Raw genomic sequence first — 288,358 nt, 5'->3', positions numbered from 1 at the left:
ATCAATAAAAGCAAAAGTTGGCTTTTTGATAAACACTTTAGTAAGACTGCTAAAAAAAAGAAAAAAGAGAGAGAGAAAGAACACGAATTAGCAATATCAGTGATAAAAGAAGGGATACCACTACAGACAGTAAAAGAATAATTAGGTGATATTATGAATAATATTATGCCAATAAATTTGACAAATTATATAAAAAGGACAGTTTCCTTGATAAACACAAATTACTAATATGAATATAAGAAGAAATAGAAAATCTGAATGCCATATATTTATTAAGGAAATTGAGTTCTTGATCAAAAACCTTCCCAGAAACAGAGATCTGGTCATAGATGGCTTTGTGAGGAATTCTAGCAAACAACTGAGGAAGAAATAATATCAATTTTTCAGAATATAGAGAAGGGGGAAACACTTCCCAAATTATTTAATGAGATCAGCATAATCCTGATACCAAAATCTGACAAAGATATGATAGGAAAAGATAATTATAGATTGATATAACTCATGACCAAAAATCTCTAATAAAATTTTGGCAAATAAAATCTAGAAATATTTTTAAAAACAATCTATCGTGACTAAGTGATTTTTAAACTAGGACTATAAGCCTCACTTAATAAAAAGTCAATGAATGTATCTTACCATATAAATAAGACCAGGGAGAAAAATCATAAAATTATTTACTGCACCTACTTTCCTTCTCAGTAGGTGCAAATAGTCATTCAGGATAGAACTCTGAATAAACCAGGAACAGAAGGAAATTTTCTTCAATCTGACTCTGGGTATCTACAAGGTAACCTACAGTTAGCATTATTTTTAATTGCAAAAGACTGAATGTTTTCTCTCTAAAAGTAGGAACAAGGCAGTGGTGTCTCTCCTCAAACTTGCCTTCAAATTCTTAGTGGGAGTCTTAACTGCAATAAGGCAAAAAATAAAAATAAAAGATAAAGATGGAAAAATGGGAAGTAAAACTGTTAACTATTCATAGATAACATAAGTGTTAACATTAAGAACCAGTAAAATTCACATGCATAAAAATACTTCTAGAATTATTTACCAAGTTCACAAGACACAAAGTTACTATTCAAAATCAATTGTCTTTCTACATGTAAGCAAAGAAAAATTGAAAAATGAAACTTAAAATAACATTCAGTATGTCATCAAGTATACCAAATATCTTGGAATAAAGCCAGCAAAAGATGAGAACCATTATCATTGCTGAAAACCATAGAATATGGCTGAAATAAATAAAACCTAAAAATATCAGAGAGATATACAATATATATGGATTGGAAGACAGTATTGTTAACATCCTCCCTCCCCAAAGCAATCTCTTAATTCACTGAAATTCCAATCAAAATCTCAGCAGGATCTTTGCAGAAATTAATATGGTAATTCTAAAATGTATAGAGGAATGTAAAGGATCCGGGTCAGCCAAACAATTTTAATTTTGTATCCTGTAGCATCTGTAAGATTCCTGAATCAGGAAGTGACAGTTGCCACAATAACAGAGTAACCCAGAGGAACGAAATCCAAAAAGAGAAATTCAAAAGTAAAGATTCATATAATAGCTATGTGCTTACTATGTCCTAGACATTATTTAGGTACTTGGTGTGTATTATATCTTTTTGTCCTCACAATAACCCTGTAAGGCAGGTAGAATTAGTACCTCTCTTTTACAGGTAAAGAAACTGTTAAGTAACTTGGCTAAAGTCATAAATCTATTAGATGACAGTCAGAATACAAAATAAGGGCTTCCAGATCTAGATAGTATCCATAATTGGAAAGAAACAGATAAAGACGACATTTACATTCCATACCCATATAAACAAGCTGAAACATCTTCACCTCCCAATGTATTACCAGTATCTCTAAATAAGAGATACTGTTTCATTATAAAGTGACACTTTGCTCTTCAGTGTATAGACTACAAATACGTTTCCAAAATCTTTAAAAATGGTTGAATGAACAATATTTTTATGGAAAGATTGAATAAAAATTTAAAAGTAGAAATACAATATGCTACTAAGGTAGAGGTACCTAGGTGGCTCAGACAGGTGAGCGTCCGACTTGGGCTCAGGCCATGATTTTACAGTTCATGAGTTAGAGCCCCACGATAGGTTCTGTGCTGACAGCTCAGAGCCTGGAGCCTACTTTGAATTCTGTATCTCCCTCTCTCTCTGCCCTTCCCAGCTTGTGCTCTGTCTCTCCCTCTCTCAAAAATAAAATAAATATTTTTTAAAAAATTAAAAAAAATTCTGCTAGGGCCAGATGAAATCCCAAGTGATTATGACCAGCAGTTATTCAGTAAAAAGGACAGACATGGACATTCTCAGACTTCCATTCATTACAGCTATGTGAGTCCATATATTAAAGAATTTTGAAAGAATCAACTTTTACTATTGTACGAGGATCATCCTCAGAAAATAAAAATGTCAATAGGCTTTTCCTGTGTTAGTAAAACAAAAAAGGAAAAGAAAAAGATCAATTTCCTTATTTGCACTGAGAAACAAACATGTTATTAAATATTCATTCTAAGAATATTCATCCAGCCTTCCTAAAGGGAAAAAAAGGCTATGAAAACTCAGCTATTGCATTTGAGGAATTTACAGTTTAGGGAGAGAAAAAAAAAAATGTACACGGCAAAAACTGAAATTACAGTGAAAAAGGGCTAAGGGATGACTATGTAAATTGCCAAAGAATAAATGGACTGTGGAGGACTGAGGAAGGCCACAGTCAGAGATGGAGAAGGAGATGACAGTTATGAAGACAGCATGATAAATCAATGGCAGGGCAAGAAGAAGAAATGCATTCTGGATAAGGGATCACCATAATCAGAGACATGGTGGCTTACAAGCATCCAGCACATTAAGGGAGTTGCAAGTGATTCAATACGGCTAAAGGAAGATGTGGTCGTTGCACAGGCAATGGGGCTCAGCAGGCAAAACGTGCAGGATCTGGAGTTTTATCCTGAAGGTATGGAACCGTTGGGGTAATGTATTGGTAACAGATCATAATCTGGCCCAGGTTGGAGTCTGGTGATAACTAAAAGGCTAACGTAGCAGTTCACAGGAAATATGATGCCGACCAAATCTAAAGAAACAGAAGTGAGACTGCAAAGTGAATGTGAGGATACTCAGGGGGCAGAGTCAACAGAAATGAGCAAATCATTAATTTAGTTAATTATGAAAGTGCAGGGACTGCAGGAGAGAAACAGGGCTCATTCAGGGACTGTGGCACAGTAACTAAATGAACATAAACCTTGTTAAACCCTTGATCATCCTTCAAATTGTAGACTTCTAGACCTAAATTAAGAGAGGCCAGAGCATAAGAGAAGTAGAAGCGCTAGTTTCTTAATGGGGATTTCACCCACACTTCTTTTGCAAATTAAGCTTTGATAACCTAAGAACCCTGACTTTTCTAAGCTTTGACTTTTATCAAATGACAGAATGACCCACCACCAACTTTATTCGGCATTTTTAACTTTACCCAGAACCTGAGATGTCAATTTGCTTTGTCATAAAGACCCAGGCATGTAATTCTTTTCCAAACATTGTGATTCACTGTCTAATGATCTGACAGTAGGTTAAAAAAAAAAAGGAGAAAAGAAAAAGCAAGAAAGAAAGAAAGAAAGAGAGAGGAGAAAGAAAGAAGAGAGAATAAAAGAGAGAAAGAGAGAGAGAAATAAAGAAAGAAGAGAAAGAGGAAAAAGAGAGAGAGAAAGAAAGAAAGAAAGAAGAAAGAAAGAGAAAGAAACAAAGAAAGAAAGAAGGAAGGAAGGAAAAAAAGAGGAAAGAAAGAAAGAAGAGAAAGAAGAAAAGAGAGAATGAAAGAAAGAGAGAGAAAGAAAGAAGAGAGAAAGAGAGAGAAAGAAAGAAGAGAAAGAAGAAAGAAAGAAAGAAAGAAAGAAAGAAAGAAAGAAAGAAAGAAAAAGAAAGAAAGAAAGAAAGAAAGAAAGAAAGAAAGAAAGAAAGAAAGGAGAAATTGCCATAGAACAGATGAAGGTGAAGCCAAACAAGTGTGTTAAATGTGAACCCCTGCTATTCCACCTGTAGTAAGTTATTTTATTTAGAAGTTTCAGGTTGAATGAGTACAAAATCCCCGGCGGAAACAGAAACCACCCACCCAGAATGCTCTCTCCTCTTACCACAACCTAGGGGTCTTACTCTGTGCTGCTGAAAATGAGCCAAGTACTTATATGACTTGACACTGTTGGCATTATTTGCACATTGTCCAGGATATTATGCACAAAGTGATGTTCCCTTTCTTGTCTTCCTTCCCCTTCTACCTCTGTTCCTACCCTGACCCCATTCATGATCTCAAGTAAGCACTGGAAATCCAGCTTCACACCCTATGTTGGGCCACTGCTTTTGAGGAAACTCCCTGACCCGGGGCCCCTGTTTACCTCTGAGGAACACTAGCACAGATTGGTAGTTTACTGGGAATTCCCAGGACAGAGGATCAAGAGACCTAAGCCACCATCTCTTAACCTCACCTCACTTCTAGTATCTGTTCCCTAAAGTGGAAACAGTCATGACTCAGCCACTAACTATACTACTACATGTAGAGTGCAAACCAAGAGGATGATGTTATAAAATGGTCTTTGTAAACTGAAGCTCTACCCAAACGTGAGGAATTAGCATTGCCATCTAGCATGCCTCAGCCAGCTTATCTATTTTGTCTGAATGACATTCAGAGCAAACTGCAGTTTCTTCTTCTGCGTGATGTGGATACAAATACTGCCTTCACAGAAAGGTTGGGAGAACAAAATGAGCAGACATGGACAGCATATTGCACAAGCCATGAAAACATGGGACAATGAATGAGAGGTGCTACTCTTGGTAGAACTGTTGCTATTATTAGACCTGCTCCTCCAAAGTAATCAGTACGTGATCCTAGCCAACCTACGGGCTGCAGATGAGGACCAGACAGAAGGGATGCTGCGATCCCACATGGTGTGTGGGAGGTAGCAGTGTGTTGCCTGTCTAAGTGGTAGGTGCACCCCAGGCCATGGCCCTTGCTTGCTACTAGTACCTCATTGCCCACCGCTAGTAATAGGGCTTGGTGAAAAAGCGAGGCTTAGCTTTTGTTTAGAATCAAGCCTCTTGGAATGAAGGCTGAGAGAGCATCGTGTGTGTCTTTCACTGACAGTGAGCTTGAGCTGTCCCTTCTGGCCCTTCCCCTGGGGATGAGGGATAGGGTCGCTAGAGACAGGTATCGTGATGTTTTCAGGTGTGGGAACTGTTTTGCCTTCCCTTGAGTTCAGATCCTAGAGCCTGAGAATTGGACATGTCCTTAGACATCATTAAGCGTAATCCATTTACTGCCCAGACGGTGAGATTAGGCCCAGAGAGGAGAAGTGACTTGCTAAAGTGGTACAGCTTATCAATGGAGAAACCAGGCCCATCTTCTGACTCTCAGCTAGCACTTGCTTCCTTTTCCATCCCACATTCAGTTAATTTAGTCTCTATTGGCCCAGACCACCTTGTTGTTGGGTTTCTGAGGCTGAGCACCTGGGTGGTTTCTTATCTGAGTCCTGGAAGGCAGCCAGGCATGGGGATGGGTAAGGGTGGCTGACTCAGACTTCGGAACACTTTGTGCCGAAGGGGCCAAGGTATAGTCTGAAAAGAGGGTGTGGGCTCTGGGCACTTCCCCATAGCTCTGAATTTTGTCAGAGTGGCTGGGTACGTGATGGGGAAGGAGCGTGGTCTCACCCTGCAGGGCTTCTGCTAATGAGTTCTGGTATATATAGAGCAGCTTTGATTACTCACCCACCTGAGGATATGCTTAGCCCAGGGAAGCTGAGCAGTAAACTAGGGGAGCATCACTCTGTATGAAAAAACTGAAGAGAGCTTTGCTGTTGCGGGGAAAAAATCCTTATAATTATGCTTACATTCACTGAGGTATGCAAGAGATATTTATGGGTTACCTGCCTCATGCCAGGAGGTGTACAAGTAAATGTTCAGGTCCACAAAGGCAAGTAGCATGAGCCTTTTTCTCAAAAGAAATGAGAGATGGCCAGTAAGAGCCCAATTTTATATAGCGAGAATGTGCTGTGGCAGTGCTACGCCCAAGATATGCAGAAGCTCCAGGGGGGACTATGTTGCGTGTGTTCACGTTGGCCATGTGTGCAGAGCTGAGGAAGATTTTCCTGGAAATGATGTTTGAGCTGAATCGTTAAAGATACAGAGGAGTGTAACATCAGAGGTATGACTAGGCTGTTTGGGGGAATTAGTCATTCAGTACGTGTGGAGCACAGAATCAAAGATAAGGATTGTTAGATGACACTTGGCATGTCACTATCAACTCATCGTACGAGTGTCCCATCTCACCTTGCTACTGAGCAAATGAAAGCTTACAGAGATTAAGCCATTCTCCCGACTCAGGAGACACCAAGCACCAAACCATGATTAGACTGGACCTTCATTTCTCACGCTCCTCTTATCCTAGACTCTGAAGACTCTGATGGGCAAATTTGAAGAAGGTTATCTTCAAGTCTCCCTTAACTTAGAAACGGAGCAGTGTTTTGGAACCGGAATCTTATTTTCTTATGGAAACTGTGGCCTATATGTCTGCTAGAGATCCAGGTTTACCCCAGAAAAAGTTACTTCATCCACAATGCACTTATAACACTGTACCAAAATAGTTAGCAGTAACTGACTGTCAAAGGTAACCAAGTCTGTGTGGGAAAATGTGCCTCAATATGGAATGCTCTGGAAACCTCATGCTCACCTGCCTAACGTGTGAGATGGAGGCCTCAAGACCCTACTGGCAGGGTCCAGGGGGATGGGGCGTGAGAAAGCAAAGGAAGAATATAGCCAGGGGCAATGAGGTCCCAGAAAGTGTAGAGCAGAACATCTTTTCCAGAACCAATTCCCCAAGGATACCTCTCAGCTCTGCAGTCTCTATAATCATCCCATCCCTTACTTTCTCAGGAAACTCTTCCATGATGTCACTTAAAGTATGGCATGTTTCTCCTCTTTAATGCCTCACAGTTCCTCTTCCTCCTGAAACAAGCCCCTCAAACTTTGGAATTCTCGTAAAGGGAATTTTTGTCAGAAACTGTAAGAAATTAAGGAATGAAAAGACCTCCCATGCCCCTTCCACCCATACATTTTTTTTTTTTTTTTCCAGCAGATCCTTTGGAGAAAGTTAAAAGTGTGTAATCAGATCCACATTTATGATAGAGCCACATTTTGGCTAAGGATCTTGGGCCAGTTTAATTTTAGTGCCCAGTACAAAAGTGTTTAGTAGGTTTTGTCTCATATTTAATTTGAACTTTTTTTTTTAAGTTTATTTATTTATTTTGAGACAGAGAGAGCAGGCACAGCACAGAAAGAGGGAAAGAGAGAGAATCCCAAGCAGGCTCTGTGCTTTCAGTGCAGAGCCTGATACGGGGCTCAAACTTGAACCGTGAGATCATGACCTGAGCTGAAACCAAGAGTCAGATGCTTAATCTGCTGGCCACTCAGGCACCCCTACTTTGAACTTATTAAATACAAACAGCAGAGTGAGACAAAGCCAGTGTGTGGGTGCTTCTCTGTGTCTGTATTCCTGAGGAGTGCTGTTGCCATAGTCCTGGGTGCTCAGAGACAGAAAATGGGGGAGAGAGCGGAAAACACCAAAGACCTGGCTGGCCATGATTATTACTTTCCTTTCACCAATCTTATCTTCCTGCTCTAACATATATTCATCTTATGCTTTAGCATTTTCCAAAAACGTTTAAAGACTTAAAAAAAAAAAACTTTAAGATACAGTTCTTAAGTGTGAATTATGGATTAATTCAACATATAGACTGGGAAGAAATCTCAGAGATAATCCAGTGCAATTTATTTATCCTACAGATAAGAAAACTAAGGCACACAAAGATAATTCAATTGGTTCAGGTTCATGAAGGTAACTAGAGGGGTATTCAGAACCAGAACTCCTAGTCTGCTTGTCCCAGATAAAACCCCTTTGCAGCGTCATACTTCCACTGAACTTTGCAGTCAACGGAGCACTTTCTTATTCGTTAAGCTTCATTATTTGTTACTCACAAAACTCTAGGTTTGTCCCACATCAGATTGGTTAAAGTGATTTGCCTAAAGCTACACAGTCAAATAAACAGAACCCTGGTCTCTCATATTCCAATTTCAATGCTTACAGAACTGTAAAAATGGCTTTGTGGGATTCCCCAGAAAACATTTAACTCATGGGATACGCTGACAATAAATCATCAGTGCAGAAAATTTCTCTTTTGGGTAGTCCCAGATAGCAAAGAAAAAAGCCCCCAAATCAAAAGTGTAAACACAACTCTTCTCAGAATGAATGTTAAATGATTCATCTGGTTTTAGTTCTTTAAACAGGCAAAATTGTGCATAGCCCATCACATAGCAATTCAGAACTTTAAACTTGAGCCTGCCTTTATCGAGACACAGGGCCTAGAAAGTCAAGAATCAAGAATGACTTTCTCTGCCTCGTGTAAAGAACTGTGATTCCATAATGTTTCGACGATTTTGTTGTTCGTTTTAGATCATCATGCCACTGGAAGTCCTAAAAATAATGTGGCTTTCTATAACATTTTAATTAAAAATAAATTCTCACGTACATTAACTCATTTGGTTTGACTCTTCATTGGAACAAATTGTTGCCCTTGTTCCTGCTATTACCATTACGATTATTATCTCCTCATTGGAGATAAGAAACAGAAGCTCCAAATCTCAAAGGTAAGAAAGGCGAGCGTAAATCTAGATTTTCTGATTCTAAAGCCAATAGGTTAAATATTACTACTGGAACATTTAAACAATCTCCGGTTTTATTTGCGTAAGTCTCATAGACAAACACGTTTTGGCAACTACACTCCTATACGGCACTTGTATGTGTACATATCAATTGGCTTCTAGGTAAACAGTGGCCCTACAGATTTGAGACCATCGGACCATTGTGTGCTAGATAATGAAGGCTTTTGCCATGAATACTACAGCTGAAAATTGGTTTCCAAAATGTATTCGTAAGTCCTCATCTACCAAATACAAGTTTCCAGATATTTTTCCAATTTCAATATGTTCCTCAGTTAAACATGAATTATATTGAAAAAAAAATTAAATGTGTAAATTTGTGTATGTTCCTCTGGACAACAAAGATAAAAAAGAAGAGATGATGGAAAAAAAATATTGTATCTAAAACTCTCCAAAGAGTTTACTGCCCCTTTTAAAACCTATTTTATTATTATTATTCCCTTTTACTTAGTGTAAGGTTTTGTTAAATTTGATTTTTAAAAGTCCATGCTTAACCTAATTTAGTGCAGAAAATAAATCCCACCCCACCCCCCCCGGTTCCAAGCAAGTAGGTTTATTTTCAGTTGTCTGAGCAGATGTATCTCTGGACAAGTCCTATATGTAATAGATAATAACAGCCAGAGCACTTTTATCTTCCTGGGACATGATGAATCTGATAGCAACCCATTGTTACGTAGCTCAAAAAATACCTTACAAATGTAGAACACTGTAGTTTGTTTCAGCCTCTGTGACTGAGAGCTAGGGGAGGTTGTTTTGGGAAGGTCGACATTTAACTCCATTCTGGAACCGCTCTCAGAATTAGGGAAACTAATATAGCACTCAGAACTCATTTTTAATCATCATTAGGCACCAGTAAAAGACAAAACAAACAATATTTATGAATGAGATTTAATGTCAATAAAACAAAACCAACCAACTTCTAGGTTTAAAAACTTATCTCCTTAAAAGAAAAAAAGGAAAACTGTATTTTTATCAGTAACTTAAAAAAATTTATTTTTTCTTGTTAGGGTGTTTTTCTTTGCAAATAACAAAAAGCCCATCAAATGCACAGATCTTTAAAAAAAAAAAAAAAAAGAATAGTAGAGATCTTCTTTGACTCACGATGGGGTTAGCACTTGATAAACCTACGGAAAGTTGAAAATACCTTAAAGTCAAAATTGTTCTTAATACACCTTACCTACAGAACGTCCTAGCTTAGCCTAGTCTGCCTTGAATGTGCTGAAAACACTTATATTAGCCGACATTAGTGGGCAGAATCACCGAACACAAAGCATATTCTATATTAAAGTGTTAAATATCTCATGTACTCTACTAAACACTGTACTGAAAGTGAAAAACAGAATGGCTGGATGGGTACAGAATGGTTGTAAGTGCACTGGCTGTTTGCCCTCATGATTGTCTGGCTGACTGGGAGATGTCGTTCTCGGCCACCCAACAGCATCACCAGAGTACTGGACCACATATGCTAGCTAGCCTGGGAAAAGATCAAACAGCAAAGATTGAAGTATGGTCTCTACTCAATGGTGTACCCCTTTCTTTGCCATTGTGAAGTTGGAAAATCCTAAATTGAACCATTATTAAGTGAGGGACCATCTGCAATTCAAACAATAAGGGGTTTTCTATCTCCCCAAGGGAGTCTTGAGTTCAGCAGTTCCAGGGAAATCTAGTAGTTCTATGGGGTAAACCCATATAATATTTGACCACTGATACCACTGACATTAAAAAGAAAGCCAGATATAAAGTCAATGTGAGGGGTGCCTGGGTGGCTCAGTCAGACAGGCATCCAACTCTTGATTTTGGCTCAGGTCATGATCTCACAATTTGTGAGTTCAAGACCCTCATTGGGCTGACAATGTGCACAGCCTGCTTGCAAGTCTCCTTCCTTCTCTCTCTGTCCCTACCCTGCATGCTCTCTCTCTCCCTTTCTCTTTCTCAAAATAAATAAACTTCAAAAATTTTTTCAAAAATAAAATAAAGTCAATGGGAAATGATCAGTAATGTGGTTTACATAGGTAATTTAATATTTTAAGTTGTAATTGTATCCATGATAAGATATTAAATAGCTTATGTATATTTTCATTACTGTGCATGTCATAAAGTATTTATGAAATGCCAAACTCTCATTAGATTTCTAAAATTAAAAAATGTACTTCTAAAAAATTAAATAAGCCTAATTTCAATTGTCCTAATATTGATAACAAGATTATGAAGAGTACATTTCAGAACTTTACTTGTTTAATAAAAAGAGTACTAATTAGTGATATTTATCCTATAAAGATGATTTTAAATCCTTAACCCACATACACTCAAGCTTGGTCTGTGCTATTTTGAATTCCTGGAATGGCAAATACACATAGGCTTTCTTTTCTTCCCGTTAAGTATAATTTTTTTTTAAACCAGAAAAGTGATTATGTTCTCAAGTTAATGGATATTGAGTAAGAGTCAATTAAATGGTGAACTTAGTGCACATACCCACCTCCTTCTCACATTTGACACCTTTAGGAATCACTCTATGCCCATATGCAAGTGTGTCTATATACACAAAATTACAAGCATAGAATTGTATATGAAGTACTTATATCTATTATATACACAGACTTCGGATCAATAAAAATGAGTTACAATGCCAAAAAATAAGATCCAACTCTGTTGGCCAGAAATTATAATATATTCGTATGTGTATGTATATATATAAAATACCCACTCACAGGATTTGGTTACTGAGAAAATCACAGCTCAGTGCACATAAAAGGAAGTACTACCATAAAAAGTAGAAGTGGCTCTAGATATGTATTTGCCAAGTTTGAAGGTAATAGACCCTTAGAAAGGAAGTCTCCAGAGGCAACTTTTAGGATAATATAGAGAGAGGGATCTGTCCACATCTCTCACTGCCCAGGCAATAGATTATGCAGTAAAATAGGCTTCTGCTCTAAGCAAAAGTACTAGCTTAGACCTGTGGCACATGGTGTAGGACCTTGGATGATGGTCACATTTAAAAGGAAGAGGAAATCCTCGTATCTGCAATGCTAGATATTGGCACAATCTGACAAACAGCACATTTCTCTCTCTCTTTTACAATTTGAAGACAGGCTGGGGGACACAGAAATCCTATGCTCAAAAAGGTTAACATTGTTAAATATAAAAATGAAGAGACAAGCTAGAATCAACATTTGAGGAAAACCAATAACATGAGAGTCACGGACTTCAATAAACATGAGAACTAACACTCAAGGAAATAGAGTTCTTAGTGTAAAAGCATACTCTGAAAATCATAATTCGTATCTTCAAAGTACCTAGAGTTTACCCCGTTGATGGATCAATAGCTCTGTTGTGAAAAACTACCAATTAAATATTTTGAAAATGAAATATGATTGCCAAAATCAAAATCACAATAAGTGGACTGAATAGAATAACCACAGATGAAGACAAATTTGATAAACTCTTCCAAAATACAGGGGAAACAAGGTATATAAGAAAAGTTAAAAGATAAAGAAAGTAGTTCCAAAATTTTTATAATCATCTCAAAAGAAATTTAGAAAGAGAGCAGCACCTGGCTGGCTTTGTCAGAAGAGCATGCAACTCTTGATCTTGGGTTTGTGAGTTGGAGTCCCACTTTGAGTGTAGAGATACGAAAAAAATAATAATAATGAACAAACCTAAAAAAAAAAGAAATTTGTGAAGATAAGTGGAAGAAAATGTAATGGAGGTAATAGCTTGGTAACAACACTATTATTGCTACCACTACTAATGATACAAATTCTGAGAACTGAAGACATGATTTTGCATTTGAAAAGTCTACCAATTATGAAGCAGGATGAAGAAAGATGTCCCCAATCTTGATACATGAAAAGTGAGAGTGGGGAAGAAACTGCCATCCTAGAAATAAGAGTCAGATCATCAATCCTGGATAATAGAACACAGTTAAGTAATGTCTTCACAATCTGAAGAAAAGCTACTTTGATGTGTGTGTGTTTTCTTTTTTTTTTTAATGTTTATTTTTTGAGAAAGAGAGAGAGCGTGTTAGCAGGGGAGAGACAGAGAAAGGGAAGACAGAGAATCCACAGCAAGCTCCTCACTGTCAACGCAAAGCCCGTAATGGGGCTTGAACTCACGATCCCGTGAGATCATGACCTGAGCTGAAGTCAGAGAATTAACCAACTGAGCCACTCAGGACCCCCCGATCTTCTAATTCAGTAACCAACTAAACTATTATCTAAATGTAAGAACCAAATAAATTCACTTCTAGCATGCAAGAACTTGGAGGTTAGCATCACAAAACCTCTCTAAAAAGAATTGGATGATATAGTCCACAAATTTTTAAAAAATAATAAAACCAAAAGTAAGATTCTAAGTACAAGGAATATGGATGAGCACAGAAGTCAATAAACTTAGAATCTAAACAACCATTTATTATCACAAACATTAATCCATATTTGAAAGTAAAACCTAAGATGTTCAATAACAGATGTGTCAGAAAATTGAGGCTAGGCAAAGGGAAAAAATGGAAGGAAACTAAGTTCTTGTGTAGCTCAAGAACATTTTTTTTTAATGTTCATTCATTTTTGAGAGAGGGGGGAGGAGCAGAGAGAGAGGGAGACACAGAATCCAAAGCAGGCTCCAGGCTCCAAACCGTCAGCACAGAGCCCAAAGCAGGGCTCCAACTCAAGAACCGTGAGATCATGACCTCGGCGGAAGTTGAATGCTTAACCCACTAAACTACCCAGGCGCCCCTGCAAATATTATTTTGTTAAAGATTATTCTAGTTTTAAAAACTTAATTATGACAAAAAAAAAGAAGTGAAGTCATTATGTCTTAACTATATATTTGAATATAGACAGGATTGTGAACCCTTAGCTAAAAAGATGAGCATTTGAGTACTCTGACAATTACGATTTCATCCTTCCTCCCAGCTTGTGGTTTCTATTAGTTTTACATTGCTAATGTTTATGAACTACATATTCTGTTCTTCTATCATAATTAGCAAAATTATTTGGCATTCATTCTGTTTTTAAGTGGAGTCACTACTTACCAGCAGTTATGTTTTGTTTTGTTTTGTTTTGTTTTAATCATGCCTGCTTCATTTCTGAGCTCTTTGATTCATCCTTTAACTGGCTAGATATCGTCAAGAAGTGTTTTCCAAAAGGATTCACGTGTGCTACGCTCCCTGGATTCTTTCACGTGTGAGAATGCCGGCCTGTAAGTGTCTTTATACACGACTGGTATTTTGGCTAAGAGAATATTCTTTAGTCACACTTTCTTTTCTTAGAAACCTGAAGACACTGCTCCATCATAATCCAGAATTGAATGTCATTGGATCAGTGTCTGATTTTGGCCTGGTCTTTTATCCCTTGTAGATTTCTCTTTCTCTAACTGGGTGCTGGAATGGTTCCCTCATTATTTTCCTGCAGATTGTTTACTGTCTTTGTTCTTTTTCAAAAAGATAAAATATTACAGATCCAATTTAGCTGCTCCTTTATCCCTTCCTGATTCGATTCCCACTCCCGATCTCCATGGAACCTCTGTTTTTTGACTTTGTGTTTATCAACTCTCTGTTGGTTCCTCCACTTTTACTGCTGAAATCCCACATTATGTTTTTGAGATGTATCCATATTTCTGTACGTGGCTTTTGTTTATAAGTTTTAACTGTACATTCTCTTAATAGATATTATGTTGTTTCCAAGTCTTCACTAATGTAGCGCTGCAGTAAATATTATAGTATATGTCCCTTAGTGCACAAATACAAGGGCATCTCTTGGGGAAAAGCCGACAAGTCAAAACATATGTTACCTTCAGCTTTATTAGAGATCTCTAAAGTAGTTTCACCATCTTATTTTTCCACCATTGGTGTAGAAGAATTCCCATTTTACCACTTACTCTTAAAATAGTATGTGACACACAGCAAAGTATCACATAGGTTTTACTGTTATTTTGATTGAAGTAATATCTACCTCATAGCATGTGTTGAGTTACTTTTTCTTTATACATTGGTTACTATATGCATGATATATTTTTTCAAGTTTTGGTAAAAATTATCATAAAAACACAGGTCCTGCATATTCTGAAGGGAGTATTTGATTATCAACTCAATTATTATCATTGCTATTAATTCATGTTTATTTTTTTCTTGAGTCAAATTTATAATTAACATTTTCTTCTAGAAAATAGTCATCTTCTTGGGGTGCTGGGTGGCTCAGTTGGTTAAGCATCCGACTTCAGCTCAGGTCATGATCTCTCGGTTCATGAGTTAAAACCCTGTGTCCGGCTCTGGGCTGACAGCTCAGAGACTAGAATCTGCTTCGGATTCTGTGTCTCCCTTTCTCTCTCTCTCTGCCCCTTCCCTGCTCATACTCTGTGTCTCTCTCTCTTGAAAATAAATGTAAAAACATTAAAAAAAATAGTCATCTCCTCTTTTTATTCCTAATATTTGCAAACTTAATCTTTAATACCTTTTTAATATTGATTATTGAATATTTAGTACATTTATTCATTGACTTTTCTCTCTTTTCCTTGACTAGTTTGGATAGAGTTCCATCTAATTTATATTAGCTAATTTTTGTTTTTTCTTTTTGTTTTTTTTTTAAAGAATTGGCCTAGGATTTTTTTGTTTATTTTTGTGTCTTAAATTACTTTCTTTTTTACCATTTGTATTTACTTCCTCTAAAATTCTGCAGTTTTACATGGTTTCTCTTTTGTACTTTCTTGAATTAAATGTGATTTGCTCATTAACTCATAACTTATTTCCAACTGTGTTTCTTCATTTGCAAAATGTTACTGTTGTGTGTGGGTGCAGGCATTATCTTAAGTAAATGATTTCTAATTTAAATCCACTTTGGTTCAAAAACATGATGTTGATTCCTTGAAAGTTGATGCAGCTTCCTTTCTGACTAACTGCTTATATAGTAATGAAAAAACTAGTTTAAATAAACTAGTTAATTTTGTCTCTAAATCTGCTATGTTTAGGGCTAAATTTTGTCTGATTGCTAGATTTGTTGCTGATACATGTGTGCTAAAAATCACCCACAGCCATTATGAATTTGTCCAATTCCTCTTGTGAATTAAATATTTTCAGGCAATATTGTTCAGAAACTACAAGCTGATGATTGCACTCTTTTCTTGGTAAGTTGTTGTGTTTATCACTATCATTATCATTATTATGGTGGTGTTGTGCCTTTCTTTTGAACTAGGATAATGATGTACAGTTTGTCTTTTAGGAAATATCTACTGAATTATCGGACATATTTTAGGTTGCAGACTCATTTGTATTAAAAGTACTCTTGTTTCAGGGGTACCTGGGTGGCTCAGTCGGTTATGCATCCGACTTCAGCTCAGGTCATGATCTCACGGTTCGTGGGTTCGAGCCCTAGGTCGGGCTCTGCGCTGACAGCTTGGAGCCTGTTTCCAATTCTGTGTCTCCCCTTCTCTCTCTCCAACTTGTGCTCCTTCTCTCTCTCTCTCTCTCAAAAATAAAATAAAAATAAATAAATATTTTTAAAAAGTACTCTTATTTCATGTATTTCCCAAAGGTGCTCAGCAGTCCCATGTCATGAAAGTAATTAACTGGGAATCCATGAGACATTGCATTGAATTAGTGGGGTGGTGGCAGGGGTGTTAATGATGTATGTATATACATGCATGGCATGCATGCATAAATATTATATAACTGACATAATTTAGGATTAGATAAGTAAAACTTGGTAGACCTAAAAGCTTTTGAAGTATGGTGAGGATGCCATGCTATAAGTCTTCATAATTTCAGAAAATGTTCATATTCCATAACAATTAACTAATATAACAATCATGAAAAGATTAAAATTCTTTCTTATCCAAGTTAAACCTTTCCATCATAATCTTGAATGTGATATTAATTTACTTAAATTCTTACTTCTAGAGAGTTCTACAAACGTCAGTGATATGCTTGTTGGAATTCTCATGATTTCTGATAAATTTACTTTTACTTTTTCTGGTATCAATATGTACAGTGACATCTAATTAATTAGTTGAGTGATTATGAATAAAGGGTTTATTTGAAACAACCCTCTTTAAGGCTCTGGAAAGAGGAGAGTAAAGAGCAATATTTATGGACTTAAGAAGCTCACACTTTGGGGGATCCTGGGTGGCTCAGTCAGTTGAGCATCCGACTTTGGCTCAGGTCATGATCTCACTGCTTGTGGGTTCGAGTCCTGCATCAGGCTCTGTGCTGACAGCTCAAAGCCTGGAGCCTGCTTCGGATTCACTCTCAGCTCCTCCCCCACTCGCACTCTGTCTCTCTCTCAAAAATCAATAAATGTTAAAAAAAAGAAATTAAAAAAAAAAAGAAAAAGAATCTCACACTTTGATAGTAAAGACAAGCAAATAATAATGGCCCCATGTGAAGTGAAGAATGGTATGGAAGCACAGACGAGGTTGGAGTTAAATCCTGCCAGGGGTTGCTAGAAAAAGGGCTTGCAAATGAAATGTCATAGGATTCAAATTAACGAATCAGAAAATTTCAGAGAGGTTAAGTGAAGCAAGTTTGTTTCATTAGAACGAACTATGTGAGCAGAAGTGAAGAGTGGGGAACATGCCTGTGCCCCGTGTAGCTGGATTATGAAGGGCAGAGCAAGAACAGTGACTGATGCAAATAAATACATTAATTAAGAGTAATTATCAGGGTTCCTGGGGGGCTCAGTCAGTTGAGCATTGGACTTCGGCTCAGGTCATGATCTCGTGGGTAGCAAGTTCGAGCCCGTATCAGGCTCTCTGCTGTCAGAGCAGAGCCTGCTTCAGATCCTCTATCACCCTCTCTCTGCCCCCCCCCCACTTGCACTTTCCCTCAAAAATAAACATTTTTTTTAAAGAATAATTTATTAGTATTTTGTCTAACACTTTTTAATGATGCTTACTGTCTGCCAGGCACTATTCTGAATTCTTTACATATGATAATTTGTTTAAGCCTCAAAATGACTCTGTGCGATGGCTACTGTCATTATGTCCACATTACAGACAAAGGGACTAGAGTAGAGAGAGGCCAAACACCTCCCAAGGTCTCAGAACTAGAGAGTAATAGAAGTGGAATTAAAATCTAGGTATTGGGCTCCAGAGCCAGAACTCTTTTTTTTTTCTTCTTCTTTTTTTTTTTTAGAATGGCTACTTTCTTTTTTTTTTTAATTTTTTTCAATATATGAAATTTATTGTCAAATTGGCTTCCATACAACACCCAGTGCTCATCCCAAAAGGTGCCCTCCTCAATACCCATCACCCACCCTCCCCTCCCTCCCACCCCCCATCAACCCTCAGTTTGTTCTCAGTTTTTAAGAGTCTCTTATGCTTTGGCAGAGCCAGAACTCTTAAAGACCTACACAGTATTGCAAATAACTCCACACAGAGGGAATTTTTACGGGATCAGCTGCTATCATAGGAGAACATGAAGATTTCATTTATTTTTCCATTTCTTTGGCATAAATGATTCCCTTGGGATAATAGTGATTTATAGGAACCATCCAGATACAAAGGTAGGGAAACCCAGATGGGAGCTGACAAGAACCCTAAAACCTGACTAATTTATTGTCATTTTTTAGAATGGATTATTGGTTTTCATTATGAAAAGCTAACCTTACATGCTGTGAAAGAAACTGTTAAAATAAGCCCTTGGGAGAAACCCCAGAGTAGGCCTTGTCAGCTGCTCCTGTCACTGTGCAAATGCAAACTTGTGAATTATTTCAGCCCTTACACAGCCCTAAAGCTCTTAGGGGCAAATGGTTTTATTTAAAACAATTTAAACCCACTTTAACTTAATTTACCATTGTATTCTTGAGTTCTGGCCTACGGCCAAGATCTTCCCAGTCCTAATTTGGTCCCTAGTTGAATTCAAATTTTAAATGGTATGTTCCCAGTGAAGCTCACTCCAATTTCATTTACATCCTTAGGGACTTGGGAAGGGCCTGACCCTTTAACTTCCCCATGCTTAAATGCACTGTAGTGAAAAATGCAAACATATCTTTCCAAATAGGGGTCTCGTTAACCTTGTCAACCTGAAGCCTCTTTAAAACTCCAAAGTTGATTTTCAGAGACTCTGTCCCAGAGCTCACATCATTGACTGTTTCCTTTGGCCACTTTGCTGATAACTCAAGTCCAAACCCAGGTCTCATTTCCAGCCTTTCCATGATTCTGGGTACATCAGTATACTGGAGATTCTCCCCAGGTCCTCCACATTCTCCCTCTCTCTCTTCTTTTTTTCATATTAATGTACTGTTTTGCCCCTCTGAAATATCTTTGCCCATTCTCCTCACCCCAAAGTTTCCAAAATTCCACCCTAATAGCAAGGCCTCTCTCGAATACCATTCTTCTCCTGGAACTGTGCTCTTTCTCAGCTTTACATCCAAAATGCCTTTGTAAGGCCTCTGAGAAAGCATTCATCAAACCCACTTGGAACTGTATTACCTTGTATTAGTACATACCAGAGGTGTCCCTCACCTTTCCAAATATGAGCCCCCTGACGGTGATACACATAATCCATACCAAAGCTTTCACAGTGCTCTGTATAGAGCAGACACTCAGTAATTGTATCTGGAATTGAAAAAAAAAAAAAAAATAGATGTGTTGAAATGTACAGTTTTATATTTGAGGCTAGAAGGAATAGTGAGGAGATAGCCAAAAGGACACACACCCACAACAACAACAACAATAACACTTGGATTCAAAGCCTGGCTTTACCACTATAATTCTGTCTCTGAGTCACAGGAGAATTAGATCATTTCTAAGGTCCCTTATAATATTTAGAATTTGCCATTCTATGATTTCTCGACTACTCTAATGCACACTCAACACTGATTACTTCTATCCCAACATCTAATCCAGCTTGAAAAGTCTTAGACTCTGATCCACGAAACCTTGTCATCCAAGGTCCCTAATGGATCTACACAGTATAGCCTGACATTCGCTGGCATTTTTTGGCAACTATGAAGACAATAACACCAAAACCAACAACAAAAACCCTCTTTTAAAGAGGCTTTGAATGCAGATTCCGAACTGAAGCCTCATTTCACCAGAGAAAAAACGCAGGTCCAAAGAGGTAAATTGTTCTCTCCTGTCACACAAATAGTTACTAACAGAACACAGGCTCTAACCCTGAGCTGTCACCAACCAGGAAGAGCTTTTTTCCATAGGAACTAAGAATTAAAATATTTAACTGACTTAAATGGCTGAGATGAAGTCAATGAAGAGGAAAAGCAAAGAAACAAGGATGTGTTTAGAGCCTCATCTGGGGTACTTAACCGTGGTGGAAGTAATCACTGGGTTTTTGAAAGGCACTATAATTGTAGTATCTATGAATTGTAGTTCAAACACGCAGGTGGGAAAGCCTTTTAATTTTCTTTATTTTTATATAATTCAATCTATTGTATATATTGAATTCCCATTCTACCAGGTGGTGGAAATGTAATCTTGGTCACTTTAGGGTTCCTCTCCTCTTCCCAGGCTTTCAGGTAAGCCCCAAAGGATCCCATTTATGCTGTTGCACCAGGAAGCATCTGATTCTCTGCTGGCATCTAATCATCTACCGAGACATCCACCATGAATCTGATTCATGTCCCCAGGTCCATGCAGGTCCCTACTGTCATCTGTCATTCTCATAGACAAGAGGCCTGCTTCTCTCTGTATGTTGCCTTGCCTCTCTGCTCCTCCTGGGCCACATGGAGCTTAGGAGACTCTGTGAGGCTGAGGCCCTATTGACATATGTGGGGAGAGCAAGATGGAGTCACTCTTGTCAAGCAATGGCCTGCGTCAAACAGTGAGTGACACAGGCAGCGAAGGGCAGGTATCGCTAAGACCAGAACCGGCTGATGACACTCAGAAGTGGTAACTAGTCAAAACAGAGGAGGTCTGCAAAGGCCCAAGACTGATTAAATCCCTTTAAAAATGGAGGAATTTTGCTCAAAATGTCAGACTTTTCAGACACTGGCCCCTCTACCTCTGACCACTTCAAAAAGGCAGCTGCCCGATGGATCTGTGAGAAGAACAGAGATCCTCCACTGTGAACCATAGTAAGCAGTAAGCTCAGGGAGCTGACCCCGACCTGACTGAGGCCTCTTTCCAAGCTTGTGCTCACAGACTGACTCTGCATATGGTTTGTTATCTACCTTCCCCCTGTTCTCTCTTGTATGTTGTGTGACTTGCTTTGTGCTTTGCTTTCTGTGATGCGGTTAAGAAGCCAAGTTAAACAAGTGGTGAAATGTCACTGAGTTTGGAATCCTGAACCGGATTTATAATTATGTTCACCTTGCTTTTTGACTGAATAAAGCTGGCATCGTGGAAAGGCACAGCTCACAGCGTGCTCATGATAACACATCATGCAGTTCTTCCCACGTTGGGTTGTGTCTCTCACCTAGGATTTCCTGAAAAGCAGGACATAGGCCTCTCTCCTCTCCAATCCAAAAAAGCTGTATGAAAATTCAGTTGTCCTTCCCAGCTTCTGGGTCTGGGGCAGAGAAAGCCAAAAGAGTAGCTTTTGCAGGTTTCAAAATATCTACAGAATCTTTGCTTGGTACTCAGTTCTCTCCTCACATGAGGAAATATTTTCTTTCTTTTCTTTTTTTTTTTTTTAACTTTTGGTTACAGAAAATTTGAAACATATGCAAAAGTAGAGAAAATATACTGAACCCCATGGACCTGTCCCCCAGGTTCGACAGTCTCAAGCTACTCAAAGCCAATTTTGTTTTATTTATACCCCAACCCAATCCCAGCAGTGGTATTTTGAAGAAAATCCCAGGTATAATACCGTTCCATTTGTAAACGTTTGGGTAATTTCTTGATGATAGGATTATTTCAAAAAGAAAAGCATAATACTACTATTACAGAACAGCTGAAGAAATTTTTAATATTAAATATCTATTTGGTGTTCACATATTTTACTTACTTAAGACCCTACAAAATATGGGTTTTTTTTTATTTTTATTTTTAATGGCTATTTTCATTTTTGAGAGACACAGAGCATGAATGGGGGAGGGGCAGAGAGAGAGGGAGACAGAATCCGGAGCAGGCTCCAGGTTCCGAGGTGTCAGCACAGAGCCCAACACGGGCTTGAACCCACAAATGGTGAGATCATGACTTGAGCGGAAGTCGGACGCTCAACTGACTGAGCCACCCAGGTGCCCCGGAATATTTTGTTTTTTAAACAATTTGCTTGAATTGGATCCAAATAAGAATACCACATTTCTATTGACTAATAGGTCTTGTAAATGTGTTTTTATCTACCAGTAATGGCTCCATAAACAATCTCTGTGCCTCCTCTCAGGAAAATACAAAAAAAGAAAAAACGAAAGAAACAACAAAAAAACCTAAAAACCTTTTCCTTAAAGAAACCAGGTCACTTATCTTGTACATTTTTGAGAAATCCTCATCTGAACCCTAGGTGGGGAAACTCCCCCATCTCCACTCCCACATATACGCATTCAACATTTCATCAGACATCCTCCTCGATCTACTTTTCAAACTCCTTTCCATCACTGCTTGTATTTGTGTATGGCACATTAAGCCCAGATTGGTGTGTTTTAACACAAGACAAACGCACGTCTTCAAGTAAAGCTTAAAACAGGTGTTGCTGAGTTTCTGAACAGCAGCTCCCCTTCATACAGTGATACAGGCGCCTGGGATCTTTTGTGTCTCCACCACGTCTAACATAAGCCTGTTGAGTTTGCCAAGCAGGTGTCTCATTCCAGCCAGCCAGCCAGCCAGCGGAGAGGGAAAAGGAGCATGCTTTATCCCATCTGGAGGTGGTATATATATATATACATTTTTTAATGCGCCCAGCCTGGATATGCTGCACACCACTTCCGCACAGGCCCTAGAGCCACTCTTCACTGATAGAAGGTTGGGATTTCACATTTGGTTTTGTGCCGGGAGGAAAAGAAATGGGGTTTGTCTCACATTGGGCAGTCTCTGCTTTTCTCCAAAGGCTATTGTTTTGAAGTTCAAAATCCAATATAATAGCCTTTATTTTTTTTTCCCCCTCATTCTGCTATTATCTCTTTCCCAATTAATAAACTTAGATTTATCTAGTTTGGCCAGGTAGCATCATGATGTTAAAGGAAGTATTAGTGTTGAAGAAAAATAATATCAGGTATAACTTCAAACTTTTTTCCCTCCATGCGATGTAGCATTTTTTTTAAGTTTATTTATTTTGAGGGAGAGAGAGAGAGAGAGAGAGAGAGAATCCCAAGAAGGCTCCATGCCATCAGCATAGAGCCCAACTAACACAGGGGTAGATCTCATGAACCATGAGATCATGACCTAAGCCCAAATCAAGAGTCGGATGCTTAACCAACTGAGCCACCCAGGCACCCCGCAATATAGTATTGTTTTAAGACAGGCTTGTGATATACTTGGGTTGAGTTTGAATCCTTGAGCTACCATTAAAATTATCTAGTTGTGTAAACTTGGTCACTTTAATTTCTCTGAGCTTTGCTTCCCACATTTATAATACTAATCATGCTTTATTTCATAAGACTGAAGTAAAAATCAAATCAAATAAAATAAGCAAAGGTTTTAATATAAGGCATGATATAAGGTAGAATATCAATGAATGGTAGATAGTAATAGTAAAGCAAATAATGAATTTTCTCAAACTGGTAAGTCATTCCCCTTTACGTTAAGCCTGGTATTACAGACCAAGCCTCTATATAGGTATATCTAATTGCTGCATTTGGTCATCAAAATCTACCCGAAAAGATTTGAATACTTGTCTCCTCATCCTAAGTATGAACAACGACAAAAATCAGAAGTAGCAGAGTTAATTGAGCTACAGAGTGACATAAAACGTTGTTATTTTGAATACCGCAGATTGTACTATGCATATTATTCACACTTTTAAATGGGTTATTTCCTTTGGAAAAGGAATCCCATTAGAATAATTTTGATTTTTGTTCTGATTCTTGTTCTCTCTTTGTTTTGTTATAGTTTGTTTTACTTTGAACTTGTCAGCTATTTGCCTGCTGCAATCTACGCAGCTGAAGCTCCAAAGGCCTGGCAATGAGAATTTGTCAAGGTAACTCTTGCCTTGCCCTTCTCCACTGCCAGCCTGAGGGATCCAGCTGGAAATAAGAGCAGCTGCTCTTGGTGCCCTAGTTGAAGACACTTCAAACACAGCTTCAGCTTTATCCTGTTTTAAGTACAGACATTTCAAGACCCCATGGAATGGGACACGACCCATCTACTTTATATTTGGATGTTACTTTTACTGAAGGTAGGCTGCAGGGGTGGGGGAGGGGAAGGAAACGAGGGAGTAAAGGCCTATTGATGCCAGGTCAATGATATCTATATTTTTAGAGTACCTTTCACGTCCAAGAATGTGTCCACTATATCTCAGTATTCCCAGTCACATCTGCCCCTCAAACCTTAGGTGGATTTAAAAAAAAAAACAAAAAAAGTGAGACGCGTTGTTTCGTTTGGGTTGATAAAAAGGTGAATCTGGCTGGGAATTGGACCTGGCCGGCTTTGAGGGTTACTCTCCTCCCAGAGAACCTTCCTTCCTTGGGTAAAAGGGAGTCACCATTCCACTGCTCTGCTAACAGCCTATTTTTACGTTCAGGAAGTAGAGTTATTGCAGAATCATGAGAATTGGATATGGAAAGAATTCACGAAGCAATCCATTCCAACTTCAGGCCACTTAAGAAGAATTTTTAGTCTGCTCTTCCTTGTTGTAGCCACCACATTCCTCTCTCTGTGCACTGAGCTGATTTCACCCAAGGCTACAATTCTGTCAATTTCATAAACAACAGCAGGGAGGTGTTAACAGTCTACTCACAGTTCCATTTAAATAGATGGCTTTCCATGAAAGAGATTACATTTCTACAGCCATTTTCTTTTATTATTTTTTTTATTATGTTAATGTTTGTTTATTTTTGAGAGAGAGACAGACAGACAGACAGAGTGTGAGCAGGTGAGGGTCAGAGAGAGGGGAAGACACAGAATCTGAAGCAGGCTCCAGGCTCTGAGCTGTCAGCACAGAGCTCGATGTGGGGCTTGAACTCATGAACCATGAGATCATGACCTGAGCCAAAGTCGGATGCTTAACCAACTGAGCCACCCATGCATTCCTACAGCCATTTTCTTTTACAAGACAGTCATGTTTTGGTGAATAAAACCCCAAATCGCCACATACTGATGAAAATATATACATGTTAAAAATTAAATAAAACAAAAATTTGATGTAAAGTACTTAAATCAATGAACAATGAGACACCAGTCAAAATATAGGTGACACAGAATCCTCACCCTTTAAAATAATGGGATTAGGGGCGCCTGGGTGGCTCAGTCGGTTAAGTGTCTGACTTCAGCTCAGGTCATAATCTCACGGTCCGTGAGTTTGAGATGTGTCGGGCTGATGATGGCTCAGAGCCTGGAGGCTGCTTCCGATTCTGTGTCTCCCTCTCTCTCTGACCCTCCCCCGTTCATGCTCTGCCTCTCTCTGTCTCAAAAATAAATAAACGTTAAAAAAAATTTTTTTAAATAAAATAATGGGATTAATCTTGTCATTATCACTCTGAATATCTATACAAGAGCCAAATTCGAGCTATTTAGTCAGAATGTCAGGCAAAAAAAAAAAAAAAAAAAAAAAAAAAAGTGAGACCTTTAAACTAGTCTCATAATTTTACTTACAATGAAACAAGGACCTACAGAAATGAAGGAAGTTGCTTAAGAGCTCCCAGAAAATTATTAGTGGGATTCTTTAGTGACTCACAAACCAGGGGTCTCTGCACTATAGAATACTACTGCCAGTTAATTGCTTAGAAACTCTGTCAATATCCGACTGAAGTTTCCAAGTACCATTGCTACCAGATCGCTTCAGCAGGATTTGGTACAACATCTGGTGTATTCGAAGTCTCCAAAGAACCTATGATTACATTGAGTTTGTGGTGAAATGGTTGGGCCTGGGAAAATGACCTACTTGAAAATGCCTTGACCTGACAGGAAAATAGTCTCTGAGGATGGAAATCAACAATGTGATGTTTTAGTGCCATCCCTCCCTCTGAATTGTTGGGTGTGAGTTCTGGTAATTACTGAACTTCTCTAAAATGAAGGGATTTAATGAAATCATTCCTAAGGCCCCTCTGCAAGCTCCACTAGTTTACCCAGCATAGATGTTCTCGCTCAATAAATACTTATTAAAGGAATTTTGCACATATGTCAGTGAAAGATTCTTTCATCATATAAAGTTCAGAGCATGTCTTTCATTGGAAGAAATTAATGAGGAAATGTTAACCAGGCATATTGATTTATTTTACAAGCAACTATACTCTATATAATCTTTGTGAGGTTATGCCTTAATGTTCGAGAATAATAAATACATGCACTTAGTTCTGAAAAAGTCAAAGACCTGAAAAATAATGTAAAAAGTAAGTAACTGCCCTATTGAAATGGTTTCTATTCATAGTAAAAATTTTAGGCTAGGAATTTACCAACATGGGAAACATAAAATGAAAGATAAGAAATAAAGGTGTGGGGATGACTACAATGTTGGGGAAATCTTTCAATTGAAAACTTTCTGCCACGGAGTCCAAGTCCTGTGAAGGAAAAGAGACCTGCTTGCTATAGGCGAGTATCTTAATACTGCACAGAATGTCTTCAACAGTCCACTTCCTTACTCTTTCCTCAGCAAATCCTTTTCAAAATCGTATTTTGAGATGTTTATCACCATGGAAATGTGTTTGATTTATAAATTATGTGACACGGTAAATCACATTTGTTTTACAGAAATGGGCATCATTGTCAATATTTCTAGATGGTATTTATTCTATACAAATCCTTACTGGTATTCACCCTAAATATTGAATTGTTTGATATTAAGAAATAGAGGTATAATAAAATGCAGTCTAAATATCTGTCAGACAGGGAACTTTCATAACTTAGAGATTAACATAAAAAAGTTTGACTCCCTTTTCTGAAGACTCCAGCCTTGTGCACCTACTTTAAGTCTTTGATCACAGCCCTTGTAACTCATTACTGTACCTTCTCGTTACACCCTTGACTTTGTCCACTGGACTTGCCTCTGATTGCCTTTGAGGACAGAAACCATCTCATCTATCTTCACATACTCCAGAAAGTCCTGTTTCCAAGACATAGGAAATTTCCTTTAATGAATGAATAAAAAGCAAGTTATATATTTTGGTGGTATTATCATACTTACTCTCTGTGTGGAGTTAGCAAAGTCCACTACCCTCTCTGATCCCAGATCTCAAGCATGATGCATGGGAATAGCAGTGATTACTTGGCTAGCTCATAGGGTTATTGTATTCATTAAAGGAAAAAGGAGCCTGCTTGTGTATTTTAATTGTAATTGGCCCTATAAAGTGAATTATTAATCGTGCTTTCTGTGAGCCTGTGCTATTTATCCTTCAGGCTGGTTTAGCTCAGAACATGGATGTGAAGGATAGAACACTGCACAGACTCACAGAGTCTGGTCACTTTCATTCTGTTTCACACTGATTCTTCTCTCACAATGGTTACCTTTCCCAGATATGTTCCAGTCTAATGCCTCTCCATGCCTAGTGGAATTAGTGCCTTTCTATCAGATTGCCTCTCTCCGATCTCCTTTGGACACGTTACTGGCTGAATAAATCTGCATTGATTGACTGATGAACTTATATTACTTTCACTGTCCTGGTCTCTGCCTCAAAATCCCACCCTTTCTACTTTCACAGTTATCCTGGCGAACAATCGAAAGCTCCCTAGAGCCCAGCCTGGGATCACTATGTACAGCATGCGGCACCACCACATAGGAATCAAATGCTCGATGGAGTCTTCACATTTCTATAACTTAGAGCCACTGAGGACAGTGGAAATGATCAAGTCCGCTATTTTCAATGCAAGGGTGAGAGAGAAGAGCGAGAGAAAGAGAAGGAGACAGAGGAAGGGCACTGTTGAAGGTCACGTAGTTTATTAGTGGCAGAGCTGAAATTAGAACTTTAGTTTCTCAACTCCTAATTTAGAGCTCTTTCCACCGAACGATTCTGTCTCCTTTTCTAGTACTAAAGTTTGAAATACTCAGAATTGTTCAATACCTTTAAATGGCCTGGTGTAAATTCCAAGGGCCATTAGGCTCATTCCTCCTGGGGTCACTGTGACACACAACCCTAAGCCAGCCATTTTCAGGCCAACCCAGGGACTAGGAAGGGGTCTGTGTTATGGAGTGTGTGTACATTGGTTACTACAAGTATCTACAGTTTTAAGAACTCTCTGTGGATCGCATTTCCCTGCGAGTTGCACTGCAGTGACCCAGACACAACACTGACAGCTGTGGGGTAAATAAATAAAAACAGAGTATTTTGATCCTAATGGAGGGGGGAGGGGTAGTGAGAGGTTGGGGACAAGAGGAGAAAGGGGCAGACAGAATGAACACAGCACAGCTGTGAAAAGAACAGATGCTGGCCAGGAGAGAGGGAGAGAGGGAGAAGGGAGGAGAGAGAAGATTAGGGTTCTGCCAATGTCAGAAATGCTGAAGCACTTGGAAAGGGATGCACATACTTGGGACAGGTGGGAAGTGTTTACATTAAAACCAGAATATCAAATGCCTTCCTGAATGCTAGCCAGATCATTAAAGACCCAAGTTGACCCAAGGGAAAAAGCTGAAGTCCTTGCCCAGGGAGCCCATTACAGAGAAAGCCTCCTGAATTCTTTATATTCCATTCAAATACTGGATATCAGCTGTGTGTTGCTGGATATCAGCTGTATGCATCAACACATTAGGCCTTATGCCAGAGGATCTCAAGGTGTGGTCCCCACAAGTAGCATCAGCATCACTAAAGAAAGTGACAGAAAAGCAAATTTCCTGGGTCCATTCAGACCTACTGAATCAGAAATACTGGGGGTAGGGCCTCAAAGGTGTGTTTTAACAAACCTCCCAGGTGAGTCTGATACATACTCAAGATTGGGAACCTTGTTCTCTTTGCATGATACCTTCCAGCTTTCTCAGGATTCTTCATAAGCCCATCACCCCCAGGCAACAGGCCTCCACTCAACCCTGCACCTTGGTCTATCCGGGATCTGTGGGACTCATGCCCTGACATTACCAAGCACAAATCTCCCATAGGAGAAACAGAGGCAGGAGACTCTACTCCATGTACCTTCAGCAGTTAGAGCAACAGACCAACTAAACCCATAGGACAAAAACCCGAAATCTGTGCATTGGGATTCCATTTAGTAAATGGTGTCCAACACACCCCCCCCACCGGAGATGGCCTAGTGCAAGGACAGCACCTCAGTCTGAAGGCCACAGTCTTTGGCAGTGCCTTTCATTAAAGGAATACGTTTTCCATTAATTTACCAAAACTGAGCATATCCGTGTCAAGAGATTTGGAAAATCTGGCATTAGGAAGTTTAGTTTAACACGAAGACAAACTTATTTGCTAATCCTTGACATTATTTTTAGGTGTTATTGATACAGTGGCTAGGAATCAAGACATCTAACTTTTCGTGCTACCTTTTCTATGATCTCTGACCCCTGGAAAGTAACTCTTATTTTCTCATCCTGACTTTCCCCTCCTATAAAATAAGGAGCTTGATTACAGAAGATACTCAAGGTCTTTTTTTCAGCTTTAACAGATAATATCTGTAGTGGAGCTGGCTGGGTAGTAGAGCCAATTAGAGCAATTAATTAGGTGAAGGTTCTAAGTTCAGTTCTCTGGGTGGTCTGTAGAGTTTGGCTCGGTATGGTCCATCCTCCTTTAATGAACATTGGTTTTTAAAGGACTTTGGTGGTTCAGTGTATGGCATGGCACCAAGATATCAGTCACCACTTAGGAGAAAATGACTCAAAGTACATACTGCTTTGTACCCAACAGTGTTATGGCCTCAGCTGGAAGAAAATCATAAAATTATTATCAAAGAAGCTATCTTAGAGGCAGACTAGAAAAGAGTTTATAAGCCCAGGAAACCATCTGCTGATTTTTCAGGACATTTTCCATTAGGTTCTGCCCTTGTGTTAAACACCTCAACATAACCAAGTTGGTTCTCACTTTGCCAAAAGATGCAATTCTAAAATCAAAGAATGTCAGAACTAGAGATTCCTTAAAACGGAGAGTAGGAGGGAATGACTACTTAGTCCTAATCCTGTGCCAGAAGCTATGTCACCTGCTTTCCCATGACTATTTTACTACATTGAAAAAAATCTAGCCTTACCCTTCTCAGTTCACTGATGGGAAACCAGAATTCTCAGAAAATAAAACTAAAGTGGAAGGTCGCATGAGGACTTAAGAGCAGACCCAGCACCAGACTCCCAATCCTGGCGTCTTTCCAATCTGCTTTGTTCTCTTTCCTGATATACCCTGCCCCTCAACTCACTCACTTCCAAAGGCATATTACCTTTCCAGAAAAATTAGAGGTGATACAGAGTGAGAAAAATATCGAAAGGAAAAAAAAAAAGTCCTTTTGATTTTCCACTGCTACTGCCCACTATAAAAATAACTGCATTTTAAAACTTGGGAATAATAAAAACCTCCGAGGATAGTTAAGGATTAGCTCTAAAGAGCACCCAGGCCATTATGTCAGTGGCAGGAATTCAGGTGTGGACCTCCAGAAAAACTCTGCTCTTCCGGATTCAGGGAATCACACAAGCCACAGTTTACAGATGCTGAATAATAGCGATAGAAAAATGTGTCTGTTGCCTACGATGTGTCAACCACTCTGACACTGCTTAATTCAACCCTCAAAGTAATCCATTAAAGGGAGATAGGGACTGTTATCTTTGCCATTTCAGATTGGGGAAACTGAGATTTAGCAAAGTTACACAACACACTGGAATGCAAACAGCTTATAAGTGCCAAAAGCAGCATTTGGACCAACTTTGTTTAATAGTCAATCCTGAGCTTCTCACCACTATTTTGTTCTCCCCTTGAAAATAGATGGTGAGGGCACCTGGGTGGCTCGGTCAGTTGGGCATCTGACTTTGGTTCAGGTCATGATCTCATGACTTGAGAGTTTGAGCCCTGCATCGGGCTCTGTGCTGAGAGCACGGAGCCTGGAGCCTGCTTCAGATTCTGTGTCTCCCTCTCTCTCTGCCCCTAACCCACTCGCATTCTGTCTCTGTCTCTCTCAAAAATAAATAAACATTAAAAAAAAAAATAATAAAAAAAAAAGAAAACAGATGGCGATAGTTAATACACATGCTGTCCTTCAGGGTTTATAAATCTTAATACATCCACCTTATTTAATTCCTGTAAAAATGAGGGGAGGTGTCATGTTAGGAATCATTAAACCCCATGCAGGAGATGAAAACACTGAGGCCATGAAAGGCCAAGGATCTGGTCCTGGGCTTTAGGTGGAAAGCACAAAAAGAGAACTTCTTGAGCCTGAGGACACTACATGTTCCCTTACGCCACAATGGCAGGCCAGGCTAACCAAGCGGAGATCATAGAGATGAGTCATGGTCAAGCCTCAGCCAGAGTCACTACACATGGATCTACTCTCCACTGGCCCCTGGGGAAAATGAGAACAGGACACGGTAGTCCTCTGAGGTCATGGCAGTGTAATACTCTTCTCACTACTGAGTTCCACTGGACATGGTAGTGTAATACTCAGTGCTCTCTCTTCTCCCCACTGAGTTCTCACAGGCAGTGAGACCCTAGTCATTCCTCTAAATATAAAGGGGTAAACAAGAGTGAAAAAAATCACAGAAGATGGCTGATCTTCCTGATAATCTGCAAGTAGTTGGCTTCTTGTTTTTCTATCTATAAATGGACCAAGGAGTCTTTGAGCTCTGACATTTGCTGATTCCACTGGCCTTGGGTGGTCAGTTGAAAGGGAAGAGTCAGGACTCCTCTGCTTCTCCCTTATCACAACCTCCTCAGTTACAAGGTCACGGCCGCCATTCCTGTTGCTTCCACACCACTAAGTGCCACACTCTCCTAGCCATTTCTGCAGAATGCGTTCTCATCACACTTTTTGGCAAAGTGCCTTGTGGTCTGATGAGTCCACATCACACATTACAGTACATTTCAAAGACAGAATATAAATAATTATATTAAATTTACTCCTTCACCAACATTGATTTTTTTTATATGAAATGTCCCCCGTTTTACAGGAAAATGTCATAGATCCTGGACTTCTTATCCCTAAAAAAAAAAACAAACATATAATATTTAAGTAGAGGGGCGAAACGATTTATATGAACAGAGTTCTTGAACTATTCAAATGCTGATTAACTTGAAAATTTTTCACTGAACTTTAATAGACAGTAAAATTCTTTTGCAATCACTCCACTGCTATCTTAAAATATCAGGAGTTCATCTTTTTCCTTTTGAGGGGTATGCCCATACTTAGCGGCCATCAAAACTCTATATTACACATATTTGTAAACACACACAACATTTCGACATACATACTGTCATAGAATGCTAAGCTATAAATGCATAAGCACTGATAAAAAGCCCCAAATGCAAGAAGAGGTGATTATCAACCTTTTTTCTGTTGATAGGAGCTCAGGCAAGATTTTTAACATTTTTAACATTGCCTGCAAAATGGAGATAATAATCTTCACGCTGCCTCCCGCACAACGTCACAAAATTTTTGTAAAGATCAAAGCGATCATTTCTATTAAATAATTTTGAAAACAATATGACATTGTACATGTGAGCATTTTTACTATATTTACCTCTCTTTTTAACCTCCTCCCCAACCTTGCTCCACATAATGTTAGTCTACTATCCTATCATCGATATTGCTCTTTCACCATTTTTTTATGTCTTAGGAATATATGACTATTTAATCTTGTTGCATAAAATCTTTTTATTTTTATTGCTTATTCTCTCAGTTACCTGTAATTTGTTACTACTATGCCATTGTCTGAACAACTGGGTATGCTAGTTGTCAAGCTTTATTAAAGAGGTGCAGATCGTAATATTAAATTTATTTATTTATGATTAAAGAGAATCATTCTTTCTTTTCATTCACCTTCCCATTAACCTATGCTTTTTAAATGGTTTTACTAGAAAATATCACGTTCAATATTTTCATCTGAATATTTAGTCAAGTAGCCTAATTGGTTGCCACGCCAAAAAAAAATATACATTATTATTATTTTTCTTTTTGTAAAGAGTAAAGGAGGCAGCAATCACTGGGGTCACTTGAGGTGTCTGCCTACCACAGCCAACTTAAACCTACTCAATTAGCAATTGCACATGGACACACACACAAGGCAAGACAATACCTAGTGCCAACCAAAATTTTAATTGTTTTACTTATGCGATGGTGGCAGCTGTAAGATTTTGAGAAAGACATTTCTTCTCTCTGAGCCTCAGTTTCTTATCACTAAAATGGGATTAATAATACCCTTTACGTGCCTTATAGGTGACTATTAGGAACAATTGTAACCATGGGTATGAGCGCAATTGACAACCTGAAGAAAGCGGCCCAGGAGGGAACGAGTGTGTTTTCGTGCACTCTTTGGCGCTGATGGTGTTTGCAGGTAGACCTCAGTCAGTCAGGGCCCAGGGCCGGCATTCACAGTCCATGAATCATCACTCAAGCCCTCAGTCACAACGTGAAAGGCAAGACTGGGCCGTTCTTTTATTTGTTGTGGTTTTATGCCCTTTCAAGCCACGCCTACCTATATAAGAACCAAGAACTTATGAGAAATTCATTTGAAATGCTTGTTTTATTGGGTATAGCAATGTTAGGTCCAACCCTTTCATGATAAGCTCGAGTTGATTTTGTTAACGGCTTGCATCTGGTTTCCAAACCAGCCCTTACATAACCCCAGTGAGTCCTAATTCAGCCTCAAACTTTAGTAAAGACAGAAACCTCGCACAGCAGGGCCAAGAGCCCCTGTTCTTACCAACCTTCAATCAGCATAGCTTGGGCATTCAAAGCTATTCGAAAGGTACTAGTGTTTCACCATTTAACAACCAAGCAGAAGCATACAGATTCACCCTGGGCTCATTCCCATAACCCAGTTCAAGAGCACAGAGACCACAAAACTATTGCTGTGTGTGCCACAGCAGGTATTGCCGTGATCCCCGGCTTCTGGATCATCACAGGGCCAGGGAAATGTTGAAAAGCACAAGGCCTCGGGTAGCCTCCAGGGGAACTACTGGAATGTTGTTTATCTTCAGACCGCAACAACTGGTCCAGTGTTTCACAACAGGAAGCTCTGTCCTGGAGCTCAGACATTGAAGGCTTAGAGAAGCAAGGCCTGAAATAACCCCCACTTCTCTTCTACCTCTGTCTCTCTACCCTCCTGGACCCCTCCCCAGCCCAAGAGTTCAGATTAAAAAAAAAAGAAAGAAAGAAAGAAAGAAAAAGGCACAGCCAGCCAGGGCTGTGACCTTGAAATAGATACAGCGTTCCCAGCAGCTTGCAGTTAACTTGATACTCTAGCTGGGATGGGAGACAGCCTGATCCAACAGGGCTTGAGGTGATAGGGAAACCAGAAACTGTGCCTCCTTTTATTGTCTTAACCCCTTGGTTCATAAAAATTGCGCCCCCCCCGCCTCTTTTTTCCTACAGCACCTGTGTTTTTAGAAGTTCAGATATGTTCTCTTGTATGAGAGAAAGAAGAAACTGATTATGACTCAAATTATAAAATAATTGTCCATGCCTGGTAACATCATTTTAGCTCCATGCGATTTGGGGAAGTTCATTTTTAAAAGTCATAATAAGTGGCTCTGTGATCTCAGACAAATCAGTTAAGGTCTGTGAACCTGTGTGAATGCTCGGAGGAGAGATGACAAGGCCCCTGGAGTGGACGACAAGGCCCCTGGAGTAGGAAGGTTGCGTGAGACTTGCACGTTCCAGCTCCAGAGATCTCTGAATCTCCCCAGCGGAGAGTACAGAACTAGGAAGAATCTCAGCGTCTTTGTTCTTTAATGTGATAGGAACAGACTGACAGAGAAAGGAATCTTTACACACCAGGCCCTGAGCTGGTTCCTGAGCTCTCAGAGTTAAAGGAGGGACAAATGGACCTGTGGTATTTATGAACAGGTCTCGTCTGACTCTGCACAACCTGCTTCAACTCAGCTCTTCTTTCCTGAGTAGAGAGAAGAAGGGAAGCTGGGCCCAGGAGAAATGTTCTTCTTCTGGACATGCCAGATGGAGAAGCACTGGACCTAAAGATGGGTGACTTCATCATAACTGTTTCAAACAAAACAAAACAAAACAAAACAAAACAAAACAAAACAAAACAATGGTGCCTGGGTAGCTCAGTAGCTTAAGTGTCCAACTCAATTTCGGCTCAGGTCATGATCTCACAGTTCAAGGGTTCGAGTCCCATGTCAGGACCTGCACTGACAGCTCAGAGCCTGCTTGGGATTCGCTCCTCTCCCTCTGCCCCTTACCCACACATGTACACACACACACACACACACACACACACACACACACACACACACACACCCTCTCTCTTTCTCTCTCTCTCTCTCTCAAAATACATAAACATTAAAAAAACAATCATGCCACTTCATGTCCAACTCCTTCTTGGGGGCTTTTAAACCATAGGCCGTAGTATGCCTACTTTCAGACAAACTGAATCAATTCATTCAGTTCTTCAGCAATCACCAACAATTGCCCTGTCTAGGGCATAATACAAATCAACATTTTGCACTCAGGAAAGGCACAGAGAAAATAAATAGGTTAAAAAAATAATAATAACCTCATATCAACCAAATAAAATACAGGTATAAGTAACAGGTGATGGGGAGGGAATGTAGAAAAAATGCAAATAATTAATTCCAGTTGTAGGTTTCAAAAAGACCTTCATGAAGTTGGTGCCACTGGACCTGACCCTTAAGGGACAGGCAGGTTTTGATAGGGATAGTATGGGGGTGAGCTCATTTCAAGCTGAAGTCAAAGAAGGAACAGAAGTGTGGAAAAGCATGAAAATACATGTGACACATGTGGATAACAGTGACAAATTAGTCTTGAGGTCATATGGGTTGCGGACCACACCTTTCCAATCCTCCAGAAGGACTCTGCTCCCACTTGCAAACTGCCTTCAATAGCACCGTCTTTTTGAGAGCAGCATAGCGAAGAGGTTAAAAGCACAGGCCCTTGGTCCAGCTGTCTGGGTTCAAGTGCTGGTTCTGCCACTGACTGCTTGTGTTACTCTGAGCAAGCCGGCTAAGCTCTCAACCTTGGGTCCCTCTTCTATAAAATGGGGATAATAATACTCTCTGTTGTGAGTTTAAAAATAAAAGTAAGGTAAAATGCTTGGCACAGTGCCTGGCACGTGGTAAGGACCCAATGGTACGATTTTTGTCAATATTTTCCTGTTTTATTTCCCTTATTATATAAATATTCCTAAAATCTAAAGCAACATCTATTCTTATTTTACCCTATTGGCCCAGAATTTAGAATAATGCTTTACACAAAAATAGGATTTCTATAAACGCTTAAATGAATGAATGAGCTAATTAATAAGAAGTGAAAAGAGCAAATTTCAGATCAAGATTGTCCTATTATTGGGATTTGACGGATTCACATTATTTAACTACACAACTATGTTAAAGCTTTTCTGTTTTATGAGTGCTAGCAGGCATAATGCTTGTGGTTAGGGGTGCGCAGGGAAACACCTCGAGCATGCAGACATAGGTAGGGCGTCCTTAGACCTGCTACAACTCCACTGCCTGGCCTTTCTCTCTGGAGGATGCATGCTTGATCTGTGGCTAGATTCTAACTGTAAAATAAAAATAATTACAGTGACCACTTAACAGAGTGAACTTTTTAAATGACTCCAAAAACAAACAGACAAACAACAGCAACAAAAAAACCTTTGAAAAGGCATTTGGCTAAAACTCAGTGGGGATAATGAAGTGTCCCAGGATGCCACAGAGAATTGAAAGAAACATTAACATTGTAAATAAGCCACTTTCACAAACTCCTGTGTGATTTCTTGCATTCTGGACAGACTCAGAATCAGAGATGAAAAAGCAAGGCCAACATCAGCAGCTATGCGGTAATCAAAACTTTCAGATGTTTATAATTTACATTGGAATACTCAGAGTATATAGATAACTAGTTCTTCTGGATAAGTAATGGGTTGCATGAAAACATGCACTCCTTTCTAAATTTCCATGCAGCCCAGCTAAAACAGTCCAACCCCTGGGAAGAGCAAAAGGTAAGGATGCAAAAACTAAACCCTGTATAGAATGGATGGAAATTTTCAGAGGAACAAATAAAGAGAATTATTTTTTTAAATGTTGTGACAAATATCCTTGTACTAATGGCTTTGAAAATGTGTGTGATTTAAAAAAAAGAGAAGCTAAAAAATAAAGGGGGGCACCTGGGTAGCTCAGTCAGTTGGGCATCCAACTTCGGCTCAGGTCATGATCTGACAGTTCGTGGGTTCGAGCCCCACGTCGGGCTCTGTGCTGACAGCTCAGAGCCTGGAGCCTGCTTTGGATTCTGTGTCTCCTTCTTTCTTTGCCCCTCCCCTGCTCGTGCTCTCTCTCTCTCTCTCTCTCTCTCTTAAAAATAAAACATTAAAAAAAATTTTAAAAAGAAAATATGTGTGTGAGTATTTCTGTATGACAGATCTTGAACAGTAGAACTGCTAAGTAAAAAAAAAAAAAAAAAAAAACAAAAAACTACTCAGTGTTTCAAGTAGCAAGTTACACTCACACTTCATGTCTGCACAGGGGGCCTATCTCTGATACCCAGGTGTATAGAATCTACTGGATTTTAGGCCATTCTCTTTAGAAAAAGAATAAACCACAAAGTGGAAACAATCCATCCATCCATCAAAGTTAATGGATGAACAAATTTTAGTATAACCACGTGATGGACTACTCCACAATAAAAAGAAAAAAACAGTACTGATGTACACAGCATCATAGATAAATTCCCCAAAATATGCTGAAAGAGGCCAGATTAAAAAAAATGAATACATATCATAAAATATATAAACATATATGTGTCTCTGTGTGTGTGTGTGTGTGTGTGTGTGTGTGTGTGTGTGTGTGTGTATACCATTTATATGGATGTGAGAGAAGATTGTTCACAAAGTGACATGAAGAAACTTTTGGGGCCAAAAGTTGGGACATCCTCCCTATCTTGACTGGGTGGTGGTTACATGTGCAAATATATTTGTCACAACTCTAATCATATCTCAGTAAAGTCAATGGAAATATAAAAGAAGGGGGGAGGGTGTGTCACCAGGATTCAAATGAGTTTCACATTACATCTGACCCTGGATTCTAGTATTTCCTTTTATTGCAATAGCTTCTCTTATTTTATTACCCCTTCTTACTTTTTTTTTTTTCAACGTTTATTTATTTTGGGGACAGAGAGAGACAGAGCATGAACGGGGGAGGGGCAGAGAGAGAGGGAGACACAGAATCGGAAACAGGCTCCAGGCTCTGAGCCATCAGCCCAGAGCCCGACGCGGGACTCGAACTCACGGACCGCGAGATCGTGACCTGGCTGAAGTCGGACGCTTAACCGACTGCGCCACCCAGGCGCCCCTACCCCTTCTTACTTTTTAAAAAATGTTTGTTTAATTGAGAGAGAGAGAGAGAGAGAGAGAGCATGCACGATTGGGGGAGGCACAGAAAGAGGGAGAGAGAGAATCCCAAGGAGGCTCTGTGCTGTTAGCCCACAGCCCAACACAGAGTGCAGTCCCGAGAACTGTGAGATCATGACCTGAGCCGAGATCAAGAGTTGGACGCCTAACTGACTGAGTCTTGCAGGCATCCTACTGCTTCTTACTTTTCTAAGAGCTGAAATATCAATCACCAGGCCACATCTAGGCTCTTCCAGGATTGCCAAGACCGTAAATTCTGTTGGTCTGTAATCTGTTACACGCAATGAAAATTTAAAGGAGTCACATTCTGTACATATTGAAATACTCGTTCCTACAGAACGTCCACAGTAGATTCTGGATATTGGAAGACATTCGGGTGTCTTCTTGCCCCTCCAGCCAGCCTGAAATACTAACTATTCCTATTCTTCCATGCTCCTAGACATTAAAACATGTTCCTCTTTCTGCTAAACACAATCTTCCATCATTGCCTTCTTGCCTAAAACATAATTACCTCTAAAAGTTATCTCTGAGGTTGACTGCCACTATCTCTTCCTCTCCCACCTCTATTGTAGCACATGGCACCACATTCTTCTCACTGGTTTCCTGGACTTTCACTCCTATTAAGAGCTCCTGGAGGCCAGAGCTTTGCCCACATTAACTTCAAACCCCGCGGTGACTAACAGCAGCCTATACATAAGAAGTACTAAAATATCATTTGCTGAATTTCTGGGAAAAAAATAGTAATAATGACTACCCAACTTCTAAACTCTGGTTTGGAAACTCAAAGAGGATGGCATGCAACTATAAGAGCCTGATTCTACATTCTCCATGAAGTTTTATGCATGCCCGAGTGGCCTCACTATAGTCTTTTTGTTTGTCAAAAGAATGTCTGAGGCCAACTTAAGTACACAGAGACTGTAATTTTGCTGTGTCGATCTTAGCTGAAACCAAGGTGCATTTGCATGAGACAGTAATCACTTAACTGCCTTGCTACTAAGAACACTAATATTTTGGTCTTTCCAGACAGGCTCGAGAATGTGATTAGGAGCCATTTGAAAAATGACACCTCACAGTAAAATGGAGCTTTGTGGCCGCTTCTTCAATCCCAGCTTCTGATCCTTTAACACCTCCTTTAGAAACATTTTTTCCCTTTTCTTTTGCATGTTTATAAAAAGGCACGAATAAGAACTGTCATCTGAAACTACCTTTACCTGCCGAATTATCCAGTATTTATTTAGGCAATATTCAAGTCTCTGTATTTAAAATAAACCTAAAATCTTTCTATATAGAACCAGCCAATGAATTCTATGCTAGATTATGTAGTCAGCCATTATTCTTTCTTTGCCAAATACGTATAAACAGAAAATTAGGTCATGAGTTTTGTCCTCATTTTTGGCCTTGCCCCTATCTTGCTGAGCCTTTACAGAAAGCATTTGTTTCAGTGTTTTCACAGTGCCATTACTGGCTAAGAGAATCTCAGGTTTGGGCAGGAACCTGATGTTGGATCCTTTCTATATAGTTCTCTGCCAAATGGGTATGGAATTTCTGTATGAAAACACGCTTGAGAGAGAACTAACTAACTAGCTAACTCACACACTGACCCACTCACTCCTGGGAGCAGAGCTCACCCATCTTTGAACCACACTGGCTATATCACCCTGTGAAATCATTTTGTCTTGATGTTCTATACCATTAGTCTTAATTTGTCCCTTAGGGCTACAGAGCACAAATATCATCTGTCCTCCACACCAGCTCTTCAGATATGTGAAGATGATAAAGATAATTCCACTGAGCCTTCTGCAAGTGACTTCCTCACCAAAGGTGGTGTGAGTCATGCTTCTCTGAGGATTCCTCTGATTGCCAATGTCAGTCAAAAGTCTGGTCCCTAGATCTAAGAGCTGCCATCCACATCTTTTCTGACAAAACAAAAGAGCAGGACCATTTTCTACTTCCCTCATCGATTAACATGAGCCCCACATCTCTTTCCTTGATCTTGTATTTCCCATTCTGCCTTCAATTTGACCTTCCAGTTCATTCTTCAAGGTCATACACTCATCCTATTGCCTTTTCTTCACCCGTGCTATAAAATGTGTGGCACATAAAATATTTCCAATACAGAAAATTGCAATGCATTCATACATAATCTTCACTAAAGCTCCTGTTTTGCCTGGTGGCAAAAAACAACTTGATATTTGCCATTCTGGGTAATATTAGTCACTTTAAATTCTAACTCTATCCATTCATGATTTGCCTTCTATCTTCTTTCCCTGAGTGTGTTGAAGCTCTGAGAAGATTGACATTCATCATGCAGACAAACTCGGGGCCTATGCTGTATCAGTGCGAGCTGGTACTAGCCAAGACATTTCCATTTCTCTCTACCAACATCAATGCCCTTGGCCTCCGCTGCCTTTCCTCCTTACCAACCCCTCCACCTGTACACAGGATCTCACCTCCTCCTGAAAGTAAAACAGACATCCAACCCTTAACACATCTCACATCATTTCCTGCCATCTGACAACCTCAAACCTCCTTTTTTAGTCTCTCCAAGCTCCGGACATGGCAACCCTATCGTTTAGTTACTCAGACCCAAAATGGTGGACTAATCTTTGACTTTTTCCCTTTTCCTCATAGCCAGCATTTATTCTGTCATAACATCCTGTTGCTTTTGTCTTCCAAATGTATCCAGAGTCCAACCACTGATATTGGTCTATACTGAAGCACCCTGATCCAAGCCACCATCCTGTCTCTCACCCTCTTCAGGTCATTGCCTAATGGCACATTCCCTGATTAGCATATTTAAAATGAACTACCTTGCTTCAGGACCCTTCATCAGACTTTATTATTTTTTTTCCATTGCACTTTTCGATTTCTTAAGTATTCCTTTATTGTGTAGACTTTCTCTTCTTCTCCCTCTGGTCCCATCACCAAAATGCTCAATGAAGACAGGGATTTTAATCTATTTTCTTTTCTTTTCTTTCTCTTTCTTTCTTTCTTTCTTTCTTTCTTTCTTTCTTTTCTTCCTTTCTTGTTGTTTTTTTTTTAATTACTGTAAGTGGCTCGAACAGTACCTGACATTTGGTCCGCACTCAATAAATATTCACTAACTGAAATCCCACAGGTCTCTTAACCTGGTTTCACATCACATACTGCTTTGACATCATCTTTTACTGACCAGGAAACTTCCTTCCAAAAGTATGCATCAATGATTTCTTGATACTTTCCATGCCACTCCAGAGTTGCAGACATTTCTGAGGCACATCTTCAGTCTTCTTTGTCCAGACATGAAGCAGCACCCTTCCTTATCAGTTCTGTTCCCCTGTGCTGGACTCTGAAACCTGCCAGAATCCTCTCAGAAGTTAGGCTCCTGGTCACCTGCCTCTGAGATCTGTATCACGTCGTCTGAGGGAAGTGTAATATTTACCTACTCACCTCTCAACTTTTTCAAGTTAACCGCTGAGTAGGGAAGTCATTTCCTCAGAAAACTTCCTGAGCTTCTCACTAGTCTGCCACCTCTCTTCCTCATGCCCAGATTTTTACCTCCTCATGGTCAACATGGAGACACTTCTATGCCAAAACTAATCCATGCCAGGCCCTTCATTATTGATTTCTAAAAGACCCAGGCTCATACACGTCTCACAGGATTTTTCTCTGACTTTTTTTTTTTTTTTTAAATCTCTATCATAGGCTTCAGAAAGCCTGCTTTAAAACTAAAAAGAGGGGCGCCTGGGTGGCGCAGTCGGTTAAGCGTCCGACTTCAGCCAGGTCACGATCTCGCGGTCCGTGAGTTCGAGCCCCGCGTCGGGCTCTGGGCTGATGGCTCGGAGCCTGGAGCCTGTTTCCGATTCTGTGTCTCCCTCTCTCTCTCTGCCCCTCCCCCGTTCATGCTCTGTCTCTCTCTGTCCCAAAAATAAATAAATGTTGAAAAAAAAATTAAAAAAAAATAAATAAAACTAAAAAGATGAGGCTTTTCTCCTCTCTTGTGTCTGAGCTTCTTCAGCAACCATTCATCCTGAGGTCACAAGACTCAAGAGAATAGCCCCAGGATCCAAGTATTGGAAAGAGGTGAATTCATCAGTTAATATTTAAAATCTTATTCAGGGGGAACTTGGGTGGCTCAGTCGGTTAAGCGTCCAACTTTGGCTCACGTCATGATCTCATGTTCATGTGTTCGAGCCCCGCATCAGGCTCTGTGCTGACAGCACAGAGCCTGGAGCCTGCTTTGGATTCTGGGTCTCCCTCTCTCTGCCCCTCCCCTGCTCATGCTCTGTCTTTCTCTGTTTCTCAAAAAATAAAATAAAAATGTTAAAAAAAATTAACGAAAATAAATAAAATCTTATTCAGCTTTCCAGAAAACAGGAAGGTTGAATTCCTTGCCAGAAAGGAGGGGCTAGTAAGCATTTATAATCTAGAATTCTCATATCCCCCAACCTTTAAATCATCCAGGTGCTCTTGCTACAGAATTACAAAAGACATGCTCAGAAGACCCTACATGATACCTATTCCTGTATTATTAATCTCCCATCCAGGTGAAATCACAGGACTCATTACTCTTGTCTGTCTTACCTCCTATCCGGGTGAGTTGAGATACTCATGTGTACTTTATAAGAACTCCTCTTGGCCCCTAAGATCTCAGATAGTAATTACTGGCCCTGCACAGAACTGGATCACCATATGGATGGGATCTTCTAGGGATGCACACTCAGTGGGTATCCTGGCAGGCCCATGATGGTGAGGAAAAGGGCGTCTAGGTCACTGCAAAATGCACTCACATGTTGTAGCAGTCTAACTTGAATGTGTGGACATTCTCCTGGATAAAAAATGAGGATGCTCTGAAAAAATGCATGTCAGAGTAGAAGGCTATTCCACCTCTGCTTGTGTATAAGCCAAAGCAGATTTCCACTACAAATGAATCTTAAAAATATGAAAGCACTGAAATGAAACATCAGTGTTAGTAATATCCTTATTGATTGATATTGAAGTGATGTAGTAGTGTTTTCTAGGTCCTGGCCTCAAAATCAGGTGTGTAGCCACTGGGGAAACATCAGGAAAGTCCCAGGACTGGGGACAAGCCAAGGTGCATAGTCAGAACAGGAAAGACCATTATTATGACTCCAATGAGAGGGTACAATGAAACAGCCGGTGGGGGGAAAAAAAAACTCTCAGCAGCTAGGAGAGACAAAAGACAGCAAGGAGGAAGACTTATCCAGCGGTGTTGCTTTTACTGCATTTCTAGCCCATCTCTCCTCTGCACCCCAGTTCTCCATATCCCACTATGAGCTCAAGTAATGCAAACTCATTTTCACATCAGCAAAAGGGATTAGGAAAGTAAATCTTCAGAGGAAAAAAATATCCATGATGTCTTTTAGAGTTGCAAGCAATATAAATGATTTTTTTTTTTGTCTACTCTCCTGTATTATTCATGCCTCAGCTCCCTGCCATGGCCATGAATAAATGAAACTTAACCAATGTTGTTTGGTCCACAGTGGCCCAGAATCACTCTAGAAGCTGAAGATCAGCTGCAACCCATTCCAAGGGCTCACAGAGTGTGAATGTGAAGGCCTTGAAGATAATCAGAATCAAAATCAAAAGACTTCCACAGCCTTTACAAACTCCCGTTGATAAACAAAAATTCCTACACCCATACTTAATTGCATTTGAAATTCAAAGTAAATTAAATATTGTGACAAAAAGGCAATTCAGATCAACGGAACAAAGTGTTATCCTGTGTATATATACCACACATTTCCCTCGAACTTTTATAGACCCTCCTTTAAGAACTAAGGTATAGATCAGGAATTGGCAAACTATGGCCTGCCACCTGCTTTTAAATGGCCCATGGGCTGAGAATAGTTTTTAAATGTCTAAATGGTTGGAAAAAATACAAAGAAGAATAATACTTCATGGTGTGTAAAACTTATATGAAATTCAAGTTTGTGTCCATAAGCGAAGTTTCATTTGGAGCCCAGCCATGCTCTCCTGAACCGTCTGTGGCTTGCTTTCTCACATGGCAATGGTATAGAATATGTATAGCACAGATCACCTGGCCTGCAAGGCCTGAGGTATGCACCAGTGAGCCTTTATGGAAAAAATTATCTGTCACCGAATCTCATCATGTAGGGTCTTTTCTCACTGTATTCCTTGGCCCAGAGTCCCAGGGATAATAGGGTGCAAGCCAGCAACTGAGCAGGCCATGGTACCAAGAGCCACTGGTGCAGGGTTTCAGGAGCATAAATGAATGTTTCCTAAGGAGAAGAAAGGAAAAAAAAAAAACAAAAACAAAAAACTAGACAAAACAAAAATACTGCAACTAATTATGAAGGTGCTCTAGCAAATTCATTTCACCCTTGCACATGCCCTGTTGTTTGACATGGCCATGCATGTAATCCTCTGGTGTGAATTGATGCTTCACACCCTTTGGTGGGAGTACCCTTCTGCCCTCTGTACCCATCCCACCTTGCTGCAATCTAAGAGCCACCAAGTGGGGAGGTGGAACACTTCACGTGAAGAAGGGCGCTAGGAAAACACAAAAGAGGGACTCTGGGAGCTGGAGGGAGTCGAACTTGGTTTTCTGCTGGAGGCTACATTTTTATTTTTACTATTTTTTTCTGACTGGCACGTGTCTTCTTTGTTTTGAATAATGGAGATAATTATACACTCAAGGGATCACACTCTAAACCCCTTGAACGATTAAGAAATCTTATTGCGGGCAATCATGAGAAAATGTAAGGGAGGATTACCTGGAGAGACAATGGAAATCATACTTCTTCAAGTCGCTTGCTTAGCAGAGAGACCTAATCACTATTCTCCCCTCTTTCCCATGGCCTTATTGTTGATATTCCAGATCTCTCTCAGGGCAAGGCAATGCTGTCTCCTAAACCCTGTTCATGTGAAGTCAGAGATTTGGATGGCCCCTCTTGGGAAAGTGCTACCTCAGTGACTTTGATCCTGACCTATGTAAGTTCCCACTTACCAGCAACTGGGAGTAGAAGGAAACCTTTCATTATGTTCAGGCTGCAAGATTCTTTGTGTAGGGAAAGGGATTCTGTGGCTCATTTGCTCAATTTAACAAATATGTATTGAGCAGCTTCCCCATGGCAGACATTCTTCTAGAAGCTGGGGGATAAAACTGGAAAAAGTATAGTCCCTGACCTTAAGGGCCTATGTCTAGTCAAGCCAGATAGACAAAGAAGTAGAAAATTCAAACATGTCATGAAGTATACAAGAAAAGTAAGTACAGATTATTCAGGGGCTGCCTTGGTGGAGCTAAGCAATTTGAAGAGTCCGCTGAATTAACTAGGAGAAGAAATTAGAGAAGGCATATGTCAGTCCCATGTGAAGGCATGCAGAGGAGGGAGAGCATGGGCTGTTCAGAAAACTAGGGTGAGAACGATCAAACCTTGGGAAGGGGAAGAAGAGGCAGGTAAATTAGGAGGGAGAAGGCCAAAGGATGGGGCTAGGAACATCAGCCAATGTGAATCAGGAGGATAAGGAATGCATCTTTCAAATCTGAGGGCAATGCAGAGCCTCAAGAGTTTCTTAATGACAGCAGGTGATCAGATGACATTTGCCTCTTTTTGTTACCGTCAAACACCTCTCCCTAGTTAAGGGCTACATATTTTGACCCGTTATGCCCTCAGTTGCATGGTATAAACATAGTAATGATAGCCAGTACATATTGTGTTAACATGTTCCTTGCACTGTGTTAAGCACTTAACTTGAATTTAAATCATTTAATCCTTAAAGTAATCCTATGAAATAAAGAGTATTATCATCTCTGACAGATGAGGAAACTGAGGCACGGGGGTTAAACAGCATGCCTCAAAATGTACAATTCTTTCTTTTTATTTTTTTTTTAATGTTTATTTTTGAGAGAGACAGAATGTGAGCAGAAGAAGGGCAGAGAAAGAGGGAGACACAGAACTTGAAGTAGGCTCCAGGCTCTGAGCTGTCAACACAGAGCCTGACGCAGAGTTCTAACCCGTGAACAGTGAGATCATGACCTGAGCTGAAGTCGGATGCTCAACTGACTAAGCTACCCAGGTGCCCCAAAATGCACAATTCTTAAGATAAGGAGCTGTAATTTAAATCAATGCAGTCTGCCTCCAGAGCTCAAGCTGAGCATGGGCCTGGAAAGTAAAACAAAACAAAACAAACAAACAAACAAACAAACAAACAAAAAAAAAAAACAAAAGTAACTTCCAACTTTGATTCTCAGCAACTGTAATCATGGGCAAAATTTTGCTGGCCAGAGCTTTCCTTGCATTTAAATGAGAAGGATCAGTTAATAACCCTCTTCCTTAAGTCTAATATCAAGATATTTTATTTCTCATAAATGTCTGCAGAAAAACAGGAGTTCAGCATAGCAATTGGACTCTTGCTGTCCCTAAGGCAAGAAACAGAGTTACAAGAAATCAACCTTATAGAAGACATGCAATCTCTCTCAGGGATAATTCCAAATCTCTCTCCTCCTCTCCCTCACCATCTAAGCCTTCTTTCCAAGGATTGGGTTGGAAATCCAGTGACAGAGTGATTTCCATAAACACATGTTGACTGTAAGTGGATCAGAAAATACAATACCTCTGTGACTTCTCCCCCCATGTCACTGTCATCAGGTTTTGGCTTCTTTATGGTCCATAAGCAGTGACAATAATCCAGGCTATGTTTTCTCTCTGTCAATTACACTTTAAGTTGATCAGGGTGAGACTTTTCATTAAAGAAAAATCAACAGCTCTGAAAAGGCAGGTGTTAAAGCTAACAAAAGGATTCAATGTTAAAAATGGCTAATATGTTTGCTAAATTTGGAGGGGCCAATAGGTGCCCTTTCCTGAGTTTATACCATTATAAATCCATAGTATAGAACTGAAGTCATGGTTGAAAGAAGAAAGAAAGAAAGAAAGAAAGAAAGAAAGAAAGAAAGAAAGAAAGGAGGGAGGGAGGGAGGGAGGGAGGAAGGAAGGAAGGAAAGAAAGAAAGAAAGAAAGAAAGAAAGAAAGAAAGAAAGAAAGAAGAAAGAGAGAGGGGAAGGAAGGAAGGAAGGAAGGAAGGAAGGAAGGAAGGAAGGGAGAGAGGGAGGGAGGAAGGAAGGAAGGAAGGAAGGAAGGGAGGAAGGGAGGAAGGAAGGGCAGGGAGAGAGGGAGGGAGGAAGGAAGGAAGGGAAGAAGGAAGATCTAGAGAGGGGTAGAGAACCATCCCATTTTAGTGTACTAAGGTTACTGGGGCACCATCCATGTTTGGTTGGCTTTTGATACTGGAAACATAACTCAGTGGTCTCAGCTTCAAAATTCTTAGACTTCCTGGAACCACAGGTTTAAAGTCTTGGCAAGCTTGAGTCATGGCTTCAGTCTCTGTTTCCTTAGAAAAAAATCTGAAGAGCAAGTGATTTATGATATGTTCTTCTTCTAGAAGAGCTCTCCAACCCCTGGCCACTGAATGGACTTTGAAATATGCCCACAGGGAGCCTTTATCCAAGGACAATCTCTGAGTGCTTATTATTCACTTTACTAGTGTAGAAGCTCTTTAATCATTGTCTCTGCGTTTGCTTTAATCTAGAAACTGTCAATTTATTAGCTTGTAATGTGCCTGAAGCTTCTCACCATCCTCCTGGAGAAAGACTAGTATAAATTCAAAAGATGATTCTAAAAAAGTCAAATTGATGTGAAAGTAAGATTTAAAAAAGACAAAATAATATAACAATTATGGTAGAAAACTAAATTTTATTTTGGGGAAGAAGCATTCTATATTTTAAATGGAGGTAGACCTTTATTTTCTTTTTAACTCCAGCCACTACCTAAAAGATTTTCAGCACCATACATATATGTATGTATACAAATAATCAGAGCATCAAGAAAAATAATATTTATGATATAGGAGCCAACATAGTATAAGACCAAAAGAGTCAGTCATGGGGAAATGCTAAAAAGTAGGTGACATAAAGGAGTCTGGAGACAAAGGACTGAAAGAATGGCAGTGTCCTTGGCTTCCAGATGGGACCTAAAGATTGGTCTCAGCTGGCCTAATCATGAGACTCACTGTACTCTACCTACCGGATTCCTGATCTGTTAGTTGCTATTTGTCTCGTATCTCTTCCCAGAGTTGTTTTATTCTCAAGTACAATGTTTACTTTTTTCCCCCTTACAGAAGAGACCTTAAAGATTACCTGGTTCAAGTAATTCACTTTACAGATGAGGAAACCAGGGCCCCAAGAGGTTAAAGTGAATTGTTCAAAGTCGCCCAAGTAGAGAGTACCACAAACAAGACCAAAACCCTGGATCTTCTAACGCCCAAACCACACTTCCTTCCAAGAGCCCATTTCTCCTCTCAAATAATCACCCCTTTCCTCTTCATCAAAGTGGTGATTTCTGCAAAGGCAGAGAAATACTGCAGGTAATTGCCAAATGTTACATGCTAAAATTAGCGATGGGGAACTATGTATCTATATAGAATTACTGGAAAGTGGGAGGATGACAAAATCATCATGTTTCTTTCCAAGAGGCTCTCAATACAGTCATCCAGCACACTGGCTAAAAATAATAGGTTCTGCCTGCTCTGTCAATTGGCCATCCTGTTATTATTTCTTACCAGAAGTAGAATTTAGGGATTCAGGGATTCAAAGGATCTTAGAGATAGTCTGGACCTACTTTCTTATATGGTGAATCAGAGTTGAGGTTCAAGGAGAGAGTCTTACAAATCAGAAAAATATTAGAATTTGAAGGGATAATATTTAGTCAACTTTATGTTTAATTTGGAAAAAGAGATGTACAAAAAGTATTTAACTATTGTCACACCTATGCTTCCTACTAGCCATCTTTGACAACTGTTCATATTTTGTCATATTTATTTCAAACATTTTTATTTTAAGAGATAAAACTATGCAGATATAATTGAAATACTTTCCCCCCAACCCCAATTCTCACTGCCTTCCTTGTCAACCCAGGGATAGCCAGTATTAGAAAAAATTTTGTAAATCCCTGTAATCTACTGTGTATAAAATTACATATGCACATAGAGATACAAATGGATAATACACATTCTCCACTAGTTCCGGGGGTTTAAAGATCCTTCAGTCAAAACTATTCTGATTTTGTCCACTTGTACATTATTTTTCCTAGAAATATTCAGTAGAAAACTACCATAACATAACAAAATTGTAGACTATTTCAATCTAACACATCCATTTAACAGACAAGGTCAGATATAGTAAGTGACTTTCCCCGAGTGTCACCATTTGGTCAGAACCCAGATGTCCTCCCCCTATGCCCATCTCTACATTACCTTTTCCCTAGGAAACCCCACCTGGTTGTCTTCCCCCCCCCCCCCATTTCAAGTGCTGTGGATGTTTTGCTTCATCATTTCTGGAAAGCCACATTTCTCTCTCACACCTCCATTCAAAAAAGAAACAATTCTGGGGTTGAGAAATCTCATACCAGAAACAATATACTCTTTAACTTCACACTTTGTTCTCAACAGCAAGGCAGCCAGGCAGACACCAGGCTCAGAAACCATTATGAATCTGTCAGCAATTAGAATTCTAAACCCTATTCGGTTTTTACTTGCTTCAATCAACTTGTCACTGCAGTGAGGATTATCTACTTTCTCAACATAAACATCAACAGAAGTGAGTGCAATGGCTTGCGTCCTTGGCTAAGGCACTGCCAGGGAGAATGTTAAATAGCACATTCTGCAGACAGGAGGGATCTAGGGCCTTAATGGGCCATAATTAGAGGGGGCAGAGACTGCTAGCCTTTGTGTAAGGCTTCAGAATTCTGCTCTTGAGGATTGGGAGACATTTTGGGAAATGCAAGGAGACTATTGTCCGCTTCTCCCTTCTCCATTTCCTGAACTACAGAAAGGAACAGAAAAGAATGCACCCATGCAGTGTTTGCACTCAAATTCAAAGGACCCTGGGGATCATGCCGCCCAACCCCCTCATTTAAAGAGTTAGGAAACTGAGATCCTGACAGGGCAAGACCAGGCCAAGGTTGAACATGTGACAGAACATAGTGTCCTGACTCCCGGCCCTGTGCTCTTTCCACCTCACCACACTCCTCTGCAGGGTGGGGTGAGGGGCAGAAGGAACCTGGGAAATGAGATGCATTCTCCTCCCACGCCAAACATTCTTACAGATTTCCATTTGCACCTAATGGTGCAAAAGACCAAGCAACAAGTATAGTAAGTGTGAAGACAGGGCAAGCCCTGGATGCCAGGGACACCTAGAGGAGAGCCTCAGTGCACCTCAAATCTCTTGGAAAGACAGTATATAGGGACACAGGTAGAAATTAATTTAATTCCTTTCAACAAACTATTTTGTAAGTTTAAGGAAGTTAGACTTGGGTGTGTAGAGACAGAGAGTTTGGCATCTTGTACTACAAATAATAGCTAACATTATGTATATTAACTTAATCTTCTTAACAACTTTATGAGGTCAGCATTATTATTTTAGTCTTTATTTTACACATAAAGAAACTGAGGCACAGAGCGTTGGCTAACTTGCTCAAGGTTATACATACGGCAATAGCAGAACTAAAGCTTCTAGATGGTCTGGTAGATGGTCTGGCCCTGGAACCTCCACACTTAACTACAGGAGTGGGGTGACCAACCATCCTGATTTGCTTGGGACTATCCCCGGAAACCCCTTGGCCCTTGAGAAACCGGGACAGTAGATCATGTTACACATAACTACACTAACTCTTTTGTGTGTCAAAAACTAAACCCAAGCCTTAAGAAGTGACCCAATTAGTCAGGTTGCCATACCTGTCTTCATTCCCTTTGGTAGGCTGTGGTCAGAGAGAAGAACTTAAATATTAATATGTGCCAAGTACTATATTGAAAAATTTTCATGATTTATGTCACCTGAAATCTCACATGCACCTTGGATAAGGATTCCCTCCAGCTCTACATGCCTATAATGCATTAATTCTAATAATTGGAGCAATTCTTCCCTCCATAGGGACTTTCTATTCCCTACTAATAGATTTTAAAAAAAAAAAAAAAGAAGAAAAGAAGAAAATCAGAGAGGATTGGGTCAGTTGCATAAAGTGTCAGAGTTAGCAAGTGGGAGTGCCAGGATTTGAACCCAGGCAAGCCCGACAAATATGAAAATCGTACCTTTTTAGGTTTTTTCCCAGATATGAACATTTACACCTGGAAATTCCTCTTTCTGAGTAGAGATTTGTGCTCCCTCCTCCTTTCCACTTAGCCAAGAGATAAAGAATCAACTGGCCACAAACTGAGCCTACACCCCACCTCCGTGCTCTGTCCACACTATTTCCCCATCTTAGATTTTTGCGCCTCTACTGTTGTGCACGTATAAAATTCTTACCCATCCTTTAAGAACAGTTCGAATACTACCTTCCATAAAAACCTTCTGTGAATATCCTGGCTTAAGTATTCCATCTTCTTTCCCTAAAAACCCTTTACCTTTTTAAGATAGGTATCCTGACTCACCTTATTCTAGAGTCCCAGAGAGCAGAAACAGGAGGAAGTTGCGCTTGGCTCTCTTTCTGTGTTGGAAACCCCACCAAGGTCTTACCACATTCTGTTTCCCACTACCCTCAAGTACAAAAAATAGCACCTTCACACAGTCAGTAGTCAGTAGTTCAGTCAGATGGCTTATTGAATGACTATGTGAATGTATCAGTGTGTTTAGTTATGAACTATGGTGGATGTACATGGAAATTTGGATAATGAAAACAAATGTCCAGGATTTTTGTATACATCAGGGGGGAATTTATTTGGCACTTCTAGACCAGGCTCTACTCTAAAACTAAAGCAAAAGATTAATTAAGGCTAGTTGATTGCATTAGGTACCTACTTCTATACAAGTTTTCTTAAATATTTCACAAAATTACTTGGTGTTAAGAATAATGGTTTTGAAATGGTTTAATAGAATAAATACAGGTCAAGGAATCGGTTTCGACTTTCTTGGTAATAACCCAAACTCACTGTGTGACCTTTGGTTCTCCTTTTGCCCAAACGGTAGGACGGTGGTAGAATTACATTATTTGTAGGATCCCCTCCAGCTCTACATGCCTATAATTCATTAATTCTAATAATTAGGGCAATCCTTCCCTCCATAGAGACATTCTGTTCCCTACTGCTACAGCCTTGACATTCATCAAATTCAGGATTAATAGTAATATCAATAACAAATTGGGAAAGGACTGGTTGAAGCTACCTGATGAAAAAAGGGTGTCCTGTTTAAAGGAAGGAAGCCAGAGATTCTGAAGGGACGTGATGTGTGAAAATGCAGGATGGGGGTTTAATGAGTTTGAGGCGTGAAAAACCCAAGCTTCAGGACCACATTCTCTGGCAGTGTTGAGCACGGCATGTTTCCATGCCCTCTGTGGCCGAGTTCTATTTTAGAATGTACTCACGCCTGAATCGTCTAGCACAGCTGTGACCGTCTGTTAACTTTTCAGCACGATTCTCCATTCAAGCAGATGGCTCTTGGGTTTATTTTGACAGACCTGGGGAAAAGGCAGCTAGAGGGGTTCAAACCCAAAAACCATCAGAGAGTCAACTGATGGCAAAGACGTGGAATTAACTGAAATCGAGATGCAGCAAATTTAGCCCAATGAACCATGAAAGATAGAAGACTCCTCTAAGAAGGTCAGAAGAAAATGGTATAGGGAGCTTCGCTGGATAGCCCCTCCTACCAAGAAATGTTTCATTCAGCAATCGAGAGGCTCTCGAGACTTCTCTGCCATTAACGTTCCTTTCTAGCTAACCCATGGAAAAAATGAAAGCACAGATGAGTGGTTTCACCATACTCCCACCCTTCTCCCTTCTGGAATCCCTTCCAAGGCCCAAAGTGCAGGGCTGTCAAGTCCTGCCCTGAATGCTTTGGTTAAGTGGATGCCCAGCCCAACTGAGGAAGCTGTGTCAGGGTTGGGTTAAGCTCTCCAGCTGCTGGGAAGGGCTGAAGCGGTCACCATGGAAACAAGACCCTCATCAATCATTTAGTGACTCACAAGGGGACCACTGAGATGCAAAGGGGACTAGAGTCCCTGAAAGACAACACCTTTTTCCTTAAAAAGAGCTATCATACTGCATTCTTGAAAAACCAAGCAGCCATTTCCAGAACAAAGTGGAAATGGCTAGGGTTGCTTCTGTCTCCTGAATTTAGGCCTAGATGCTATGTTCCCTGAGTCTGTGAAGGCAGGAAAGCCCCCATCTGTGTGGATGTTGCTGTTGCATCTAGTTCTATTTGACGCAACTCAATGGCAGAGGGAGAAGAAAACTTTGGGTATTATCTAATCAAAATTCTCATTTCTTAAAGAAATAACTGAGGGATCAGGGGGTGAATAACTTGTCCAAGGACCACACAGTGAATCAGTAGGAGACCCAGGACTACAGTCAAGGCCTTGCACTGCAAATCTGTTACTCCTTCCACCATCCTGGGATCAGAATGGATTTTACTGTGAAGCTAATAAAGATTATATTCAAAATACTTCCTTTAATGGGTCCCTTTCAAGGTTGTGAGAGGGATCTTAGCAATGAATTCCATGGACTTTTTCTTTTCTTTTCTTCTTTTCCTTTCTCCCCTTTCTTTCTTTTCAATTTTCAGAAGTAAAATATTTTAACTGAAATTGGTTAAAAACACTTCTCCTTTCTAGGGGTGGCTGGGTGGCTCAATTGTTTAAGTGACTGACTCTTGATTTTGGCTCAGGCCATGATCTCGCAGTTTGTGGGTCCGAGCCCCGTATTGGGCTCCATGTTAACAATACAGAGCCTGCTTGGGGTTCTCTCTCCCTTTCTCTCTGTCCCTCATCTGCTCTCTATCTGTCTCTCTCAAAATAAATGAACATTAAAAAAAAAAAAACAAAAAAAAAACAAATGCAGAATTCTGTCTCTCCATTGTCACCTTCCCCTCCAGGTGGGAGCTAGAATGGCCATGGGCATGTGGCTAAAGATAAGATGAAGTAGGTTAACATTTATTTGGGGGGTTAGTAAGATATAATTATGTGGTTCCCAGTCACTTTCATGAAGAGTGAAGTTATTGTTTACCTTGATAAGGACTGGTCTCAAAGAACATTTCTACAACTAATTAGCACCAAGATTCAAAAGAAGGGCATGGCCAAAGTTCAGTTTCCTGGTGACACAAATGGGTCCTAAGGCATCTAGCACAAGAAACATGAGGATAATACAGAGCAAGGTTTAAAACTGATAGATTCAGGAGGCAGTCTGTGAAAATTCTTCCAAATCTCATGTCTTACACGTGAAAGAAACTTGATAGATATTTTTCAATATCAATAATAAACCGTGAAGCTATATGAAACTTTTCTAAACTAGAAATAATTTTATACAAAACATTTCAATCAAGTGAAGAAAAATAGAATTATCTGTTCTCTTTACAAAAAATAATTTTAAAACATATTGTCATAGGAAGAAGTAATCAACCAATATATAGCCAACAACGGGTTTGAAAAAAGTGTTAAAGGTGTGTTTTTAAATTGAAGTATAATTGACATAAAATGTTATATTAGTTTCAAGTGTACAATATATGGATAGATATGTTAATTAATAAAAGTATTATGTTATTTTCTGAATTTTTTATTTTGTAGTATTTGTCAGATTTGTAATCGCTACATTTTTTTGTAATTGACTGAGATGTATTTTGTCATGCAAAAATATTCATTTTTGTGCCCAATTTTGTATTATAATATGATATTATTTTTTTCTCAAAGAGAGTCCATATGTCATATAAACTGAATGAAATCTGGATCTGTCCCCTGTCTGCAATGCCTCTTTAATAAGGTTGCATTAACCATAGGATTACTCCAAATGACAGGACCTGTCCTGGGTGGGGTTTGTGGGTCAGAAACCCATATTTACTGTACAATCACTCTAGCACTACTCTCACGGGAATTAAGCAGTTTAGAAGAGCGTTCAGAGCATTTTACTCTATGCATAGGAACAGTCTCCCAATGCCAATCTATGTCAATTCCATTGCTGGTAACAGTGCCTTTTAACACTTCACTATTACTCATCAGTGTTATGTTTGTATATTGCTGATCTCCCAAGCAACCAAACCACTTAATCTCACTTGATTTTACCAAATTCAATTCATCTTCCAAATGGGCACATTTGTGAAATATCTCTGGGAGATAAGTTATTCTAGCCCTTTTTACAGAAAGAGAAGACTCAATCACAGTAATGAATTATTCAAATTTCAACTACTCAATTCTATCTCTGAAATATTCTCTACTAAGAGACTTGCTGTGAAGGTTAAACAAGATAACATATATGAAATATCCAAGTCCTGACACTAGAGCATGAATGCTTGGTAAATGTTAGTTTAATGTTAGATGATTCTTTACCCATTCTTTGCCAGCTTGAGTTCATGAAGCACCCAGATGCCTGGAGGCATTTCTACAGTTCCTTGAAAGAAAATGTGGTCACCGTATGCAAGCTTTAAATTTCTCTGCTCCAACATGAACCATGGATTGTAAACCTGAAGCAAGAAACCCAACCCATAAACTTTTTGAAAACTTGAATGGTTAGAAAACCTTAAAGAGAACAGATTTGTGAGGTGATATCTTGTCAGACAACCTAATTGATTCTCAACGTACCTACTTCCCAGTTACACGGTATTCATCAAGTCATTCTATTTATTACCACTTTGATTTCTTTCTCTGCAAAACAAGGATATTAATAATTTATGGGCCTGTGAGAGAATCACAAAAATAAAATATATGATACATTTGAAGATGTATAGATAATGAGTTGTTATTTTTGTACAGCAAAGATGGAGAACTAATGTTGAGAAGCAGGTAATTTGTCTCACCTCCCTCCTTCCACTTTCCTCAGAATTACTAAGTATACTGATGAGAGTGACACACTTAATATGATTCCAGAACAGAATGTTAATGGATAACGTAAAAGCAAACATGTACTTGACAAAAGGCAAAAAATAAGAGTTGTCCAAGAAAATTTCACCAACATCTTTGTTGTCACAGAGCGCAGATGAGATAGAAACTAAAGTTGATAGAGAGATCAAAGTGAACACATATCATTTAAGTAAGAAATGTAATCAAAGGAAAGGTGAAAATAATACACATTTAAGGAGGAAAGGGAACTGTGAGTAGTGTATGTGATTTAAGTCATGTTCTTCCATAGAGGAAGTCAATAGATAATACCTGATGTTGATATATCAATACATAGAAATATAAGCATATTGTCAGAGTTTTCAGGGTAACTACCAGCAGAACCAGAAAAGCTCTAAAAATAAGTTGCCATTAAACTGGAAGTTGGAGATGAGTTGGGAAGCTGCTGGTTTCCAACAGAAGCTCTTCTGTATCATTTTATTTTCTTTAACATTGGATGAAATATGGAAGAAAAACATAAACAATTCAAAAAGGCATGCGTTCTGGTTTGTCTTGGTGACATCAAGATAACCTCAGATATTCAACATTTATGTTATTAAAGACTTAATTTTCAGCCATTTTTGTTCATCATTCTATATGTGTTATTCAAAAGAATAGCCATTGGGCACAGGTGGCTAAATGGAATTTAATTAATGAAAATAAAGTAAAAATTTCGACTTCTAAGTCTCATCTGCCACATTATATGGCTCGTGGCTACTGTGTTAGCATAGAATTGTGGAAGTTCCATTATTACAGAAAACTCTACATCCCCACTGTAAGCAATCTCATCCACGTGTAGTTTTAATGACCACTCATTCTTGGATGACTCCTTGATCTTTATTGCTAGCCAAAGATCCTCTCTCTTGAGCAACATGCCTTCAACATGTACCTGATGGGTAGACAGGAGTATTTTCATTTGATGTCCCATAGCCCTTCATGCTCAACTTACCCAAATCTGGACACGTTGTATTTTTATGAAAGTCACTTTTACTTTCTACATTCATTACCTGTAGCATTGGAACCATCACCTAATGAGAAGTCATTAGAATCAGATGGCTGGTATTCACTGCTTGCAGGTCATTTTCCCTGAAACCAATGGCAGTCTGGGAGAGCCTCTGTTCATCACTTCTTCTGGATACCCCTCTTGTGGCTATAGTATCTACCAGGTCATCATGTCCTGCTTATTCTAGGTGTGGCCTATACTTCTACTAATTGAGCTGTGTTCTAAAACCATCAAGCTCCTGACTGGCCCTCCACTCAGCTGGTCTTAGGGTTTTTTTTTTTTTTTTTTTTTTTTAACCCCAGCAAAATGCCATTTCTCACTTTCCATACTTAACGATACATTCGGAGTATTGCTATGTTTTCTTGATGTAACCACAACAAAATCTGGAGCATTAACAGGGTTTTGCCAAAATCAAAACATCATTTCTTTCTAAAGTCAGGGAGAAAGCCTAAGTTGAGCAACTGCTCTGTAAAACCAGATCACAAAAAGGCAGTGGTTTCACAGAAGCTTAAACACATGCTACTGAGATGGGTTGAACCCAAGATGCCTATGGCATCAGTATCATAAAAACATATCTACTGATTACATGATATTTAAAGGTCTATGTTAAAGGAGAAATCAGGGTGCTTCAAGGACTTCACAATCAGGCAAGAAAGCAGTCTAGTGGTTATGTTTAATATAAGCGAGGATCCAGTAGGATGGTCAATTCAACAACTAACTTTGTTCTAGTGGGCCTTTTGTACTGCAGAAGTTAGATAGCTATATATTGCAGTCTCAAGTTCCTTCAAAGCTAGATTTCTAATTTAATCCAGGCCTTCTATCTACAAATACACAATCCTGGATACGTTTCTTTGCCTCTTCATGCTTTGCTTTCTTCATTTCAAGATGGAGGTTGTAAATTAATATATTCTTGACATATTCATTGATACAGTGTATGAAAAGGCCTTAGCACATTGCCTGGTACTCATAAACACTCAGTAAATTATTGCAATTATTAATAAGCAGAAGAAATGGAACATCCTTCCTGTGTCCTGCTTCAGGACAAATTAGGAAGAAGGGGGCAGAAAGTGTCACATTTACTTTTCTCGTGCAGACCTAGCAGATGCAATGTAGCTCTGGAGCCAGCAGGTCTAATGGAAGCTCCTGATCATTAGATTGTAGTTAAGGGGTGTGATTCTGGTGCCTCTTGTTGGGATAGCAACTTTCTAGTTGCTTAGCTTCCTACATATGGCAGAGATAACTAATCCTTTGGTGGACAAATTTTGCAGTGTTGTTCTGAAAATCACTTCTAGAGTTCCAATCTAGAGCTTGTGCCTCCAGGCTTTCTAACAATGCTGTAAGTACTTAATTCCCTTTATTAAAACCCTTTTGTTTAAAATATGAAGTGGTTTATATCATGTAAAATCAATCCAACCTGAGATGGGCAGAATGGAAGTAGTGTCATCATGTCTCTGCCATTAACAAGCTGTGGTGGCTGTGTGAGGTCTGTGTGGCAGTAACCGGATCATATCATTATTCCAGGTCTCCGTTTCCTTATTTATAAAATGGAAAGCAGTACTGAAGTAGGACATGAAAATGGCATTTGATTTATTCTGCTCACTATGAGGAATTTTCAAAGACCATAGTCTTTCAAGATCCCCAATGAAGTAGATGCTACAACTGTACCTTTTCAGCATTATCAGCGTATCATATGTGCAGCTATCATACAAAATCATTTATAAATCCAGTTCAAAAAAATTCCCTGACCCATTGGTTATAGGGAAATCTCCATGAAGCCAGGTGTGGGGTGAGAAAGAGAAGAAAATGTAGTAGGATTAGGTATCATGGTTTTCTGGGATGCTTATTCATGCAACTTACACATGACTTCAGAACCTGCTTGAGACTTACCATGTATATGACACCTCCAATTAATACAGAGTGCTGCTGCACATGTTCACATTTTTGACTTGGGTCAGACAAAATCAAGTTCATTATGGGCAGCTAAATCTGTGCTGCAACTTGGTAGCTTATGGTTAAGTGTTCAAGTCTCTACTAGGACCCAGGAGCAATTCAAAAGGAAAATTGCTATCTAAGAGAATGGAATATCTTTGCTCAAAATCCTAAGGGCTACTCAGTGATTCATCTACAGGGGCTGGCCAAAGGTTCCATGCAGTATCTCAATCTGACACAGATACTTCAAACAACACTGGATCAGCTGAGTGTATAAGCCAAATGATAAAACAGCTTGCACTCACCCTAGGCCTGTTCCAGGTCCTTCTCCTATTCTGTGCCCCATTCAAAACTAGCAACCTTTTGCACTCAATGTACAATGGGTTCAAGTAGCAGACGCAAATGAGATATATGTTGCCTCCAAAATCTAAAGAACCCCTTTAGGCACTGTGGCTCTTCCTTTGTACAAGGAGGGCAAAATTTTGCAATTTTCCTTTGGACGTGTATCTTAACATGTCCCAGACCATTGATCCTCTAGAAAAGTCACCAGTGTGACTTTTGGTGACAAAATATGGGGGGGGGGGGGTATATTTCCACACACGTGGTACACAATTGTTAGAACAGTTTCTATTCCCTGTTCACCTGGTTAAATCAATATGGTATCATCAGTGAAATAGACCATTGTGATGTCTTACAGAACTGAGACGTGATCAGTTTCCCTTTGACTAAAATACGACATAGGTTTGGAAGGTTGATATAATCCTGAGAGTACTGGTAGTCTCAACAGCTGAAAGCAAACTGACTCTGATGATCTTTAATAATAGGTGAAAAGAAAAAAAAAAAAAAACGAAAACAGTATGCCAGGTGTCAGGGAATGTATTGTTCTGCTCAAGCACTATATATATATATATATATATATATATATATATATATATATATATGTGTGTGTGTGTGTATATATATATGTATGTATATGTATGTATATATATATATACATATATATATATGTATATATATATATACATACATACGAAGGAGGAGGAGGAGAAGAAGAAACCTCCACACATCTGGATTCAAATTGTAGCCGGAGTCATCACTTGATTAAAGTGTACAATAATCCATTCTCACTGTTTGAAGACTTATAACCACATTCAGTTTCTAACAAGTAAAAAATGTGTGATTCATGAGTAGGTAAAATATGCCCCCAAATAATTATAGGTTTTGCTAATTTATACCAACAAAAAAACTGGAGAACATGAATGGAAACCAATGCTAAGGATATCAGAGCAGAGTAGAAGAAATATAATACTGGAGCAAAGTTTATTGATTACAGTGCACCAAGGCCACAATTCTAGATTCAAGGTATAAGAGCCACTAAAAATGGCTCAATTTGTTTGCGTGGTGAATTGTATTAAACATGGGGCCAAAGGAGGTATATACTGAATGAAGCTGAAATTCTCAAGGAAAGCATCTAAAGGCTAAAATGGATAATTATATAGGATCCCACCTCCCCTCTATGTTCCCTCTGAACATCCCTAGACACTTTCTTCACCAAAGCCATGAGAAATACATTTGTGAGGGGAATCTCAACATGCTGAGGACATGGCTCCATTGTGACCATGCTTTCTAGGCCAAAAATGACCATGGGAATTGTTGCCATTGAACTGGGCGATTTGAATTCAGTGAGGATAATGGTATCCTGGGGTAACACGTGCTGATTCCAGTCATGCTTCCATTCACTCCTGTGTATACAGAGCAAATAAGACTTGAGTGAGCTGCTCATCTATTTTTGCTCTAGGAACAAAACAATCAACTGACCAATGCCAAAGACATCTGTGGATCAAACCATTCTGACTATTGCTTTGGCTTAGCTGCCCAGCACGGTAGCCATGCTCACCATGTCCTCTAGATTGAAGACATAAAAAAAAAAAAAAAAAAAAAAAGACAATCCCACTTAAAAATAATGTTGGTTGCCAGGAAATTTGTCACTGACTGAGGATAAAACACATACTATAGCGACAGAAATTAACAAATAAATTTAAAAGCCAAAAAGGAAAAGCAGTGATTCCTAGGAAGTAGCATAGGTTTACTATGAGTAATCCATACTAAAGTGGTCTCATTTGTTTCTTAAATGAGATTACTAAATCAAAAAAAGTATGTTATATACAGTATGAAATTGACAGGTTTCATGTAAACACAGTATGATAGAGAAAATGTAAATTTCATTAACAGTAGTGTGATGGCAAATGAAGAAAAACCACACTCTAATCTGCACTGGTCAGGCTATATTTGAATTGCTGGGCCAGTGTTGAATACAATATTTTCAAAGAGTTGTTAACCAAACAGAATACCACAAATGAGACAAGGGCAATAAGGGCTCTATATAACTCATCCTATAAAGAACGGTTATAGGAACTGGGGGTTTTGCATCAAAACACACACACACACACACACACACACACACACACACACACACAAGCATTTCTTTGGGGAGAGTACCAATTAGCTGCCTTTATTTGAAGTGTGACCACATGGAATACAAAATTGGTTTATTTTGAGTAACTTAAGAGGAAGATCTAGGATTAAATAGATAAATTTCTAGAGAGGAAGATTTGGGTGCAATATTCAGAAAAACTTTCTACTTGCTGCAGCTGCTTTGCAGAATTAGCTGCCATAGAAAGTCAGAGATTCTCTGCCCTGGAAATATTTTTGCAGAAGCTCAGCCTGCAGCTGCTATGCATGTTTGGGTTGAGGGCATTCTTGACATGATCTTGACATATTCTCTATCAATAATGTAGCATCCTGACCCTTCCTACCTAAAACTACAAGAGTTCATTACATTGGGACCTATTGTTTTGTGACTTCAATTTAAGCACCCCCCCCCCCCCAACTATGATACACTGATTTAGAAGTCATCCTTTCCCTGGGAATGGAGGTACCTGGGGAAAAAACAAAACAAAACAGCGGACCAGGAATAAGAAATTGGAAACTCTAGGATCTAATCCCAGTATTGCCAAAAATTCACCATCTGCTTTTTGAGCAATTCTTTGCGAATTCCATTTGGTTTCACCAAGGAGGAGACTTGTAAGATGTTTGCTAAGAACTTTTTTTTTTTAATTTTTTTAACATTTATTTATTTTTGAGACAGAGAGAGACAGAGCATGAACGGGGGAGGGTCAGAGAGAGAGGGAGACAGAGAATCCGAAACAGGCTCCAGGCTCTGAGTAGTCAGCACAGAGCCCAACGTGGGGCTCGAACTCACGGACAGGGAGATCGTGACCTGAGCCGAAGTCAGACGCTCAACCGACTGAGCCACCCAGGCGCCCCTGCTAAGAACTTTTTAAGACTGAGTGCAAAATACCCCATCAGATACAAGATCTAGTCTCAGGAGCAACCTTACGACTTTGCCTCTCATATTTCCCATTGGTTGCAGCCCTGAAATGAAATCTAGGTCATGCGTTTTTTTTGTCTTGGGATTTGAAGCTAAAGTGAGAGTTTAGCAGAAGATATCATAAATTCTTCCCTGTGGCCACAGAATTATTCTAAGGGGTTGCTACAATTCTAAGGGGTTGCTGGAATAAGCTATGTATTGATCAGGTCTCAGTCACTTCCAAGGCCTCAAAAGGAGTTCTTCCCTAGCCTCTGGGAAGCAGGTATCTGCAAGGAAATCTGTAGGCCTAGCCCCCTAACTGCCTTAGGAGCACGTTGTGGGAGGCTCAGACCAAAGGTGAGTTTACACATCAGTGACTAAAGTTTCCTGCCACTAAGCATAAGAAGTCACTCATGAGCAGCGTCCCTAAACCACAGCTACAGGATGTGGGCACAAGCCCTTGTATAATTGTTGGCCAAGAGCCAATGAGCATTCATCCCTGTGCAAATACTTGGGCTTTTTTTTTGTTGTTAACCTTTGAAAACCACAGGCATTAGTCTCTCTTTCTTCCCCTTGGCATGAGTCATCTTCTTTTCTCCAACTTGGTCTCTTGTGTGTAAAGAATTTTTGAGGAGCTTTTAAGCCTAAATTTAATACTTTTGCCCTCCCCTGTCCTGCCCTACAAAATGCCAGGCAGAGGTAAAGCTGCCTTACAAAATATCTGCTGGCTCTGCCTGCTTCCGCAGCTTTGTTTGGGCTTTTTGATCAGATAGGAAATCAGAGAGTTCTATGAGTGACCTTAGCCTTTAAGACAGGTAATTTCTGGAAATTCCCCCCTAAACAACGGTGACCTATTGTTTTCTCACCTCAGCATTAACCCAGCAACTATGATGCCCTGACTTAGATAATATGCCTTTCCCTGGGAATAGAGATATATGCAAAGAACAGTGGGCCAGAAATAGGAAATTATAAGCTTTAGAATTTAATCCCAGTACCAAAAATCCACCATCTGCTTTTTAAACAATTTCTTTCCAGTTTCCAGACCTTTGCTTCATATTCTGTGAAATGAAAGCATTGGATTGGATGGTTTCTATGCTTCCTTAGCCCCCAGGCTCTGTAAATCGGCTTTCTTAGTAATGTTTCAGCACGGGGACTGGGAGAACAGGTCTCAATGCAAAAAAATCCAAATCATGCAAACTGGCTTCTCTTTTCTGCCTTAGAGAATGGCCAAAGGTCAGGCTTCCAAAGAGGCCCAGTTGCCCACTTGAAGGTCAGGCTTAGCATTTAGTTACAGCTCCCCTTCTTGGAAACATTAGAGATTTCATTAACCTTGCCTCTGTACCCAAATGTCCAACATCCTGGTGTGAAAATTCAGACGAAACCCACTCCAGCATTTTTTTTCTTTTACTGAGAGGAGGTTACAGAGTCTAAATCAACATAAAGAGAATGTTCTAACCATCAGAACTGCCCAAGACGTATCAGGAGACCTTGAGCAATCTGTCAATAAAGATGCTCATGCAGTTTTTGAAAGGTGACATATTGGGTATTTTCTAGTGGGATTTCCTGAATGAGATAAAGATCAGATAAACAGGATGACCAACCATAAAATTTTTATGATGATATGCCTGGTACTTCATGCTTCTTGTATATTATCTTATTCCCAACCAAATGTATGATGCCCCTTTTGGAAACTTTATTGGTGTAGCTCAGATGCCAGTCTGAATGAAAAGCCCAAGCATATATTAGGTCCCCTTGTTTGCAGTTTGTATGTCCTGTTGAGCTTAAAACCCAAGTGAGAACACCAAGAGTCAAATGCAAGAATGGTGGGCAGTAGGTCCATAGTGACCAAAAAAATTCTGAGAGATAACTAAATATAGTTGCCTTAAGATGTCCTACGTTCTGCTTCCAAGTCATATCACTCTACAGGCATGTGCTCAATGCTTTTTATTTAATACATTAACTTAACCTTATTTCATTGAGTTCTTCTCACAAGATCTTTATGAAGTGGGGAGAAAAGGTATCATTGTCTCCATTCTACAGAGGAGCAAATTAAATCCTGGGAAAGTTAGGGTAATTTTCTAAGGTCTCATATGGCTGATTCAGTTATTTCCAAAGGAAAAAAAAAATCAAATTGATTTAATTGTCTAACTATTAGCAACAGTTATTTGGAAAATCATAAGGTCTCTAGCCTTAAAGTATTATATCAATCACCCATCTATCAATCCCATACACAATTCTATCTACTTTATCTAGTCCTGACTTGAACACATCAAGGGATGGAGGACTCACTATTCCAAGGAGCAACCCATCCCATTTTTTACATTCCTACCTATAAGAAGTTCTCTCTTATCTTGAACTGCCTTCCAAATTCCTAAATCTTCTCACCCTCTGGTCATAACCTGCTATTGAGGCCCTATGTATCAGTTTATGGGCTATCCACTAGACAGTCTTTGTGAAATGTTAAAAGCATTCCCTTGTTATCTCTGAGCTCGTTCTTCTCCATATTAAACAGCTTTGGTATTATTAAATGCTTATCCTATTGTTAGAGGCTGGACCTCAGGGCTGAGAGATACCTCCTTCCTCTCATCTTCTGCACTGGTGATGCTGCACTGTGTCCTTTAGAGAGTCACTTGGAAACACAGTCTGTCCTCGTTTACAAGGGGGGCAAATGTGCAGAAAGAAGTCTATTGTCAGGTTGATCCTTAAATGGTAATGGAAAAGAATGTGCTGGACATTTCAGATGCTTCTGCCAACAAATGCCACTATCTTGAGGCAAATAGAGATTTTCGGGCAGCAGTGTTATAATAATTTGCCAATTATGCCTGCTTTAGAACCATTGCCAAAACAATCCAACGACTTTTCATTCCACTACTGTTGACAGGACAGCTAAGAATTTCAACATTTCCTTTTACAGTCTGAATAGAAGTTCCCTGCCTTGGGGACTGTAACAATATTTGCCATCAATGGGGAGGGGGGAATGGGTGCTGGGAAGGGGAAAGAGGGAAAGGGAGAGAAACACTAATGGAAGTAAACAAAGACAAAGACGAAATAAAATGATGGTTATTCAAGGCGTGGGTTTTGAATGCCTGCATCAAATTGATATTTGTGAATGAAACAGAGGACGAATCTTTGAAATTTTTAGAAGAGAAGTTTTTAGAAGAGAGGACTTTAAAAACACTCTGCACAACCCCTCCCTCCACCAAAAAAAAAAAAAAAAAAAAGGTACAATTTTTAACATGAATACCAACCAAGGTGTCTCAACTTTGGGTCCTAGGACATGCTTAAAAAGCTGATTATCATAATATTTATGGTGTTGATCATTCAAAGCTTCTTTTCAAAATAAATAGAAAATAAAACTGAAAAATTAAAAAAGAAAAGAAACTTGAAGAGATGAAAACCGTTAAGATATCTCCTGAGTTGTGTTCAAAATGAGACATGTCAGGGAGAAAAAAAAAAGAGAAAATATGAGATAAAAGAGCAAAGGAAAGAGAATAAGGTAGGACAGTGTTTTTGAAAATGTGCTCCTCTATACCTTCTGGGACCCAGAGACATTCCACAGAAGGTACCTCTGAGACCCAAAAAAGAAGAAGCCAGGAGCATTCCAATACCCCCCTCAATCTCGGTGGCCTCACTTCTATCTGTTTCACATACTGGGCATCCAAAACAGATTTCAATAGACGGAAAGGGTCTGCTATTGGAAAAGAAAATGAAATAAATGTTTGAACAAAAAAAATGCAAAACAAAGTGAGCCATTAAAAGTTCTTGAGCAGGGACTGATAGAGCCAAACTGTGCTTTAGAAATCTGGCAACCAAATGCAGGATGGATTAGAACAGTGTCAGCCTCGGATCAAAGATTCCAAGTAAAAGGCGATGACAATCATCCAGGTGAACAGAATTAAAGACTTGATTGAATAATATATACCTGCGGATATGGAAAGGAAAAGGAGTTCATGAAAAACTTTCAAAGAAGAATGAACTTTAAGGTTGACATCTTGGCATTGGGGTACAATGCTAAGCCACACATACATTTGGTCCTCCCATGGTCTGACAGTTTGTGTGCTCCAACATTCATGTGCTGAAATCTTGAGGCCAAATATGATGGTATTAAGAGGTAGGGCCTCTGGGAGGTGATTAGGTCATGAAAGCAGGGCCTTCATGAATAAGACTAATGCCCTTATAAAAGAAGATCAAGAGAACCCTCTTGCCCCTTTACTGTCTGAGGATATAACGAGAAGTCTGCACCTGGGAACAGGGCCCTCACCTGACCAGGCCAGCACCCTGAACTCTGCATTCAAGCCTCCAGAACTGTGGGATATGAATTTCTCTTGTTGATAAGCCACCCAGTCTGTGGTATTTTGTAATAGCAGCCCAAACAGACTAAGAAAGATACCAGATGAAATTATCTGGCAAGGAATTTAGATAAATCAAAACTGATGGATTTCACGAATGATGACTGGGACCCTAAAAATGCCACAGAGAAACCCAGGATTTGGAAGATGCTGAATATGAGTGGCCATTGAATCATATAGATGATCAGCAGACAGAAATACAAAACTAAATCTTGAAGAAGTATCAGGGATGGAAATGGGGATTTGGAAGGCATTCTCATAAAAAGAATAGCTAAAATAGTATAGTCAGACCCCAGTGAAAGACATCAGAATCAAACGGCTCAAGCTCAAGATCCAAAAAATGCCTACATTTGGAGGACAGAGGAGCAAGAAGCCAGAGACTCTGCCCTCAGTTTATGATCAGGTATTCAATGATAATATTATTTGATAAGCTTAAGAGCATTTATTTTCTGGTTAGGAAATTTGATTGTTCTTATATGAGGTCTGAAGTGTGCATCCATCAGTCTAATCAAGATTATAGATTTCCTAAGATACTAAGTGTTCAATACCATGTAATAGTATTTAAAAGGAACTAAGTCAGTCCAAATATATGGTGGTCTGAAACAATCTTCAATGAAGGTAGATCAGTGGATGGCATACTTATAATGCCAGAAGGAGTCTCAAAAACCAATACTCCCACGGGCAAGGGAATAGCCGAGTTTGTTGCGGTTTCCAATGAATGACATCAGCCCCATGTAGGTTTCAATCAAAATGGGTTCGGTTAACACCATCAGTCCCTTTCTTCTTCCAGATCCAGTGGAATTCTTGTGGGCATTCTGGATAGCTGCAACAAGTTTAGACGTGAACCCAGACAACTGAAGAGGAAAAGAAGGCACAGAGTTAGTAAATGCAGAGTCGGTCCAGACACACTTTCTCCCTAGCCAGTCCTCACAAAAGTTGACCACTGTCCTGGGGCTGTAGCTATCCTTACTTCCTTACATAGATGTCATTTCTCAGAATTGTCAACATTGCTTCTGTTAGTCTTTTAATAAATCAGTCAGTCAATAAATTATGTACATAATGAAATTATCTGCCTCATCTTGTTTGTTTTTCATCCTTCGTAATTTGTACAGCATTTAGTAGTCAGCTTAATAAATATTTGCTGATAGTCTATTATGAATCAGATGTCTGCTGGCTGCTGAAGATTTAAATACAAGTAAGATATAGTCTCTGTGTCCAAAGGAGTAACACGCTAATAATCTAAGAAATGAACTTGGTAAATCATTATACAAAGTTCATGAAAATGAACAGCAGGCATAATAAGATGGTAAAGGAATGCAAAAGAGGGAGAAATCATACATAGGAAGAGGATCAGAAATGACTTCAAAAGAAAACTCTTGAGACAATCATCAAAGGGTTCCTAGAGTTTCAATAGGTGAAATGGAATTAGGGAGGTTGGCAGCTGTTTTTTCTATTCAAACCAGCATCCTTTCAATCATTTCAGATTCTTCTTCCAATACGAGTACCTCTTTATTTCTTTGGAGGACCACCCTCTCCCAGTTTAGCCCAAATAGTATAAGAGGAGTCTACTTTAGCATATGGCTCAGGTCTAAGCAATCAGAGGAGTCCATTTCTCTGGTCACAGAGATTGGTGCAGGTAAGGGAACATGACCAATGTTGTTGCAAAACTGATAGAAAGCCTGGAGGTTTTCAAGGTCATTTTACCACACATAGTGAGAACCTGAGAATGAAGCCAACGAAGGTGGAAGAAGTAAGATACAGAAAGAGATGAATTATTGACAAAATCATTCAAATTATTAGGTCAGCCTATCCTGAACTTTAAGTTAAATGAGGGAAAAAAAAATCCTTATTTTGGTCAAGCCAAGTTGAATTGGGTTAAGGGGAGGGTAATTCAGGGAGCATTCTGAACAGAGATATAGGGGCGCCTGGGTGGCTCAGTCAGTTAAGCATCCGACTTCGGCTCAGGTCATGAATTCACAGTTCATGGGTTCAAGCCCCGCATCAGGTTCTGTGCTGACAGCTCAGAGCCTGGAGCCTGCTTCTGATTCTGTGTCTCCCTCTCTCTCTGCCCCTCCCCTGCTCATACTGTCTTTCTCTGTCTCTCAAAAATAAATAAATGTAAAGAAATTTTAATTAAAAAAAATAAATAAACATATATAAGCAAGGAAATGAAACAAAAGTTCATATGTTTCTATTTCCAACAAGCTCTTTTATACCCATGATCTCTTTCTAACATAAATGTATTAGGTATGTCAAAGAAGGTATCACCATTTCCATATTAGAAAACCAAGGCTCATAGAAGGTAAATGACTTATCCACAGTCACTCCACTTTCTGCAGTATGGTAAAAAAGAACATTAGGAATAAAATCTTATTCACAGTGAGATCCAAATCTGTTTCCTAGGCAACTGGCTCACTAATCTAAATTAAGACTCCTATTAGAGTATATTCCAATATCAATTCAAATTATTAAGCATCCTCTATAAAGTGTCCATTATTCTTCCCATGATTCCAAGAAGAGACCAATCTTTGCTTTAAGGGACTAACATAAGAGTGATCTTTCAGTGAAGAAAGATAAGCCTGTAGTCTTTCCCCATAACAATTTTCCATAGAGATTTTATCCTGGATACTTAATTTTATACCAAATTGCCCTTGGGCAAACTACTTTTTCATTCCAGTTTCAGTTTCCTTATTAGTAAGGAAAAAACATTTAAAAATTAGAATATATCGACTATTGGCAGTTGGCAACCCTATGAAAAAAAAAATAAAGATAGAAAGAAAGAAAGAAAGAAAGAAAGAAAGAAAGAAAGAAAGAAAAAAGAAAAAGAAAAAAAGCCATGCAAATAAAACTTCTATAATTTTATACCTGTGTGGCATTGTAAATTCATTTCCCCTTTTTGAGTCTTAGTTTCTTCTTTTGAAAAGCATTGAAATCTATGAGTTTTTTTTTTAGATAATGTCATAAGTAACAAAAATTAGTGGCTATGATGAGAAAACAATATAGTTTGCTGGAGTACCCCAATATCTCTAGGTTTTCAAAATAAACAGATGTATTTCTCTACTTTTCTTTAAAGTAATATTTACCTAATTGAATATTATCAAAACATCAAATAAATAAATAAATAAATAAATAAATAAATAAATAAATAAACAAACAAACTCAGAGGGCACCTGGATGGCTCAGTCAGTTAAGCATCTGACTCTTGATACCAGGTCAGGTCATGATCTCGCAGTTTAAGAGATAAAGGCCCACAACAGGTTCCACACTGATAACACAGAGCCTGCTTGGGATTCTCTCTCTCTCCCTCTCTCTCTGCCCCTCCCCCCTCCCCGCCCCCCACACACCGTCTCTCGGGCCCCTCCCGCTCCTCTCTCTCTCTAAAAAAAAAAAAAAAACCTTAAAAAATAAATAAACTCACTTCACTGAGGCTAAATAATGTAAACTAACACAGAAGTAGGGTTTTGCTTGAGCTTCAGTCTGTAGAAGCGAAGACAGACAGAAGACACTTCTTATAACTTGTTTGCAGTCCCAGCATCCTCTTGGAGATCTAAACATTGCTGTCACTGAGTGACACAAACTATAGTCATAACAGCTTGGGGATTCTGGAAGGAAGGACATCTTTCCTTTCAGCTAATTCCACCAGTGCTTTAGCTGATTGAATAAGAAAAGCAGAAAGAAGTGGTTTTTCTTCAACTTCCAAAAGAGAAAATCAAAAAGGACAGAATAAGTTAATAACATAGGCATTGAATCATTATGGTTGAAAATCATGGAATCTCAAGGTTAGAAGTGACCTTAAGCTTATCAATTCTAGCCATTCATCTGTTGTTTTTGCCTTGACACATCCTCACCAAAAAACTACATCCCTGGACATGGACATATCCAATGATGGGGAACTCACTGCTATCTAACCACATATATTCCATCACTGTGTATAGTGGGAAAATGCTTGGCATAGATGCATATGGCCAAGCATGCTTCCTTGCCCTATCAGTTACTAACGGTTAGAGTTTGGAAAAACCATACAATCTCACTGAGCCTTAGTTTCTAGATCTGAAAAGGGAAACTAATAATGGTGATGATAGGGACAGTAAAAACCAACCTCATGAGATTTGTACAATTTTTATCATTTGTATCATTTATATAATTTTTTAACTCTAATATGAGCTTTTTAAAAGTAACAGAGTTCCCTGAATGTCAGCCTCAGGAGATTGTTGCATGAATTTAAGTGAATTATTCAAAAGCATTTTATAAAGTATATTATTTATAGGTACAAATATTTTAATTATTTACAGGCAAAAACACTTTAACTTTTTTCTTTCAAGTTTATTTTTATTTATTCTGAGACAGAGCAAGTGGGGGAGGAGCAGAGAGAGAGGGAGACAGAATCCCAAGCAGGCTCTGTGGTGACAGCCCAATGGGGGGCATGAACTCATGAACCACAAGATCATGATGTGAGCCAAAATCAGGAGTCAAACACTTAACCTACTGAGCCACCCACGTGCCCCAAGACTTTAACTTTCTTAGTTCTATTCCCTTCAATTCCATATTTGGAATGCCAATTTCCTTAATACGAATCACAGACTCCAGAAAACATTTTTTTGACTCTGATATGAGCTTTTTAAAAGTAACAGAGTTCCCTGGATGCCAACAAATACATTAAGTTCCCCTCAGACACTATAATTTCAAAAAACATGGGTTGAGTATCAAGTATCTCCCCCAAGATATTTATCAATTATAAAGGGAAAAATACTAACTTTGCAGAGGGGAAATCCAGCATACATCTTAAATCTATCTTAAACAAGTGATCAATGTTACTACTGCTAGTAATAAGACACACAGGCATCATAAGCCTACAATATGATGCAGTGAAGACATAAATCATTTCTGTAGTATCTGCTCAAAAAAAAAAAAAAAAAAACCAAAAACACCTCAATTTAATCATGAGAAAACATCAGGCAAACCCAAATTGAGAGGCATTCTACAAAAAAACTGACCAGTATTCGTGAGAAGTGCCAAGATCATGAACACAGAAGAAAGACTGAGAAACTGTCACAGTTTGGAGGAGAATAAAGAGACAGAACAACTCAATGTAATACATAATCCTGAACTGGATCCTGGGACAGACAGAGGCATTAGGAAAAACAAAACAAAACAAAAAAACAGTGAAACTTGAATAAGGCCTGTAGTTTACTTAATATTATTGTACTGATGTTTAATTTTCAGGTTTTGATAACTCTACTATAGTTACGTAAGTTGTTAGAATAATTTGAATGCCAGGTACACGGAAACTTTACTATCTTTGCAATTTTCCTGTAAGCCTAAAATTATTTCAAAATAAAAAGCCTTTAAACTCTAGATTGAAAGAAAATCCTAAATATTAGTTCCCCAAGATTCTTGAAGTTTTCAATTGATCAAGGAGACAAATGCAAAAGAAAAACAGGTACAAGATGACACCTTTACTTTGTTTCTCTTATCTCTATATTTTTAATACGAACCTATATCAAAGTTATACAAGTATTACTGTCTATTTTTTTTTCTGAAAAAATTGTCATTGAATGAATTCTCGTCCATATAATTAAATTAAATCAAAAAGTTGATTTTTGGGGGCACCTGGGTGGCTTAGTCAGTTAAGCATCAGACTTCGGCTCAGGTCATGATCTCACATTTCATAAGTTCGAGCCCCATGTCGGGCTCTGTGCTGACAGCGCAGAGCCTAGAGCCTGCCTCAGAGTCTGTGTCTCCCTCTCTCTCTACCCCTCTCCCGCTCATGCTCTGTCTCTCAAAAATAAATAAAGATTAAAAAAAAAAAAAAAGATCTGTAAAAAGTTGATTTTTGTCCATTGCAAATTTAGCCATTGTTCAGTTTTCTTCTGAGGAAAACAGAGGAAGAGCCTGTGTAGTTAGAATATAGTGATCAAAAGAAAGAGATCGAAATGAAATCTTAGGCCCAAAGCATCCTGTCGGCCATATTAAGGACTTTGGATTGAAGTGATTTTAAAAATAAGTTCAATGATGTATGTTTTGTTGTTGTTGTTGTTGTTGTTGTTGTTGTTGTTTTTAATAATCCTGACAGTTGTATGGAAAATTTACTGTTAGGGTCAAGATTAGAAGCCAGAAGATAAGAGGAGTTTGAAGATCACTTCAGTAGTCTAGGCAAGAGATGATGGTGGCTTGGACCAGGAGAGAAGTGGAGAACATGATAACTGGTTAAATTAGGGATATTATTTGGAGGTAGAGCCATACAACTTGCTGGCATGAGTAAATATAAGGGATGAAAAGAACAGAGGACTCAAAGATGACACCTAGATTTTTGGTCTGAGCAACTGGATAGAAAGTGATATCATTACTGGGTTGGGAAAGCCTGGGGCAGAAGGACTTGGAAGTGGTGAGGTGCAGGGGGCAAGGATTCTGTTCCAGACATGTGGTTGATGTGCCTAACCAGTAAGCCTCTTAGTAATTTCTAATGGCCAATTGGATACATGAGCATGGGACATGAGGAAATAAACAGATGATAAGACCATAGGTATAGTTAACAATTCCAAAATAGTAATTATAGATCCTATAGTCAAGAACAATATTCATAAAGTATAAACAAGATAGACTATAGGGCAGGGGTTAGAAATTCACAAATTCAGAAAGCTTTGTTGGACAAGATGCTAGGCATCGGGGGCAATGCATAGGGGATCTAATAGGTAAACTGAGGGTCCAAGTGTTTCAGAGATTTGTCCAATGGCTAATCACTAATAAGCAACTGAGCAAAGTCTTGGAATCCCAGTCTCCTGACTTAAGTGTGTTAAAGTCCTCTTTCTATAATATACTGCTATTATGAGCAGTAAAATTATACTATTTAGAAAAGGATTTGTGTTCCTTATTTTTAAGAAGGGATAGGAAAAAATTATACTCAGTAATTTTCAAAACATGTTCCTTTGAACACTAGATTTCTTCATAGGTTGGATGACCATATAATTTATCATCCAGACAAAGATTCTTTTCAAAAGAAAGGAAATGCCGTTATTAACAATGTTGGGATGACAGATATTCCTGAGGGTTTGGGGAGAAGATATGGAAGCCAAGCAGGTAACATCCTCCAGTCCCTGCAATCATACCAATTAGATCCGCTCTATTTTTAACTATTTTACATATTTCAATTTCAAGATTTTATTTTTAAAAGTCTTATGCTTCTAAAAAATTTTTTGAAAAACACCGTACTAAGCTTGCCTAGCAACCTCTAGCTCTGACTTGGCATAAGATGCATAGGGCCTACTCAATCCGCAAAGATCTATATTGTCTATACTCCTATTCATCCTTCCAAACCAAGCTCAAATACCCTCTCTCTCACAATGCCTTCCTGTATACTCAAGGCAAAAATTAATATTTTATTCTATTGCATTTCACTTTTATCTCCATTTAAATATTTCATCCAGTTTTCTAAGAATTAGAGTCACAAGTGTGGCTGTTTGTCTGTGTAAATGAACCAAAGTTTCCTTACCTTAGGACTATTGTTATCTTGTGCCATATAATTCTTTGCGACAGGGGACGATGTCCTCTGTATTTTAGGATGTTAAGCAGCCTCACTAGCCTCTACCCACCATATACCAATAGTATCCTCACCCTAAATGTGAGAATCAAAAATGTCTTCAGACATTGCCAAATGCCACCCCGGCAGGGGGATGGGAGGGTGGTAAAATCATCCCCTGTTGAAAAGCACTGAACTAAAGGAAGTATGTATGATATAACATGGGTATTGAGATCAAACAGATCTGGTCTTAAGTTGCAGATATGGCACTCATTAGCTGTGTGACTCTGGGCAAGTTATCCAACCTCTCTAAATTTTATAGTTCCTTTTCCACACAAAAAAGAATATTAATAGCATCAAGTACAGAGGGTGGCTGTAAAGATTAAACCAACTTTAATAAATGGAGAGTTTGTCCATAAGCTCACATGTGCAGGTACACATATTCATGTATTTTAGGAAGAGTTGGGGAAGTGGAATGAAATGAGGCTGGAATCTGGAGTCAGACTGCAAAGGCCATTAAGGAAGCCTATTACCAATAATCAAAAATACTATCAACAAATCTTCGACAATATCGCCATCAAACTAGGACTTCTTAAAGACCAAGTTGTAATTCACCACAGCATTCCCATTGCCAACACCCTCTGGACTGCCGGGATACCTTTTCATAGATAAATAAATGCTTTTAGATTAGATTACTGACTGCTTCTCCAGTCCTCATCGTAAGCTTCATTTCATGAGAATCCTCCGTGGCCTCAGAATCTGAGTGCTGGAAAGAAAAAGTCGATGCTATTTCATACCCAATGAACTTGGCATCTCATTAGAGTCAGATGCCACTTTATTTCTAGTCATTTCAGTGCTCCCTCTAAAAGGAGGAGGGACCATGAAGACAAAGTGACAATCAGTGCATTGAAGGAAAGGCAGACAAAAGGCCAAGTCCCCAAACTGGCTCTTGAGCATTTCAAGCACCTGAACTCAGTCTGTGTGACAGGAACGCGGTGTCATCTGATATGAATGCCACCAGCCACATACTTTTCTCTAAAAGCTTTTATACACCCACCCCTGGCTCCTTCTTTTATTCCAGTCTCAAAAACAGAGGGTCAAGTTTTAACAACTCTGATTACATAGGAGCTGTGTGCTGGTTAGGGTAAAGTATAGCGGTGTGTGTGGGTGGGTGGGTGGGTTCGTTGGAGGTAGGGGGGAGTGCTGAACGTTCTTCTGGACTTTACAGCAAGTATTTACCACCTGAGTGACTGCACTCCTGGTTTACTTCAGGTGCTGTCTGCCAGCAGTTCACTGCCCAGAGTCTCAGTTTTCCTTATTACAACCATAACTTGCTTCCTGTTTACACTGGGTAAAGAGACCAGGTTTCATGCCTGCAGGCGTGCATTCCTCAGCTGAGCAGGTTTTCCAAACCTTCAGGCTATAGGTTTCAGTGTTCCTCTATAGGAAATGAAGCATGCGGAGATAAAGAATAAATCCATCCAATACCCAGTACCGGAAACCACTTGAAAAGTCACACAGCTGGATAGAATGTTTATATCATCCTGACATATTTTACCTGGAATTATCTTTATGGAGACACCTTGACTGTGGTATGTTCAGGTATGTAGAGAGAAAAAGGAGGATGAGGCAGAAACTTCTTTCCTCCAAGAGAGGTTCCTATATATCCTAATCCGCACCCTCTTCCTATTCCATTCCCCAACTCTCCCCTGCCAACACATATGCGTACATACACATGCTTTGAATTCTAGCTAAAATGAATTATTCTTTATTCAAGAACATTTCATGTACTTTTGTAATTTGCAGGTTCCAATCATCTTTCTTTTATTTAAAATGTATTTCCCCCACCTCCTTTGATGCTTAAATCACTCATACTTTGAGTTTCACTTCAGATATCATTATACCTGTTAGCTTTTGGACTTTCTTGTTCCCTCTTCTGGGCTCCCATAGAACCTTGTGAATCCCACTCTATTAACAGTCTTAGCATATTAAATTATAATTTGTTAATTACTTTTTTTTTTTTACCTTCTCCCTGTACTCTATAAGTGTCTGGAGGGCAAAATCTGTTTTATTCTTCTCAGTATCCCAGTTTACTAGCACGTTGCTCAGCATGTAGCTAGGTGGGTATTCAATGAGTATTTGTCAAAATGATGTGAAGGGAAACGAAAGTTACATTTAATTGCTAACACGTTGGCTCACTTTCATAATTCCCTTGAAAAGAAGGGTAAATATGCCAGAAAAGAGTAAAAAGGATTGGTCTGTAGATCCTTTTGGTTTGGTTATAAAGCATTCATGACCATTCACTGTTATTTACCAGCTCTGGGCTCAGTCATTAGTCCCTTCCAGCAAGACTCTCCACACATCCTAAGAACCCAGCAAGAAAATGGTTAAAACAGGGGAGATGAGACTACAAATTATACATAAAAAGTATGTGAAACAATTGAGGATAATCAAGTTTTGTCAGAAATATATCACATTACATATCACATCAATGAATACACACACACACATACACACACACACAGAATTTCTTCAAGCTCATGTCTATTTTCCTGATTATTTACAAATTATTTGGGTGTGGAAAGGGAGCTAGTTTATTTTAATACCTTAGTCAATTCACTTAATCACTCTAAGTACCCTCATTTTAAAAACAGAGATAGCTATCTTGACCTCACAGGGTTTTTGTTAGTTGAATTGCATGAAAACATGTAAACTGTAATCAATAAATATAGTCTGATTACATAATATTACATGAGATTATTTTTATGTCTTGTAACAAGAAAGTCAATGCCAAAAAATGATTATTTCCTATTCTCACAACTGTTTTATATGAGTAATGCAAAGTATATGCATACACAGATTGGAATAGGTTGGTGAGGCTGAGAGATAAGCAAGAATGTCTGGAAAGAGGCCATTTGACCATCATATTTGCCAGATGTGAAGTGCTATAGAGTTAGTGAGAAGAATAAAAGGAAAAAATAATGTATTTTGACACTGTATTGCATAAATTTGATAGTAATTTTTAGATTACTTTAGGAGACTTGAAGATAATATGAATTTGAATTTGAATGCAATTAATGTGTTTATTAATACTCTTTCCTATGGTACGTGCCTGACCAACCAATCCCATGACTCAGCTTTGATCCAAAGGTGTATGGTCTGAAACCTCTATCAGCAGCTCAGCTTTCTCTCCTGAGCTTCAGACCTAAATTTCTAACTGCCTGACAACTAACCCAATCTCACGTTCCATGGGCATGTCAAACCAACATGTCCAAACCTATTCTTCTTTCAGTTTTCCCCATTCAAATTAATGGAGTCACCATCTTCCCAAGCCAGAAACCACACCATCTTCAACATCTTTTTCTCCTCCACCTACTATATCCTGTAAATTACCTGCTCCCATTAATCCTGTACCTTGAGTATCTCAACATATCTTTATCTTCTCTCCATTCCTACTGTCCTTAAGCCCTTATACCTATTATTTGAGTCATTATGATCATTAAGGGGAATATGCAAGATTAAACTCCAGCTACAATAAATTACTCTGTGTCTAAGAACACTCCTTGTACCTTCATGTGCCTCCACATCTCTTCATTGGATTTAACTTCTGATTTAGTCAATTTAGTGCTCATTGTAAAATCTTTGCATTTTTATCTATTCCTCTATTCAACAGTGCCTTCCACAAAGACATAAATTTTATCTCATTTATGTTTGTATCCTGAACAATAAACCTCTACTTTGTAGGTGTCAGAAGATATTTGTTGAATAAAGAGATTCCAGGTGCTTTATAAGAAAAGACTCTGAGTAAGAATAAATTTGGATTTTTAAGTGTATTTTTTAAAATAAGTTATGGCATCAGATTGTAAATAATTTGGAAATTTTGACTATGTGTAACACAGCTCTACAGGATTTATTTTTCTATACCATAATAGATTTGCTAAATTGAATTAAATTGCTTCAGGTATTTGATTTAGTTATGCATTTTCCCCATATTTTCTACTTTTTTTCCCATTTCATTTATAAGGGAAATGGAAAAACTAGTTTTATATCATCCTTTTAAAATCTTATGTTATGCCAAAATACCCATATAAAAGGAATTCTATATCCACAGAATTGTCTTTCTTCTTTATTCTTTTACATTAATATAACTGAGTATTAATCAAAGCCAATTTTGGAAAATACCATAAAGACAAATAATATTGTGACATAAAACCAAACAAAAGAGAAATTAAGACTCAAAGAACTGGATCAGAGTACTCATCATCTCACATCACAGATGGAGATCACTTGTTTTCAGAAAGAGTTGGGACTTGGGGTGGCCTTTAATAAGAAATAGTTTGGCAAACTATTTGGCCAAATAGTTTGGCCAGACTGTTGCCGGGGGGGGGGGGGGGAAAGCTTTGGAAAAATAGTTTAAGGAGAAAAGCCATGAAGGAAATATACTTAACAGATCCACAAAACAGTTTTATTGACTTAAAATCACTAACCAACGCAACAAGCATTCATTATGCTCACATCCACACTTGTTGTGACACACACACACACACACACACACACACACACACACACACACACGATATTCTTACTCCCATCCAACAAGAGCAGTATAAACACTGAGTTTTCCTTTTACCTTTCTACATTAATTAATTCTATGTTCTATTAACCACAGTCATGGTTTTGGGGGAATAATGATTCTATCCTCCTTTCAACATTTTATTTCTTATCTTCCTTTTAAAATTATTTGATTGTATTGGGGCACCTGGGTAGCTCAGTCGGTTAAGCATCCAATTTCTGCCCAGGTCATGATCTCACAGTTTGTGGTTTCGAGCCCCGTGTTGGGCTCTGTGCTGACAGCTCAGAGCCTGGACCCTGCTTCGGATTCTGTGTCTCCTTTTCTCTCTACCCCTCCCCTGCTCACACTGTCTCTCTCTGTCTCTCAAAAATAAATAAATGTAAAAAGAATAATAATAATAAAAATAAATAAATAAATAAATTTATTTGGTTGTATTTATATGTATCAGAATAAAACAAAGTACCATCAAGAATTAAGAGTAATGCAGTGTCATTTCTCTGTAGCTAATAGAATTTGTTCTTTAATCCCTTACCCTGAATATCTTCTAGCCAAGGACACTCAGGGAATAAGTACTTAATGCATCAAGTATAAGGAAGAGGGGACTTGGCTCAGGAAGTGATGGGTGTAATAACCAAGTCACTTGGTATTTATTTTACCTTACAATATGATACAATTACTATTAATGCAAAAATATATGTTATTTTAATGGCAAAAACAAGACTTCCTTTAGAGGAGGGAAATGGTTTTAGAAAAAATACATTGTCAAGCATTTTGAGTTCTATTACCAGGTGTCTGAAAGGAAAAAAAAAAAACACAAACAGATAAAATACTCTGAACTGTGAAGAAGGAGGAGGAGGGAGAAGAGGAGGAGGAGGAGGAGGAGGAGGAGGGGAGGGAGACAAAATATTTGGGGAGGAGCACGACAGGATCCAGAGGAGCAGAGAGAGGATTATAAAGCAATGCATTAATAATGCATTATTATTAATAGGGTCTTTTACAAACAGAGAGCTGATATTCCATGTGAAATTTGGGCCCATTATCATGATTTAAAAAATTCTCATTCCATCTCCCCAAAGGCCTCATGGAGTCTACTCTCACATCAATGCCTTTGTGTAAGTGTTGTATTATTGTCAGTGATTTTCATTTTGTTCTCTTTTGTTGCTTTTGGGTGGTAGAGTCAGGCTAGGGGCTGAAGTAGGACCCTGGGCTGCAGCATTATAAAACTGGGCTATCACAAGATCGATCCATACAATGAACTAATTTAGTGCCTACAATAGCCTGGAGCCAGAGGTAAGTAAACCTTGAGACCATAAGCCCCTGAGGATGTTTACATAAATCTTGAGAAGACCACTGTCCTATCTGATAGCAGAAGGGATTTAAGCCAACTTCAAGTATACATTAGGTGAAATTAAGACTCCATTTATCTTCTAATCACATTTTGCCTCAAATCATTTTTAAAATAGGAGACTTACCAATTAAAAATATTTTTATACATATACATATTTGCATGAATAGTGTGTTTAAAATCATGCAGCCACTGCAATGCACGCCATCCAACCACAGAAAGATTTTAGGTATAAATTGTTATCTTTTGAATTTACAAGAAACAGAGAATTATGATATTTGGAAGTAAATGACAGCATATAAAGGTAAACATAGCAAGGACAGAGAAGGCAAGGATTTCTAGGCCTATACACACACTCCTGTGTGTATATGTGTTGAAAATATAAAGTTAAATCTTTCTCTGCATTTACAGCTCCATTTTACTTCCTGCCTACCTAGTATCCTAGCACTGCCTGCCTACCTAGTATCCTAGCACTGCCTATGTTTCCCTAGGGGAGATGAAAAAAAAAAAAAAAAAAAAAATAGTAGAAGGACTTTCCCTGCCACTGATAAAATCTATTTGGAGAGATGAGATTGAAAGACATAAAAATACTCTTAATTGCTGTACTGTTTATGGACCATTTACATTCACAATATTCGATTTAACCTTACAATGGTCCAATGAATTTAGGAGGAAGGGCAGTGTTCATTATGTCCATTTTAGAGATAAGACTACCAAGGCCCCAGAAAGAAAAGTAATAAACATAACCAAGAGCCATATCTGACTTCATATTTCACGCTATCCCACCCACACTCATTCTTTTGAATGAAATAATTAGAATTTAATTACATACAGAAAATTATAAGTACCCATACAGAAATTTATACGTATGGCAAAAAACAGACACAAGTATTGCCATTTTTAAATAATATTACACTATAATTTTTTATAAGAAATTAGCAAGGTGGGAACATCACAATATGATTAACATAAATATTATATGTATTTTTATATATAAAACAGCTCCACTGTTTATTTAAAAATTCCTATAAACCTTTTAAAATTTGTATCTGTATAAACCCAGGCTGTATCTTAACTTTTCTTTTTTTTTTTTTTTTTGAGTAGTACATATTTTAGAAGCAGACAGCTTCACCATCAAAGCTAGTCTAATGAGGCTCAAACTGCCTACCTTACAAATTTCGAGGAACTTCTCACTGGTGTACTTCACAGGATGCTCAGTGAAGGTCGCATAAGGCACCTCAGTGGACCATGGGTTCCAGCGAGATAAGAGGGACTGCTGTTCCAGACTCCCCCAGTAGATCCTAAGGCCTTCTCCTTGTCTCCTACAAGAAACAAGTTTCCTTAGATTAGCCATGTGCACTAGATTAAAACAAAAAGAAAAGGATGGGAAACACGTGGTGTCTCAGTCAGATTTATAATGATGCTGAGTGACTTGCCTACTAACTGATTGTTCCAGAAACTCAGGAGGTAAGAATAAAAGGATACATTTGGTTTCAAACATGATGAGTTCAAGGTGTCATTGAGAATCCTATGTGGAAATGTCTACGTGGAAATGTGACTCTGGTGCTGAGGACTGGGGCCAGGGATGGAAACATGGATATTGCTCTCATGCCAATATTCTGACGGTAAGGGTTGGAAGAAAAAGGGAAAGGGAAGAGTCAAGGTGGTGGGTCAGGAAGTGGATGTGTCAAGGTGGCAGGCAGTTTCAAGGAGAAGAGAAATGACAGCACCTTCATTTTCCACAAAGCAGTTAACACAAGAAAAGATCTGGGACTTCAAGAATAGTAGTGTATAGATGATCCTTAAGAGCGATAATGACCAATTCAGAAAAATGCCTGTGACCACAGCTTTCATATCTCATGGTTCTCTATTATCTGTACACATTCTATCCAGCTAAATTGCAGCAACATACATACCATAGCTCGTAAATAAATTGTGTCTGCCTTTTCCCACACTATCGGGTATAGCCCAGGCCTGGATATCTGGTAAATCCAAGTGCAAAGCAAGAGGAAGCTTGGGAATGATGGGAGGAAAGTCGTGGCAGTAGAGTGTGGCCACATTGAATAACAAAATTGTAATTCCTGTGGTCTCTTCTTTTACATGTGCCCATCAGAATTTATGGTTTGTGGTTTTAGACATCTCTGAATGCAAAGAGATCCCTGGAGGTTAAGCCAAGCTCAGGTGCTTTGCATTCAATGAGCTTTAAAACTAAGTTGCCTGTAATTCTAAACAGCCCCATGGAACATCACAGAGCTCTCATTTCTTCTAGAAATTAAATCCTGGGATCTAGAATGAAAACCCAGAGCTTAATTGTGGTGCCTGCATAAAGCTGTTACTTCCTGTATTAAGGAATTCCTTTGGGAATGCTATTGTGGCTTCTGTGTGTTTATCCAAGTAGAGATGTGTATAAACACAATCTCACACATATGCATATGCCACCCCTCTTCCCGGTTGGCTGATCTCTGAGATTCTTCTTCTAAAATGAAAGTACGAAAAGAACCTGGCACATTCTACTGCTCTGTTCTCAGATTTTTTATCATTATGTTTGAAAGCTGACACCCACCCTTTTTTGTACTTAATCCTCTACCCACAAAGAAAAAGTGGAAAAGAAACATATTGTATATACCTCTAAAGTTCTCTTTCTAACCTCTCACCTTACCAGCTGTTATTCTGACATTTATCATCCCCCCAATATGTTCCTTCTGTTTCATTTCTTCTTTTTTTCTTTTTCTTTCTTTCTTTCTTTTCTTTCTTTTTTTCTTTCTTCCTTTTTTCTTTCTTTCTTTCCTTTCTTTCTTCTCTTTCTCTCTCCCTCCCTCCTTTTCTCTCTTTTTCTTTCTTCCTTCCTTCCTTTCTTTCTTTTTCTTTCTCTTTCTTTCTCTTTCCTTCTTTCTTTCTCTCTCTCTCTCTTTCTCTCGGTCTCTGTCTCTCTCTCTCTCTCTTTCTTTCTTTCTTTCTTTCTTTCTTTCTCTCTCTCTTTTCCTGGCCTGGTAATAAACTCTAAGCTCAATTACTATTCTATGCATGCTGGTTAATGGAACATTCTGGCTTTAGTCCATTAAGACAACTTGCACAATGGAATCATTTACTGCTTCATATGTCAATTTATGTGCTGGGTGCAATTTTGCTTTTATCCAAAGGCGATGAAAATCTGCCAAGATAGCTTCTCTAAGAAGTACACTTTATATTATTTTACCTTAGGGAAGCCTCAAATGAAGTTTAACCATGAAATTCAAGAGGGACCCTATTTCTAAATAACCAGTCAATTTGAGCATGGCAATGACATTTCTCAGAGATGTAGCATACTTCTGAATATACAAGTTCAGCCAACTTTCTCTCCTGAGCTCCAATGGTGATACCTAAGAAGATAAATCTACAACTAAAAAGTCTCTCCAAAGGTAAAAAGGTATTCTCGGCAAAGACCTTAGTACCATAGGTTTATGAAAACCTACCATCTCCTCTTCCATCCAGTGTCATTAGGACAATTGTGGGGAACACAGGTGCCTTTATGACCAGGACTGCTTCATTAGTTACTTATGCTCACCATGCAAGATGTTGTGGGAGGTAACAGTGAAGTGAAAAATGCAAAAAAATAGGATGTCAGATAGTCTTGCATTAGAGTCTTGCTTCTGACACTTAATGCTGTGGCACTATGGACAAGCTCCTTTCATTTTCTGAATCCATTTCACCACATGTTCTTTAACATGTCTCCATGTGACATCTCAGGACCTCGGTAACTGTGTAAATGACATAGATGGCTGTGGTCATGACACTACTAACATGCATTCAGTCAAGGACATACAGTATATAAAAGAAGCCTCTGGTTATGGCTTTTGTAGTTTAGAGGCATCAAATTAGCCCCCTGACCACACCTTCTGCTGCAAAGACTATACCAAGCATTGTCCCATCACTCCTAGGGAACTTTAGCACCTATTGTGATCCTTCGCAAACATGTAAAAGCACAAATCGGCCACCATATGATGGAATAACATTTTAATGTTTATAAACTATAGAACGTGAGAGCTAGAAGGGCTCCTGGAACCTAAAGCCCAGTGCTGTCTTTCTGGAGATGAGAAAACTGGCACACAGAAGGAATAGGGTTTTCCCAAAGCCTCACTACACACAGAGGTGAGCTGGTGAGAGCCTTGGTCTCCCAAGACTTCATTTAGGGGTCTTTTCACCATTCTGGACTCTCACTACAAAGTACATTCCAAGTTATGGTCCTGCTATTCCACAACACAGCCTTACTTCCAATCGACACAGAGTTGAAAGAGTTGCCCTAAGAAGACCATCATCATCTGTGGGCAAAAAGCCCATCTAGAGATCTTAGCTAAAGGTCAGAAATGAAATCTCAGTCTCAAAAGGAACTGTAGATTTTTATATAAGCTTGATATTATCAATTATGAGATTGTAGGAAAATAAGGTAGCCCTGGAAGTGAAGAGGGAATTTACAAAAAAGTTAGGTCATCAGGGTAAGAAGACTGATCTTTCTCGCTAAGCACTATGGTCAAGTTAATCAAAGTGGGGGTACAGTCCTAGGTAAATAATGCCAACACCAAATTATTAAGCAAAGGACAATTTGGTAGCTTTCTTCTCCAAATCATACTGAGTGGAAACCTTGGCTTTGGGCATTTCACAGCACCTTTCTGATCTTTGGGTAATACCCATTTCACGAGGAAAAAGATAATGGATGAGCAAGTGTTTTGTATGCTGTAAGGCATAGTAGCAACTATCAAATGTTGAGTTCCTAGTGTGCATTATAATGCTTACTTGTCCTGATAGAAACTTTATATTTTTAATTTTTTTTAACTATGACAACAGTTTTTTCGACTTCTTTGGTAGAAATAAATGAAGCTAACAGGAAATAAGATAAAGAATATCACCAGGCTTAATCAGATCACCAAGTCAACAAACCACTGGAAGAACAGAATTACAAAGGGGAGGAAAAATACCATAAGTCCTGCATAGACAAAACAAGAAAAGCAAATACCTAGCACAGAGAAGGTGTTGGAATCTTCTACAGTTTTCTTCACCTATTGATCCCTCCTCCCCCGCCTGATTCTGAGTCTCAGAAAACTTTTGTGTTTGGCTTCTGCTTTATCATGTTTCGGTGTATATAATTTCCTATTTAAATCCATCAGAGAGACTTTCATTTAGCTTAAAACACCCCTACAGCTCTTTTTTCTTCAGACTGAATCAGCATAGCTCTGTAAAAGTTTTCTAATAGGTTAAGAACAATCTTTTAAATCACCTCACAGGTGATTCCCTGAAACAGTCCTAAGATGTTTATCTTCAATTCCAGTATTTAATCAACATATTCTCTGTGCAGTGTGTTGTCACAGGTAGAGAAATGAATAAGACTCAGTCTCTGAATTCTGGAAGCCCATGGGCTGATCATCTCTCGGCCTATTTTACTATCATCTCTTTCGCACACCTCCAACAGGTACAAATAGAAAACCTCAAGCCTCAGTATAGAATTAGAAGTTTACCTATTACAATTTATTTTGTTCACATTTTTCTCCCCTCAAGGAAACCAGTTTGTTCTGACCTCCATTCCCACAGTAATAGAAGCAAGAAGATCAATGTACCCTTCACTTCTGCTAAATCAAAAAACCTCCTAGAAAGTTCTAGAAGTAAAGGAGATTCTCCATAAGGACTCCTAAGAACTTGGTGGAAGAAGAGGGTTTACAACAGCTGGAGATTTTTAGGATCCTAGACTGTCTTGAGTTGGAAAGCCCTTTAAGAGATGTGGTTCCAATTCCTTCATTTTATAGATATATAAACCAAAGACCAGAATTTTCAAAGATCAGAGTTCTTCCCTTAGTCTTGTTAATTATGGGTTCTACTCAGTGACTCAGACTCAGAATTTGAGTCAAATATGGTTGTTGCCAGGGTGGAAACTTAAGCAATTACTACTTTAAACCATCATAGCAGCCAAACAGATTTGCCTTCTACGCCACAAAAAGCAAAGGCATCTTGAAGAAATGAGGTTTATACAGAAGAAACTATCATCCAAGGACCAAAGGATCAATCATGAAAAATAAATGTTTGAGCAACACCAAAAAGAGGAGCTCCAAACTGAATGGAGGAAAAACTTTCTTCAATAACAAGTTAAGGAAGACAATACATTATTTTTGACAGGAAATACACCTCTCCTTGAAGTCATTTTCAGCTGAACCAGATAATTATGCCAACCGGTCACCAGTTTTGGTTAATTTGCTCATTCCACACATTCTACTTCCTTCAGAGGGAAGCCGTGCAACCTTCTGCATAGCACAACACAGCCATAGCACAACATAGGTATTCTTTCTCATGACTTCCCACTTGTCTCCCATCCTGGCCCTCAAAGATGCTGAGCTAAGGCTTTAAACCACCTGATAGGAGACATGAATGAGGATGCAAGTCTCCAGAAGGAGAAATGGCAGCTTCCATTATTACCTCCACCAGCTGCCCCTCCTTTCTACTCATCTCAAATCTCAAAGTTCCACCACAGAATTAAAAACATAGCTCGAGGCATCAAACCGAGATTTATGAGGAAGCACAGACATTAACTCTTGCTCTAAACTCAGGGCGTGTGCTTGTAAGTATGGGTGAGCAAACAGAGGGAGGCCACGCGGGGGGAGGAGGGCAGGCCGCCAGGGGGAGAGAGCTGTTCAGAACAACACAATATATTTTCTTAATGTCTCCTTTCTCTCTACCTTACAGCCTGTATTGTTGAAAGGCGGGCCTTCTAGAACCATGAAATGTTAGTCCCTTGCTTATTTAATCTGGACAAAAGGGGGGGGGGGGGACTGAGTTGGCACCCTGGAGGGTATTCAATGCTCCTTTCTGCTTATTGAATGACCTCAGACGAAATATTTTCCATGACAAGAACCCAAAAGACGCTGGCACAGTGTCAGACAATAAGATTTGCAGAATGTGTTTACATTCTCTCTGTGTCCCCAGGCTGTTCTAACCCATAGGCAGGTGGTGCCTTTATCTGCTCTCTTTGCTCACCTGGCTCCCTCCCAGAAGTTTCCAGGGCCTTGGGCTCAGTGAGATTAACCATTTACTGGCATAAGTAACCAAGAAATTCTGTGGGTTTCATTACTTGAGGAAGAAGTAAGTGATAAAGTAAAACAGAGCAGCATTGTCCCTAAAGAGAAAATTCTGGGGCAATGTGGTACAGTAGTAAAAACCTTGGATGACAGGTAGGAGGCCTGGGTCCAAAGGGTAAATCTACCACTAACTTGCTGGATAATTTGAACCATTTCTTCGCTCTGGGATCCAGAGAACCATATACAAAACCAGGTAGTTGAATTAGGTCATCTTTAATCTCCTTTCCTTCCCCCAATAAATTAATATCTATGCTGAAAAAAAAGAACCAAAATAATTTGTATTATACCAGTTGGACAAAAAGCCAAAGGATAAATGAGTGATGGAGAAATTCTCAAATGGCTGCTGAGACCCCATCTTTCTTTTCCTAGAAGAAGAAAGGATTTTAAATTACAGTATAAAAGACCTAGAATTAAACCAAAAGCAGAACCCAGAGAAAGTAGGATGAATACTTATAAAAAGGACTACAGAAAAAGGCTATGGAATCTCCCAGGATGAAAGTCCTTAAAAGAAATGTTTCTTTGGTTGGAAAACTTTTTTTTTTAATGTTTATTTATTTTTGAGATAGAGAGACAGAGCGTGAGCAGGGAAGGGGCAGAGAGAGAAGGAGACACAGAATCTGAAGCAGCCTGCAGGTTCTGAGCTGTCAGCCCAAAGCCCAACGCAGGGCTCGAACTCACAAACTGTGAGATCATGACCTGAGCTGAAACCAGATGCTTAACCAACTGAGCCACCCAGGAACCCCAATTTGCTTGGGAACATAAATGTGTTTGTCCGAGAGGTGGGCCATGTTCAGGGCTGAGGTGAAGAAGACTAAGGTCCAAACCAAAGGTACAACCTAAGATTCTGGGACTCACAGTGTGTGTGTGTGTGTGTGTGTGTGTAAAATAACATACAAAGATATTTTATTTTCTAGAACTGGTATGAATGGATTATTTGGATAGAAATCATTCTATTTTTTAACATTTATTTATTTTTGAGAGACAGTGCAAGCAGGGAAGGGGCAGAGAGAGAAGGGGACAGAGGATCTCAAGCAGGCTCTCTGCTACTCCATGATGACAGCAGAGAGCTGGATGCGGGTCTCGAACTTGTGAACTGCAAAACCATGACCCGAGCTGAAGCTGGACACACAGCCAACTGAGCCACCCAGGCACCTGTGGATAGAAATCATTCTAAAACTTACATACTTAATTTTTCAAACAAATTATATTAAAAATAATGAATTCCTTTTTAGCTTAATAAAAGTCATCCCAGGGGTGCCTGGGTGGCTCACTCTGTTAAGCATCCAACTTCAGCTCAGGTCATGATCTCACAGTTCATCAGATCGAGCCCCATGTCCAGCTCTGTGCAGATAGCTCAGAGCCTGGAGGCTTCTTCAGATTCTGTGTCTCCCTCTCTCTCTCTGCCCCCTCCCCTGCTTATGCGTGTGCGCTCACTCTCTCGCTCTCTCAAAAATAAACATTAAAAAAATAAAAGTCATCACAAACCAAATTTTAAGACCTAAAAGGGGTATATTACTAATAATTTATATTTTATGTCCTTGATGCCCTAATTTTACTAAAATTAACAATGAAGTCTAAAAAGTTACCTAGATTAACACTCAATCCTAATATTTTCCTATCCTATATGAAAGCCAACGGTTGTACATGAAGAGTAAGGCTATTTACCCAAGCTCTAAAAGACCCTTAACTGCCAAGTTTTTTAGTTCATATACTGGCTGTCTCTTCCCTCTTTGTCAGGCTGTCATTTTTTCTGCTATCAACATTCCTGACTCTAGCAGCTCGTCTTCTAATTTGCTGTTTCTAAACTTCTATTGACAGGGAACCCAGGATGCCTTACTTTGGGAGTCATGGACAAATAATTAAACAAAACAATACTCTTTCCCCTGCCCTTTCCTGTAAGGGAAATTTATAGCAAAAGCTCTGGTGTCACAGATGACATTTAAGTGGACAGTTAATCCAATAAGGTTGATGGTGAATAACTTTTAGATGGGCATCTAAATGGCTCATGTTTGAGAAAGTCCATTTGGAGTTCTATTATCTGTTAGAATGAAATAAATCAGATCCCAGAATCAATAATGACCATCACCTATCCACCAATGGAGAGGACATAAAATTTTGCCATCCTTAAGTTCATACTCTGCAAGGCTAGCACTGTCATATTCTGTACATGGAGTCTTAAATTCTGATTTCTCCTTCAAACTGTTTAGAATATAACTCTCACAATACATAACAATCACTCTGAGTAGCAACATCATCAGCAAATCCCTGCTAGTATTTCTCAGTAGAGTCTGGAGAAAATGCTCTAGATAAAATTGTAATGAGGACTCAGAGGCAGGAACAACCCCTTAGAGCTGAAGGTTGAACCAAAGAAGGCTTCATTCATTCAGAACACGTTTAGGAGGTCAGAGCGTGGACTGACATAGAGGACATTCAGTGACATAGCTGGTAGGGTCTGCGTATTCCTAGAAGTACTCAGAGTAAAGGTGTGAAGCAGGACTGTGTGTATAGTGATAGAAGAGAAAGGCAGTGAGGACCTCTCTGGTCTAGCTTGTGTTCTTCCTCTTGTAAACAGCGAAGCAAATCAGGAGTGGTCTCAAGAAGGACAACAGTAAGCCTGTTCCTTTCCAGAAAATGGATGGAAAGAAACACACTAGAATATTAACATTGTTGCCACCACAGGATTATTTTCCTTCTTTTAAGCTTCTTACTTTCTGGAATGAGCATGTATTATTTTTACATGGAAATGAAGAACTACATATTTAAGATGTTGCCATCCATCACAACCAGAGCCCAGAATAATTAGTAGCAGCAGTAGGCTGAGACCTCTACATTTCAGTCCTTACACTAACTCACAAGTTTGGCTTATTATCTCTGTTTCACAGAGAGGTCTAAAGCCATCAAGTAGTAAGTGGTAGAACTAGGGTTCACATTCAGGTCTCTCTGGTTCCACAGCCCCCCATAATTCCATGGAACCCTGTGGATGTACAGGGCAGAGACAAAAACAAACATTTACACCGACCAGCTGTGTGTTCCCCTTGTGAGCCTGAGTAAAGACAATCATTATAGAGCTTACATTTTTATTTGTAGTTTCTCCTCACCTGAAATAATCTACCTTCTACCTTTCACCACCATGCTGATTCAAAGAGTTCAGAAAACTAAAAGGGCTTCCTGTTACTTTTAAAATCCAGAAACACTTGCCCAGCCTGTCATTCAAGGCTTTTGCACTACAGCTCCAGCACTCATTTCCAAAACTCAAAGCCACAAGTCCTCAATGAGCCATCCAAACAATTCAACTAGCTGAGCTCACAGCATTTGTGATCATTTTCCCAAAATGAAATTATCCTGTATATTTGTCTCATATCATCAAATGAACTGTGAGCTGTCCAAGAATGGGGTCCATGCCTACATCATGTATGTTCCTCCCATGAGATCTTACAGTAATGTTCATTTTTTTAAATAAGTAAACCCACGGTCTGTACTGTAAAAAGTATACATCAAACAGAAAATATTCCCTCCGACCAGATTGATCAGGCTGCTGCTTTTGTCTTTCATTAACCTACATTTCTGAATTGTACCACTTAAAACTGAGCCCTTAAATTGTTTTCTGTTTGTTTAAGGGAGGTGTATGTAAAATGGCATATTTCAGAGAAATGCCCAGGACAAGAAGGGGCTGTACCTTTGGTGGCAGGGTGTCTACAATTGTGCCCTGAAAGCACCGTGTCGCAGAGGCTGGCAGGCCAGGTCCATACCGAGGCCCTTCCATGCCAAGAGGCTTCCATGTATAGAGAAGGGAGGGCAACTCTTGCAAAGCTACCAAGGAAAACGCCACATTATAAAGGAAGCAATTCTGAGGAAACTCCCTCTATTATAAATTGGGATATTTGGCAAATCGCCTTAGCCTCGGGTTTGTGTAAGTTTTGGTCTTCTCTCTTAAAAGGAAGTTACTTTTGAGCACCCCAAAAAACCAAGTTTCAACAGGCACAGAGTAGCTAAGTTAAAAAAAAAAAAAGGCTTCTAAGAAAAACATTTTTCTCTCAAGGGAGATCGAGAGTAGATTGTCTATAATAAATACACAGACAACTAGAGAGACCAGTTTCCACAGATTTGTGGCCCAGCTCTCAGGGGCCTTTGGGAAATAGCCGGGGCTGGCTTCCCAGAAAGGCAACAGGCACAGAGAGCTCTGACTGACAAAAGAAACTCGAATCTTCTCCCTAACACTTCCCCTTGATCCTGCTCCTCGAGGTGGCAAACAGTTTGCTTTCTCCACTTTGGAAGAATTTGAAATGGAACAAATTTCAAGAGATTATGTGTGATATACTTATTTATTTTCCCCTTTATGCTTAAGGAAACATTTCATGGGGAAGTTTATTTGTGGTATTCCATATAGTAGGTTATGTAGGCAATAAACGAAAAATGTCCAGGGGCGCCTGAGTGGCTCAGTCGGTTAAGCATATGACTTCAGGTCAGGTCATGTTCTCGCGGTTTGTGAGTTCGAGCCCCACATCGGGCTTTGTGCTGACAGCTCAGAGCCTGGAGCCTCCTTTGGATTCTGTGTCTCCCTCTCTCTCTCTGCCCCTCCCCCATTCATGCCGTCTCTCTCTCTCTCTCTCTCTCTCTCTCTCTCTCTCTCTCTCTCAAAAATAAACATTAAAAAAATTTTAAATATATGAATCTCTAACTTCCATACACAGACATAGTCCACAATCAGCATCACTTTCTCTCTTGGTTACGGTCAACATGAGCCATTCAAACAGTTCAGCAAGAACTGTGTGTTCAGTGGTGCCCCCCTCCATCCCTGCCCAAAGTGATTATGCTCCGTAACAGGTCACATTCAGACAACAAAAATGCCCATATGATTTATGAGGTACTTTGATAAAATAAACAAGTCATGGACTTTAGAGGATGCACCTGGGTTTGAATGTAGGGCCTTCATTTACTAGGTGCCTCAGGGAAAGCACATCGCCCCTCATAGTCTGTTTTCTCTTTTGCAATGAAGATACAGATACCTACTCAGCAGAACTATCATAGGGCTGGATGCAGTGTGCATGGCACCTCTCATCAGAGGCTTCGAGCACGCTTTTTGCAGAGCTCTGAAAAGTAAATCAGAAGACAAAAAAATTCTGAATTCTCTTCCACTCTTGCTAGTTCCTTTTGCATCCACCAAAAACTGCCAAATCATACACTTGGGGGTGGGGTGAGAAAGAGGGACAAAGAAGGAACATGGGATAACATAATAAGCTATGTACAAAGTTAATTCCAGACATTTCATGAAATAGAACTGATTTACCTACATTCCACCACATATACTTGCTTTGGGATACAGGAGCTAGGGGTGTGTGTGTGTGTGTGTGTGTGTGTGTGTGTGTGTGTGTGTGCTTAATCTTCATGTTGCAGTTGTATTACTTTGCATACATATGAGCTTCGTGTTTTATGACTTTGTTTTCACTTAAGATTTACTTCTACCACAGAGCTTTACTTTTCCACCCAGGCCCAGAGCAACAATACAGATAGAGACCTGGGATCCCTGCTCTTATTTTTCAATCCTGGCATCTAGTCCCTCAATGTGGCAGCTTTGCATACATGAGTGAGAACAACCAGACCATATCTCTAAGTTCCACCCCAGACCGACTTCCTAAATGGTCACTCTCGGTCACCCTTCAGGCTTAAGTATATGTCCACTGGCAGCAGGGCATGCCCTGGGAAGGACAGGCCCTGGAAGCAAATGCAGGGCCATTTAGGCCAGGAATTCTAGGGTCTCAGGTACCCAGAGCATGTCCTCGAACAATGCTTGGCAAACTTCAATGTGGCTTGAATCACTTGGGGACTCTGTTAAAACACAGATTCTGATTCAGTTGGTGGGGTAGTTTCTAAGGTTCTGGATTCTGTACTTGTAACAAGCTCCCAGGTGATCTTGATGTCACTGGTCCCAGTAACAAGTAGCTCAGTGGGGAGGGGCACATGCTGTGGGTAGGCATATCCCCATGTTCCTGGGGGCTCCTTAGCCTGTGGGAATGGTCAGAGCTAGATAAGGATCAAAAGAGGGCTGTCTATGGTGTTGGACTAAGGCAGGAGTCATGATTCACTAGGGGAAGGCCTAGTGGTTTTTATTTCATTGCAAGGCAAGAATCTAAGAGAAGAGGGTTCTGTCAATGATCTATGGTTAAAGGCAAAATCCAAAGCCTGCAATTAAGATAGTTTTCCTATCATATAATGGAATTACAACATAAAAGTTCTCCAAAAATTATTTTTCATTAAGAAACAGACTAATGGGGTACCTGGGGAGGGTGGGGGGAGTGACCAGTTGGTTGAGTGTCAGACCCTTGATTTCAGCTCAGACCATAGGGTCATGGAATCCCAGGGTCATGGGATCAAGCCCTGAGTCCGGCTCCACACTGAGTATGAAGTCTGCTTAAGATTCTCTCTCTGTTTGCTCTCTCTCCTGCTCAGGAGAGAGAGACAGAGACAGAGACAGAGAGAAACAACAACAACAGACACCTAGTTGCTTCAGCCATTCCTCATTTGACCATCTGACAAAGTAAAAATTCCCTGACCAGCCAGGTCACCCTCTCCTGAATATGTTGCAGTTTTTCAATGTCGTAATTAAAGTATGTAGCCAAGAAAGGAAGACAATACACCAATAGTGACCCAGTCACTGTGGAATATACCATGACAACCCCTTCCTTCCTTCCAGAAGCTGTACATCAGTGAATGTAGCCAACAACAACATTAGGTGTGCGGGTAACTTACCACACTGCTGACTCACCTGGAGTTCACCATCAAATACAGTTTCTAATTTCTAAGTCTTTTTCACACCTGCTGCTGCTAAAATACATTGTGAAGAGTTGATTTTTTAAACTGACGTTGGAGAAAGTAGACATGGAAAATACAGCTCATAGTTAATTTCCACCTTTGGCACCTGATCTTTCATAAGGAAGCTTTTGATCAGAAACTAAAAGGCAGAACAAACAAATCCTCCCGATGACTTATTTAGGCTAAATGCTCAAGGCAAAAGCAAAAGGAATTTAATGTGTTATATCCTGGTAGGACAGGCATTAAATCACCAGCTCATCATAAAATGTATTTCCATTTTAGAATTAGAATTCCTATTTTAGAATTAAGGGAGGTAGAGCCCAAATAGATAATAAAGAAATTGATGGACAGATGGATGGAGAGAGAGAGAGAGAAAGAGAGAGACAGAGATAGCCTACCTTGGCCAAAGCTTAAGAAATGGCTTAAGTGTTTAAAAAATGAAGAAAAAAAATGTTTAAAAATGAAGCTGAATAAATCATCTTTCCACAACATAATTAGGAAGTGATAGGACATTTCAATATCTGGCAAAGTTAATTCTTTTTGCATTATAAGCACTATCCAAATGGCTGTAAGAGCCACAAAGACAAAATCTGAGCATGGTCTTTAATTAATCTTGCATCATGCATCATACTACAGCAGCATGCACCCTTGGGAAATTCTGATCTTTGAAATTAAAATTTGAATGCACAAACAATTCCCCAAAGATGCTTTTGAGTATGACAGCCTTCTTCTACCATATCCCCACATATTTCTTCAGAGAGCTGAGAAGAAACGAGTCTCAGAATACTAAAGCAGCTTCTTCATAATAATTTAAAGGTCAAAGAGAGCAGACTTTTTTTTTTTTTTTTTTGCAATTTGAGTGATGCCCCATAGAGTTTATTACCCTTATTGAATATAAACAAAAAGGAATTCTGGTTTAAAGCCACAAAGACAATATCATTCTAAAGATGTAAAGTATTGAAATTTACCTTAGCGCAATGTTATTCATTCAATAAATGTGTACTCAGTGAAACTATGCTCAAAACACTGCCCCAGGCAGCATTCATCGACGATAAACAAGGAGATTCCTTTGCATGCATGTTGCTCAAAGTCTACTAGAAAGGACATAATTGTCCTAAGAAAGGAGAAAACCATGAAAAGAGAAGCTATCATTACAGACAGGAAGTTTTCACAACTGACTTGAGGATCAGTGAATCCTGAAAGAGGTGGCAATAAGAACATGCAAAGATAATAAGAAGTGAATATTCAAAGACCCGGAGAATGGGGCACCTGGGTGGCTCAGCTGGTTGAGCATCTGACTTTGGCTCAGGTCACGATCTCACAGTTCATGAGTTGCAGCCCCACATCAAGCTCTGTGCTGACAGCTCGTCAGTTCTAGCCCCAAGGACGCAGAGGAAGGATGTTCCAAATAGAAGGACATAATGCAAAGGCATGAAATGTGGGGAAGTATTGGAGTTTTTCTACTTCTTATCCTAGTCCAGGTAACTACTGAGTGTTGTCTGTGAGCTTAAAGTCTTTAACCAGTTCCTTCCTGCTCTAGAATGAGAGAGAAATTTTCTCACCACCACCTGTGTATGTGTTGAGCAATTAGGGATATAGTAGAGAAGCACATAATTTGCACACAGTAGGCTCTCTCTGGTTAAGTCTTGGTATGGTACAATAAGAAACCTAGCTGCTGTTTATCAATCAGATCCTTTATACTCCTCATCTGCACATCTTATGGCCATCTTACAGAACAGATATTATTGTCTGTATTTCTGAAAAAATTGCAACTCAGACTATTCAAAAAGCCTACCTAAAAGTAGTGAGATATTCTCTTTGGCTTGTTTGACCTCAAGCCCTATGTACTCCCTCCTACGGTACACAGGCCACTCTCCGTCTCTCCGAAGAGGAAGGAAGTGGCTGGTAGTATGTTTTTTCCAGCCAGACTCTTCACAAAAATCTTGCAGGATACAGAGCATCTCAGCAATGTTAGTTTATCATTCCACTCTGCCTTTGCTCATTCTCCTACACCTAAGAAGCCAAGTGGGCCCAAACACAAATTTTACAATATTATATCGTGACATTATGCTTTCAATCCGGCTGTTACATAATTTAGAATCGGTTCCAAGAAATAGCTTTTTTCTTTTCCTTTACTTTTTCTCTTTCTTCCCACCTATAGGATCTTACATATCACTGGAGAGGTAACACAGTGTCTGAACACTGGATCCCAAATCTTCACTTTTATCATTCTCCGTAAACTTAAACTCCAGTCTTCAAAAATCACTAATCAGTCCCCCATGGACAGAACCATCTGGTGGGAAAGGTAAACTTATAAGGAGACATTCACATTGTTTTATGCACCCAGTTATCTCTTATTCTGAGAACTTTATATAGTATTCTGAGAAACTGTAAAAGCATGTACAGAGACTGTTGAATGTTCCAAGGTAACTTAAACCTACTGTACTCGAGAAGTTAACCAAGGGGTTGGACAGATAGATTGGAGTTAATAGAAGACAGTGAAAACTCAGCAGAGGAGTTCATCTTTATCCTGTAAGACATTATCCTGTAAGCAACTGCAGGCTGAGGAAAGCTTTAAAAAATATATTTATTTATTTTGAGAGAGAGAGAGGACACAAGCAGGGGAGGGCCAGATGGGGAGAGAGAGAAAATCCCAAGCAGGCTCTGTGCTATCAGTGCAGAACTTGACGTGGGGCTCAAACTCATGAACCATGAGATCATGACCTGAGCCAAAATCAAGACTCAAATGTTCAACTGATTGAGCCACCCGGGTGCCCCAAGAAAGCTTCTAATAGGGGGAGAGATAGGAACTTGACCATGACTTTGATTTATAAAGATTAAATGGTCAGAACTTGAGGGGTAGAATGACTTTGGAGGGTATAATGTAAAGGAGACCAGTTAGGAGCCTCAATGTGGAGACATCATGAGACCTGGAGCAGGGCAGTGCCAAGGAGAATACAGAGGAGAATGAGGTAGAATTCAAGGTTAAAGATAACAGAATCTGGAGGTCCGGTTGAAAATATCCTTGAAAAACTGTTCAGTGTACCCTTTTCACAACCATTCTATGACCCTGAGGTTTGCATCCCGAGTAAGTGAGCAGACAGCGATGCCCTTGCCCAGAGCAGTCACTACAGGTATGAAAGGGAGAGAGGTTCACTCCTGGGCCAGCTGAATTTGAAGAGTCTGTGGTGTAGCAATGCCATTCTTGACGTTTCTTTGCTCCCTTTCCTGCCACATCTTTCCCCACTTTCCAGAAACTCTGCCAAACCCTCTCCAGGGGTGAAAGAGCTCTTTACTCATCCACACCCCTGATCAGGAAGCCCGCGGTGTTAAGTGCGGCAGGAAAGAAGAAAGTGGCTGCCCCCCCTCCCCCGCAGGCATGTTGCCACCACAGCCCTTCCCAGTTTGGGAAGGTGGAGGTGCAAGGTGAGGTCCTCCTGTCCAAACAGACCAGGCCTCCAACTCTTTGGAAATTGGGAGCTAAGCTAAGGTCATTGTCAGAGGAACCCCCACATCACCTCATTTATAACCCGGGGAATAACAAAACAGATAGGGGTGGCATGGAATCTCTCCTCACAATCTGGCTTCAAGTCGCCAACTTTAAAGAAAAGAAATTCCTAATGAATGAAATAAACCAATTAGAGAGCTGCCTAAGCCAAGCCAAAGCTCTGAAATGGAGGCTGCAGGTTCTTATTAGGCACAGTGATCTGAACAAGGGCCAATACAAGTGAGACACGGGGCCCGAGATCCCTGAATTCTGGCCCGTCTGGAAGGCAGCCGAATACTCCACACAGTACAGGTTGCTCTCATCTGTTTCCTCACAGTTAAGGATGTCTTTACAAACGATGCTCCCTGATTTCCCTTCCATGATAATCTGGCCAGGTTTCTTTGCTCATTGCCATGTGGCATTTAACTGCCATGTCTGGCAAGAGCCCATTACCAAAGGACGTGTGGGAAAGAATGAAGACTTAGGATAATCCACCACCCTAAAGCTGTCGCTTGGCTGTTTTTGCAAAAGAGTATGTTTAATTCCATATAGAATTTAGGGTTACCACTTAAATTCTTTTCCTAGCCTGTAACTATTATAAGTTTGAAGAGGAGGGAAGGAGAGATACAGGTGGTGGTAGACATACATGAACTGATCACCAATCACATGCCAAGATCCTTACATTATGTTATTTTTAATCCCTCCACGACCCTGTGAGTCGTGTATTGTTATGATTGTCATTATTCTTATCTCATAGAAACTGAGAAACAGGGAGGTGAATCTTCCTTCATAGAAGAGAAATTGAGAAACAAGGAGGTGAAGTAGGTTTTCCAAGATTACCCAGGTAGCAAGTCAAGGAAACCTACTAGTTCCAAAGTGTGGCACTGTTGCCAACCTAATTTAATTGCTATTTTTACATAAAATTTAATGGGGAGAAAAAAAACAGGTAGCAAGTATGGATAAGCAAAAAAAAAAAAAGAAAAAAAGAAAAAAATTAGGAAAATTACATTTAATCTCACCACCCAGAGATAATCACTCTTAATATTCTGTTGTAAATCCTGCAACTGCGAAAGTTTTAACTCCCTTTCTGGAGCTCCTACACCAATGCTGCAAAAGCTTTCAAACAAATTACAACTTCTTGTCATCTTCAGGATCATCAAGAAAAAAAAGGAAAAATATTTTCAAGTTTTTAAAAAGTTGAGTGGGAGAAGTAGTCATCAAGTCCTACTCCATGCTTGAATGCCACTGGTGTCCGGAGAATTAGAAGGCATCTGTATTGTTAGTACCTGTCCCCTAGAAGCTCACCTAAAATGGCAGCCATGGATAAGCACAGGTCTGGCCAGAGCTCTGGGAGATCGCTGAAACAGCAGCCAGAGGGGTTCACTGTATTTCCCATAAGCTTGTTATGTGACCATGGACAAAAAACAATGCCCCCAGCTTCAGTCTGTCCATTTCCCAAGGGTGTTTATCACTCTTACTCTCCTTAATTATCATGATTGTTGTCAGGAGTTAATGACATAAATATTTATGAAAGCACTTTGAAATAAACAAAGCACTATGCAAATGAAAGTTAATTGCCAAAATGTCTAATAATTAAGGACCCAACTTCTGAAATAAAGATTTCGCCAAGGGGTAAAGGAAATCATGATACTATCCCTTTATAACCCTAAACCATAAATTAGTGGCAAAACCATAATCAAAATGCTACCATAAGAAAAATCATACATTTTCAAAGGCGTAGAATACAAACAGTAATAATGATGACGATGATGATAATGATGGCTAATAATTATTCCCTTTGACATTCTATTTTCAACATTTTGTAAGTGATTTGCATGGCTTTCTCATTTAATGCTCAGAATAACCCAACATGGAGACATATTATCTCTGTTTCACAGATAAGGTAGCTCCATTAAAATTTACAAAGTGTTTTTACATATAAACCGATAACCTCATTTGATTCATATATCCTTATTAGTTTCTATTTTGTTATATGATGAAATTATGACCCAGAAAGTCAATTTGCCAAGTTCACAAAATTTGCAGAGGTCAGATTTGGTCTAGAACTTGGTCTGCCTAGGTTTTGTTTTTGTTTTTGTTTTTGTTTTTAACTAAACTGCCACTGTCTCTGTATTCAGGCACGTAGTCACAGAAAGCTTCCCCATTCAGTTAGCTCTTAAATAACCCAAAGTCAGTACCTAAGATCCCTATTTTGAGAGGGAATTTACTTTAATTTTGGCCTATGTAACTTAAAAGATATCTGCAGAAGTTCTCCAGAATGGCCTCATCCCAAGCCTCTTCTTCATGTACGACAGTTTACCATCAAACAGAGCCAAGCCTCTCTGCCCTGGAACCATTCAGAGATTTCTCCTTAACAAAATCTTGTTCCTTCCAAAGAGATCCAATGGTTCTCTGATAAATGCTCCCCCTGAATTTCTGATTTTGTTGATGACAAACAATATCCATTTTACTGATCCCTAACAGGGCTGAAGACAGCTTTCTGTGTTAGGGTACACCATGGAAGAAAGTTTCATCTTGAACACTTCTCTTTACTTCATCAGCTCTATTAATTCATCATCAGGAAGACTTGCACTTCAAATATGGATGAATTTAGAGCAAAGGAAAGTACACACAGTATGCACGAGAGGGGCAGTGGTTGGATGTTTTAAAGCAATTCAAGAGGAAGAAACCATGTGAATTCATTCACTGGCAGTAGAATGAAGGGACACATATGGCAAACACTCATATGTCTGATTTGATGAGGTTCTGAATTATATAAAGCAAATCTAGAAATGGACAGGCTAGAAAAGTAGGTTGGGACCTTATTGCAAAAGTCTTATAAGCCAAGATATGAAGCTGTTTGTTACTTCTTCTCATACTCTGCCAGTGGAATATTCCTACTACCACTGTAGGGCCAAGGCCACTTGCTTTAAAGACCAAATTCATTTGCAAATTCTTGCTTTATCCTTACCATGATATAACTATGTTTCCTACTGTATTTCATTTATATGGATTGACTTTAATAAAAAATATTTTAAAATCCCAGCCACTTAACACTGGACACAGTTTGGACTTTAGGTAGATAAGGCTGTGGCCTCTCAAAGGTCCTAGCACAACTCCATTACTTGAGATTTTCTGGATACCAGTTTGTGAAGCATAAGGAGATAAGGGGGCATCACTAGTGGAATTTTGAGCACAGAGATGAATTGATCAAAGTGATACTTTAAGAAGATAATCCCATAGTGTTAAATTGGATGAATGTGAGGACTGGTGGACACTGGAGGCAGGAAGATCTAATAACCTCATAGTACTCAATATTTATTTAGTGCTGTATCAGACACTTAAGATATATAGTCTCAACTAATCTTCATAATCCTATGAAGTGCAAACTATCATCCTCTCCATTTTACAGATAAAGAAACCAAAGGAAAGAGAATGTAAGAGACATTCTGAAGAGAATATAGTCAGCAAGTGCCTGAACCTCAACTAAACCAGCACAAGTCTGGAGAGTCCAGGCTCTTAACCACCCCATTAAAGTGCACTCGAAACCACCCTAATCATCGAAATGAGAGGTAATAAAGACCCAAAGTAACATCATGACAGTAGAAATGGAAGGGGTTAGGTTTGAGAACTGTGGCAAAGATAGACTTGACAGAATTTGACAACCTGGTTAGATTTGGAGGAAAATAAGAAAGAGTCAGAGATGACTGATTTGTGAAACCTGGATAATTGGGACGATAATAAGGCCATCTTCATAAATAAAGGCCTACAGAAGAGAAGTGGGTTTGTTGGGGAAGCATGAGATAGGGAAGATGATGTGTTGAGTTTGAGATGCCTGTGGGGCATACAGGTGGAGACAGCCAAGGGGAAGAAATGCAGGTGTGGAGTGCTTCCCACCACTGGGCCCCCAGACTTGTTAAAGTTTCAATCAGCTATTTTCAGCCTATTTTCAGTCTTAAACTCCCCCTGAACATTAGTGAGTGACACAGGAGAGACTTTTCCATAAATGCTTGGAATCGGAAAAGAAAAAAAAAACCTACTCACACACAGATACAAGCACCCATAAACTCAGCCACCTCATAATAAGCTGGACGTTTTTGCAAGACCATCTGAAGCTGGTCATTTTCCAAATTCAAAATATTAGGTGCCCAATCAGTGGCTTGAGGATACATGTAGCAACAGCTGAGTAATTCCTTTCTTCCCTGCGGCAAGCTGCCCTTGCAGAAGGTGAATTGCCTCCTATATGAACATGAAGCCTCTTTAAGAGTTTTCAAAGTGCAATTTGGCTCCAAATGATTTCCTCTGCCTAGGGTTAGACCTAAGAAGGCCCCCAACCAGGCTGAGGTGGGAAGAGAAAAACAATGAAGGGGACATTGGAGAAGTCCAAGGTTGGCACAAGAAACAAGAGATGGAATACAGAAGCCACAGGGTCCGTTAAAAAGCTGACTCTGTGGGTACCTGGCTGGCTCAGTCAGAAGAGCACAGGACTCTTGGTCTTGGGGTTAGGAGTTCAAGCCCCACATGAGGTGTAGAGATTACTAAAACTAAATAAACTTAAAAAAAAGTTGATTCTGTGTTTCAGTTACTAGGGACTTAGGAGCATGGGATTGATTGGGCTTGCCCTTTATAAAAATAAGTGCATCACCCCAAAAGTAAACAGTGAGTAGTATAAAACTTTTTATACTGGTGCTATATGCTATATGAGCCATTTCCTCCTGCAATATATATTGACCTCTGGAGCTTGCTCTTACTTTGCACTGCAATCTCACTGTAGATTCCAGAAAGAACTAAACAGAATATATAAACTTTGCTGTATCAGTTTTTCACAAATAGCAGCATCTGCTGGTTACAGACAATATATTATTCATTAACAAAAAAAAAAAAAAGTGAAGCAGTTACCTTATTGGTCTAAATTCAAAAAATTTTGAGAATTTTATTTTTTTGGCTAAACTTTGAATGTGTACACACACATATACATTCTCTCTTCTCTTGCTGTTTTTGATATAAGCTTTCTATTAAAAATCAAAATGCTCATTTCCATGATTATAGCACTGGGTGATAAAGTCCTACCATTGTGGACTTAGTCCTCTAAATCTTTTCCCACACTGTCACCTAAGAGATTTTTTCCTTTAAAAATTTATCTTACCAGGGCACCTGGGTGGCTCAGTCAGTTAAGCATCGGACTTCAGCTCAGGTCATGATCTGGAGGTTTGTGAGTTGGAGCCCGGCGTCAGGCTCTCTGCTATTAGTATAGAGCCTGCTTTAAATCCTCTGTCTCCCTCTCTCTCTCTGCCTCTTGTCCATGTGTGTGCTTTCTCTTTATCTCAAAAATAAATAAACATTTAAGAAGGAAGGAAGGAAGGAAGGAAGGAAGGAAGGAAGGAAGGAAGGAAGGAAGGAAGGAGATAAAGTTATCATACCTTAAATTGGGGGGAAAACATACAAAGATGAATGCATTTGAGTTATGCTTCAAGAGCTGTCTTTTTATTGAAAATTGTAAACAGTCATTAAATATTTGAATACACAATAGCTATTAAGTATTTAAATAGTCATTACAAAAGCCCAGTGAGTTTTCTGGGCAACATTAACTTAGCATCCTCAACCATACTAACATCTGTACCAACAGATATTGTGATGCCCATAGCATTTAGAACAGTAAAGCAACACCAGGACTTCTGAATACTTCTTCTCTGGAATATCAGTGCCCAGAGCAAATTGCTCAGGTATTACAGGCACTTTCCTGAAAAAAAAATCACAATGCCCTTTGAACTGCTTGGGGCTGTCGCGTATTTCTTGTGTCTTTTCTCCTCTAATCCATTGGCTTCTACTTCCCCTCTCATTTGTGCTCATATCCAACGTCTACCATCACCACATTTTCAGATTACAACCTAAAACAAGCTTTTTAATAGCTCTCAGTGACGTTTATAATCTTGCTCCTTCTAGAGAATCATAAGTGTACAGTAGTATTTACAGGGGAATTATACAAATTGCTTCCATTTGAATTCTAGAAAATATGCAGACATATTAAATATTACCAATAAACAGTAAACAACTGACCCTCTGACAGAGTTCTGAGCTAGAGCATTCAATGACATGTGGATTCCTTTATCAGGGATTCAATGAACCCTGACTATGAAGACAGTCTGTGGTAGCAGCTCATCAGGAAAGTTAAGGCCCAGGGTAACCAGCACGTGTTTACAATGGAATTGTGGAACTGTTAGGACATGCAGTTGTACAAATAATGCTATTGGAGTCAGAAAAGATGGCAGTTAATAGGAGTTGGAGCTGAGCCTTGTTTTGTGGAAACGAAGATTCTCAGACCAAATTAAAGTCCATAGTCACATCTGCACACAGATAGAGACTATATGTGCAGCATGTTTTGAAGGCCACAGAAAAAGCATGAGATACAGTCGCTCTCTCAAATGCACTACGTTCAAACTGGAAAGAGAAAACAGTTGAGAGTAAATAGAGCTAAACCCTGGGCTATGTAGCAGGTACTTTTGCCTGCTCTTTGCATCAAATTCTGTTGAAGTCGCTAACCATCTACAATCTTCTTTTCCTTTGCCATTCTCATACAGAAATGAAAAAAGCTAAAATACTTGATTTCTCTACTTAGGGTAGGGACATCGTTCCAGACAGTGAGATATAGGAAGATTCTCTCTCTGAAATGAAAAGGCAATGCCTCACCAGAAAAAAAAAAAACAAAAAAACAAAAAGCTCCTTGCCTTGTCCTTCTTCCCTTTCTCTCCCTTTCCACCTGTTTGATGTGTACAACTGAGGTCAAAAGATACAGCACTGTCTTGTAACCATGAGGTGACAGCACGAATACTGCGGTCTCCAAGGGAAGGACAGCAGAATGGGAGGCTGAATTCCTGATGGCCTTGGTGAGCCATCACTGGATGCCAGCTCTGAACTTTTTCATAAGCAAGTGTTTAAAGCACTGTTAGTCTTAACAGCTGCATACAATCCTTATAACAAAACCACTTAAGCTCACCCAAGTGAAAAAGGCGAGTTCCTTATAAGGATACACAGATCTCTCCCAAAACTTAATAGAGAATTACAGTCTAACTTCCCAACAGAAAACAGAAAGTGTAAAGCTGCCCAGGAACCCAGACAGCTATTCCTTCTTTCTATCCCAGGCCACATGATCTCTTATGACTGAACTTCTCTGTGCAGCTATACCATTATTCTCTCTTTGGAAAGAGAACGAGATCTTTTTCTCTGTCCCCATAGGTTCATGGCTAGCCTACAAACCTGGAGTTGCACATCTCCGCCCATCCTACCTCAACTCCAATTCCCAATTCCCAACTAGTATCTCTGAATCTCAATTCTACATCCCCAGGCAGGAGAATATGACTGATCCTTTGAGGGAGAACAATCTGCTTCCATGGTCTGGCTGTGTATGACGGGGCAGGGAGCGGGGTAACACAGAATAAACATTCATTCACTTACTTGTAACCAATAACTATGTGTTGAGCTCCTGGTCTGGACTGGTACTGTCCTAGAAACTGGGGACACAGCAGTGAACCAAAACGAGTCCCAGCTCTTTTGGACTTCAGCTTCTGGTTCATGGACTCAGGCAAGAAACAAGCAGACATATAATAGGTGGTGGAAATATGTGATATAGAGAAAAAGAAGTAGGATAAATCAAAAGACTGATATGACAGGAAAAATTACTGTTTTCTATGAGGTGGTCAGGGTTCTGGGAAGGTGACATTTAAACAGAGATCTGAAGAAAATGAGGGAGTATTCCATGTGATAGATATCTGGGGAATAACATTCTAGGCAGAGAGAAGAGCAAACGCAAGGACCCTAAAGCTAGAACATTTGCTTGGCAATTTTTCAAGAAACACCACGGGAGACAACATATCTTTAGCAGCAAGAGCTAGTGGGCAAGTTACAGCAGATAAGTCAAGCGAAGGGTCAGACCATGTCTTCTGGGTCTCCACTTTTGAGAGCAGTACCTCTACTCATGCAAAACCAAGATAAGCTGGAACATATTTCTTGAAAATGCCTACTACCAACTGATATAAGTGGCCTAGAATATGTACTTGGAAAAGAGAAATCATTGTGTGTGGAATGTCAGAGAAGTTTCTATGGAGAAAGCACAAGGCAGGATTGCATAAGAGAAGACCATGGGTTTTGGAGTCAGAAAGACCTGAGTTCAAATCCTACCAGGACCATTAGAATTGCAGGTTCTTTGACAAGAGATTAGCCCCTTTAATTCCCAGGTCAAAGAGAGTTAATGCATACCTTCAAAGATTGTTGTGAGAAAGAGCTATGTTAAATTAGGCACAGTGCCTGGGTTATTTATACACAGAAAGGCACTGTGGAAAAAAAAAAAAGAACTTTGGTGAAACCCCTCTTTCAGACATCCACAATGCACATTAGTCTGTTAGTACTCTGGAACGGCATTCATCGGAGACCTATTTGACCTCGCACAATCTGATACTTCTTCACTTACTTGGGGCACTGAACACCCTTTTGCTGTGTGTGATTCCGTGGAGCACTTTGGGCCTGATGTTCTCATGGGACAGAGAAGCTGCAGTTATGTCTCTCAGTGAACCCTGCAGCACCAAGGGCCCACTTTCCAGACGCCTGGCAGGAGCTGGCAAGAAAGACTCACAAGTCCAGTCCCCCGACACTTGCCAAACTGCTGGGAGCACCTTTCTTCTCCCAACAATGGGGCTTCCAGAAAATAACAAAGTGAATTCTTAAGAAAAAGTGAGGAATTTGAAAGCTAAAGGAAAAATGGGGGAGGGGACTGGCAGGAAGTTTTCTCCTGGAGAAACATTGTAAAGAGTCAGGAAACACGAACAGGACTGACTACATTGGATGCCCATGTCTATCACATCTGTGTACCTATTTTTTTTTTATCAAATGTCCTTGATCTGCCCCCACTTTTAATACACTTTTAATACAATTCTGATCATAGGAGAAGAGGAGGAGTCTCCAGTGATATTGCCTGCTGCCAAACACGAAAAGAGCAAAGTAAATTTGAAGTATTCGCTCTTCTATCCAGATCTTTGGTTTCTTTAACTGACAATCAGGTTTGGGTCCTGGCCCTGCTAGTTACTAACTCTGGGATCTAGACAAGTAATTTAATCTCCCCATGCCTTACGTTTTCTGTTTTTAAAAAGAAGAAACCAAGTCTTACCTCTCAAGGTTATCACAAGTATTAAATGAAAGCAGGGTGACCATCTCTCGCCATGCTCAGTTTTACCGAAAGTTTGTGGAATGACTAACTGGTAGGGCTGACCCTTCCGCATCATAAAAGTACCCTCTCTTGGCTTCCATGATTCCATCCAATGTTATTTTTAATAACAGTGCTAAAAATATCAATTTCATAGTAAGTAAATCTAACTGCATTCAGTTACTCTCTATTAAGACGTATTCATACCAAACACAGCACTGAGGATTTCCAACAAATCATATTACAAGAAAATCTTATTTTGTTTGTTAATTTATATTACTGATCTAAAAGAAATGATTATTTGGCTTGTTGAGAGAAGACTCAGAATAGAGCCTGGCAGTCACAAAGGAGGCATTCCAGCCCTGAACTCTGAAAGAAGCTAAATGCCAATTTAATGAATCTGAAAATTACTACTAGTCCATCAGATCTATTGACCCATTACTGTAAAACACTAGGCACAAGCGTGGTGCACAAAAAACTGAAGTTTGATATAAAAATTAAAATGAATGATCGAGGAACTCCAAAGCCTTTAATAATTAATACATAAACCTCCTAGTAATTTAAATTATGGGCGAGGTACCTCAGACCCAATGCATTAATTCACCTTGAGAGAAGTTGACTTAAAGTTTCCTTTTTAGATATGCATGGTTTACTCAGTAATCATAATAAAAGAGAACCACAAAATTCCACATCTACAGCATCACTCACTCTCGACCAGCCCTGGCATGCCAGGCTGCAGAGCACTTAAACCCACACACCAAGAGTTTAACTTGAGCTTGGCTGGGGGGCTTGGACGAGACTTTCACTATTCAGACACAGAAAATATTAATTATCATCAAATCTGTCATTATCTTCCCATCCCCCCTCCACATCCTTGTCTTGCCTATCTGATCCTTTCTCCCTCCAGCCAGCAAAATGAAAAGCAGTGATTTGCCGAGTGGATTGTGGTTTTACTCGAAAAGAAAAGGGGCCAGCTGTGTATGCCTACTAGAAATAATCAAAACAAGGAGTTGGGAAAGGTATTCCTTGAAGCACCCCTAGGCATTTGTATAGAAAAACCCAGAAAATATTACTCCATTAAAATAGCTACAAAAGAAAGGCAGAGAGAAAGAGGGGAAAGGGAGAGAAGACAGGGACTAGGGACTGGCGGAAGCTAACAGAACTGCAGTGAGAAAACAAGAGAGAGGAGGGATATGGAAGGAGAAATGAGACCAAAACATAATGAGACACAAAACCACGTGTTTAATGCCCTCTCCCCAACTCCCTCTGCCTTTCGAACTGCATGTCTGGGCAGATAAAGGTGTTAGAAGAGTGTGTGGAAGCAGTCACCAGAGTTGGCCTGGCATGCTGAAAAGAACAAACGCCTACCAGCTATGACTTCAGGTGCACCTAGATGACCCACTGCCCAAAATAACACCACTTCATGCATTGGCTGATGCCTAAGATTCCACGCTTCCTGCTTCATTTATTTTGGAAAGGGCTGTGATGCCCACTGACATTGCCCTGGGTTAGGAAACTTTCAGTCGTTTGCAGCCATTTATATTCTCCTTGTGGATGCCTTTCAAGGTCTTTCCTGGGTGCTAGTTTGGACCCAGGGGTAAGAGGAGAAAATGTGAAACTCACAGGTAGTTAAGCTGGAAAGAGTCAAATCAGAAAGTTAAAGTCATCAAGGACAACTAGAATTCAATCCTTGTGAACCCCAAGATGACAATGATTGTTTAGTTTGTATTTAAAAATTAAGGACACTGGAAAAATACCAATTACATTTGACTTTTATATTTATAAGATTATATGTGCTGCATAATTAAGATAACATAGAAAAAGTACCAATATCACACAAAAACACGCATGCATACAATGCTACATGAATACAGCTCCGGCATTGTTTGGCTCAGGAGCTAAGTGTCATTTTTAAAAACCAGGTTCTTAAAATCCTTTTTCTTTACTGTCCTGTACATTTCGTGTCCATTCCTTCATGGTAGTAAGATAGCTAAAGCTATACCTGGTCTCACATGCAGACCCAACAATGTAGAGGTATTTCTTCCCATTTTTTTTTTCTAAACCAATGAAGAACATTTTTCCTTGAAGTCTTTAGCAGACTTTTACTTTTGTGAGTAGTGGTATTGCTTAATGGCTAGGAGCACAGACTTTGGGGCCAAACTCCTAGGTTTAAACACAGTTCTACCACTTATTAGCTGTGTTTCCTTGGACCAGGTACTTAACCTCTCTGATCTTCTGTTTCCTCATTTGTAAATGAAGTTCATAACATTTACCTCATAGGACATTAACTGAATTGGTTTATATAAAGACCTTATGACAGCACCCGGTTCATAGTAAATCTTATTACATGTTAGCTAATGAGCTTGAACTAGGTTACACTCATGCCTAAAACATTGACTGACAAGGGAGGGAGCTTAACCAATCACTCATCTCCTGGAGCTGGAGATCCACCTTCCATGAATCACATGACTTCTCAGAGGACAGGAGGGTTGATACATAAATGAAACTGGATCTGGTTAGAATGGAGGAAGGGGGTAAGTGGTTGTTGGGTAGGCAATCAACATTGGCTCCTACATGTATTAGAGTCATGAATCCTTATTATAGCCCTGAGACACAGATAGCATCATCCTCATATTACAGAGAAAATCTAAGACTCAGAGAGGTTAACTTGCCTAAGGTAATGGAAATAGCAATGGTAGGGTTGGTACTTGAAACCAGAAACCAGAATGTTTGCTAGTCCTATGTTCTCTCCATAATGGCAATCAGCCTCACTTTAATGGAAGATGTAAGGCTTCTCCAAGTCTCCATTAACATAGCTTCCCTTTAGCCCTATAGAGAGGCACATGCAGAAAGGGTTTATGGTTATCTCTATTCAACAGCTTAGAGGAGGGAGATGAAAGAGGAAGTAGTTAAGAGGATCTACAGGTTCTTTAGTTCTCATTATTGATACATGTATTTATCAACGTTTATTTATTTTTGGGACAGAGAGAGACAGAGCATGAACGGGGGAGGGGCAGAGAGAGAGGGAGACACAGAATCAGAAACAGGCTCCAGGCTCTGAGCCATCAGCCCAGAGCCCGACGCGGGGCTCGAACTCACGGACCGTGAGATCGTGACCTGGCTGAAGTCGGACACTCAACCGACTGCGCCACCCAGGCGCCCTATACATGTATTTAAATGAACTGCGTTTGCACCTCTTCTCACTCATTAAAAATGTATCTTCTCCTATGTTCTGCTAGACTGGAGAGATAAAGCTAAAAGTAAGACCCGGTTCATCATCGGAAATACCTTCTAGTCCAGCACGGTAATAGACAGTCCTGTGAATGGCTGATGCTGATATGGGATTTTGTTAACAGCAAAATCTCTGAGTAGCAAAAGAGAACGTATAATAGTATCACTACCCCTTCTGTCCTCTGTAACCCTAGAGATAACAGAAAGTGGCTACAGAGCCAGCTCAGAGATCTTCCAGATAAAGAACCATGGCCTACCAGAATATTCTAACTCCTTGTTTAGAGAACTATTCCTCTAATTTCTCTGCCTTTCTGAAGGAATGGATCCTGCTTACCTTTCATTCATATATCCCCCTCTGTGACTTTGCTTAGACACCTTGCTAGAGGGAATCACCTCTCTGTACTATTCCATCCAAAGTCACAATCTACAAGTTGGTAATGAGTCTCTAGATGCAACATGGAGCAGTTATCAGGGGATTCTGCCTGTGTGATGAATCAGCTCAAGTCAGCTTTCCTCCAAATCAGATGACTTTCTTTAGTTTGGTTTAGTTTTTTATACTACCTTTCACTGAGGGCTTACTATGTGTCAGACTTTGTATAATATGCCATACATACATATATGTCATCTAGTTTAATCTTTACAATAGCCTCTGAGACAAGTAAAATTATGTCCATTTTACAGGTAAGGAAAATAAAACTCAGAAAGGCTGAATACAAGTTACACAAGTTACTAAGAATTGCTCCAAACAGAAAATGGCAGAGCTACAATTTGAATGTAGATGTATTTAACTCTAAAGGCAATGCTTTTAGTCACTAGGCTATATCTGCCTCATTCTGCGTCCTAATCATGTTGCAAAATATATTAGACAATATTCTAGATTTTGTGAAATCTGCAGATTTACCAGGTGTGCCTTCTGCCTTCAACTGAATCATGCACAGGAATGTTGGACAGGACAGAACAGGGCCCTTGCTATAAGCCGCCAAGCTCTGTCCTCCAGTATGCTAACTGTCCACTTCTGAAGCAGGGGTTGGCAAACAAGGGTGTGTGGCCAAATCTGGCCCACTTCCTAGTAAAAAAAAAAAAAAAAAAAAAAAAAAATGGAACAGAGCCCAGAGCCACATCCATTCATTTATATTGTCTATGATTGCTTTCACTCTGTATAACCAGAATTGAGTAGTTGTGATAGATACTGCATGGTTCATAATACTTTTTCTATCTTTTACAGAAAAAGTTTTGCTGACCTCTAGTCTTGAATATACCTGACTTCAAATACAGTCTAAAAAGTCTTGACTTGTGGCATTTTATTATTTTATACTCTGTACAGATCTCCTAAGGACACTAGGCATAAGTGCTAGGCACTTTTCTCCTTTCGTATCCATATCTAAACTATAAAATGAGCACATGGACTTCAGCGTGATGGAGAGAAACAGGATTGTTCATAACATCATTTACCACATTACTGAGACGAAACATTTTGGATCTGGATGAGCAATCCGCTCTGTCTGCAAACTAGTCTGCTTCCCAGCCCCAGCTTCCAGCAACCCACACTGATCTATGGGACCAAGAACTATGATAGCCCTTCTGACCTCTGGACTCCTACTGCTCTCCCCCTAACTTGGGCAGTAGTCACTATCCAAATGCTCACTTTGGGAACACCTGAAGGGATAATCCAGGCTATAGGTTACCCATGTCCTTCACTGCTCCTGAGCCTTGGGGCCACAGCACCATTTTAACTCCATTAAGACAGAATGCCATGGAAAGAAAAGTCACCAAGGCTAATTCAAGCAACCAAGGATATGTGCAAGCATACAGTGATAAAGGTCTTTGGTGTTAATGGATGTACCCTGTGAAAAGGGTCAATTAGCCAGGAGACACACAGCCTGAGAAAGCACATGTTCACAGATCTAAAGCAGGTGGATAGATATGAAGAATTCAGCTTTTCTGTGGCCAAAGATGAAAAGAAAAGAAAAGAAAAGAAAAGAAAAGAAAAGAAAAGAAAAGAGAAAAGAAAAGAAAAGAAAAGAAAAGAAAAGAAAAGAAAAGAAAAGAAAAGAGAAAAAAGCACTGATATAGCAGATTTGGCAAAATGCAAGAGGCTTCTAAGAGTTATAGCTCAATAAAAAGTGGAACAGGCTGCCAGAGGAGGTAGTGAGTTCCCCGTTTCTGAGCATGTCAGAGCAGACATTACTTTCCCCTTCACCAGAGAATAGTGATTCCAACACAGAGCATTCAGTTGGACTAGCAGAGCTGAAAAACACATTCTGGTTCATGGATTGATGCTACTGATGCCGCTCATATGGCTATTTGGAAGTTGCCCATAACGTACATAATTTTCCAACTTGACCTTGCTACTCGATTAATTGGCATTCAGTACTTCAAGGCCATAAACTTTCATCTAGTCTTCTCTGTTCTGTACACCAGTCAAATATGGGCTGACTGCAAAGTCCTACCGAATGGCACATTTTGATTTGGGGAGGTTGGAGTCACAAATGAAAAAAAAAGCACATTAAAAAAACTGCTTCAAATAGAATAGAGCTGTGTTACATTTCCCTTCTTCACTTTATCCTACCATCTGCATTCTTTTCTCCACTGAACTGTCAGATTGCTCAATCAATTATTCTCCTTACTGTGAATGTACTATTTTCTGATACATGTATGTGGTCTTGAAATTCCCCTGGGATCTCAGGGTATGAGGTGCATATGTGTGTGCTAACGGTGACCTCGGAGAGCTGGAGAATTTTATCTGGGGCAAATGCAGCCTAGGGACTTACCCTCATCTCATACTCCATTCCTTAAAATCCCTAGGAGGGCTAGAGATTATAGAGGAAGCTGCCTTGGTTGGGCAGAACGCCACAAGGCTACATGTTTCACACAGACCTCCTGTTCTGTGTTATTTCCTCTCTACCCTTCTGTTGCCAAACCACCATAGTTCAGCTAATTCTTCCCCAAGCAGCATCTCACCCAGTGCTGCAATTACAGTGGAGACAGAAATTTACTTGTAAGTTAAGTAATAAGGAGACCACTGTGATTCATCCTGATAGCGTATTGGGTCATTAAATAGATGATCCATAGATAGATAGAGATTTAGGTTTATAGATATATATAGACACATAGATATATTTATTATATACATATATGTGTATATATGTGTATACACACAAATACACACACACACACACACACACACACACACAGTCCAGTAATCACCAGTTATTATCCACTAACTAAAAAAAAAGGAAGAAGAAATAAAAATTAGGTGTTTTGACAAAACCATGCCTCTGTTGCATGAAGAGATCTCTGTTGGTCTCTTCCTCAGGAAGCACCTTGCTCAAGGGGGCATGTGTATGTTCCAACAGGAGTACTAAAGCAGTCATCACAAGTAATCCCAAGGCATTATTTAGAATTTCCATAAGCCAAGCCAAGGAAGAATCTAGGAATTCTTAACAATGTCTGGTTTCATACTTTATAGTCCATACACATGATCTTGTTGCCTTAAACACCAGTATTTCAAAGTGTGCTTCAGGCAGTATTTGGGCACTAGTCCTGTGGTCTTGATGTTCTCAGGAGAGAACAGAGAGAAATTATGGCATCATAGCCTAAGAGATTTTGCTCATCGCCCAGTTTTACGGAGATTTGCTTATTTGACTTTCTAGCAGTAACCCAACACTGAATTCCACTCATTTCCCTTGAAACCAGATTCTCCTGACTCCTGCATCCCTATCAATGGTAGCATCCTTTTCCTTGCCTCCCAGACTTCCAACCGTAGCCATTTGCCACTGCTATTCTCCTGTTCTTCCACTTGTGCACTTCCTAGCCCCATCTTCCCTCTCCAGCATGGAGTCAAGATCCTCAGATGCTGCCTCTTCATCTTCATGGGCATTTCACTCACTCACGCTCTCTTCCTCTTTCCTATTCTGATTCTGCTGTGGCAGCCACCTAACCTAACCAATCTCCCCCCTTCCCCATCTTCCCATGCAAATCTCCCTGCCCCCCTCCTCGTGCTCCTTGTGTTAGCAATCATGCAAACTGTGGCTGGGGTCTTACTGGAGCAGCACTTCACATTTTCTGCACCTCAACAGCCCTTATCCAATGCTTAAGGTCCACTTCCTGTAACCAACTTTACATGATCTCTGACTTACCTGAGTAAAGACACCCCCTCACTACTCATAACTATATGCAAATAGTTGTATTTGCCTCTCCTATTAGCCCAAAATGAAGACTCTGAAGTATGAGATTGTCTGTTTTTTTCTTTGAATACTCAACAGTTTACATGCCCAACCTGGAGAGGGCATGTCAAAAAAAGAAAAAAAAAATTGTTAATGGATGCATTCCCTCATTTAATACTTAGCAATAGCTTCATTGCCATGGAGAAAGTACATGCATTTTATAATGACATGCAAAGCCTCCCTTCTTCATCTGGAACCATTTGAGCCTTATCATCCACTGTACATTCATTATGCTCAAGCAAAAGTGTACCTACTCATTAGTCTCTGTAGCTTTATTTTTGCTATCTCTTCAATCTGGACCACCATTTACCTCTAACTCTCTCTTTATATCCTATTTCTACAAATAACCTGGTTCCAAACTTCAAAGATGTTATATACAACTTTTTTGTTATGTTCCTCAGATGGAGCCATGCTACATGAATCTTCTTTCCAGTGTCAACCCTCTTCAATGGCATAACCTTACTGTGCCTTAAAGCCAAGCTGTCCATATACTTAACTTAACTTATCTCTGCTATTAGAATATGCACTATTTTGGGGCACCTGGGTGCTCAGTTGGTAAAGCGTTCGACTTTGTCTCAGGTCATGATCTCACGGTTCGCGAGTTCGAGCCCCACATCGGGCCCTGTGCTGACAGCTCAGAGCCTGAAGCCTACTTCGTATTCTGTGTCTCCCTTTCTCTCTGTTCCTTCCCAACTCGCTCTCTGTCTCTCTCTCTTAAAAAAAAAATAAATATTTTTTATAAAAGAATATGCATTATTTATAGCAGGGACTGTATTACTTAGCTCTATATCACCACAACAGCTAACACAGTGATGTGCGCATATTCTCACCCGATGCATTCGCATTGCATTTGAGCAGACTGTTTGAACCTGGCTTGAAATATTGCCTTTATGTATGCTGCTTGGTGTCTGAGCCAAGCTGTCAAGTAAAAGCTTGATTTGGAGAAGCTCAGTCAAGGAGGAAAAGGCCTCAGACCTCCCTACAGGCAATGCATTTTCCATCCTCTTCTTCCTAGAGCAATCAAAAAGCACAAATATGTGTAGTGCCTTAACATTAATAAATATTTCATAAATGAGTAGTTTTGTGGATTATAATTATTACAGTAAATTATGACTTCGCTTTTACACATACATCAAAATTCACTAAATTCCTAAGATATGCTATTAGAGAAACGCAGTGGCTATTATTTGTTTTACAAAAGCACTGATCAAGATTAAATTTAAAGTAGGAACTGAGAACTGTTCATATGCTTTCAAAAATGATCAAAACCATCAACTCTCCAAATTTCTTAAACTGCTGAGGTATTTCTTTTTTCTTTAAGTGAGTTTCAAAGCCCACTTTTTTTTTTTTTATGTTTATTTATTTATTTTGAGAGAGAGAGAGGGAGAGAGCAAGAACACACAAGCTGGGAGGGGCAGAGAGAGAGAGAGAGAGAGAGAGAGAGAGAGAGAAAGAGAATCCAGCAGGCTCCATGCTGTCAGTGCAGAGCTCCACACCAGACTCGATCTCATGAGATCATGACCTGAGTCGAAATCAAGAATCAGATGCTTAACCAACAGAGCCACCTAGGAGGAATTTTATTGCCAGGTTGAGGGACAAGCCTCATTTCCTTTAGTCTAGGAAAAAGATAGGAGATGGCAAGTCCTGGGGATTCTTTTGCAAAAAATTTGAATCAGTGATGAAAGCTTACCGAAATTAACTTACAAAATCTTTACTCTGACATCATGGTCTTAGAGAATTCTCAGTGGGCCCCATGCCTCAATTAGTACTCTTTCTACCACACACATGAGAGGCATTCAAAGTCCAAAAATCAGTGAATTTATTGTCCTGTGAGTCCATGTCCTGACTTAAGTTCTGTATAATATAAAAAAAAACTCCAAAGAAAGATTGGCATGGACCTTGATATTTATCCAGACTGGCTGAGCAAATGGCAATTACATTTTTTCCTATTCCAAAGAAAATAATATTTTGTGTAACAGCACTTAGAGACTGGATTCTATATCCCATCATTAAGGGATTTCCCTCCAGTGATTGTGAGATGCCCCATTCACCTAATATTTTCATTTCATTTGAGCTCCAAGAAAATTATCAGAGCTTGGCTGAAGCAGGTGAGAGTAATGCCTATCTTAGTTCTACCAGACTCCCCAGACCCTGAGCCATTCGTTCTTTCCCTAAAGATCTTTCCAGGGATCAATGAAAAAAAAAAAAAAATTGAAGTACACAAATTTTAAAAATAAAGGATTTAAGGTATCAAGGCATTTGGGGTACAAAATAATCTGTCATCAAGCCATTTTCAACATACATTTTTTCACTGGCTTCCAAACAAACACAACATTATTTCCACATAGGAGTGGGCAGACACTGCCTTAGTCACCTTTTTTTGTGCTGGTCAATGGAAAGATCCCAGGGGCAACTTCCAATTTGCCTGGGCACGTCCAAAATTTCTGTGGGTTTTAATTTAATGATTGCTAAAAACATCTTAAGCACAAGCTAAGGGTCACCCTAATACAGTCATAATGTGGAAGAGAGAGCTCACAGGGATTTGATAAGACCCAGATGCAGGGAGAATTAAGTAATGATTATCTACTCTAGGCTGACCACTGATGAACAGAAATAGAGGAAGAAAATAACCTGTCATCTGAAGGGTAGACCAGACTCATCAGGTAAGTGCATCAGCTGTTTGTTTTAAAATGTCAAGGACAAATAACACAAAAAGATGCCATTTAAATCATCTACTATGGGAAATGAATTGAGTCGTTCAGTGTCTCATAGGGACAATGGCAACAAAACTGGGACTAGAACCCAAGTCTCTTGAATCTTTCTATGACTTCCAAAATTACACTGCCTGTCACGTCCTAGAGGTAGTTAGCTTAGGGAGGGTCGAAATGGAGGAAGACATGAAGACTTGATTTTCAAACCCTTCGGAGTATCCTTCATGCCCCCTTATGTGAGTAAGAAGAACTCCTCTGTGCCCTTCAGTACTCCATGTTTACACATATAGCAGCACTTTTCACATCATACTGCAACTGACATTTTACTTGTCTGCCTCTCCAACCGCTCTGTAAGCCCTTGAAAAGAAAGATGTCTTATTTGACCTCTCCAGAGCTCAGCACAGTGTGTGGCATAAGGAACTAAATAGTTGTTGAATTAACAAAATGACTCTTGATTCTGTGCAGCTACAGTGAAAAATAATAGGACCAATAGATGACAGCTTCAAATAAGAAGATCTTCACTTCAACTCAATATAGGAAAGATCATTCTTACCAGAGCCTCCCAAGAGTGCGAGAGGCAAGGCAGGAAGTAGTAAATTCTCTTTTACCAGAACCCTTCAAACGGGGAGGCTGGATAACCAACCACCTGTCACGGTTATTGGAGACAAGAAACCTGCTTTGGGTGGTCTCCAATTTAGTGATTTTATGACTATTTCATTCCAGCCCCTAGGTCTCAAGACTTATCTCAGAGAAGTCTCTAGCGCCACCTTCCTGTAACCTGGGGTACTTTATAAAGGTCTGTCCTTGCTAGAGCTGACTAGTGGCCTTGCTGATCTTATTTAGTATTGAGGCTTTGCAGTTAAAAAAAAAAAAAAAAAAAAACAAAAAAAAACACTGAATTTAGTAGGTGAGGTCTATGATTGGGAAGTCAGGTTAATCTTCCACTACTGAGCAAGAATGATCTTGCTCCTATCCCACGAGAAGCATTATGTAGACGTAATAAACAAGGTCTCAATACACGCTAGTAGAGGAAAACATAGACAAATCAAATCTGAAAAACGATCAGAACCTTATAGCTCACCTGAACTAAAATGCTCATATTTAGGCCTCAGAGGGAGACATCTATAACCACATTGCTAGTGCCTGGTAGAGTTGGCACAAAATTCCGCTGATTACAAGGCCAGAATTCTTTTCATTACCCAATGTTGTGAAGCCCACTATAATATAACACTTAATTATACAGGTTCAGGAATACAAGTCAAAGCAGATCCCAAATGTAATAATAGATGCTAAAACTACATATGGGAAAAGCATGCTATAACATGGTTAACCTATGACGTAAATAAATTATAAAGGGATTGATTGTACTGTATTTTTCCCATCAAAGACTGAGCTGTACTCCTCTATCATGTGGGTCATCTGTGCTGTAAACGCTAAGACACATGATTTCATTAGAATCCAAACCAAACGAGGGTCACTGGGGCATCAGGGTGTATAGCAAAGGCAAAATACACAAGCAGTACATGAGGCTTTTGAATTTACTACCTCATTTAGACTGGCCAACTAACCTGCAAAGTCGTTATAATTATCTCTATTTTTAAAGATGAGACTGGGGCTCAGAGACATCAAGTGTTTAACCTGTGGTTATATTGCCAGTAAATGACAGAGTCTGGATCCAAATCCACATTTGTTCGGTTCCCAAGCCGGAGCTCCTCCCCAAGGGATCAGGACACCTGAGCCATCCATTCCCCTGTAAATGAACGGGACTTTACATAAGCAACTTTCCCTTAGGGTCTTAGGTAATCTCAAAGGTCTATTCTAGTTATAGAAGTTCTCTGGTGCAATCTCAAATATCCAAGCTTTGAAATGGAAATATATACATATATTCTATCAAAAAAATAATGTGAAACATAAGCCTGCACGATATTCATAACATCTGGATTGCTTTCTTTTCTACTTTCTGCTACGGCATATTTAGCTAGAGTTCTCTGAACGTCGGCACCAAATGAAGACCCTCAGTATTGATGCAACATATTCACAGTTTCTTTATATGCATGGTGTGTGGGCTTAAGTGAGGCATCTACTGCGTGCAGAGATCTGTAAACAGCTGCAGCTTAAACAGCATCATTGTAAATGTAGGCAGGAATTAGCTAGTGCTGAAAGACAAGGGCCATCAAGTTGGTGGGGACAGTCAACACTGTGCACGAAGGCCTAAGACTGTCCCTCTGCCTGTAAGCCTAAAGATCTTAGAGGACTAACTAACTAACTAATTTAGAGAAAAGAGCCCATCTCTTCAAGGCACTGTGCTGTTGTGAAAACGTCCTAGCCTAGCGATCAGGAGACCTACCTCCATACTGAGGACTTTGGGAAGGTGACTTTACCTTCAAGGGAGCCTTAGTTTCTTCATTTACAGAATTTAAAAGTATGTGTGTGTGTGTGTGTGTGTGTGTGTGTGTGTGTGTCTGTATCCAAATAATGAGTGCAGTGTCTTGAAGATTCTGGGACACTACAGTACTGAGAGCTGACATTATCCTTCTCTCTCCAGCCAAAATTTTGCCTGACACTTTCACCTCCATTGATTCACTCCCCTCAAAAAGAGAGATGAGATTTTTGTTGTAGACTTTTGTTTAGATTCTGGGGTTTTTTGTTTTGTTTTTTGTTTTGTTTTGTTTCCACAGTCCCATGGTAGGAAAAGTATGGGTTTTGTCTTCAGTTTCATGCCAGGTAAACCACTGGCTGGCTTTTTGTTGCTTTGGGTATTTTTGTTAATCTTTCTCTTCTTGAGTTTCCTGATCTGTAAGATAGGGATACTAATACCTTGCCAGTGGTGATATTTGAATTCACAAGGAAATACTGAAAGAGCCTAACACAGTGTCTGGTCTACAGTGGCTGTTCAATAAATTGTAGTGGTTACTATAATTATTTTCCACCCTTTTCAAATGGCCAGTGACAAACACCAGGAAAGATCACCACACCCCCCATCCCCACCCTCACCTGCCAATCCCAACCCTAACCCATTCTGGCTGTGTCACTCCCCTGCTGTGGGCATCAGGGCACACACTGAGTGCTGAATGCATATAGGAATACTCACGCCTTGTCATTCTCCTTGTTCCATGGGCCACCACATAAGCACTTCTACTGCCACCCAGCAACTGCCCAGGGGAACTGCATGAATTTCATATGAGTAGAACTGAAAGGGATAGTTATTTGAGAAGGCTAAGAAGCAATGAGGGGAATCCTGTTTAGAAAGCCCCTTCCCCAACCATGACAACGTAAAAAGGCATGAGAAATTAAATGTTAGTATTGGGTCACATTTAAAACTCCTGACAGGTATGGTTTCTCTAAAACAACTTGGAGTTTTTATCTCCTCAGCTTATTATTATTATTATTATCATCATTATCATTATTATTTAAGAGTGCCAAAATTTCAAATTATAAAATTTTAGTTCTGAAGGGCACCTGGAAGATCACATTCTATGCTTCTATTACTCTATAGATGTTAAAAAAAAAAAAAAAAAGTCCAGAGAAGAGAGCAGATAGCCAATAATAGCCAATGTCAGGGAGCTCATTGATAGAAGGTCAAAACGCTAATTCCACATCAACTGTCTACCTGGCTGATGCTCCACTCCCTAGATGCTTCTAGAGAGCAGATTCTCTGTTCCTGATGACATAAAGAGAAGAACACCTAAAAATGTGGGGACTTATAGATTTACTCAATGAACAACCTCCTTAGTCAATTACCCATCTTTAACTTCTCTCAGCCTTGCATTGGGGGTCCACAGTTTGTATTTATAAAACAAGGGAGACTGAACCAGACACTCTAAAATTCCTTCAAGCTCCAAAAGCCTGTGTTTCTTATCACTCATTCTCATTTAATGAATTATCATAATAGCACCTTGGAATAATTTAAACACATCAAAATTAACAGTTTCTTTCTGCAATAAATTAAAACCAAAAACCAAACCCTGAACTCTGACTCTCTGCCAAGCGTCCCCAGGTTTCCCTATCATTCTTCCAGATGGGGTCTCACTGAGACATACCCTACGTAGCCCTGGGGCTCAGCCCAATCTGCTGAACATGACTCTTCTCATTTGTATGTGAGCTGGTACGCATGGGTAGGGTCTCTCCTTTCTGAGGCGATTAGTCAGGGAACATAAGTGCCACCCTTGATGAAAAGGGATCCAAAGGCTTAAAAAGAAAAACAAAGTAATACATGGCTGGTGATTAAGACAGGATTCAGAAAATCATGGGGGGGTGTCATAGCATGTGACCTTGATGCCGCACATTCTTTTGGAAAATGTATGTTTAGGGTGGATCTTGATAGAAGGATAAAAAACACTGAACTCGGACACAGAAGGCTAAATTAATTGGCTTTTACCTGTGTTTTTGCCTTCTGTCTTGCTTTCTGCTATGTGTTTTTATTTGTGTTTTGTTCTGTGTTCTTTTCTTCAGAAAACAAAATGAGGATGTTAACTGGGGTATTTATGAAGATAGACGATCCAAAAACCAGTTATAAGATTTAATTGCTGATTCTCCATAGTCTCATTTGGTGAAAATGGAAGAAAAATACATAAAATAAGAGAATTTTCCCCACCAAAAGAATAGAAAATCTAAATTGATGGGGCTTGAAAAGCCTACATTTAAGTATTGATTACAACTAATAAGAACAAAGTCAAAAGTGTCCTATGTTTGAAAGATCCAAATTCTCTAGCTTCCCAAACTCTGTGCTTTGGATTCTAGCAAGGATCAGGCTCTTTTTCAGGGAACTCATTTCTCTCTTTAAAGCCAAATCCCTGACTTGGATTCCATTTGTGCTTCAGAATTCTGCCATTACGCCACTAAAGACCGCAAGCACTTCCCTAAAGAAATACAGTGCCTCTAACACTGACGGGTTTTCTTGCTATTCAGAGCAACAGACTTTTGTAGAACCTCAATCTGGATGCCCTCACACTAAGTACATAATGAGTAAGTATATGAGAATAAGTTTGGGGTGGTTTGCAAGCATTTCCCAGCAGGGATGGGATCCTGCCCTCTGCAGGAACCCCTAGGCAACTACTTCCCGAGGAGGTATTTCTCATTTAAATATAACCTCCTGGCAACCAAATATTTATCTAGAAAAAATTAGGAGTGGCTCTGTCCAATCAGGCACCTGGGTTCAGCCAATTACTCAAAAATAACAGGATCGTGGCATTTGAGGAACGCCTCCTCCCAGGGCTTCGCCAAGAAATAGCTCAGCCCCCCCCCCCCCCCCCACCATCCACCCATCCTTGTCAACACGCCTCCCCTGGCATTATGAGTGAGTGGACAGCACCGCACCCAAGATCAAATCCAGGGCATTCTTGGCACAGACCCTTAAAGGCAAAGTTGCGAGCATGCGTGACAAAATCCTTGCCTCCTGCCCGGTTCATCATAGTATGCCCTGTAACGTGATCCTTGCTGAGGATGGTAGCTCCATAAAGCCCCAAGGCAATGTATTCAGACTTATCTCCATCCAAGCAAATATCAAGCGACTTGGCTCCATTGGAAGCCGGGGAGATTCATCAATGTTGCCCACAATGGGGTGATACTCAGAATCTCACATATAACCTCTTGTTTCCACACCTAGGTTAAGCATCCAACACCTCTCATCAAGACTGATTCAAAGATCTGATCAAACTTTGCTCAGGGCTCTAATCCATGCCACATACCACCACGTGAATCATTTGTGCACCACCCATTGAGTACATAGCTCTGTGCCTGCCACATACAAATGTGTTACCAGCTGTGGAGACACCAAGAGGCATCAAGCCTCTCTGCTCTACAGCCTTTATGACTCTTTCTGGCCAATCAAAATACCTAAAACCTGCCTATCCAGCCATTAACACTGTCCATGAACAGGTTTTCCTTCCTCTCATTTCTCTCTCCCTCCACTCTCCTTGTCCTCCAGTTGCCTAGGAAACTAGTCATGGTTTCTGAAACAACTTTCCACACTTTGTATCATCATGTCTTTTGATAATACTCTTCCCCCAGCCCATGAAGCACTTACTCTTCTCTATCAAAATTCATTAGTCCATTGTATCTTTAGCAATGATTTCAACCTTAGAAAACATTGCCTGATCTGTGCTCCCATAATGCATTGCTTCTATCATTCAGAGTTTGTCATTTATGTGTGTTATATGAGGGTTATATGCATATGTGAGTATGCATGTACTCTCCCAGTCCCAAATTAGATCTCAAGCTATTTGAAGGCAAGGCCAGTATATAATTTATCTCCTTTCCTTACAGAGACTACTACACCACTGTTCTCCATTTGTTGAATCACCACATTAGAACTGTTGCAACTAAACCTTTTCTCCAGGATCTGGGCGCAGCAATATCCAATTTACCATGAGGGAAAGAACACACATACAAGGAAAACACACGATGATGGTAACTATACAAAATAACTGAAACAATTTTGTAACTAGAAAAAAAAATCAAGGAATATTAATGACCTATCATTTCTTCTTAATTACAAGTTGGGTCTGGACCAAAACCAGCTTCCTCTGCCTGCTGCCCCATCATCAAGTGGTACAAAATATAATTCTAGATGTTTTAGGTGGGCATACATTGGATTGCAGGTCAGTTCTCTGGTCACACCTGTAGAGTTGACCCTTCTTATACACACTTCCTGCTAAGTCTGAATTGGAGGCCACCATGTTATTCTTAGGAGTATTTTAACGTGTGCTTTCCCTCCTCATAGAAACAGATGCCTGACGTCCCATTAATATGGCTTACACGCTCCCAAACCAAGTCATCAAGTTTCTATTCCCACCAGAAAACTGGCACCAGCCTCCATTAGTTTGCCACTGAGTAACGGGCCTAGAGCTGAGTGAGTGATTAACACTCCTTTCCTGAACTTTCAACCCAGACCCATAGTCCTAACTGCCCCACTCAGTGGCTCAGTAGCTTCTCAGGGAGTAGTTGTCCATTAGCATTTTGCAATACCTGGAAGGATACATGTAGAGTGCCATCTTCCTAACAAAAGCAGAACAAACTAGAAAGTGAGAGGGAGCTAATATGTTTGGAGCACCTATAGCAGTCACCACCCTGGCACTTCTCGGGTGTTCTCACTTCATCTTCACAACTCCTTGGGATGGATATTATCAACCCTGTTTTCGAGAGAAAACACTGAGAAAAGTTAGGTATCCAAGCCAGTAAGTGCCAGATCTCGGATTGGAACCACAGTCTGTGGCATCCTGAACCATATGAACATTCTACCACATGAAACTGCCAACCCCATCATTGCCAACCTTCAGGACTTGGCAGAATCCCTTCTCCTGTCCTATGACTCTATTAGGATGAGGTCTGGCTGTATATAACATAAAAAATCCCAACTAATGATAAAACATTCTCTCTTGGTAGAAGAAGATCAGAGATGGGCAATGTAGAATGGAAGGGCAGGCAGTTCCACAGAGTCATTCAGAAGCCAGGCTCCTTCCAGCATCCCTTTTTGCCACCCTTAGGTTGGATCCTCGGATCCATGGTCCAGGATGGGGGCTGGAGCATTACACCCATGTTACAGGTAGAAAGAAGGGGAAATGGAAAAGTACAGAGAAGAGTGTTGCCTTGCCTTTTCAGGAGTCTTCCCAGAAGGCCTTCCCATTTCTTCTGCTTACATTTCATTAGCCAGAACTTGGCCAAATGGACATACTAAGCTTTAAGACAGTCTGAAAAAATGTCATGCTTCTGTTAGATATATGGCTGTTCCCAATAACTTAGTGATCCTTTCAGGGGGAGAAATAGAATGTTATTGAGAACCAACACCATGACATTTGTATTGCACAGATATTTCTCCTACTCTGAAGGTTAATTTACGGTTTTAAAGACAGAACATTCAGGATTCTAATGTAGATGGGAAAAAGTAGAAAAAGAAAACTGGGTCATTTTTATCCATCTTTAGACATACTCTACAAAAAAGGTACAAATTGTTGCTTTTTGCCTTACTGGAAGGATCAGATGAGCCAACCATGTCAGGCCTCTTAGTGTGACGTCACTTTTCGGAAGAGAGGACTCATGTGGCTTCCAGTGCCATTACTCACACTGCCAACCACACTAAAGATTTTGTGGCCTGAAGCCCTGTAAAGATTATGGTCTCCTCTACCCATGTGTAAGTCATACTAAAAGCAATATGGAATCAAAGAGCAGAGTATGGTCACGAACGCTGAAATTAAAATAGTTTCTTTCAAGATTTGCAGATTTAAAATTTTGAGTAAGTACATCAGGATTAAACTTCTGTCACTGGTGGCTGTACTTTGTTGCTGCCCTATGCCTGTGCTGGTCTTCCTGTTGGGTCATCTGGTGCTATTTATAATTTTTCTTGGATTTCAGTTGCTCCCAGGCTTTCTTATCCTGAGTCCTATGGAGTGTAGAACGATTTCTGAAAATAATGATTAATTTGGGGAGAAAAGTCCTGTTCTACTTTATCTTACTCACGGAGAGTATTTGGAGAAGGAGAGGATAAGAATCCAGGTAGTTACTTCTCAGGAAAAGACAACAGACTAGACCCTGGTTCAATTGCCTCTCACTTCACTTGCACCTAGTGGAAAGACTATGCTTTCTGGGGTTTTTTAATACCTTCTTAGGTGAGGTAAACACTCTGTTGGATGGATAATCTAGTATTCACACATGTTTAAATGAAGAATAACTGTTTTACACTCGACTGGGTCTTTTTTAATAAAGAGATAAATGAGGAATAATGAAATAAAAATATGAACCATAGGGGTGGGTTGAGGGACTCTGGACTAAGAAGAGTAGGGGTGAGAGAGAGGAGAGAGGAATACATCTACTGAAGCTGAAGAAAAGTGGATCAAACACCAACTCTGGCCCATTTTCTCTTCTCCTGTTCCATCCTTCCAATAGGTCAGCCAAATTAATGCACAGATGTTCCAGCTGCGCCGCCAATGTTAAACTTTCCCAAAGCAAACAACCGTCATTGGACAGAGCTTTTTTTGATTGCTGAGAATAGAGTTCTTATTTTATCATGTCATGGAAGCAAAACTAGAACGAGTATCACAAAATAGCGGTTAATCACTGGCCCAAGAGACAGCAGAGACCCTGAAGATCATCTAATATAACTAACCCCTTTCGTGTGACACATTTGTAAATTAATGCTCTGAGAAGGGAAACAAGCATCTTTCAAGGACACACAGCAAACCGAAGATTGAATAGGGATGGAGAATTCAGGCAGATTTGTCTTTGTCCCAGAAGCAGAGACTTCAGATTGCATATCTAAGTAGTCACATTCCTTTAACTAAGAATAACAAGGGCAATCCTCTGCCTTATGAGGGTGAATGAGCTAAAAAGAGCAAACCCCCAACTCCCACCTGCCTCTCCATGTTACACACATTGCAATCACCTCCCAGTACCCTGCTGCCTCCATTTCTGAACCCAAAACATTTCCTAAGAACTCAGGTGAACCTCACAGATCTCTTGGTTTGAACCAAAATGCCATAGCATCAAGATGCACATCTGATTTTAATCTCCCAAATCTGTTTCCATCATCACTGATAAAGCCTTGTGTTTATATAATACCTTCCCCCAAGAAGCCCAGGGTGATTTATGAACATTATCTCATTACATAATAAGTAATTATCCTAAGAGATAAGTGGGCAATTTTATTCATTTTGCACACTGAATCAGACCCATTTCCCAGCAATCCAGAAACAGCCCCACAGTTCAGAGCGAGGGCTTTCAAACTAGCTTTAACTGAACCCCTTCACTCTCTACTGAATGCCAGCGCAAATGACAGATAAAAGTAGAATTGCGCTAGCTCCTCCAAAATAACATAGCTCATCAACATCTAAATACAAAACTCATCTCCATGTTGGTGTCCCTCAGGCCCCTCATAGCTAGCAGGCCATGGTGGCCTGTTGACAGTTTCTCAGAAGCACCAGTTTCTCTCCTCCTTTGCATATATTCATCTCACTGCCTGCAACGCTCTCTCCATAACCCCCTTCAGTTTGTCAACTCCTTTTCATCCTTCCGATCCCAGCTCCAGAATCCCTTCCTCAGAGCATCCTTCCCTGATCTTCACCCTCCAATGTTAAGTCCAAATCCCATAATAAATGCTCTGGTAGCCTTCATATGGTCAGCTACCTCTCAGATGGCCTCCAAAAATGCCTACTTCCTGATATGCATGTCCTTCTGTGACAGCCTCCTTTGGATTGTAACTGGATTTACTGACTTGCTTCCAATGAGTAGAAGGTGGCAGAGATAATCTGGTAATAGATATCCCATCCGAGATTAGGTTATTTAAAGACAGTGCCTTCCATCTTGCTCAACCTCTCCTGCTCTCTCTCTCTCACTCTCTTCTCTTCCTGCCTCTGAGGGAAGCCAGCAGCCATGATGTCAGTGGCCTTAGGGCAGGAACTGATATCTTTGATCAACTGCCAGCTAGGACCTGAGCCTGCTGACAACCACAGGAGTAAGCTCGAGAGTCATTTTCCCCCATTGAGCCTTGAGATGCTGTGGCCCAAGTGATCTTGACTGAAGCTTTGGAGACATCCTGAATCAGAGGACCCAGCTAAGCCACACCCATATCCCTGAACCAGGAAAAATAAATGTGTGTTATTTTACACTACTAAGTTTTAAAGGTAAATCATTACATGGCAACAGATAATTCACACACCCTGCAAAGCTCTCCTTCAAAGCAGATCACTGTTGTAATTTTAAGCTTCTTGCTAGGATTGATTGCTGTCTGATAGAGCAGAAACTCTGTTTATCACAATGGTATCACAGTACCCAGCACAGCAATTGGCGATGGCGAGTTCTCAATAAATACCAGTCACATGACTAGTTTACCCATCATCCCACAGCCAGCCCCGTCTCCAGTTTCTGTTTCTTCCAAAGCATCTCTTATATTGTTGCCACCTTTATCTTCCTGAGTAGAATGTCAGTGTCAGGCTCCTCCCCCCAAACCTTCGTCACCTTACATCCTAATATGACTAAAACCCAAACCCCGCATGTTATTACCCAAAACCATTCAGAAGCTTCCATGATAATTTCCCAACAGCCACGACCTAGCCCTATGGGAATGCTTGTCATGATCTCACCATTTGGGCATTCATCTACTCACGCCTGGACTGTAGTGCTCCCTTCTCTCTCTCCCATCCTACAAAGACCCGCTCAGATTATATCCCCTCCATTAGACCTCCCCATAATTTTCAGTAGAAATTCTTTCTCCCTCTCCTATGTCGGTGACCCTGTTGCCTCTCCACTGGAACACTAAACAAAGCCTGCTTAAAGCATGAGCACATAATGTGTCTATCTGCCTTCTTGTGAGCCTGTGAACATCTTGGGGACAAAGTCCAGCTCTCATCACTTTGTCATGCTCAGTGCCTGCCACCTGGCCAGGGCTCAGGAAAGGCTCACTGAATGTAACTGAATTACTACTTGGAAAGAATATACCTCTAGGGGGCCGCTTTCTATTTGCAAAATGCTGCTAGGAGGGCAGATTATTAAATCAGTGCATTTTTTTTTTTAAAGCAAAGACCACAAACCACCTCTGAAGCCAAGAAAAAGATGCAATTGGAGGGAAATAAATCGGTACCTTTAATCCTCCACTGAGTTTGGAAAAACAACAAAATGCCAGCTTCCAGCAGATCATTTCTTTTTAATTAAAAGTTAGCAGGATTCTTCAGGAGCACTCAATTTTCTGGTCAGGTCAACAAAACGTAACCAATACCTTTCACACCACGCCCCCCCCCCCCCCATCCTCCGCCCCCACTCCTAGAATTAGGCAACCCTTGGGGGCGGAATAGACTTCAGCTGTTTGCTCTGTGCTCATAATTAGATTGTCTAGACAGGAGATGTTGCTGGAGCAATAGGAAAATATTTTACAAGGTGTTCCGCAGAACCACACTTATAACAGTGATTAGAACACACTGACAGACGCAGAGACAGCAGAATTGGCCTGGGCCACGAGCTGGTTTCACCTAGAGCAGAGCAGAGGCATTTTGAAGCCCTTGTCTGGAAAAAAAGATGCCCAATTAGAACTCTGGGGGCACAGAGCAGTTCACTGGCCTTTGGTTCCCAGGGAGCACCGGTGAGCTGATGGAGTCATGTCCGGGATGCCTTCTTCCCACCCTGCACGTGCTGATACTAAGTCAACAGGGGCGGCTTCCAAGCCCTGTTTCCACCAGCATCTCTACAGACAGGATGAGTGGTGGTGACCTCTGCAAGGAGTTTCCTAAGCCTTGCTTCTGCTGCACCGCCTGTCCCTTATATTATGCCGAATGCAGATTTTAAACAGCATGGAGAGAGAAATGTGTGATGCCTACTCTTGCAGGAAGACATTTCTTGGCATGACCTTCCTGCTCAGCTTTTGTTGGCATATCAATGTGACAGCAACAATATTTTCCAGCAGAAAACCCCTTTGGAGACATTTTTCACAGGAGTAATTGATTAGGTAAAGTCATCTGGCCCTGTGAGACGAATGACTTTTGGAAAACCGCTACACAAATAGAGGACCACAAAAAGCACAGAATTTCAAGATCAAACAAACAGTAAAACAAAACAAAAAACACAAGCAAAAAAACAAAACGCCCTATAGACTTTATCAATGAGGAAAGTGAGACTTAGCAAAAGGAGGAGACATATCATGAAAGTGGATCAAGACCCAGGTCCCTGAATCCTAAACTACTATCTTTCCACCAAATCTATTAGAGAAGCAATAGCTTTGCCTCTTCATACCATGTACCAGAGTGTCCACTCCTATCAAATATTTTTCTGAGCATTTTAAATGTATGATCTCATTTAGTTCTCAACACACACCAGTGAGATAGATACTATTTCCCTCTCCAGTTTACAAATGAGGAGACTGAGGCACAGACTGTTGTGGGACTTGCCCTCAGTCACTCATAAGCAGATCTAGGATGGGTTCCCAGGCAGCCTGACTTCAGAACCTGCCCTCTAAGCTCTCGACTGTCTGTACTCAACCTGCCCATTACAAAGTTCAGATAGGAATAGAGACAATGAAACGGAGTCCATTTATCTTCAAAAATGACAATACACTTGAGGTCTAGTAGGAATTAGGTGCTTGAGGATTTGAAATCAGAGGATCTCATGTTTCCAACCCCACCACCATCTATTTACATGATTACATACAAGTCACTTGACCATTCAAAGTCACCGTTTCCTCATCATTAGATCCTGTGGGCATATTAAAAAAAAAATGGGAGAGTTAACAAGTAAGTATGGATTTCTAAAATTCTTAAAGTTACACCTTACTTTATTTTAGCACCTTTTAATTTACCAAACACTTTCACATTCATCATTTAAATTGACAATGACCTATGAGTTAGGCCTGGAAAGGATTTTTATTACTGACATTTTATAGAATGGAAATTGAAAGCCCAGGAATTAAAGTGCATTGTCCAAATTTGAACAGCAAAAAAAATGGCATGGTTAAGGGGAGTCAAAGCTTTAACCTATGGTTACGCTCATAGAAGTCTAGTCTTCTCCTCTCTCCCCCACTTCTCTGAAAGGTTACAGACACAATGGGATTGTGCAGGTTGATTTTTAATTAAATCTGAAAATAAACCCAATCATGATAGAAATAATGTTTAGGGTCCCTGCCTCAGGTAAGAAAGAATAACAAAAGCTGTGTAGTAGCAGCAACTAGTTACCCTAGAGGACAAACCAGGCCTTTTACCCTGTCCTGGTTTGTCTCTGGTTAATGTTCTGATCCAAAGAGAACAGGCCTTCGTCTCACAAATAACTGATCCTTAGCCTTTAGTCATTAATTGCCATTGCTCTCTCCTTCTTCACATGAAGCCAAAAGGCAAACAGTGTACAAAACAAAACAACTTTGTTTTGTAAGCACCAGTATGTGGAATTCGCTGGCACATGTTTTAAGTTCCAATAGTCCTCTTTGTGGCTTCTTAAGAGAAGGAGAGCTTCATTAGCAGCTGGTGATTGTCTTCCCCCAGAGGGACAGAGAAGAGGAAAGGTGAGGAGAGAGGATGAAAAACACAGAGGTGAGATCACAGGGAGAGAAACAAGAGAAGAAAGGAAGAGAAGGGAAGGGGGAGAGAAGGGAGAGAAGGAGAAAAAAAAAGCAAATAAAATATTATTTAACCAAAGAAAAGAATACTGGACAGGGAGTTGGAAGAACTTATTTCAAAACCCAGCTCTAATACTAAATAGCTGAGGGTGCCTGAATCCCTGAACCCCTTTTGTCTTGTTGTATCTCTAAAATGTATTCACTCAGCCCTATTTATTCTTGGGGGTTGAACATCAAATGGCACAGGGGAGGTAAAAGCTCTAGGGAAACAAGGTCAGCATTACTACCTACAGGCAGAGGATGTTAACGTTAAATCACTGCATTTTCCTATGACAAGGGAATAGGCTCTCTGTCCAAGGTTTCCTCTGGAATCAGTTTATAATTATTCAGCAGCTGATTTCCCCTTGCCTCTTCCCCTTTCTCTGCCTGTTGCTGCCTGAACTCTGACCTTATAAGGGTGACTCGGTGCCCAACCAAGGAGGGCCAACTGACTTGGAAACAAAGATAACAATCAAATCAACCTATTGAGTTCCATGTTAACAAAAGCTTTTATCTGGGAGAAAAATCAGAACTTGCTAACAGCTGATATCTATGAGGCATATTACAAAATGCTTTTAAGCTATCTCATTAGAACCTTACAATAGACTATTAATGAAGCGGAATGATAATTAATGTCACCTTTTGAGAGGTGAGGAAACAAAGTTAACAGCTGTAAAATTGGGGCTAAAATCTAGGACTCCACTCCTAGTCCAGGAATCTACAATGGAGGTTGCTAGAAAACTGAGCAGAACTGTAAACACGGCCCCTTCATCACACTATGTTCCTACTTCCCGGGGCCTTTACATTTACCAGCATGCCAGCTGCTGGCACAGGCTTTTTCTCCTCAACCCCAGAATGCAAATCTGGAAAAAGCCACACAAGTTAATTAGGAGGGCTGGAATTACATCAACTCCCTGTGTTAATAATTGAGTGCCTCATGGGAAATAAAATATAATATGCCATAAAAAATGAAATTTGTCTGGTAAAACTAATGAAAGAAGGGAAATGAAAGATGAGAGAATGTGGGAATAGTATGAAAATACAGATTTCTTATCTTTCAAAATGGAGGTTCAATATATGCTATTGAAGATGACACATCAAGTGGAAACATTATTTGGTCACTGAAGTAACTGAAAATTATCAGTATATTTTCATTTTATTTTTACTTTTTTATTTTTTAGAGATACAGAGAGAGTGCTCAAGTGGGAAAGAGAGGCAGAGAGAGAGAGAGAGAGAGAGAGAGAGAGAGAGAGAGAAAGAGAGAGAGAGAGAGAGGAGAATCTTAAGCAGGCTCCACACTCAGCACACAGCCCAATGCACGGCTCGATCCCAGACCCTGGGATCATGACTTGAGCCAAAATCAAGAGTTAGTCACTCAACTGACTGAGCCACCCAGGTGCCTCTCCCTACCCCCCATAAGCATCTTTTTAAAAAAGTTGAATGACAGCAGGGGAGGAGCACCTGGGTGGCTCAGTCAGTTGAGCTTCTGACTCTTGATTTCCACTCAGGTCATGACTTCACTGTTCATGAGTTCATGCCCTCCATCAGGCTCCCTGCTAATAATGTGGAGCCTACTTGGGATTCATATTCTCTCTCTCTCTCTCTCTCTCTCTCTCTCTCTCTCTCTCTCTCTCCCCTACTTGCACTTTCTCTCTCAAAATAAATAAATAAAATTGTTAAAAATGAATGACGGAGAAGTACAAAAGACGATGAAAGAAACAGGTTCTTATTTGTTAAAATACATGGGCTTATATTAGCAAGTGAATAGATAACAGTCAAAAAGGCTAGGATAGGGGCATTTGGGTGACTCAGCCAATTAAGCATCAGGCTTCGGCTCAGGCCATGATCTCTCAACTCACAAGTTCCAGCCCCACGTTGAGCTCTGTGCCAATAGTTCAGAGCCTGGAGCCGGATTCAGATTCTGTGCCTCCCTCTCTCTCTGCCCCTTCCCCGTCCTAAAAATACTCTTCTAAATTACATTTACAGTCATTAGTAGAAAAAGACTATAAACTTTCTTGTTAAAAGGGAACTATACTCAATAGAAAGCAAAGGAAATCTAGAAAATATGGTAATATATTTAGAATAACATAATAATACAAAAATCAAGAGGGAAGGATGAAAATCAAAACTGTCATATCAATATATGTAAATAGGTTAATCTTAACAATTTGAAGAAAAGATTTCCAGGTTGTATCACAAAACAAAATTCAATTATATGCTGTATATAACAACATATGAAAAACAAAGAGATTCAGGTTTAAAGTAAGAACTAGGAAAATATATATGAAGAAAATTTAAAAAAAAACAACATAAGGTTTATAATATTCACCCCAAACAAGACCAAAAACAGACAAGGCACTAAAGAAGGTTAAATTTATAACAAAAAACATAATCTAAAATAAATATTCAAATTCTGTGTTTCTACATCAAACAAGGTAATATCAATATTCACAATGTAAAGTCACAAAAGTTAAAAAACTAATTAAGGAAAATTTAATTCTCCTCTCAGTCTATGACAGATCAAGTAGCCAAAAAAAAAAAAAAATAATTAATTAATAGACAAAGACAGAGAAGACATATGAAACATAATGATAATGTATCTAAACACTAGTTACCAAATTCTGCACACAGAAGTAGAAACTGCATATTCAAATATTTGTGAAATGTTGATTAAAAAATAACTAAGTATAAACCTATTCAGTAAATCCAAAAACACAGAAATATTAGAGAAGACATTCTCTAAACACAATGTATAAAATTAGAAATTAATAATATATGTCAAAGGAGTAAAAATCCTTCCAACTTAAAAAGTTACCTCAATCATATTCTTGAATCAAAGATAAAAAAAGAAATAACAGGGCATGGGAAATATAATAAAATGGTACGAAAGATCTGGAAAAGCATCTGGAAAAGATCTGGAAAACCGCCTTGGCGGTTCAATCATTTGAGCATCCAACTCGTGATTTTGGCTCAGGTCATGATCCCAGTGTTGTAGAATTGAGCCCTGTAATGTTACAGAACTGATCATGGAGCCTGCTTAAGATTCTCTCTCACTCAGGGCTCCTGAGGGGTACAGGTGGTTGAACCTCCAACTTTGGCTCGGGTCACGATCTCATGATTTATGAGTTCGAGCCTTACATCAGGCTCACTGCTGTCAGGACAGAGCTTTATTTGGAGCCTCTGTCCCCCTCCCTCTCTCTGCCCCTGCCAGCTTGCACTCTCTCTTTCAAAAATAAGTAAAACATTAAAAAAAAATTCTGTCTCCCTCTGCCCTTCTCCTTTGCTCACACACTGTCTCTCTAAAATTAATTCATTCATTAATTAAACTTTAAAGAAGTTACAAAATGCAAGAAAGAATATACACAAATAGCACAATAGGAGATACGGAAAAATGTAAAAGATAATAAATGGGAAAATTAATTCTTCTATAATGAACAAATAAACTCAACAGGTGGTACTTTGAAATCAATCAGTCAACTATTAGTTACGTAAATCCTGACACAAGGAAAGAAGTATTATATATAAAATAAACTTTTATTATTCTTTTAATCATCTGTTTTCTTACTTTTCTCAGTCCAATGAAAATTTAGAAATCTGAAAAAAACGGAGTGATTTTTCTAGTAAACTATAAACTACAGAAACTAACTATAAAGAGAGAGAAAGTCTAAACATGCCAATACCATGGAAAAAATTAAGAAAGTTGTAGTGCTACTCCTCCTTTCAAAGCATCAGGTCCAGGCATGTTGATAGGTGAAATACACTAATCATCTATGTAAAAGATAAAGCCATTTCTATATCTGGTAAAGTCAAGAGAGGGGGGAAAAAACAAAACAAAACAAAAACACTTTTTTTAAAGTTTATTTATTTTGAGAGAGACAGAGACAGTGCAAGTGGGGGGAGGGGCAGAGAGCGAGAGCGAGAGAGAATCTGGCTTCACACTGCGAACACAGAACTCAATATAGGGCTCAAACTCACAAAACTGAGATCATGACCTGAGCTGAAACCAAGAGTCAGACGCTTAATCAATTGAGCCACCCAGGTGACCCAAAAACCAGTCTTTTAAAAGTTAGCTAATATTAATACCAAAATTTGCAAAGACAGCCCAATAGAAGAAAACTAAACATCAATCAAATTTATGAATATTGATAAAAGAAACACTTTCAAAAATTATAAAGAATATTCAATGGAATATTATATTAAATATAATTATACCATGTGGCTTTGTACCTTGAATGTGCAAAAATGTCTCAGTTTTAAGAAATGTGTGACAGAACCCATTATATTAATTAGATTTACAGAGAAAAATACACAATCATCTCCAAAGATGACATAAAATTATTTGCAAAAATTCAATATCTAGGCATAAAAAAAATTCAATATCTAGCCCAGCAGACTGCCTATTCTGAAAATAACTAGAAATTCTACACAAAACACACACACACACACACACACAAAACAAAAACAAAAACAAAAACAAAAAACAAAACAAAACAGAAAAAAACAAAGAGCCCTCTTCTTACCCATAAAACTTCTACCTATGGATTTAAAGAATAAAGGAAGTCTACACAAAGTCCAGGAGGAATAAATTTGAAAGTAACCAATATACCAAGAGCCAACAAAATATGACCTATTCTTAAGAAAAAATACAGTCAATGCAGGAAATCTTGAGATGATCCATAATTTGAAATTATCAGGAAGAACCTTAAAGTAATAATTATGCTAAGTAAGGTAAATACTAAGTAAAGTGAACTATGCTAAGTAAGGACAATACACTCATTCAGAAAATATGTGACATCTTTTAAGAGAAATAGAAAATAGAAAAGAGTACTAAATGGATGTTTTAAAACAAAAAGAACAATAATTGAAATAAAAGAAATTCTTGATAGACTTAACAGCAGAATGAAATGACAAAAGAAAATGTCAATAAGGTGTGAAGTTGGATCAATAGAAACTGCCAATCTGAAGATGAGATACAGACTGGAAAAAAATAGAGACTGAGATACCTGTAGAATAATAGCAAAATTTCTCTTATACATGTAATTGAAACATCAGGGGAAAAAAAGAGAATGGAACAACAAAAAAAAAAGTTTCAAAAAGCAATAAGCTCAGATTTCCTGAATTTGTTGAAACATAAAAACTTACAAATACAAGAAGCACAGGGAATCCCAAGGAAGATTAAACATACACACATACATATACCCCTATGCACATCACAGTCAAACTTCTGAAAACTAAAGATAATGTTAACATGTGAAAGCAGCTAGAGAATACACAGAATAGCAGTTCAAATAACTGTGAATTTCTCTTCAGAAATTATGGAGGCCAAAGACAGTGGAACAACATTTTGTGAGTACTGAAAAAAAAATGTCAAGACAGAATTCTCTAACTAGAGAAAACTCTTCAGAAATGAAGGGGCACCTGGGTGGCTCAGTAGATTGAGTGTCCGACTCTTGATTTGGGTTCAGGTCATAATCCCGGGTTGGGCTCGACATTGAACATGAAGTCTGCTTAAGATTCTCTCTCTCTCTCTCTCTCTCTCTCTCTCTCTCTCTCCCTCCCTCCCTCCCTCCCTCCCTCCCTCGTTTTATATGCATATTTCTGCCCCTCTCCCTGACTCGTACTCTCTCAAAATAATAAAAATTAATAAAAAGGAATGAAGGCTAAATAAAGATGTTTTTAAAAATACATCACCAATATACTACAGTACAAGAAATACTAAAAAGGAATTTTTCATGTAAAATGGCATCAAAGGGAAATCTGAATCTCCTGGAACAAAGATTATCAGAAGTGTATCAGAAATGAAAACATGGGATCACCTGGGTGGTTCAGTTGGTTGAGCATCTGACTTTGCCTCAGGACATGATCTCACAGTTCATGTGTTCAAGCCCTGCATTGGGCTCTGTGCTGACAGCTCAGAGCTTGGAGCCTGCTTCAGATTCTGTGTCTCCTTTTCTCTCTGCCACTCCCCCATGTGCTAGCTCTCTCTCTCTCCCTCAAATATAAACAAACATTAAAAAAATAAAAGTAAATAAAACCATGTATTTAAATAGAAAATACAATTATATATCCTAATTTTTTTGGAATATGTACAATTTCTTAAAACAAAATTTATAACATTATCCTGTTTAGATTAAAATGTAGGGGCGCCTGGGTGGCGCAGTCGGTTAAGCGTCCGACTTCAGCCAGGTCACAATCTTGCGGTCCGGGAGTTCGAGCCCCGCGTCAGTCTCTGGGCTGATGGCTCAGAGCCTGGAGCCTGTTTCCAATTCTGTGTCTCCCTCTCTCTCTGCCCCTCCCCCGTTCATGCTCTGTCTCTCTCTGTCCCAAAAAAAATAAATAAACGTTGAAAAAAAAATTAAAAAAAAAAATAAAATGCATATAGAAGTAATATGCATGACAACTGCAACTTATAAAAGGTCAGTAAGGAGGTGTTGTAAATAGTACATGTATGGTACGTATATGTATGTAAATATGTATTTACTTATTTAATGTACCTTATGATGTTTTAACATACTAAGGAAGCTTTCTGTCTGGGGAGAGATTGCCCCTCTTGGGGCTAGCCAATTTTTAGAGATAGCAAAGGACTCAGCCTAAAGTACACCTTTGATATTCATATAAAACAATCCTGAACCATACATCTTCTATTTGGCCCATACACCCCATGAGGCAATATTCTTCTGCCTTGATCAATCCAGGTTCAGGTACTAAGCAACAGTGGATCTCCCCTACAGCTTAAAGTCTACCAAAATTATTTAAACTACCCAGTCCCAAATTGAGTACCCTGTCATGCCCTGCCTTTCCTGTAGAAACTCTAGTAACACCCATGGTCTAAGTTCTCGTATAGCTCCTGTCCTTTCAGCCTCCTGACCAACACTGGTGACTTCCTCTGAGGGGACTCCCTTTCTTAGACCTGTGAGTACAATAAACTTTCTTCCAAGCCTCCTTCTCATATCCTCGTATGGCTACACTGACTTTATCATACTATATCAAACATTTACAGTTCTAGAATAATAAGTCTACAAGGTTTCTATGTTAAAAGTGTAGTATTACAATATTAAATTTAGGTAGACTGTGAAACGTTAAGTACCTATATTATAATTCCTTCAGCAGTGGTTCTCAATATGGAGTGATTTTGCCCTTAGGGTACATTTGGTGATATCTGGGGACATATTTTGATTGTCTTAACAGAAGCAGGATGTTACTGGCACCTACTGGGTATAAGCCAAAGTTGCTGCTAAACATCCTACAATGCACAGACCAGCTTCCCGTACCAAAGAATTGTCCTACCCAAAATGTAAACAGTCTTCATGTTGAGAAACTCTGCTCTAAAGCAACCACAAAATTATATAAAATGTTATAGCTAAAAAGCCAACAGAAATATTAAAATTAAATTATGAAAAGTATTTAAATAATTAAAAATAAGGTTGAAAAAGAGGACTAAGAAATAAATCTAAAAAGGGAAAATGGAAAACAAATAATAGGTAGACTCAGGGAGCCTGGGTGGCTCAGTCGGTTAAAGCATCCAACTTCGGCTCAGGTCACGATCTCATGGTTCGTGGGTTCGAGCCCTGCATCAGGCTCTGTGCTGACAGCTCAGAGCCTGGAGCCTGCTTCTAATTCTGTGTCTCCCTCTCTCTCTGCTCCTCCCCTGCTTACTCTGTCTCTCAAAAATAAATAAATGTAAAAAAAAAAAATTAAATAATAGGTAGACTCAACTTCAATCAAATCAAAATTATACAAAATGTAAAGGGACTAAACACTCCAATTAAAAGGCAGAGATTATCAGAATGGATTAAAACTATAACTCAATTATATGATCTCGATAAATATACTTTGAATACAAAGACATGGACAGTAAATGTATTATAAAAAGATTTGCTATGTAAAAAAATAAGTATAAAAATGATAACCAATCCGTAATGAAAAAAAGGCTCAATTTTTCAGGAAGGCATATTAATCATAAATATAATGTACACAACAGATCCTCAAAATACATTAAGCAAAGAATAAAGAGAAAAGAAAACTCCACAATGATAGATTTTAACATTCCTTTCTCAATAACTAATACAAAAATGGACAAAAATCAGTAAAAATATAGATAACCTAAACAATACTGTCAAACACAAACCAATTGATATTTACAATCCCAAAATTTTGTTCCAATGAATATGATACATTCACAAAAATATACTATAGTTCAGTCAATAAAACAAGTCTCGATTTATTTACAAGGATTAAAATCAAGGCCATATGTTCTCTAAATTAAAATGAAAGAATATTAAAATCTCAAGAAAAATATTTGGAAATTAGCCAGTACAACTTCTAAAGTATCCATGGCTCAAAGAAGTAATCACAAGAAAAATTAGAGAATACTTCAAGCTAAATGAGAGTAGAAACACAACATATCAAGCTTTATGAGATGCAGTAAAGGCAGTGCTTAGAAGGAAATTTATAGATTTAAATAGTCATATCAGAAAAGAAGAAAAGGCCTAAAATCAATGCCCTTGGGTTTCAAATTAAAAAGTTTTAAAAAAGGAAAGAAAAGTAAACCAAAAGTAAGTAGAAGAATGGAAAAAATAAATAAATAAAAAAGCAGAAATCAACTAAATAAAAATCAGACAAAAGTGAAAATTAGCATTTAAAAGTATATTCTTGTAAAAACCAACAAAATCAATAGGTCCACTGACAGAAAAAGAGAGAAAACACAGGTCATCAAAATCAGGAAAGAAAGGGGATATCACTAAATGTCTTATAGACATTAATGGTATAATAATGGAATATTATTTAAAACTTTATGCTTTCAAATACAGCACTGTAAATAAATGTAACAAATTCCTTGAAAAATACAATTTACCAAAATTGACACAAAATCAAAGAATTGTGAGTAACTCAATATTTATAAAACAAATTAACAAAAATGAGTTGTTTTTCTTTATCTCACTGGCAAAGCAAAAAAGATTCATAATGTGAGATATTGGTGAAGATGTGTAGAAAAGGACACTCTTACACTTTGTGGGAGTGTAAGCTGGTGTCACCTGTTCAGAAGGCAATTTGGCAATATCTATCAGTTAAAATGCACATGACTTTTGACCTAATAATTCCACTTACAGAAATTTACATTATAGATACATTTAGACATCTATCCCAAGTCCTATACACAAGAATATTTATAGCAGAATTGCTTATAGTAGCAAAGGTAAAAATAAATAGCCATTAATGAGGGGCTGGATAAATAGATTACTTTTTAAAATAAATATTCTGCACTATTTAAAAAACTGAGGTTGATCTATAAATAATTATGTAATAAAATCTCCAATTATATAATAAAATCTCATTGGGTCAAATAACTCGAGGCAGAATAGTTTACAACATGTGCTCCCATTGAGTAAAACAGTTTATGATAAATGTGCCTGTGCAGATGTACTTACAAATGTGTATAAACCCATTACATACAAAGACATACAAAGACATCTATACTCCTGTGCATTTGCTATTTCTATTTCTTTAAAAAAAAGAAAAAAATAACAACATGTAACTATTGACTATCACCTAGGGTAATAAATCTTGAGAACTTAGAGTATGGGGTGGGAGAGATATTTCCTGAAAATAAACATTCTGTGATATTATAAAAATATTTATGATTGCTTATATTATTGAAAACCCACCAGTTCAAAAAGTTAGTGAGCTAAATCAATTTGTCACATCATGCATCCATGAAAAGAATAAATTAAAGCATAGATCTTTGATATGGTATGCTTTTTGTAAGGAAACCAATCACTTGATCAAACTGTGCTTTTTTTCAACATTTTAGAAAAGTTTTTCTGCTCTCACTGTGTGCCAGGCCCAATGCCAGATGCCAAACAAACAAACAAACAAAAAGGTATTTTCCCTCAAGTTGCTCACCAGGAGATGGGAAAAGCTCACAGTCAAAGGCTCAGAGGGAGATTGCTGTCCTGGCTTAGATCTAAAATGTTTAGGAAAGGGGGCACCTGGGTGGCTCGGTCAGCTAAGCATCTGACTCGGCTTCAGCTCAGGTTCTGATTTCACGGTTCCATAGGATTGAGCCCACTGTCAGCACAGAACCTGCTTGGGATTCTCTCTCTAGCTTTCTCTCCACCCCTCTCTCGCTAGGGCACGCGCACACATGCACGCTCTCCCTCTCTCTCTCAAATAAATAAATAAACTTTAAAATGCTTAAGAAAGACAATTCTTTCCAAGACCATAACAAGAACTTAGTTCAGCAACCCTGCTCTGTAGACCTCACCAGGTATCTTGGTAAATGTCAACATCTCTGAGATAGTTGAGGTCCTTTCTACCAAGCGTCCAGGGAAGATCTCAAAGAGACCTCTTTCAAGAAGAGCTATTGACCATCATAAATCCTGTCCACTCAGCTTTACAAAATAATTTCAATTTCCAAAGGCATTATACTGTTTCCCACCTCCACTCCTTTGGCTCTGCTGTTCCTTCAGCTTGGAATGTTAAATTTCTGTTCTCCATCTTTGCCTAATTCTTACCCAACGTCAAATACAGGCTCAAGTCCTTCTCCAGTAGAGCTTCTCTGGTTCCCTGCCACACAAATTGTATTGAGAATCTTTCTTCCATGATCCCACAGCTCTTTCCCCCTTATAGTCAACCATTTATTTCTCATGTGCCCTTGGTAAAGTCCCAGTTTACTTAAAGTTGCACCCCTGGTGTCTGACATAGAATAGGAATGCAAAGATTATTTGATGAATTCAACTATACAGCTTCACTTTTCTCCCCTGGGTGTACTTGGATTACTATACTAAACTGAACTTTGTGACTGATTTCCCTGCATGGCATGCCCTCCACTGCACCATTTTCCAAGTCTAAGACACCACACTCACTTGTCCAGTGACATCCCAGGGAAGACAAACTTGCCCAGGCAGATGCGATACACAGCGCTCAGGGGAATCCGCTGCAACTGCACACAGCTGAGCATGATGAAGTCATATTTGCAGATCCAGAGAGTCTTGTCTGTGACCAGCAAAATCCTCTCCTTCTCATTGTTCCAATGATCTATCCTGTGGGAATCATCACAGAGAATAAAAGTTAATGGCACGGTCTTTTCAAGTTAAAGATAACAGTACTCATTGAAACATCTCTACTAACACAGAAGACAGGGAGGTTTGATCACCTCAGAAGAGGTGCTGAGGAATAACTATCCTTCCTCTCTCCTTCTTTCTCTCTCTCTCTTTCAGTCCAGCCCCATGACCAAGGGAGAGGGGAAGATGGAAGATTGCTAACAAACAAACAAACAAATGTTCCACAGCCACAGAGTTCAGAGATGATTACCCATGAAGGGATCCATCGGGGGAATGGCAAGATGGTATCATGTTGGCAGTCACCTGATTCATGTTCCTTCACATCTTCCCTGTTCATCAGAAAACCTTTATCTTCCTCCAAGGACACCAAAACATCAATTTTTCTAACTCAATTCTTACCACAAACTTTACTCACTACACACTAGGTTATGCTAATCTCCAAAAGTTGCATTGCTGAGTGGAGAAAAAAAATGGAGACTTACACAAAGGTGCACTGACCTCCAAGCCAACACAACACCTACTCATCCTATCATATCCTTGTGGTAGAAATACAGCCAAACTAGTGAAGTGGGCCAACGACAAAGTAGACACTAGATAAGTTTTCACCAAATTGATTTGCTTTGGACTTGAGAGCCTTTTAGGGCATGCATAGAAAATTCTAACTCTAACAGAATCTCCAACAGAGAAAACAAGAAGAGATCTGAACAGTGGTGTCTGGCTAGAAGAAAGTGAGCATGGTCTATAAATGCCCTCACCCACAGCACTTTTGCTGTCTATCTATACTATAGCACTCATGACTTGTATTAGAATTATTTCAGTACACGTTTGTTTTCCCCAAGAGACTGAAAAGGATGATCTGTGATTGGTTCATACCTGAATTCTCACTACACAGAATCAATCTAATGTAAAGATAGACTAGGTAGTCCACGCCCATCCATTCTCACACAGCAAACACAGTGCTATTTTTTTTTTTTTAATACAAACAGAATGACATCATTCCCCTGTTTGTTAAATAGCATCTTTTTGATCCTAGGAGCAAACCCAACTCACGTAAATGGAACTACAAGTCCTTGTATGGTCAGGCCATTGCCCAACATTATTTCATAGCAGGCTAAGAACCCTCACTGTCCAAATCATGGTTCAAATGCCTCATTCAAGGAGGATTTCTTAAGGTCCTATATCAACTTGGCCCTTTATCATGCTCTCTCAAAGCATCCTGGTCCTTCTTCTTTTGTGGACCTATTGCTTTTTGTAAGAAGGAATGAGATAAAAATGTTTAGAAGTCAGTACCATGTGGACATTGACGATCACAATAGACATGAAAATACAGAGGGTTGGACAATGTCAGTCAAGGTGAGCTCAGTATCATGTATGTGTGTATGTTCCACAAAGGCAGAGACCATGGCCATTGGGCTACTCACTCTATCCAGCTCCTGTCAAATAGCCCACACTAAATAAATATCTTTCTGGTGAATAAATGAGTGCCAATAAAAACTTTTGGAGGTTGCTGGGCTGGATGAGGGCCAGTATGAAAGTTGCCAGCTCTATCACTTACTCTGTAAGATAGGACACTTCACATGCTTTTGACTCACGTTCCTTATCTGTGAAATGGAGACAATACTAGCACTCTCCTGAGTTTGTGGAGAGGATTAAGGGAAACGACTCTCAATCAGTGCTCTATAAATCAGCGGTTATTATCACTGGCAGGGGCCTTAAGTGTCTAGGGAATTTGGGGCAGCCCAAATATATTCCATTCCTCAGTATAGCATAATCTAAACACAGACAGGCAAGACGAGTCAGGAGTTAAGTCACTGCAAGGAAAAGGTGGATGTGTGAAAGAGAGGAAAAAAAAGTTTGAAAGAGAAGAAAAGACAGAAAAGATGATGAAGGAAAAACAAGAAGGGTAAGAGCATTGATCATGGCGGCCATTATGTGGTATAAGTATTAGCTTTACATCCCCCACAACCCTTTGAAGAAAGTCACATCTGAAGTCAGTCAACTAGAATATGATACTAGAGTCAGTGGTGTAGAGTCTGAGAGATGTGGTTTAAATCGTGGTTCTACTGGGGCACCTGGTGGTTCAGTCAGTTAAGCTTCCAACTTCAGCTCAGGTCATGATCTCACAGTTTGTGAGTTCAAGCCCTGCATTGGGCTTTCTGCTGTCAGCACAGAGTGCTTTTTGTAGCCTCTGTTCCCCTCTCTCCGCCCCTCCCCAACTCGTATTCATTCTCTCTCTCTCTCTCTCTCTCTCTCTCTCTCTCTCTCTCTCAAATAAATAAACCCTGGTTCTATGGTTTCTATCCACCCCAACAACACTGCCATACTCAACCCCTGTTCCACTGAGAGAAGGAAAGAATTCTAGATCATCTGTTTTATACTCTCAATCTTAGTCAGAAAGAGACCGGGGGACTCTGAAATGTCTTATCAGATATCTACATAAATTTCTCTAAATAGCTTGCATCTACTTAGCAGTAAGTTAAAAGCTGCTGCCTAATAAACCAGACTTGGTTTTAGTCTAAAAAAACTACAGCTTTTGGTTGAATGGTTTTGCTGAAAATGTCAGCACTCCATAATGAGATTTATTTTAAAAGGTAAAGGATTTGGGAAAAAAGAGAATTCTTTTTAGGAACACAGAGTGCTCTGCTGTGACACAGATTCTGCATAATTTACATGTCGGGAAAGTCTGAATTCAAGTAAACACATGGGGTTATAAATAGTTTGGGGCCACATCTCTAGCTCCTGGGTGGTATATGTATTTATTTAGACTTCAATCACACCTTTTTTTCCCAAATAACTCATGGAAAAAACATTGAATTTCATATTCCCGACATTAACATAATTGAACTTGGGTTGGCAACAATATCCACAACAAATATAGGGGTAGAAGTAGCAATAGCATATTGTGGAGACTTACAAAGTCCTTGGATACTGACGGTCCTATGAACCTGAGAGCAACCCTTTGGACCAGAAGTTATTACCCTTATCTTAAAGACAAGGTAGAGACATGAAACCCAGCCATGGTATTGGCTTTCTCCCCAGTACCATCCACCTCCAAATAGAGGACCCTTCAGTGTGGTATGAGAATACAGTAAAACCAACTTCTGGAACGAGCTGATGTGATGATATATACCACCCTGGGGCTGCTGTCTCTGGGAAACTTTTCCCCTGAGAAAACACGCATCGCCATGCCTTTCAAACCTCATCCTCTTGCAGTGTTCCTTATCTGGGAGAAGAACCCTGCTTCCACCCGTTTATGCAAGCTGGAGACTTCGGAGGGAGTCATTCTGGACCCCACCTTTTCCTCAGCTCACATGCCAGGTCCTAAACATTTGACTCCCCAAAAAATGTCCGAAAACCATCTACTTACCTCCATCTGAACTTTCACCAACCTGATGCGGTCCCCCCTCATCTCCTGCTTAGACTACTGCGATCACCCTCTCACTAGGTTTAGGCTACTAGTCACCTAGACCCAGTTTACCTACTGGAGGGAACTGCTCCAGTTCCCTCCTAACCTCTCCACCATACTGTAGTGAGGCAGATCTTTTGGGGAAAAAAAAAACAGATTGGCCTTCACGTCTTCACTTTGGCTGCAAACATTTCAACAGTCCCCCAGAGCTCTCACAAGAAGTGATAGAAGTTCTTCATCTGATCTAAGAGGCTGTCCACAGTCAGGCCCTATCTACCTATTCAACCCCATCACAGGCCAAGTCTCTCCACTCACTCTTCTTGATCTTTCAGTTTCTTGTATTCACCATGTCCGCTGCTGCTAAGGGGACCTTTGCATATGTTGCTCCCACCTGATGTTATTTCCCTAACTGCTCTAGGGCGGAGTTCAATTACCCCTTACTGAGGCAAACTTACCCAGACCTCTGTAACTACTTCTGCTCTTTCTAATGTACACTTTCATAATACTATGTATTTCTCCTTCATAGTACTTATCCCAGATGCACTTTTACAGTTATTTCTATGATAACCTAATTAATGTCTGTCTCCTCTCCTATACTATAAATTCCACAAAGACAGAATCAGTTCTTTGCATTTTGTCTCCAAAGGTTGTATGCATCCAAAGTATATTTCTGACACCAATTAGTAAAGAATGAACAATCCTTGCGCTGTGCAAGCCATATGCCTTGGCTCACGCTGTTTGGGAATCCTATCCTCACGTTTACACACTGCAATACTCCCCCATAAAGTAGCACAGTTTTAAAAACTAATCAGTAACAGTGGGAAAATGTTTGTGCCATAAAAGTCAGAAAGAGCTGGATACAAAACGTCACCTTCAGTGTACTTCCAACTTTGCAACAACAACAAATACATAGATCAAAATGGTAACACTGATTATTTCTGAGTGCTGGGATTTCAGATGACTTTCATTTCTTTCCATGCTTTTATTAGTCAGAGCTTAATTTCTTTTTATGATGAACATATTCTACTTTCATGATAAAGAGAGATTTTTAAAAATAATAAATCTCACCCATCCTTCAAACTCCCAGTTTAAATGCTATTTCATGGAGACTAACCCTTACCAATCTCCACCCCACACCCTGCCAAGTAGATGTCCTCTTTCTTTTCATTAAATACATATAAGCTTTCTATCATCAGTACCTCCGCTGTGGTTCAAGTCACAATCTTCTCCATATTACAGTGATTTCTATCCCCAGAATGTCCTCATCATGCCCCACATTTGATGAGAGACCCTCCAATGTAGAGAGTTGTTTCAGTCCTGTCTGTGTCCCTTCACTATGCCCAACACAGAGCTGAGAGAGAACCTGGCAAGTGAGCAGAGCTCGAAAAACTAAAACCATACAATTTATCATCTTAGTTGTGTGAGCCAGACTCTCCTGGCAGAGGATTTTCCACATCTCCTTTGCCACTGCTGTTCCTCAGCACTGTGTCATGTCCCTGCTTGATGAAGAAGGGCCTGGACACCCCAATGTAAAAGGGAATTTCAAAACTCCATGAGATTTGTGGTTTCCCGGGATGACATCAGTTTTGCCAGCAGAGGGCAACAGCGAACTAACAATGACAGGCGACCCATCAGAACAAGTTTCCAGGGCCCCCACCTAGTTATTCAAACCATTCCAGATGCCTTCCCAGCGGCCCCTACCCTACACCTAACAACACTTTCGGCTGCTCTCTCAAAGCTGTGTCAAATCAATTTGTGAATTAGAAAGAATTTTCCTCCAAAAAGATTTTTCGAACATTCTTCCACTACACTCACACACACACACACACACACACACTCCATTCAGTAGAAACATCTTCTCTAATACTGAATAGAGTGACTATACCTGGTTTACAAATCAACCTTCCTTCATGTGTCCCTCAAGCCGCTTAGCATAGCCCAGCCCTTGAAAGAAGAAGGCAGTTTCTTGGCCGGCCAGAAATCGGCAACCAGGAGGGAAACACTGAATCATTCATTCCAAACATATTCCCTGAGCACCCACTGGGTTCCAGGCCCTGAAGAGAATCCAGTTTGGGTTTGCTCTTCAAACACAAACAGATGAAAAATGCATGGCATTGAAGCAAAGCAATTTCCCTCCCCCTGAGGTAAGTGAAGTCTTAAAAAACCTTTAGCTAAATAATCCACATTAAATTCTTTCAATAATTTGGTTATTCTTTCCTGGGGCTTCTCCAATTTGTTTAAAATAGGGGACCCTCCAAGTAAACACAGTATTCTAATAAAAACCCAATGTCCACAAATCTTCTCTGTTCTCAGATCCCCTGACTTGACTTCCTGTGGTTCAGTTTTTCTCCCCCTACCCCCATGGAGCCTGGTATGTACCAAGGTCTGTGCTAGCTACTGGGAATACTGAGAAGAATATTCTGCTCTTAAGGAATACACAATTCTTTAAGATGTAAGGTGAACCATGTAGAGAAGAGCTAATATGGCACCCAAAGTTGTGATGAGATTTTACCATTTTAACACAAGTTCACAGACTCAGGTCTCCAGATTCCCAGCCCACTGCCCACAGGGTTGAGGAAAAGGAACCCCTGACATCTATCTATTTGATGCTCTTGAAGAATGTTCTCCCATGAACACTTCATTTCCTGCTATTTGGTGTAAACTCTCAGTGTTGAAAATCACAAGTTGCAAAGAATGAATGATTTTTTGGAACAAACACACAAAAAGAGTTTTCAGGAGTATTACTTTTTTCAATACTTTTTAATGTATGCCAGTGTAGGACAGACCAAGTGCCCCCATAAAACATAGACAGGATGGATCTGGAAACATCCATTCATGTATCTACAAAGACTAATTTTTCCTGAAGTAAGACAAATCCACTCTTGGGGCTTCATATGGTTCTACTTCATCAAAGGAAAAACAATGGTCTTTCCCCCTGCCCCAGGAAACAAAGGAGTCTTTGAGTTCTAAAAAAAATATAATAAAACAATAAACAAGAAGTTTTAGTTAGGAAATTATACACATGTGTGTATGTGTATATGGACATGTGTATATATATATACATATATATATACACACACACACATATATGTATGTATACGTGTATACACATATATGTATATGTATATATGCATATATATACATACACGTGTGTGTATGTATATGTATACATATGCCAATTCTGAAGCTTCTTAGATCTATATGCACATAAGAATAATTCTGCCACATATTTTTCTTAGGTTAAAATAAAAAGCACTCATCTATTGTGGTCTTCTCTGAATCAGGTACTGGGCTAAATATTACACACCCCTTTTAATCTTCATCAAACAATCCTGATAAATACAGGTGAGGAAACTGAGGCTTGGGGAAGGATAAATGACTTTGTTTGCCCTCAAAATGCATATGTGGAAGCCCTAACACCCAAAATGAAGGTACTAAGAGGTGGGGCCATTGGGAGGGGATTAGGGTTAGTTCCCTTATAAGAAGAGGAAGTGACAGGAGAACTTCTCTCCAGGATGTGAGGATGCAGTGAGAAGGCAAGCCAGGAAGAGAGCCCTCGCTGAGAACCAAACCTGTAGGTAGGCATTTTGATCTTAGACTTCCCAGCCTCCAGAACTGTGAGAGAAGTGTTGTTTAAGCCACCCAGTCTATGGGTATTTTGCTATAACATCCCAAGCTGACTAATACAGGAAGTTAACCTGTTCCAAAAAAACACAGTCAGGATTCATCCAAGATACGCTTCACCTTAAACCCTTGAGCTCTCTTCTTTACCAAACCACCATTCATTAGCAAGGCAATGAAATCTCTTCATTTAATCAATTAACATTGCTGAGTGTCTATAAAATTGACCCTTGAACAACATAGGTTTGAACTGTGTAGGTCCACATATGTGCAGATTTTTTTTGTAAATATAATACAGTATTGTAAATGTGTTTTGATTTTCTTATAACATTTTCTTTTCTCTAGCTTATTTTATTGTAAGAATAAAGTACTTAATATATATACAAAATAGGTGTTAATTGACTGTGTTACTGTTAGGGTTTCTAGTCAACAGTAGGCTCTTAGTAAAAGTTTGGGGAGTTGAGAGCTACACAAGGAATTTGACTACAATTCAAAATTGAATTGAATTTGACTACAATTAAAAATAGTGGGGGCTCTGTAACCCTTTAGCCCCTTTGTTGTTCAAGGGCCAATTCTACTATATTAAAGACATTATGTAGGTTCTCAGACTATAAAGCCCTCTATAATTATCCCTATCCTTAAGAGATTATAATTTCATGTAGGAGAATATAAATAAATCAAGTATTATGGTATAGAGTGATAAACAATAACATGGAAATTTGTATACAGTGCCATGGAAATCCCAGCTAATGTCTAACATTGATCTAATGCTTACTTTGTATGAGTTTTTGGTATATGTATCTCATCTAAGTTACTTTTTTTATGCTCACAGTAATCCTGTGAAGAAGGTAGTATCATTATCCCCATTTTACAGATGAGGAACGAAAACATAAAAAAGGTTACATAACTTTCCTAGTTCTGGAATTGGAATTCAAACTGAGGTGCCTGTCTCTAGAGCCAATGTTTTTAATTAACCACTCTGCTCTACTGAAAGGCATTTAAAGCCACCTAGGAAGTGAGGCAAGGCTCTGGATAAAGTGTGTTTCTCGAAGCTTTTAAAGGATGATCAGGAGACGGCTTGATGCAGAAGGCAGATTAATTAATTTTAGACAGAGGGAACAGCATGTGCAAACACGCACAGAGACATGTACAGAATGACTTGTTGGAAGACATGTGTTTGCACAGTATGTAAATGGAAATCATGAAAACAGAATTACCATAAAAAGGGAGGATAGCACCCACGAAGATTCTGACTCAGGATTGTGGATATGAATTCCAGGCATCTCTCCTTTTAAAAGCTGTCCAGATGCAGAACCAAGGTTTTGAAAGACCAAGACATTCTCAGGAGCTGATCTAGGAATTTGAATCAGACCTACGAATTCCCAGGCACTGAGGTGGAACCGTTTTGAGCCTATACTCGAAGAATTTGTAGGCAGTGCTGGAAGATTTGAAGATTTACCCAACATTTCAGACTGGAATGCCTCAAAGTATTTCTAAGGCATGCTTGTCCAGTCCAAATAATTAATCACACCCTCCCTCAGTTTATCAAAATTCTTTAACCTCCAGAGATGAACTTCTGCTTCTTGGTCTCTTAACCAAGATAACTTAGATAAGAGAGCATCACTGTATTATGTCACAGTCCCAACCAGGTCCTCGCACAGAGAAATTGCTTTGTGAATGTTAATTCCGGTTTTTATACCCCTTTCCTGAAGGCAAACTGCGCTTGACCAGTTCTGTCAATACTCCTGTGAGCTTAAGACTCATTTTAACCACAACTGGGTCTTAATTTCCTCTTAAATTTTAAGTGCTAGATTCCTGAGCAGCACTGGGCTTCCTATCACACAGGCTAGGAGTTAGAGATGTCATCCTGCCCCTTACTAGCTGTGCAATCTTACAAAAGTTACTTATCTTTTCTAAGACTCATTTTCCACATCTCTAAAATGAAAATAATAATAATACTTTCTGCCCCTTACTAGCTGTGCAATCTTACAAAAGTTACTTATCTTTTCTAAGACTCATTTTCCACATCTCTAAAATGAAAATAATAATAATACATCCATACCTCATAGTATTGTTGTGAATTTTAAAAATAGTACTATAGGGGTGCCTGGGTGACTCAGTCGGTTAAGCGGCCAACTTCAGCTCAGGTCATGATCTCATAGTCTGTGGGTTCAAGCCCTGCATCCGGGTCTGTGCTGATAGCTCAGAGCCTGGAGCCTGCTGCAAATTCTGTGTCTCCCTCTCTCTCTGCTGCTCCCCCGCTTGCACTCTGCTCTGTCTCTCAAAAATGAATAAACGTTAATTTTTTTTTTTAAATAGTACTATAGAGCACTTAGTAAAATACAAAGCACACGTAAAATACTAAGTTGTGCCTTGGTGGCTCAGTCAGTTAAGCACCCAACCCTTGATTTCAGCTCAGGTCATGATTTCACAGTTCGTGGAATCAAGCCCTGTGTTAGGCACTGCTCTGATGATGCAAAGCCTGCTTGGGATTCTCTCTCTCTCCCTCTCTCTGCCCCTCTCCCACTTGTACACTGTCTCAAAATAAATAAAAATAAAAATAAACAAAATAAAGTACTCAATTGTTATTAGCTATTAATACAAAGGTGATGATGGTGGTGGTGATGATGAAAAAGAAGGAGGAAGAGAAGGGGGAGGAGGATAAAACAACAGTGAAGAAGAATTCTTTTAAATTCCCTTTAAACATTTTTGCAACATTTTGATTGAATTAACAAATAAATTCATGAAAGGTGGTTAGAAGTAAATCCACTCAAAGACAGCTCCTCAAAACTATTACACTTTTCAAATATACAAAACCTTTCCATTTCAATTTCCTAAAACTTAATAAAGTAGTCATTAATTCCATATATATAACACAAGTTTTTGTCTATTTGCCCGTTTGCTTGTCTGACACAGCTGGGTATACTTCATTATATTGGAAATTATAGTTAAGTTACCCTGACTTACTTAAAATACAGACTAAGCATTTTATATGAAGTTCCCTTTGTAGACAGCTGCCATGGGAGACCTTAGAAGATAAGGACCAGGAATAGGAGAATCAAAGACCCAACAGGAAACCTATGAGTGTGTCAACTGCAGGAGTCATGTTACACTCATTTAGGATTCCTGGACAGAGTAACCAATAGCAAATTCAGATATGAACCCAAGTAAGGAGCCACAAGGGCAGGCACTAAGGATTGTGCTCAAAGTCATTGATTTCGAATCAATTTTCTTCTGTGTGGCATAAGGAAGGTGTTTCTTCACAGAAACAATACCAGGTATCCAGTCCAGAAATAATCCCCCCTAATGACCTGACAAATATTTATTGAGCCATTATTATGCTCCAGGCTCTAAGGGTATAGTGGTGAGCTAAGTTCCTGTTCCTCCCATTCTTGCATCCTATAGAGGAAGGCACACCAACAAAGGATATGGGCACATAAATATAGAGATCTAGATAAAAGGGAGATGGGAATATCTGTGGGAATAGTATCTAGATAAAGTGAACAGCTAGTACAAAGGCCTTGAGGTGGGATCCATCATGTTTCATAAAACAGCAAGGAAGCAGGCATGACCAAGCAAAGGAAACAAGGAGGCTAGTGGAGGGAGATATAAGCAGAAGCCATATCACATGCTAGAACCACCACAATTTCTTTGCGACTTATGGATGTTTTTCATATTAAGTGGTTGTTATTCTCCACTTCACAGATGGAGAAACCAAGCCCCAGTAAAGTGACATGCATCTAGTACTAAGTGACAGAGGCAAGACCAGAATCCAGCTCTTTGGACCCCCAGCCCAGGCCATAACTTCCCATCTAGCTGCTTCTCACACTTATTTTTCCTACACAGCCAGGCAACTTTGTTCTCCGTGTCACAGTACTACCAGTAAGAGGATATTTGAAAAGCTACACAAAAGACAAGACTCTGGGCACACCCCATCCTTCTCTCTTTTCCACAAAAGAACTGAATTGCTATTGAATAGCTCAAGTCCCCCACAGCACACCAGGGGCTAACAGGAGGCCCACCCCCTGAGGAGCTCTCTCCTCCCCTGAATTGACTTTGGGGTATTCACTTGATCAGAAGCCAAAGAAGCTGGCAGGAGAACAAGGCCTAATTTTGAGAAGGCAGCAGAGAGGAAAAAACAGTGGGACAAGATACAACAAATGCTCACTTCTTGCCACCTCCACTGTTTTTTTGTTTTCGTTTTTGTTTATTTTGTTTTTTGTTTTGTTGTTGTTGTTCTTGTTGTTGTTGTCATATTTTAATGGAAGAGCTGTCTGTTTACTGAACTATGTTAGTTCAGCTCCTTGGGTACAGGAGACACAGCCCAGATCAGGCAAACCCAAAAAGAAGAGATAAATACTCTGAGGAATCCCACAGAAATCCAAGAGCAGGAACTATTGCACAGTTGGGCTTTATGAAAGCTGGAAAACCACAAGGAATGAAAACTACTCCCTCAGAGGCTGTCTCTATCACGATTTCTATGTGTCTCCACACATGGCATCTTCTTCCTCTTGACCGTCAGGCTCCCTCTGCTTCCTACCAGTGTTTGCTCCTCTTTAATTCCACCTTGCCCATGAACTTTGTTTCCTTCATCCTGACTGTACATGAACTTCCAGATCTACTTTCACAGCCAACTAGCCTCTATAGCTGTTTCTCCCACTTTAAATCCTCAAGATCAGGAATTCTTTTAGTCCAAATCATACCTTTGAGCTGTCTTTTTGGGTCACAGGCCAGTTAATGGATTAGCTCCTCTTTTTTTTTTTTTTTTAATGTTTATTTTTGAGAGAGAGAGACAGAGCGCAAGCAGAGGGAGGGGTGGGGCGTGGGGCCGGGGGAGAGAGAGAGAGAGAGAGAGAGAGAGAATGAGAATGAATGGATCCAAAGCAGGTTCCAGGTTCTGAGCTGTCAGCACAGAGCCCAATGCGGGGCTCGAACCCATGAACTTCGAGATCATGAACTGAGTGGAAGTCAGACACTTAACCAACTGAGCCACCCAGGCACTCTGATTAACTCCTCTTTATCCTATCAGCTATGGCCAGGGGCTAAAGTCACGCAATAGAAAATAGGAACTGCCAGTGAGCGGCATTTTATTCTTCTTTTTCAGAACTGTTTAAGCTATTCTAATTCCTTTGTGTTCCCATACAAATTTTAAAATAATATTGTCTATGCTTGCAAAAAATCTTGCTGAGATTTTGAAAGGAATTATGTTAAATCTATACGTCAAATATTGGAGAATTGATATCTTTACTATATTGTCTTCCAATCTATGAATATAGTATGTCTCCATTTATTTATATCCTCTTTGATTTCTTTCATCAGTATTTGGTAGCTTTCAGCATACAAGTCCCATATATATTGTATTAGATTGACATTTATGGATTTTTTTCTTGATCATAAATGTTTTATTTTTAATTTGTTTTCAATTATTTAATGCTAGCTTCTAGAAATATAACTGATTTTCATACGTTGATCCTGTCCTGAAACTTTCTTAAAGTAATTTATTAATTCTGGGAAATTTTTTGTAGATTTCTTAGAGTTTTCTACAAAAATTGTCATGCTATCTACAATTAGGGACAGTTTTTCTTTCTTCCTTTCTGATCTGTGTGTCTTTTATTTCCTTTTCTTGCCTTATTGTATAGGCTAGATCTCCCAGTACTATGTTGAATACATAGTGAGAGTGTACTCTTTTGCCTTCTTCACAATCTCAAGAAGAAAGCACTGGTCTTTTTCCACTAGCATGTTAATTACAGGTTTTATGTAGATATTCTTTATCAAATTGAAAAAGTTCCCCTCTATTATTTTTCTAAGAGCTTTTATCATAAATGGGTGTGCTAAATTCATCAAATGCTCTAGCAGCATTAATTGACCTGATCATGTAATTTTTCTTCTTTAGCCAGTTAATAAGGCATATTACACTGATTAATTTTCTAACATTGAACCAGTCTTCCGTCTCTAGACTAAACCCTCTTGGTTATGGTAAATAATTGTTTGTATGTATTGCTGAATTCTATTTGCTAACATTTTCATAAGAATTTTTGCATTTATATTCATGAGAGATATTGGTTTGTAGTTTTATTTTTGAATGTCTTTGTCTGGATTTAGTATCAGATTAATACTTGCTTCATAGAATGCACTGGGAATTGCTATTTCCTCTTCTATTTTCTGAAGAAGATTATGTAAATTGGTGTTCATTCATCTCTAAGCATTTCATAGAATTCTCCAGTGAAACCATCTGGGCCTAGAGATTTCTTTTTTCGGAGGCTTTAATTACAAATTCAGTTTCCTAATTGTTATAGGGCTATTCAAATTATCTATTTCATGTTGAGTGAGTTGTGGTCATTTGAGTGTTTTGAGGAATTGGGCCATTTCATCTCAGTTGGCGAATGTATATGTGTAGAATTTTTAGCTGTAATCACTTATTATTTTTGTGTACTTATTATTTTGTAGTTTGCAGGGTCTGTAGGGATATCCCATTTCATTTCTGATATTGGTAATCTGTATCTTCTTTTTTTTTGTCAGCCTTGCTAAAAGTTTCTCAATTTTATTGAACTTTTTAAAAACATGTTAATGTTTATTTATTTTGAGAAAGGGAGAGAGACAGCAAGCATGCATGTGAGCAGAGGAGGTACAGAGAGAGAGGAAGGAGAGAATCCCGAGCAGGCTCCATGCTGTCAGCACAGAGCCCAATGTGGGGCTTGATCCCACAAACCGTGAGATCATGACCTGAGCCAAAATCAAGAGTTGGACGCTCAACCAACTGAACCACCCAGACACCCTAAAATTTTATTGAACTTTTCAGAGAACTCTGCTTCATTAATTTTCTCTAATTTTTATTTTTATTGGCTTCTACTCTTATCCTTATTATTTCCTTCCTTCTGTTCCCATTAAACTTGCTTTCTTATTGTTCTTGAAACAGGATTTTGGGTCATTGGTTTGAGACTTTTCCTCATATGATGTTAGCATTCTTCCTTTGGTGCTGTAAATTTCTCTCTCAGGACTGCTTTAGCTGAATCTCACACATTTTGATATGTTGTATTTTTATTTGGATTTGGCTCAATGTACTTTTGATTTCCATTGAAAGTTCCTCTTTGACTACTGGATTATTTAGAAACATGTTGTGTTGTTTCTAAGTGTTCAGAGATTTCCCTTTTATCTTCCAGTTAGTTATTAATTTCTTGTGTGATCCCACTGCAGTGAGAGAACATACTCTGAATTATTTCAGTTCTTTTAAATTTGGTGAAGTTTGTTTTGTGGCTCAGGATATGTTGGATCTTGGTAGATGTTCTGTGGGTGCTTAAAAAGAACATGTATTCTGCTTTTCCTGGGTGGAGTGTTCTATAAATGCTGATTGGGTTCTGTCGGTATGTTGAGTTCTAAATCCTTGCTGACTTCCTGCCTATTTATGATATAAATTATTAAGACAACGGTGTTGAAGACTATCATCATGGATTTGTCTATTTCTCCTTCCCATTCTGTCAGTTTTCATTTCACATATTTTGCAGCTCTCTTGTTTAGTGCATACAGATTTAGGATTGTTCTGTCTTCTTGGTGGATTGACCATTTTATCATTACACAATTCTCTTTCTGTCCCTTGTAATTTTCCTTGCTCGGACATCTACATTTTTTATTAATTCACAGAGCACAGCATTTTAATTCTTAAACTTTATAGTTCTTTCTACTAAAAGACAAGTGGAAGCAGAGACTCCTTCTTCTTCACACGGTTTACTCTTCTTAGACCTACCCTATCTTACCTAAAACAGGGCATCTGGGGACAACCTGGATACCTCAGAGAGTAAACACAATTTCCTGTTTGTTAATCAGACCACATGTTTATTCATAAGAGTCTATAATAGTTGTTTGTATAACAGCTGTAGTGACCCAAATGTGTTGATAGCCTCAATATTAAGATCGAGGTCTTATTTATTTTTTTTTTACTAAAACACACATTGGCACACCCCTAAATAATCAAGATGAAGTTTAAATTATTGGTAAATTATCTCCAGAACCTATTACCTTTCTAAAAATTATTTTTCTAAAACTCCTTATTTCATATCTTTCAGTAACTCAAACAAGAAATGCCTATCATGGTCACGAAGGAAACAGAACGGCAGTAGGATGCTGTAAATAGTAAACACTTTCAAAAATAATGATAATGATAATGCCTTCATTTCATTTCCTTGGTATAAATTATCCTACCACAGGGGCACCTGGGCGGCTCAGTCCGTTAAGCGACCAACTCTTGATTGTAGCTCAGGCCATGATCTCATGGTTCATGGGTTTAAGTCCCATGCTTGGGATTCTCTCTCCCTTTCTCTCTGCCCCTCCCATGCTTGCGCTCTCTCTCTCTCTCTCTCTCTCTCTCTCTCTCTCTCTCTCTCTCAAAACAAATAAATAAACTTAAAAAGAATTATCCTACCACAAATGATTTCAAGAAACCAAGGTAAGGTCACTGAACATGTAGTTGGAAGAGATGCACACAGTGTCTGTCATGACCGGGAGAACCTAGCAGACATCACTGTAAAGGGAACAAAGAGAGGTCAGTGCAAGGTAATGCGGAATGACAAGATGTTGGCAAACTGGAAATATATACTCTATTTAAAAGCATTTGAGGGGCCTCTGAGTGGCTCAGTCCATTAAGTGTCTGACTCTTGATTTCAACTCAGTCATGATCTCACAGTTTGTGGTATCAATCCCCATGTCACACTCTACTTGGGATCCTCTCTCCCTTTTTCTCTGCCCCTCTCCTGCACTCACTCTCTCTCTCTCTCTCTCTCTCTCTCTCTCTCTCAAAATAAATAAACATACATTTAAAGTAAATAAAAATAATAAAAGCATTTGAATGACCTATGGATCTCCAGCTTGTCACTGCAGGAAAAAATAAGATGAAAACTCTTTACCCTGGCATTCAAAATTCCGGATTTTCTGGTTCCTTTCTACTTTTCTAGCTTATTTATAGCTCTCTTACTCTTGATGACTATAATCAAGACACCCTGACAGTTTGTGGATCCCTGAGCCTCTGTCTGTTATTCTACAAATATTCTTCCCTCCTTCTGGGATTTAATTCCCCATCATATATTTTTGGAAATTTCTCTTCCTTCTTTATTTTTTTTTTTAATTTTTTTTTTCAACGTTTATTTATTTTGGGGACAGAGAGAGACAGAGCATGAACGGGGGAGGGGCAGAGAGAGAGGGAGACACAGAATCAGAAACAGGCTCCAGGCTCCGAGCCATCAGTCCAGAGCCTGACGCGGGGCTCGAACTCACGGACCGCGAGATCGTGACCTGGCTGAAGTCGGACGCTTAACCGACTGCGCCACCCAGGCGCCCCTCTCTTCCTTCTTTAATCCTGGATATCGCCTTCACCAGAGTCTACAGTACAAATACAACAAGTTCTATCCTCCCAAAAGATCACTTGCAGGACTGTATATCAGCATACATCATACTGTGTTTTGACTTCATTTACATATCCTCCTTCCCTCAAGACTCAGAACTCCCTGAACATGAAAATCTTGTCTTGTTGCTTCTGTATTTTCATCACTCAGGGTGGAGTCTGGTTTATGGGAGGAGTTTGGTGAACACACAAATGAACGTATGAATGAGTGAATATAAATAAATAGCAACAATGATGACAATAACAGTAAGAGTCAACTCTCCTGTGGCACAGACCATGTGGCAAAAATTGTGAGCATTTTACATATTTTAGGTAATTTAACTCTTCAATTGATATCCCGTTTTACACCCCCATTTTATCAACGATAAAACTGAGGTCTGGAGGATACAAGAGATTTGTATACCAAGGTCACATGGCTAGTAAGTGATGGAACTGGGCATTTCGCTGCATCAGACTTTTTTCACCTCTTGGCTCTTTTTGACTCCTCCCTAATTAGTAGCAGTCTTGGGAAAACAAACATTTCGAGGTACATTTCTGACTGCAGTAACTAAATGCCCTCACTGTCCTATAATTCAGGTCACTCAGGGACCATTAGCTATCTGGATACATCTGCTGCCATGGGGAATTTATAGAGAAAAGCAATGTGTTTAATTAAGTGGATGTCGAAAACACCCACCCAGTATAAATGGTTTCTGGCAACAGAGGTGAATTTGTTGCTGCCAGAGTCCTGCCACAGGTCATTAACATCTTAATGGATTTGAGGCACTTTCCAGCTTGAGTGCACAAAGGATGCAAGAAGTCTCCTTGGGCTGTGGGCTGCTTGGAGGCCCAGGGAAATGGAGGCAGGACTCAATGGGTGGACCCTGCTAGTGTCAGTGAAGAGCTTCAAACAGTAGACAACTCAATCAGAATTAAATTCAAGTCAAGTCCATGATGGGTTCTGAGCCACTCCCACATGTCAGACACCACTGGGAGGTGGGCAGAGATGGGCTTGGACAAAACATGAATCAGAGTCAGGCCCTGTCTCGAGGAATGCTTTCCTCACAATGTGCGCAGTGAACTATGCCATGTAGTATAACATGACCAGAAAAAAGAGAGAAGATTCTTCTGGTTGAATTAAGATGGAAAGGCTTTATAGACATAACACCTCTGAAGGACAGGAAAGGTCTGAACAAACAGAAAGGAAGAAAGACATACCAAATAAGCAGAGTGAGTGAGTGAGTGAGTACAATCATGATGTCAAAGCACTGTGTCGGGAACATTTGGAGACCGGTGGACAGTCCAATTTGATAATTTGTAAAGGGGTATAATGGTAAATAAGGCTAGAGAGGAAAATTCATTCCATGGCGTTCAGGGTTTGAAAGATGCAGCAGAAGAGTACTTAGGCAGTGAGGAGCCACTGAAGTCCTCAGTCCATAAGCATGAAAGTGATCTGGACCAGTACTTCCCAAATTTTAATGAACATCAGAATTAACTGGGGATTCAGGCTCAGCATGTCTGGGGTGGCCCCTGAGGATTAGCCCCGCTAACAAATCCCTAGGAATGCTGATACTGCTCATTCCAAGACCACCCTTTGAGTAGCAAGGGTCTAGAATAGACGAATGTACACAAAAATGGGTGGGGCTGGGGGGAGATACATTTCAGAATGTTATTTTGCATAGTACATTTATTATTCATGACTAAGACGGTTAGAAATCCCTGATTTCCAGGTTTTGGGGGGTCTTTCTACTTATTTTTAAATTATAAGTAGCAGTATTTTTCATTACAACGGTAGTTCAGCACTCCTTAGAATCAGACAGTAACAAGACTTAGTCCATCAGTGGCACCCACCAGCCCCTGTAAGTATTTGACTTTTTAGCTGATTCTGGGAAAAGACTAAATAATGTCAGATGCACAGCACAGGCAGAGTAAGATCTGGAGAGGAAAAGAGGAAAAGGTCTCTGAACCTACTCGATGAATGTCTGCCCTCCTCCCTGCAAACAACAGACAATCAACAAAGAAACCAGACACAGGCGCAAAGATCATTTACGCAATTGAAACTGCGGCCATCGCTGTATCAGGAGATGAAAATTCACAAAAGCAGCACGAGCCATGTGATGAGAAGACAACAAGGCTGGGAGAGGGGACCTGTGAAGTCAAGCCCTCCTGTGACCCTTAATAAGTGTTTGCCCTTAGGGAGGTCATTTAATCTCTGGGTTTCTTCATCCATAAAATAAAGCCAATAGTTCCTCCTGGCCTCCTCCCATGGGTCTGTCTGAGGATCACATGTGAGGGCAGGTGTGAAAGTGATCACCCACAGCGCTGCTTTGGGGATCAGTGTGCTCCAGGGGCACTCTGTGCCTGAGAGATACTGCCCAGTTGTCTGTTCCTCAACATCCCTTTCTGTCTCAGGATGCCTTTCTTTTCATTTAAACTTCTAGGATAGCTCTTTCTTCTGTGAAATCTTTTAAAATTAAGCAGAGATGCCCTGCATACTTCCATGTACCCCACCAAGCCCAAGAAACAGAATTCTGAGTGTATCCAACATGTTTCTGCCAGAGGAATAACAGACTACAATCCAATAAGGGGTACGCATGGAATCTGGCCACAATAGCAAAAAGACCATTTTCGCAAAACTGGGGGAAGCATAATGCATCGGGGCCCTACCTCTGCTACTTTGCGGCCCTGGGACACTTTCAAGCCTTGATTTCTTCACCTGCAAACTGGAGGTAATGTTTCCTACCTCAGATAATTGCTCTGAAGATTGGATTAACTGAAGAACATTTTTAACTACAAAGTGCTGTAGAATATTACTTATTTTCTTTATCAAAAAATAAATGGAGAATGCCTTAATGTATTTTCATTTCTCTTTCCAACTGTGTAGTCTTACTCTGCACTACTGGTATATATCCCTTACTGAGGGCTTCAGTTTTTAAAGAATAATATAAATCCTTAGGGGCAGCTGGGTGGCTGAGTCAGTTGAGCATCTGACTTCAGCTCAAGTCATGATCCCGTGGTTCGTGGGTTTGAGCCCCACATCAGGCTTTGCACTGACAGTGTGGAGCCTGCTTTGGATCCTCTCTCTCCTTCTCTCTCTGCTCCTTCCCCACTTGTATTCTCTCTCTCAAAAATAAATAAACATTATGGGGTGCCTGGGTGGCTCAGTCAGTTAAGCATCTGACTTCGGCTCAGGTCATGATCTCATGGTTTGTGAGTTCAAGCCCCACATTGGGCTCTGTGCTGACAGCTCAGAACCTGGAACCTGCTTTGGATTCTATCTCCCTCTCTCTCTATCCCTCCCCAACCAGTGCTCTGTCTCTAAAAAATATAAATAAGTGTAAACAAATAAACAAACAAACATTAAACAATTTTTTAAATATATAAATCCTTACATTTACATAACCACTGACAGTTTGGAAAGTAATCATCTAACAATAGGTGAATGATCAAGTAACTTCACAAAACCTACATGATAACAAGAAAAAACCTAAGGGAAGTGCCACTTAGAAATCATCAAAACCATATGTATTATACCAATCTAATGGCAAATGGAGGGAAATCACTTAGCAGAACACTTGGTACAATTTAAATGTTATTTATTAATATTACAACAATCTTTGGCAAAGATGCATGAAGAAAAGCTGGAATGAAAAAATACTACAAAAATTAACAATGGCTATGCTTCTTTTAAGAAAAGTGAATTTCTAATGGACTAAAGACTACATTAAAACAAATGCCCTAATTTAAAAAAAAAAAATGGCAAAACCTACTTAAGTTTACTGAGGTACACTGATCATGAGTAGCAGAACCAGGATTCAGACCCAAGGCTTCTGACTCCAAATTCAAGACTCTTTCTAGGATGCCAGGCTGCCTCCTCGACTTTACTTCCGTTCTATTGTCTATATGTTCAACGTAGCCAGTTAATCGGATTTCACATATTTTTTATACCAAAGTGCAAGGATAGAAACCTGGGTGGGTTTAGGGGAAAGTAGGCAATGAGAAACACTGTAAGTATTTTCCACAAGATAAAGACTGAGAGTTACTTGACTCCCCCACCCCCCCACCCCAGCCACCAGAGGCAAGTCTTCCCATTTAGCAACAAGAGGAATGAGAACATCCCCCCCAACCATTTCAGACTAATGTGCTTAAAGGAAGATCCCATCTCCTCCTGCCTCTTTAAGCACCATACACAAAGACATCTTGAGTACATTCTACTGAAGAGCCACTTTAGTGCCATTATAACACAATTTTTGAGACTTTGGGAAGTGTCAAGATGTTCTCCTTGGTGCTGGCTTAATGGATCACTTCTGAAAGTGTACACACAATTTCTTCAAAAAGTACTTTCCCAGAAGGACCAAGAAGGGCAATAAGAGGAGGAGATAAAGTTAAGATGGACACCGTGTTGTCTTTAGAGCTGTAGAGGCATATAAAGCTCCAGGATGGACTGGACTAGAGGTCTGGGTCCTAAGTGGCATCTTCTTAGGGTACTATTCTTAATGGTTTCAGCTAACTGGGATCTAACTGGAGTCGATGGTTGCATCTCTCTAGTTCTCCTGTCGGCCTCTCTCTCCATCTCCTCACAGCCTATACCCAAGTGCCTTCAAACTAATCTTTCTAATTTAACTGAATAATATACCAGTATAAATTTAGAACATCGCAAAACAGCTCACCCGAGTTTGGGTGACATCCCTTGAAAAATGCTTTTACCGATTTAATGTTACTTTACACCCTTAGATTCTATAGAAGGCTATAAGAAACAAATATGTCAAGATTACTGTCCCTTTGAACACACTACTTAAGACAGTATCTGGATGCATATGTAAATCCACCCATTCAACATCTCCATGTGGATGTCCTATGGACACCTCAGACACATTTTTTTCCCCAAAACTGTACTCAGCAAGTTCTATAAGAAGGGAATGACAAGATTGTTGGGATAATTAAATGACACTGCAGGCACAAAGTTTCTTCTGCATTGTTTGGCATATGGCGGTTTCTCAATAAAGTAGAGTTATCGTTTTCTTCTAAGCCTGGAATGGCAACACAGGGAACCCATCAGTTTCCCAGGCCAAAGCCCAAGAATTGGCCTGAACTCCTGCCTCACAGACAATTAAACAGAGAGATCCACAAAGCCTTGCTCTGTCAATTATTAGTTTGCCTCTCAGTCCCATATGCACCCTTCAGTATATGCTCTATGATTAACAACAGAATTCTGTCATGCATTTTTCTTTCAAGTGTGCACCATGTTATGTTTTTGCAGAAAAGAGCACAAGAGGGTTGTAACAGAAAGAAGGGACTTTTTATAATTTCCAGCTTGGGCTGGGGGTCAGCAGTGTAGGTGTGAGAACCCCAATGTCTTCTGCCCTAGCCAGAATACAGAATACAGACCCTCAGCAGCCTCTGCTTGGCATGACGCTTCCCTCAGCTGCCTGTCCAGAGTTAAACCTATTCTTCAATAAAGAAGGTGACTTTTGTGGAACCGGACAATAGTTTTTAAATGCTGGAACTATACTTCCTCAAGTTTTTTTCTATGTATTTACAATATCACAGCCACAGACATGGCATACCTGGAAGTTTATTCTGCATTGTTAACATATTCCCTGTTGCTTTCTAAAGTCTAGACAATCAACAAAGCAATAAATTGAACTCTGATATCTAGTGTTTGCTGACTTCCATGATGGAATCACTGCCCCCAGGGTCAATTCCAAGCCATGTACATGACACCACTGAATGTGTAGCGGAGAAAAGAGGTACAGTAGCAAGTTATCATGTAGTATCTCCACTACGCAAGCATAATAAGCATAAATCACCCCAACAGCAAATCAACAGCAAAACAAAGTAAAAAAAAAAAAAAATCAGAAAGTAAGGAGTTTTGACTACATCACCTTTAAGTTTAATTCACTTGGTGTGACATTTTATGTTTTAATAATTAACAACCAACTCTCAAAATTCCTGAAATTGTAATGCTGACTTCTCATAAGCCAGTGTGAACCAGCTCCAGCACGCCACTGGATCAGACCCTCGCTGATATTGCACAAGTATCTAGTGTGGCAGCCAGCCTTCCAGCCATCCATTGATCCTTCACATTTCAAACATGTACAGGCCATACACCCTCATCCAAAATTCCAAATTCAATAAAGCCCTGAAAATGGCGCAGCTGTGGCCCAGACGCACTTTATGGTAAAACCAGATCTGAACCAACATGCAGTCATCTATTCTATGTTGAATATGACAGGTTTTCCTGCAAAAATTTTAGTGTGTTTGATTATGGGGGGCTGTCGCAGGCCTCCACTTGGAGCATAAAATAAAATGCATATGTATTGTTTTACCTTTCTAAAATCTGAAAAATTCTCAATCTGATTCATATCGGATTCCAGGGGTTTTAGATAAGGGATTGTGAGCCTTCAGTGATCTTTTTAAATTGAAATATAGTCACACTTTCTCACCAATCAGTGCCTCCCCATCGCCTACAGGGTAGAATCTAAGTTCTTAAATAAGATACACAAGGCCCTTAAGCTCACGATACTCCCCACATCACACTCCTATATCAAACCATTTCTGGGGCTCTGACCAACCATGACTAAAGGTTGAGCTGTGATGAGTGACCCCACACCTATACCTTACACCCTTTGGGAAAGAACTGGAACCGAGCTAGTATAGGAGAGCAGTCTGCCTTCCTTGCTTTACCCCTTATGTGATCTCAGCTGTCCACTTCCTCGTCCCACATCTCCATTTCTCATCTGTCACATGACAATCACAAAACCAGCAAGGTTGTAGTGAACATAAAGCAAGTTCATGGTCATAAAGTTATTTTTTAATGTGCTATATATATATATCATTGGAAGGGTTTTTCACTCTTATCATTCTGAAACTGGAATATTTGTTTGAAAGCAAACATTCTTTCAACTGTTGGATGAGTAACTAGAGGTTTCTCATCTCCATAAAAGGAGCTAACCATTGATGTGCATAAAGCCCAGTCATTGCTGTCACACACACAAAAAAGTGTTACACTTGAAAAGAGTGATGTATGGTTGGCACAGTTGGGGAAGCTGGTCTATAGTACAGCCTCTGTAGCTCATAAGAACTGAATGGATGGATGGGTCTTATCCCATTAGAAAAAAAGAGAAAGGGAAAAGCATAGCCCCAGGCTCGCACTTCTCTGGGCCTATATGTTTATTGGTTTATTTAGTTCTTTCTTTTGTTCTGTTTTGCTGTTGTTATTTTGGGGATTTCGTGCTGATATTGATTGCTTTGATCGTTGCTTTTGCCTTTCCTACATTGGTGCACTACAAACAAAGACTTAAGTGTGAAAGGTCATTCAAAACCTCCATGCATGCCCTTCCTTTGACAAATGCCTCCAATCTTCTTCTTGAACAGTCACAGTGACTGGGAGCCTATTTATTTAGCCCAGATGCCTGGACCATCTTCTTTGCAACTGGCAGCTTTTTCCACTACAAGAAGACAGTCTGAACCAGCTTTAAGGTTTAACAGGAAAAGAAAAGCAACTGGCAAATTCTTACTATGGTAGAAATGACTGGATTCAAATCTTTCTTAAAAGTAGCTTTAGATGGAGAGTAGGAAGAGGTATAAAAGGATTTTGGCAGAGAGGAGGACCAAAAAGAACACAAAAGAACTACCGTTGAAAGAGAAGAAATGGTTCCAAAGTGCAAAGGAAGAAAAGTCTGACAGCAAATGAAAATTATTGCTTAAAATTCCACACGCACATGATACATCCCTCATTACTGTCTGTAATATAAATGTATATACCACAAAGCAAAAGAGACATAGAAAACTAGATGCCAGATAGTCTTCACCAACCCTTTGAGCTTCCTATTAGGTTCAGAGCTAGATGCAAAACTTGGGTCCTGGGGCACACCTGTTCAGATTTATCTGAAAACTGCTGGTTTTATCAATCATCCCAGTTGACGATAAATCAAACTGACAGAATTATGGTGCTAAGTCTTAATACAGATCACACAGTCTGATTTATCTTGGGACAAACTGATATCTAAAGGCCTTTATAATCATGAAACAAAAACATTCCAAACAAAAATAAGACACATTTCTATACAAAAAAGACCAAGCAATTAAAGCATGTACTATTAAAAAAAAACAAAAAAAAAAAAACCTGCTGATTCTATTATTTGAGAATTCAAAAAGCTACTACTGGATTTTGAAAGACCATATTTGGGCATTCTTTCTTATAAATGAAATGTACTGTAGGAACAAAACAGGTTAAGTATCTACTTCTGATTAGACCTTCAGAATTCAAGGAGACATCTGTCCTAATCAAGGCAGACTTTTTTATTTGCACAAGTCAAATTTTACTTTGCAGATGGCAGGTGGCGTTGGAAAAGGGTTGGTAAAAGTGAATAAGCAAAAAGCCTCAATTATACACTTTTTTTTTTCATAGAGATAACCCAGAGATGAAAGATACAGAGATGGATAGGACAAAAATAAAGGCAGAGGCTACCAAACAAACACAAACAAAAGGCCTTTACCAATAGACATAACTTGTGAACAGAGGAGGGACACTGATGTCTGATAAAAATCCACCATGTGCTGGGGACTTTGCTAAGAGTTTTACCATGCTGTCTCATTTAGCCCTCGTAACAACTCCTCAGGTACTTATCACTATCTCCAGTTTATACATGAAGAAACAAATGCTTAGACAGAGTCAGGTTGTCTTTCTAATTTCATTTTCACTCAATTCTTAGAACCCATTTGAAACAAGAATGTAACATGGCCATCAGGCAGATGGATCCACAGGTGACCTGGTTCTACACTCCACTGACGGAGAGATTTTGTTCTGCTGGCCTAGAAGACTGGACATTCAAGTGTTGCCTGTACCAACCCCACCCTCCCAAAACTTAGTCAAAGAAAATGTCTGGCCCAGGAGTGAAAGATTAAATGCTTCTTTACTCAAGGTATAGGAATTATTGAGCTTTTCTCCTAGAGCCTTTGGAGACAGAAAACTTAGTGAGTATCCAAAATGGAGTTCTCACTATATTCTCCATTTAGTGTTATGTATTCTGTAGCAGAAAAGAGGTGCCTCTTTCTCTCATTATGTGAATACATTACTTATTATTGTAAAGACCATGGCATTCCTGATATTCTACTGGTGGGTGGAGAAAAAGTCATAGACACTAGAATTTCGGGGCAAGACACAAGGTAACTATCTTCATGGTGTCATTTTCAATGAAAGCCCTTAGAGCTAAGATAAGCCTCAGGGATGAATGGAGAACTTCTGGAAGGAATAAAGTCTCAAGTGTTACACTCGGTTTTTAACCTAACTCTGGACTGGTGGCTTGTCTTTTCTATCCCGCAGGATTTTGTAGGGATGTTATGTACAGCTCATGTTATTGTACATAAAATAAAATTCAAACTGTATATACTGACCTCATTTGTCTTTTCTAACCTTCCTTTCCACTGTACCCAGAGTGGGATGGTTAGTAGCCTCATGTAGCTAGAATGAGAGTAGTTGTAAGAGACTCGAACCAAAGAGATCAGAGAGAAGAGTCCAGTGCAACAGTCCTTGAGAGCTATGAAGACCTAAGGAGTCATAGTGATAGCTGACTATACCCAGAAAATTGTTGTAGGAGTCAACCCTAGTCATATGTCAGCCATAGGGCACCACAAAACTTGACTCGCTAACTGGGGGTAATGCCAACCAATTATTTTGCATGGCATCCAGAAGAAATTCTGCCATAGATCTATCTCCCATTCTGTGACAGTGGTGTCAAGGAAAATGCTAGATTCCCATGGCCCCTCACTTAGCCATAACTACTCACTCTGTCAAGAGCCAGAAGCCTTGAATTGTCTCTCCAGGAGTCTTCGCCATGTGGCCTTTCAAGTCTTCCATGGCAGTCTCAATGGCCCCTGGCTGAGTGGGAAAAAGAAAATATCTAGTTTAGAGAAAACTGAGCCCTCTTTGTGCTTATGATTAATGAGTATAACCCATAGCCTTCTCCAAAAAGCTGATGGGAAAGATAGTTCTTGCATTTGTCTGTTTCCTCTAGGCATAGCATGCCGGAGAGCTTAGTCTTGAACTCTGGTATTTACTAAGCTGTTCTCCTTAGGTGGGACCAAAGTAATCCAAGTCCTGTCTTCCATGATCTTACTCATACCTTCTCACAGAAAGGAAGACACCCATTTTCAGAAGGCCAGTTTTCCCAAACAAACATGTTTATCAGAAAGTTCAAAGGATTTAGAAATATGTACATTTTTAAAATCAAATCTTTCTCTCTTCAAAGAGCACCTGGCAATAAAATACCTAAGAGAAATCTTTTTCTAATATTCTGACCATAATTTTAGATGATTCTGGGAAATTAACTTTTTTGTCTCCTTACCTTGCTTTCTTCACCCTTCTCCAAACAGGTGCTTCTACTTATGGGCCTACCTCTAGCTTAAAATTTGATTAACCCCTGGGGCGCCTGGGTGGCTCAGTTGGTTAAGCATCCGACTTCGGCTCAGGTCATGATCTCGTGGTCCGGGAGTTCGAGCCCCGTGTCAGGCTCTGTGCTGACAGCTCAGAGCCTGGAGCCTGTTTCAGATTCTGTGTCTCCCTCTCTCTGACCCTCCCCCGTTCATGCTGTCTCTCCCTGTCTCAAAAATAAATCAACGTTAAAAAAAATTTAAAAAAATAAAATAAAATAAAATTTGATTAACCCTTTTCATGATAAGATATTCATAGACCTCTATCTCAGTGATTCCTAAACTTCAGTACACATCAGAATCAAAAACACAGATTTATGGGCTCTGTTCCCAGAGTTTATGATTTAGGAGGTCTGAAGTGGGCCTGAGAACTTGCATTTCCAACAGGTTCCCAGGTGATGCTGTTGATGCAGTACTGCACTGAGAACTACTGTTCTCTAGACCGTTATTCTCAATCTTGGCTACATATCAAATTATGAGGAGAGCCTTTAAAACTCCTAGTGCCCAGGCTGCATACCAGAGCCATTATAGAAGATACTCAGTGGCTATCTGCCACGTGGGACCCACATATCAGTACCTCAGGAGTTTTGCAGGCATCCCAGGTGACTCCAATGTGTAGCAAACGTTGAAAACCACTGCAGCCCAGGAATTATCTCGGCTTTTTTATAGGTGTGCAAATGGGCTAGTGTGGGGAAGCAACCTGCCAAGTTCACTCAGCTAAGAAGGGGTGGAGACAAGACGAGAAAACAAACATTCCATCGCTCCACCTACAAATGTAGTTCTGGCCTCATCCCAGCCCTGAGCTACTGACAAGTAGGTTCTCAGTTCTTGAATATTCTCTATATAATAGGGCTTTAATGCTAACCACCTAATCTTCTCTAAATATTAACAGTCCTAATCCTCCCAGCCTGAGACTGTTCTCTCACAAAAGGAAACAGGGACACTAGCCTGGCCTAGGATCTGTTCAAATGTCTTTTCCTCTCAGAGCTAGGGCGGTGGTAGGATTTGGGTTTGCTTGCTTTCTCAGTGTATGATAAAACACTGTGAAACATTTTGGCTACAAAGTCCATTGGTCAAAAAAAGCAAACAAAAAAAAAACCTTATGAGAATCCATATAGGAAAAACAGGAAAAGAAGGACGCTGCTTCAGATAAAGTGGTAGAAAATGATGCAGAGCTCTACCCCTCCCCCACGATTCACTCAGCACAGCCCAAGTCATCCAGGAAATGTCCACTGAACAGAGTCGAGTGACCGCGGATCCTATTCCATATCTGTCATAAATGGGTTCTGTAACCTCTAGCCAATTATTTGAGTTTTCTTGGCCTCCATTTCCTTATCTATAAAGACAACTGAGGCGACAGAACCAAAGCTTTCTGAGCCAAGCTGATGATGAAAGCCTCCTGGAAGTCTTTAAGAAAACAAGATCACAGCCCTTACACCGAGACATTCTGATTTTCTCATTTTAACACATTTCCTGTTGAATTGAACAGTCAGCCAGTGGACTGAATGATTTCTGACTCCTCTGCTGCTGGTTCACCATTGTCAGAACGCGAACAAGGCAGACCGTGCCTGCTGGAAGCTGTGAGTCACAAAATCAGTGAATTCTGGAGCATTAATCAAGCATGCCTTGAACACCCACTGACAAAGAAGACTGCACCAGCATCACTGGTCCCAGTGACCCTACTGGCAGGACCAAATAATGCTGGAGGGAAATTCCCTATGATCCCAAGACAGTGCTCCCATCCCCCATGCCGTTCTTCCCACAATGCAGCCTGACTGCCCCAGGCCCAGTGCTCAAAGTCATACTTTCTTTGACGACTTATCAGGTGATTTTTCCTGTCTCTCTTATACTTACATGATTTCTTCCTCAGCTAATATAACTCAGTAGTGAAACTAAGACTTTTCAGAAGAAGAAAAAAAGACTGTAAGGGAAATTGGAGAATAATGAAATAGTCCTAAAATAAGCATGTTGTTGAATGCTTTTACACCAGGCACTTTGCCAAAACATGTGAAGATGAATATAAAACTGTAGACTTTTTCAAAACCTTACTTGTCTTTCCTATGGAAAGCAATTGGAAAAAATATATCGAAATGATCTATTCTTTGATCGACACATTCCACTTCTGTGAAGTTATACTATGGATGTTCTTGCATTTGTGCAAAATAACAGCTGTATATCCAGTGTTCTTTGCAGCCTTGTTTGTGGACAGCAAAATTTTGGAAACAATGCAAATATCTGTCAATAGGGGACTTGTTAGATACATTATAGGACAGAGCCATTCAATGGAATATGATGCATATGCAAAAAAAAAAAAAAAAGAGGCATTCTGGGATCATACAGAAAATTTTCAAAACGTATTAAGTGAAAGAAAAAAAGCATTCAGAAGGGTAAATAGGCCACATTTTTGTATAAAAAAGTGGAGAAGGGATAAGAATAAAAATTTTCATGTGCTTGAATATACTAAAGCAACTCTAGAAGGATACCTAAAATGTGTTAATGGTGGTCCCCTGCAGTCAGGAAGGAACTTGATGGGGCAGTGGATGGTGGTGTTTCACTCTATACCTTTTCAAAAGTTAAACATTAAACAAAAGTGTGTGTGTGTGTGTGTGTGTGTGTGTGTGTGTGTGTGTGTGTTTTAAGTTTATTTCTTTTGAGGAAGAGTAGAGAAGGAGAGAGAGCGTGAGCAGAGGAGGGGCAGAGAGAGAGGGACACAGAGGATCCTAAGCAGGCTCCCTACTGTCAGTGCAGAGCCCGATGTGGGGCTTGCTCTCATGAACCGTGAGATCTTGACCTGAGTTGAAATCAAGAGTCAGACACTTAACCAATGAGCCACCCATGTGCCCCAGAAGTATGTTTTTTTTTTATAGAACATTTGGGAAGAATCCAGAGTTCTGTCAATGTCCTCACTGAGCATGGTGTTCCTATCTTCAGCAGTAACAGTGGTCATGCCTTTACAGAACAGTTAATCATTGTATCCTGTTAGAGTATTTTATTTACACCCTTCTATTTGTCATCATTGGCTACTGAACTAAATTAACTTCAGCCATTTAGTGTAGAAAATTAAATAATGTGTGAACACTCGGACTTGCATCTGGGGCAATGTTTAGATCTCAGCCTTTCTGCCCACTGTGTGACCCATACTATGTCCTCATCATTCCAGATATCAGTTTATTCATTTTCTAGGTGGAAGGTGGATAAGACAATATTAACTATAACAGAGCTGTTAGGAAATGCCAAAAATATTTGGGAACACTGAATTTTCATTCTTATTATTAATATTAAATGGAAGGAAAATAGCCGTACCATGATTTACAGGTCAAATGGTTACTGCAATGGAACTGTTGGGAAAATAAGTAAAGTTATGCACCATAAGATGGCTGACAGGACTAACAGAAGCTCCAGTTCCTAGCTTAGAGACTCCTCTTCCAGGCTCTTCTTTCCTGTCCTGTTTGCCCTGCACGCCTAATTGCTACTAATGCAGACTGCAGAAGTAACAGATGATAAATTGTCCCCCATGCTTGTGCTCGGGACTCAGATCTGTGGAGAAGGAGAGCCTGCTAGTGTAAAACAAAACTCCGATCCACCAAGATCTCCAAGTACTGCCTGGTTTTTCCGCCAGCGATCCAACCTGGTTCTGTAACAGAATAATTAGCTCAAAGACTCCTAAGACTAATAGGAAAGTATGATGGAATAATAAGCACTCATCATCCAATATACATATATTTCTAATGCTAAATTTTAAGAAAAATCATTAGGGAGAATCCTTATTTACAAGTCACTATACAGCAGAGCCGGCAGCATCTTTTCTAATAGCTCAGCACCAAACTTCTTTGGTCAAAACAAAGACATGCGTTTCCTTACATTTCCTTAAGCTAGACTAGCCAGGAGCCAGTTGTCACACAAACAATACTCACATCTGCTGGTAATAGTTTCCCATGCACTGGACTCCGTAACTAGACAGTAAGAGGTGGGGGCAGTATAGAAAGGAATGCTCCCAGGGACTCAGACACAGTAAGATCGTTCTTGTGAGTGTCATCATGCCCAGATAGAAATCACTTTGTGGTAAACACATAACGGAAGAAAAACTGCTCTAAATTGGATGTGATTTGTAAAGTTCAGGGCAAATCTGTCTCTCCTTGAAAATAAAGGAAACGCCTCTTATTTTATTATTGTTAAGTGTCTGTCCTCAGAAGAAATATCAACTTTATTACACTCTTCAAGGGATTTCAGTGTAAGGAGGGGAGTTGATAAATCTTTTGCCCAGTGAGATATGTAATTTCTAGACCAGAAAGCAGCTCATAAAATAACAATACAACTAATATATTTATTTAGTTGTTCCCAATGCAAGAGCAAGACATAGGGAACCCTATAGTAAGAGAAGAGGGGAAAGGAGAGAGTATGAAAGCCAAATTAGTGTCATGAAAGCAATGACATCTTGCTACACAATGGGAAGTCCCAAACCTGCTTATTAAAGTCTCGTTCCTCACAATAGAACACAGGCTATAAAAAGGCCATGGGGAACCATTAATTAAATATTAAAAGATCAAATAGTTTTAGTCCCATTAGTTTGTATGTAATTTACATTCTCAAGTATAAATTTAGAGATAATTCCCCATCCCTAATCGCTTTCAACTTTCTGATAAGGTATCTGCAAATACAGAGTCCTACAGGGAGTTTAAAAATATCTTTCCCCATGCGTATCAAGTATTGTTCCTTTCATAAGAAGTTGCTTTTGAATATCAGTCTCCACAACTAAAGGGATTATCATAATATACCTCGAGTTATTAGCCTTGAGTGGTACTTTTGTTCAGAAAAGGCACTAGGCCTTTTTTAGACATGTCTGAGCAATAATAGCAAATGAACAAAAACAGGAGGAAAAAATTGTCCAAGCAGACTGATAGCAAGTGCTTCAAACATTCATTACTGTGACCTCTCATTCATTGTCCAAGGTCAAAGGCACTGGAGGGGTAGTAAAAAGTGTCAGGAGCCCTAGCTCTTTGTCCTGGTACGGCCCCTAAATTGCTGGTTGACTTTGGAGAAGTCACATCTCCTTTGTGTGTTTTAGGGGTTGGATTAGATATTCTCTCAGGCCCCTTCTGGCTCTGAGCAAGAATGTTGCTTTGTTGGAAGGGCTTGGTTTAGTAAATCAATAATAGTCTGGAAGCCTGTGGATAAGAAGCAACATCCCAGATGCCCCATGAAAAAACAGAAGAGGTTTAAGGAAGCAGATTGACTTCTTTTATGATCTGGTACTCAGAGGTCTGGCCTAATGCATAAGGTTATGGTGCTAAAAAAAGTGCCTCTTGTTTGTCCTGAATTAATTTAAACTTCCAGAGCAGTCACATCTTTGCATATCCACTTTGAAACTCATATAACTGATCCTCCTTCCTATTATATAGCATTGGGTATCTACTCCTGGCACCTAAGAAACTGAGTGTCTTTCTGCCACAGCAAGCCAAAGAGTAATTTTCCTTTCTGGCTTATAAGGTATAAATAGGAAACAACTTAAATATCCAGAAAAAGTTATATAAATTGTTGTATATCTCCACAGTAGGATATTCTAGAACTGTTAAAAATGATGCTATGGATGTAGAGTTACTGCCATAGGAAATATTTTTATGCAACAAATTGCACATGTAAGGAAAAAAGTAAGACAGGATATGCACCAAAATGTATAAGCACGCATTCAAACTTCTTTGGTTAACATTGAGTAGTGAATTATGGTGACTTTTATTTTGCTTATCGACATTTTTTTCCAATAAACTACCTCTTGCAAAATGATTTGAAAACATTTAATAAAATAACATGCTTGATCAAGGATTTCCTCAACTCATTTACTTACAGTTCTTCTGAATTTACAACATGTATGCTTTAAATTCTTACACCGTAATATGTTTATTTCTTTTTAATTGCTGGGCATGGGATCATAGAACTATGAATCAGGAAGTTGAAACTTTGGTTCTAAGCCTTGCTTTACCACTTACTACTAGCCTCCTGGGCAAGTCAGTACTCATGACATTGGACAATAGCTATGACAATGGACAAGGAACAGCCTCCTCTGGGCCTTAGTTACTTCTGAGAATGAGAGTGTTGACCAGCTCCTTGGTGTTCAAGAGGTGTCTGTGGACAGAGAGCATCACTTTTGCCATAGAATCTATATAAATGCAGAATCTAAGGTCTCATTCCAGGCCTCCTGAAGCAGACCAGCACTTTTAAAAGATCTCAAGGTCGTTTGTTTGTACAGTAAAGATGGAGAATCAGTGGACCAGATCATCTATGGATCTCATTTCAGCGCTACGGAAGTGATCTTTTATGATAAATCTTTCATAGATCTGAATCATTCAGACCCAGAGCCTGGGTCTTATTGAATTATTCCCCGAGAAAATGAATTATTTTCCTTTGGTCAAACCTCTTTGCTGCTATAGACACTATACATTGACATTTATATCTCACTCTGGAGGTCATGGGGAGGTCATGGGCATCTTAATGTCATTCTCTGTGACCAATTACAGAAGTGAGAATGTCAAATCAACAAGAAAGGGAGAAAGCATTTATAAGAGTAATGAGATGCTGCTTATGGAATGTTAATAGATGTGTCATGCACTGTGCTAAGAATATTTACAAAATCAGCCTATTTAAACCTCTGTGTAAAACTGATATTTTATCCACACTTTGCAAATGAGGAAATACACACACACACACACACACACACACACACACACACACACAGCACATTCATCATACTCACGTGCTAAAAAAAAAAAAATCTATATTCTGTCTCTTGATCTGAAGGAGAGCTGAGTGCTTTGGGAATGTAGCCCTCACAGCCTTAAAGAATCCTCAACTCTACTTTAAATTAATTAAGAAGATTAGAAGTTTTCCCTCCCAAGTTCTTGAGAATGTAGGGTTTGTTTCTACATATCCGAAGGAGATCTTTTTCACACGGACTGCAGTCATTGACTGACTTACTTCTAAAAGGGCCATGAATGCCACTGTACATTACAGTAGGAACAGCACTAGACTTACAGACAGAAGATACAGATTCGAGCTAGAGCTATTCCAATTAATATTATGTGGCTCAGTCAGGTCACTTTGACAAAGGAAGCAAAGGCAGAAGGAAATGGCAGATAAAATTAAACTTCCACCCTCAGCCCATTGACAAATATTGAGGCAGTCAGAACCTCTGCCTGAGGCAGAACATTTCTCTAGGAACTCCCCACTGTCTTAATGCTAATGCTTTCCTAGAGGGAGAAACCACCTTAGCTGGACAATAACTAGTCCTCCAAGATCCAGTAAGTCTTCTTTAGCATAGGAAAATCCTTTTGGAAACTTCCTCTTGACTTTACTTCCCCCAACTCCCAAGGATAGAATCAGTCTCTGCTCCACAATCCTGGGGCAGCTCTTCCGGCCCATGGGTTCTGTCCGCATACTTTAATAAAACCACCTTTGTGCGCCTAAGGCATCTCAAGAATTCTTTCTTGGCTATCGGCCCATCATTCTAAAACAGCATCAACTTCACTCCCCTGAAACTTCAATATGTTTACAATAAACCAAGAGTGATGAGTCCTCCCCTGCCTACCTTACAGTGTCACTTCAGGGGACTTCACTTGATAAATTACATAGAGACACACAAATAAAAGTATCAGTCAATCAAACAAATAAGTAAAACCTCCATGGTGGCTTTAAACTGTGCTGTTTAGCTAAGCTAGAGCTACATTTTCTAGAATTTCCTCTCATGTCTGTTTCCAAATTAGAGTTGGCCACAAGAGATGTTAGTATAAGATTTGTAAGGCAGAAGGGAGTTTTTCCCTGTGGAAGATCACTTCAGACCACCTGCACTCACATTCACAGCTGCTGACCTCCAGGTTCATCTGATGCTAGGGGGCAGCACTTACAGCTATAGCTTCTTTTGCTGACAGTCAGACTTCATCCCTCACCTCCTTCCCCTGGGCTGGTAAGTGTGCAGCTCAGTGTAGAAAGGCACCAAGTCCTCTCCTAAAAGTGACTCACACCTCCAGGTTTAGACACGGCTGGAGACAGATACAGATTCCATTTTTTCCTCGTGGGTTTTGCTTGCTCATCAGGAATTCTGAGTTGTCCATCCAGGTTCCAGTTTTCCCGTACTCCCTATTCCCAGTTCATGACTATGAATCGGTTAGACTATAGCAACTTCAGGCCCATCACTAGATTGCAAAGACAACAGGTTTGCAGAGACTTCCCAAACAGCTCTCATAACTGCATCACCTTCTGATCATGAATCTCTTACTCCATACCACTCACGGTTCTCTCACCAAACTGTGACTGATCCATCATCATTACCAAAGATAAGACAACTTTAGGGGATGCTTTGATTTCCTTCACAGACTACCTTACAACTTAATTCTGCTTATTCAATTAAGTTCACATACTTTGGAAAACAAACCATATGCTTTACATATGCAAATCACACAAACACATAGTATAGCACCTACCATAGCACCTTAACACATAAGAGTCGCAGAATACAGATGATATGGGTATATCGTACCTTCAAACATGTGCACGCGCGCACACACGTGCACACACACACACACACACACACAGAGTCACTTTAAAATTTTATCTTAACCAAAGATGTTTTAAAAGCTACCAAATCAGGATTCATTAGTTAAAGCTTTATAAATAGTCACATCTTAGCCACCATTTACTTGTAAGACTGAGCTGAATTTTTTTTTCAAGATTTGTCCCAGGTACACTTGAAAAATGAGACGGTCTCTGTTGCCACAGTGTATAATCTCCAATTTTGCTGCCAATTGGCTTTAGCCTGTGAGCTAATACCTACTGTGTTAACAAGAATATTGAAGGACTGGGAAGGAACATTGATAAGTAGGAAGGAGAGTTCAAGAGAGAGAACTACTCAAACCCAGGAAGCACTATGTCCTTGATCCAAATGCTACAAGTTCAAAATATCATTTTTTAGGAGTGCCTGGGTGGCTCAGTTGGTTAAGCGTCCAACAGGCTCAGGTCATGATCTCGTAGTCTGTGGGTTTGAGACCTGCGTCAGGCCCTGTGCTGACAGCTCAGAGCCTGGAGCCTGCTTGGAATTTATCTCTTTCTTTCTCTCTCTCTCTCTCTCTCTCTCTCTCTCTCTGCCCCTTCCCTGCTCACGCTCAGAGCTCAGTAAAGGAGCTCAGCTCCAGAATGCAGCCAAAGGTTTGGGATTTAAAAATGCCTGCTCCCACACAGTAATATCATCATCCCCCTGTAGACCCTGAGGTTCAACTCGTTCTCAGCAAGCCTTTCCACTCCATCACCCACATCTTTTTCAAACATGGAACAAATACCCACTCTGGGCACACAGCTTTATATTTTAGCTGCTTGGGTTTTCTCTCTATAGATCATTAATCTGTGGAGGTCAGATTTAACCTGAACACAGGACTGAGGAACCAAAGATCCATCCAAAGAGACTGGATGACCCACTTTTCTCCCATACTACCTGGTTATCAAAACTAGACCCCCTAACTTCTCTGAAATTCAGAACCTTCACCTGTAAAATGGGGATACGGATACCTACTCCAAGGTTTCTATGACTATCAGATGAAATAAAAAATGTGAAAATATCTGGTAAAACTTGTGATATAGATAGATAGATAGATACATAGATATTAGAATACTGTAAGAGAAGTCTTATGTAATACTTCAGAGCACCAAAAAATTTACCCGTGTAACGAAGTACTTCCGTGAGACATAAGGTTGGTGATAAGGATTGGGGTACAGTGTTGATTCAGTCACACTTGGCTGCCTTGAAATACGGCTTGGCTCTGGGTCTTTGCCTGGGTCCCCCTCCTCCGTGGACAGTTGGTCAGTCTCAGAGGGTTGGTCATCTCCCTCTTGCTTCAGAGACACAGGCTGGAATCCTTCAAAACTCCCAATCTTTGACATTTTTTCTGCCTAAAACAAAAGAAGAAACAATCTTCTCATTAGAAAAGAAAGGGGGAGAGGTGGCAGTGAGGGGAGGAGTCACCTATGTCATGGCTAAGGCAAAAAGTCTATTGTGTGCAAATGATGTTCCTGAAACTGACCAAGGCACTAATGAAGGTAATTCAATGACACAGATTCTATTTACCAGGGCAGAGAAGCAAGGCCCTCCAGATAGAGAAAAGGAGGCTGCAAGTAGGTCCATTTTCCCACCTTTTGCCCCAGGACAGGAAGCTGAGTATGTAGAAAGTAGTATGAAATAATTACCAAACAATTTATCTTCAAGATTTCATAGTATTTTTGCTTCAAAACCTACCAACCCTGTACTTATTTAGCAGTTAAAAGCAATGATAACACACCTTCTTGTGTGCTGCTTGGGTAGTAATAGGGCACAAAAGCACTTAGAATTGAGCATATTTTTTAACTGAAAAAAAAATGCAATTATAAAATTTTATATAAGGAAATAATTTAGCCAAATGCCCAAAGACATCAGTATGGAAGGTAGTTCATCACAACATGTGTCCAATAGCAGAAAAAGATGCCACTTTATGTCTAATAGCAAAATGTGTGTAATAGCAACATTAGACACCCATACAACATTGTATCTGATACCAAGAGAATAGAGTAAAACTAAGGATCCGTCAGTAGGGAATTGGCTAAATAGGTTATACCATAAAGCGAAATATAATGTAGTCATTAAAAATGTAAGTGCATATTTTTATCATGGTAAGATGTCCAAAATATATTCTTAATGGAAAGCAGTAAGCTATAAAACATTATCAATAATTTTAGTCAGATTGGTTAAAATAATTCAAAAAATATATAAAAAGAAAGAAGGAAGGACACTTGGAGTTGAATATACGTGAAACGGCGGACCTACCCCAGCAGACTCCATCTTGTTCTGTGTCCTCCACCTTGACCACACCTCCTTCCCTTGAGTAACTTCCCAATCAAAACATGCCCCGCGACCTGGGTAACAGGACTCCGACCCTTCCCCAGCCAATCAGGAAGGGTCACCAGTGAGGGGTTACCTCACCAACTGCCCCTAGACCCCAATAAAACCTTTGTGCTTTTGAAACTCGCTCTCTCTCCCCGGCATCTCACCGCTGAGTCCATTGGTGCAGGTAGGGGATTAAGCTCGAGCTAGCTCGAATAAAGGCTCTTTGCTTTTGCATCGGACTCGGCTCCCTGGTGGTCTTTGGGGATCATGAATTCTGGGCATAACAATATGTACACATGCAGTGTGTGACAGGTTAGAATAAGTCTAAAAAAAAAGTAAAATGGGGGCACCTGGGTGGCTCAGTCAGTTAAGCATCCGACTTTAGCTCAAGTAATGATCTCACAGTTCATGAGTTCAAGCCCCACGTGAGGTTCTGTGCTGACAGCTCAGAGCCTGAGTCTGCTTTGGATTCTGTTTCCCTCTCTCTCTGCCCCTCCCTTGCTTGTGCTCTGTCTCTGTCTCTCTCAAAAATAAATAAACTTTTAAAAAGTAAAATAGAATATTAGTAATGGTTATCTCTGGATGATAGGCGGTTTCAATTTTCTTTCTTTAGAAACTTCTAGATGCTTACAATGCTTATATATGACTTAATAAAAACACATTTCTATTTTGTAAATATAAAGCAAAATTAAAATAAATAGAAAGCACACGCTAGCCTAGTAAAAAGTATCCCTACACCAGGTCACCACTTCCAAGCTGAAGCCAGATAGTCACCCCCTACTATGAGCACACGGTCCATGCTACATGAAAGGGGGGTTTTGTGCCCAGCCTCACCGTGACTGGGAATGCTATCTTACTTTCAGAGCTGCCTCAGTGTTCCGAATCAGACAAATTCGGTTTCCTCTGTGCTTATAAAACACCAGAAAGTGAGAAACAGCCCCTATCACCAGCATGTTTACATTCATAAAATTGGAATTACAGTATTCAAGGGAGGTAAAAATAGTATGAGTGCATAATTTGTTGCCTAAAGCTGGACACTTCTGAGCATGAAAAGGGTGTTATTAACAATTATGTCAGAAGGATAGGAGTAAACCAGGATTGTCCCTGGCAAATGTGGACAAATACAGTCACCCTGAGGGGTCTGGATGCAGGAGAAAATGCAGCTGGTTAGGGGGCTCACCAGAGAAAAGCCCTCCCCAGGCCACATTCCAGATTCCCCCCCCCCCCCGCTCTGAGCCTCTCAGTAACCCTAGAAAGATGATTTTACCTGCCTCTCTCTGGGGATCACAGCATTTAGTGGAACCACCAAAGGCACACTCTGATAGCAGCACCTGGATGCCCACCCAGGGCTCCCGATCCTGCTTCCAGTCCATTCCAGCAGGCCCACTGTGAGGCAAGCTGGGTTACAGCAGGAAGGCTTCACGGAGTCTTCAGTAATGTTTTTAAATTAGAAAGGTAAAAGGTAGAGACCGGGCGCTAAGAAGTACAAGGCACAACTGAAGAAGCAGGAGGAATTGTGCGCATGCACGTGTGCGCGCGCATGCGCGTGCGAGCGAGCGAGTGCAGCGAAGGATCAGTGAGGCACTTCGGCCTCCCCGGAAGGTCTGCCATCTCTATCACAGGGGCTGTTGGAAGAGTGTGTTTCTAGAGTTGCCTGTGACCTGTGAAGAAGGTTTGTGCCTTTGGGGAAGGCAAGCCTGCTTCTGTATTTGCCACACTCTTGCAAACACTGCCTAACAACAGACATCTGCAGAAGGCTCCGGTGCCTGGAAAACAGGGGGAGGACTTAATTAGCACCACTTCCTCTCCCTCAGGCTGTCTTCTCTGGAAACACTGGGCGAAGAGAATCCGAGCAGTTTTGAGAGGGAGCTGTTTGAGATCCAGGAAAGAAGGAAACTCAGCTCCAGTTCAATGCTTATGGCATGAGTAGTGGAAAATGGAGCCCAGCCGCCTCGATCCAGAACGCTTCTGGCTCTGCTCCAGTCATGGGGACATCTTTGCAAGGACAATGAATGTACCTTCCTCAACAACCGCCCCAGTATGGGAGCCCCACACATAGGAGCAACCCACTCATCTCCTTACCACCCGCTGCCCTGAAATGTTTATCCCCAGTTCAATAGATATGCTCTTTGAACCCTGCACAAATAGACTGTATATATTGAAATACCAAAAACATATTGAAACAAAACAAATCCAGACAAATTCAAAGGTTTCCACTTGTAACAGACCTATCCAAAGCCATTTATAACTGAAAAAGATCATTTTTCCCTCACGCTCCATTGAAACTTAAGTGCTAATACACAAGAGAGGCAAACTACCACAATTTCTAAAGAAAGCAAAGAGTCAAGGCTTAGAAAAAAACTATGTCCATCTTTTTTACCTGATCTCATTCCTGGGAATTCATCTAAGGAAAATTATTCTAAAGAAGAGACTGCAATATTAATTGCTTATTCTGGGTGGTAACGTAAAACCAAAAATCAACAGAACACCTAACAGCCAAGGAATTACGAAGTCTAGCAAAGTGTTATTGTGCAGACATTTAAAATAACATGCATAAGCACTGTGGCAGCCTGGAAGGATGGACCTTCCTTCCTTTTGCTTTAAGCAAAAGCAAAAAACAAAGGTTTTCTCTAGATACGATGATATGAATATTTTTACATTGGTAAGGACCAGAAAGAAAATATTTACATTTATTGAAGTAGTTGGATTGAAAGCAAATTTTTGCATTAATTTTTTTAATTGTGTTAGTGCTTTTTTTGCAATAAAAAATAAAATGTTTAATAAAGATGTTGATTCGCACACTATGGAGCTTTCTCCAGTGTAATCTGTGCTGTTCCCCCCTCCTGCAAGGACAAAGAGGGCGAGGAGAGACAGAGAGACCACACAAAGAGCAGACCAATCCAAATGGGTATGTGGCAGGTTAAACAAGCAAGGGAACTTACATGCCAGGTTGGTTTAGGGCACCTCAAGATGAGTATATCTCTGCATATGCCCGCCAGAATCTTAAAAGTTTATATATAGGCCATACCTGGATTCGTTCACATACAAAGTCAACATGGACTCAGCAACACTTTACTCTCTCCAGGTTATGTCCTTCAAGTGGCTCCCGCTGTGGGAATGGTGGGTGGAATGTATATTTCAAGGGCAAGCGGTGATGAGGAACTTTGGGTTGCCCTGGGGCCAGCTTGTGGGTCATCCAGAGGTCATGTCTTTTCGATGACCTCTTCCAACATGATGCCAAATAAATACCTAAAGAAATGCTATTCTTCTTTCAGATAGTAAGAATTCTGTATTTTTCAGCTGCCTGCAAATTCAGAGCTGCAATTTAATATAGTATTGAAGTAAATAACTTACTTCTAGGTCCCAGTCTAAGTATATCTGCCTCACTTTATGCATGCTTTAATCTAGGGGCTCCTGGGTGGCTCAGTTGGTTAAGTGTCCAACTTCAGCTCAGGTCATGATCTCACGGCCTGTGGGTTCGAACCCTGCGTCAGGCTCTGCGCTGACAGATCAGAGCCTGGAGCCTGCTTCCGATTCTGTGTCTCTCTGTCTCTGCCCCTCTGCCACTCACGCTCTGTGTCTCTTTCTCTGAAAAGTAAACATTAAAAAAATTAAAATTAAAAAAAATTATACATGCTTTACTCTATCTCTCTGCGATGTTTTCTGATAATAGTTCAGAAGCATATAGGGCATAAATTGTAGCTAGAGAATTAATGTCTAGTCCAACTTCATTTTGCAGATTTTGGAACACTGAGTGGAGGGACTTACCCAAGGACACGTGGCTACATAGAATCAAAACATGACTCCTGGACTCTCCTTCTCTGCTTCAAGTTGTAGCACTTAGAAGAAAGCAGAGAAGTAGTGATCACACTTAGGCGTTGGTAAACTGGAAACACTTTTGCCAAATGTCTAGGTCAGTCAGCCCTGCTTTCTTCTGGGATGGGAGAAACAGCTTCTATGAAGCAGGGCTCACCGTGTGTTTCTCTGGCATCAGCTGGTACCCAGCCCCCAGCCCTGCAGGCTAAAGCTTTCTCCTCCACTTGGCGTCAGGCTGACTTATCCATTAGGATCTGTGAGGTGTGTGCCTGGGGTCCACAAACCTTTTAGGGGTTCAGGAAATGCTTTAATTTTAAAATCAGAAGAAAAATTAAATTTATGGTCAAAAGAAATGTTTTAATTTTTTTCTCATATCAGAAAATAAGTGAAATTTGTAAGAAACCCAAAAGTTTGGTTTTGCCTAAAACAAAAAAAAAAAAAAATGGGGAGGGGGGTAAGGGGGACTATTTAAAGTCATCGAGATGTAGGTTTTAATATTGATAATATTATGGTAGAGAGGTTCATAAACACAAGAGTTTTAGGCCCATGGAAATATTAACATGGCCCTGAATCAAATCTATATCCTACTACTGACATTCCCTGCTTAATATTCTATTCCGGGGCTCCATCCTAAACCATCAGAACTAGAAACATGCCCCACCCCTTCCAGTGCTTTCCAAACTCTTTATTCTGGAAGATTCTGCTTCACAGTATATTGAAAGATTTCTGTCTTGTGGACAAACTGTGCAATCTTCAGATAATTATTTTTTGCTTTATTAAAATCAAAGAGAGATCCAGAATAGTAGACCCCAATAAATATTTTTTAGGAAAGTAGATAAATAACTATAAGGAGAACTTTTGATCAGCTTAAAAGAAGTATCTGGCCACACTGGCCACCACTCAACCAGAGGCAAAGGCGTTAACAAAGAACAGGTTGAACATAACAAAGAGTATCACAGACATGCCAGTAAAATGAATAGAGATACCAGTAAAACTCAGGGCTGTTTCATGGGGAACCTCTTTTCAGGGGCCATGCCTACCACTCTCCAGCACTGCCTTCCCCTTTTTCCATCAGCTTGTAAGAAGTCCTTCTTGGCTCTTGGCCCTCTCTGCCTCCCTGACAAGGCTGAACAGCTGTTTCTCCTTTACTTTCTCTACTTTCCCTGTCTTCTGTCTCTCTGTCTCTGTCTCTCTCTCTCCTATATATATATATATATATATATATATATATATATATATATGACATGTATATATACATATATATACACATATATATGAGATATGTATATATACATGTATACACACATGTGCATATGTATATACACACATATATATATGTGTATATATATGTATATATATGTATATGTATATATGTATATATATACAGACTTATCTGTATATATATATACAGACTTATCTCCATAAGTCTCATGGGATTTTTTATTTAACCCCAGGCAATGCTGTCGCAGGTGCCTTTGATTTCCACAAAGCTTTTGAAATATTAATAGCTACTTGAGTGTCTGTGTTACTACCTCTCTGGATCTTCAAGAAGACAGAATGCTTAGTTAGGAAACACTCATATCTATTAACTCCCACATCTTGTAAATGAGGAATCAGAGACCTAGATGGGTTCTGGGTCCCCCTGACCCCCACTCACATTCTGTCTCTGTCTCTCCATCTCTCTCAACATAAATAAACATTTTAAAAAAAATGCATGGTTTGCTACCAAGAACTGCTACCTCTTGCAGGTGACGTAGTCCTGAGCTGGGGAGGGAGTGTGGGAGTAAGTGCCTGTGGCTTATGTTGCTTTCAAAGAAGTCAACTTTTTTTTTTTTTTCTGATGGTGACATGTCTACCCACCAGAAGGGGTTAACATTCTCAAGGCACATCCCCAAAATAACAATCCACTTTTAAGTCTGACATTTTGTAAAGGTAATTTATGTGAATTTATATGTGCAGCTTTCCTGAGTCTCTGCGAGAACAGCCAAGGGATGCGCGGTGGATAAACAGTACTCTAACACCTCAAAACTCCAACGAGGCCTCCTCTGTGCCAGCTGAGATAAGAGAATTGGCAAACACGTCTTCACAATTTCACATTTTGTACGTTAGTGATAACATGCCAGCAGGGCTGTTCTGTGTCCTGGGGAAAAGTTGAACTGATGTAGGGTCTCTTCCCTCCAGGCTGCCCCCCCTGCCCTGTGCCCTACTGCCAGTACTTTCATTCAGCAAGGGGGTGGGGGAAGAATGCATCCCCCCCCAACTCATTCCCTGGGTAACCCTGAGGAAATCACTCCTCTTTCTGCACTGCAGATTCCTCATCTACAAAATGAGAGGCCAGATTTATGATTTGCATAAATGACTAGCCCATTTCAATCAAAGCAGATCTACTCCTCTGGTTTTGGACCCTTCTGAAGCTTTCCTCTGGGGAGAACAACATATTAAAGTCTGAAAACTGCAGGAGGAATTATTTCCAAGTTTCCTTCCAACTCAATCACCCTGCAAGTTGTGATGGGCTTTTCTCCAGTACCTAGATTCTGTCTCTCTCTGTCTCTCTTTCTCTCTCTGTCTGAGACAGAGAGACTTAGATTCTAGATCTGAGTCTAGAGAGGTTGCTCATATATGGTTTCCCCCATCTCTTCTCGATTATATGACTCCCATGAACATGGTAGTTCCCTTGTGATTCACAGGTTGTGGTGTCAGAAGAAGAGAATTGTGACATCATGAATTTGGGTGTTCATTGTGGAAACTCTGGGGTGTTTGTCCTCCAACTTCCTTCTAGTGCAAATGGCTATCTACCTTGACCAGAGCTCCTAGGGACACCCACTGGGCACCTCAACCAGGTCAGGACTGGAGACATGCTTGAGCCCCAATAAGTCTTCTCACATTTCAGAAGGAAAACATGCAGAGGTTCACTGAGCCCTTCCCACAAGATATTAATTTTTCGACGGGGTTCTTCAAAAATGTATATGGAAAAGAATCGATAAAGACAAAGATATTGAATAGAGAACATTGTGAGATTACAGATCCCTTGTGACTCCCTGAGGTTAGCTTCCTTGCACACTTCCACAAACATTTCCACCACACTTCCAGCTGGCGTTATGGTAGGGCTTGAGTTTCTGACTCCTAGCATTTATCTCACTGTTGTGTACCCACCATTACATCTCTGCCTTCACTCCTGGGCTGGAAGCGACTCTGAGCACTCATCTTTATAGCCGGCACTTGGCATGCTCATGGTACAGAACAGGCACCGATTACAAGTTCTCAGATGGATGTCCTGCTTGTTCCTCTGTCAGGTCTGAGATTGAAAGGCAAGACTTACTTACATCAGATCCATTGCTGCTGGCACATTCCTCATACCTCATATATGAATGTACAGTAAATGTAGGCTCAGTAATGAAGCTCTGTGTACGGCATGAATGGTAATATCTTCTGGACACACACATACAAAGACACACACGGAAATGCACACCACAGAGGTGCCTGGGTGGCTCAGTCCATTGAGCATCCAACTTTGGCTCAGGTCATGAATCATCTTATCGTTCATGAGTTTGAGCTCCATATCAGGCTCAGTGCTATTGTCTGCACAGAACCCACTTCAGATGATCTGTGACCCTCTCTCTGCCCTTTTCCCGCTTGTGTTCTCTCAAAAATAAACATGAAAGAGAAGGGAAGGAAGGAAGGAAGGAAGGAAGGAAGGAAGGAAGGAAGGAAGGAAGAAACGGAAATGCCACAGTCTTTTCTCAGAGAAGCTCATAGTCTAGTGGAACATTGCAGACTTTGGTGATAGAACCATACTAGGAGAATGTGCACAAATACTGTGGAAACAGAAGGGGGATTAGCAGGGGTGAGTGGAGAGAGGGTTGAGAGTGTGAAAAGTTAGAGGTGTAGAGAAAGGCGCCTCAGGGCTGACTGCATATTTGAGACAGACAAGGACATTCCTCTCAGACCTGTGAGGTGTGAAGAGGGGTGTGTTCAAAAGATGGCAGGTAATATGGTGTATTGTAACTGAGATGCCAAATACTCGCCTCCAGCCCACACCCCTTGAGGAGCCAGTAACACTCGGTTAAAACCTTCGGTCTCTGACAGGATGAAAGTCTTAAGTCTTCCTCACACCTCCTCTCTGCTGTCACCACACCTCCATCCCTGTTGGGACAACTCCCTCACAGCCAACCCAAATGCAGAATCAGGGCTGGCCCGGGAAGCGTTCCATTGCCCCAGACACTTTGTGAGATTAACAACATCACTACAGACTGAGAGAAGTAATGGAGAGGTGAGTCACATTGCATACAGTCCAACTTTGTACCATTCATCTGTGTCTTCTTTCTTTCCAGGGTAACAACTTCTTCCTTGTGTGTGCTTATTATTTGAAGGATATATATGTTTCATCTACATATCCAAGTCACCCAGGTTCTCCCCTTCAACACCCCAAATAAATGGAGTTCTCCCACAAACATAAACCCTGGAGCTAGTTATTAATATAAACCTGTACGTGGATTTGTGAATCGTGGAGGCACTGGCTGGGGATGTACTTGAAAAAGCAGAAGGAAGTCAACCTAGAAGCCAGGAAGGAGTCGCTTGTCGTGACTTATCTCAGGAAGTAGCAGAAGTGTCCTACTTTGCAAATAGCCTGACCATGAAGAAGGTAGGGAGGGTTCAGAAAAGTGGTAGAATTCTCCTCCTGGGAAGGAGAATAATTAAGGTTAAAATAACCAGCTTTCCAACCCCCTACAAAAGAAAGAAAAATATCAGCCTTCAAGGAATTGAGGAGAAAAAAGCTGTTGGGTCATGACAATGTACTTTAAAGGGGCCCATAAGCTCACAGATATTTTTTTCCCACGTGCAAGTGAAAATGAAAGGAGCAGAGAAATGAAAACAATCAACGAACAGCAACAATTCAGCTTACAGCAGCCTCTTTTCTTCCCTCTGCAAAGTAAATAGGTTCCCTGATTTTGAAGCCGCTGATTCAGAAACTAGATGGTGACAGTGCTTAGCAATTAGAACAGGTCTCTTTCCCATTGGTTGGGACATCCCAAAGGAGTGTGTGGATTATGTCACCAGGATTACTACCTACCCACTGTTGGTTTCAGTGCCAAAGAGCCTATGACCAGATGTTCCTGGCTGGGAGCTTTGTTTAAGGAAGTCGCTCCAAAACCTGGGTTTCCTGCTAGGCCAACTGTGACTTCTCCTGTAAGAGTTTGTGAAATTCAGGGAGAGCCATTCATCCAAATGCTGACAACGGTATTTTTACCCCCCCCCAATAAAAACTACATCATTTATTATTTTAATGACATTTTTAACATAATCATTTTTATTGAAGTATGACATGCATTCAAAAAATCATAAATGTGCAGATCAGTGAAGGATCATTAAATAAACACACTCATGTAACATTCATGTAGGTCAAGATATACTATATTATTGGCACATTGACAGGATTATTTTTCTCAAAGTAAATATTCAGTTGGTTTCATATGATGGAATCCATGACCACTGCCAGACATTTTAGATATCTAACAACACCCTCATTTTGCAAATAAGAAACCGGACGTTCAGAGAAGTGACTTACACCTCAGGTCACAAAGCAAGTTAGAGGAAGAGGCGGGGTTTCAGGCTCCTCTTTCCTGGTCTTATTGTCTCCAATTCCTAGGAAGCCTTAGCTGACCTATGAAGAAGAGAAACCTGTTCTTCATGATGACTCCTTTTTCCAAGAGTCTGAGGTTAGCTCTCTCTTGGCTCCATAAAGCCTGTCTCCGTAAAGCCCAAGGAGCTGTCTCAGAGACACTGTTCTAAAGCCCACACAAACCATTATTTCCTCTGCCAGGGGCTCCTGGTATATATCTGACACATGGTAACATATTTGTTAAGTGAATTAACAAAGAGATTTCACAGTACCAACAGATGCTTCTCAAATTCTCCTCTTCTATATCCATGATCAGACTGGTCATTTTGACCCATGAGACCTCATTTTGCCTGTGAGATGACCTTCCCCTTTATTCTAAAGTAGTCACTGGTGAGGACCACTAACTGTGTCACATGAGGAACAGTAGAAGGAACTGGAGAAATTTAGTTGAAAAGAAAGAAAATATAGAAGACATCGACCACTCTCCAGATATCTAAAGGATTATCAGAAGGAAAAGAACACATTTCTTCCTTTCGAACCTATAAGCATAAGAAAGATGAAAAATCTCTTGTTTTACATGATCAAGCTTCTCAAAAAAATGGTCCACCGTTAAGTGTCTCTACTTAATTTTATCTCATTCATACCTGAATCCCTAGAGATCTGCTTTTCAGTCTCAGCATATCTTTGAAGTACTCTCAACAAAGCTCCTCTGACAGAATCCAATAGATAGATACTTTCCATTCTTTATCTTCCTTGATCTTCTTTTTCACTGTTGGTTGTTGATACCATCTTTCTTAAAATTCTTATTGCCTTCTGTCCCTTGGAACTACAGATTCCCAGTGTTCTTTCTACTTGTTTGTTCACTGTGTTTAGTTTCTTTCATGGAGACCCCACCACAGACACAAAACACATACTCATATCTCACAAGCTCCTGTTTGTCAGAGCGTACTCTGGATATTCTAAGCAAGCTCCTTCGTTCTCACTGTTTAACCATAATCGATAGATCTGACTGCCAAATCTGTATCTCCAGTTAGAGCTCTCTCCAAAGATCAAATCCATCTAAATAACTACCTACTAGACATGTCACCTTTGTTGACTCACAGGTACTTCAAACTCACTTTATCCTAAGATGAACTCATCGTCTTCTTACATGCCCCATAAACTTGTTCCTGTTTTTTATTCAAATCTCAGTGAATGAGATCACAGATATAGAGTTGCTCAGGCCAGAAAATTGCCTGACTTTCTCTTCTTGCCCAATACTATAGCTCTTGATTCTTCAGTATCTACTGAATTCTTTAGTTTGTTCCACTCCTATTGCCATGGCCTTAGTTTACCTCTTACAGATCATTATAAATGTCCTCTAACAGGTCTATCTCCAATATTTCTCTCAAATTTATGCAGCATACAGCAGGAAGACTAATCTTTCTGAAATACAAATCAGATTGTGTCACTGGCCACTTACCCTTCAATGCATCTCCACTGTACTCCAAATAAAATATGAATTCCTGAGCATGGTAGTCATGATCTGAACTCCTACTAACCTGTGGAGGCTCATGTCTCACCAAGTCTCTTCCCTCCTTTTTCTTTCTCCATCTTCTTCTCCCATCTTCCTTGCCATACCACAGCACTCATAAACTATGCTTCAGCCATAGTACTCTATCTTTAGACTCATAAACCCATTAACTCCTTCTCATTTCCTTTATCTGATAACTCCCATTGCCCTTCTTGTCTCAACTTAAAAGCAGCTAGAGGCTTCCCTGACCAATCTTGTCTCATGAGTTGTGTGCCTCTTCACTTTTTCCCCATGTAGACCATGTTTATCATTATGACAGTACTTATCACACCATATTACAGCTACCTGTTAATGTGCATGAACTTTCACATCCTTCTCACTAGTACATAAGATCCTTGACAATAGGGACAGGGTTTTCTTACTGCGATATGCTTAGCACCAAGCAGAGCACAGAAAAAGCATTCAAGATGTATTAACAAAACAAATGGACCAGTAATAAATATCTGTATTCCAAGGAGCACCCATGATAGAAAATGCAAAGGAAGTTCAGCTTAGAAAGTCTCTTTTCTCAGATATGATGGAATCAGACCTGAAAAGGGAAGATTTGAAAGCCTTTATTCTAAATCAGGCTCAGATTTACTGGTTCCCATAAGCTTAACAGGAATGGCAACTTAGAAATGCAGTTTTCCTTATGCTCTTTAGCCACCCTGATCTTTTATCAACCAGTTCTCTAGTGATTTCCTGTAATTGGTCTCCACGAGTAGACCATGAGCTCTGTGAAGGAATGAACCATGCCCTCATTTGTCCTCTTGGATGCCCACAGGACACTTAGCCCTCTGTGCAGGACAGTGAGCTCAGTCACAGCAGATGACACATAAGACATCTGTGTGACCAGAGACAGAGCAAGGAGAAAGTCACTTCCACCTCAAACTACCCTGACAGTTAGGTAACAAACATGAGAACCTTTCCTGAGAGCACTTCTAGGGATGGAAGGAGTAGAGGAGAGCTTATCCTGAAACCCAAGGGCAGTATGTGAGAACAAACACTTGGAAGGGATGAGACAAGACCAGATAAAGGAGACTGCCATCTTAAAAATGAATATTGCTAACTTCTCATCTTGTTGGTCACCATAATTGAGGGACAGTCCATGTTTTAATAATGAAACGTGCATTGAGGTCCAATGCTGAATGCGAAACAAGACATCAAATGGGACAAAATAATTTAGCTACAAGAAATTGTTAGAGTAATATCATTCCAAGGCAACTCTGACCCAATTCCACTCCTCCTAGGTAAGAAAGTTAACACCTGGTACTCAGCTTGTTCTATAAGATGTCAAGAGGATCCAAGAAGTTCCAGAGAGTACCACCCAGAAAGAGAAAAGGCAAAAGAGCTAACGTAGAGCATTATTCTCCCATGTAAATAATGAAGGCCAGTATACAGGTATGGAGAAATGAGAGCGGTTCTGTTTCGAGAGGGACAGCCAGGACTCATTAGAAGATGATTTAAGAAAAGTGGATGATTCAGAATACTAATGAATAAAAAGTTTAAAAACAGTTTGTATTAGCTTGCTGTAATTAGATAAGAGACACATGTGAGGAACAATAACATCTATCATAAAAGGCCTTTTCTCTTTCTGTATTTTAGTAAGAAAATTAAACAAAATATATTAAGTATCTAAGAAAATATATATCTATATATGCACATGAGTAAATTCTATGTCCAAATATTAGAAATTAAAGACAAATGTATATTTATGTGTGGTCTGCTACATCCACTGTTGAAGCAATAAGGAGCATGACACAGAATAAATAGGAAATGCACTGAGAAAATGAAAATGCTACAGGTGATATTCACATTTTCTTGGTTCTGTCAAGGTGTATCTCAAGGCTGACTTGCTGGGGAGGGATGCTCTTTGGTTTTGCTCAGCCTTTTGTAAATGTATGACTTCACTCACCAAGTGATGAAGTGGGGAGTAGGGACACAGACGAGGGAAAGACCAATCACAACAGTCATTAGTAGGTGTGGTCAACGATGCCATCTTCACATGTCAAGTGCACACATATATGTTGTAATAATACCTCTCAAGTTCTTTATCTGTTGAAAGCTGCATGCTGATGCCTGTCCTGCTTACTCTATGAGATTGTTTGTGAAGATCAAATAAAAACACTGTGAAAGTGTGGAGCGTATAATGGTGTGCCTTGATCTTGCATCTTTTGAAGAGCCATTAGTATATTATCATAGAAGGAGGAGGGAGCAGTGAAATAATATCTGAGCAGGGCTTTTGGCAGCCCCCGAAAGATGACAAAGGAACGTGACACTGGCCAAAGCTTTTGGGGAAAGCTGATCCCTATCTAGACGAAGGCAAAGCTACCGACAAAATGTGGGAGTGATAGTGAGGAGAGGCAGTGCGTGTAGACCAGGGATGTGCCAGATCTTCCCAGGAGGTGATTGTTCCAACTAGGCCAGGGGACTAGATAGAAAATGAAGCCCACAGGGCCAGATTTTGATGTTGATTCTGCCAGAGTCACCCATACACACGCTTCCTGTGTCAATTCCTGACTCTAGAGTATCCTTTAAGAATATCAAAACAGTGAAAGAACCTCTGTGGCTTATGTAACATGTCCTACTGTGAACGGAGAAATTCAAGTGAATGGATAAGTCTGACCACTCTTTAGAGCATCTCTTTTGAGATAAATGTCACCAAAAGTGGGTTGGTGCACAATGTTACTGTTTTGCAGTATCTCTGCATCTAAGAACTTCAACTGTGACCCTTCATGGTGTTTGAAGACTTTCCTGAAATGTCTGACATTCTCCAAAGTATATTTCCTGTTAACCATGAGGGAAGTTCTATTTTCCTTTCTTAATGAACTGGGGACAATCTCTAGTACCCAGTACTATCCCTGTTAATATTATTTATCACTTCTTCTCTTGCATCCCACCAAAAATAGGCAAAGTCAGCTCCAATTGCCATTAGTGTGTGATGTTGAAATTCTGTACAGAAATAGCAATTTTCCCACCAAAACCTAGCCAGTGGATAAAATTATTAGAAAAAGCTAGAGAGTAGCTGAAATCAACTCCCCCACTGGGAATACCTGAATAGAATCTTCATTGTAGGAGGAAGCTTACATATGCTAGTTCAACATAACACAGGCCAGTATAGTCATCTCTAAGACTCTTACTTTGTTTCACTAATAATGTTATGTATCTATAGATTTAGGTCACATGATAAACAAAGTGAGATTAACCTGTACATCATTAGAAGCTGGGCTGGTACATCTGAACAAGGAAATAAAGAGAGATATTATTTAAAATAACTGATATTTCTAGCTCTATTTTAAACTCATCACCTTCCAGGGGCGCCTGGGTGGCGCAGTCGGTTAAGTGTCCAACTTCAGCCAGGTCACGATCTCGCGGTCCGTGAGTTCGAGCCCCGCGTCGGGCTCTGGGCTGATGGCTCAGAGCCTGGAGCCTGTTTCCGATTCTGTGTCTCCCTCTCTCTCTCTGCCCCTCCCCTGTTCATGCTCTGTCTCTCTCTGTCCCAAAAATAAATAAACGTTGAAAAAAAAATTTTTTTAAAAAAATAAACTCATCACCTTCCAGTGGCAATGCCAACCCCCTTTAAAAAATAACAATACTGTTTTATTCATAATTTATTTATGACAGCTAGTGTAGTTTAGATAGAATATTAGGTAGCTGATATAATATGTATTATATGTATTAATATGTACTATATGTAACATATAGTACATATTATATCAGCTACCTAATATTCTATCTAAACTCTCTAAACTATCTAAAATACAATAGAAAGATATCCAGGTATATTTTTTAAGACTATAAATAGGACAGAGCATGATCTTAGTTGTTATAAATATAAAATATAGATGTGCATAAAAGAAAGTTTATAAGGATATCTAACAAAATGCTAATATTGGTTTTCTCTAAATCATGAGATTATAGATTTTTTCCCTTAATTAAATTTTCTAATTTTCTACAGCAAGAATTTTTTAAGTGTATTTATTTATTTATTTTGAGAAGTGGGAAGAGGGGCAGAAAGGGAGAGAGAGAATCCCAAGCGGGCTCTGCACTGTCAGCACAGAGCCCAATGGGGGGCTTAATCTCACAAACCATGAGATCATGACCTCAGCCAAAATCAAGTCAGACACTGAACCGACTGAGCCACCCAAACACCCCTACAACAAAAATATTTTTAAGAGGATAAAATGGGAAGAAAGGTATTAGTTCTAGCCAAAACATTTGAAAACTCAAAGGTTTTTTAAGCACACACATTTTCATCACAGCCCTCTCATTCTCCAGCACCCACCATCAAAGATAAATTGTTTCATACAAAAAATGCATTATAACTTGGCTCTCAGAAATTCTCTAAAAATTAAAGTCAGAAGAAGAATAAAATTCATACACAGATAGAGACTATTTTCTGTATACAGAGAGTTGGACTATTGGACAATGGCTTTTATCTGCCCAGTGATATGCAAAAGCTATATTCAGGAAGTAATATAATCAAAAGAATTGAGAGATGGAGAAAGATAGTATACCTCTTGGGCGAGTTTTATCACAAGAAGTTATGAAATCACTATGTAGGCCACAAGTTGCAAACTTGTTACATAAATTCTATAAGGGAAAATGGTAGGGGAAACATTTGTCTTAGAGAGCTAGGTCCCGTGCACTTAAAATGAATAGCTCCTCTGAGAACAAAGCCCTTAGTTACAAATGTACAGGACAGAGTAATTTGGCAGAAGTTACAGGTTTCCAACAAAAGGTCACAGCATGGGATGTGGAGCCGGAGAAAAGGTATCAGTCCCCTTGTGAGGAGTGGCCTTGGGGAGGAGCACGGAGAGGAGGCTGTTGAGGGGAGCCATTCCATACCAAACTGATCTTGACATAGATCACATTCAAAAACATTGGTCTGAAACAAACCAGCGTAAAATACTTTCCTTTTTATCCCTCCATTATACCAACAGATTTGGAGGTCATAATATAACTCATCTTTCGTTGAGAAGAGGCCAAGAGAAAATGCCTGGCCAAGGGGAATCCACATCCCAAAACACAGCCCTAAATTTCCTTCACACCTGCTAGTTTTTCAATGACTCTTCATGCTTCTCCCTGAAATGCATCCTCTCTCTTAGCAGAGATGACATCACTTATATGGTATCAAACAGGTTCTTCTTTTCTTTTCCTTTCATGCTTTTTATTCCCCTCAACTTTGGCAAAACTTTAGTTCTTGTTTGTTTTCAGTTGTTCAGCTTCAATCCTGTTTGGGAACTTGGCCAATCAGTAGGAGCGGCTAAGCTACACAACTTAGCTTCCTCCACCAGAGCCTGAAAGATGTCTTTGCTTTTGATTTAAGCACAACTTTTGTGGGGGATGTGTCGAAATCACTGACCCACAACTCAGAGGCACAAATGTTTGAAGAATTAATTAAGTCAATCCTTCCACGAGACAATAGACAAGGAACATAAAGACATAAATTGATTCATTTCATGTAATCAATTCCTGTATCAGGAAATAGACCGGCACAGTAGAGAAAACTTTGGAGTCAGACAACCCTGGGCTTCCATCCAGACTCCATAGCTTGCCAGCTGCCTGAAGGTGGGTAGCAATTTAAGAATCCTTAGCCTCTATTTTCTCAAATGTGAAGTGGGTCCAACAGTTACCTTGCAGGACAGTATCTGAATGAGAAAAAACTAATGGCTCTAAAGGCCTAGCAAGGTATCTCAACTATAGTAGAGTCTTAAAACATAGTTTAAAGGTTTGAGGAAAAGGAATCTAGAAGTCTAATGATCAATGGAATCTATGGTGGAGACATTTGAACAGTTGGGAACAGAGCATGAAGTAACTAATGATGGTGGGGAAAGCCTTATATGCTTTCATATAAGACTCAGACTGTAACTCTGAGTCCATTGTCTCAGGTGCGAGTCATCTCTTCTCTCCGGGCATTGTTTTTTTCACATGTATAGGAGGGGACTGAACTACTTGGCCCCCCATATTCCCGACAGCTCTGTTAGTCTAAGACTACACACAGGCCTGATTTGGAGCCCCCATTCTAAATCCAAGTGGAGAGCTAAGAGACCATTTTCTTTTTTTTCTTTTTTTATTTTTTTTAATGTTTATTTATTTTTGAGAGAGACAGAGACAGAATGCGAGTGGGTTAGGGGCAGAGAGAGAGGGAGACACAGAATCCAAAGCAGGCTCCAGGCTCCGAGCTGCCAGCACAGAGCCCGATGCGGGGCTTGAACTCATGAGCTGTGAGATCATGACCTGAGCCGAAGTCAGACGCTCAACCGACTGAGCCACCCAGGTGCCCCTAAGAGGCCATTTTCAAAGCAGGTCAAATAGCAAAAATAACAAGGTTGGAATATATCTATTTTGATCACCTTTATCCCAGCACAAATCACAACTTTATAGTCCTTTACAGTCCTATTTATAGAGAATCACATCTTTAAGAGCACCAGGGATAAGAAATCAATAAGAAGAACAAGTTACTAGCTTGTGTTGGTTTTGGTTTTTAATTCAACAAGCAAGAAACACTGAATGGTGGGAACTTTAGAACTTCTTGCCCGGTTTCAGTAGTTGTTCCCTTCAACCAGTGAGGGTGTCACGTCAGAGAAGATGCCCTTGCTAGGCTGGGGCTTCCTCCTGCCCACCTGGCCCATTCAAGTTCAATTTCTCCTCCCACACCAGCCAACCATTATGTTGTGGGTCATGGTCTTTTCTCCACTCTCTGTGATGACCTAGCTATAACTTCCTGGATCCCTTCACATTGTGAAATCTTCCATTTAGAGCTTATCTCACTTAGAACAAAGGATTTCATCTTTGTCAGTTGACACACAATGACAATTCAAAGATGAATCAAAACTAGATCTTCTTGTGAAGTTTAGAGCCTCATAGAGAGGGTAATGATTTAAGCATTGATTCTAAGTTAGATAGGATTAAAATTAAAAGCATTTATGGTATCAAATATATGGAATATATATAGAATATAATGCAATCGTTAGACGTCATATGTTTAAAACAGTGAAATGACATACAAAAATTCACGGAATAGGGACACTTGCGTGATTCATTCGGTCAAGCAGCTGACACTTGATTCCAGCTCAGGTAGTGATCTCATGGTCATGAGATCAAGCCCCACATCAGGTACTGTGCTGAGCATGGAGCCTGTTTTGGATTCTCTCTCTCCCTCTCTCTCTGCCCCCTCCCCTTTATTCCCTCAAAATAAATAAATAAACTTTAAAATAACTCACAGAATAATGTTAAGTTAAAAAGCAGAGTCCAAAGCTATATATAACCTATGTTTTTAAAAAAATTTTTTAATGTTATATTATTATTATTATTATTGTTATTGTTATTATTATTTTGAGAGAGAGAGAGAGAGACAGAGAGTGAATGGGAGAGGGGCAGAGAGAAAAAAACAGAATCTGAAGCAGGCTCCAGGCTCTGAGCTGTCAGCACAGAACCTGACGTGGGGCTGTAACTCAAGAGCCATGAGTTCATGACCTGAGTCAAAGTCGGACGCTCAACTGACTGAGCCATCCAGGCACCCCACTACAGTTCTATTTTTAAAACCTGAAATATATATAAATAAGCAAAGAAAAATACTAGAAATTAACATTGAACTGTTAAAATGAGCTTCTCTAGGAGGAGGAGGTTGTAAAAGATGTCACAGCATAAGCCTGTAGTCAAGTATTAAATTGACATGAAAAGATATATTATTATGAAACAGAAGTTCAGATTATAAAATATTATATTAAAAAATCACCCACACATGTATTAGAAACACATGCACCAAAATGTTATGAATGATTATCTCTGTATGACTGGCTTATGGATGATTTTTACTTTCTTTTTACATTTTTCTAAATTTTCTAACTTTTTTTTGCATTGAACATATATTATACTTAGGATTGAGGGAATAAAAATGTGAAAAATAATGTTTCAAGATGTATATCAAGTAAATAAAAGTCAGAGTTATAGGGTTATGGGTCAAAAGGACTTTACTGAAATATAAGAGTAAACATCTAGGACCTCAGAAAACTGTGGGGAAAGAAAAGAGGTAATCGTACAAGAAATCTCATCAAAGGTAATGGTGACATAGGGAGCTTGGAAGGGCTCCATCCTAGTCAGAGATCATTATACCTGTGGGCTATGGAAATAGACTTGCTTCTAAAGTCCTTCTAATGGTTCCGCCCTACCTCCTTAAGGAAGCTTCGCTGGCTATCCAAACTCACTTGAGATATGGGTCTGGTCAACAAAATGAAGCATTACCACCAGCACCATAAGCTAAGTACTCCTTTCCCTCAGAGGCACTATAGGCTCCTCTAGGTTAGAAACCATTCTTTGTGCTGCTTTGTATTCTACCCCAGTATCAACACCCTATGCTCTCAAGAGAAGTATGCTTAATGAATGTTTATGGTATATACCACATGGGATATGGCAGTAGGACAAGGGCAGAGGAGCAAGGGGAAACTGAAGGTAATAAGACTAGCACTACCCAACACCCACATATGGCCTTGATGACAATGGTTCAAAGAGATTTTGATGACTTGACAATGTTCAAGTCACTGTATTGATAGAAGTTCATCTACAGGGACTGATGCTTATGATCATTTGGAACCATTGAACTCTTCTTATTATATTGCAGGTCATACACAAAAGCAAAGGAAGGAGAAGAAATCTTCTCCTAAGTCTACCATGCAAAGAAAATGAAAGTAGACAATTTGGATGCGTATCCTTTAAGACTTCTACTTTTATCTGTAGATAGTATCTTTTCTTTTACTTCAAAAATGAAGACATGTTGTAAATATTGTTTCAAAATCTGCCTTTTACACTTAAGATATGGAGTAATACATTGTACATACACTTAATATATTGAGTATACTGTGTGCCAAACACTTGTCTTTAACTGCATTGGCTCATTTCAAGCTCACCACAGCCCTGTGGTCCAGGTATTAGAATTATCCTTTTTACAGGCTAGGACATTGAAACTCAGAAAGACTGAGGAATTTGCTCAGGGTCACACAGTTAGTAAGTGATAAGAGTTCTAAGTTGATCAAAGTTCTCTCAAACCTCAGGCCCTGTTTTATACCACTATGCTAAACTACTCAGTTAATAAATAATTTCCTACAACAGGATATTACTGGCTGTGTAGGTTCTGTTATGCAATCATCTATATTTTTTTGAGTCATGCCCTATTGTTTTTTATTCATGTTGCTGCTTTTTTACCTTGTTTTTTTTTTAATGACTATGATCCTCATAGGTAAAACTTTTCAAAACCCTTCCTTTTTTCAGAGTCTAAGAGTTTTGCACTCTAAGTGTTCTGTATACGTGGCCAAATTACCCCTCTCAGAAACGTTGTATAATTTGTCTCTGTAGAATATGAAGCTCACTTGTATGGGAAATCTAAAACAACAACAACAACAACAACAACAACAACAACAACAACACCACCCTAAAAGAAAAACAAAAAATCATGTTCACAGATGGAGATTGGTATTTACCAGAGGTAGAGGTTGAAGGGTGGGTAAATCAGTGAAAAGGATCAAAGGTACAGATTTCTAGTTATAAAGTAAACAAACCATGGGGATGTAATGTGCAGCATGGTGGCTACAGTTAATAATACTTTATCGCATATCTGAAAGTTACTAAAAGATCTTAAAAGTTCTCATCACAAGAAAAAAATCTTGTAATTACGTATGCTGAAAGTCATTAACTAGACTCATTCCAGTGATCATTTCACAACATATACAAGTATTGAATCACTACATTGTGTACCAAAAACTAATATGTCAATTATACTTCAATAAAAATAACAAAAAAAACCCCATATATCCAATTTTCCTGCATGTCAGGAGAGAATTTTGTAATTTAAAAAAATATATGTTTTGCAATTAATGGTTTCAATGAATCCAATATTTGCTTTAACTTGCAATGCTTTAAGGGTGAGATTGAAAGGTTGAGTGTGTCTGTGTATGTTTGGACAGTTTTATTAGCTTCACAGTTTTTGTCTTAACACAAAATTCTTCATTTTATTAAATACATTAATAATTAAACAAATGTTTATAATGTCAACAGATCTTAATTATTACACCAGCTCTACTGAAAGTTATAGGTGTATGTAATGATGGTGTAAAATTTTCAAAATAGACACATCAGTTAATAAAGGTTTGCGTATCCCTGACTACAGAACGAAATGAACCACACCAGCTGGCTTCAAACATTGCAGGTATGATTGCCTAACTCGGTAATTCTACATATAAGAATATCTTGAACTTGGTACTCTATTTTTTTCCTGTGTGACATAGATTAATCTCCATAGTGGAACTGTACATAGTGCAAAATGTTTCTCTTAGTTAATTTGAATGCATTTGGGGGAAACTTCTCTATGCCAAGCACCGTGCTGGGGGAAACAGAGAAATGGAGACCAGAAGAAAACCTGCAAATACGATTTCTATTCTTAAGGAGTAAATTGTCTATAAAAGAATCAGATCTGTCAATAGGTAATTACAAGATGGCTGGATAATGACCTAGAGAGTAATCTGTATAAAGTGCAAAGGAACATTCTAGGGGTGGTGCAGAGTCATGCTGAGCCATAGCCACCAAGCACCCAGTATGACCCACCACTAAAAGGTAAGGGTTACATTTTACTCTAGGAGTTGCCTTTTGGTTCCATGAATGATGGGAAAGAACAGCTGCCACTGGGGAAGACAAATGCTATGCAAAGCTTTTTCTTCTAAGCATGCATTTGCCAGGGCTGCATCAAATAATATGTGTTTCAATGGGTCCCTGCTTAGAGTACTAATGTCCCAGTTGGGACCCAGGTAGTGTTGAAGACCCAGATATATATGGTTGGAGCTCCGTGTAAAGAGGAATAACTTTGACAGTGTATGACCTTCAAGTGGAAAGAAAGCAGCAGACAATATTAAGGATGTATGGTGTCAGTAAAGAGATATAAATTCACTATTAGAGGAAGAGATTGATATGAGAATCCATCCAACATTGCAGGCATATGAAATTGCATTCTTATCCTCCAGCATGGTTCAACACATGAAGTCCTGTGTTGACCACACCTGGAAGACTCTTCCCAAACGTTACAAGTATTCACTGATACGGATGCTGAGCTCTTGTTTCCTCCCATGCCCCCAGACATCCTACATCTGGTATGACAGCACCTGCAGTTCAGAAGGCATTGCTGTCAAGTGTGAATTTCCTGGACCGTATGAAAGGTGTTTAAACAACTACAAAGTGAAAGTTTTGTAGAGCTTTCTAGAGAGTTCTAAGGCTATACATGATCTTTGAAATTGTGTTTAGTATGAGGCAGTGGCAGAGAAGAGAACAATGAATTTGACTCGCAGAACTCAGATTTGAGTCCCATCTCTCAGCAGTGTGCTGTATGATTTTGGGCAGATGACTTCAACCCGTGAGCCTTATTTTCTTTCCCTGAAAAAATTGAAGATGATTACTTACCCCTACTAAGACTACTTCACAGAGGTAGAATAAAGAAAATACTGTATGTGTATCAGTAAGTTACAAGCTCTATAAAAGTACATTTCTATAATTCCCTCCCATCTTAAGGGGGAAAAAAAGCCTCCCTCTTTCCCCTCCATGTTGTTCCCATTCTCTCTGGATCCCTCTACCTATAAGCTCTTCGAAAAGAACGTCCTATATTCACCAGCTCCAATTTCTCTTATTCCATTCTCTCCTGATCCTACCCAGCCACACTGCTTGTTACGTGTTCAGATAACTAACATCATCTCTCTCCACCTCTCAGTAGCATCTGTGCCGTCTGACCACCCTCTTCTCCTTGGAAAGCTTCTGCACTTGGACCCCAGAGCACATGGTGCTCACCTAGTGTCGGCCCTCCACTCTGGCTGCTCCTTCTCCATTTTTCTCTTGGTTCCTGTGGAACCAGAGGAAAAAATAGAGGGTAGTGGGAATAGAAGGTGTGGTCTGCTCCAGGGTGCAGATGGTATAGGGGTGCACTATCCATGGAAAATATAAATGAAAAATGCTTTTCATTATTACCGTGTGCTAGGGGTTCTAAATAATTTCAGTGGTAGAAACCTCTTCTCTGCTGACATAGAGCTGCTCCCGCCATGCCTTTTCCCTTTTGGTACACTGTTGACTGGACTCTCCTCACCTCCCTAACCCAAAACCTTGCAGCATCCAAATCAGCCACTCAATCAATTTCTCTCATTCTCTCTCTCTCTCTCTCTCTCTCTCTCTCTCTCTCTCTCTCTCTTTCATCTATACTAACTCCTTTGATGATCTCATTTAAAAAAAATTTTAACGTTTTTATTTATTTTTGAGACAGAGAGAGACCAAGCGTGAGTAGGGGAGGGGCAGAGAGAGAGGGAGACACAGAAGCCAAAGCAGGCTCCAGGTTCTGAGCTGTCAGCACAGAGCCTGACGCGGGGCTGTAACTCGTGAACTGTGAGATCATGACCTGAGGTGAAGTCAGACGCTTAACCGACGAAGCCACTCAGGCAGCCCTGATGATCTCATTTAATTTCATTGTTGTAAAATCATGTATATATTGATTACTTTCATTTTTTATCTTCAGCTCAGATATAATCACTGAGCCCCAGATTTGTATATTAACTCACTACTCGACATCTCTAACTTAACCTGTCCAAAAGTAATCCAGTGTTCCTTCAAAACTCAGTGCTCTCATGGTCTTCTCTGTCTCAGATATAAGGCCAGTGCTTTCTACGAGTTGCTCAGCAAAAGTCTTAGAGTCATCCTTAGTTTCTTCCTGTCTCATTATTCCCCATTCAGTCAATCTCAACCACACAATTAAAACACATGTCATCTCCACCACTAGCAACTTGTCCAAGCTTCCACATCACTCATCTGGATTATAACAGTTCCTCCTTAATGAATCTCCCTGCTTCTGCCCGCCTTCTCATCACGCCACCCTCATCTATTCTCAACACCCAGACCAAGGGATCCCTTTGAAATGTAAGCCAAACCATGTCATTCCTCTGTCCAAATTCTGCAAATGGCTCCCATCATACTCAGAGTGAAAGTCAAAATCCTTATTGTGTCCTACTGGGTCTGCATTATTGTCGTCTCCATCCCCACTCCCACCATCATCTTTCTTACTCCATTTCCAAAGGTTTTTCCACTGAGTTCACTGTATGCATTTTTCTTTTAAGGGGCCAAGCAGACTGGCTCCAGTTTCAGGACCTTTGCACTTGCTCTTCCAGACATCTGGAATGCTGTTTCCTCAGTTATTTACATGGCTCATTCCCTTGTATCATTAGGATCTTCACTCAAGTAACAACTTATTTCTTCCTAAGCACCCTTTCCAAAATCTCAACTCTCCAAGACCTCCTATCCTTTTCCCTATTTTTCCTCTATATCTCATATATTGTCTATTTTACTGATTAATGTGTTTGTTTTCCATCTGTCTCATTAGAAACGTAAGCTGCTTGATGGCAGAGATTATTTCTCTCTCTTCATTGCTGAGTTTTTCCCAAATCCTAGAACATATATTCAATAAATAGTTTCAAATGAATGAAACTTGAAGAGATGTTTGTTTTGAACAGATATTCAATAAATGGCTTTAAAGGAATGAAGTTTTTTCAGATACATCATTTTACTCTGTGTCATATCACCTACCTACTTCCCTTGAAGCCCGGGTCTTTGAGATAATTCTGAAACAATCTCACACACAACCATGCACATAAAATGAGAAAAGTTTGGTTAATTACACAAATACCTGGGGTATGTGCAGAAATATTGTTCTGGTGACGAGTGGAGTCCTTTACAAAACTAAAACCTTCCCTTCAACCCATCAGGAATGCTGTAAGCCAGAGTAAAACATTCATATATTTGTGGAATTCTCCAGCAGTGTTTTAATGGAAGAGTGTAGGGCTAGGACATCCAAGAATTTTCTATAACTATTCCTTAGGATGTGACTGCTTCCCAGACCAAAGGAAAAAGTCTATCAACTAAAAATAATGCTCCACATCCCACAAGTTAAGAACTTACGCAACATCACTTTCCTAACTTTCAGATAACCCAGAGGAATAAACTTGCTTTACAAAAAGAAAAGAGAGAAAAATCTTAACCATGTTTTTTTGGTCCAAATATTCCTTACAAGTTTCTCAACGAGTCTTTTTTAAAATTTCATCCATTTTTATAATCATTCTGTATATTACTACTTTGCCTCTCTCCCTAAGCATCTGATACTGTCCATTGTGTTTAGAAGCACTCAATTCTGTTTTTACCCCTTAATTCTTTTGAAAAACTTAAAACTAAGGTTAGTGATACCTACACAAATGTTCTGTCCTGCCAGATTATAGATTTTGATAGCCATGAACTGGGATTAAATGTCTGGTCAATAGTTGCTATGTTCCTCAAATCCATCGTGTTGTGTCTGACCTTAAGCCCGTAGCCTGTCACTTGGCACCCAAGATCTGGTGTAGACCCACATTTCTAGTCTCGATTCCCCCAGGCCCACTGGGGCTATATATAGCTACAACAAATGTGCGTGCACTCTCTTTCTCTAGCTCTCTCTCTCTCGTACAGATAGTATCTTCTCAGAGAGCACTGACTTATGAGTTTGCTTTAATTTTTCTTTTACTAGAAACTCTTCCCACCTCTATCTGTCCAAAGCCCACTGCAAATGCCATTTCCTCCTTCTAACCAACCTGATGGCAGCCTACAGTTTCCATGAATATCTCTTTACTCAGTGAAACCAACAACATTGGCTTTCTTCTTCTTGCAGCATTTATGATATCTTGCGTTATGGTTATTTATGTGAACACTTCCATTATTAGTAAGCCCCTTTGGGGAAGTTTCATTGCTCTTCACCCCTAAATCCCCCAGCCTAGGGCGATATACACCATAAGTGATCAAGAAGTGATTATTTTATTAGTTAATGGATTATAGAAAACATACTATTGGGCTAGTTTCCAGAATTTCAGCAATTTGCTCTGTATTCTTTGGGAATGCGGGGCATTGTGGTGCATTCTATGTGTTATCATACATCATAATTTCTTTTCTTATGTTTATGACATTGATCTATTGAGTAAAGAGTATTATCCTGCACTTGTCAATTTTTCTCTTATAGGCACCTGGAGGTTATGCTGGAACTGTGTCAGGTAGTTGAATACTTAAGCTCTTAAGTCACTGAGCTTCGACATCTGGCTTAATATCCTGGGTAGGTATGAGGGCCAATGGCATGATCTGCTGAAGTCATCATTTCTCTTCCTACCTCTCAAATAACAAGAGGCTAGGGCCAAAGAATTAATTTCACCTCTTCCCTGGTGACATTGATCTGTGGTCTGGCCTATCATTATACGGAACTAGGTTTCCCTTGAAACAGAATGATTTGAGCACATGACAGACTGGAAGAGACCAGCACTGACAAATGCAAATCCTGATAGCTGAAATCAGGTCCCACAGGGATATGGAGAATTGGAGAATACATGCTTCATCTACAAGAAACACATGTTGCCCAGACCCTGCCGATGTGTTTTCCATGTGAGTATGTGGACCCCTATAACCAGACTTTCTGATCTTTCTGAAGAAAAAAAAAAAAAAAAAAAAAAGAAATTTCAGATATATCAACCTGAATTTTTACAAGGAATTTCCTGGATGTTAAATATTTACAACTGGTTCAATTTTGTTTACCACAGTACCACAAAAAAAACACAGCCGAATGCTGGGCCCACCTGTAGATTAGATTCTAATCTAATTGTAGATTAGATTCTACAATTCTGATTTAAAGATCAACCGGCATTACAACCATCTGAATGGAGTGACGCCTTTTTAGAAGGATCAACGATCTTTAGAAGATACAAAGACCTAGACTGGCTGAAGAGAAAGAAGACGCCACCAGTACTTGCAAATCTCCTAACCTTACACCTAAGAAGAAGTTCCAGAATTTGGCTGAAAGAAAGATTCCACAAGAACCAAGTTAATAAGGAGAGAGGCTTTTCTAGACAAGTCCCCTACTTTACAGGGCATTATATTTCCCCTGAATGCTAAAGGACAAAGCACTCTAAAACTTTTAACCGAAAGACATCGTAAAGGACATCTGGGTACAATCCCCAAAATGATACAGCTCCTGCTTCTGCTCTGGGATGCCCTGCACCATTCCCTATGCATCATGGGCAGTGAGAAGGTAGGAACGTGTGTTTGACTGACAGCTTTAATGATCACTGGCTGTGTGGCCTTGGGCACATCGTGTCATCTTCCTGGGCCTTCGGTTTCTCTATTTTGAATAAGGTAATTGATTAAATGATTTCTTCAAGACCCTTACAGCCAGACAAACATTAAGAATATATAGAAATCTGCCAGAGATGGAGCTACGCAACCCACCGCATTGTGGTGGGCTCATGGGGGTGAATATTAGCACTGTCATAACAAACTCAAACAGACACACACGTGCGTGCACACACACACACACACACACACACACAGACACACACGAAACATTTCCTTCCACAACTAAGAATGATACAACCTTTTGAGCATGAAGGGAAAATTATAGCTAAAATTAGCAGCTTAAAAAATAAACTACATAATCACTGAAGATGAGATTTTCTTAAAACTATAGAACAATGAGATATAATGATAGCTGTCATAAGAGAGGAAATTGCAGGAGTCAATTTGAAAGGATTTGGGGGTGTTTCTCCCCCGTCGAGATCTGTTTTTCCACATACCACAGGAAGACTGAAAAGCTAAATATTTCCCTAGGGCTTTTGTGAGCTGCGTCTCATAATGCTCCTGCTGACATTAGGAGAGTGTCATCCAGCCCCAGATGCAAGCCTTCTTTCTCATACAGAGAGCTAGGGCAAGTTTCAGGCTGTATGCAACCATTTTCCACATCTGCATGTCACTTTCAAGTTTGCGAGGCCTCTTTACATACATATTCTTATTTGTTCTCTAGAAATAGTCCCTATTTGGTGAAGCCTATGTTTCACTATAAAATCTGTCTCCGATGAGTCCAAAAATATCCCTCCCAACCCGCCTGCAAGGAAATAACACCTTTTGTTTGTCGTTTGACAGTTCAGGAAGCCCTTTCACTTGTCTTGGCTTTTTGAGATAAGGTATGACCTGCTGGGTGGTACAGAAGAGGGAGAGAGAAGGAGGAATCAAATCTAATCTTGGCCTTAGCCTGCTGATCATACTTGAACAAATCACTTCAATTCACTAAGCCTCAGTTCACTAAGCCACTGAATAGAGAAAATTATACCTATCCTACTGCTCTTATAAGGCAGTTGAGGTCAAAATCAATATATAGATAAGTATGTCAAGTGATTTTATAGGCTGAAAAACGTTGGTCTACAAACCTCATCAACCCTGGGCAGTAAGGACAAATGGAGGACTTTCCAATGGTCGTGGAAAACTACAAGTCTAGAAGGAACTGCAAGTCAGTGGTAGAGGTGACCAGAAACCCAAGCCAGGGGGCAGGAGAAATAGATTCATAGAGAGAAACCCCATTTCTTTGCACCAGGGACAAGCCACCTGGCCTTACCTGTCTAGGCTGTGGTTGGTTCTCAGCACTTTTCTTTCTTTTCTTGGATGAAGAGGGTCAGACCATAGATAGCGGCCAGTGAAAGTGTAGTTGGTTCAGATGAAGCCTAACATGAGGGTGCCCTTGTGTTGCCACCCCCCAGTCTGAGCCCTGCCTCACCAAGTGGGTTGAGAGTTACCTGCTCAGCCTCAAACAAAGGGGCAAATGAAAGGATTGAGGATGTTTACAGGGTGGAACTCAACCTGTCAGAGACAGGTTTGTGGGTGGGGCCTTTCTTGTTCTACGGTGACACACCTCTCTCTCTCTCTCTCTCTCTCTCTGTCATCCCATTCTTTAAGAAGTCCTGGGTTGTGCTGCCAACTTCCTCTTTGACTGAAATCTTCTGATGGGGTAAGCAGGAACAGCCTCCTGTCCATTCCCCCATGACATCTGTATGCTCCCATTTAGCTGTAAGGAAGCATAAGCCTGAAGCCTTTGCTCCTATTATTAGTATTTTATGATGGACTTGATTTGTTGGCTATTTGTGATTTTGAGCATTGTTACTACTTTTGCCTCGGAAATGTAGAGGACATATAGAGCACTGTATCCCCATGAGAGCAAACACAAACACGTGTGCATGCAGAGTCTCTGGTCATTGTTTCTTTTAGGGTATTTGCCCCATGACATTGTTTTCCATTTAAGTGTATGTCCCTCTCATTAGACTGTGGGCCCCTTGAGGGTAATGACCACATCTTATCTTCCCCTCTATTCCCCATACTGTTCAGTGTGTAGCAAGTACAAAATACATGTTGAATGAATGATGATCAAAGAATATCTATTCAATGAATCCTATCTGCCATTTAATGGCTTTGCAACCTATGGCAAGTCATATGTTTACCATTCTGACCTTATCTCTTTGGTCATCTGTAAATGGAGAATAGCATTCTTCCTTCAGAGATGCTGCATTTGAACGGAAGCATTTGAGAATGAACTTAGGATAGGAATTGACATAGTAACAACTATAAGAAAATGTCATTGAATCATAATGAATTGATCTCAAAACCCAGATAAGACTTTTCTACATAGAGAGTCAATATAAAGTATGAGCAGTGAAAAGACATCATGTGTCCACCTGTCTTTTTACAGGCCTTCACCATGTCGAGGACATAACTTAGGTCTTCATCCAACAAGTAGTTAAATGAGCAACCATCTTGGCCATTGTCAGTTCTCCATGTAGACAAGCATAGAAAAATGAACTAGACCCAGTCTCTGGCATACAAAGCTCATTAAAATAAAATGGGTAGAAAATGGTGGGCACCCCAGCACCACGAATAGGATCTGAACAAGTGCTGAGGGAATCCAGAGGAGGGAGAATCCAGGAAGGCTTCACAGAGGAGGGGGCAGCCTTAGATCTGGGCTGTTAGGCGAGCTGGCATTGGACAAATGCAGATGGTAGAGCTGGATATAGATGTTAACTGTGAGATGGAATGAGCCATCCCTGATCTAACTGATTTATGCCCTCCTTACTATAGACCCCATGATGAAGAGAGAGTTTCACGTAAGTAGTATCTAGGTCACTCCACTTATACACCACAAAACTGCAGGGCAATTAGAAGTAATTGCAAGACTAATATTGTTACCATCTAGCATCAGATGGGGGCAAAGGAGAAGGAGTCTGAGAGATGTGATCCCAGCCCGGGACCAACCCACGCATTGCTGTTTGAAGCATGTTGTTTTAAAGGGCAAGAGACTCTGAAAAGACATCTATGTCCATGTGGCAACTGTCTAATCATCACCAGGCTTCCAGCGGCCATGGGATGCTTCTCTCAACTTGTGCTACGCTCCTGTGACTCTCTACCCAGCCATAACTGGGGCCGCAACAGTACAGCCAGGAGGGTCACAGCAGTTGGAAGAATGTCACACAGAAAACCTGGGCTCTGGGCCCTTGCCACCACTCCCTGGAATCGATTGGCAAGTAGCTCAGACTTTCTCGGTCCTCCGTTGCCTCTTCTGTGCAATGGGAATTATAACGCTGACCTCCACCTGCCTGCCTGGGCTGTCAAGGAAGACAATGAGATTCTGGAGGTGAGATGAGCTTTGTCAATGTTAAGTCCTGGCATGAATGTGCAGCACTGCTATGACAGGACATAGGACATCATGTGAGATTCACTTCACAGCTACCATCTTCAGTTATAGCAAAGGCTGCGTACGGGTCTCCTGGTGGATGACGTGGTCCACGGCCAAGGATCAGAGAATCACAGAACCATTTTGCAGGATACACACTTAGAGATCATTTCTCTTGGTGTCTTGTCCCTCTTCTCTCTTCTGTGACAGCCCTTACAATTTAATTCTATTTCCCTTTCCTTCAGTCCTGCTGTCACTGCCAGAGAATGTAAGCTGTTGCTAATTTGGGTTAGGAAATGCTGGTTTATTAGATCTCCCCTCCTGCCATTTTTCAGATGGGGCAGGGTGATACTGATGATCACCCAGCTGCCCTCTCCCTGACCTCAGCAGGGCCACTCTCTTACATCCACGTCTGTGGTGGCAGATGGGTAAGAGAAAGCACAGGTAAGCATGGATCATCCTCAGGCCCTAACCAGGACCACCACGCGCCCCCTCATGCAGAGAAGGATTGGTATGTAGACATGCACCCTGGACGCTTCATAAATTCTGTCTGTAAGAATCCCACATCCCTACTCCCCATCTCTGTTCCCTCCCCAGGAGTCTTCTGGGAAAGAGGAGCACCGGGATAAAGAACAGGCACTAGCAGGCATTGTTGAAGCAAACAGGAACCAGCAGGCAGGTCATCCGCCGAGAAATGAGGCAGTACGAGTTTCTTCTTCTCTTGAGTCCCACAGTACATCATAAGCATTACACATCACTGTGGCTAGTCTTCTCCCCTGATCCATACCTGCCTGCTGTCTCTAAAGGTAGGCGCCATGTCTTAAACATTCTTTTTAGGATCTGGCACAGGACAGTGGCAATAGAGGTGCTCAAGAGATATCAGATGGATGGATGGATGGATGGATGGATGGATGGACAGACAGACAGACAGGCAAATGCATGAGTGTATGCACCACTCTGCTCCCCTGTGTGGCCCTACAAGGCCTGGCCACCACAGAGACGATAAAGTAGGAGGAGAATTGCTATACTCCCCTGTGATTTTGACAGGGGACTAAATTCAGCCCAAAGCATCTTTCTTCCTCTCTATTTACTCTGGACAATCTGTCCCTTATCAGATGAGCTCAAGGCTGGTTGGAAATATGTGTATTTTATTTGACAATATCTTCTTCCAGTTTTGTTTTGCCGCGCAGACATTTGTCTGTTTTGCTGTATGTTGTGCATCAGATAGGATTCAGACAAATTGCTTTGGCTTTCTAAACTGTTTTGTTTTCTCCATTCAGTTATCATTGATCTCATTTCCCTTGCTGCATCTCACTCTTCTTCCCCAATTCCAACTTAACTCACAGTGAGAGAGGACAATTCCACTTTTACTCAGCTCCATCAAGGGCTAGATAGGCCACAGAAGTTACAAGGCCCAAGATTTAGTACCCAGGCATAACCAACACGCATGACATTCTGTGGGTCACCTTTCCAATTTGGCCCACTTCTCCTTCACAAAATAAAGCCTGCTCTTGATTGCCACAGAATCAAAGTGGAATAGCTTCAAACCCTCTGGGCACCAAGTGGTACTCACATGTGCCATGTTTTCACATTTGGCTCCACTGGGGAAGATGTCTCATCATTTTTAGCTTTGGTTCAAGGCAATGGGCTGGTATCTGTTGGCCTAGTGAAGGCCCACTTCACTCTCCATCACGATCCCCATCCCACTCCTGATCCATCTCCCACCTGAGGCGGCTTCTGGGCAAACAACCCACGCAGTGTCCCAGAGCCCTGTAGATAAAAGGGCCCCTGCTTGCCTGTGTTCTGCTGTCACCACGTTGAAATTAACTCTTAAACAAGGGCCCTGCATTTTCATTTTGCACTGAGGCTTGCAAGCCGTGTGGCCAGTCTTACAAACCCAATCCCCCAAAGCAATATAGAAGGAAGAGCATCACGAAGAGGAGGATAACAGAGCAGCTTGGCCAGCCGCTGGTGGTGGAGCAAAGGGCTGCCCACATGGCAGAGACCAGCCATGGGATGCCCTGCATTATAAACATTTAACAAGAGAAAGGGCAATGTGGGGGGGTGGAACATGAAACTGCCACAGGCCCCACCCAGATCAACCTTCCCTATCTTGCATGGATTGGGGGCCTGACTCACGCCCAAGGTGTGGCTCACCATTCCTGCTAAGCACACGGGGCTCCTCCCTACTCATGGAGTCCAGGAGCAAGCGTGGGTTGCCCTGGAGTCAATGTGGAAACCATCCAGTCACCACTTGATATCACAGAGCTACATGAAGTTTCAGAGCAGACGTCAGGCAGCCAGCACAGGCCACCCTTTATCAGTGAAATAATCCCCTCCAGGTTCATGAACAGACCAACCCATGTTCACACTGGGAGTCTGTTTCCCATTCTGGTCTCAGCATTAATTCTGTTTTGAATTACTTCCCTTTTCTAGACCATTGGAATCCACAGAGGCAGAACCTACTCCTCTGTCACACAGGTGACACAATCCCACACCTGGGGCAGCAACCAGCAGATTCTGATGCTCAACATATATTGGTCAAATTAAATTGAGGATGGCCCTGATATCTTAAAACTGCAGTACAAGGAAGCTCCTACCACTGGCTCTTCTCTCCCATCCAAAATTCTTCTAATAGCCTGAGTCAGGTCATATGTCTCAGTAGAGAAGAAATCAAAGGAAGGAGGCAAAACTTACACGTGTAAATAAAGAGCCTATCGTAAACTACATGCAAGTAAGACCAGCTTTTGGAACACTGAGACTCCAAGGGAAGCATGAAGGTCACTAGTTAGGAGGAAATGAATTACACGCCTGTGTTGGTTTGGAGAGTCATTTCCGAGTGCTAGTTCACCAACTGTCTAGGTGGACTTGGGAGAGTTTCCTTCCCTGGACTTTGGTTTGCTGGTCAACAACGTGAAGAGGACTGGATGTGCTCAGAGTGAGGTCCCTTCCAGGGCTGGCATTCTGTGCTTCTAAGAACCAAACTGTTAGCAACTCCATTTCAGTGTCATGACTTAAGAACTGGTTTTTAGGGTAGGATTGTATTCTAGAACCCAAGTTGGCCTGACAAAATAACAAAAGTGACAAAAAATGCAGTTCAAGAAGTTGAGTTCTGACCACAAGAGGTGACCCAGAGAGGAAGCCGCTAGAGAATTCTTCTGATGCCAGATAGAGGGGGTTACAACCCAGGTGACAGAGACACATTGGGATGGGGGGGCTAGGCATCCAAGGAGGGGCCCTGGAGCAGTAGGGCCCCTGCTCCCAAGTGATGTGATTTAGACTGAGTCCTGCCACCAAGCACAGCCACTTGAATAGTCGTGCTGCTCTGATGGGATATGTGATGAATGGCGGGTGGTAGGCTGCAGACCAAGGCCATCTTACTGAGGATCCTGAATACTAGGCCAGGAAGTTCATACTTTATTTTCATCATTATTACATTTGGGGACCCTGTTGAGTCTTGACATTTGAGGAACTCCTGTGAGCTGTGACCAGAATGCAAGCAGACAGACTGAGATGTTGCCCAAATCACACGGGAAAGGGGATGGAGTGTTCCTTTGGCCTGTCAACCCCTGCCCCAGCCACATTCCTGAAACATCATAATTTTGCACACAGGTAACACTCTGTGACCATCTGAACCAAAGCTGGCCCCGCAGTTTGGGCTTCGTAACTCCAGGCTCAGCCTGGCCCCTTATACCAAGGAAGCATTTGGTGCAAGGCCCAGGAAACACAGCCCGAAGGCAACATTTGATGTGCAGACAGTTCCTGGACCACCTGCCTGAGAACCTGTGGTAAAAAGTGCATATTCCCTAGCCTCATTCTCAATTTACTAGATTCAAACCCCTAAAGGAGGGTCCAGGAATCCTCATATTAAGAAGTCCTGTTGTGAGGCAGGGGCAGGCGGTATGCTGGGGTGGCTCAGTCGGTTGAGCATTCTACTGTTGATTTCAGCTCAGGTCATGAACTCATGGTTCGTGGGTTTGAGTCCAGTGTTGGACTCTACTGACAGTGTGATAGATAGATAGATAGATAGATAGATAGATAGATAGATAAACCCTGCTGGGTGACTGGTATCCACATAAACGGTTGAGAACTAGAGTGTTTCACTTTGTCAAACTACTGACAGAGAACTCCAGTGTGAAACAGGTACACAAAAACCCAGGGGCAGGAGCTTGTGGGATGAATCAGTTTCCAATACACAGAAGTCACGGTGAAACTGTGAGACTGGAACATCGGGTGGTAGGGCAAGTGGAACATGTGATAAAGTCAGAGGACGGACAGTTGTATGTAACTGACTCACAAGCCCTTTATTTCTGCCTTGCTTCTGATGATAGGACGTGAGAGTTCTTAGGTGGAGTTTCATGAAGGGCATCCACACTTCCAGGGAGGCTCTCTGCCATGTGAAGGGTGTGGGGCCGGTGAGGACAAGCCCCTGCTCCCTAGAGTTTTCTTACAGCACGTTTGGGACCCCGGGTGACGTGGGAACTGCACAGGGAACAACATGCCATATCCGTTTTCAGAGGGCGTCAACACCCTCCTTCCCACACCTGCTGTTCCCAAATATCACAACCTGATTTTTTTTCTCCAACCTCCTGTCTTGATAATGATTAAATATTCATGGATTGCGGTGATGCCAGCATACTTTGGGAAATTTCAGATACCTTTTTTTAAACAGAAGCTTCTTTTTTCTTTCAGATGATCCCACTTTTGAAGAGAGGGAAAAAGAATGACAAATTGCAAGTGACTCAAAAAGTAGAAACTCACAAAAAAGCTAGTAATGTCCTAAGTTTTTTGATAGTGTTTCCAGCCCAAAGTATCCCACTTTAGGAGAAATGAAGCACAGAATTTAGAAAACAGAGATGCCAAAGAGCAATTGTTCATATTGCAAAAGAATCTTTCATTTTAGCACAGGGTCCATTTACATAGCAGAGTCCCTAGTTCTGTGGAAAATACAAGCAAATTTGCATATATCTGTATTATTTATTTATTATGCAAAAAGATGGTCACCACCAAGTTGCCCCTTGAGCTACCAGGAAGGACAGGCTGATCCCCAGGTAGAGCCAGTGGACATGCATGCCAATTCAACCAGAGAAATTCCACTGCTACCTGGGTATCCATTAGAGTTTCCCGGAACTTTTAATTTTTACAAAGTTGTGGGGAGGGGCCAGTAATACACACAGAGACCTCATTCCTTAAGTTGGCATTTCCGAAAACTAAGACACATCGAGGGACGACTGCCCTGAAGTCATATACTAAATTTTAGTTTCAGAGTAGTTATTTCCCTTTTCACTATACTTTGTTACTGCACAGAAATCTTCCACGTTTATTAGAGTAGCCTGTTTATCTCCTAGAAATATTATGGCTTAAACCTAAAACCAGTAATTCGTTAAAATAACCAGAACAACGGGTGATGAACTCATACACTGAAGGTAAGATGTGAACTCTTGGCTTCCTAAGCAAGTCTGACATTCTTAAAGGTCTCCAGATCAGCTGAATAATGTCAGTGTTGATCACAGTTCTGTCTTGAACTCACAACACAGATAACTTGGGCCAGCACATTCCAAAATTTTACTTAAAATACCAACTAAAGCAAGGCGTTATCAAGTTGAATCAATGCCTCAGTGAGTATTAGTCATTCAGAGGAAAAAAACCTAAGAACCTGATGTTGGATCAGTTTGTGTCCTATATTTATTTATTTCTAATTAGTTAACAGATACCTATGTAGTGCTTAACTATGTGCCAGAAACTGCAATTAGAGCCTCACAAATATTAATCATATAACCCCCACAACAACCATGTGGGGGTGGGTACTATACATCATTGCTATTTCACAGGTGGGGAAATTGGGTACCAAAGGCTAACTGGACCACCATCACACCACTGTTCAGTGTGACAGTTATAAAAGATGCTCTCCTGGGTCACATTTGACATAAAGGGATACTGTATCACCATCAGGATCATCTCCCCAAAGTCCCCTGGAGTTACTCCAAGACCTCCGAAAAGCAGAACCACTTAAAAGCTGTACCACTAATTTCATTATTAACAATCAGCTGATGATACTATCTAATATCAGTGCCTTGTGCTCCACCAACACCGTGTTAATGCTTTATATACATGCTAATTCGATCGGGGAGACATTGCCATTGGACCCATTTTGCAGATGAGGGAAGAGACTCGGAGAAGTTAAGGGATATGCTGAAAATCATGAGACCCTTAAAGGACAGAGCTAGAGTTCAGCACCAGATTCATCCACCTACATTACATATGTTGTAGCTGAGGTATTTAATAGGTTCCTGCAGGTGTGTTTGTGTTATCCACAGTGTTTTAATAATTTTTGGAGAGAAATGCTAAAATCGAATCCCTGAGAGATTTCCATGAAAAATCTATAGCCTGGTCCTGTCATGAGCCCCTGAAACACATCAGAGACTGCTGAGCATTTGCAGAGCTCTATGAAGAATCACTAAGTTAAGACGCAATTGCTGTGACCTACTGAAAGTATCTTCTACTGCAAATTATCCCTGCATGGCAAAGATGCTGGGATTACAACTAGTAATGTTCTGTTAACATTGAAATAAAAACAAAACGCAAATTTACACAGCGTGAGGGCTCTCAGGGTTCATCCGTGTTGTAGCTCGTGTCAGCACTTCACTTCTTTTTATGGCTAAATAATATTCCATTGTAGGGCGACACCCCATTCTGTTGATCCATTCAGGCATTTGTGTTTGCCAGGAGGCGCAGGGAGTGGAGAGTGATAGCTTAGTAGTTAGGGTTTTCCTTTGGGGTGATGAAAAGATCTGGAACTATGTAGGGGTGATGATTGCACAACATGGGGATTTACTCAATAGTTAGAATGGTAATTTTATGTTACGGGTATGTTACCACAATAAAACAAAACAAAACAAAACAAAACAAAACAAAACAAAACAAAACAAAACACCCTAGTAGTTCATAGATCTTCCAAGAAACCTTACTTTAAAGAAACAGTAAACTCATTCGGAGTCTTTGTTTGATAGCCTATGTGTACTCTGATCTCCTCTAAAACAGAAACCAGCATCACTGATATGAACCTTCAAGATCCCATCATGGTATTTAAAGTCACCTCCCCAAATTTCCCTACTTGTCTGTTATGTTCTCAGTGGCCTGGAATAATCTGTTTTCAAATGATTTCTGAGGTTTTCCCACCTCCGTGTCCTTACTTTCCTCTTGACTTAGAACTTGGAACACTGCCACTATTCCTCTCCCTTATCAGCCATCAAAGATCAAGATAAATGGTATTATCAGGCTGTTGCTAGAGACAGATGCAAACCCCACTTCTGATACAACTTATTGTATCTTCCTTGTCATATTACCTATCCTCTTGCTCCAGAAAGCTCTCAGTGTTTCCTCATTGCAAATCAAACTGAGTACAAAATTATTGTCCTGTCATGAAAGACTCTTAACAATAACGCCTCACCCTCATCCCTCATTATTTTCCTTCACATATCATATACTCCAGCCAAACTAAACTGTCACCATTCCCCAAATACGTCTCACACACTTGTACACCCATGCCTTTTCTCGGGATGTTCCCTCTGCCCCAGAGGCCCTTCCCACCCCTCCGCCTACAGAAACCCTTCACAGCTCCCAAGGCGATTCCAAATTTACCTCTTCTGTTGAACCTTCCACCAGAGCTTGCCATCCTTCCACCTTTCAGAGGCCACCTGCCTTGACTCAGACCCTCTGTCACAGTACGGACCCTATCTGTCTCAGAACACAATGATTTCTAGTCTGTGCCATTCCCACCTGGTCTGAGCTTTTTAAGAGCAAGAACCATTGTCACAATCACTGTAAGTCCATCATCCCTGCCGTATAACAGAAGCTCAATTAAAATGTATCTCATGGAATGGAATGGTATAAAACATAATGAATAAAGGCAAAAAAATTAATAAAGCCCCTGAATTTAGACCGACTTCCAGGCTTTTGAGCCTACACAATGGAATATCGTGCATAGTCTTGGCACCTGACAAAAAGTAGTTGGTGAGGGGAGGCAGGTAGATGCGCATAAGAACAAAAAGAAAGATTTGCTATTTTTAAGCTACGAGGGAGGGGAGGAGCAAGCACTCTGTCAGGCCCCTAATATATTTGTATCATTTGATGCTCACGATATCCCTTCTTTGATGGCTGAAGAAACTGAGGAAGAAGAAGAGTGAATACACTGCCCATGTTTCGACAGGTCGTCTGACTCTACAGCCCATGCTGTTTTCCCAGAGCACACTGCTTCTTAGAGAGAGAGAGAGAGAGAGAGAGAGAGAGAGAGAGAGAAGCTATGACTATCTTCTCTAACTCTAGCCCCCAGGATGATCTTACACCAGATTACTTTAGTTTACATGTAATAAGATGCAATAACAATGAAAGCCAATACCTCCTAAATGTCTATCATGTATCAATTAATAGGTTCTTTCAACACATTGTCTCAAACTCTACAGGCATCCCAAGAAGTGGATATTATAAATCTCATTACAAGGAAGGAAATGAATTTCATCAATATGTCCAAAGTCAAGCCACATCACAAAGCCAAAAATCCAACCAAGATCTTTATAAAGCACCCTTTCAATTTCATCTTGGCCTCTTCTCCATAGATTCTAGCCATAAGTAGTATATTAAGAGGAGTCTTTAAAAAAAAAAAAAAAAAAAGAAAACAAACAAACAAAAACAAAAAATACCACCATGGAAAAAATTGCTATCTTGAATATGAAGAGCATAATAAGAATTTTCCATTTGGTGATCGAGATCTTTATCCCTCAGAGAGAAACATACATAGAAACAGGTCTAGCAGGTGAAGAGGGTGGGGCAACACCTGCCTCTCCTCACTTCCTCTGAGCTTTTATCTTTCCCTAGAGTTCTTTTATTTTGATTCCTGTTGCCACCACCAAGCTAAGTCCCCATCTCTCAGGGCTGGGGAGGAGGAGAAGATAACAGAGGTACTTTCCTTTTTGTTTTCTTCTCACCTTAAGGTAAACATAATCTTCATTCTTGTATTCCTTAGCACAACAGAGACAGGCTGACATATTCAATGTGAAATTTACCAAACACTAAGAAAAGCCCAAATGGAAACAAAGAAAATAACAACAGCACAAAATAGATGACTGATTCCGAGACCTGTAATTAGAGAAGGGGGTTACTGAGCACCACATTCTATCACATTCCCCTAGCCAAAGATTATCTTACACAATTTACCAGAACCTTGTATGGGGTCTTTCCCTCTTGACTCCATGTGGGATTGTTCTCCTGCCACGAAGAAGAAATCACCCAATCAAATCCCCAGAGTCAACTCTCAGACTACTTTGGGTTCTTCCACTCAATTCTGCTTTCCTTTCATAGAATTCAGCTCATAGATCATCTGCCAAAAGGTACTAACTGACATCCATGAGTCTTAATGAGCACTTCAGCACATCCCAGCTCAGGCTAACAATTTTGACCACTTCCTCATCAGCATTCAGTTGACCCCTGCACCTGCCCACCCACCCACCCATCCATCCACCATAGAGGCATTCCTTTGGAATTTGAATTTTAGAATTTGTCATGACATTATACACAGGCAGTCTCTGAGAGAGCCACCCCCATACTCCTTTACAATGCTTGCCAAGACTGATGACAGGACCTCTTTGCAGCTCGTGAACCTCACAGAGAAACACTCCATCAAAGCATCACCTACCACAACAGAGTTTACCTCAGGGCTGTGACTTTGCATCTGCAGCACCTGAGAAAAACAGACGTCCTATTTCTCCTTTCACATCCCGCATTGTACCCCTAAGACCAAGAACAACATTAGAAGATCGTTAAGTCATACCAGCCACTGAATTACATCATTCTTGCTGGAGGCCCATGGCTGACTTCAGGTTGTCGGTAATCACACCAAGAATATATAAATAACAACAACGACATGAACAAACACTGCTCGCCTTAGAGTCCTGAAAGTGCTCTCTACTTTATGAGAGTTTCCCATCTCTCATCTCTGTTGGGCCTCCCAGCAGTTCTAAGAAATCACCAGGATAGGGGGTATAGCTCCACCTTTCCCTCTTCCCAACCTACTCCCCCAGGATCATCTTTCACTTTCTCCTCTGTGTTACCTTGACACACTATGCTTCTTGTTTATGCTTCTCTACATTTGTCTGCCATATTCCCTCTACCCGAAACACCACCTCCACCTCTTCCTGGACCTGATGGGATACACCATCCTCCTGAGACTCACTCCCTGGGAATCCTTTGGTAATTCTCGGAGTTGGGTCTGTCCCCTTATCTCTTCATTTAAAAGGCTGGAAAGAAATTTTATTACCTTTTTTTTTTTAAAGTACATTGCTCAGATTAACTACCATTTTGAATTTTTTAAAAGAGTATACTATGAGTTAGCATCAAAATGAAAAGCTGTGAGCACAGAATGGCACAGACCCAGGGCGGTAGGGTGTGAATGTGGTGTGAGAGGAGCACATTTTTATCATTATAGGAATAACTGCCAGCTCCTCAGAAGAAACTCCTGGAGACAATAAACTTTATTATCTTAACAGCTTTTACAATCATTCTTTTTCAGAAGAAAATTGCCTTTGTCTAGGGCAAAAAAAAAAAAAAAAAAAAAGAGAGGGAGAGAGAGAGAGAGAAGGAAAAAAAAATACCTTGATGAATTCTTGGGTAGAAAATGTGCTTTTGAAGACAGCTACAGCTACAGAGAAGAGGGCAAATATCTACGGGGAAAAATGAGAGTAATTTGGTTTTATTCCTCAGAAGAGGGAGTGTAAAAGGAAGACACCAGAGCTGTGAAGAGGAGGAAAAAGACAGAACCACTGTGATGGAAACCAAGTGAACAAAACAGAATGAGTCCCGTGAAACCCCGTGTCATGGGAACGCTGACAGGGCTCTTCCCATCTGAAGGTAGTAAAAAGCCCTGGATCCACACAACCTCTCAGAGCCTCAGTTCCTCCAGCGGAACAAAGAGAATAATAATGAAACCTAGTTCACGGGGCTGTTTTGGAAAGTGAGTAATAAGAGATGGGTGTGAGAACATTTTGAAAACCATAACGATGGTGACTATTTCCTCTACAAGATGGTTTGAGGGACACTCCAGTGTCGACAGTGAATGACTACAATGTTGATATTCAATATCTTTTTGATTATAAATGGTTGGGCCTGCGTTTTTGTTTTGTAAATGTGGCCCCAGGAACCAAAAGCGTGATGTAACATTCACAAAGTCTCACAGTAAAAAGGTGATGTCCCTTTAATCCATTTGCTTATTTATTCAAGATTTATTAGTCTCTATAACATGTATTGCACAATACAGGGCAACCATAATTCAGTCTCTATTCCTATTCGATAGGTCGGGTTTCCTCCAGCCAGAAAGGAAAGAGGATGACAGATATTATGAGAACTCCTGTCGCAGACCCCGCATGTTCCAACCCAGCGACCTTACCCAAGGAGGACAATGGGGAATGTGTTCACAAAGCAAATCTGCCCATCCTCCTGGGATGCAGCAGTATGCCCGATGTTTTGTTGTGTGTTGTATTTTCATGGAAACTTCCTCCAAAGGGTGAAGGATGCCTGCCACACTCCCTTAACAGACTACTCACTTCCTTCTTTGCTTTTTCTGTTCTTCCTTGTCTTTTGCCAAAAGCATCATCAGACAAACCAGAACAGAAGGTGGCCGGAACCTGGCCTGTGTGGCCACCTCGCAAAGCTCCAAGCCAGAAGGAGAGTGCCCCTCACTGAGTTCCTGGCATTTGATGTTCAGTCTGGAAAGGAAGCATGGCCATCTGCCTTGGACTCTATCAAATGGAGGCTGTGCTCACTGCTAAGTCCCATGGCCATGTGGATCGTGGACCAGTTGGAATAGAAACAAGCTCTCCAATGCAGCATGAGTAATGACAGCTCTAGGGTCAGAACAAAACCCAATAGGAAGGCAGGAAAGAGAAGACGAGAGAAGTAGGTCAGTGCCTGCTCTTCAGGACCCCAAACAGAATGGCGGGTGCTGAGACCCTGGCTGGGCAACCACTCATTCAAGCTTCTCTCCAAGGCACACAACTGAGACAAAGGAGAAGCAGAGAACCAGGGTCAAGGAGGTTCGTGGAAAACAATGGCTCCCACACCTGTTGTTTACAGATGAGGAAACTGAAGCTCAGAAAGAGGGAGTGACAGCAGCTGAGTAGCAGAGCCAGAGTCAGTATTGGGCATCCCATCTCCCTGGCCGATAGCTCCTCTCCTACACTGACATGACTCGCATCACTGGCTGAGGAGAGCCAAGTGGGGTGAGGGCAGAAATGCGGTGGTTGTTAAGTGACTGTCTCCATGATGCTCAGTGTAAGGAATCTGTCCCACGGCCCGAGAACCCCATCAGCAGGCCATCAACAGGCCTCCAGATAATACAGTTTACGTCAAAACAACTTTTATTTCCTGACTGCTTTCTCAGCTGTGCCTTAAAATAAAATGTATGTGTCTAATCTCATCCGGCTCTGTGCTGCCTCTGCCATCAGAGAAGCGGGCGGGAGTGCTGCCGGAGAAGCTGCAGAGAGTGGGGGACTCTGTGGGGTACACCAGAAGAAGAGCGGTGGCGGTGCAGACACCCCCCGCCCCCACCAGCTGAGCTGGGTGTGCATCCTGTGTGCATCTTCCTAGCTCGGCCTCTTGGCACCACAAGAGCAGAAAGGGCCCAGCCACGTGGACCTTCGGTGCCACCCAAGGCAGGTCTTCCCCATCACCCTAAGGGACACCTCATCCTTCCAGTTGTTCCACCATAAACTCTGAGAGTTATCCCCGTTCTCTTTCCTGTAGACTTGGCATCCAGTCTATGGGTAAACATCATTGGCTCTAACCCCCATCATATAGCCTGTGTTTGCTTCCTATTGCTGCTGTTAATGATCGGCCACAAATGGAGTGGAGTATGTGCCACAATTGTTTGTTTTTTGTCTTATATTTCTGAAGGTCAGAAGTCTGCTAGGCTGCATTCCTTCTGGAAGCTCCAGGAGAAAACCTTTTCCTTGACTTTTCCAGCTTCCAGAAGCCAGCTACAATCCTTGGTTCCTGGCCCCTTACCCCATCTGACGTCAAAGCCAGCAGCATCTTCTCTGTTTCTTCCATCACTACATTATCTTCTTTCTAACACTACTGTGTCCCTCATAAGGACCCCTGTGGTCATGCTGGGCTCGTGTGAATAACCCAAAATAATCTCCCCATCTCAAGATCTTTAATTTAACCACATCTGCAGGGCACCTGAGTGGCTCAGTCAGTTAAGTGTCCAACTTCAGCTCAGGTCGTGATCTCACAGTTCGTGGGTTCGAACCCCATGTCAGGCTCTGTGCTGATAGCTCAGAGCCTGGAGCCTGCTTCAGATTCTGAGTCTCCCTCTCTCTCTGTTCCTCCTCCACCTATGCTCTGCCTCTCAAAAATAAACAAATATTAAAAAATTAAAAAAAAGAAGAATTATTAACCACATCTGCAAAGTCCCAGTTGCTCGAAGGTTCCAGGTATCAGGACTGAACACGTTTGGGGACATTTTTTCGTCCTACCACATAGCTAAATTGTGATTATTTTCCCAGGACCTCCATAGCTACTCCCCTAATCCCAGCCTCCATCATCACTCACTTGGGTTGCTGAACAACCTCCTGACCAGTGTCCCTGCTTCTGCCATCCCTCTACTGGCACCACCCACCCCCACCCCTGGTCTTCCAGACACAGCAGTCAGAGTGGTTTATTAGGAATGTAAGTCAGATCATGTCCGTCCTCTGCTCAAGATGTCTTATGGCCTCCAAGACCCCCATGATCCAGCCCCAGCACCTGCAGCCCTTACCTCCTCCAGTTCCCTTTCTCTCACTCTGTCCCTACCAAACTGGGCTCTAGATGGGTCCTCAGACATGCCAGGTGCACTTACGCCTGAGAGCATTTGGCACATGCTGTTCCCCCTTCTTGAGACACCCTTCTCCAGAGGCTCACATGGCTCATTCCCTCATCTCCTTTAGGTCCTTGATTAAATATCACTGCCTTAGCAAGACCTATCTTGTCTGCCCACTTTAAAATGACAACATATCTTGGGGTGCCTGGGTGGCTCAGTCCGTTAAGCAAGTGACTTCGGCTCAGGTCATGATCTCATGGTTTTGTGGGTTCAAGCCCCGCGTCGGGCTCTGTGCTGACAGCCTAGAGCCTGGAGCCTGCTTCGGATGCTGTGTCTCCCTTTCTCTCTGCCCCTCCCCTGCTCATTCTCTTTGTCTCTCAAAAATAAATTTTAAAAAAGTTAAAAAATTTTTGAAATGACAACATCACCATAATACAGCCACCTTCCCTGATTTATTTTTCTTTCTAGTATTTACCTCCATCTGACATACTACTACACGTGGGCTTTTTTAAATTTTTTGATATTTTTCTTTATTTTTGAGAGAAAGACACAGAGTGAGTGGTGGAGGGGCAGAGAGAAAGAGGGAAACACAGAATCTGAAGTAGGCTCCAGGCCCTGAGCTGTCAGCACAGAGCCCGACACGGGGCTCGAACTCATGAACTGTGACATCATGACCTAAGCCGAAGTCAGACGCTGAACTGACTAAGCCACCCAGGCGCCCCTATACCACTTATTTAATACTACGTGTTTATACAAATGTTTAACTGGTTATTTTTCTGCCTCGCCTCTCTCCCCACCACAGAAATGTACACTATGTGAAGGCAGGTAGTTTTACTTTTTCTGCTCACAGCCTCAGCATTTGTCACATGGCACAGAGTAGGTGCTCAACAACTATTTGATGAATCGATGAAGCAATGAATCAGTGAATGAAGTTATTTCTCTGAGACTGCTTCTATAACCATAAAATGAGAGTAACAATATCTACTTTTCATGCTTTTCTGGACATCCCTCAAGTCTTCCTGTGCAAAATCCAAAATTTTTCCTATTTTTGAAGAATGATCCAAGATGTGAGCTATTGATAAGCTCGCTTTCCTCTTATCCAAGAAAACATTTTCCTCACCTTCCCTGCTCTTACAGGCAGAAAGATAATGGGCATGTGGTCTAGATTTAGCCAACAGTTTTCTCTGTTTTATTTCTCTTCTGTAGGGTAACCTAAGATATGCCTGTTACCACTTTCATAAGACAGCTGTGCAAATACTATTGGCCCTTTGATAACACAGGTTTGAACTACACAGGTCCACATATAAGTGGATTTTTTTTTAATAAATGCAGTACAATACTGTAAATACCGTAAATGTATTTTCTCTTCCTTATGATTTTCTTCTATGTAGTTTCCTTTATTGTAAGAATATAGTATGTTCTACATGTATAAAATATATGTTAATCAACTGCTTCTGTTTTCGGTAAGACTTCTGGTCAACAGTAGGCTATTAGAAGTTCAGTATTTGGGGAGTCAAAAGTTATACGTGGATTTTCAACTGTATAGGAGTCAGCATCCTTAACCCTTACATTGATCAAGGGTTAACTATAATAGAGACTAGCAATCCTACTCCTTCTTAGATTTTTCCTTCACCAAAAACAAACAAACAAACAAACAAACAAACAAAAAAAACACATTTCCAGTGGAACAGACATGATCATTTTACTATCACACATCACTTTTGTAAAGGAACCTGCCCATATACAGTCTTCACTGGATGATGGGCTTTCTTCCAGCTTAGGAGTAGTCACGTTCATGAGCTAGAACCTGCTTCTTGCTGAAGCTGATTGGACCAGGAAGTGACCATGGCTCAAGGGTTGTCAAAGTATAGGCTAATCAGCAACTACAGCACAACTTAAAGGAAAACTGTACCCAACTAGGGGCTATGGTAATTAACCACAGCAATCAGAATATGCTTCTTCAGATTTTACAATATGGAGTAAATGGTACAGCCTGGTAGAAGGAAGAAAAAAGATTCTAAGGGAAGCAGAAACTGACAGAGTAGCTGAGATGCACTGAAGTTGAAGTACAGAATAAAGCTCATGGTCTTTGGCTTCCACAGTCCCTAGAGCAGATCCAGGTAGACATGTTGGATCCAGACCACCTTCCCATTCTAGGTGCTGTGAGGCCTGATGGTTAAGTCAGAGGCCTGTTTGCATAGGAGTATGTCCTTAAAATAAAACCTCTATTGCCTGATTTAACTTGAGTTTCCCTTTCTCACACCTAAGTTTGCTTAACACCCTCCATAACAAGGTACCAAGTAATATCCCATTCCAAAGCCCTCTGCAATGCCATGGTTTTAGCTTTATTTAGGATCAGATTTGTCTCTGCAGGATACACCTCCAAAGTGCTAAGATTTGTAGTGGAAGACATCAACTCTTTTCCCAACTCAGATCCACTCTTTCTGTATTAGTGAGTTCCTAATAATAGTGCGCTTTAAAATTGCAAAGCCCGTTTGCTTTTCTGAATGCCTGTGCTTATTCAACCCCAAGGACAAGTAGTACTAAGGGACTCACTTTGGAGATATGCTTGCCATTTTAATTGTTTGTGCAGATCTTTCCACAGATATCTTTAGAAGAGAATGGAAGCCAACACTGGACTTATATTAATTGAAAATTACTTGGCAATTTCAGTCAAAAGATTAGGGCCTTTTTGGCACCAGAGACAAAACCAAATAAATCCCAGGCAGTGTCAGAGACGAGAGGTCTTGGGGAGCCAATTCCCTTATCTCACAGATGGGAAAACCGAGGCCCTGAGATGAGTGGCTTGCTCAGGGTCACATACGCAGGAACTGGGAATGTCAGGGCTACAGAACAGATATCATAACATCCAGCCTGGACCCTCTCCAGTAACATCCTTTCATCCATGCCCTCAGGGAGATAAGGAGCTGACTGAACAACCCAGGCACTAACTACATGGGTAGCAATGCATTCTGTTTACCATTTTGTTGATTTTTTATTAAAAATGACTCCAAGAAAAAATGTGACCACCTCACTGAGGCCCCAAATATCTTCAGATCCAGATGGGTCCTGATAAATATATTGAAAATCCATTGAAAAATAGTTACTATGTGCTATAAGCCAGGTCCCAAGCCAAGCACAGAAGGTTTCCTCTTTTAAGGAGTTCAAGCTTTAATGAAGGAAGACAAGTGTACAAACCAACAGTTACGACTGAAAGAGGTAAGTGAACAGAAGGTAGCCATACAAAGTCTACAAAGCACAAAGACACTCCTGCCTTTCTGCTCTTTATTAAAAGTCAGTAGGCTAAGCTACATTTCCATTTTCTCTAATAAAACATAGAATAGCCCCAACCCATTCATTGTAAAGTGTGATATTCATTCAGCTAATGGTTATTGAACTTGGCACTGGGACCATAAAAGGACACTGGTCAGTGTGCCCTCAGGAAAATAACAATTAACCTAAGTAATGCAGGCAAGAATCAATGCTAAAGTAGTTGTTCAACCGTGTGGAAATGCTGTGTACATAATCAAGTACTGGGAAAGTCTCTGAGTGAAAGTTAACATCTTTTTTGTGAAGGCCTCCAAGAAAAGGTGGGGGCTTGAGTTGGAAAGATGTGGCGGATGTCAGCTGCCAGATGGCAAGAAGGAGGCAGTTCCGGACTCAGGACTGAAACAGAGAAGTTAGTGTGGGAAAGTGAGAGCAAATTGACCCTGTCACACAGAGAGAGTAGGCAAGGCGTGAGGGAAGACAGGGGGCATGAGAAGGAGTTAGAGGAAATGCTGTTGGGGGGTAGGGGGTGGAATTTGCGTTTTATATCAGAAAGCGTGGATCTGAAAGGGCAGGCAGATAACCACATTGACGGAACAAAGCACACTTGGCCATCCAGCCACTCCTGACCGGGTCTTGGATGAAAATCTCTCTCCCTGTGGCAGATTCCATCTAGAGGCTGCACATCTTCACAGAATAGGAAGACTGCAGATCTTGATCATTCAGACACTCCTAAGAAGGCTATTTAATGCTTTCCCAGAGTGCCCTTCTTGGAATGAAAGCAGCAAATTGCATGCTGTTGTGTTAGTTAGCGTTAAAGGATTCCTTCTCAACACTCCATCACAGGTGATCTGTGGGTTGAAGATGGCAGGTATGCCGTAGACACTGAATGCGAATTAATACTGTAAGCAGCAGACAAGTGATGCTTACTAGGCAATACGGAGATGGTTGGTCTCAATCCACCCTCCCTATATTTGACCTCCAGCAATATAAAGTTGGGGGCCAGGGACCGGGTGACCTGGGGATACACACTGTGTGTTCAGGAAAGTTAATTCAGCCATAAGATGGGGTTACCATAAAATGGGGTCTCCAGAACTGGAAGCAGTTCTACCAAAAGGGGTTAAAAAGATGTTAATTGAAAAAGATTACATCCTATATGATTCCAACACATGACATTTGGGAAAAGGCAAAACTATGGAGACCGTAAAAAAGTCAGTTGTTGCTAGGGAGTGGAGGGAAGGGATGACGAGATGGAACTCAGAGGAGTTTTAGGGCAGTGAATATATTCCGTATGATACTTTACCGATGGATACCTGCCGTTATACACTTGCCCAAACCCACAGAATACACAACATGGAGAGTCAACCCTAATGTAAACTATGGAGGGTGGGTGATAATGATGTGCCAATGTAATTTCATCAAGTGTCACAAATGCATTCCTGTGGTAGGGGACGTGGATAATGGGAGAGGCTGTGCATGGGTGGGATCATGGGATGCGTGCACTCCCTCTGTACCTTCCTCTCAATTTTGCTGTGAACAGAACTGCTCTAAAAAATAAAGCCTTGTCAAAAATAGAAAAATAAATAACATGAGTTTTAATCAATTAATTAATCAAAAGGAAATGAGAAGAACACCCATGTACGTAGGAGGGACAGGATGTGGTTACCCCTAAAACCAGAGCAGGGATGGTCAGGTGAGGAAGGAATCCTGCACAGTGGTAGGTGTCAAAGCGGGTTCTGTCTAAAAGCACCCACATGCACATGGGGAGGGAGAATGGAAGGGAGACAATTCCTTGGGCACTGGAGGCTCACTTCTGCTTCCATCAGACTAGTTATGGCTTCACCTATTTCCCATAATGAGTTTCCACAGAAGAAGATTTTGAATAATGAGAAGGTTAAGAATGAATGAAAGCATGTGTACAGACACTTTACCATCAAAATCTGATCCCATCATTTCTCTGCGAACTAATCTTGAGTGAACTTGTTGCACTGGCCAGGCAGCCAATGCCCTTCAGGGGCTGGCTTCAACCTTCTTCCGGTTTTTGTCTACAGCTTCCTTCCCACGTTCCTTACTTACCGGCCAGACTAACTAACAATTTACACCTCGTACTTGCCTGTGCCATTCCTGTGTTCCCGTTTCTGCTGGTAATGTTAACTATAAGGCATGCTTCAAGACTCAGCCCAAAGGAGTCTTCGAAACCCCCAGAGAGGGGTCTTCTGTTTTGGTAACGCTTGGTAACTTTGCCCTAAAATAGTGCTTGTTAAGTTATAATGACGTGGTGACATGTTAATTTCTGCCATTAGACTGGGAGCCCTTCAAGGGCGGCAACCATGTTTTGTTCATTGCTGCTTTGTTAACCAACTAGGGGAGTGCCTGGCCCTTTCAATGATTTGTGGACTGAACTTTCTCATTCAAGCTGCAGTGACCAGTAGTGCCCACCAGATGGCAGCGTGTGGACATTTTTCCCTTACCAATCAGAAGGGAGTGGAAGGGTTTATAGCAAGTTGACTTTCATTTCCGTCCTTGCAGACAGACAAATCTCTGCAGACATCGGGACTTTTGACTGGGCAGTAGAATTCACACTGCTGAATCGGACCCTCGGGCAACCATTGGATTCCCTAGATCTCGCTGCTTTCTGAAAACATTCCTCCTCCCTTAGGCTGAGAAAAGCTCATACTATTTTGTATTCTAGGACAGAGAAACTTGGATTTGAGTTTAGTCGTGAAAGGCGCAAAGTGACCATCTTTTCAGCGCTTAGAGAAAATGGCTACCACCACCCACTGATTGCTGCCATCCGTTGAGGTTCCTCGACCTGCTGCCCACACCCATCTGCCAGAACCAGACAGCAAGCCAAAGTCGGAACACGTTGGCTTATTTTGAAGGTTGGGTCTTCCTGGGTTCCTGCCCCCTTCTCACTTAAGAGCAGGCCAGTCAGGCCAGGAGACTACAGGTGCCCTAAGCATAGAGCCCTGGCCTCCTTACCTGTGAACCCTGCATTCAACTGTGGAGCTCCTCATAAATAAAGGGTTCCCAAGTGGAAGATACCTCCAGTCCAAATGAAAAACGGACAAAAATCTCAAAGCACTTCCCAGACTAGAAAAGCCCAAAGACGAGAGGGCCTTACCTTTCTACTTCTTTCTCTGTCTCTCTGTTCACTTCAGTCAGGCAGCGCAGGTGCTCTCCCCTCTTGGTACTTTGTAATCTGCATCGTCTCCACCACTGTCCACGAGGCTCTAATGTCTCCAACCTTGTCCTATTCCCATGGACTTCTTTCTCCACTGCTAGAGAAGTGGAAGAACCAGGAAGAAGATCCTAAAGACCTCTACTTCTTTTAACCAAACAAGGCAGTCTTAGTTCTAAGGGCATCCAACTCTGTTCCCCCCTCCCCACAAGGCAAAATGCTTTGTTCGATAAATAGGAGATTGGTTAAGCCACAGGCTCTGGAGTCAGCGGCAGACGTGGGTCAAATTCTGGTTCTGTCACATCCTAAATGGGGAAAGTGTTTACATACCTCAGAGGGATGTTGTGCCAATGAAATCATAAGGCATGTAAAGTGTTTAGCACAGCACTGGTGCATGGGGTACGAAATACATGTTAGCAATTACTATTAGCGTTAGCAGAAATTCCCTGCAGAAGGCACGGCTTCCCAGAAGTAATTCTCGGTATTATACTCCATGCAGCTTCAGAAACTTCTAAGAACCCAAACCTCTTCGTAAATCATGTCATGAGATCTGTGTTGCTTTCATTTACTTTATTCCCATTCAGTAGGGCTTACTGGGTATATAAGCCGTGGCAAGCTCAGAGGAGGTTGATACAAGGATGCTTAGACACGGTCTGTCTCCTCAAGGAGCTCACAATGCCCTCAGTAGACCCACTCACCAGCAAGTACCGTGCAGTGGGATTGGTGCTCTCACATGGGATGTATAAGATGCAACAGGGAGAGGGAGCCCGAGCCCCAACACTCCTTATAAGGCATTGTAGACCTTTTGTGATCTAACACTTGCCTTCCTGGCAATGCCTATTCCCAAAATATTCGCCTTTCAAGAATGCGTTATGATGTCCCACCTCTAACCTTGGCACTGACAATTCTCTCTAAATGGAATACCTTCCTGCCTGGTAAAACTCCTACCAATCCTCCAAGTCTCTGCCTAAAGGTTGTTTCCTGTGAGGAGTCTTCTCGTCTCTGTGAAGGAGACATAGGGACTTCTTCTCCCATTGGCTGTGATCTCACTGAAGGTGCAAGCCACATACTTGTACTTTGTCCCTTAACACTTGACTCAGTGCCCAACTCAAAAGGGATATTTAGTAAAGCTGACGCACTAATGAAAGATGCCCCGACACTCACCCCATGGGAACAGTGTTGCCTGTGGCTGAGTCACTAACAAGGAAAGCCAGCTGATCTGATAGGTTACCTGTCCCCACGTCACACAGACCCATATAGGAAAGCTCCACTGCCACAGAAAGTATCCTAATGTCATCCAAAGTGTCTTTCCTTTTAACTCACACCACTTTCTTCCTAGTTTTTCTCTTTAGAACAATGCCAAATAATTGCGTCCACATTCTCTTCAACGCGGCAGCCCTTCACGTATATGAAGACATCAGACAGATAGAATATCCAGAGAAGATCCTCCTTGGTGTTTATTCCCCTCGAACACATACGGTTAGTCAAACCATCATTAACATACATTTTTAAAGCCCCTAACACATGCCGAGTACTTCTTAGAAGCTTCGTGTGTCATAAATTTAATCCTGCTACCTCGACCATTACCCACACACACATACCTTAAGTTTTGACTTGCTTCATCATGTTGGTTTCAGCCCTGTGTTCTAGAAGTTCTAGATCATTTTAGAGTTCAGTCCTGTATTACTATTATTAATAGTGCATTAATCGAAATATGTGCCAAGCATAATACTGGGCCTCTTTTTAAATTCTCATATTGAACTGAAAAGGAAAACAACCATGTTGCTTCTTTAACAGGTTTGAGGCCGAACAGTCAGAGAGATCAAGCCCTGTTCCTTATCACCTTCCTAATAGGTGTCAGAGGCAAGAGCCCAGGTCAGCTCAGCCTCCCTGCAAGGCCAGCTTCCTTTCCTCTATCCCATGCCCTCTCTTTGTGTCAGGCCACAGTGTTTGCTTTTCATCTGAGTCTGGCGTCTTCTGCAGATTTGGACATTCCTCCTTCTAGTTAACGTTTCAGGTCATTAATAAAAAGTATTGAGCAGGAAAAAGGCTTTGGTCCTTGCCAGAGACCTCTTTCTAGCTTACTCAGAGGTGTTTAGCAATCCCTAAGAGCCACTTGTGTTAACCAACTGTGCAACCGGTGACTATGACACGATCCTGCTCATATTTGACCACCTTATGTATAATCACATCACGGGAGGTCAGGTTAAGTCCATTGCTGAAATGGACCAATTTACCAATTTAGTGGCACAATAAGAAAAGGAAATGTGGTGTGTCTAGCGTGACCTGTTTGTGGTAAACGTGCATTACCTTCTAGTGATGGGTTCATTTTCTTTAAAGTGCCCACAAGTCAGCTGTGTAATGATCGGTTCCAAAATTTCAGCAGGCACCTAGATAAAACTCATACAATTTCCTGTCTTTGATGCTTATTCCTATGATAAAATACAAAGTAAACCCCTTAATTAAGAGGGGAGAACTTTACGAACTTGCCCATATTATCTGTTCTATTGAAAAGCAACCCCACTCACACCCCCAGTTGCATTCCAGTGCTCGGCTTGGCAGCAAAACCTTCCATTTCTTTGTTTTGGAGTGTGACCTCACCTCTGTATTCCACATATCTTTTCTTCTTCATTGCCTATATAGGCAGGAAGGCACCAATCCCACTGAGCCAACCTGGCAGAGTGGTTGGCTAAATATTCTTAACCCCAAAATTAAAGATTAAAACCTCTTCAAAATTGTGAGAACAAATGGTTGCCTATGAGTCAGATGGATCTGAATTCAGCTTACAGGAAACTGCTTTCTTCCATGACTGTGTTAAATCCAGAGGACATAGATGGGGTCTGCTTATCATCATTGTATTCGCAGAGCCAGGAACATGGTAAGTGCTCAGAAGTATTTGTTATAGAAAACGGGGAGAAGATGGGAATGAAGATATGTATACCTTCAGGAGAGGAAACTGGAAGATTTTTTCTTAATGTTTGTTTGCTTGTTTATTTATTTTTGAGAGAGAGAGAGAAAGAGAGCACAAGCCATGGAGGGGCAGAGAGAGAAGAGACAGAGAACCCAAAGCAGGTTCCAGGCTCTGAACCGTCGGCATGTAGCCTGATGCGGGGCTCGAACTCACGAGCTGTGAGATCATGACCTTAGCCAAAGTTGGACACTTAACTGACTGAGCCACCCAGGTGCCCCTCAAAGTTTTAAATTCATATTAAAACATGTATGATTGACATGAGAACCTTTATAGAAAACAGATCTGGTCAGAAGACTATGGGAAGAATTCCTAAAGATTCCTACAGGAGATTGGGAAAGCCACAGAGAGGTGTAAGACAAGAGAAAAGCAGAAGGGATATGGGGATGCCTGGAAGCAATGGAATAAGCCATGATGTTGGACACAGAGGTCTAAGGTTAAGTCTCTGATGTCCCCCTATTAGATGTCTGCCATTGAATAAATGTCACACCTTCACAGAACCCCATTTCCTAACTGATGTAACAAACACAAGAAGCCGCATCTCACAGGAGAGCTGTGAGCATCAACTATGGTAAAGAATATAAAAGCACATTATCAACTCAACGCCACCTACACCTAAATCTGCATTGGAGTCACCTTGAATAGAAGACCCGAACAGAAGAGCACTGGATTACCAGAACACATTTAGGATGGCTAAAAGTCTGCTTCCTAAATGTGGACTCGGGCAAACCTGAAATGTTTCTGACTTCAGAAAAACGCTGACCTCCACCAGGTAGGTAGAGAAGACAGCGCTGATGCAGTTTCAGAGCAGCTGAGAGATGAAGCCATACAGATATTCATCCAGCACCGGGTTCTCTCTCATCAGCTAAACCTCAGCACATCCTAAATGGAATGTATGATCTTCTGCAGAGAACCAATCATCCCCATTTCTGGTACTGACAGAACAGTATCTCCAGCCAGTTGGGCGTGAAATCTGGGTCTTTATGCCAACTCCCCCACCACTCTAAGGGGAGGCAGGGGAAGGACAGCCCAGAGCTATCATTTCTGAGAAATCCTTGAACTGCTCCGAGTCCCAGTATTTTCATCTGTCAAATGGAGATGGTACCACATGCCCCACTTCATTTCGGCATTTTATGAGAATGAACAAATTGATGTAAAAGCTTTTGAAAACTGTAGGATGCTGTTAAAAAAAATAGATGGCCTTAATAATTGCAGTGTTATAGGACTAAAGCTGGACAACTGCCCTTGTCTATCCTGTACATAGAAGATGAAGTCTAAATATCTCATATTAAATGTCACCAAGAGGTATTGGTTCAAAGAAGTGTGGCTACCACTTGTATAATTGTTCTACTTGTTCTCTAGCTAAATAGCTTAAATCTACGGAGTTCTGATGCTAAAGAAATTAAGAAAATCATCACCACATTAAAGGTGCAAAAAAAAATTTTTTTAAATACATTAATGAGATGGTGGGAAGTGGACTGACATTAAAGTAGGTTTGCAAGTGTTTGGTTTCTCTAATTAAATGGAGCTAATGAGTTTCTCCACTGAGCCCGAGCGCTGGGCTAAACAGTCTAACAAGCCTCGGATTCTGTGATCTCAATAAGGGACGGCCGAGTGGCAGCTGAAAATACCTGTGTCATGGTGTGATTCATCTCTCACATCTTTGAGTGAAACCTTCCCATCAGAATGCAGGAGCAGGCCGTAAGCACTGCAAGGGGTTGAAGTTAGATCGTCTAGGGTTTTCAGAAGCCATTCGAGGGACCTTAGCACCATGTCACTATGAGGTACAGAGAATCTCAAAGTGGAAGGCACCACAGATCACAAATCAGAGCTGGGAACAAATTGGCAAAAAGAAGATGAAATTTAATTCAACCAACAATAATTGAGCATGGAGGTAGGGGGTGGGGTACAGAGGTACAAAAGGCAAGCCACCACCGTCCTTATAAAGCTTACAAACAATTTAGGGAGATAGATATACCAAATAAAAAGACAATTTAGAACATTCTCAGTGTTTCCCTGGTATCTCCAGATGGCATCAATCCTTGACATAGTTGATGAAGCCATTTATGACACATCCCAACTTCCCTCTCCATTTCTGGCCATGTCCTAAACTTCTCATCCACACACAAGGAGCATGGATGGAGATTCTCTAAGCCTAGTATGTCTTCTTGGGTACCCATCCCTTTGTGTGGGCAGTCCCTTCTGCCTGGGAGGCTTCGTCTTTCCCTCTGGACACGGCCAACTGTCCTTTGTAGGGCCATGTGGGTGGTGAGGCCCTTCTTATGGCTCCATTTCTCCCAATTTTCAGACTCTAAACTCATTCCCTCTTACGGATCTTGGCAATACTGTCTCTCTCGCTCGTATCCCGAGTCATTTCTCAGGTCTCCAACACAACTTAGAGAAGCATTCCTTGATACCTCACCCACATCTAAATCAGGGCATCATCTAATTTTCTACTAGAATCCTCTTCTCTTCCTTCATAACACTTATCTCAGCTTTTAAGTAGGAAACAAATGATATTTATTTGTATGTACTCATCTAAAGTACACACACACACACAAATGCTCAAGACTATAACTGATAAATTTCAAGGGCTGTTTTGTTCTTCATTGAAGATTCCAGCACATACTGGTACTCAATCAGTATTTGTTGAACAAATTCTTCCCTCCAAATTCTTAGAGCACGTTGTAAAATCTTTAAATGTAACACTTATTCCATAGTAACACAATTACTTATTGGCACCTCTGTATTTTTGAGCTAATCAAATCTGGGTGAGGCAGCCCCCAGAACATCCTGTATTTGGCAGTATGATAGATCTTATCACCCTGTATTTTAATTCATGTCCATCTGTCTGCCAGCCTTTTATGGCAGGAAAGGATTGTTTCCCATTATATCCCAGGTGCCTAACACTGTGTCTAGCACACAAATGGTTTTTAAGAGAATGAATGAATAAAATCTCTTTTCCTATTTTCTCCTGACCATCCAAAGTACTCTTCAAACGTTGGAAGAATATTATGTCCCAGCACTCTGGTATTTCATACACCTTCTGTGCATGTGTTTCCTACTTGGAGCACATCCAATAAAACCTATAAAACTTGAGATATACAGAATAGATGCATAACAAGGGCATTAACTTCCTTGAAAAAAAATTTTTTTTTTCCTCCACAAAATGAGGCAGAGCACTGTAGGCATGAAGTTCCTCCCCCTGTTGAATTTAAAGTATTGCATGATTTATCAAAAAGTGCCACTGGTGAATTTTCCAAGGAGAGGCCTATTCTGCAAATCTTGATGTAATCTGGCAAACTGTCACTCATTTCCAGGTAGGAACGGGCTGGTACCATGCCCTCTGCAAACACTGTGATTCGGTATGTCCATACCACACCAAGCCCAAGAACAGGGCCAAGCTATTAAGGGGGCTCCATGCCACATTGGACAAGGAAGCGGTCAGAACGAGGAGTTGAATGAGAATATAAAGTGCTTGTAGGGTACAGGATAACCTCTCCGATGACCTGAGGGCCACCACCCAGTTAGACTTGTTGTGTATGTCGTAGAAGAAAGTCTCAAGGTGGGGGGTTGGTTTATTTTTAGGATAAGGAAAAACTGTGTAGCAGAGCTGTTCAAAGACAATGGGCTGCCACGGCAGGGACTGACATCTCAGACCCTGGACACGTACAAGACCAGAATAAGAGGCCAATGAGGGCTGCGCGGTGGGGGATATTTAAGCATCTGATTTGGGAATGGAGAGAGGTGGAAAGAAGTAATGAATGGTAACGGCCAACATTGATTGAGTCAGGTACTGTGCCGAGGCATTTAATTCCCCCACGACCTCCTAAATTGTGAGGGTACTCTTATTACCTTCCATTTCACCGATGCACAGACTGAGGCACACAAAGCTGAAGAGTGTGTGCCAGGTCACCAAGCTAAGGGTGACATCAGGACTCAAGCCATGGTCTATCCAACCCCAGAGCCTGTGTTTTTAACTGCAAAGACTACTAAAGTCCCATGCAAATCTGATATTCTGGGACTCTATGAACATTGAGATATCAAGAAAACAATCAACAAGCCATCTCAAATGGAACTAATGGAGCTGAGTCCTTCACCTTCTCCTTTCCCTTTGTCCTCCAATGTAATTCCTATGCTTGCGGCCACGGAGCATCTAACTGGGTTTCAAGTTTACTGTGTGTTTCTGTGTATATGTGTGCATAGATCTGACAGGGCTAGCTCATTTCAAGTAACCAAGTATGTCTTTGGACAGCTCTTGTCAAGATCCAATAGAAGAGCCAATTCCAAAAATATGTTCCTTTAGTGGTTTTTTAGGGTTCTCTGCTCTGCACGGATTGACAATGTGGTAACAAGAGACATTCTGGAGACTGGATTTAATGCAACCATATGCTAGACAGAATGAGAACCCATATTGCAGCAGACCAGCCGGTACATTTCCATGTTAACAGAAGCTTGATTGCAAATTACATTTAGTCTCAACAGCTCAGTTCACTGCACACAGATGCCACGGGGGACTGTAAAGTTAGCGAGATGTGGGGGAGTACAACTAACATTTTTTTTTTTTGAAAAAAAAAATCCTTCAGCTGATAGAATGCCAAGGAGCATCAGCGCTGATGCTGAAAAGAAAATGCTGCTATATTTGTTTTGCCAGGAAAGGAAAAATAATCATTGTCGCGAGTTGTTAGTCAAATTATGAATACGAGCTCGGCTGGTAATTGTCTGATAATACAAACAGTGATATTAGGGTTGTCAGAGACTGCATGCGCTGTTTGACAGCTAACATGTACGTGCTCTCCGAACGAAGAGTTGGTTCACTGATTCCAAAAGTCAGGCAGACAGAAGGGCGGCTGAGAGGAGAATGTCCCCAGGATCCTGGCCCCATGTCGAGGACTCGATCTGGGTCAGCTTCCCGAAGTGTGGTCAGCATCTGCCCCATGCAGAGGAAGATCTGTGCGGCTGTGGAAAGAACCCGATAGGGGCTGAGTTGCAGGTCTGTCTCCCCCTTACTGTGCAACCCCAGGTAAGTCATTTAACTTCTCTGGGCATCGGCTTCTCCACTTCTCAAATGGGAATGATAATTCTCGACGAGGTCCTTCACCCCAGATTAGTGTGAAAATCAGCTCGAGTGCAGTGAGCACATAGTTCTCTATAAATGTTGGGGCTGTAAGTTATCTTCTTGGCTGGGTTTCTTTTTGTTCTCATTTTAAGGGCTGAGCTGAAATGATTTCTTGTCCATTTTCTCAGGGCTGGAGCAGAATTATTTCATCCAGATATAAGCACCTTTGAGTTAGAATCATATCCATCTCCTTTCTTCTGAAGGGTCTGGCCACAGGGCACCTCTCGCCCACAGCCCACCCCGGCTCCTTTATCACATGCTTTCCCCCTGGGGAAGCTGGAGGCTTTCAGCAAGTCAAGTCAGGTAGGCACTGTGCCCTTCTTCTTTCCATCCCCCAGTTCTTCACACAACTGTGGTAGAGACTGTTCTCCTTGACAATATCTGCTCTCCCCTTAGCTTCTAATTCCCGGAACCCTTTGTGGTTAAGTGTGGCCATCTAGCCCGGTTCTGGCCAAAGAAACACGAGTGGGAGTGCGGTCCGCGACCTCCCAGCCTTACCTGTCAACTACCTGCGCATCCGTGACCCACACTCAGTCTCTGTCTCCATCCACCAGTTGAGTGGCAAAGACAGGGCCTGAGAGAGGACAGAGCCATGCATGGAGGGCATGTGGGCCCCTGAAGCAGAACTCCCTCCAACCTGCCCTGGACTACGAAGTGAATAAGGAATGAAGCCTACCATCTGAAACCCCCGTGGTTCATTGGCTGGTTGTTACAGTAGCCAGCCTACCTTAAAATCCAAACAATCATCTATTTTAACTCACTAGGTAAAGTATGTTGTTACCAGAAACACAGCATCTCCTCAGACATTCCATGAACACTTTCATACCTCCAAGCCATTGCATACGTGGCGATTTTTGCCCCTGCCCCTCAGCTACAACTGCACTTGTCTCCCAAGCAGACTCCTACTTCAGGGTCCAGCTCTGAAGCACCATCCAGATGCAAGTGACTACTCTCTCCTTTGAGCCTTCACAAACTTATACATGCTTCTTATTCAATTATAGTGGAATTATGGCCTATATACATCTCCCTCCTCTTGAGGCAGGAACCCTGTCCTCTTCAAACCCATACTAATCAATAAACGAGTCTGAGAAAGTGCCCTCTTGCCTTTTGCGTCTATTTTCATCGAGTATCCTTGGGATTAGGTGCCCTGAGGCTATATCTCCCAGTTTAAAGATGGAGGGACACAGGGGCAAACACAAGTGCCTGCTTAACCTTAGAAGATCGCTTATTATACCTCAGGGAAAAAAAAAAAAAAAGATCACATTCTCTTTCTTAGGCATCTACCAACCAAAGCATGCACCTGATACTTACAAACTTGTGAAGGTAGGGGTGCTGGCCTGAGAAAACCAGGTGTAACGTGTTGTGAGCATAGAAGAGCACCCATTAATACAGGCCTCCTCCTTCTCCCTGCTCACCCCACCCCCCCCTTGCCATCTCACTAGGACTCCTAGTGATCATCCTTCAAAAGGCAAGAAGCAAAGCCGTGGCCTGTCTCCTTCTCTGTCCAGCTCAGCCAACCAATCAGGGCTGCGTCTACAAACGTGGACTTCTGTTCACACTGGGACCTGGAAGCTCACAGCAAACACTTGTTGTGTAACTTAAGGACACCGTTCAGGGTTTTGTCTTTGAGGCAACAAACCATTTCAATGTTTGTTTTCCAGTGGCGACTACTGTCATTCTGTTTATGGTTTTCATTTGGTATCTGTTCCCTCCCCCCTACTTTGAGATTTTCAGAATGAGATTTTCCTATTTTTTTTTAATTTGATACTTTGGGCTTCTCTATTGGCCACTCCGACATTCTCATTGGCATTAGCTATTTCTCAGTTAACGCCTAGAGAGTGCTCAGGGATATTCAGCGAGGCGGAATGGTGGCCAGATTAGAGGCTTGGGTTGGGAATGGAAATTCCTGGTAGGTCCTCGCTTTACTACATTTCTGGGATAAATCATTTCACCCTAGTCTCTTTGTCTCTAAAATAGGGAAAAATATATGAACTCTGTCCCTCTAGACCATCAGCAGGGATCATGTCCCTTTTGTTCAACTGTATCCCTACCCCTATCCCAGCACATGGTATATTGTTGACCTTCGATAAAGATTGTTGAGTGAGTGACTGACTGTTGTGAAGACCAAATAAGGTATGCATGGACTGTCCCCAAACTGAAGAATTACCTACTATTTTGAGATACTGGAGATTGCATGGCAAATACATTTCACATATACATAATACTATTTGTGTGGCCCAGGGTTGCAATTCAAATGGGAGGCAGGGCAGAGAGGCAACTGCTGTCTTAACAGAGAGGAAGAAAGGAGAAGGCAGTGTAGGTTAGAGGCCATCAGAATGTTTCTAGGTAGAAAAGAGTTACCAGTAAGATAGGAACCTTATGCTCACTTGTTATAGCACAACAAGTTTTATTGGCTGGCCAAGAACACTGGCATCTAGAGTTGGATAAGAATTTTCCCAAAGAGTCACTATTTTCTAATATTTTTTGTATTTATTTACAATCAGGCTAAATCTGAAAAATGACTTAAGGCAGAATTTGTCAAAACAGACCATCATGGCTGACATTTAAGCCAAATTTAAGTCAAATCTCCCATCTCATAGATAAGAGACTTGGGGAAATTATGTGTCCAAGGTAACTCAGCTAATGTGATATTCAGGGCTAGTCACATCCTTAACACAGCTTTCTGAACCATATGTTGCTAGAGACACTAAGAACACTGGCCTATGTCAAGAAAGAAGAGTAATACAGACCCCCCCACCCACACACCCAAAACAAAAACAAAAAACAAAACAACAAGAGCAAAAGTAGCAATACTTCCTGAATTCTCTGTGGCTCTTCATCCCCTGGTTCCAGCTCCATTCCAGACCTATTTCCTTGCCCTTTGATCCTGATACGCCTACATCTTTAAAATAAGTATCTCTTTGTAGTGCAGCTAGCAGAGTTGGTTTTGTTCAGGGGACCCAGGAGTCTTTAGCAATCCAGCTACTAGTAGTTCCTGGAGGGAATCAGGTGTCCCCCAGCTCCTACCACAATGCCTTACACAGAGTAGGTGCTCAGTAAATGTAGGATATTGATACGGAAGCTTTAGGAATCATCCCTAATATCTGTTCTCCAGCAGTGGCTCTCCTTCCTCAGATATCCTCCCCCATACGGATCTTGTACTGTAATTGCCAACATACTTGCCCTATCTTGCTTTCTAAACCCAGCATAATCCCCACTGGTTCCCATTTAGAATCAGGTAGTAATAGGGGAGGCAAAGAGGTTAGAGACCACTATACTAGACTTGTAAGCTTGTTTATTGCATCAAGTTCATGAAGCATCAACCTTAAGTTGCTCAACCATTGGTGAAGGAAGTAAAAGAGAACAAAATCATCATTCTAGTCTTGTGACAGAAAGATGAATAAAATATAGTTCCCAGCCTTTAAGGAGTTTATAATGTATTGGGAGATAGACACAAACACACACAACCAGAATACAATTTAAATATTATAATAGATTCAAGTACAGAATCCTCAGAGAGCTCAGGGGTTATCCTGGGACATCAGATCAAAGGCAGCTTCAGAGAATAGGAGACATTTGAATTGGACCATGAAACATGCGTAGGATTTCCCCAGATGGCAAGAGTCAGGAAAAAGGGCATTCTAAGAAATGGAAATAACAAGTGCAGAGACAAAGAGGGGTGGACAGATGTGACAATGGTAAGGGACTATAATTCATCTGGAATGACTAGACTAGCATTGCCCAGAATGTACATACCCTGGAAACAAAAGTCCATGGTTAATAAGTTTGGGAAATGCATCCTTTATTCACACTTACAAATTTAAAATGCATATTTACCTATCAAATCGTCTGAGAAATCAGTGAGGAGGCTACGTGGATAGTCCTGGGAAATACGGCAGAGGTCCTGAAAAGGGAGAGTGGAAGGGAGTTCAAAGGGGAATACGTGAAACAGAGATTGCAGAGGCAACATTATCAGGACTTTATTAAATGCAGAAGAGGAATGGACTTGAAAGGACCAGTTTTAACTTGTTGGGCCGAATGGAAGGCAATGGGCTTTGAGAAGAAAAGAGAAGTATTTCGGGGAAGATAACATAGGTTTGGCTTCAGTCATGTTGAATGTGAGCTGACCATAAACAATCACATGAAGATGTTCCCAGATGGATGACAATACAGGTCTAGGTTACGGAAGTGATGTAGTCATTTAAGAAGTTGCCAAACAACCATTAGAACCATTTTACAAAATATCTACCCCTGGACAGGGCATTGGATTGAATGAACTCCAAAGTCCTTTTGGCCCAGAGCCAGTATGATTTTACGGCTTACAGGGACCCACGCTGCATCTTGCAGATGGTCCAGCTCTGCCTGCAGACCACATCCAAGTGTGTAACCTCTTACAGTGGGTCACAGAAGCAATGACTGCGAAAAGAAGCTTGACATGTGCACAAATCCCAGTGAAAGGAAGTGTTTTGTTCTGTTTTGTTTGTTATTTAATGATTTTATTTTTTAATTTATTTATTTTTTTAATTTAACATTTATTCATTTTTTGAGAGGCAGGTGAGGGAAGGACAGAGAGAGGTGGGGACACAGAGTCTGAAGCAGGCTCCAGTCTCTGAGCTGTCAGCACAGAGCTCTATGCAGGGCTCAAACTCACAAACTATGAGATCATGACCTGAGCCAATGTCAGATGCTTAACTGACTGAGCCACCCAGGCACCCCTATTTGTTTTACTTTACATTTTTTCTTAATGTTTATTTTTGTGAGAGAGTCTGAGCGCTAGCAGGGGAAGGGCAGAGAGAGATAGGGAGACACAGAATTCGAAGCAGGCTCCAGGCTCCGAGCTGTCAGCACAGAGCCCCACACAGGGCTCAAACTCACAGATCGTGAGATCGTGACCTGAGGTCAGACATTTAACTGACTGAGCCACCCAGGCACCTCAAAGATTTTATTTTTAACTAACCTCTACACCCAAGATGGGGCTCAAACTCATAACCCTAAGAACAAGGGTCATATGCTAGAAGTGGTTTTTCTGTGTGTGTGTGTGTGTGTGTGTGTGTGTGTGTGTGTGTTTACACGTATTTATTTTGAGAGAGAGCACAAGCAGGTGGGGGGCACAGAAAAGGAGAGAAAGAATCCCAAGCAGGATCCATGCTGTCAGCACAGAGCCTGATGTGGGGCTTGAACTCATGAACTGTGAGATCATGACCTGAGCTGATATCAAGAGTCGGACGCTTAACACACTGAGCCACCCAAGTACCCAGGAAGTGGTTTTTAAAGAAAGGTCTTTCACAAGTAAAACTTTGCAGTGACTCTGGTAAAATGGTCCCCTTTCTTTTGGCCTGGTTATCACTGAGGAGAAACACTAGAAATACAGGATATTTCAAGAACAATCATGGAAGTTGAGCATGTTCCTTGCAATGTACTTCACTGACCCTTTCTAGGGATCAGCACAGCCTGGGAGAACAAAGAGAGCACTGGGCTGGGAGTCAGGTAGCCAGGGTTCTAGTTTTGACCACATCATTAAGTCACAACACGTCTTTGTGAAACTAACCTACCTTCCATGTGTCTCTATGCCTTTATCTACACATTGATAAAATACATTTAAATAATGATACCTGTACAGCTTATCCCAAGGTATCAGGAAGGTTCAATGATACGAGTTTGTTTTGTGAGAGATAACATTAGTAATGGAGACTACTTATCTAGATATACATTCTAAACTATTGGAGCTACAAGGGGCCCTGGGCACTGAATAACACAACGTGCCTATTTTGCAGATGGGAAACCAAGGCCAAGAGAGATCAGATGATTTACCCAAGGTCAGAAAGACAGCAAGGCCAAACCAGCGGTTAGGTGGGTTCTCTTTCATCCAAGCACCACTGCCTTCTAGAGACTGAGAGCTGATACCATGGTACGAATGAAATCATAGGCTGGAAAGAAAATATGGTTGAATATGTAGTATTCAGAACTCCAACCAGCAAATAAAGCCTACAGTGTCAGTAGGCCAGGTAAAACTATCTGCCCCATATTCCTATCATGGGCAATCTTCCTTTGTTTGTGTCAAACTGAGTTGGCCACAGCTGAGTCTTCCTGACCCCTTAGTTCAATGATGTAACACACACTATGATGGTGAACATTTTTATATTGATATCCTCACTGACTGAATTAGAAGTTCGGACATATTCATTCCACTGTTTCCTATAGAGCTCCTTTCTACCCCAGAGGGAATGACCTAGGTGGGGAGCAATGAGCTGGTTTTACTCACAACACTTCTGACACCAAATGTGTGTAGGAGGGTTCCCACACCAACTGATTCTCCAGCTGTCTGGCACTAATGACCCAGAGTTAGGGCAGGTCCCACAGGTTAAGAACTCATTTCCACAAGACTGTCCCCACTTCAGATGCCAATTTAATGCCTGTACTTCTGAATAACTAGCTATAAATTCAGGGGTTCCCACAGCCCTCTCCTTGGTATGATAATTTGCTAGAATATCTCAAAGAACTCAGGAGACCGTTTCAGTATTACAGACTTATTATAAAGGATATAAATCAGGAACAACCAAGTGGAAGAGATGTATAGGGGAAGAAGCATGGAACTTCCATGCTGCCTGGATATACATGTTACCTCCCCAGACCTCTAAGTGTTCATCAACCCAGAAGCTCACTGAACCCCATGTTTAGGGGCTTGTGGAAGTTTTACTACATTGCCATGGTTGATTAACACATTGGCCATTGGTGGTCAGCTCAAGCTCCAGCTACCCCTACCTGCCCCTCTCCAGAAGTTGGGAGATGGGACTGAAAGTTTCAGCCCTCTAATCACATCTCAGTCTTTCCAGGGGCAAGCCCCCACACCGAAGCTATCGACTGGCCACCAGTCGTCTCATTAGAAAAAAAAGATAACCTATCACTCAGGAAATTATAAGGGATTTATAGGAGCTCTGTGTTAGAAGAGAAAAACATGCTCTTATCACCCCTATCACTCAAGAAATTACAAGGGTTTTAAGAGCTCCATGCCAAGAACCAGAGACAAAGACAAATATATATTTCTTATTATGCCAACAGGACTCATGATTTTTTTCCTTCCTGAACTGTGGCAAGAGTCCCTAACTGATCTTCCAGGATCTCGCTTCTCCATCTTTTCTTCCCTACAGTTGGCAGTGCTATCTTCCTACAGTGTCCCCGCTTCTTCCCCTCCCCATCCCCACGGCATACAGCACAAGGCCCCAGATTTCATCTTGGAATTCAAACCCCTTCCAGCTCTGGTCCCAATCTGTCTTTCAAGCTTGAGGTCTTCTATTCCCTTACTATACACTACGCACGAAGCTCAACCTGCACTCGCTGCTAAATCCTGAATACACACATACGTCTTCTTCACACCAGTCTTTCAATCTAGCAGACCATTCACGAAGGTCCACTGCCAGTGCCTTCACACTCCTGTGGTCTTATATTTTTCCTGTTCTCAGCACATTATCTCCTTTCACAATACGGTGATGAGTGTACTTGTCCACTTCCTCATTAGATGGTCCTCATGTCAATTCATCTCCCCATCCCCCACAGCGCTCAGCTCAGTACCCAGAACCTAAGTCTCAGAAAGATAACTTCTATTATTTGAAGAAAAATAAATATGTACAATATGCCAGAAGTGAAGGCCACCATACTGAAAGACAAAACAAAACAAAAACCAGTGCTGACCGAAAATGGCAGAATTTCTGTGCATCTTCGAGTCAGAGTTGGTAGCTAGTTCTCTGAAGAAGCACTTGGAAAAATTGTTTTACCTGTTCCCCTTCTTGTACGTTCAGTTGCCTAAGTTGCTTTGAAGTCTGTAAGATGGCCAACATCTCCAATCAGAGCAGTGTTTCCTTTCCAGACAGGAAGACTGCCGCTAAGTAGAGAAGCCACGCTTGTTTTTGCGGTCTGGGCTGCGACAATGACTCATCCAGTAAAGCCAGAGGCTGTCTATTTTGATCTCTCTATGTTCAGAGTCTATTTACGGTTGTAATTTTCTTTCTTTCTCTTTCTCCCTTTCCACCCCTGGTGACTTATCGGAATGGTCACACGCATTTGACAAACGGAACCTGTATAAGGAGGGAGAGGAGCATGATTGAACATGCTTTCAGTTAAAGCCCACGAATGAATGCTTGTGTTTACAGCTCTGATGATAGGGTTCCGGTAATGACTTGGCCTTTTTCTCCTTGATTGAATATTCCCCTGGGCCTGCCAGTCTGGGTTCCTGTTATTTAATGAGGACATTGGAGCACAACCTCAAGATGTCTGCAGAAATGACCTTTTCTTTGGGCTCATTCCAAATGCAAAGAAAAGTAGAGCCCAAGTTAGACAGGGTGCTTCTGGAATACAGCTTTGGAATTCACTTTTTCCCTCTGAAGCTCAGAAGCCTGGAATCACACACTATCAGAGCCAGAGCGAACCATAGAGGTGATCTGGTTACAAGTTTTCATTCTGCAGATGGAGAAATCCAGGACCATTTGGGAAAAAGTAAGTCACCATAAATCATACGGCAGACACAGTCACAACAAATTCAGGCTTGGAACCTGCGGCTCAGAGTTATAGTCAGTATTCTTTTGAGTGGCTGGAGATTAAAATGAATGGCTGGCTCACTCTCAAAAATAGCTAAATTATGGAAAGAGCCTAAATGTCCATCAACTGACGAATGGATAAAGAAATTGTGGTTTGTATACACAATGGAATACTACGTGGCAATGAGAAAGAATCAAATATGGCCTTTTGCAGCAATGTGGATAGAACTGGAGAGTGTTATGCTAAGTGAAATAAATCATACAGAGAAGGACAGATTCCATATGTTTTCACTCCTATGTGGATCCTGAGAAACTTAACAGAAGACCGTGGGGGAGGGGAAGGAAAAAAAATGGTTAGAGAGGGAGGGAGCCAAAACATAAGAGAGTCCTAAAAACTGAGAACAAACTGAGGGTTTGTGGGGGGAGGGAGGGATGAGTGGGTGGGTGGGTGATGGGTATTGAGGAGGGCACCTGTTGGGATGAGCACTGGGTGTTGTATGGAAACCAATCTGACAATAAATTTCATATTAAAAAAAAAAAGGAAATGCAGTTGAATGTTATATCTAAATGTGCTATGGGTATGGTAGAAACTATAATCCTTCTGGGGATGAAGACTATTATCTTATATCATGGCAGTTACAAATATAGTAAACAATAAATTCATTATTACTAAAAAAATGAAAAATAAAATAAAATGAATGGCTGGCTAGATGGTTGCCTAAGTAAAGGAAACACTTCTTTTCCTTTTCTGTGTTACACCATGGCAGCGTTATGATCTGTTCTCCCCACGCTCAACATGTGCAACACTGGCAGCACAAGCAAAGGAATCAGCCTCTGTTAGCTCAATGTCTCACTGATTGCTTTAAAAAACAATATAGGATCAGTATAAAAGTCAGTGGTGGAGGGTCTTTACTGAGACAACCTCGATGATCCCACATTTGCCTCATTCAGTGTATTCTCCACATTTTTGCTTCACCTGCAAAAATGGGGAATTAGCTTACTGACTGTGAGCATTCTTATAAAGTTTAAGTGAGAAAATATGATCAGAAAGTTCTTGGTAATATAAAGTTCTGTTTTGCTTCTGAGAAGAATTATTACTATGTGATTAGACTCCTATCTATGGGGTCTTACTTTCTCCAAGGTGACAATTTTATATTCTCCTCTCAAAAGCAATCCCTTCATTCTAAATGAGAGATTGTTCAAGATAATTTTTGGCTGTAAATTTTTCAGATTTTCAATGTAGACTATTTGGAAATCCAGAAACATTTTTTTAAAAGAAAATCATTTATAACCTCATTACCTAGATATAACAACAACTAGAATCAGGTTATTATAATTTTGCCTTTTTTGAGCTTTCTTCCAGATCATTAAATATTATGTGTGTGTGTGTGTGTGTGTGTGTGTGTGTGTGTGTGTGTGTGGTGTGTTATATGTGCATACTATTCCAAAATCAAAATGTATCATAGTATATTTAAATGGCATAATCACTTTTTAAAATTTTATTTAAGTAATCTCTACACCCAACTTGGGGCTCAAACTCAGGACCCTGAGATCAAGAGTTGCACACTCTTCTGACAGAGCCATCTAGGTGCCCCTGGCATAATTAGTTTTTAACACTTAGGGAGTTAATTAGTGATTTCCTTAACAGAACTTTAAGGATTGAATGAATCCCCAGCTAGAATTTCTCTGAGCCTTACTATGGATAGGGTGACCATATGTTCTCTTGTCCAAAACAGGACATTTTCTTTTTTAGAGTAGAAAGTCATACTATTGATAGTTATGCTGTGACAAAAAGTATAAATCTAAACCATTCTGAGCAAAGTGGGTCATATGACCACTCTACTTACAGTCATAAGGAATTTTAATAATATCACTGACCAGAGGCAACATGGCATAAGGCTAAAAATACACTTTCGAGAATCAGAGCATTTGGGTCCAAGATCTGGTATCCACCATTATTAGCAAAAAGTGGCATAATGGCACTAAACCTGTTTCCTCATCTCTAAAACTCAGGCTGTTTACCTGAATCTCAGGCTTGCCTGCATTTGAAGAGGAATGCAAACAAAAAGCCTGCTGTAGTTGAAATAAGTTCTACTGTCGGACAATTTTTTTAATGACATTAGTGTAATGGCACTGGACCCCCTTGCATCAGCTTTCTTCACAAGGGTGTCCTCAACAATTCACATTCTGCCTGAATATGCAAATGGTAACTCCGATAGGAGATAAGAGAATAAACCACTGACCCACACAAGGAGAATCTATATTTGCTCCTTGTTGGATCTCATTACACTCCACACAAAAGGATAATTAGTGTTCTCTGTAAAGCTGTCCTTCAGCTTTATTGACTACTAGTTAAAATAATATGCTACAGTTTGGAAAACTTTGACCATGCTAGTCCTTTATCCTCTGATGATATTTGGGTGCTGGGATTATGCCTGTATGGTCTGTTCTGGTCACCAAAAATAGAAGTTTAAATCTTCCAGATACTATATATAAGTTAATTTCCAATTTCCTAATGAGAAGCGTGCTTGAATCTCTGAAGCCTCGTAATCCTTCCAGGCAAGAAAGAAATCATGGGCTCCAAAGGCAGTCAAATAGTTATCTTCTAGCTGGGTTCTCTCTGAATCAGGAGAAAGAGGCTATAATGCTTATAGCCCTACAAACGAAGGCAATGGGTCTTCACATATATCATGATCATCTTGTTGGAATGTTCTACACTACATAGAGCTGACCTTGCAGTGAGGAGTTCATAACTGCATTATGATACACTTGTTCTTGTCATAATCATCGATGTAACCATTTTTCAGTTCGATATTCAGTTGAGAGGTTTCATTATCCCTTTTATAAAAAGTGCCTTAAGTATTAATCTTTGATTTATCAGCCTCCTTTGGATTTTTTGTACATTTCTCTTTCCTTAACCGTACCTCATATGATTCCTTATATAGAAGTAAGTGATCAATACTTGTGAAACGAACAAAATTACTCCTACCTCCTTTCTACTGCACATCTGAAACGATCATACCTTTATAGCACCCCAAATTCATTCCCTTTCTCCTTCACCTGTGTTTTAGTGAAAAGAACAATATACTTGGAATTACAAAAACTGAGCTTTAATGATATTATGGGGTGAAGCTACAACTCTTTCCTACAGAAGAATTCTAATTAATTCATGTAGAAGAGACGAGGAAACTAGAAGATGACCTCTGTAACACACTAGTCATGGCAGCAAACAAGATCTACCAATAGATGCTAAAAATTGATGGGTGAAAGCTTAAGTAGTAATGGGATATGTATATGGTCTCAAAGCATCTTCTCTATAAATATTTAGTAATCACAAAAGGAACAATAGTAAATTTACAGAAGAGAAACCCAGCAGATACCATCTTTGCCAAGTGATCAAGGTTAATATCACTAATAGAACATGTCAGTATAATATATGTGGTATGCCCCAAGAAGGACCTATCACCTCTGTAGTTTCCTTCCCAAAGCCTTTGGTATAATCATGGGAAAACATCAGACAAACCAAAACTGAAGGACATTCTACAAGATAACTCATCAGTAGTCTTCAAAAGCACTAAGATCATGAAAGACAAGGACATACTGGAACGATTCCAGATGGTAGGAGACTAAAGAAACATGACAGCTGCCAGTAATGTGGGGATCAGAACTGGATCCTGGGAAAGAAAAAGGACACTAGTGGGAAAAGTGGTGACATATGAATAAAGTCCTACTTTAGTGAATAGCACTGTACCAAGGTTACTTCCTTAGTTTTGATTATTGTTCTATGGCTATTTAAGGTATTAGTGTGAAGAGGAGTTGTGTGAAGGGTATACAGGGGCACTCTACTATTTTTGCAGCTTTTTTGTAAGTCTAGAATTATTGCAAAATAAGAAGTTTATAAAGTAACTGAGATTGAGGGGCCCCTGGGTGGCTCAGTCTGTTAAGCATCCGTCTTTGGCTCCGGTAACGATCTGAGTGTTTGTGAGTTCGAGCTCTGCATTGGGCTCCCCGCTGATGGCATAGATCTGCTTAGGATTCTCTCTCCCTCTCTCGTTGCCCCTTCCCTGCTCATACACTCTCTCTCTAAGTAAACAAACAAACTTAAAAGAAAAAAGTAACTGAGGTTGAATGCTAACGCTGCCACCATCTGTGGCATGTCCTTAGGTAAGTCACCTAACCTCTCTGAACCTCACTTTTCATCATGTCTGATAAAGGAACAGCACCTACCTTTTGCTACTGTGAGGTCAAGATAAAAAAAAAAAAAAAAAAGAAAACTGGAGGCACTTTTAAAACCATAAAGTCTTTAAAAATACATTATTTTTAAAATTAAAAAAAAAAAAGGAGGGCACCTGGGTGGCTCAGTCAGTTGAGCATCTGACTTCCACTCAGGTCATGACCTCATGGTCTATGAGATTGAGCCCCACATCAGATTCTGTACTGACAGCTCAGACCTGTAGCCTCCTGCAGATTCTGTTGTCTCCCCCTCTCTCTCTGCCCCTCTCCTGCTCTGCTCTCTCTAAAAAATAAACATTAAAAAATAATAAAAAAATATGTATTATTTTTATTACTATTTAGCCACCTTGGCCTTTCCTGCCCCATTTATTTAGGGTTGCCAGATAAAATACAGGGTGCCCTATTAAATCTGAATCTCAGATAAATAATAATTCTACTATAAATATGTCCCATGTAATAATCGAGACACATTAAAAATGATATTTTTGACTATCTAATATTCAAATCAACTGGGTAGTGTATATTTTTATTTACTAAATCTGGCAATCCTACTTCTACCCAATTTCCAATTTTCTGTCCCTTTCTTTAAGACATCCCTTCCTTCCTTCCTTGAACCTCTCTTTATATGATGCTGACTTTCTTAGCTCTGAGGACCTCCTGGCATAGCAAGTTCACCTAAGCACTACAGCAGCCCATGCTCCAGGAAAGAAACATGAAGGTTAGTCAATGACAGGAGTTTGATTCTGGCAAAGTGAGTTCACGGGGAATGCATGACTCAGAGGAATATTCTCTCTTTCTGACTTGCAATTGTGCAAAATTTATTTTTAAATTTTTAGCGTATTTTTACTACCCATCCCTTGCAGCAGCCCAGTGATATAAGTGTTATGCAGATTTTTAAGCCACGAGGAAGAAATCAGAACTACCAACAGCACAGAAGACAGATCACCTCTTAGAAGGGAGGAAATGAAAGAGAAAAAGAGGGAGAATTTGAGTACAATGCTTTCATGTATGTTAGGGGAGCACAGAGGAGAAGTATGTCTTTTCCTATTTCCTGATGAGAAACTGAGGCTGAGGGAAGAATTTAGACTCTCTTTATCTCATAAGGAAGTGATCATCCTTCTGCTTTAAGGGCATTCATTAGATCAGCTTCATTCTTTTCCATGCCATCTGGTCATCAAGGTTCTGCTTGAAGGTCACCTCTTTGGGGATGTTAGCACCCCTGATTCTCCAAACCATGTATGGTTTGTTTTTCTCTGACTCTCCACATCACTTTGAAAAGACCTAAGACTGTTACCTGGCGTTACAGCCACATGTGTCTGCATTTTATCTCCTTTTTGGCTTTGAGGGTAAGGATTGTGTCATGTTCATGTCAAGATTTCCTACAGTGCCTCCAAAGAAAGGTGACACTTTCTAAATTGGGAGTTAAGGGGCCCAAGTCCTGAATCAGATTAACCACTGACTTGGCATATTGGTAACAGCACAAACTGGTGCAGCTACAATTTTCCCATTGGTAAATAGCTTCTGCTTATTCCCATATATAATCATCCAGATGGTTGCTGAGACCCTTCTGTTTCCAGCATCCTGCCCTCTGGGACTCTGGTTTTTGATAGAGTGGACGTCTGAGTCATGGTCCCATGCTGCCAGTGCCTTTCCAGCTGCTGAGAACAACTTCTTGTGGGCATCCTAATTTTCCCTTTTGGTTGAGACTCCCACATTCCCTCTTCCCCACCTTGGAGGTATATCAGAAATATTAAAAGCAAAGATCTTTTGTAGGACATGTCCCAGGCTCTAGGGATGCCTTAATAAGAGTAGTAGCCTTTCCACGAATCAACAACATGAAATCGGAGGGCACCTCGTCCCTTTCTTTCAGGAAGGATATTTGCTGCTTTGAAGGGAAGATCCAGTTTTACTCTAACCAACAGTAGTCACAATCTCTAAGTTGCATGCACTGTTTTACAAGATATTCCTTCTGTATTTCAGTAGAGTAACACACTTCATCTTTCTGGGCCACCAGATACCAACCATTTCACAATGGAAACCACACACATAAGAGCTGTTCTCTCCTTCCAGTGTTCGATAGAAATCAAATAAGATATAACTAGCAACCACTTAACAGAGTGCATACCACATGCCAGGTGCTCCGCCAAGCACTTCACACGTATCATTTAATCCTTCTGATGTCCCTGCAACTTTGGCATTGTAATTCCCATTTGAAAGATGAGGAAACCTATGCTCAGCAAGTTTATGCAAATTGTCCAAGGTCACAGAACTAGCAAGTCATCAGAATGGGATTCAGACAAATCGCAGCCCCCGAGATGTATGTTCTTAACTACATACTGCCCACTTCTCATGTGAGAACACTTTAAAGCCAGAAAGCATTATGCACGTGCATTGTCACTTAATCCTCAAAACATGCCAGGAAGTGATAAGGCAGGTATTTTTATCCCCACTTTGTAAATAGACAGAGATCGGCTTCATTATCATACAGTTAGTAAGTGGCGAAACTAAAAGTCAAGCCCATCATCTGGTTCCGTGACAGGCTTCCCTCACCTACAGATAGAAGCATAACCTTCAAGTTCTGTCAGAAAGCAGAACAGTATATATATTTTCAATACTAGAAGGAGGTCATGCCATCTTACAAGAGGATAGCTCTACCCTCTCTGCGTCTTCTGAGTCAAATTGACTTATTTTATCTGGAACAATGATGTTTCCTGGTGTCAGCACCTCATAGCCCAAAATGGACTTTTCTCTGTCTCATGCATCATCCCCAAACCAAAATTGCTAGCAGAGTCCTGCTTCCAGAATTTTTATTACCTATAATGATGCTGTGAACTAGGCAAAGGAGCCGAGCTCTGTTCCAGGCATCAGCAATGCCTATAAGTGCTGGCAGAGAGAAGGCTACCTTGCACTTGGTCAGGAAAGTTCATCCGATAGGAGACCAGAAGGATGGACCGCCATCAGTGTGATGTTCGTGCAGAAGCACTTTGCTGATCATTAAAGACAGTTGTTTTTTTTTTTTTTAATCAAACAAAATATAACAAAACTACACTAAAAAGCCAGTAGCTCCATTTCCTAAGCAGGCAATGAAATCTCTAACTGGGGGTGGTGGGGGGAGGTCTGATGTGAAGAATTCAGCAAAGGAGGGACGGTCTTCCCTGAAATGTGTGGCCTGCAAACTTCTGGAATCCTAAAGTAGGACTGGAAGGCACTGCTTCCTGGGAGCCCTGTGATTAAGAAGACATATTCGTAGGGAGTCCAAAGAAGGCTCAAGTGGGAGAGGAACTGTTGACATGAAACCTGTAGCTTTTTATTTCTTCACCGATCCCCCCCTCTGCAGACCTCAAAAAGCAGGCCGGTTGCAGGGGCGTGTTAATCAACTGTAAACAAACAATCCTGGAAAAAGATCATATGGTCTGACGGGCCCAGGGTTCAACGAATATTAAGCACCTTCATTTACATAGCACTTTATAGTTCACAGTACACTTTCAGTTAGGTCATTTTTTTGATCCTCCACAATGACGGGGGTCAGCTGGGATTAGTACCCCATTTCACACCTGAGAAAACTGAAACCAGGAGAGGAAAGAAATGTGTCCATGGTACACAGTCTATAGCATATCTGTCACTGACTCCGGAGGTTTTCTATTATGCCACATTATCCTAAAGCAAATGTTGAAAACAGTAACACCTATTTATTGGTTGAGTATAAGCAAACTTCCTCATGTAGTTGCATCAAAACTAATTAAATGAGGGGCGCCTGGGTGGCGCAGCCGGTTAAGCGTCCGACTTCAGCCAGGTCACGATCTCGCGGTCCGTGAGTTCGAGCCCTGCGTCAGGCTCTGGGCTGATGGCTCAGAGCCTGGAGCCTGTTTCCGATTCTGTGTCTCCCTCTCTCTCTGCCCCTCCCCCGTTCATGCTCTGTCTCTCTCTGTCCCAAAAATAAATAAACGTTGAAAAAAAAATTAAAAAAAAAAAAAACTAATTAAATGAATAAAACCTACCTTACCATCCAAGATCGGAAAGTAAAACATATAAACAAAATTCAGTATGGGCAGCTATCTGAAGATCACCAGCCACTAAACTGAACTAAGGTGAATCACTTAGGATCTCATTCCAAGGTCTATTATCACTTTGGTAGAGAGTGCGTTTCTCTTTCAGGATAACAAACTAAATGTTGGGATTTCTTTAAAATGAGTATGCTCTACAAAGATAGGTCTAGTCTCTGCCATCGTTCCACAAACCTTTGTCTTGCTTCATGCCAGTTACTGACCTTCCCAAACTGAATGTGAAAATGCTTCGGTGGGTTTGGTTTCATGGGGAAGAAATAATGATCAGCATTTTTAGCACTGACCATGAAATAACAAAGGTTTACCAAAGATAAATATTGTCCTCATCTGTAAAATGGGAGGACGTTGCCTCCTGCTACCAGGATTATTTATTGGAGCATTAAATGAGTTAATAGAGACCATTCGCATGATTCATCTGTATTTTTTAAATAAAATTCTTTGCTCTAAAAAAAAAAAAAAAAAGAAATATGTACCTGGAAACAAGTAAAAAAGGAAGTGTCCACCTGAGGGGGGTGAATATCAGGGCTGCACAAGAGGAACCTAAGCCCTCCTGGTCATGGACCTCTCCAGCCCCGCAGAGTCCAGTTACAGAGGTCACTGCTGTCTTCACTGTGCAGAGAGAGCTCCCACCACCCTTCACAATCCCAGTGCACTTTGCACCTCCTTCTCCACTAAACCAGCACCTTTTGTTATCATAAGGAACCTCTCCCTGCCTTCCACCCTGGACTGAGCGCTCCTTGAGGACGGACGCCATGTCTTACCCTGTGTCCCCACTCCAGAACATTCCCCATACTGTCTCCATCACACTGGACCTCACTAATTAATGTGTTCTAAATAAGTGTATGAGCTAGTGAGTGAGCAAATTAACAGTAAGTATCTTTAGGAAGGTAATGTTCTTGAAAAAGCTGAACCACCAGAGCAGATACAATTTAGATAATACTGTTTCATTACTCTAATGCCTTTCAAAACCTAACAATCATAAGGTAACATCTCTAGTTTGTAAAATGAAAGGATGCCAGCCTTGATGAACCTGCCAAAGCCAGGAAGTCAGGGTGTGAGAAAGAGGGATCTAGGAGTATAACTCCCAGACGCATTCCTGGTCCGTAAGAGAATCACTGCTGTCAAGTTCATCAGCCAAATCCTCCCGATTACCAGAGGTCAAGAGCACAAGCAGCAAACCCTTTCTCTACTGACTTAGGGCAAGGAACGGCTGACAGAGTGCCAGGAAGTACAATGAATGTTTTACCTTACAAATGCTGAGGAGACAACATGTTCCTTTTAGCATTAATTGCTTCATTCAAAAGAAGCTATTTAGAATCAGTCTGGTCTTTTTCCTTGATGAGCAATTTCAGGCTGCCTACCAAAGCTTTTGTTTGTTGGGAGGAGAGAAGAAGAGAAAGCGTTTTGTTAAGGCATTTTAATTTTCATATTTAATGAAACAGATTGGGTAGCAGGTTCCTTTGATTTTAGTTTTCCGTTCCCTGAATACCTTCTTGTGTGTTACATATTCTGCGGGAGCTTCCTGCAAGAACTGTTCTACATCTCACAAGTTAAGGCTGTCAAATGTTACCCACTGAATCAAATGTATTTCTCGTGCCAATATCCAGTTGTTATTATTATTGTAGCAGACCAATCATAAATCTCAAAGCTGGAGAGAAAGGGAACATGTACTGATGTTTCCCCATATTCTCTTGAGCACATAAAATTATATAACTCTCTGAAGTCCTCTTTTTATTGCTGGGCCTAAAATGCTTTGCATTCTTCACAGGATAAATTCTTTAAAGGGGTCATTTTCCTTAGTAAGAGAGAATTAGTCAATCAATCAGAAATTTCATTGGTTTTAATGAATTAACCAAGATGTAGAGAAAAACACCACTGGATCGCAGTCAGGAGGCTCCCTCATTTCAGCTACTATTTATTATAGCGTTTTCTCCTTTTTCTTCCTGATAAAAGGAGGGCAGATACTTGGCCTGTTTTTTTTTTTTTCTTCTTTTTCTTATTTAGAACAAAACAGGAACAGAACCTGGCCCATAATAGGAGCTCGATCAAAATCTGTGGAATGAATAATCCAACTGTTTGACTTGATTATCTTGGGCCTTAATCTCCTTGTTTGTTAAAAAACCAAAAGTGTTGATTATGTCTGTGTTTTCTACCTCACAGATGAGATAAATGCTGGCTTTGTGAAACTGTTGAGTTATGCACATAATTAAAGGAGTAGCATCATTAGTAATAGCAGCAGGTTTGCACCTGATCAACTGTGTGACCTTGGCCAAAACATTTCAATTCTCTAGAATTCTCAAATTCTCATCTATCTTGGACTAGACAATCCCCCGATTTCCTTCCAGCTCAAACCAATATCTGTAAACCAGTCAACAAATGCTTATTTAGTACCCATGCTATGTAAAATACTCTTCTAGAAGACACACACACACACACACACACACACACACACACACACACACAAAACACCAAGGTATAATCTAAGAGATTTCAAAGAAACATAAGAGCAGTAACTTTTCTAAAATAATCTGCCTGGTTATTTTTCTAATATAAAAGCAGGCCATTAGGGGAAAGCATGGGAAGATGTGAAAACCAGATTTCACAAGAAAAGTCATTTGGGGAAATCAAAAATTGAGTTAGCTGCTGGTATGCATCTTGTGGAGATCATTCTGACCTTCCAAATTGTGCAACAAACTTGGATTTGACATTTGGTGTTGGCTTTTACAGTCTACCTAATGAGAAATATCTTTACAAAGAGCGACAGCATGCTGCTTAAAACTGTTCAAGAAAATGTAGATTTGGGGGAGGGGACACCAAGAAGTGAACCAGCAACGTACATATGTTATTGTGATTTGAAACACACTACTTCCTTGGGGCGCCTGGGGGGCTCAGTCGGTTGAATGTCTGACTTCGGCCCAGGTCATGATCTCATGGTCTGTGGGTTCCAGCCCCATGTCAGGCTCTGTGCTGACAGCTCAGAGCCTGGAGCTGCTTTGGATTCTGTCTCTGTCTCTGTCTCTCTCTCTCTCTCTGCCCCTCTCCCACTCATGTTTTCTCTCTCTCTCAAAAATAAACATTAAAAAATTTTCAAAGAAACACACTACTTCTGTTAAGTATGTGGACTGCTCAAGGCAATTCCAGTCACAGAAAGAATAAGCCTATTAACAGCTCTCAGAGGAATTCATTGATTCAAGGAGTAAGAGAATTTCCTCCAAAATTCAGCAGATCCAGTGAAGGAATCAATCCATCGACAAATATAAATGGTATATAGATGCTACCTACCACAGGGAATTAAACATGTAAGACCACAATACTTGCCCTCAAGCATGTTTGTATGATCATCCATAATATAAAGCTAAAAAGCCTTGTAACATAACATGTCCAAAATTAATTTCGTACTTGTAATCTTCAAACCTACTCTTCCTCATTCGGCCTATCTTGAAAGATTACATGTCAATTCAGGACTTAATCTACACAAACCCAAAACCAAAAGCCTTTCTTGACTCCTGCTCCCTCCTTTCCTATGCCAAATGAGTTACCAAGCCTTATTGTCATAAATGATGCCCATGAAAGCCAAAGGAGGGCATGGGAAGAGCCCTAGTCAGAGGAGTGCATTCATCAGAATAGATAAGGCTCTGCTTCAATAGCAACTATCCCCTGACATATCAATGGCTTAACACAACAGATATTTACTTCTTGCTCATGTTACAGTCTGATGTAAGTTGGCTGTCCTTGGTGGTTTTTCTAAGCCATCACTCAATGATTCAAGTTGATTCTAGTTTTTAGCTACAATAACAAGTATAATCTTCCAGATTTGTCATTAGAAGACAAAGAGAAATAAAATATAAGAGCTATTTTTAACGGTCAAGCTTAGAAGAGGTTTACATCTCTTCTGCTCACATCCCATTGGCCAAAACTCAGTCCAATAAAACTCAGTCCTAATCTAACCTCAAAGACGCTGAGTAATGTAGTTTCTTAGTGAATCCAGGAAAAGAAAAGTATTTGGTAAACTCAGAGCATTATCTTTGCCACCAAGACTGATATCTAAATTAGATTATCTCTCCTATTTAAAGAGATTTTTCAGGCACTAAGAACCACAGATTCTCAGGGTTCTCTACCTAACTGACAGAATCTACTCATAGTTGAAGTTCCATGGTTTCATTTTCTAGGAAAATAAAAATTTATAGAGCTGTGTCTTTTCTCTCACCTACCTCACTCTGGGATAAAATACTTTTGTTCATACAGTACTGTACAGTCTAATAATTTACTTTTAGCATTTCTACAAGTATTCTCTTTTTTGATTACAGAATAAAATGCTTCACTACTCATGTGTTTTCCCATTCTGCCCACAATCATTTGAAACTATAAACATCCCAACCAGACCTGGGCTCTGATGGGAGTATCTGATCATGGAGAAAAATTCAGAAGATTTTTAAAAACCCTGAAATCATTCAACCCACACCAACAAGGTTGACCAGGTTTGCCTTTTCTGCTCTAATGTACACAAAATTTCTTGAGCTCTCTTAGCCCTCTTGCTTCTCTAGGCCAAGTTAGCCAACTAACCCTCATTTATCTCTCATGTGTAAACCTAGATATGATTTTCCTTTGGAAGACCTTCCTGGCCTCCCAAGTCTGGTTGGGTGTCCATATTATGTGAATGCAAAGTGCACTGTTCTTCCCTTTCTCACAGTTCTTCTTATATTCTGTGTTGAATAAGCATCAACTATTATTATTTTGGAGGGAAGAATGTTCAGAATTTCTCAATGAACTATAAGCTCTTTGACATACAAATGGAGTTGTCGTGGTCATAGTAGTACTGTCTGTGTCTCCATCATCTAAAGCCATCTAGATCTTCAAAATCATGTTTGTTGACTGAATGAATGGACATATGCAAGAATCAGGAAAGAAGCAGCTAAATAAATTTTGGAGTAATTATAAGGGAGACCAAACAATGCTGGCAGTTGGTGACCATAGTTGAAGCTCATGTAGATGGGAATACAAAATTTCAGAGGAGTGGTGCCTGAGTGGCTCAGTCAGTTAGGCATCTGATTTGCCTCAGGTCATGATCTCATGGTTCATGAGTTCAAGCCCTGCCTTTGGCTCTCCGCTGTCAGCACAGAGCCTGTTTCAGATCCTCTGTTCCCTCTTTCTCTGCCCCTCCCCTATTGGCCCTCTCTCTCTCAAAACTAAATAAATATTTTTTTAAAAAATGTCTTTTTAAATAAAACCCTTTCTTCTGGGGCACCTGGGTGGCTCAGTCGGTTAAGCATCCAACTTCAGCTCAGGTCATGATCTCACAGTTCATGAGGTAGGGCTCCACACTAACAGCTTTGCTTGGGATTCTCTCTCTCTTCCCTTCCTCCATCTGTGCTTTTTCTCTCTTTCTCTCTCAAAATAAATAAATAAACTTAAAAAAAAAAAAACAAAGTTTCAGAAGGATTAACTTTTAATAAAACTTGCTCTGGTCACCTCAACTTAGAAGCATTCATACTTCATAATCATAATAGTTATAATTCTTTAGGCCTTTCTTAAAGCACTGCACATATGTGACTTTTTATCATAACATCTTTGTCTTATGTCTTTAACTAGATGGTGAACTCTAGAAGATAAGGGCTGGTCTCTGTCTCAGTATATTTCTCAATACTTAGTTCAATGTCCTATGTGTAGTAGAACTCCTGAATATGTATTCTAAATACTGTATTCTATAAATGCATGTTAAGTTAAAAGTAGACACAACATACAGAATTTTATATCTGAGTATCTGCCCAGTGTGTTCATGTCAATTCCAATCCTATCTTAAAGTCTCAGTTCCCAGTCTATCTTCCATTTGATATTTTTGTTTAGGAATGTCAATGACAAATAGTTTACAGAGCATTAAAAGTAGATACAGGACTTCTGGAAAATCCTTACTCCCTAGATCTTATTTTTCTTTTTTTGGAAGAATTGCTACCATTATCCTGGCTAAATCACAAATACGCTAGGTAACTCGATTTGGGTATTGTTTACTTTCATATTTGTAATGTGGGCAAGATTTTTAATTATTTTATAATCTTTATTACATGCCATCTGAGGGCAGATTAGCTGTTCTCCTTGAGGGAAGAGACCGACAGATTCTTGGGTTAATTCCAACTTTCATGAGATGGTTTCCCCCAGTTAACTATCTCGTTTCTTTCTTTGCGTATCCCCCTGGGACCAAGCAATTTAGCTTTTGTTTATAAAATACTCAAATAGGTAAGAAGAGTAATTCATACTATACTCTAGATCAAATATCCTCTTGTTATTCTAAACTATTCCCGTTCACATCATCCAATATAGAAAGAGACAATGAGATCAATTGTCAAAGTAAAAATTACTAAAAACAAACAAACAAACAAACAAACAAACAAACAGAAAACCAACAACAAAACTCAAAAATATTAAAAGGTCCCAGATTTGATCAATAAGAACTTCATCACATTATCAAATTCTCAGGGAGAAACTGAGGCCCCCAAATTAACATCCTTTCCTATTGTAAATTTTGTGCCAAGAAACAAAATCTTTCCTATTTCCTTTTCATTTCAGCCAGAGAATCAGCTGATTCAGAACCCTGAGCAGAGCATGACTTCCTATATCACCTCCAGCCTGAGCTCTTTACTAATAGAACAGGGATAGGTCCTCAAAGGGCCTTCCAAAATCAATTAATCCAACTAAGCCTTTCTTATAACTAGTCCCACTAGTTATAAACACCAGAGAGTTAACATTTATAAATGTTAGCACAATGCCTATTGCACCCACTCGAAATGTACAAAAACAGGAGCAAATCCCCAACTCCTAGAACCAAGACCCCAGTCAAAATGGCACACCTAGATCTCTCCCAAGGTCTGCAACATTAAGACACACATAGCTGTTGCCAAGATCCAAGCAGATAGCCAGGGTATCTGAGTAAAAGGGAATAGAGAGAAAAAATAATATCTACACCTTTTAGCCTTACCAATCTTTGCCCAGTGTCTACATCTTGAAACGTAAAAATAGTGAAAATAAGATATCTTATCATTAAGAATAAGGATATTTATCCTAATTGAAGGTGAGGAGAATTCACTTATACATATTCTCACCTTTTTTTTTTCTTCAGAGAGTGAATTCCTTGCTTTTTTCCCCCACCCCCAAAGTTTAGAAATATTCAATGGCAGGCGCCCCAGTCATCAGGTCATTGTTGAGTTTGTTTGTTTTCTTTCTTCTCTCCAGCCTCTGAAACTTAACAATATCCAGCTTTATTTTGAACCCATGTTCCTAGTACTTCAGTGCTGGATAAGAGCAACATAGCCTCCACACCCTGCTCTAAGCAGGCAAATACTGATACGTGTGGGTTTGTAACGGCAGCTAGTGTTACGCACCATTACTAATATAGGGACTCTTTCATCACGAGAGTCATCAAGTCATGAGTTCTGAGTTTTCCAGTTGCATTTATTTTCAACCAAATCTGGTCTGTCCATATCTCCCAGCATTGGATAGTCACATTTTCAACATGCTGCTCTACCGAATCTATATTTAGAAGGCTGGACACCATCTCTTACGGACTTACTATATTTTCTTTTAGTAGGTCTACTGTGTTAGCCACCCTTCATATGCCCCCTTAGGTCTAGTAGTTTCTCAACCGTGTCCCACACAGCAACTTGGCCATTTGCTCATGGGGCTCTGATACTGATGCCATCCCCAGCGCCTCCTCATCTGCTAGCACGGTCTCCATTGTGCTAGCTGTGGCCAGAACCAAAGTATCTCCAGCAGCCAGGCCACGGGACTGGGACCCCACCTGACCCACAAAGGCACTGGTTCCTTCTACCACTTCTGAACTTGGATATAGTTCTAACCCACAGGGCATGGAGCTTGGCTTCCCCAGGTACTAGCCCTTTAAAGGTGCCAGGTTGTATAACCTAAAAGCACAAGGGTGTCACTCTATAAGAAGGAACTTGACTACTGAGTGACAGATGGTGGTAAGGATCTGGCAAATAAATTCTTCTTCTGACCTCCTTCCAGAGATGACCCACATTTGAATGAACCACCACTGGTGATTTTTTTATGAAGAAGGGGCCAGCTCAGTAACTACCTCCTTGTATTTGTTTACTCTTTTTCCTCCTTGCTGTCTTTTCCCTCACCTTTCCTGACTGAGACTGGACCTTCCAATGAAGTATTTGTATTCAACTTTGCCTCAGGTAAAGGAATCAAGACAGTTCAAACTGGAGAGAGAGAGTTTTCCTTAGGGGGAAGTTTGATATCTCAGAGGACAAGCAAACGGATATGACAGGCAAAGGGGATACAGCCAAGTCTGACTTGTCTTTGAGAAGAATATTTTTAGTGTTTTTTATTATTTTTATTTTAAGTTGTGTTAAAATATGTATGACATAAAATTTACCATCCTAATTTTAAGTGTACAGTTCAGTAGTGTTAAGTACGTTCACACTGTGGTACATCTAATTTCCAAAGCTCTTTTCACCTTGCAAAACTGAAATGCTATACTCATTAAACAACAACTCCCCCTTCCACCTCCCCCCCCCAGCCCCTGGCAACCACCATTCTACCTACTGTCTCTATGAATTTGACTCCTCTAGATAGCTCATATAAATGGATTCATACATTATTTGTCTTTTCAGGACTGGCTTATTTCACTTAGCATAGTGTCCTCAAGGTTCATGCACATTGCAGCATGTATCAGAATTTCCTTCTTTTTAAAGGTTGAATAATATTCCATTGTATGTATATTGCTTATTCATTCACCTGCCAGTGGACACTTGGGTTGCTTGTACCCTTTGGCTATTGTGAATAATGCTGCTATAAACATGCGTGTACTCGTATCTATTTGAGACCCTTCAGTATCTATCGGAGACCCTCTTTCACTTCTTTGGGGTATATACCCAGAAGTAGAACTGCTAGATCATATATTAATTCTATTTTTTAATTTTTTGAGGAGCTGTCATACCATTTCTCATACGGCTGCCCCACTGTCCACTCCTACCAATAGTGCACAAAGTTTCGACATTCTTGCCTAATCTTGTTATTTTATATTTCTTTGTGTGTATACGTATTTTATAAGAGCTGCTCTAGTGAGTGTGAGAGGGAAATGAAAGTCAAAACCACATTGATATTGCACAAGAGTTATAAAGAATTGTTTTCATTTTTAGTAGATTAAAATAGGTAATGAGCCTGAGGAACGCTCTCAGATGAAGAGAAAGATGGTAAGAGTTAAAACTGTATTTTTATCCATTCATCAGTTGAAGGACATTATATATATACACAATGGAATACTACTTGGCAATGAGAAAGAATGAAATCTGGCCATTTGCAGCAATGTGGATGGAACTGGAAGGTATTATGCTAACTGAAATCAGTCATAGAAAGATACCATATGTTTTCACTCATACGTGGATCTTGAGAAACTTAATAGAGGACCATGGGGGAAGGGAAGGGGAGAAAAAGTTACAGGCAGAGAGGGAGGGAGGGAGGCAAATCATAAGAGACTCTCAAATACAGAAAGCAAACTGAGGTTTGATGGGGGATGGGGGAGAGGGGAAAGTAGGTGATGGGCATTGAGGAGGGCACCTGTTGGGATGAGCACTGGGTGTTGAATGTAAGCCAATTTAACAATAAATTTATATTTAAAAAATAACTCCATTGTTCCCTCCTTGGCCCTACAATTGAATGCAATTCCAAACAAAATCAAGAGTAATAGCATTTAGGCAGGTTTATCTAATGCTAACTGCTAAAACCTAATATAATTTAGAGACCGTGCCTCACCTGCTGTAACTTTGTGGCACCTAGATTTTGTAGTTTTAAAGCCCAGGCTTACAATCCTGGTGGAGTAGTAAGTACATAGTGCAGGGAACCAATGGTCAACCATTAATATTTTAAAGCTTGTGTAATGAAACACAGTTGCATTGGGGAAATATAGGCCAAGGTGAGCTGTAGAGATCCATATCAGTGGAAATCCAGCTCTCCGATTAAAACATGCCAATTACTGAAGTCCAAGAAACGAGAGAATTTGGCTTACCAAAGTATAAAAGCCTACATCTATCGCCCTAGCTACTGTGTAAGGCTCAATTTCTCCTGGGGGCTCAGCCTCCAAATATTAACCCTTGGGACTATTTCACAAGAGTCCCAACCCATGTGTCAATATGTTGGAGTTTGCAGTGGAAGGCAATATATAACACTTCTCTTTCCTCTCAAGTTCCAATGTATTTGAGAAATGATTCAAGAATTATCAACGATCAAAACAGCAGTTTTACTACATAGAAATGGCTTTTATTCCCCCTCAGTTTCACGCTCAACTCCTAAACTAAATATAGGCATCCTATGTATGCCTTGAAATCAAGTCTAAGAGTGGCTTATATGAAGCAAAGATGAGTGGTCTCTTCTCTTCTGCAAAAACAGAAATTCCTACTTTATGTACAAATAGAACTTAGGTAGGAATAGATTCCTCCTTCCATCTCCCCCTAGCCATAGCTGTGGTTTAGCTCAACAATTCTATTGTAGTTGAGAATTTTCTATGAGTCTTGTACCCTCTCAAGGTTATAACTGAGGAATTCAGTCAAAAATTTATTGGACTCTCACGTACCCTTGTCTAGCTAGAGTTTCTATCACCCAAGTACCATATGGACCAAATACCAGCAATTAAGCCTTCTACAAAGTGAAAAATAGGATGCTGGGCTCCCTCCCCATGACAGAAGCCAAGCCTGAATCTCCCATTGGCACCACTAGTCCTCTTCTTCCTCATCAAACTCTTATTTGGAGGAAGCTGGGTGGTGTGGGAGAGCTCTTATTCTGTGTGTCATTCATGGAATAAATTCAGTGGTCTAAATCCTCCAGACTTTAGTTCCAGCTATTTAAAGAAGAGATTTGGAATTAAAACGCATACACTTAACTTTCTCAAAGTATTGTCTTTTTCTTTCAAGAAAAGTTATCTTTATTGCCTAGATGGTTGGGAAAGGGCTCTTAAAAACATAGGGATATAAAAACATTTCTCATTTAATCTCCAAATACTATTTTGCTGCACATAGAAATAAGACTGGAAAGCTCTATAAAAAATAAAAATAATCCATACATTTTATTTAAGTTTTCTATAACAACCGTGAATTATTTTTAAAATCAGAAAAGAACACTAGAAGCTTTTTTAAAAACAGAGTGTAATGCTATCATTTGGACACATTCACATAAGAAGAAAATTACCAGATTTCATATGGTACTATTTTCTCATCTAAGAAGTTGGAGAAATGTGGCGTGCCTGAGTGGCTCAGTCGGTTGAGTGTCTGACTTCAGTTTAGGTCATGATCTCACAGTTTGTGGGTTCGAGCCCCATGTCGGTCTCTGTGCTGACAGCTCAGGGTCTGGAGCTTGCTTTGGATTCTGTTGCTCCCTCTCTCTCTCTCTTCCTCTCTCTCTCTGCTTCTCCCCTGCTCACACTCTGTCTGTCCCTCACAAAGAAAGGTTAAAAAAATTTTTTAGAAATAAAAAATACGGAAGTTGGAGAAATGCAAGTATTTACCGCTTAATTCTGAGAAACATAATAATCTGAACACACAGCACATAGGTGTCTGGTACAAAGTCTGTGCATGACAAGCTGATTTCCTGCTCTCAGAAATCAACAAAACTTGCCCTAGAGTTGGTGCCAGTGGAGGTGTATTCACTAGTTAGCTCGCAAAATAGGTCACAGTAAAATTATTGTGATAGATCATTTTCCTCATGTAATAAAGGGTTTTTGGTATTTTAGCTGCTGTCAGGTAAGGGGAAAAAATTAACAAATCGAGATATCTGGATATTTTTCATCATGAAAAATATTTGTTAAGAAAGAAATAATACCGATTACACACAAATTCTTCCAGAGTATATAGTAGGAGGGAGAATCGTGTAATTTTATGAGATCAACAGTACTCTGATGCTGAAACCAGAGAGAAAAGAAAAAAAAAATGAAGGACTAAAATTATATACTAATATCTCTCATGAACATAGATGTAAAAATTTCTAGGGGCGCCTGGGTGGCGCAGTCGGTTAAGCGTCGAACTTCAGCCAGGTCACGATCTCGCGGTCGGTGAGTTCAAGCCCCGCGTCAGGCTCTGGGCTGATGGCTCAGAGCCTGTTTCCGATTCTGTGTCTCCCTCTCTCTCTGCCCCTCCCCCGTTCATGCTCTGTCTCTCTCTATCCCAAAAATAAATAAACGTTGAAAAAAAATTTAAAAATTTCTATAAAGTACTTTCAAACAGAATCTAAGAGCATATGGAAGGGGTGTTATATCAAGGTAGAGTTAAGCACAAGAATTCAAGGCTGGTTTAATATTCAAATATCAGTCAATGTAATTCGTCATATCAACAGAATAAAAACAATACAGTCAATAGCTACAGAGAAATTTTTTGACAAAATTTGACATTCATTCCTGATTAAACAAGCAAACAAACTTATCAGTAAAGTAGGAATAAAATAGAATTTCCACAACATGATAAAGGGCACTCACAAAGAACTAAAATGCTAACATCATGGGACACCTGGGTGGCTCAGTTGGTTAAGTGACTGACTTCAGCTCAAGTCATGATCTCACGGTTCATGAGTTCAAGCCCCACATCAGGCTCTCTGCTGTCAGTGCAGAGCCTGCTTCGAAATCTCTCTCTCTCTCTCTCTCTCTCTCTCTCTCTCTCTCTCTGCTCCTCCTTGTACTCTCTCTCTAAAAAAATAAATAGCACCCCCCCCAAAAAAGCTTAAAATGTTAACATTATACTTAATGGTAAGAGACTAAATGCTTTCCCCCCAAGACCACAATCAAGACAAGAATGTCTGTTCTGCCCACTTCTACTCAATTTTGTACCAAAAGTACAATCCAATGCAACAAGTCAAGGGGGAAAAAGAGGCATACAGAATGGAAAGGAAGAAATGAGTCTCTATTTATAGGTAACATGATTGCCTAAAGAAAGAATCTCAAAAAGGTACTCAAACAAGTTATTAGAACTCATATGTGAGTTTAGCAAGAGCACAGGAAATATAAGGTCAGTAATATTTCTCTTCAGCAACAATGAATAATTAGAAATTAAAATTCAGGGATGCCTAGGTGGCTCAATCAATTAAGCATCAGACTTTTGATTTGGGCTCAGGTCATGATCTAGTGGTTTGTGAGATTGAGCCCCAATCAGTATCTGGGCTGACAGAGCAGAGCTTGCTTGGGATTCTCCCTCTCCCTCTCTCTCTGCCCCTTCCCCTCCCCACTCACACTCTTATCTCTCTCTCTTTCAAAATAAACATTTTAAAACAGAAAAGAAATTGAGGGGCAGCTGGGTGGCTTAGTCAGTTAAGCATTTGAAATTGGCTCAGGTCATGATCTCATGGTTCCTGGGTTCAAGCCCCACCTCAGGCTGTTTGCTATCAGTGCACAGATCACACTTCCGTTCCTCTGTCTTCCTCTCTCTCTGCCCCTCCCCTGTTCACGTATGTGCACTCTGTCTCTCAAGAACAAACATTAAAGAAAATTATTTTTAAAAAAGAAATTGAAATTCAAAAAAGTAGTATTTACGATAGCAGGAAATAACATTAAATACTTACGTATAAAATTTTCAAGTTATCTGAAAGTTAAAATGTTATTTTTTTCTCTTAACTGATCTATAGAGTCAATGCAATTTGAGTTGAAATCCCAGTTTTTTTTTTTTTTAAGCAACTGACAAGCTGATTCTCAAATTTACAAAGAAAGGGGATATGGGACGCCTGGGTGACTCAGTTGGTTAAGCTTCTGACTCTTGATTTTAACTCAGGTCATGATCTCATGGTTTGTGGGATCGAGCCCTGCATCTGGCTCTGTGCTGACAGCATGGAGCCTGCTTGTGATTTCTCTCTCTCTCTCTCTCTCTCTCTCTCTCTCTCTCTCTCCTCTCTGTTCCTCCACCACTCACTTGCACATGCTCTCTCTCAAAAAAATAAACATAAAAAAAAAGGTAATAAAACTAGAAAAGCTGAAAATAATTTTGAAAGGAAAAGTCAAGTTGGAGGGGTTATGCTACCTAAGTTCCAGATTTACTATAAACCTGTAATACTCAAAACAGTTTGGTGTTAGAAAAAGGTTGTTAGAGGTATAGATCAGTGCAACAAACTAGAAGCCAAGATCAGACTCACATGTAGTCAATGGAGTTCAATGAAGGTGCAAAGGCAATTCAACAAAGGGAAATCTTTTCAATAAATAGTGGGAACGACTATAGGTCCATTTGCAAACAACAACAACAACAACAACAACAACAAAGAAACACAAATCAAAAAAAGAACCTAGACCCACACCTTGTACCTTATGTCAAATATAACTCAAAAATGAATCATAGAACTAAATGTAAAAACAATTAAACTTCTAGAAGAAAATGGGAGGTGGGGTAGATAACCTTTGTAACTTCAAAACACGTGAAGAGTTCTTAAAGCATAAGCCGTAAAAGAAAAGTTGATACATCGGACTTTATCAAGTGTAAGAACTTTTGCTCTTTGAAACACCTGATAAAAGCATAGAAGTCACAGACCAGGTGAAATCATATCACAAATGATTTGATTATGGACTGGTAGCCAGAATATATAAAGAACTCTCAACATTCAACAATTAAATACAAATTTTAAAGTGGCCAAAACATTTGCATGGATAAATTACCAAAAATAAAAAATGGCAAATATGCCATGCAAATTAAAACCACAATGTAATACCATTTACATGATTAGAATAAAATTTTTTAAAAAAGAATCTGACAATACGAAGTAGAGCAAGTAAAACTTCTACATTGCTTATGAGAATGCAAATTGTTAGAGCCACTTGGGAAATCAATTTGGAGGTATCTTATAAGGTTAAACATAAACCATGCAACTCAGCAAACGTACTCCTAGATATTCACCCAACTAAAACGAAAATCTCTGTTCACACAGAAACATGTAAATGCTTCTAGCAGCTTTATTTGCAATCACCCCAAACTGGAAACTAGGGTACTTACATACATCAAAATACTACTCAATAATAAAAAGGGCCAACTACTGATATATGCAACAGCATGGATGAATCTCAAATGCGTTGTTCAAAGTGAAAGAGGGCCTCCATAGTGGATGATTTCACTTGTAGGACAATCCTGCAAAGCCAGAACTAGAGGGAAAACAGATCCCTGGTTTCCAGGGGAGAGGAACTGACAACAGAGGAGCCCTAGCAAGTCTGGGACAGTGAGAGAACCATTCTCTGTTGTTACAAGACGGGATGTTTGCCACAGCTCACAGAACCGTGTACTAAAGGGATGAATTTTACTGTATGCTAATGTTACCTTAATTTTAAAGGTGAGAAAAATAAACATTTAAAAAAAATTTTTTTAAAGAATTTTGTATTTATTTTTGACAGAGAGAGACAGAGCATGAGCGGGGGAGGGGCAGAGAGAAAGGGAGACACAGAATCAGAGCAAGGCTCCAGGCTCTGAGCTGTTAGCACAGAGCCCAACGTGGTGCTTGAACTCACAGACCTCGAGATCATGACCTGAGCTGAAGCCGGACGCTCAACCAACTGAGTGACCCACGCGCCCCGAGAAAAATAATTCTTGATTTTATAGCAAGTGTTCCTCTCACTCCACACACTAAGGTGTACTATAAACCTATAACTCAATGTAATATTTCTATCCTGAGTTTCTACTCTGCTGTATTGACAAACTTATCATCAGTTCTTCCTGAGACTTAACCCCCTTCCCCGTTTCTCCCAAACTCACACCATTGTTAGCATGCTCTCTGCAGCAGCCAGGTGGGAGTGCCAGGGCAATGGATTCATAGTCACAGGGCCACACATGGCTGCATCCATGGTCTCACGCTGCATGGCCCATTATGCCTGGTAACTCCCCATTGTTTTCCTGTCCCTCTTGGGGAAAGGGAACTTTTCTTACAAGGCTGCTGTGTATTAATTTTCACATTCTGTTCCACGCATGAGGCAGCCATTTCCTGTTTAGGATCTATCTAGTTACTGTTCCATCAGGGCTGTTGGGAAGTAGGGGGCAAGATCTTTTTTTAAGATGAAATTTATTGCCAAATTGGTTTCCATACAACACCCTGTGCTCATCCCAACAGGTGCCCTCCTCAATGCCCATCACCCCCTTTCCCCTCCCTCCCACCCCCCATCAACCCTCAGTTTATTCTCAGTTTTTAACAGTCTCTTATGGTTTGCCTCCCTCCCTCTCTAACTTTTTTTCTCTCTGGACCACAGAACCCTCTGAGCCATGAGGTCTGTCTCATCTCTGTCTGCCCCCCTCCCTCTTCTCCCTCATTGTGTACACAGTACCCAGATGAATACTCCGCTCTCTCCCTCTGCTTGCTCCTGGCCAAAATACTTGGTCTATACCCTTAAATACCAACCTTTCACCTTCTCCACAAAACTCTCAAAGTTCCCCCGAGGGCTTAGGCTTTTCCGTGACAAATGTCAGAAAGACAAGCAGGCTATTTCTGAGTTCAGCTCTTTCACTGCCTCCCCTGAGGCAATCAAGTTCAGAGTTAAGTACAGGGGTGCAGGGAGAGGGAGGGGAGATGGAAACACTAGTTGAAAAAAAAAAAGATTGATATCTTAAAATATTATTCCACCTCACTTGGATATGAAATTTTAAAGGTGCCACCTTTATTGCAGCTTCCTTTACAGGAAGACGGAAAGACCTGATTTGACATTATTAAAATTATGTTATTATGTTATGAAATTATGTTGTTCTACAGAATGTGGGAACAAAGATTTTTTGAATGCAAGGAATAATGTGTGAGCCAACGAGTGTAAAAGAATGTGCATAAAATCATACTAAGAAAAGTTGTCGGTCTATCAGCCTTCTGGACAGCTGTTCTGAGGCAAAAAAAGAAAAACAGATTCTAAAAAATAAAATTTTTGAAAAGTGTGCTGCCAAACGTGAAGAAAAAAAAAATCAGTGAAAAGAGTAATTAATGCACATATTCCATATTCTCCTCTTTTCATCTTCCCAGTGGCAATCAGGTACTTTTGAAGGAGACATTTAGAAACCTAAGCTCCCTTAAAACATTCTCTTTCTAGCAAGCAGCTAGTCAGAGACCTACCTTTTCTGAGAGCTGCTGTCAACATGAACCTGTCTCCAGCCCCAAAAGAAGTCAGCCTGCCTTGCTACCAGAATGTCTAAACAATCACATGTTGGATTCAACTGTAGAGCACACTTTCCAGAGGTTCCAAATTCGGGGAAGCTACTGTTCTGACATAAAGGAAGCCCTGTATTTCACAAGCCAGCAACCTGCTGGGAGTTAGAAGGACCACCTTTAGTTGGGTAGTCAAACAACTTCGTTTACCCCTCGGTGCACATAGAAGTGAGGTGCTAACTTTCCCCTCACACAAAATTTGCAGGCAGAATATACATGGTTCGGGAGGGCATATCCCAGAGATAATTCGAAGGAAGTGGGGTCTAAAAGTCCTATAAAATCTCCTGCCACCAATAAGACCTTAGGATTCTATCAAATGCTTTTGCCAAAGAAGTGAGAAAAGAGTGCTATGTTCTAAGAAACGTCACTTCCCTGATGAATCAAAGCCTGGCTGATTCCATAGAGAAATGAAAAGAAATGATGCCACATGCAGGAATTGCATAACCTGAGGGAGAAGTCAGAGATAGTCTATATAATTAGAGAATTTTTTAAGTGTATTTATTTATTTTGAGAGAGAGGGATAGCACACACACAAGTGGGAGAGAGGCAGAGAGAGGAGGAGAGAGAATCCCAAGATGGCTCCCCACTGTCAGTGCAGATTCAGAGGCAGGACTCCACCCCAAGAACTGTGAGATCACAACCTAAGCTGAAATCAAGACTCGGATGCCCAACCAACTGAGCCACACAGGTGCCCCAAATTAAGAGATATTTTATTTTTATTTATTTATATTTTTTTTAAAATTTTTTTTCAACGTTTATTTATTTTTGCGACAGAGAGAGACAGAGCATGAACGGGGGAGGGGCAGAGAGAGAGGGAGACACAGAATCGGAAACAGGCTCCAGGCTCTGAGCCATCAGCCCAGAGCCCGACGCGGGGCTCGAACTCACGGACCGCGAGATCGTGACCTGGCTGAAGTCGGACGCTTAACCGACTGCGCCACCCAGGCGCCCCAAGAGATATTTTAAAAATTATGTGTTCATTCAGTAAAATATTGGTAGTGATATATGTAATATTTCATTCACAGCAAGTTTGTGATGTAGGACTGCACGGAGATTGTAGGATTTTCTGAGTGCAGAACAGACCTTCCTAATTTTTGAAATCAGGAAAGAGGAACAGCATGAATCAGTGGGGGGAAACAGGCTAATGTATGGAACTTCTAAAAAGCAATGATGTTGCAATGTTTTCAAGTCTACATGTTATTGCAAAGGTAATGACTAATAAAGTCAATCAACAGAAAAACAGGGTAATTTAGGATAGACAAACTATGAAGCAAAAGGTATGTTTGAGAGAATTTTCAATTATATAAGCCACTGGTTTGACAAAAAAAAATTTTCACTTTGATCAATTCCACTCATAACAAATTGTGTTCAGGTGGAGAAATTGTTTCCCCACTTTTAATCAGTATATATTACACACAGTAGGTCTGAAGTTCTGTGAACCCCAAAGAAGTGGGATGAAGTCAGTGAGAGCTTTCCTTCACATTCTTTTCCACAGGTCACATGAGGAAATCAAGCCCTAAAAGTCATGTGATTGCAGGGGGCATAGGGAAAATTTCTGTACCTGTTGCTCAGTTTTGCCATAAACCTAAAACTGTTCTAAAAAATTAAGTCTACAGGAAAAAAAAAAAAGTCAGAGGATTTCATTTTACCTAGATGTTTCCAAGAAGAAGATAGTATTTTTTCCCCAAGATTAAAAAAAAAAATCATATTATGTGCATTTAAATTTTCTACATTTTAATAGTTACTTCTGAGCAAGACACAGAGGGACAGAGTGTGAGCTGGGGACGGGCAGAGAGAGGGAGACACAGAATCTGAAGCAGGCTTCAGGCTCTGAGCCGTCAGTGCAGAGCCCGATGCTGGGCTCACACCCATAAACTGCGAGATCACGACCTGAGCTGACGTCAGACGCGTAACCAACAGAGCCACCCCGGCGCCCTTTAAACTATTTCTAAAAGAAACACTTCATTTTTTTCCTAAAAATTGTTACTGTGAAGAGTACTGGACTGCGAGCCAACATGTAGTCCCAGCTCTGATCACAGGTCCACAGGCCACCAGCTAAGTGAGTCTGTGTTCGTTCCTTTTCCTGGCCCTCCGTGTCATCACATGGAAATTGGGACAGTATCACCCTTCCTTACCTAAAATGACAGGAATATGAAAAACCATTAAAAGAACAAGGTCATATACAAAGGCAAGGAAGGAAGAAAACAGTAAGAGTCTTTCATCCATTCAACAAATATCATGTGAATTCCCAACATAAACCAGGCTCTTGGCCAGGCACAGAGAATTTTACAGGTTAAAAAAAAAAAAAAAAAAAGGCAGACAGGATTGCAATCTTTCTGGAGTTTACAGTCTAATGGAGAAGACAGGTGCTAAATAATACAAATAAACATATTTAAAATTGTGATGTTTGCCATAAGAAAAAGTTAAAGGCAGGTTGGAAACTAATGATGGGTGACCTGAATTGGATGGGGACTAGGGTAGTGGGTAAAGGAGTCAAGAGTTTCTCAGAGGCATGAAACACGAGGAGCTGGGGAGTAAAAATATGAGGAAAAGGAATTGCAGGAAGTATTCCAGGCAAAGGGAAAAACACTTGCAAAGGTTTTGAGGGGGGAAATAAACTTGACATATCCCAAGCACAAGCATAAGGCCAGGCTAACCATTGGTTTTCGTTCATGGTACCATGATGGTAATCTCACACTGCTTTCGAGACAAGACTATAACAGTTGTGAAAATTGGCATCCTGATTTTTCCTCAGGCTAAACTTTGTACCCTCAACAAATGTTTCCAACTGAGAAGGTCTCTATATCCAAAGAAAATTCCCAGTCACTGTATGTTTACTATTTATTATACCTAAAGGATATTTTAGACATCCTCTTTTCTATAGGCTTCCGAGAGAGTCAGCTGGTTAAAATTAAGTGTTTTAAAAAGAAAGTTGATAGATCAGAATCTATCCTGAGAAAAGCTAAGTGGACTCAAAATCTTAACATGTAAGCAACAGTTAAAGGTTTTTAAGGCTGATGGTGCTGGAAAAGAGAAAACAAAGGTGACACAAACCAGATCCCACATACTGACACAAGCTATCTTATGGAGGAGAGGATACAGCATAGTCTCTAATGGATACCAGAGGATTTCATGGTTTAAGTTCCAAGAAGGGCAAAATGTTCCTTCAGTAGGTAAAAAAGAACCACTAAGAGTAGGAGATGTCTAATTTGGCAGATGGAAAAAATAGGTATTCTTCTAGAAGTCACAAAGAAATCATAAATGTAAGTATAGATTAGATCACCCCTTGGGGACACTTAGAGAAAATTCAGAGAGAAAATCTTAAGAACTATTGTAATGGACAACCTCTAAAGTGTCTTCTAGCACTAAGAGATGACATTGAAAAAGGCCTCCTTAACAGAAAGATTTAAGAAACTATTCTCAGTAAAAGAGAAGTTTCATCTCCCAAAACTTTAATCATCTAGGACATAGGAAGTATAATAAAGAGTGGGATGGTTTTCATAACACCACCACAGGAGAGTTTTTGAGAACTTTCAGCTATCAATGGTTTCTATAAAGCATTTTATGAGTGGAGAGAAATTTTCATTCATTCAAAATCTTTGTTCTCATTGCCTAACGTGGGTTTAGAATTTTGGTACAGTTTGGTAAGGGAAATTGAGGTACAAGGTGAGAGCCCCAGGATACCTGGCTTGAGCATAAATGTTATGTACCAGAACTCAGAAAAGCTGTTTAAGGACTTCTGGGGGTGGATGGGCATGGGTCAGGAAAGTTATAGAGCCAGAGCAGACACTGAAGGATAAAGAGCTATAAGGTAACAAGACAGAGAAAAGCACATTTTTAATGTTTATATTTAGAGAGAGGGGAGAAGAGAGAGAATCCCAAGCAGTTTCTGTGCTGTCAGCACAGAGCCACCCAGGCCCTGGTTCAATCCCATGAACTTTAAAAAATCATAACCTGAGCCAAAATCAGGAGTTGGATGCTTAATCAACTGAGCCACCCAGGTGCCCAGAAAGAAAGTATTTTAATATAAAGAGCAAATGTGACCCAAGAGAGACAGCACATCCAAGAAAGCACAAGGATCGACAGTTTGGGTGTAAGTTGTGTGAGCGAGTTTTGGGAACATATGCAAAAGCTTTGCTCGTGAAAGAATAAACCTTGATCCAGTAGGTCAAGGGTCCTTAATCTGGAGTTTCTGTTAGTCTTCTGAACATATGAATACAGTCTCTTATAGGTGCAAATAAGAGCTTGTTCTATGATGCCCTAGAGCTCCCTTAGGGAACGTGGCAACTGAGCCTTAGCCAAGGGAGAGCCCTGGGCTTTATTTATGTTGACTTAAGTAGGATTTCGAGACAAGATGGGACATAGATTCTGATAGAGATTTTATCAGACCATCATGCCGATGAAATCTTAAAAGGTGACTATGTTACATTCTTCCTATATCCCCCTCCCAATCCCAACCCAATGACAGATTGGAAATCTAGATAGCACTTACTGAGTGTCTATTATCTGCCAAGCAGTGCATAAGTACTTTATTCTCAACACAGGCCTGTAAAATAAGTGTTATCCTCATCTTACAGAAGAAGAAAAGAGACTCAACGAGGTGAAATCCTGTATTCACTTCATTCATTTATTGAGCTGAGATATATTGGTTAAGGGCCTCTTACTTGCTGCTATGGGGGAACATCTACCAAGTGCTACTAAAGGGGAAACTACCAGGTGCTAATATAGGAGGCACCTATTGCTTTATGTGTCCAACACCCCTTCTTTTTAGAACATTACAACTTTTCTTTTTGGATCTTCCCCTTTCTCCAGTCTACCAATATGGGTCACAAAAACTTCCATTTTTTTGTCACCTAATCCCTACTTCTGGACCACAAGTGATGGTCATTGGACTTAATATTTTAGGATTTGGGGCTAAGAGAAAATTGGGATGAAGTCTGGTCAATGGTTGAAAACTAAGATGAAGTCTTCGGGAGCTGTGAAGGACCATGATTCTTGTCAGCTGGAGGAAGTCCATAGTAAAAGGGAAAATGAAGCTGGCACAGTGAAAAACAGCAGAGACAGGAGACAGACTGGATGCAGTCCTATATCTGCTCCATTGCTTTGCCTTCCTAAGACTGGGTGTTTGCCTCTCCCTTGGATTCCATGAGTATATCCCAGTGTCCTTCAAAAATTCTTTCTTTTTACTATTCCCAAAAAGCAATCTCTTCTACCTAGCTCTTACTTTGGGCCACTTGATGGCTCCCAATTTCAAATAAAGTGCTGAATTCTTGGGGAAAAAAATCTTTCTGCTTAAGCTTGCCCTTTAAAAAAGAAAGAAAGAAAAGAAAAAACTAATAGCTTGTTACCATACTAAGCATGGAAGACACAGATGAAAAATATACAGTCCCTGACTTACAACACGCTTACGAGGTGTTTCATAAGGACATGTGTATGGGCATAGATCATTACAACGTACTCATTGAGGCTGGGTAGGGACATGACCCCTTATGATGTGTACCTGACTCATCCAAGTACCCTTTCCTTTGCCATGCATTCTCTGCAAGATCTTGATCTCCTTCCTCCCTCCAGGCATTGGCATCTCTAAGAATCTGGCTGTAGTGATGCACACTAATTGATGTAAGATCAGAGGTCTGCAAACATTTTTTGCAAGAGGTCAGAATATAAATATTTTGGCCTTGTAGGTCACATAGACTCTGTCACAACTGTTCAGTTCTCTTATAGTACAATAGCAGCCACAGAGAATGCTTACATGAATGATCATGCCTGTGTTCCAAGAAATTTTTTTTTTTTTTAATTTTATAAAATCAGGTAAGAGGCCAAATTTCATCCACAGGCCATAGGTGGCCAACCCTAGCTGCAGGGTATCTGGGAACAAAGTGAAGTTTAAGAAAACATGATGTATGGGGTGCCTGGGTGGCTCAGTTGATTGGGCATCCCACTTCGGCTCAGGTCATGATCTCTCAGTTCATGAGTTCGAGCCCCATATCGGGCTCTGGGCTGACAGCTAAGAGCATGGAGTCTGCTTCGGATTCTGTGTCTCCCTCTCTCTCCACCCCTTGCCCACTCACACTCTGTCTCTCTTTCTCAAAAATAAAACATTTAAAAAAATTAAATTAAAAAAAACATGATGTAGTATATTAGCCAACTTAATAAGATATTTACTTAAAAATATAAAAATAAAAAATTTAAAAAAACGATGTGGAATGTTAATTGACTGACAAAAGTATGCACCAAGTACAGCAGAAACTCTGAGAAAGCACACAATGTACTCCAGGAGCATTAGGATAAAACACTTCTGTAAGAGAAGACACTGGAACTGAGTCTTTAAACACAAAGTGATGTTAAAGCAAGAGGAGATGGGTAGGAAAAGCAGCATTTATAAATACAATGAGCTTAAGAGACCCCGCAATTTGAATGATTGCCAATAGTTCCCTGTTACTGGGGCAAGAAGTAGAAAGTTAGAGTGTCAAAAAGAAGACAAAGCAGGAAAGCAAGGAGACTATTAAACACACAAAAACAATGCATTAGGAAGCCATCAAAGAATTTTAGGCAAAGCAGAGTAGACATTATCTGATTTTTTTTTTTTCTCTTTAATACTATTTCAGGGCCATAAAAAGTATGGTCAAGGATCTCAGGTAGGAAAACACTGCAATGTTTGGAATCGGAGTGGCTTAAGGGCCTGGATTTGGGCAAAGAAGTCAATTTAAGCATTAGAATCAATAGAATCCAACTTGGAGATAGGTTATATGCACGGCGAAGAGAAGAAGGAAAAGATTACCCTTAGGACAATTGGGCAGATAAAAGGAGGCAGTCACAAACATTGCAATATTTGGGTCAGGGTTGAGTTCAGTGTCAGATACCTGTGGGACATTCAAGTGGAGATGCAGGAGACTGATCAGATGGCCATGAAGGTAGATCAGCTTTTTACATACATCTGTGAGGCAGGTGCTATTATTATTCTCATTTCACAGATAAACAGATAAAGTTCAGAGGAAATGTTTTTTAACAACAATTCCAGCTGGATTTCTTATTTCTTGACTTGAATTACAGAATTAGGAGTTAACTGAACATAGAAGCAGGTAACGATCTCATTCACACAGAGTCTGTAGGATGAGAAAGGAGAGAGATTGAAGCTGACACCCCAGACACAAAGTCTATAGGAATCACAGACAGCAGTGTCCATGGTAGTTATGTCCCTGCCCTGGAGCCAGAATGCCTGGTTCAAATCCCAACTCAGTTGCTCACTAGCTGTAGCAGGATTCAAATAAGTCAGTTAGACACCTCTATTCATGCCCCCTCCTCTGCACAGTGTGAATTATAACAGCACTGACCTTCTAGGCTGGTGTCAATCAAGTGAAAGGATAGATGTAAACATCTGGCCATGCAGCATGGCAAACAGTGAATACTCAAAATATTTGCTATTTGTATTAGCATTCCCTTGAAAAGGAAACAGAAAATAAATAGTAAAATCGGAAAAGTGGGAGAAAGTGCTGTCCGAGAGGCCAGCGAAAGAGAAACTTCAAGAGACAGGAAATACACAAAGCACCAAATATTGTAGAGTGGTCAAGAAAAATGGGCCTCAAATAGATCTGTCGGTTTACCCACTTTAAGGTCATATGCAGAGTAGTGGAGGCAGCAGCCAGGCTGTGGCTGGTTGAGGAAAGAGTGGGTGATGGAGAAGCAGAGTCAGTAATAGCTAAGTATACACTAAATGATTTGTAGGTGTAGGAAGCAGAGAATGCTGGCTAACGGAGATGTCAGTAGAATGTAGTTTCTAATAAGTGTGGGTTGTTTAGGTAGGAAAAAATGGGTAATTTTCTATGCTGAAGGTGAAAAGCAAGTAATGAAGAAAAGTTAAAGATACAAGGAACAGGACAGAACTGCTAGATCAAAGATCTGGAGGAGGAAGGGGTAGGTGATGAGCTCCAAAACTCATGGGGAAATTGACCAGAAAGGGGAAGCAGCACCTATTCCACAGAGGCAGGGTAGCCAAGATAAGGAAAGGTCCCAGCTGTGATTCTCATCTGATGAGCTCAACAACATTTTAATGTAGCAAATATGGCCTTGCTGAAAGTGCTGGAGAAACAGGGGAGAGCAAAGGAGTCTCTAGAAAAGTCTGAAATGTCTGTTGTAAAAAATAGGAAAAGGACCAAACTCTGGATACAGAAAAGACTATGCAGGTGTCACTGAGGGCCAGATAGAGGTTGGAACCATGAATCTATAGTGGTAATCAATTCATGCAGTGGCACGATTTCCCCCAGCTGGCTCACTGGTCTAAGTGCACGAGCAAAGGAAACAGAGAGAGGAGCTGATTCAGGATGTGCAGTATCCAAAGAGAGGGACTTAAGATACCAAGAATAGAATGGCCATCTAGGCTGGACAGGATGAGGAGATGAACAGGAAAACAGAGAAGGACTGTTAGTGGGGGGAAGCAGGCATGGACAGCACAAGGAAGCCCAAAGACAACAGAGAAGAGATGAAGGGGTTAAGAGATGGCACCACTAGAGGTCTGTGGTCAGAGGGATGAAATTTTGAAGCTTCTGAAAGTAAAGGAATCTCTGACAGCCTTCTGGATATTGATCACTCAGAACGACAGAACCATGGCCAGACTTAGGAAAGGAAAGAGAACAAGTTGTGTGCCGCAGTCTTCAATGAATGTGGAGAGAGATTAAGAGATCCATGGTTGACCATGGGGCTGGTCGTGGAGCATGAAGGATTTGAATGGTATAGCCAAATGCCATGTTTTTTTTGTTTTGTTCTTTTTGGAGTTTTTTTTTTTGTTTGTTTGTTTGTTTCATTTTTGTTTTGTTTTGTTTTGTTTTTTTTAAAGAGAAATAGGGAATTGGAGGAAAAAGGATGAAGGAAGGATTTGGAAGCAGCAACGTGGGTATAGGAAAAGGTCACATTTCTCTACTTCAGGATAAGATTTAAGAAAAATGTCTTGGCAGTCCAGATAAGAGAATTTCCAGGTAAATTTTACCCACTGGGGAGACCAGATTCCATTTCCGGCAGAGGGTAGGGAAAAACCCTATAAAAAGACTAATAACATGAGAGAGTTTGCTGGCGTGGACAGGCAAGCTTCAAAGAGGCAATGCAAAGGGCTGGAAGGGATAGTGTGCAGAAGGGAAAGGAATCAAAGCAGCTCAGGGGTGCAGGGATGTGCCTAGAGGAGCAGTAATGACCCAAGGGCACAGTCGCCAAGGAAAGCTATGATGTGAACCCTGGCAGAGTTCACTGCTTTCAAATTTCCAAAAGAAACTTTGGAATAAACTTGTTTTGATGCTAGAAAACCATGGCATTTGCTCAGGGTTCCAAACAGTATGTTGGTAAAAATACGATGCCTCCAAAATAATCTTTTTTTTTTTTTTTTTTTTTTTTTTTTGCATGTGCCAGGGCAGGATTTTCTTTTACCAAAAATGTAGCCCTTGGTGGAAACACCAGTGACTCCAGTAACAAGGGAGGGGGGTCCAGATCTCTCCTGGTAGCACCAACCGCTGCCTAAGCTGGTCAAGCAAGCTGTCCTAGCTCATGCAGTCAGCCCAAGATAAAGCTTATATTGAACCCCTTACCTGGTGGACTCAACCTGTACCAGTTTGTCCCTACATAAAGCAGTCCATCAGTAACTATTCAGCTATTTCTCAAGGTCATTATAGAGCACAAATGAATTAAGATTTGCAAAAGCAATGAACTCTGCAAGCGGAGATCCACGGTACAAAGATCAGGCACTACCGTTACCAAGTAATTTATTACGTGACAATTTGAGACACATACCAGAAACGAAATATGAAGTGCAATAGAGTGGGGGAGAGAGGTAGAGCCAAGACCCATGGGGAGTGACTTGGCAGGGGTTCTTGGAGGAGGTGAGATAGGAGCTGGAGATTGGATGTGCTACATTTTCCCCAAAGATTCCTCGCCTCTAGCTGCTCACGCGTACCCTTCCTCTCCCCGTTTCAATGAAACCTAGAAATTTGGTGGTCAGCAGAGAATGAGGGAAGGCGACAAGGCCTCACCCTGCTCACTGAAGCCAAAGCCGAAGGTGGGGGGCGAGGGGGGGTGGGGGCGGGAAATGGAGCACAGCTCACCTACCTCACAGGCCATCGCCTTCCTCTGGCAGACACACTCTTTACTGCTCCAGCTCAGCTCCTGGGGCCTGACCTCTTTTTCAAGCCTGTGGTCAGCCTGCTTATCGGGCCTGAACTCCTTCAGCTGGATCTTGTTTTTGATTTGGCTCCTTTCTTCTCAGCTGTTTCCATTTTAGGCCTCTGTTTCTGACTTTTTTTTTTAATTTTTTTCAACTTTTATTTATTTTTGAGAGACAGAGAGAGACAGAGCGTGAGCGGAGGAAGGGCAGAGAGAGAGGGAGACACAGAATCTGAAGCAGGCTCCAGGCTCTGAGCTGTCAGCACAGATCCCCATGCGGGGCTCAAACTCATGAACTGTGAGATCATGACCTGAGTCGCAGTCGGATGCTTAAACGACTGAGCCACCCAGATACCCCGGTTCCTGACTTTTGAAAGCAAAAGTAGCCAAGCCCTTTCCCTCTGGCCAGGCCAAGGCAAAAGGACGGTACTTGGGCACCACAAACCTAACGAGACCAAAGATTGGTGTCCATCTTTGGCCTTCTGGTAGAGGCCTTATTTGGAACAGCTGAGCCTCCTCTAGGAGTGTGGGGCTCTGGAGAACAGGGCTTGATAATTCAGCATGTGAGCATACGGTGAAGAGAGATTTTAGCAGTAAGGAAAAGGCAGAAGCCTTATTTTCCCAGACAGTGGCTAAAAGCCCACTTCCTTTCCATTTTGAGCTGTTGAGCTACTGAGGAACATTAAGTCAAACCCCGTTTACTATCTCGCTTTATCGGGCTGTGAGGCCCAGAGTGTGCAGAGCTAGAAAACTCACCCATCCTGCCGAATAAACAACAAAAATGCACAGAAACCTTTCCCTTCATTTCTGCGCCACAGATTTGGGGGTGTGCCTCCACCTCCAGGAGCAAGTGGCTTCCTGGAAGGCTACAGGGGGTGAAAAAAGCAAGACTGAGTCTCCCTATTGCCCACTCTCACGCCACTGCCTTGCCTGCCCCCCCTCTTCCCACCCACAACCCCTCCTACTCCCCAAGGGGTGCCATTTTGGAGCCAAAATCCACTTTGTCAGCACAAGAGCAGCCCTGCCTTCGCTTGCTCCACACACCATGTGACCCTGGAGAACCTCCAGGGCATATTTCATCTGGCATCAGCAACTAGAGGTCACCGTGACCCAAAGCTTCCTGCGTTCCCAGGCCTGGCAGCCTTGCCAAAGCCAGCCATGGTGGGGGAAGGAGAGCGCCGCTTGGGGGGAGCTGACCAAGTGTGGTGTCGGCCGCCCTGCCTGCCAGCAGACAGCAGCGCCGGTTTTCCACTGCCGGCCATTCATTGGACTTGGCCAGCTTTGTTCCTTCCCTGGGACCTAGTCAACAAGCTGAGACCAGAGGAGCTCTGGCTCTGGCCTGCAGAGCGAAGCCATTTCTGTGTGCATGCACGCCACGGGCAGCGACTCTGCTCACGGCCCCCAGGACGCCGAGTTCCCACCTGTCCTACCTGCTGGGCACTGCAGGGTGACAGGGTCCAGGACGCCCAGGGATTGCTGCTCCTTCCCCGCCCCCCCCCCTACATAAAAGAGAACAAATCATTGTAGGGGTCAGAGACTTCATGCTGAATTTTGCTCAGAGTCAAAAGACAATGAAGGGGAAACTTTAAGGCCAGGAAACAATTTTAGTATCAGTTTACAGGGTCCCCTTCCATGCAAGAATCGTAAAGTTTTAGGGGTTAGAAAGTTCTAGGGTTAGAAAAGATCATAAAGCGGCCGAGTCAGTGGTTCTTCATCCAGCTTGGTAAAGAGACCCTGGAGTAACTGATGAAAAGAAGCCACTCCCTGCCCTAGGGGAAAAGCCGCAGACACTTGAGATTTTGCTCACAATTTGAGGCCTGCAGGGACTCCTGGTGCATGTGCCTCTGCCATCTGTACACCTCCCTTCCTTCCCAGCCCTCTCATTTTGCAGAAGGAGAAATGTGAGACCCACAGAGGACAGTGACTCTTGCAAAGTCAAGGCTACATGTGGTCCTGTTGAACCCAGATCTTCTGATTCAGAGGTTTTCTAACAAATCACATCAGGGCCCTCACCTCCGGCCCCCCTTCCCTGTCTTATTTTCTTTGCTCTTAATGTCTCTCTTTCTCTTTGTTTCTTCCCTTCCTGCTCTCTCTCCTCAGGGCTTCTCTCTTTCTTTCTCCTATTCTCTTTCTTCAAATTCTGTTTCCTTTTGTGCTCTCCTTTCTCCTACTCTCTTGTCTTTTTCTCTGCCCTGCGTCTCGAGCATCCGATCAATCGATCAGTCTCGGTTCCGTGTTCCTCTGGAACACAGGCCACTGGCTCCTGTGGAAGGATATAATGTGTAAATCAAGAAAAGAATAAGGATAAAATTGATGAAAGTGGTGAAGTCAAGGAGAAAAATCTCATCTCTCTCCCCAAATCTCCAGTATAGATCTAGTACAAAGGGTCTTTTTACCCCTAGTAAAGACAAATACATAAAGGGGGAGGAATACAGAAACCAATAGGTTAGAGGCACTCACCGTATCATTGAAGAACTCCAGGGAATTGACTTTTTCAGGGTGTCTACAAGGTCAAAATTGTTTTCACCATAATGCTAAGACATTATTTGTCATTTTTATTCTGTTAACATTTGATGCACAAATGGTGCAAAAACCACAGTGGGTAAAAATGGGGGGGGGGGTCCTAGCATGTGTCAAGGCGTTGAAACCAAATTGGACTCATGGTCATCTTTTTCTTCACTGCCACGAACAACAGTTGTTTTAAAAAGTAATATTTCCTTGGGGCTATGAGTGGCTCAGTCAGTTAAGTGTCCAACTTCAGCTCATGTCATGATCTCACGGTCCATGAGTTCAAGCCCCACGTTGGGCTCTGTGCTGACAGCTTAGTTTCTGTGTCTCTCTCTCTCTGCCCTTCCACTGCTCGTGCTCTGTCTCTCTCTCTCTGTCACTCAAAAATAAACATTTAAAAAACTTTTAAGTACATGTTCCTTAAGAATACTCATAAAGAAGCAGATACAAATATGTATTTTCTTAAATTTAGATTAAATTTCACTAAATTAAAAAAAAAAAGCCTTGAGTGCACTTTTTTTCTATTCCATGAGAAAAGGAACAAAGTGCACAAAGCACTTCAACTACATACTAAGTAAGGTACAACAGTTGCCTCAAGGAAAAGTAGTTACGCAATTGAGATGTAAGCTTAACCAATCACTTTTTTCCAGTTTTACCTGGAAGACCAAATGGCAAACTGTGGTTGTTTAAACCTGTGTATTTGGCAGACATTTTCCTAATAATGAACAAAGTAAGAATGTTACTGCAAGGGCAAAATTGACAATATGTTTTGCCAGTCATAAATCTGAGTTTTCAATCAAAAATTAAAATGATGGAAATGTGTATCTACCACCATAAACTTAATGGTTTCCCCATACTTCAAACTTTTCTGGTTAGATCAGTGGTGATAATGACAAATGTGATTATTTGAATTTCAGAATGGAATATGTCAATGAAAGATTGGTCTAAGTCAGTGAACCAGTATTTTCCAAATGACTGATGCAAGGTGTTACAAAATCATGCCTAGGAAAATATCCACTGAAAAGGCAAGATAGACTAGTGGATTTTAATATAACTGAGTACAAAATGTTCGTTAATAGGTTCCAAATTCCACAATGCAACTAAACTTTAAGGAACCACCACATATTGAGTTTTGATGTAGTAGCAAAGAAAAATGTCTACAATTATCTAAAAACCCTATTAAAATATCCCACTCTTTTCCAACTGCATATCTGTGTAAAGCAGAATTTCTTTCATCTACTTCAATTAAACAACATATTATTGCAGATGTAATGGAAGATAAGAAAAGCTACTAGTCTTCAAACTAAACCGTACTTCAGAGAGATTTGCAAAAGTGTAAGATAATATCATTTTTTTTCCTTTTGGAAAAACATGAATTTGTGAAATTTTTAAAACTTTCTTAGTTTTAATTTCTAACACACTAAATAGGAATAGATATAACCCACACGAGCAAAATCTCTTTGGATCCTTCCATAACTTTAAAGAGTGGAATGGAATCTTGAGGCCAAAATGTTGGAGCACCACTCCTATAGATTGTTCTAGAAGGAAGCAGAGATAAATCAGTGCAACGCTGGTTTGCAGGCCATCTGGTATGTGTAGGACTCATGCTAAGTATTATGGGGGATCCAGATTTTACAGCTCTCACAGTCTAGCAGGAAGATAAGGCACAAGGGCCAGCAAGTGCACTTGGACTACAGCAGTGCCACTGGAGAAGAAATGAAATGCCACCAAAGCCCCACTTGGGTTGGAGGTAAGAGGGTCTAGAAAAGTCTTTACAGAGGAGATAACAGTTGAGAAGCCTGGAAACAAAACAAAACAAAACAACCCCTGAGCATTCAGAAAACAAAACCAAAAAAGGAAGCAGAGAAGATGTGAAAGTTTGGTGACTGCCAAGCAGAGGGAAGAATATGGGGATGGGAGAGGGTATATTGAGTGGAGAGCAAGCATTCCATTAGGCACAACTGAGATACAATATGCAGAGCCTCTTGGGAGAAGCCTCCTATTCCATTGATGCTCAATAAATGCTTGCCAGATGAATCTGTGTATGAAATAAGTGATTGCCTGGGTCATGGATGGGTTTTGCTGTGTCTTATTACCCCCACTTCCAAGGTATATGTGAGAAAATTTTGTGAAGAAAGTTGATAGAGGCCAAAGAAGTGAGAAGATTCATCATCTAATGTGCAGAGCCGGGCCCTGATCAAACTCCCTCTTCTGGCTTCAAGGTCTCCTTTGCCAAACAATTCCTTCTGAAGTCAGGCCCTGGCTGACATTCCTCTCCCCCAACTTGGGCGTGACGCTGAATGAATAAGGGTGAGACTGACCCAAGCCTGGAGATTCATCATTGGAAGAACTTCTTCTGAACACCACTCCCTGACCAGAGCAAGGATTCAGAGACGAAAATGATGCTCTTCTCATCCTCACAGTCTCTTGAACAAGACATTCGGGGGAGAGAGACCCATCTGACCATGACTAAGAGAGTATAGTGCTACCCTCCTTACAGAGCACAGGCAGGACCTCCATCTGAAGGATGGTGAAGCTTTCAAGAGGGGATGGAAAAGGTGGGAGTGATTCAAGACATTTTGAAAGGATAAAGACTGATTAGATACAGAGCACTCATTCATGAATTCCAAGGCTTCTGAACGTCTGTGAATCAGTCCTCTTTTTCTCTGGATCCCCAGTACCAAGCACAGTGCCTGTCACAGCAAGACATTCCATAAATGTCTGATGCATTATTCTAAATGCAAGGGTGAAGAACAGATATGATGCCAAGACTCCACTTTTCCCCACTTTTTTCTACCTTTCCATTAAGATATTATTGATGTGTCACATATAGAAGTTTCAGGTGTATGGCATGATGATCTGATACACATATACATGCAAAATAATTATCCCAATAAGGTTAGTTAACACCTCCATCCCCTCACATAATTGCCATTTTGGGTGTGTGGTGATAACTTTAAGATCGACTTTCCTAACAACTTTCAA

The 288,358-nt window shown here is 40.4% G+C and overlaps 1 protein-coding gene across 5 annotated transcripts; it reads right to left on the bottom strand.

The window, feature by feature from the left end:
- Nucleotides 1–67,185: 67,185 nt before the first annotated feature.
- On the bottom strand, nt 67,186–282,924 carry TPRG1 (tumor protein p63 regulated 1). Of its 5 annotated transcripts, XM_040481077.1 has the most exons (7): nt 186,312–186,316; nt 181,078–181,083; nt 178,613–178,843; nt 168,271–168,362; nt 141,885–142,061; nt 81,371–81,524; nt 67,186–67,622 (listed from the first exon to the last, which is right to left on the bottom strand). In XM_040481077.1, exons 3-7 carry the CDS (start codon nt 178,832–178,834, stop codon nt 67,428–67,430), a joined length of 840 nt encoding a protein of 279 aa, XP_040337011.1. In that variant the 5' UTR covers nt 178,835–178,843; nt 181,078–181,083; nt 186,312–186,316; the 3' UTR covers nt 67,186–67,427. The 5 variants fall into 5 exon arrangements, with proteins under 5 accessions (XP_040337011.1, XP_040337009.1, XP_040337012.1 ...); XM_040481075.1 differs by lacking the exons at nt 181,078–181,083; nt 186,312–186,316 and adding an exon at nt 282,812–282,924; XM_040481078.1 differs by lacking the exons at nt 181,078–181,083; nt 186,312–186,316 and adding an exon at nt 233,456–233,528.
- Nucleotides 282,925–288,358: the final 5,434 nt, after the last annotated feature.

The sequence above is a fragment of the Herpailurus yagouaroundi genome, unplaced genomic scaffold, assembly GCF_014898765.1.
Source record: "Herpailurus yagouaroundi ecotype Mexico unplaced genomic scaffold, PumYag 159, whole genome shotgun sequence".
NCBI classification, from domain to species: Eukaryota; Metazoa; Chordata; class Mammalia; order Carnivora; family Felidae; genus Herpailurus; species Herpailurus yagouaroundi.
This window is presented reverse-complemented; position numbering and strand designations above follow the sequence as displayed.

Excerpts from the sequence above, each read along its gene's own strand:
- TPRG1 (XM_040481073.1), bottom strand. The coding sequence starts at position 189,926 with ATGCTGAGACTGAAAAGCAGATCTCTAGGGATTCAG. Across the intron at positions 178,844-189,890 it reads GCAGATCTCTAGGGATTCAG|GCAGAAAAAATGTCAAAGAT; the intron begins GTATGAATGAGA and ends CTTTTGTTTTAG. Across the intron at positions 67,623-81,370 it reads AGTTCCTCGAAATTTGTAAG|TTGTCTGGGTTCACGTCTAA; the intron begins GTAGGCAGTTTG and ends TTTCCTCTTCAG.